This window comes from Lynx rufus, unplaced genomic scaffold (assembly GCF_022079265.1).
Source record: "Lynx rufus isolate CCGP_SWC_20201006 ecotype Redwood Valley unplaced genomic scaffold, mLynRuf1.p SCAF_3, whole genome shotgun sequence".
NCBI classification, from domain to species: Eukaryota; Metazoa; Chordata; class Mammalia; order Carnivora; family Felidae; genus Lynx; species Lynx rufus.
This window is the reverse complement of record NW_025814845.1, coordinates 185243619-185531976: the sequence shown is the minus strand read 5'-3', so window position 1 is coordinate 185531976 and position 288358 is coordinate 185243619. Positions and strand designations below refer to the sequence as shown.

The following is a 288358-nucleotide window of genomic DNA, read 5'->3' as shown; positions in this document are numbered from 1 at the left end:
TAGTCTTGCCAGGAATTTGGTTCCCGACCCCCCTTTCTACCTCTCCACCCTTCCTACCCTTTTAATGAGGCCTCCTCTCTATGATTAACTATGGGAAGTGTGTTTTGTTAGTCTTGAGGTCATTTTCAGAGTTGATTGCACTGATGCGGCTATAATCTCAGTGTATCCATGGGAGAAGGTGCGTTCGGGACCCTTATTCTCTGCCATCTTCCCAGTAGTCTGAGGACAGAAGGGGAAATCCGTCCTCAGGGAAACCAAAAAATTGGGGAAGAAATCTCCTCTGGCCTTCCTCAAGAGTTCTTTCAGGATTTTTGGATGTATAGTTTTTAATTTAAGAGAGCCCAAGTAACCTAATAATAATAGCATTAGAGTCACCTGTAAATATGTTATGTATTTCAGTGGTTCTCAAAATTTTACGGTATCTTGGCATCATCGTGATGTGACTGTAATGACCCTAGGTGTTTGGGTTTTCCTCCAGACTCCTGCTTCCTCCTCCGCCAGCAGGACACCCAGGCACTTAGAAACCCAACCCATAATACCCAAAGCTTTGTGTCCCCATCCCTGCACCCTAGGAATGCAGAATTAAGACAGATACAGTCTCTGTCCATAGGCCTCAAGAAGAGATAGACAAGTAGGCAAATAAATTACAATGAGATGCTGTGACAGGAGAGGTGTGGAAAATGTACAAGAAAAGCTGGTGGCTACAGTTTAATAGGTGCTTTGTTTGGATATCGATCATCTCCAATCTGGAGGAACCTGCAAGGAAATGTATCGATTAAGGGGCAGGCCTTAATCCTTCTTGCTGGCTTTCAGTTGCATTCAATCATTAGGGAACCCCAGCAGGAGATGATGGAAGGAGCCTGAGATATTTTTCCCCTGGCTCACCTCACAGGCCATAGCAGTGGCTCTAACCAGAGCCTGTGGCTCCTAACATGTGGGCTCTCCAGTGAGCAGCACTGCTCCTTGTTCTTGTCCCATCAGGACTAGGGGTGGTAAGGGTTCCACCTGGGATACTGAACTGACTATACACCCTGCCCATACCTATGTAAGTGGTTTCATTATTAAGCTGTCCTCAAATTACCTGACTTGTGTGTGCCCACTGTTTCATGATTTGCGCAAGATACAATGGCTTTGAAGAAAATTCTGGAATCAATCATGGAGAGCTCTTAGGAAATATTGCATCGCCAATGCTCTTGATAGCACAGAAACTGATATCCTTCTGTCTGTGAATATCACAGACATTAGTGAACCTCAGTTGGTGGTCGATTCAAATGAACTGTCTCTGTATGTCAGTCTCTGGCAATAATAAACCATAGGTTTCGTTGACCTATTTCTCTTTTGAATGCCTAATAGCGATAGATGATTTTTAAAAATTTTTGTGGCAATCTACCTATTTCAGGAGGTAGGAAATAAAAAGCTTAGGTGACCAGGAAGTATTGAATCACAGTGTAATTGGCAGCAGATATTCTTTTTTAATGAAATATAAAATAACAGCAAATCATAAAATCAGTGCCATTTTAGAGTCAATAAAATGCGATAGTGGTTCAGGTGTGAATCCTACCTGGCCTGATGTGAACCCTGTGTTCTCTGCTTGCTTTTTTGCACCGTGTTGCATACTTTCAGGAGTCTTTACGTTTCTACCAATTTAGAATTTATTCATTTTCAGGGCGCCTGGGTGGCTCAGTCAGTTAAGCGTCCAACGTCGGCTCAGGTCATGATCTCGCGGTTCGTGAGTTCAAGCCCTGCATCAGGCTCTGCGTTGACAGCTTGGAGCCTGCTTCGGATTCTGTGTCTCCCCTCCCTCTCACGTGCGCTCGCTCTCTCTCTCTCTCTCAAACAAACATTAAAAAATATTTATTTTCGATGCATCTCAAACATAGCGTACGGTTTTGTTTCACGACCACATTAAGTTTGCCAATACATAAGTTTAATGATGATTACAAACGCTTTTGTCTTACTTCCTTTTGTCATCTCTTGGTTGACCGAGATTCACTCTCCAGTCATTTCCTAAAATGAAAACGGTATAGGAAAATAGTATTCCTATAAAAGTATACGAAAGACTGTTCCTGTATTTCTGCATGTTGAGGGTTGCTTTACTAACCTTTTTGCACCAAAGGACAGTTTGCCTTATGCTTTTCTTCCTTTTGATATCTTGAGTGTTGCTTTGCTGTATTTAGTTGAATCCTGCCTAGGAAAGCAGAGGCCAGTCTTTGGCCCTCCTTACAAGGATCTCTTGTTTTGCTTTGTTTGGGCCTTGCTGTCCCCAAATTCTTGATCCTTAAAGTGCAATAATTTTCCTAGAATACATTTTGGTGCTGACCATTCCAGTTTGATATTCCCTTACACATAGTAAGTTTTTTAATATATTCTCATTTGTGGTTGCTTTTAATTTCAAAATGTTTTCTTGAATTAAAATTTGAGGGGTGCCTGGGTGGCTCAGTCAGTTAAGCTTCCAACTTCGGCTCGGGTCATGATCTCACGCCTTGTGGGTTTGAGCCCCACATCAGGCTCTGTGCTGACAGCTCAGAGCCTGGAGCCTGCTTCATACTCTGGGTCTCCCTTTCTGTGCCCCTCCCCAGCTCCACTGTGTCTCTCTCACACAAATACATATTAAAAAATAAATAAAAACTAAATAAAATGTGGATAAATATTTTATTCAATTTTGTTTTCTTCTTCAGGATTCCAATTCTTTATTAGAACTCTTTTATTGGGTTTGTGTAGCTGTTCTTCTTGATCTTTTAAATTCTTTCCTTTAAAAAAATTTAATGTTTATTTTGAGAGAGAAAGAGAGGAGGGCAGAGAGAGAGAGAGGAAGACAAAGAACGTGAAGCAGCCTCCAGGCTCTGAGCTGTCAGCACAGAGCCTGACACAGGGCTTGAACTCATGAACCGGGAGATTATGACCTAACTGACTGAGCCACCCAGGTGCCCCTACATTCTTTCTTAGTCCTCCTTTTATTTCATTCACTTATGTCATCTGGCATCTGTATCCATTAATGCACTATGTTCAATTTCTTTTCTTTTTTTTTTTTTTAGTTCATTTATTTTGAGAGAGAGATAGCACAAGTTTGGGGGAGGGCTGAAAGAGAAGGAGACAAAGGATAAGAAGTGGGCTCTGTACTGACAGCAGCCATCCAGATATGGGGCTCGAACTCAAGAATCGTAAGATCATGACCTGAGCTGAAGTCAGACGCTTAACCAACTGAGCCACCCAGGCTCCCTCACTGTCTTCAATTTCTATTCTTCCTAGTCCTCCTTCCAATTTCATTTTTTCTTTCTTTCTTTTTTTTTTTTTAAATCTGAGTTCTTCAAGCTCATACTTTATTTGCTATTATTTAATCATTAATTCCTCAGGTTGTCAAACTTCTGAATGGTGATCTTCCAACATAGAGCTTATTCACTAAGATTTTTTAAATCAGGGTAAAATGTTCTGTCACTCTTTCTTGTCCGCACCTTGGGAACATTTCTTTTGATAGGTATTGTTTCTCTGTTTGTAAGTTTTACAGTCTTTTCAAATTGTGTCTTAAAGTTTTACGTATCATTGATTTCCCAGTTCCTGGTTATTGTTTTCTCGCTTTACCTCCATCATTGAATGAGTTTGGGTTCATGGAAATTTTTCCCTGTAAGAGAAGAGTCCAAGGAACCTTCCATATTTTTTAATATGAAAGATTCTGTCCTTCTCTGCTGCCATGGAGACAAATAGATTTCCACAGTGTAGCCAGCCTGTTGTTACATTTCTTCTTTTGCAGCTCATTTCCTCCACCTCTTTGAAACAAACCAGGTTCAAGAAGCCTTCCGCCTCCAACCCCGGTTTCTCCACAGATTGTTACTAACAAGGAATCCAGTTGTATATTTTAGTTGAGGGAACCCTTTGCAGAAAGTGTACTTTGCCTGCCATTTCCTGAGCTCCGCCCACTTGGGTCACCTGTAATTCTTCATGCTTCTCCTCTTCACGTTTGCCTGGCTGCGTCTGTCATATCTCAGTGACCTTCGACATACGGTACATGCATTTTAGACTATAGGGATTACATTCATCTAGTTTTGCTTACAATGGAGAGTTTTCTTTTATGATTTCCAGAAGAGAAGAGGAAAGATGATGACTTATGCAGCCGTGCTCAGACCAAAAATCTCCTTAGAAATGTTTGAATTTGTATTTATTGAAAATGTCATTTTCTGTGGCAGTCAAGCTTTTGGTTAGTACACCCTCCTGCTAGAGGACAGTTTTTGAAGAGCTGGTTTTCACAACCACTTGCAACTGTTTCTGGGATGGTGCAAATATTAGGGTAATATTCAGTTTAATTCAATGTTAAATCATTCGGAGGGTGGAAAATGCCTGCACCCTTGCCTAAAAAATTAACAAAGGGAAAAATACGGTTTTCAGACACTACAAAATCCACAGAAATTTTCCATTTCATTTGATACCGGTGGATGGAATCTATTATCTATTACACAAGGTTTTCAGGCCCTCTCCTCCCCCACCTCCACAAATTTTTTCCAGTTTTTGCTTTTGCTGCAGGGCATGGAATCCTGGGGGCCAGCCTGCCATTGTGGATGCCTGCCTCTGCTTAAAACATCTCCACACTCCCAGGAAAGGGTCTTCACTAAGCACAATGTGGCCCCTCTCAGCATGTATACATACATTAAAGAGAATGCCCAGAAAGGACAAATTAAGCACATGGCAAATTAAGAAGGAAGGAAGGAAGGAAGGAAGGAAGGGAAAGAAAGAGAGAGAGAGAGAGAGAGAAAGAAAGAAAGAAAGAAAGAAAGAAAGAAAGAAAGAAAGAGAAAGAAATTATGGCCTAACTTTACCTTCAATTTCGCTGTTGTGTAGGAAAGAGAAGTATTTTGTTTCACTGTAAAGTTGAAATGGCATCTAATAAGAAAGAAAACGAAGGCTCCACAAAAGCTATGATGATTTCTCTTCCAGAAAGGGCTTCAAATGCATTGCTATTTACCTGAACATAATTAGTCCTTCAAAGTAAGAGATGATATCTAAGCCATTTTAGGTTTGTTGTGACCTCCCAACCTATGATTTAGGTGTTTACTTGGGATCTATTCTGTTGATCCCATTAAAATCTCTGCAAATGAGCGGCAGAACACTGTGCCTTTTAAACTTGTTGTATGCTTTCTTTTCAGATTGAAAATTTTCAAATTAGAAGCACATTAAATGGTTGAGATTAGAACACCAACATGAACTGGAGAAAAATAGAAAAAAAAAATTCTTTCTGAAATGAAAAAAAAATCAGGACTATGTCTTCCTTTTTCCTTATAACAAAAAAGGGACTTTTCAGCATTGAAGCAAAATGTTTGCCTAGACAATTTCTTGGGCACTGTTTTAAAACTCTCCAGATTTAGCCACTTGTTCTGTTCCTATACGGGACCCCAAAAAAGGAGCAGACTACTTTGAGCAGTGGTGGTTGGCCTTCCTATCAAGTTCTTTAATTTAACAACAACAACAGCAGCAAAAGGCAAGTCGTCGTCTTCTCGGTCAATAGAAGGTTAGGTTTGGGGCTTTGTTGTATTTATTTCTACTACCTCAGCCAACTTTGGTTCTGGCCAGAATAATCTGCTTGTGTTTATCCCAGATTTAATGAAATCCGCTAACATTTTACTTCAATAGTCCAGCTGCGTGTGGAGTAAAACTGTGTTTCTCAGGAGAAAAGAATCCATTGTTAAAGACTCAGATCTAATCAGTCTTAGTGACTTTAAAATCAGATGTATTCTGTAGAACGGCACATGGCAGAAGTAAAGTTTTGAATATTTGATTTTGAAATATTAATGAATTTTCACCTGTCGACTGAGATATTTTTTAGACATAGAGTTTGTGCCCTTAAAAAATCTAAATGGCAACACAATTTTAAGGAAAGAAAAGTGGAACTTTTGATTATGTAAGGAGTGCTGTTTTACAGTTGATGTCTTCAGGAATCAATTTCTAACATTTTTATAAGTATTGTACAGCTGAAACATGGTCCAACTGGATTCATCAAGTCATGGATGAATTTTCCGCGAATGAGAGGTTCAACTGTTCCGTGTTCCCGCCACCCACTCTTTGCCTTTTTAGAGCTCAGCCTAATCTGTAGGATGGAAGGATAAGACAGGTGGACCATCAGTGACTAATTTCTGTTCAAATAGCTGGTGATTGGTATTGGAGAGAAAAATGTTTCAAAGTCAGCTGACTTTTTTCAACTTCTATCCACATATTTTGCATTGCAGAGACTTGATACATTATTTTTCCGCATTTTATGGTTGTACCTTAGTCCTGAAGACTTTATTCAACTATTTCCCCTGAGAAATATTTGGAGAAGCAGATGTTAGTGCAAAAGATGCAGTAATGTATAGTACTTTGTTTTTAAAGCCAAAACTTAGCAGAAACATGGTTTACAGATGGCGAAGAGCTGAGTCACTACATTTTTGGTTTGAGGAAATAGTGTCTCACCTAAGTAACCTCAGGAAGAGCAATATCATAAAGATATATGAGGATTAGACAACTGTTCTTTCCATCTCCCTCTGTCTCAGGAGCCGTGTAATCCCTTGCAAGGTGTACCTATAACTGCTCTCCCCTTTCTCAGCTGGCTTTACACCAGCGTCTACTAGCACCCGTGACTCTACTTTATCATAGCTAATTGGCCCATCTTACCAATTTCTCAATTTCAGGCTACTGGAAGAGGAATGTGATTTAGCCAGTTTACCTGTTCAACCTGGCTTTGCATCCCTAACAAACCTATGGATTTGCTGCCTGTGGCAAAATACAGGGGGTTGCAAGTTCTTTTCTACTACCACTAACAGATGAGTCTAACTTAACTCCCCCTTAACACTGGCCTTGCAGTAGTGATCTGCTTGATAAATGGAATATAGAAGTGACCTGCAAGGAGAACTTCCGCAGTGAGGTCAAAAGAAGCCTTAGAGCTTCTACCTGGGTCTTTGGTAGAACAGCAGTCACTCTTGGAGCCTGGAGTTGCTGTGTTGACCACCTTGCTTGGCAGACATGCGTAAAAGCTCTGAGACCACATAGAAAGTATGTAATAGAACGGTTATTATTTTAAGCCCCTGAATTTTAAGGTAGTTTCTTAAGCAGCAATAAATAACTAAAACACCTCTGCTTCAATCGGCTGTGACTCAAATAAAACAAATACTCAGATGAAACAAAGTTAAGACTACCCCCAACAAGCCCAGTGGGTGGCAGGTTCCTTGTACAGAAAAAATGAATGTCGTCCAGAGTTTTAATTGAAATCCCTAGGTTAATTGCTCGCCTTAATTTCCCTTGAGGATATAACAAGGAGGAACAGGATTAAGTTACAGCTAGACTCTGGTGGGATTTAGATAAAAAATACAGAGGCACATCTAGAGGAAGCTACTGACGTCACTTGCTAGGCTGGAGCTTAATCACCGTAGAAAGGATAACCGTAGTTGAAAGAGATATGCACTCAGTTGACGTAAAGATAATTAGATCTAAAAGTTTAGACCTGTGTGTCGATCTCTTTCAAGAACATCGGAAAAAGAGAAATGTGATATATTTTAATAATGCCTCAGTTTTTTGAATCTTGGCCTAAATGCATTTTGCAGATATGCATTTGAAAGCAAAAGATACGCATGTGAAAATAAGTTATGTGTGGATATTTTTGGAGAAAAAACTTAAGCTTAGAAACCAATTACATAGTCATTACTTCTCATAATCCATGGTGGTCAAAGACCACTCTTTGCTTGCAAACACTGTAAATTTCAGCCTTTGTTCTACATATTTCTCCAGCAATCGCCATAAGCATCTTTGTAGTGTGATTATTGTCAGGTATATTCTGACTTGCTCTAAAATGGTTGACTCTCTCCGTTCATTTTATGGATACAGAATAAAAAACTTGATATCACCAAGAAATTTCTGTGACTTATTAAAAACTACTAAAACGTGAAAAGGAGACCCTTGGATCCTTGTTAAATGTCTTCTCTGTTTTTCCATTGGACAAACTGGGACACGTGTGTTAATTACAATTAATTCCAAATGTCCTGATCTTCAGTTAATATTTTTTTTAACTATTAACTATTGTGACTATGTGTCAGATCCCTTATTAGACCACAAGCCCAGAGACAAGTCTTTTATAAGTGGCCAGAGAGATAGAAACCGTACAGGCTCTATTCATTTTTCTAATTCACACTTCCGGTGCTAAGTACCTGTAACTGACACTTGGTATTTTTACTGTCTGACATCTTTTTATTTTATTTCTTTCAAAATAGCTTTTGTTGTTCTCTAATTGTGTGTGTGTGTGTGCGTGCGTGTGTGTGCATGTGTGTGTTTCTTTTTATATATATTATTTATTGTCAAGTTAGCTAACATACAGTGTATACAGTGTGCTCTTGGCTTCAGGAGTAGATTCCGGTGGTTCCTCACTTACATACAACAACACCCAGTGCTCATCCCAACAAGTGCCCTCCTCCATGCCCACCACCCATTTTCCCCACCCACAGTTTGTTCTCTGTATTTAAAAGTCTCTTACGGGTTGCCTCCCTCTGTGTGTGTGCGTGTGTGTGTGTGTGTGTGTGTAAACACGCATCTTCTTTATCCACTCATCAGTTGATGAACATTTGGGCTCTTTCCATAATTTGGCTATTGTTGATTGCACTGCCACAAACATTGGGGTACATGTGTCCCTATGAATCAGCATTCTTTATTTGATCCGTGAGATTTGAATGGACAGAAGACCCACGTCCAACTCCAAGGGTGAAATATTATGGGCTTCAGTGAATCACCAAATCATCTCTTTGGCCAAAGAGATTTTCTTAGAGCTGGGCAAATAACCTTATAAAAAGTAAGGTGGTATGACCCGGGGTTTCTGTTAAAGTCTTTTTCTCTGGTTTGCAGGAGCTCCTGAAAGGCACCTTCTTTCTTCTCTTGGACATGAGGTTGGAGATCTGAAATACAGTAACCATTTTGCCACCAGGAAGGGGCATCATTGGTCTGCAAGGGGTCCTGTGTAAAGCAGAAAGAACCGATTAGTGAGACAAACACAACTGGGTCCTTGGTGATTAACTTGAGCCACTGGATGAAGCCTCGCTTCAGGTATAGTTTCAGATTCTGCTTTTATATGAACCAGTAGGTTGTCTTACAACAGAGGTGCATTAATTTTATTTCGGTTTATGTGTTGCAACTAAGAGATTTCTAACTGATACAGTGTCTTCTGTTTTGCCATAGCATCTCTAAATGATGTAGAGATAAACCTCAAGTTCTGTTAGGGCAGGGATTTTTGTCTGTTTTGTTCACTGCTAAGCTGTATTGCCTTGAACACCGCCTGGTAATATCAGATGCTTAGCAGATTTTTGTTGACGGGGCATACAAATTTAGTTCAAGCTTTAAGAAGATCTATGTTGTCGATAACACATACCTAATGAAAGAACTTCAGTTCTATTCCTAAGGGACACACATAAAATTCGAAACACCTAAAAATGCTTAAGTATGTTTTTTTTAAGTAAAATTGTTGGGGTGCCTGGGTGGCTTAGTTGGTTAAGCGTCTGACTTGGGCTCAGGTCGTGATCTCGCTGTTCGTGAGTTCGAGCCCCGCCTTTGGATCCTCTGTCCCCTCCTCTCTGTGCCCTCCCTCGCTCATGTGTGCTCGCTCTCGCTGTCTAGCACGCTCTCTCTCTCTCTCTCTCTCTCTCAAAAAAAACAAACATTTTTTAAAAAATGTTGAAATAAAATTCTTGGTGGGTTTCAGCCAGTGGTGTTCTGGAATTGGCTTGAACTACAGGAGAATGGCTTATATACATGTCTTTCCAACTCTACGTCTGCTGGTTACACTTGGGGAGCTTGAAATTATCGTGGGAGTATCCATACTACAGTAATAAGCACACACTAGAAACGAGTCATTTTATTCACCCCCAGAATGCCAGTTTACCGTTCTTTCCCCTAGACCAACCTTGTAGTGCAATGAGCATTTTCTTTCATAAAAATAAGTTTTAAATTTTAGAGTTAAAAGGAAACTTTGACGTTTTTCTACTTGTATATCCTAAGTAGACAGAGGAGGAGTCTGAGTTTCAGGCTAAGTCACCGAGGAGATAGCATACCTGGGCACCTTATTTGTGTGGGTAAATCAGGCGATACCCCTTTTATGGAATTTTTACCCATATCTAATATGTTGTTGTTTTCTTTCCAGAGGTAAAGAGAAGCAAGTGTCAGACCAAAAGTATTTGGAGTTTATGTAGTCATTATTGTTTTATTTGGCATGTTTGATCAGTGATGACTTTGTACTAGTCAACAAAATCTACCTAATGACATTATTTCTAATATTATTAAATTTTCTTCCTAAGTTGGATACTACAAGACAACAATATTTAGACCTTGACTCTTGAGACTGGGTCTTTGGAAAAAAAAAAAATAAGCCAATGGGGACACCTGGGTAGCTCAGTCTGTTAAGTGTCCGACTTCGGCTCAGGTCATGATCTCACAGTTTGTGAGTCCGAGCCCCATGTCAGGCTCTGTGCTGACATCTCAGAGTGTGGAGCCTGCTTCGGATTCTGTGTCTCCCTCTCTCTCTCTCTGCCCCTCCCCAACTCCTGCTCTGTCTGTCTGTCTGTCTCTTTCTCTAAATTAAATATACATTAAAAAAAATTTTAATAAAAAAAAAATTAGCAAAGTTGAGAGGGACCTGGATGGCTCAGTCAGTTAAGCATCCGACTTCGGCTCAGGTCATGATCTCATGGTTCGTGGGTTCGAGCCCCGCATACGGCTCTGTGCTGACAGCTCAGAGCCTGGGGCCTGCTTCGGGTTCTGTGTCTCCCTCTCTCTCTGCCCTTCCTCTGCTCGCGCTCTGTCTCTGTCTCTTTCTCTCAAAAATAATAAAAACTAAAAAAAATTTTTTAATTAAAGAATTAACTTAGCCAAGTTGAATAACACTTTGAAAAACCCTTCATACTTTAACATCCGTTGGTTCCAAGTGATTCCCTTCCACAGAAAATCCAGTACATAGACTGTTATGGAGACTAAAGATAGGTCTGTTGAAGGAGAGCAGACATAGGCCAGATAACCCATTATAGAATTTCCAGGTGGAGTCTCTCAGGAACTGACTACTTAGGAAGCTGTAACTTAGAAAAGTGATATTGTCACTAGTGTTAATGTAATTGTTCAAATCCCGATGAGATGTATGCTTGCTGGCTTGTTAACAACCCCCATTGCTATATATTAACTCTAAACAGATGTAGGAGATGTTAATTTCAGATACATAGACCAACAACTTATTCATTTTGTCAACAATTATTTATTAGATGCCAAATGGTCACTGTCTTCAGATAACTGAATTTAGGAGGAGGAACTCGCTATTTAAGACATGCTAAGACAGTAGTGAATTAACAAAATAAACGATTCACTGAAAGAGTAGAGTTCATCAAGGCCAGTGTATTTAATGAAGTGTTCATGGAGACCGTGGGTTTGATACTTCGAGAGTATGTATGCCACGTTTAAGTGGGGGAGACTACGTAACATATTCCCTGGGAGCTGAGAGCCCAAAGAGCATACATATCTTCTCTGGGAAAGTGAGCCTATCAATCTGAATACCATAGAAGCTTCCTCTGGGGGAAAAAAAGACAGAGGGTATAAAAAAATATATGGGACCCAGTTCTGAAGCCTGGCTAGATATATCAGCTAAAGAGCTGGATGGACTCTGTATCCGTGTTATATTTTCTCCTGTAATGCACAAACTTGACAAATTTTCTTTGATAGAAAGCTTTCCAAGTGTTTGTACCTAGTTTCAGCATTTTTTTAAAAAAAATCTTTACTGTTTTTGCCTTAGTCACAAAAAGCAAGTTTAGACATCTCAACATTGTGCCCTTTTTGTAGAAAGGAAATAAGGCAGAAAAGTTAACACCACTGGCTGAGTCCAATCCATTAAACACAGAACTCTAACGCCGAGTATGTAACATTTTTGTAACACAGAAATCTGCCCAGCTCTTGTCAGTGGAACTGTTTTGGATTGATTCAGGCCAGCCATCCAAGCATTGGGGGAAGGGGGTGGAGGGGGCAAGTACTGAATTAACAAATGGCAGAACCAAGAAAACAGCAGAGATTTTTTTTTTAACTCAAATTGCAAGAAACAGTTTGTGGAATAAAGACAAACTGGAACTCTAGAAACATGTCATGATGGTTCTAGATAAGGATACTAAAGCTCAATGGCTGTGCACTTGGTCCGATTACCAAAAGAAGTTGAAGTTAACGAGACGAGCTGTAATAAGTAGATAGCAGGCCCTCTGTCTCTTCCCAGGTTCCCCGGGCTGGCAATGGATTTTCCATGGTCTGTTTGGTGGTTAGCTAAGTAAACGCTTTATTTTACTTAGGTGCTGTTGATTCCTCACGACGAGTATGTGGTAGGCATCATGGCTCCCAATTGGTAAATGAGAAAACTGAAACCAGTCAGAAGGCGGTGGTAGAGACAAGACTTAAAATAAGCTTTGTGGAAGGGATGAAATAGGGGGAATAGAACGCTGCTGTTTCCCTCTCATTTCATAAGCTTTTACAGGCTATTCCATGATGTGGAAGTTTACTGTAACACCGTAAGAGGAGCTAGTGAGGTTGAATTTGATTTTCTGGGGGCAGTGTGTTTCTGAACCATTTTAGGCTTTGTTCTTTGTTTGGTTTGTTTGAGGACACTTTCTAATGCCAAACTGTTGCAAAGACTTTCTAGGTAAAGATAGTGTAGAAACAGGATTTGTTTTTCTTTTTTAAAAACTCTTACTCCAAACAACGAAGAAAAAATGAATAAAAAATTCAATTATCAATGAAATAAGGAGACGGATGATAATCCTGAACCCTACGTTTTGATGGATACTGCCACTAACTGTTCAGAAATCTGAAGTGGAGGGGGCCGGCGGTAGCCTTCGTTCTTCAAAGCTCATTAAAGAACAGATCTTTTTCAAAAGCCCACTGTGTAGGTGATTGTCAAGGAGGGCAGGAGAGTCAAACAAGGAGGGAAACAGTGGTCACCTGAGGCTAAGAGCGGGCCATGTACCTCCTGAACGTTGAAAAGGAAGAGAAAATGTTTCCAGAGTTAGCAATGGCAGAAGAAAATTCAGAAAGCTTTATTTGATAGGAATATTTTCTTGAGTGATAAGCTGTTGATTAACAGACATCAAAACCCTAAAGTTGTTAGTAGTTACAGCTCAGTTTATAAAGCAAGAATGAGTAAGTATATTGTTTGGGTTTTTTTCCCAGCAATTTTATACTGGAGACTCCCTGTCCTCTCCATTGCATGAGCTTCCTGGTTTGTAGCCGATTGGCTAGGAAGCTGTAAGGTCGCCCAGATGTGAAGGAAGCTTATGCTTTGTTTAAGGTCAGAGTCGGCATTTCAGGGAAATCAGTACAATTTTACACTTCGATTATGTGACTGGGAGTGTTTGGTCTAGGGGCATATTCAAATGTGGTCTGCACGTTGGTTTTTGTTTAACACCAACAAAAAGAAAATGACAGATTTGGCCAAGTGTTACGGAGGTAATTTAATCCACCCCAACGTGTTTGACGTCACTTCCCCTCCTGACTGCCCTCCTCTCCGTTCCTGCCTTTGGTTTCTGACCGCTGGTTTAGTAAATGATTCAGTACCTGAATAGCGAACAATAAATAATTTAAAAAACGAACCATGGGATCTGTCGCAAAGGTTTAAAAAAGGAAAGGAATGAAGCCAAAAGCAAATGAAGAAAATACCACACAAAAGGAATTCATCAAGGAAACAGAAGAAGAATTCAAAGAGCTTGCTATTCTTCCAGAGACCTTTCTCTCCCTTTCGGCATCTACAAAGTTATAAAGGCTTAAATAGATAATAAAAGACGAGAGGATTCAATGAAATAGTGGCAGGACTCAGGTAATAAAGAGAAGCAAAATATAAAAGCATTATAAAGATCAAAGCAATATAAGAAGAAACAAAAACAGAATAAAAAATGCAGAGAAACAGTGAACAAGCCTAATGAAATAATATGCAAGAAAACGAAAAAGAAAAAAACTACGAAAATGATTAGTAAGAGATATACACAAGGAGTTTGAATATAGCTTAAGTCATGTTCCTGAAGAATTGTCCCATTCAAAATGCTAATAGCACCTGCTCTGAGAAACCCTGGAGGTGACCTATAGCTTCGAGCCTGAAATCAGGCTGCCTGTACGTGTACATGTGTCTTCTGACCCTCATCATTGCCACTTGCCTCCAAATTTAAAATGTAAAAGGAGAGAGTCAGAGGTGTATCTATTTGATGATCTCTATTTTCTTTGTGGATTTGCATATGATACCTACTAAGACGATGTGTGGAATAGGAGGTTTGAAAATAGTATAAAAGTCTTAGTCTCATCGTTTTGGAGAAGGAGAAATAAATTCAATATTTTATCATATTTATTGAGGGTTCAGGAACATGAGTTAATTTGCAGCGACTACAGTCTGCATTATTTTGTGATCATGATTTTTACTAGTAGTTCTTCATATCCTGGGGGGAGGAGTGAAGTAGTTGAAGGTTAAATTGATCTGAGGTCGTTTTATAGGACACATGAGAAAAAAGGACAAAAGAGAAGGCAGTTGGATAGAGAGGAAGTTAAAGACAAACACATTGAGAGAAAAGGAAATGGCAGAGAAGTCAGATATTGAATCACTAATCTACTGTCCAATGAATTAAGATTTTTAGTAGCATTGTTGGTACTGTGGATTTTCACTCTGATTCTGATTGGTCCCTCATTATCGAAGGAAACTCTTTTTATACTCACTCAGCAAGCCCTTGTTGAATATCGAAAAGCATGGGGTTAGGCCCTTTCTAATTCTCCCCATCTTTTGTTTTTTACATTTTTTGGAATGTTCATTTTTTGAGGGGGGGGGCAGGGAAGGCAGAGAGAGAGAGAGGGAGACACAGAATCTGAAGCAGGCTCCAGGCTCTGAGCTGTCAGCACAGAGCCCGACGCGGGGCTCGAACTCAGGAAGAGCGAGATCGTAACCCGAGCTGAAGTTGGCACTTAACTGACCGAGCCACCCAGGCGCCCTCCACCCCATTCTCCCCATCTTAAGTGAGGAGACACCCAAACCACTTCATTTCCAAACCTGACCGCTCTTTCTGTGATCTTTGTCACACGGTTATATTCTCCCGTGGGCTGAGTTCATGAATGCTTTCTCCTTTTTTATCATGAGGTCTTTTACACATAGGACCGTGCTCAGGTCTTCGCATCCCTAATCTTCTTTCACCCTTTAATGCCATCTGTTTTGTGAACTATAATCTCTTTTCTTTCCCCAAGTTCACTGACAACTTCTTGAGAAGGTCCAACATGGACTTCAAGGCCCAGCCGGGGTATCACTGCTTCTCCAAATGCTTCCCTGATCACCACTCAGAATTGTGCCCCACATGGGGGCACCTGAGGGGCTCAGTCTGTGAAGCATCTGACTCTAGATGTTGGCTCAAAATCAGCCTCTACTTCTCTCTCTGCCTCTCCCCCACTTGTCTGTCTGTCTCTCTCTCTGTGTCTTTCAAGGTAAATGAACAAACTTAAAAAAAAAAAAAAAAAAAGAATTTTGCCCCACCTAGAAAATTACCTTTCAGGTAAGTTACTGCGTGATGGTTTTTGAATTTACTGAAGAAGAATATACTCGCTACCTCACCTGATAGGAAAATAATTTACTATGCTACCAAGTCAGAATGAAGCAGTAAGAGAAGTGCAAATGTCGGGAAAGAACAATTTGTTCCGACAAAGGTAATCCAGGAAGGCTCCGTGTAAGAAGGTGAGTTTAAACTGTGCCTGGAGGATAAATAAAATGTTGTGGATGACAGAGAAGTTGGGGAGGAGAGGAAAGTAAGACAGTTTGAACCAGATATTAAAATATGACATCCATACCTAATTTTGTATATTTAAAGATAAAATATTTAGGGGCGCCTGGACAGCTCAGTTATTGAAGCAACCAACCCTTGATTTCTGCTTAGGTCATGATCTCTGGGTCGTGAGATCAAGTCCTGCATTGGGCTCTGTACTGAGCATGGATCCTGCTTAAGATTCTCTCTCTCCTCTCTCTGTCCTTTCCCCAATTGTACTCTCCCTCTCTCTAAAAATAAAAATAAGGGGCGCCTGGGTGGCGCAGTCGGTTGAGCGTCCGACTTCGGCTCAGGTCACGATCTCGCGGTCCGTGAGTTCGAGCCCCGCGTCGGGCTCTGGGCTGACGGCTGGGAGCCTGGATCCTGTTTCGGATTCTGTGTCTCCCTCTCTCTCTGCCCCTCCCCCGTTCATGCTCTGTCTCTCTCTGTCTCAAAAATAAATAAACGTTAAAAAAAAAAATTTAAAAAAATAAATAAATAAAAATAATAATAAAAGAAAAAGATAAAATATTTAAATACATTACATCTTCACAGTATTGCATGGTCTATAATATTTTTTAAACACTTCCATACATAGATTTATTTTAGTTTTAGCTTTCACACTGGTGGCCAGTTAATGTTTGAAGTACTGTGTTTTCTTCTTTTTCCTTTTTTTTTTAGCTGCTTAGTGAATAACGTTATTAGTGTCTTTATCTGAAAAAATCCTCATAGAAGCTCATGGTTGGGTTGTATTATGTCAAGCCAACCTTCGCACCCAACTTCGGGAGGTCATGAGCTTGAGCTGCACAATTATACTCCTCTACGGACGGGAGCAATCCGTTCGTTACACGGATTATCATCCTCTTTTAGATGTGTTGTGCGTTTTTATTTCCCTGCATTACCAAGTGTTTCTGAGCATAGTAATGAGTTTTACCCTCTTGTCTTCTTCTAAACTTCGCTTGGTATCTCTTGAAACAAGCCTTTATTCTTGACAACTTTAACAAACCCCATCCTGTGGAACAGAGACCAGCGTCCGAGGCTTGCCACCGGCTGAGAAGCACTCCCCTGCGGGGGTGAGGGGGTGAGTTAATGTTTGAAGGATGCTAATACATTCTGTATGGGGGTGATTGGTTAACGTGTGAGAAACGGCATTAGAGAGACAGTGACAAAAGTTGCTTCATCTTTTCTTGTGTCTCTGATCTCCAGATGGTTGTTAAATAAAGCAGTACAATTTATTAGATGAACACTCTTCGTTTCATCAACAAAAAATCAAATATGTGAATTGGGTAGAACCTCTGTCCAAACTTGTACACCTCTACATTGAATTGTGTAAGATCCAGTGAGCCCAGTGCCCCAGTTTGTTAGAACAGTTCTGTATGGTTAGAATTTTTAAGCCTGTCCTATGTCTAGGGGACCGCCAAGAGTTGTTTGGTGCCTGACTCAAAATAGAGGACTAGTTGTATGCTGCATCTATAATCTTGTCATATTTGCCTCACGTGGTGTTTTCGTGGAAGAGGAACTACACTGAAGCATATGAAACAGGTTGTATGACTGTTTCGTGCCTATTGGCTAATAAATGTATGAGTGGCAGAACTCCGTTACGTTTGTTCTCCTCGTAACATACGACACGAGGGCAAGTTTATAAAGAAGACTTACTCATCTGTCTTTAAATACAGGCAGATACCGGTGTTTACCAAACAGAATCCAACAATTCTGAACAACCAAACGGAGGTGAGACCGTTTGTGATGACAATTGTTAAGAAAATAAGTGGTCTGGGGCGCCTGGGTGGCGCAGTCGGTTAAGCGTCCGACTTCAGCCAGGTCACGATCTCGCGGTCCGTGAGTTCGAGCCCCGCGTCGGGCTCTGGGCTGATGGCTCAGAGCCTGGAGCCTGTTTCCGATTCTGTGTCTCCCTCTCTCTGCCCCTCCCCCGTTCATGCTCTGTCTCTCTCTGTCCCAAAAATAAATAAACGTTGAAAAAAAAATTTAAAAAAAAAAGAAAATAAGTGGTCTGTTAAACTGTTACTGTGTAGGAAAATGATAAATCTGTGACCCTCTAGCATACATGAGAAAAATAATTTTTTAGAAGAGTTTTCAAAATTGTCCCACTTGAGAGCTTCTGGCTGAGCCCGTTAACTTTTATTTTTTATTTCATTCAACTTTATTTATTGGATTCTATTTCTGTGCTACATCCTTTCTAGGGCTCAGGGGTAGAGAATAAGACAGACAAGATTCCTGCTTTCAGAGGACTTACATTCTATGGTAGCCCAAGATATTCAGTGTTCAAGAATTCTAATTAAGGTTTCTAATTGCTATCACGCTTTTCCATGTGGTCGTTGAGTGTTTTTCTTTAAAAATTTAATACATTACCAAAACCCATTCACCAAAGCAACTTGTTTTTTCTTGGCTGGGAAATTGGTTCTTCTTATCAAATAAATACTTACCTTCTTTTTTGTATAAACTGCACATTTTCAACAAATACAAATCAGTGTTGACGGAGAATTTTCTTCCAAATAAGTACAACCCATGTGGCCAGAAAAATTACAATCTCAGTAAGTATAAGTTAAACAATAATAATGATAATATATATGTAATACGCTTGTATATGTAACATACTATCCTAAGGAAAGAGAGGATTCAAAAGTAGTAAAAGAAAATTTCTTATACTAAAAACACTTGTACTTAAGGTGGGTTGGTGGTTCTCTTCAGGATCACGTCTACCATCTCAGAAAGCTTTTGATCCCTTCAACAATATCTTAAAATTTAGCCCTTACATGTTTACATCGCCTTTCTAAAGTCACGTCACGTGGATCACAGCATCTGCAAATCTCTTCTTCCATTCAGTAGATTGCCTTTTCCTTCTGTTGATAGTTTCCTTTGCTGTGCAAAAGCGTTTTATTTTGATGTAGTCCCAATGGTTTATTTTTGCCTGTTCCCCTTGCCTGAGAAGACCTATCTAGAAGAATGTTGCCGAGACTTGTATTGAAGATATCCAGGAGTTTTATGGTTTCAAATCTCACATTTAGGTTTTTTGAGTTCATTTTTGGGAATAGTGTAAGAAAGTGGTCCAGGTTTTTTCTTTTGCATGTAGCTGTCCGCTTTTCCCAGCACCATTTATTGAAGAGAATGTCTTTTCATGATTGCATTTTCTTGCCTCCTTTGTCGTAGATTAATTTACCATATAATCATGGGTTTATTTCTGGGTTTTCCCTTCTGTTCCATTGATCTACGTGTCTATCTTTTTGTCCCAGTACCACACTGTTTTCATTACTGAAGCATTGTGTATATCTTGAAATCTGGGATTGTGATAACCCTATCTTTTTCTTCTTTAAGATTGTTTTGGCTATTCAAGATATTTTGTGGTTCCATACACATTTTAGGATTATTTGTTCTGGGTGAAAGATAGTATTGGTAATTTTGTAGGGATTACATTGAATCTGCAGATTGCTTCGGATATTCTGAACATTTTAACGATATTAATTCTTAGAATGACTTTCATTTAATGACCACCTGGCTGAGGATGAAATTTTTGTCCCTGCCCTGGGAGCTGTTAATGGGGCAGGGCTCAGATACCTTCTCACTCTCTCAAGCTGTGTTTGCTGTTTTTGCTCAGTAGGTTGAATAAAGACAATAGTTGAGTCTTCTAATCCGTCGTTGCTGAGTTGCCATTGGCAGTCATGAATTCTTGTTAGGTTTTTCTGCTAATGCAGATATTTTCCCATACGTCTCTTTTAATAGGCATTTAAACAGAAACTAGAAATAAGAAGTCCAGCCATAGACTTGATCTTATGCTACCATTTTCTACTAGTTTGTTCAATGATTGATTGTTTTTGAGAGGATGATGTAAACTGTCTTCAAAAGACTGACTTCTTTAAAAACACAGAATATTATAAACCTTCCTAAGACCGTGTAAACTTGTCAAAACCCCAACTGAGCAGACCGCTTTGTATTTTTAGCTTAGTGCTTTTTTTTTTTTTGAGAAAACCCTTCATATGTTTGCTTAATTGTGATCTGATTCTAGTATTTATCGGCAGTTGTTATGTCCAAACGACCACGATTCAAACAAACTTGTAGTGACTTGGCTACCGAGCTACTACTTTTCAACATAAACGGCTCGGTTTCTTTTTTAGGTTGTGAATACTGCTCTCTCTGTCTGTTTTATACCTAACTCTGTATCTACCCTAGCTTTCCTCTCCTGCCTTCTTTCCCTCCCCTCAGACTTCTGTTCCTTTTCCCCTTCCTCCAAAGTTACTTTCCGCTGCTGCAAGCTTATCTTTGCTTGTAAGCTAACATGAGAAAAGGCTTGAGACAGCTTGCCAGTGTAATGTAGCCAAAGACTATTTTCCACCCAGTGAATAATCATTATCACTTAGGAAACCCGGCTCCAGTGACATCTCCTCCCTCCCTCCCTCCCACTCCCTGTTTCATCAGGGAGAGAATTAGCACCACACTGGAACCTCCATCTACTCATACTCAATCATAAATATTGCCACCGCAGAATGTATTTGAGTTAAATTGCCACGTGACTTATTTTCCAGTTTCAGAATTTCTCTTGAGAAACGTCTGGTCCGCAAATAAGTTCTTCACAGAGCTTTTCTTAGTTAATATCACCGTTGAAGAGAAATAGAAGCGGAAAGTAATTATTTGGCATGCTGATCACCTTGCCCTGTCATCTGCATTACATGAGCCCCCTGGTTGATTTTTATGTACATTGAACTTTGAGACTTGCTGAGTTATGTATTATTGTGGAGGAGGTAACATCAAGTAATAAAACTTAAGTTCCCTACCCCTTTATTCTACTTCTCTCCATTTCAGAAGATGTTTTTCTTGAAAAACTGCTTGACCAAAGAACAAAAATCAATCGAACAACCTGTTAGAATCTCCTACTTCAGTTTCAGACAATTTCACAGATGAAAATGGACTTGAATCTAATAGAATGACTGTTACATAACTTTCTCTGACTCTTTTTTTTATGTGTTTATCTAGTCCAAATTACACTTAGATATATCTAAGACCTTATAACAAAGCACATGTGATTCTCTGTCCTGCCATGAACTCTTTAAATTCATATTCTGGATAGTTATGTGAACGGTACAATTAATCCAACAATACTTGTGGGACGCTGAAACAATTAGGTCAATAAGGAGAAAAAAGTAAACTTGGTGAAGAAAATTGGATAAACTCATTTGACATTTACAAATAAAACCACAGGGGAACTTAATAGACCCTTCTATATATTTTAGAAAGGTAAATCCAAATTGGTCCCAAATTATCAGTCACATTCAAAAGAGTGAGATGCCGTTTACAATTTAATAACTTTGAATACCATTATTTTATAATTGATTATCATTTAGGCTCAAAGCAAACTGGTGTTCTCTCTGAATTCTTTTGATAAAGAAATGTCAAGTAAATTGATGGAACAACCCAGAACAGCTTATTTTCTAGCATATTTAAACATTCCAAGCAGCTACTTACATGAAAGCAAATAATACACAAATTATACACTATTGCTGGGGAGCAAGAATTCCTGTCCCCTCAAAGGTCCTTCTAGCTGGACTAAGAACCAAATTAACATGATACAGATAACAGGAGAAAATCAAATTTAATAGGTGTACGTATGGCGAATCCACATAGACCTGGAAATTCCAAAGACAGGCAAAGTGAGGTACGTACGTCATTCTGAACTAAGACGAAAGAGTTAAGGGTCTGGGATTTCAGAATAAAGTAATACATTTATAGGGCAATAATAAGAGCAGATGTTTGGCAATTAGATGTTTGCCCTGTCATACAGATAGGTCACTCAGATAAAATTTATCTCCACTAATAGCCCTTATTCTGGGGAAAACCCCGAGTTTAGATTCTTCTGTGTGGTTCAGGAAGGGGCAAAAGTTTCTCTTGAGCCCGCAGGGTCCCAAGTGCCTTCAGTTCAAAAGAATGCATGAGCCAAAGTGGCACATTCTGGGGATCGGTGGTTCAGGGGACTGTCCTGAACCCCTTCATACTCTCTATCTGTAACTGTGCAACAAAAGAGATTCTTCCGGAAAGTAAATCCAGTTCCTGTTGTTTGTTCTTTGAGAATTTGGTTTCAGGGTGTGGTTCGTATATAGTAAAAAAGAATGTCTATCTTCAGCTATCCCCCAATTTGCTAAATTACAAAAGACCAGCTTCTTATTAGATTATTGGGTGGTACTCTGATTATCAAGACACTCAAAGCCAATTTTGATCCTCATTTAGAAAGTGTTAAAACCCTTTTGGCCAGTATATGTCTTCCTCTCTTTTTTTAAGCTTCTTTTTACATGCATTTTATTAACCTATTGCACATTTTCTTTTGATATATACACGTTGAGTCAAGAAAGATTGGACCTGAGAGCTAGTATCTTGACCCAAGATTATGTGTCTAAAAGACAATTTATTTTTTTTTTTATTTTTAAGTTTTTATTTATTTTTGAGACAGAGACAGAGCATGATCAGGGAAGGGGCAGAGAGAGAGGGAGACACAGAATCTGAAGCAAGCTCCAGGCTCTGAGCTATCAGCACAGAGCCCGACGCGGGGCTTGAACTCACAGACCGCGAGATCATGACCTGAGCCGAAGTCGGACGCTCAACCGACTGAGCCACCCAGGCACCCCTAAAAGCCACAATTTCAAAGGAAGAAAAAGAGATACAAAATCTCCCCAATGCGAATTTTAAAAAGAATAAACTAGGAAAAAGAGAGAAATAGAATGGAAAGATCTCTCAAGAAAAATTCTCCTTGTGAGGGACATCAGTGCAAAAACAAATAAAAAGATGAAGCTAAAGGAAAAACAAGTCGCATAAGGAGTCAGAAGGATCTTCTCAGTGACATTGAAGAAATTCCTTCTATCTGTGGAGAAAAATTACTTGCAAACTAGAATTTTATAAATAACGTTATCAATCAAATGAGAAAAAAGGAATGAAAACATTTGGAAATAGGCAGAGGCTCAAAAATCTTCACTGGTAGTCAGTATCTATAATGGGCCCCAGTTGTCCTGGGTCCTTAGTATTCATGCCCTTATATAATCTCCTCCCACTAAGGGTGGGCTGCAATTTACTGACTCCTTTGTAATGAGCAGAGTACAGGAGAAGTAACAGGATAAAACAACATTCTAAGAAGACCGTGGCTTCCATTTTAGATACTCCCGCATCCTCTCTCGGTCTGTTTGCCTTGTCATGAGGCAAGTCTCTGGAGAAGGCAAGGCCTGCTCACAGCCACATGGGTGAGCTTGGAGAAGTCCTTTGATGTAATTTCAATATTACATATTTTCTCTTCAAATTACTATGACATTTGTATTTGGCATCATAATTATGTTGAAAGTTATCTACACTGTAACTAAAAAGACCAGGAATCTACAGAATATTTGCAAAGCATATAACTAGTAGAGGGAGAATGTTCAAAATTTGTAAGGATTTTTTTAAAAGAAAATACTAAAAAGGCAAAAAAATCCAATGGAGAAATTCTCAAAGCCATAAATAGGAAGATCGCAAGAAAGAAAGCAAAAACAGCCGATGAACATACGAAGAGATTATTAACTTCACTAATAACCAGGGTAATAAAAACATAAGCTAAAAGGTGACACCATTTTCACCCACCTAATTTATAAAAATTATGAAGTTTGGCATTACCAAGTATTGTGAAGATGTTGAGAAACAAGAATGCATACGTATTACCGGTGAGAATACAAATTCGGAAAAACACTCTGGAAAGTATTTTTATAATATTTATGAAAGATGCCCAAAAAAGTACAAGCTCTACACAAGAACAATTTCACTTCTATCTATATTTTATATCCATGTCTTACACACATGCAGAATGAGGCTATACAATTACATTGTAAAGACAAGGAAAAATAAGAAAAAGGCTTAATTTTCCATGTAGAAAATAAAGGAAAACCCTTCTCCGTTCTCTTAGAATATTTACTTTAGCTGATAAGTTCTTTCTCCATCCCTCTGAATTGTATGTCAATCTTATTAGAAACCATATAAGGCTCTTGCCAGATTTATGACCCGGGCATGTCTTTCTCAAAGGCCTGGGACCCATCTCTTTCAAGGCAGGCAGTGCCCCTATTTCTGATGGGAGGGTAGCCTAATTTTGGTGGACACCTTGCCCCAAGATGCAGACTATTTGCTATCACGAATATAGTTGTTTAGTTTCCCTTTGTGTCAAACAAATTAACGCAAATGGTAACCCTGGTTTCCAGGTGAATTTAGGATGAAGGTCTCTTACCTGAAGGCTACTTATTGTTGACCTTGAAAACACATGTAATAGGTTGTATCTGGTTGGCTGTAGCAAAGGGTGATGTTTCTTTTGGTCTTTGTAATCTCTTAGAGGGTTGTCTGTGATACCCATCACATTCTAGTTTAATGTTTATTCAGTGATAAAAACTGTTTCGTGTATCTACTACCATCGTGGAGAAGTCTCATGGGTTGGGAGAATGTTTTTCTCCAGATGTTTGGAATTACATTTGCCCAACAATGTTTATTGCATCATTCTGTGTAATGGTGAAAAATAAAAGTATTTTGAATACCCATTTGTGGGAAAATGAGTAGAGTATTATATAATAATGTAGTGGGATAACATACAGCAATTAAATAAATAATAACCACAATCTTAACCCAGTACCTTGTTGCTAATAAAAGATGAACAGGACTTATTTCGCTTAGCATAATAGCTTCTAGAAGTAAAAGGATATTTTCAGGTCCTCATGTGGAATTATTCTCCCGAATGTTTCTCATCTCTACTCAAAACTCTTATCTGGTGGTGTTTATGGTTCTTGTTCTTTCAAAAGAAATTGGTGGTGATTCATTTTTAGAAAAGTTAACGTATTCATAGAGCATGTTTTCATGTACGGTCCTAAATATACTACCGTGCTATCATGAGGACTTCTTGGAAACTGGAAAACAAGGGTATTTTTTGAACATGTACATACAAAAGTTAATTTTAAAAAACTTTGTTCTAATGAGTATAGGACTTTGAAAAATATTCTCTGTGCATTCAGCAACACGTACTGTGCACACGTTATGGATCTGCATATGTATGCATCTGTTCACAGAGATGCAAATAAGGGAAACAGTTCCTGAACCCAGAGTTCAGAGTCCAGTGAGATGATTCACATTTAAAAAGAAGATCGTCCCTTTGATAATCACACTTGAGTATCAACCAGAAATGGATACAGCTAGTAGTAAGGGGATAGGTTACATATAATTATAGAAAAATGAATCAGAAAACACTCAGGCAAGGAATTTCTTGTTCTCTGCAAAGGCGTCTATCACCAGGCTTTATCTGGAGTACAAGCATTTGGAGATTTATATGACTGACAGATAGTAGCTGTGTGTGGCTAAAACCACTCAATCAATTTTCACAAATGTATGAAACGCCAAACCAGTTTCTCCCTTGTGTGGTGAGATGTGAGAACGTCAGAGCCAGCTAACATAATGAGAAAAACTTCACTGAAAATATGACTGGCTAGAGCCTGAAACAAATAAAAGCTTAAAGGGGTCTCAGAGCTATAGAAAGTAGTGGAGAAGCAGTGATAGCTTTCTCCTGACAAGTGGCATGGCCCCATCATTTTTCTATGAAGATATCGGAAGAGGCTGGCTGGTCATTTGAATACAGATGGATTGTGGTCTGGCAATGATGTTCGACTGAGTATCTCTGGCGAGTTAATATTTTAATAAAGTTTTGCCTGACACTGAATAAAAGTATAGTCTTTCCAAAAGGCGAATCTCATCAGTGTGGACACAGCCAAAAATAGTTCCATAGGACCAAGAACTGATTATTTTTTCCTGAGTTATCAATATAATTCTTGATCTGTTTAGATATAAACTGTATCCTCCAATATTAAATTTAGGAAACACTGTATCTTCCAATGTTAAATTTAGGAAAATTTAGATTGGAAAGGAAAATTTATCTTGGAGATTTCCATCCCCCCTTTCCATATCCCTTGGGGAGCCATTCCTTGACCATCAGGATCTGATTTTGTTTCTGCCTCTGAGACCAGTCATTCGTTTCCTCGTGTGCATTTGTATTCATGTGCTATCCCCTTCTAGGATTTCTTTCATGGTAAAAATATTCTCTAAATATGTAATGAGAAACCATCAAGTTATGGAATTTCAAATGTTAACAGGCAGCATTGTTTTGGTACTGCTAAAATTCTACATAGCCAACTGCAGGTTCGTTTACGGCTAATTCAGAATCCTCGTTCATTTGATAAAACTCAATTACCTTGATTAATGCTCCTTGTCTATAGCCAATTACCACTAAATCTAACGCAGGTTTTATTTATAAGTTTGAGTGGGAATAATTCACCTTAACTTGCCTAGAATTTCCATTTTTCTGCTTGCCAGTAGAGAAAGTATATATGATAGAATTTATTCTTTACTGCCTTAAGTCTGGTAGAATATCACTTGCAAGTCATTCCTTCAGAAATATTTGATGAAGATTTTCAACATGCCAAGTTTTTATGCAGAGAAGTCAGGGGGAAGGGTGGCATAAGGAGCCAAAATAACTTTGAAAACTTAGTGTTTTGTCTCACGGGGAAATGAACCGTGGAAGTATGTTAACTGGTTCAGTTGTCTCTCTCTAACGGTAGAGTCAAGACTGATGAAGAAACAAGAGTGGAAGATGTAAATGGAGCACTTAAAATCTAATTTCATTTGAATGCTTTAGGTTTCTTTTTCATTACGATCTGTCTATAGAAGTCTTTAATATGTTTTCATCCAGTGAATCCTCAGGGGCCACATTTTCTATATTTGAATTGATATATTGAAGTGGTTTTATAGTTTAAATCAATTTATTTCCACGGATTTTATGTGCCCCAACTTTAAACAGGACACGCAGAAATAAGATGAGGGATACGGTGGCGAATAAACTTAATGTGATGCTCAAAATACACACGCTAGCAATTCTAAATATAATTTTAGAGACCCAAAACCAAAAAGTATTATTAAAAAACTGAATTTAAGTGAGAGAAGAGGTGTTTTTTTTTTAATTTGTCTTAACACGGTGACTTTCAATGTCCTACTAATACTTAAAAAGTTTCTATAGACTCATAGTTCAACAACTATGAGAAAGAACAAGAAAACAACTTATTGGTTGTGGTCTTCTGTTGGGGAAAACAAAAACAAAAACCAGGGGAAAGTAAGGTCGGCATTAACAGAGGGTCTGGTGATTCTGGGGACCAAATCTTTATAAGGCATTACAGCATTGCTGTTGCCTGAGACTCCAGCCATTTGAGTGGCCACATTCATAAGTCACCCAGTGTGTCCCCAGCACACTGCTCTCTCCAAAACTATGTGGATACCACCTGGGGACGATTACAAAACAAGATAACAAACCCAAAATGGATCCAGTTTTGCTAAGCCACCCCCCAACCCGCCTTCAAACTGAGTCTTAACTTCCAGTCATGCTGTCTCAGAAATGGAATCTTAAATCAGTCTATCAGGAATAGCGTGGTTAACACTAGTGAGGTCATCTGCCTGACAGATCCTTGTTATCCCCTAAAGGAAAGAGACCTTGCCACAGCCAATCTGCTTTGTGCTTCCTTCTTCCATTCCCTTCTGCCTGTGAAAGTCTTTCATTTTCTACAGCTCCTCTGATAGGAGATCATTCCTATCTGCTAGATTGGATACTGCTTAATGTATGAATGATTAAGAAAGAAAAAGCCAGTAAGATCTTCAAAATTTACTTAGTTGAATTTTGCTTTTGAATAGGACCAAGCTACATTTTGCTTCTTTTTTCTTTTATTGTTTTCTTATCTGAAGTATAGTTCAACAACTCTATGCGCTGTTCAAACCTATGACAATACAATTGACTATATTTTCTATGGTGTACCTCTTGTCCCCGTGACTTATTCATTCCATAGACAGAAGCCTGTACCTCTCATCCCTTTTCAACCATACTACCACCCACCTCCACCACCACTTTGCTCTCTGTATTTATGGGTCTGTTTGTGTTTGTTTTGGTTTTTAGATTCCACGTGTAAGTGAAATCATATAGTATTTGTCTTTCTCTGACTTATTTCACTTAGAATAATTCATGCATTTTGTCACAAATGACAAGATCTCAGTCTTCTTGGTGGGCAAGTATTGATATATGTATATCAGTATATATGGCATTTCTGTATCCATTCATCTATTGGTGAACAGTTAGGTTGCTTCCATACTTTGGCTGTTGTAAATAATTCAGCAATAAAGATAGGGGTGTTTTCACATCTTCCCAAATTACTGTTTTCAGTTCCTTTGGGTAAATACCCAGTAGTGGAGTTGCTGGATCATGTGGCATTTCTATTTTTAATTTTTTGAGCAAACTCCATACTGTTTTCCACAGTGGCTATGGCGAGGGTTGCCTTTTCTCCACATACTCAACAACGCTTGTTATGTCACGTCTTTCTGAGAGTGAAGTTGAGCATCTTCTCATGTGTCTGTTGGCCATCTGTATGTCGTCTTTGGAAAAATGTCTATTCAGGTACCCCGCCCATTTTTTTGTTTGTTTTTTGGTGTTATATGAACTCTATATATTTTGAACACTAACCCCTTATTGGATATATCATTTACAAATACACTTATTTTAGGATTCTTTCTTTTCATTCTGTAAAAACTACTGTTGGTATTTTGATAGAGATTACCCTGAATCTGTAGATTGCTTTGAGTAGTATGACATTTTAACAATACTAATTCTTCCAATCCATGAGCATGGAATATCTTTCCATTTGTTTGTGTCATCTTCAGATTCTTTCATCAGTGGTTTTTAGTTTTCAGTGTACAGGTCTTTCACCTCCTTGAATAAGTTTATTCCTGTGTATTTTATTCTTTTTGGTGCAATTGTATAAGGAGTTACTTTCTTAATTTCCCTTTCTGTTACTTCCTTATTAGTGTATAGAAACATAACAGATTCCTGTATATTAATTTTGTATCCTGAAACTTCACTGAATTTGCTTCTTACTTTCAATGGTTTATTGGTGGACTCCTTAGAGTTTTCTATAGATAGTATCGTGGCATCTGCAAATACTGAAAGTTTGCCTTCTTCCTTACCAGTTTGGTTGCCTTTTATTCTTTTTTATTGTCTGATAGCTCTGAGTAGGACTTCCAGTTCTTTGTCAGATAAAAATGGTAGAGTGGACATCCTTGTCCCTGATACTCAGGAAAAAGCTCTCAGTTTTGCACCTTTGAGTATGTTAGCTGTGGGTTTTTCATAGCTGGTCTTTAATATGCTGAGGTATGTTTCCTCTAAACCCACTTTGTTGAGAGTTTTTATCATGAACTGATGGTGAATTTTTTCATATGCTTTTTCTGCATCTATTTAGATGCTCATAGGAATTTTAAACTTCATTTTGTTAATGTGGTGTATCGTGATGATAGATTTACAAATACTGAACAACCTTGCATGCCAGGAATAAATCCCACTTGCTCATAGCGAATGATCCTTTGATTGTTCAGTGTGGTTTGCTAATATTTTAAGGATTTTTACACCTATGGTCATCAGAGATCTTGGCCTGTAGTGTGTTCTCTGTCTCTGTCTGTCTCTCTCTTTGTAGTGGCTTTATCTGATTTTGATATCAGGGTAATCCTGGCCTCATAGAATATATTTGAAAGCTTTCCTTTCTCCTGTATTTTTTGGAATAGTTCATGGAGATTACGTATTAACTCATTTTTAAATGTTTGGTAAAATTCACTGTGACAACATCTGGTCCCAGACTTCTGTTTGTTGGGAGTTTTTTCAATTATTAATTCAATGTTGTTACTAGTAATCAACCTGTTCATATTTTCTATTTTTTATTGGCTAGGTTTTGGAAGACTGTATGTTTCTGGGAATTTATTTCTTTCAGGTTGTCCAATTTGTTAGCATATTATTCTTCATAGTAGTCTCTTACAATCCTTTGTATTTCTTTGTTGGTGGTTATTATTTCTCCTCTTTAATTTCTGATTTTATTTATGAGTCCTCTGTCTCTTTCAGGATGAGTTCGGCTAAAGTTTTATCAATTTTGTTCATCTTTTCAAAGAACCAGCTCTTGGTTTCCTTGATCTGTTCTATTGGTTTTTCAGTCTATATTTTGTTTATTTTCACTCTTCCTTCTTCTAGCTTTGGGCTTTGCTTGTTCTTCCTCTGGTTCCTTTAGGTGTAAGGATATATTGTTTATTTGAGATTTTTCTTGTTCCTTGAGGTAAGCCTGTATTGCTACAAGTTTCCCTCTTAGAACAGGTTTTGCTGCATCCCAAACATGTTGGACCATTGTATTTTTATTTTGATTTGTCTCAGTATATTTTTTATTTCCTGTTGGATTTCTTCATTGACCATTGGTTGCCTACTGGCATGTTTTTAGCCTCCATATGTTTTTTTATTCCAGTTTTTTTCCTTATAACTGGTTTGTAGTTTCATACAGTTGCAGTTGGAAAAGATGCTTGCTTTTATAATTTCAATCTTAGCAAATTTATTGATATTTGTTTTATGGCCTAATATGTGATCTGTCCTGGAGAACGTTCCATATACACTTGAAAATAATGTGTGTCCTCTTGTCTTTGGATGGAATGTTCTGAATGTATCTGATACATCCATCTGGTCTAATGTGTCATTCAAAGACACTGTATTGTTTCTTCACAAATTTTCTGCCTGGATGATCTATCCATTGATTGAAGTAAGATGTTAAGTCCTCCCACCATTATTGTATTAATATCAATTTCTCCCTTCATATGTGTTAATATTTCCTACATGTATTTAAGTGCTCTTATGTTGGGCACAAAGATATTTATAATTGTCTTTTCTTCTTGTTGGATTTATCTCTTTATCATTATGTATGTCTTTTTGTCTCTTGTTACAGTCTTTGTTTTAAAGTCTATATTGCCAGGGGCGCCTGGGTGGCGCAGTCGGTTAAGCGTCCGACTTCAGCCAGGTCACGATCTCGCGGTCCGGGAGTTCGAGCCCCGCGTCAGGCTCTGGGCTGATGGCTCAGAGCCTGGAGCCTGTTTCCGATTCTGTGTCTCCCTCTCTCTCTGCCCCTCACCCGTTCATGCTCTGTCTCTCTCTGTCCCAAAAATAAATAAACGTTGAAAAAAAAATTAAAAAAATAAATAAATAAAATAAAGTCTATATTGCCAGATATAAGTAAGTATTGCTACTCCAACTTTCTTTTCACTTTTATTTGCATGGTAAAAGTTTTTCCATCTCTTCACTTTTGCTCTGTATTTATCTTTAGGTCTAATGTGAGTCTCCTATAGACAACATATAGATGGCTCTTGTTTTGTTTGTTTGAATCAAATCAACCACTCTATGTTTTTAATAGGAATATTTAGGTATGTATTTGTTGTCATTTTACTCATTGTTTGGGGCATTTTTTAGTTGTGTTCCTTCTTTTCTTGTTCTCTTTCCTTATGATTGATGACTTTCTCTAATGTCATGCTTGACTTTTTCTTCCTGTTTGTTTTTGTGTATCTATTATAGGTTTTTGGTTTATGGTTATCATGAGGTTCATATATAACATTTTAAGTATGTAGCATTCTATATTAAGTTGATGGTGACTTAAGTTTGAAAACATTCTAAAATAACTTCATTTTTACTCCCACCTCTAAGTTTGATTTTCATGTCATCATATTTTGCATTTTTTTTGTTTTGAAAGTGCCCTTAAATAATTTTTATAGATCTAATTGATTTAACTACTTTTGTGTTTGAATGTCCATACTGGTTTTATAAATGATTGTCCTGGCTTTACTGTATGTTTTCTTTTTGTTTGTTTGTTTTGTTTTACCTGTGACATATTTTCCTTTCATAATTTTCTTAATCATAATTATGGCCCCTTTTTTTCCAATTAATAAAGTCCTTTCAACAGGCTAGTTTAGTGCTGATGAATTGATTTCACTTTTGTTTACCTGGGAAACTCTTTAGCTGTCCTTCAATTCTAAATAATAACCTTGTTGGAAAAAGTATTGTTGGTGTAGGTATCTTCTTTTTAACATTTTAAATAAATCATTCCAATCCCTTCTGGCCTTCAAAGTTTCTGCTGAAAACTCAACTAATTCCCTTATGGGGTTTCCCTTCTATGTTACTGGTCGTTTCTCTCTTGTTGCTTTTAAAATTCTCTGTTTTTAATCTTTGAAATTTTAATCATTATGTGTTATATGTAGACTTCCTCGAGTTCATCTCGTTTGGAACTCTCTGAGCTTCCTGAAACTGGGTGTCTATTTCCTTCCCCAGATGATTGAGGTTTTCAGCTATTGTTTCTTCAAATAAGTTTTCTTCCCCCTTTTCTCTCTTCTCCTTAAGGAATCCTGGTAATGCAAATGTTTGTTTGCTTGATGTTGTCCAAGAGATCCCTTATCCTATCTTCATTTTCATGGTTGCTTTCCATTACTCTTTCAGATCACTGATCTGTTCTTCTTCATCCTCTAATCTGTTGATTCCTTCTAGGGTATTTTCATTTCAGTTATAGCATTCTTCAACTATGATTGGTTCTTTTTTATATATTTTCTATTTCTTTTTTGAAGTTTTCACTGAGTTCCTCCACTCTTTTCTCCAACCCAGTGATCATCTTAATGACCATTACTTTGAACCCTTTATCTGGCATATTTCTTATCTCCATTTCATTTAATTCTTTTCCTAAGGTTTTGTTCTGTCTTGTTCTTTCCTTTGGAGCATATTTCTTTGTCTCCTCATTTTGCTTGGCTTTCTATGTTTGTTTCTGTGAATTAGGCAGAATAACTACTTCTCCTCATCTTGAAGGAATGATCTTCAGTATGGTCATTCTCTATGTAGACTGTGTGTGCCTGGTGACTTTGGCTGACTGGCTGGAGCTGTATCTGGCATGGGCTGACAGGGAAGTTCATGCTGGGGCCATCCCAGTTGGATAGCCAGAGTTGAAATGGACACAGGCCAGGGTATTCCCAGGGTTCTCCACCAAATGAACACCCTGGCAGATCAACTGAAGCCGAAGTGGGTGCAAATGAGTAGGTTTGGGGACTCTCCATGCTGAGGGTGCCCTGGCAGGACAGCTGAAGCTGAAGTAGGTACAGGCCAGAGGATCCCAGGACACTGTGCTGGGCGTGCCCTGGCAAGTCATCTGGAATTGAATGCTGTAGGCCTGGAGTTTTCTGGGATACTTTTGACTATGTCCTCTTAGCAAGATGGCTGAAGTTGTAATGAGTGCTGACCAGGGGCATTTCAGTGTGCATGTGCTGGTGCCATGTTTGTGAGATGGCTGGGGTTGATGTAGGGTAGGGGTCTGGGGCTCAGCAAGATGGTAGGCTGTCTGGGACACCAGGACCCTACCCCCATCTTCACTACCACAGTGGAGGGGAAAGTAGACCATGGTGCTTGCCAGTCCCTCCGAAGTAAAACGAGTTACAGCATCTCCCCTGCTGTTTAGTAGAGTTCTAGGGCTTGATCTTGTATCTAGTTGTCCTTTCAAACCATGGATTTTTTTTCTTTGCCCCTGCAAAGGTGAATCTGCTCATAGTCCTTCATTATTATCCCTCCCCACTGTAGTTCACAACACTGGGGGTGGAGGTTCCCCTCATTACCATGTCTTACCTTTGCCATTCTCTCTCTATGTGGTCTCTCTCTTTTTGGTTGTGCAAAAGATTTCAGTCAGCCCTGAACTCTTTTTTAGAAGGAATTGCTCTGTAAGTGATTTAGATTTCGTGTGCATATTGAATAGGTGAGTTCACAGTCTTCCTGTGTTGCCATCTTGGACCCTTTCTCTCCCACTTTGCTTCTTTTTTGTGTCTGACTCTCTTTATCTGGTTCACACCAAAAGAGGGGATCCTGATTCACACGTTAGATATGGAGTGGATGTACTGGCTGTAATTTTTGATTAAGTAAAACATAGCCAGAAAACTATTGTAGTTTCTACTCCTGCGCTTAAATTATTTTTCTCTCACATATCAATACATTTTGGTCCTAAGATGATGTGGGGAAATATAATCTACTGCCTATAAAGATGTGCTCTAAAAAATAATTTTAGTTAGGAATATGTAAATAAGGGAAACCTACTAGGATTTACTTTTTATTTACAGAAGAGTTAGTTCTGCCACCAAATACGTTGGTTTTTTTCCACACCATAGCCAATTCTTCAACTCTATGGACACCAATTGGGTATCTAATGATTCAATTCAATTTTGATACTGTGTACCTGGACTTAGGACAGATCCCACAGTTTAAGGGCTCAGACCCACAAGACCTCCACTTCACATGCCCATGGCAAGGAAAGAAGGAAGGGAAGTGAGAAAGAAAACAAAGGAAAGGAAGGAAAGAAAAGCAAAGGAGGGAAGGGAAGTGAGGGAAATAATAGGATAGAATAGAATCTGATTCTGATCAAGGTCCTAGATCTAGTTACTGGTGATAGAGGAAAATGATCACAGAGGGATACAATGAACAAAATCTAGAATTGAGGAATGCTATAGAATAAATGGCTGGGTTTCCTTACCAAATGGCTAGAAAAAAGAGGGAAGGATAACTGTTACAGATTCAAGTGTTTTGGGGTTTTTTTTTTTGCAGTTCATTTTATTATAGCTGCTTTTTTTAACTGTTACAGATTAAAGGGACTTGATACATATTAAGCGCATGGATGGATCTTGGTTAGACCTTGATACAAATAAACCAAGTATAAAGCAAACATTTATGAGAGATGCAGAAATTTGAACCCTAGCCATATATTTGATAATATTGGCTTTGTTGACTTCAGGTATACTAATAATACTGCACTTCTATTAAATATATAAATATAAAATTATATTAAAGAATGCAATTAAAATCATCCTTATGTTTTAGGAATACACACTGGCATGTTAATAAAATAATAAAATATCTACAACTTGCTCTTTAACAATTCAGGGGTGGAAGAGGAATAAAGAAATAGATGAAATAAGAGTGATGGTAACTGTTGAAGCTGCATGATGGGTACGTGGGAGTTCATAATAATATTCTTTCTTCCATGATGCTTGAAAATTCCATGATAGTTTTTTAAAACTCTCAACTGTAATTAAAAATAAACTAAAAAGTTTGGAAGTTATAGTGAATTAAAGGATTGAAGTTGTTTATTTGAAAATGCAATCATTTTTAGAATCTATGCATCGGATGAACAGTTAAGGAAATTTAGCAACTGAATGAATGTAATTAAAGTTTAAATACATTATTTTCTAACCTAAGATGCTATTTATTAAAAACTTATTACCACAAAGAAAAATGGTTGAGAAATTTTCATCTTAATTATGTATTTTAAAGAGAGTGTAAGACGGTATAATGTAAACATGCCAGAACCCAGTATAAGTCAATTCAAACAAGCAATCCACGTATGTGAAGGTGTTCCATATAAACTGTAAGAATTAGTCAGAGTTGTGCAAGAAATTGTTGAATTTTGCTTTGTTGTTGAGGAAAATTTGTTGTGTAGCATTGCAGATACTGTGAAAAGGACATGTATTCTAGATGCTTAAACAGAGGCTGAGCACCCGAGAAACTCCAATAATAGTTAATAATCATGGAACACTTTGGGAATATAAGATCTTGTGCTAAGCATATGACATTACGTCTGCAGAGTAGTGGTTTTAATGTCTCTCTTCCCTCTCAGCTTGAGAAACCTGCAGACCAGAGGTGGGGACGATTTCCCTGGTCTCAGACCTGTGTTGGGTTTGAGCTCTGGCCTCTGACTTCAGAACTATAATTTGATCCTCAGTATAAGACTTGACTTGTGATAGAAGGGAGTCTGACTTACTTTAACTCACTTTATAAAATCCAAAAATCTGAAATCACATAGTTCTCCAAAGTAATGCATTGTATCATAGCACGAAATCATTTCCTTACATTTTTTTATTGTTATACTCCTATCCACCAGCAGAGGGAGCAAAAATTCACCTATGTCCGCTCAAATCCCCAAAAGCAAATCAGAGAATGATAGAATTAAACGGGAATTTAAATCCTGTAATTTTATAAATTAAGAATCTGAGATTGCGAAGGTGAGGTGAATTTATAGCAGTTACATGTCTGGCTAAGAGCGGGACCTGATGAAGAATTCACACCTCCAAGCTTCGAGAACAAGGCTAATTTTCACTCCAACTAAGTCTTATTCTTTGAACGCATACACTCTTTCCTTCCTAGCCCTGTAGGTGGTCATATGAAATGTTTCAGAAAGTCAAGCTTCGTTTCTTACGAGTAAAACTGATGTAGTGGTCTCAAAGGTGGGATTTCTCTTTTCTACTTTAGGGTATTCTATACAGAGAATGATCGAACAAGGCCACGCTGGGGAATTTGGTATGAGAGAATTGTTGCTCTTTGCCTGCTAATATGTGCTATACCTTTCCTACACTTGCAATATGCTGTTACACCAATTTTTGTGTTTCTGCTTAAATGTGCAAAGTGAAGGGAAATAACTGTGCAAGCCTTTTCAGCTCGCTCAGATATTTTTTAATCCTAGAATACGCAGGCACATATTTATTTTGTGCGTTCCCTTTTCATTTAGACATACTTTTTTTTCCAAACCGTGTAAGATTATCTGAAAATGTTTCTCCGTGGAAGACCTTTAAATATTCAGTGGATCCAACTCACCTCAGTAAATACCTTGGAGGTAACTGTCCAAGCACGTTTGGAAACCAAACAATAGTAAGAAGAGTAAAATTTCTGACTCTAAAACAAAATCTAGGTGTAATCAAAAGCTGGTAACCAGGCGTTCCATTCTCTAACCTGCCTGCTAGGGCAGCTCGTGCTCAGGCCGGTAGTAGTCGATGACTTCATAATCGGGGTGTCAGTGGAGCATTTTCCCCACGATGAAAACAGTAGAGATTAGCCGTGCGATTATGTGTGTGAAAACTGAGGTGTGTGTTAACACTGAAGGCACCGTAAGTTCACCATACTTTAAATAAGTTCACCATACTTCAAATACATGCACTAAATAGATAAAGCAGATTTTTAAAAACTGGAACGTGTCTATTATGTTTCTCTCAAAGCAAAAAAAACAAAACAAAACAAAACAAAACACTTCAAACATCCCCCCCTGGTTTAAGATGAATTTTTAGCTAGGATGAAACAATTGCTGACAAATTTCCTAAAACTAACGTTAATGTAACAAATGAATATACTGAGCAACTAGGGGCGAATGTTAACAAAAGCCGGGTTGATACCTAAAAAGAGACAGACTTTCTCTTTGGGTCTTTAAAAAACCCAATAAAATATTTATGTAACAAATTATTGGGACACCTGGGTGGCTCAGTGGGTTAAGCATCTGACTCTTAATTTCGGCTCTGGTCAGGATCCTAGGGTCCTGGGACTGAGCCCCATGTTGGGCTCTACACTGGGTGTGGAACCTGCTTGAGATGTTCTCTCTCCCTCGTCCTCTGCCCCTCCCCCACTCATGCTGTCTCGAAAAACTAAATAAAAAATAATCAAACTATTAAATGTGTTTGAGTACATAAAAGAACAAATACACCAAAATGAACTATAAATCAATGTCAAAATAAATGTTCATATTTCCATGTAGAATATGAAATCCATTTAAAACTTTTTTTTATTTTAAAACATGCATTTTAAAAATTGGATTTTTTTTTTTTGAGGTTTATTTTCAGCAAGCGAGCAGGGGGAGGGGCAGAGAGAGAGAGAGAGAGAGAGAGTCCTGGTTAGACACTACTAAACGCAGAGTTGTCTTTCTTCACCTCAAGAATGATGAATGTTATCATTTATCAGTAGTTGGTGCCAAACCTAAAGAACACCTTTAAACCAAACAGTACTAACTACTCTTTGATAATAGCAGAACCTTTATCTTCTACCTAATTGAACTATAATTCTCTTTCGGCTGATAGAATTCTGAAATTCTGCTTGAGTCCTAAAAATGGGCTGGCTTATAAAACAATGGTGGGCAGTTTGTGGCATTAGAATACTGTTTAAATATGGAGGCTCCCCCAAGATCTGGAGTAGAAAGAGGGCAAGCGAGTTAGAACAAACTGATATTTTACTACTGGGTGTGAAAAGAGTATATTCATAAGTCTACCTGAGAAAATTGGGCCAAAGGAAGGGTTTCAGTTTAAAAGTGGGGTGGGGGGACTGAAGGGAGGAGGGAGGCCAGGGATCGAGAGAAAGGAAGGAAGGAAAGCAACCCAGAAGGTCTCTTGATGTCTAGGCTTGTGAAACAAGAATTCCGGCTTCTGTGTGTTTTGCACTCATCCATGGCTCTCTCCTTTACTTCTTGCCTTACAGGAAGCCAATGTAAAGCCTAACTTGCTCCTTGGGAGCAGAATGTTTCATCTAGCCATATCCACAGCTGTGTCCGCAATTTCTATGCCTGAACTAGGAACACAGACCTGCTTTGTACTCATTCTCGTTTTTACTTTCCCTTTCTTCTTTTTCTGGTGATCACAGGAATGGGAGGTACTACTTCAGCCTCCGGGCCTGTGCTGAGTGTTATAATCCATTTGGGGTTTATTTTTGTGTATGGTGTTAGAAAGTGGTCCAGTTTCTTTGTTTTGCGTGTGGCTGTCCAGTTCTCCCGACGTCATGTACTGAAGAGAGTGCGCTTTCCCATCGTATGTTCTTGGCTCTTAGGTCATAAATTAACTAATCATATAAGCGTGTGTTTATTTCTAGGTTCCGCTGATTTCTGTATCTATTTTTATGCCAATACCGTATCATTTGGATTACGGTAGCTTTGTAATGTAGTTTGAAATCATGAAGTGTGATGCCTCTGGATTTGTTCTTCTTTCTCAAGATGGTTTTGGCCCCAGGATGAGTATTCTAATCGAGACTTGTATTAAAGAGGTCTGGCAGTTATTAGGTGCTGACCTAAATATAAGTGAATTATACTTAAATGCACCTTCTGCTAATTTTTTCATAGACGTGGTTCTAAGAGAGCGGGTGCAGGAAGGGAAGTTTGCACTGTAAGCCTGCATCACTTCAGAGTTCCTGGAACCTAACAGACCCCACTGCACCAACGATAGCCACATAATAACCACATCTGGTCTAAGAGTGAGTAGAGTTGGAGCAAACTGGGAATCTCCAAGTTACTTTGGCCCTTTAGCTTGAGGCCTACACGAGGCTCACTGGAGCACTTTCTTCAGGCTCCTAGCCCGGTCTGTCTTTTGCCTTTCAAGGCTAAAGACACCTACTTCCTGCATCCCTTGTTACACCAGCGACGCGATAGGAAAAGAAAAGAAAAAATACTTATCTAGGCCAGTTCTGTAATTTTTCGACTTCTCCAGGCAATACCTCTATCCTCAGCCCTCTTGTTCAACTGTTTTCTTTCTTGAAAATGGCACTGGGGCTCAAACAAGCCCTGAGTCTTGTCAGAGAAGAGGCTCTAAATGTACACCCCCCAGTGGTACCTACGGCAGACATCACGGACAGATCACAGCTCTCATTCCTGCTGAGGTTGGACGTAGTCTCAGAATCTTTCTAAACACAGTACTCAAGGCAACCACCACCAATGAAACTCGACACTCAAGGTAAAACACGTTTACTGTTCCTGCCTTTCATAAAGAACCAGAACTGGACTCTAGTTATAGTAATAAAGACAAATTTTATTAAGAAAGTATTGCAGTAGAGAAGAAGAGACTTCAGTATAGAACTGACCTCAATTCTGGACACGACAAGTAGGGACTTACAGCCAAAGAGGAGAGTGAAGGAATCAGGGGATGAAAAATTAGTAAGAGTAGATATTAAGGGTAACTAAATATCTAAACCAACATAACAGGATTCTTAGCAGGCCAGGGTGATCAGGCCAGCTACCAAAGGTGAGGGATGAGGAGCGTGATCATGTATCGAAGGTGATCAGACGTCAAGGGTCGTGGGTTCTCTTGAAACTGATTTAGCACGATTCTTGCTAAAACGAGTCTTCATAGGGATAGACGTGGAATTGAAGCTCAAAATCAAGGTGTAGTTGGGGCACCTGGGTGGCTCAATCAGTTAAGCATCTGACTCTAGATTTTGGTTCAGGTCATGACCTCACGGTTTGCGAGTTAAAGCCCCGTGTGGGGCTCTGTGCTGGCAGTGTGGAGCCTGCTTGGGATTCTGTCTCCCTCGCTCTCTGCCCTTTTCCGGTGCGCACTCTCAGAATAAGTAAATAAGCTTGAAAACATTTTTAAAAAAAGGATCAGGGCGTGGTTGAGAAGAGGGTTAAAAAGAGCCTAACCAGAGTTTGGTCAAGGGGCTCGAGGCTCAAATGGGTACACAGGTACCCCTGGCTCCTCACGTTTGCATTAGGTCACTCTGCTTTTGCAAAAGACCTGCTTTTCCTGCCTGTTTTTGCTAACTGGAAGAATTCTAGAGAGGATGTGTGCTTTTATGAAAAAGAGGCCAATAGCGGAAATAGTGTTCAGCGTTGGTTTATGGAGGCGACGCACACCTGAGCGGCTCCTTCCCTGGAAACCACGTTCAGCCCGGAGCCTCCACAGCTTTGGACCGAGTCTGTGAGCATCTGGGCCTCATCTCGATTTATTTTGTGCATTTGCTGGCAAGATGTGTCCTAAGGCATCAGAAGAGCCTAAGAGAAGTTATATTTTGGGTCTAGAAATGCCTCCCCCCCCAAATCTTCCCTATAAATTAATAGTAGCTGCATCTTGGCTTAATGCCGTTTCCGCTTAGGGCAGGTTTCGTAGGACCGCTCTGCTTTTGGATAGCGGGGGAAGCTGTGTGTATGTATACGTGTACACACACACACACACACACACACACACACACACAAATTGAGTCATGTAGTACAATTTCCATCTTTCTTGGGACTGTGCGGAGAAAACTGAACAAGCATTAAATAAGCTGCTTGGCAATTCTCTACGGCAACTCTCTCGCCTTCCTCTCTCAGAAATGTCTACTCCACGTTCTGGTTTAGGTCTGGGCTGCAGGCTGGAGGCTCGGCATTTACCAAGTACCCCGAGGGATTTTTATAATCAGCGATGGTTGGGAAACACCCCTGCGGGCAAATCCTCAGCTTTAGGGTATCAGATAAGAAAACGTTTTGAAGCAGGGGTGCCTGGGTGGTTCAGTCAGTTAAGTGTCTGACTCGTGGTTCTGGCTCAGGTCACGATCTTGTGGTTGGTGAGTTCGAGCCCTGCGTCAGGCGGATTCTGTCTCCCTCCTTCTCACTTTCTCTGCCCCTCTCCCACTCGCTCACTCTGTCTCTCTCAAATAAATGCACTTTTTAAAAAAAAAAAAAAAGGAAAACTAAAACAGTTCAGTAATGAGTTTGATGTCTTTTATTCCAAGGGACCATAATTCATGGAGGGGGGAAGTATGGTGCCTCACAGGCAGCCTGAGGGATTTTGGCCAAGAGCAGCTTTCATAGAGCTTTAGAAGCGGCGATGAAGATACAGGGCATGATTGGCTGGGGTTGCCTACCTGACCTTAGTGAGAAAGATCAAGGAACAAGGAAATGAGCATAGATCCCAGCATTGGCCTGGAGTTTAGGAATTGGCTGACTAGATCTACTGTTTCTGGTCGAGTGGAGTATTTACCGGAACACAAAAGTTCAGTTTATTAACATGGCACCCCAGCAAGAGCAGCTCCATTTTGAGCACAGACATTTGTTTCCGTGAGGGGCTAAAAGATTTTCAAAACAAAGCCAAGGATTGGAAAGACCACACACAATGGAGAGCCATCATGGCGGTCACCCTTCAGGTTAGATTAAAGCTCGGAGTGGCTGCTTCCTCTGCAGACCCACGCAAGCCTGTTCCTTCTTGAGGAGCGGCAAAGAAATGCAACGGGATGAGGGAGAAGAGCAGAGACATAGGAAGGACCCTACAGACACCCTGAGTGGCTCTTCCCTGACTGGCTGACCTTGAGCCAATATTATTCTGTCAAGTCACAAGAAGTCTCAGAGGATTTGACAAGAATACACGTCTGCAGATATTCCTTCCATATTTTGTGGAAAGCTAAGCACCACCCTCTGTAACAAGATATTTCGTATTCTCACTCTTTTATCTCCCGACAGTGACTTTAATAACATCAGGGATTCTAGAAACAATCTTTGCAGCTGACTGAGAAAAGCAGCCAGCCGGCTGGAAAGTTTCCAAAAAAGACTCAGGGGGGCAAAGCTGGCCGGATATGAATGTGTGAGAAGTAGGGATGAGGGAGACCACGCGAGAGAACAAAGGGTAGCCAAAGACTTGACTCACAACCTCTTCCTCCTTGCAAAATTGTGCCTCCCGGCTCTGCAGACTGAGCCAAGTCTGGGCAGAAGTCTAAAGTGAAGCACGGTTATTGTCACTGACCCTGCTTCCCAGAGTGGCTTCGTGGCTTCTTCCCTGCAGGCTTTCAGGCTATGCTGAACCCCCAGAAAGCGTCCATCTAAGGAAGTGACATACCTTGGAGTTAAAGCATCCGTGTTCTCCCGTCTGAGAAATAGCGTTGTCCTAGACGAGAGGAAAGAGTGACAGCATGGTGGCAACTTTCTTGAGCAGAAGGTCTTGAGGAAAAGGAAAGCAATTTATGGAGGATGTTATGAAGGGTTTCCTGGGTTCCTCTGTGAGAACCACATGCTACTCTGCATTATTCCTCCAGGCTTCTGGAGTCACACTGACAAGGCTTTGAGTGCACTGCCATTTGAGAGACAAGTCACCAGGAAGCAGCATTGTATAGACACAATCACACTGCAGAACCCTCAGCCTTGCAGATCAGTGGCCACCTCTGCAGGGGAGGTGAGCAGCTTGACCACTAGGGGGCTCATGTGTGGTGGTGCTTTGGACCACAGCACTCTGGGGACAGCGGGACTCCAGTCCCTGTCCCGCAACTGGGATTTCTGCCAACCTGGTAAAATCTAGCAAGGGCATGGTTCACTGAGGTACCCTGGGACCCAAATGCAAAGTGGAAATGGCCAGAGGAGTCCTCCACGGGGGCATGGAAAGTGAGGGAAGCAGAGGTTCACGTGCTTTTTAAGGAAAAGCAAGAAATCAGGATTTCTTTCAGTTCCCACCAATTTTCAACTCTAAAATAGAACAAAAGAATACAGTGATAGATGAATTTTGCACCTCTCCCCTTTTCAAATGAAATAAAGAATATAAGGAAAGTCAAGAAACTGCCCAAGACCTCTTAGTAATTGCAGGGGTCGGGAGGTACCAACTGCAAAGAAAGCAAATGAGCGTCAAAGTGTTAATTTTTGCCAAAACCATAAGCAACCCTCCTATATCTCCGACTAAAGACAGCTTCTGTTTTCACCACTGCCCCCTGCAGGAAGGTTAGCTTAAGCTGGACGGAATGAACAGAGCACGGGGCTGAAAATTGATTGAACGTGAGCATGGTGTCCAGAGCGAAACGAATGTCTACAGGGTTCACAGGCAATGTGTGCACAGTGTCCCCAGAGGGACAGTGGGCTCTCAGTGGGTGGTGATTTGGACAACTCACTTGTGAAAGTTGCTTTGTATTTTCAGCACAAATCGGATTTAAAGGAAAGATTTCCTTTAAAAAGACAAAACCCTGCTATGTACAGGCATACCTGTTGCAAATCAAAGATGACATTTAATTGCCAACTATGGTTTATTCTAGGAATGTAAGACTGGTTCAACCTTTAAATGATCGATGTAGTTTGGTATATCATACTAATAAAAGCTAAATCCTATGATCTAAATAGATGCACAGAAATTATTTGACCAAATTCATATCCATTTGTAAGGGACACTATCAGTAAACTAGAATAGAAGGGAACTCCAATGAGCTGATAAAAAGTCATTCATGAAGAGCGTACATTTTCTCTTTAATGATGAACATGAAGACTTTCCCTCCAAGAACAGAAACAGGACAGGAAGGTCAACTCTCTCAATTCTATTTTGTGCTGTATTTGAAGTCCTAAACAGTAAAAAGGGCAAGAGAGAGAAAGAAAAGGCATACAGATTTGAAAAAAACAAACATAGGTTTAATATGCTTGTTTACATTAATATTGCAAATAATTTTTTTAAAAGCTATTGAAATAAGTGAGTTTAGTAAGGTTGCATGATCCAGGTCAATATATAGAAATCAAAGGTCTTTCTGACAGTGAATCATTGAAAATTTGAATTAAAAAACCATCCGTACTAAAAATGAGTGTAATGATTGAACATAAATCTAACGAAATATGTGCAAAACTTTTTTTAAGCTATAATTTTTTTTATTACTGTAGTTGACCTACAATGTTATATTAGTTTCAGGTGTACAACATATCAATCCCACAATTCTATGCATTATTCAATGTCACCATGATAAGTGTAGTTACCATCTATCACCAGACAGCATTATTACAATGGATACTTAGGTTGCTTCCATAACTTGACTATTGTAAATAATGCTGCAATAAACGTAGGAGCTTGCATATCTCTTCAAATTAGTGTTTTTGTTTTCTTTGGATAAGTATCTGGTAGTGAAGTTACTAGTTCATATGGCATTTTTATATTTAATTTTTTGAGAAACCTCCACACTGTTTCGGCAGGGGTGCTACCAGTTTACATTCCTACCCACAGTGCATGAGGGTTCCCCTTTTTCCACATCCCTGCCAACACTTACTATTTCTTGTCTTTTTTTTTTTTCTTGTCTTCGTTAGATTAGCCATTCTCATAGGTGTGAGGTGATACCTCATCGTGGTCTTGATTTGCATCTCCCTGATGATGAGTGGTGTTGAGCATCTTTTCATGTGTCCATTGGCCATCTGTAGGTCTTCTTTGGAAACATATCTATTTAGGTCTTCTGCCCATTTTTCGTCAGATTGTTTATTTGGTGTTGAGTTTTATGAGTTCTTTTTATATTTTGGATACTTGACCCCTTATTGGATATATCACTTGCAAATAACTTCTCTCATTCAGTAAGTTGCCTTTTTGTTAATTTGGTGTAGTCCCAATAGTTTATTTTGTTGTTGTTTCCCTTGGTTGAGACCAATCCACAAATATGTTGCTTAGACCAATTTCCATAAGAATTACTGCCCGTATTTTCTTTTAGGAGTTTTTTGCTTTCAGGTCTTATGTTTAGGCATTTAACACATTTAGAGTTAATTTTTGTATATGGTATAAGGAAGTGGCACAGTTTCATTCTTTTACATGTAGCTGTCCAGTTTTCCCAATACCATTTGTTGAAGAGATTCTTTTCCCATTGCATATTCTTGCCCCTTTTGTTGTAGATTAATCAACCATATAAATGTGGACTTATTTCTGGACTCTTTGTTCTGATGTATATATCTGTTTTTGTATCAGTGCCATACTGTTTTGATTACTATAGCTTCATGGTATATATTGAAATATGGAACTGTGATACCTCGAGCTTTGTTCTTCTTTCTCCAGATTGCTTTGGCTATTCAAGGCTTTTTGTGGTTCCATATACATTTTAGGCTTGTTGGTTCTAGTCCTGTGAAAAATGCTACTGGTATTTTGATAGAAATTGCATTAAATCTGTAGATAGTTTTGGACAGTATGGGTATTTTAATGATATTAATTCTTCCAATCCATGAGCATGGTATGTCTTTCTATTTGTGTCTTCTATGTTTTTCATCAGTGTCCTATTTTTCAGAGTCTAGGCATTTCACCTTCTTGGTTAAATTCCTAGGTATTTTATTCTTTTTGGAGCAATTGTAAATGAGATTATTATCTTAACAATTCTTTCTGCTACTTCATTAATAATGTATAGAAATGTAACAGATTTCTGTATATTAATTTTGTATCCTACAACTTTACTGAATTCATTTATTAGTTTGAATAGTTTTTGGGTGGAGTCTTTAGGGTTTTCTATATATAGTATCATGTCATCTACAAATGACATTTTTACTTCTTACCAATTTAAATGTATTTTACTTCTGTTTATTGTCTGATTGCTGTGGCTAGGATTTGCTTTACCAAGTATAATGAAAGTGGTGAGAGAAGACATCCTTACCTTATTTCTTATCTGAAAGGAAAAGCTTTCAGCTTTTCACCATTGAGTATATTATTATCTGTGTTTTTCATATATGATCACTGTTAGGTTAAGATATATTCTTCTAAATCTACTTTGTTGAGAGTTTTTATCATGAACAAATGAATTTGTAAAATGCTTTTTCTACATCTATGGAGACGATCATATGGTCTTTTTCCTTCCTCTTGTTAATATGATTTACAAATATCGAACCTTCCTTGCATCCCTGGAATTAATACCGCTTGATTTTGGTGAATGATACTTTTTAATGTACTATTGAACTCAGTGTGCTAATATTCTGTGGACAGTTTTGAATTCGTATTCATCAGAGAGCATGGCCTGTAGTTTTCTTCTTTGTAGTCTTTATCTGGTTTTGGTGTCAGGGTAATGCTGACCTCATAGAACGTATCTGGAAGCCACAGCTGCAGGGCATGGGAAGGCAGGGCTTACTTCCTGTGCAGCTAGCTAACAAGTCCACCTGCAGGAACTGCTGGCAAGATGATGTAAGGGCTTATCTTCCCCCATCTCCCCCAAGCAGGAGACATTTTGAAGTGTTCCCAGCCAGGGCTGCCTACCAGATGTGGTGGGGCAGGAGCTGCTTTCGACAGACACCTGTCCAGGCAGACAGGTTGGGTGGAGTGCATCCACAGGGGAATGCCAGGACAGAGCATGTAATGCCAGCAGGGCAGATGGAGAGTGTTACCACCAGCTCCACCAAGCTTTCAGCTCTCCAGGTAGAGAGAGGGGGAAAAGAATTAGTGGCTGCCAGCTCTTTTGTCCCCAGAGAAATCTCCAGATCCCTGCCCCTGCAGCACATGTTGTAAGATTAGTCAACAAATCTCCATCCTGTATACCCCAGACTCTTTTCCAAGTGATGCTTTCGTGCTGTGTCTCAGGCTGAGTAATTTAGTGTCTGGCTTTTTAAGAATGGGGACTCAATTTCCTATCACGCGGTGGCTCTCCCAGAGCTAAGTCCCACTGGTTTTCAAAATCAGACGTGATGATGACTCTTCTGGTGCAGATCCCCAGTTCTAGGAGTATATAGCCGGGGTCTGATCAAATCCTCTTGATTTCCCCATGCTTGTGGTATCCCTCCCATTTGTAGTTAGTTGGTCTGGGGCTTTGGTTCCCAACTACATCTGCCACTCTTACCCCTTTCAAAGTGGCCTACCCTGAATGATTAGCTCTGGAAGGTCTATTCTGCCTGTCTACAAATCTTTTTCAGAGTCAGTTGTATAGACGTAACTCTTGGTTTGATGTATCTGTGGGACAGGGTGGGGTCAGGATACTCCCACCCTGCCATCTTCCCTGAGCCCCACCACTTGAAAACATTTTTGATAGAAAAGAAAGTGGACATAAATACATGAAGAGAAATACTATGTCATGTCTAAGAAGACTCAATATTGGTAAGTTGCTCGCTCTCAAATCAACCTATAAATTCAACTGCAAATCCAATCAAAATTGCAGTAGGCTTTTTTTCTTTTTGGTGGAAAATAGCAAGACAAATCTAAAATTCCATGGTTCTTATTTTGTGCCATATCCAAAATGCAGCTCAAAATGGATAACAGACCTAAATAGAACACTCAAAATTATAAACATCTGGAAGGAAATGTAAGAAAAATCTCTGTGACTTGTATTAAGCCAAGTGGGATGTTTGGAAAACAGTTTAGACAGTTTATTAATTAAAAGAAAAAAATACCCTTACTCTGTAAAGGCAGCTATTCTTTTCCTGGGCACTTTCGTTCAAAGGAGCAAATAATTATATGTTTAATTATATGTTAATGTTATATATGCTACGTACTTGTACTCTGGAATGCAATTTATTTATTTTTTTTCAACGTTTATTTATTTTTTGGGACAGAGAGAGACAGAGCATGAACGGGGGAGGGACAGAGAGAGAGGGAGACACAGAATCGGAAACAGGCTCCAGGCTCTGAGCCATCAGCCCAGAGCCCGACGCGGGGCTCGAACTCACGGACCGCGAGATCGTGACCTGGCTGAAGTCGGACGCTTAACCGACTGCGCCACCCAGGCGCCCCTGGAATTCAATTTAAACAGCGCAGAGAATATGCAACAAAGACCAAGCTTAGCACAAAAGGCCTGGCTTTCTGCCTGTCTCAGCTTTGACACACACCTTCCTCACTAGGCTTAGTCATTTCTAGCTTTTGATTTAAAGTAAGACACATTCATCTCTAGGGCACCACCTTATTCATTTTACATACTTAGAAATAATTTAGTTTATCTCATAATTCATCCAAGGAAGATGAAACAAAGAATAAGAAGCATCAAACACGGAAAGGAAGAGAGTTCTCGTTTAATAGAGAAATGTATTCTTACACTCTTAAGGACTGAGAGCAAAGATACCTTTTTGGCATTTCTCTGTTTCCACGAGCAATCACTCTCCCCATGAGAGCCATATACTTGATGTAGCAGACATTTTGAGGGACATGTCACTGAACTATGTTTAGAAAAGCAATGTGACGGGGTGCTTGGGTGGCTCAGTCGGTTAAGTGTCCAACTTCGGCTCAGGTCATGATCTCATGGTTTGTGAGTTCGAGCCCCGCGTCAGGCTCTGTGCTGACAGCTCAGAGCCTGGAGCCTGCTTCAGATTCTGTGTCTCCCTCTCTCTCTGCCCCTCCTCCACCTACACTCACTCACTCATTCACTCTCTGTCTCTCAAAAATAAACATTAAATTTATTTTTTAAAGTAATACCACTTATTCTAAGTAAATATCTAGAAACCTTTCAGTCCTTAGGAAGCAAAAGAAGTATTATATCTCCTGGCTACAACTCACAGATTGTCTAAAAGACAGAAGCAATGCACCCTGATAGATGGTCAGCCAGTCAACTAACAGCTTTTTTCCTATCCTGAGTAGTGCAAGAATTCTTTGAAAGATATTTCTTAAAAATTTTTTTTTCAACGTTTATTTATTTTTGGGACAGAGAGAGACAGAGCATGAACGGGGGAGGGGCAGAGAGAGAGAGGGAGACACAGAATCGGAAACAGGCTCCAGGCTCTGAGCCATCATCCCAGAGCCCGACGCGGGGCTCGAACTCACGGACCGCGAGATCGTGACCTGGCTGAAGTCGGACGCTTAACCGACTGCGCCACCCAGGCACCCCTGAAAGATATTTCTTTCAAAGAGGTTGAAATGCTACTCTACGTAATATCACATTTGAAAGAAAGAATAGATGTATGTTTTAATGTGTAAAATCACAACAGAAATAAGAATGTAAACCCCATGAAGGCAGGGGTTTGCCTTGTTCTCTGCTATAATCCCAGTGCCTGACACGTGTTAATTGGTCCATAAATAGTCAATGATGCGAGTAAATGTAATGGTGCAGACAGAATTGGAGTTTCCATGCCCAGTGTCTTTAAAATATAAAAAGACAAAGAGAATATATTTAATCCTCTGCCCCCATAATTTTAATTATTTGTCCTCTAAATTTGTAAATTTACAAACCACATCTTGATGGGTGATTTTATTTTTCAACCTCTCACGCACAGTGCCGGGAATTAAAGCTGTCAGTTAGTGTATTAGGGGTCTACAAAGAAACAAACAGTAGGATGTATGTGATGTTTAATTTTGTATCAACTTGAGTGGGCCAAGGTGCCCAGATATGTGGTCTGGATGTTTCTGTGAAAGCATGGTGTTGGCAAGACATTAATATTTAAACCAATAGACTTTGAATAAAGCCCATTACCCTCCATAGCATGGGTGGGCCTCATCCAATCAATTGAAGGCCTTAAGAACAAAGACTGAAGTTTCCTGAAGAACAAGGAGTTCTATAGCTTTACTGCAGATGGCTTTGGGACTTGAACTGCAAATCAGCTCTTGCCAGGTTTCCGACCTGCCAGCCCACCCTGCAGATTTGGGGCTTGCCACCTTCCATAATCACATGAGCCAATTCCTTAAAGTCAGTATAGCACTCTTTTCCCGGACTACTGTATTAAGTCAGGGTTCTTTGGAGACACAGTGAGAGAGAGCATATGATTCATTTTAAAGAGTTGGCTCATGCAATTCAGGAGGCTGGCAAGTCCAAAATTTGAAGGATAGACCAACAGTCTACAGACCCAAGGAAGAGTTTATACTGCATTTCAAGTCCAAAGGGAGTCTGCTGACCGAATTCTTTCTTCTTAGGGGAGGTTGATTTTTTCTTAAGGCTGTCAACAGATCAGATAAGGCTTACCCATATTATGAAAGGTAATCAGCTCTATTTGGTCTACTAATTTAAATGTTAATCTCATTTAAAAATGCTTTCAGGGGTGCCTGGGTGGCTCAGTTGGTTAAGCATCAGACTTCCGCTCAGGTCATGATCTCACAGTTCATGGGTTTGAGCCCCGCATCAGGCTCTGTGCTGACAGCTCAGAGCCTGGAGCCTGCTTCGGATTCTGTGTTTCCCTTTCTCTCTCTCCCCTCCCCTGCTCATGCTCTGTCTCTCTCTGTCTCTCAAAAATAAATTAAAAGTTTTAAAAAATTTAAAAAAAAATACTTTCACACAAACAACTACAATAATGGTCAACTATATATCCGGGTACCGTGATCTAATGAGGTTGACACATAAAATTAAACATCCCAGCACAAATTTTTTACCTTTTTGAAAAAGTGAAGTTAGGTCAAAGGCTTAAATCTGCTTTTCATAACATTTTATTCATTAGCATCTGAAAACACATCATGTAAACCTTGTCCACTTAGACTTCAATTTTTCCCAAAGAACTTTATTACCACTCTAATCAGGTATGGTCTTCTTCAAACTCGGTAAGTCAGTCCTTCAACATTTTCTTATCCGTCACCCTGGTCTTTTCTACCCTGGAAATTCTTACCAGGAAATTAGAATATCTATCTGTTTGCCTCTAAAGATACAGCTTGGAAATATGATAAAAATCACTATTTTCACAGTTTATCCACATGTCTTCCCATCGCTTTAAATAATTCCAATAAAACCATCACAGATTAAAATCTATCTTTGTAATCAGCTGCTTTCTTAATATAATTGAACATTCTGGTTCAGAATAGCACCCAGCTGGAATGCTCAAATCTTTTTTTTTCTTTAGCTTCTAACTAAAATGCCAAAAAAAAATTGGGGAGGAATGGTTAAAAATCATAACACAAAACAAACAGGCATCCTCATGTCTGTGCAGCATTTGAACAGTAAGCGTGAAAAAGATCAAACTGAACTGAGAAAAACCCAAGCTAGAATTTAGCACATGATATCCAGGTTCACGCCACAAGGCACAGACCACTTTGAAGAGCCGAAAGGTTCATGTTTTCTGAAACTGAAGTATATGTAGCAATTTGTCCAAGTTTCTGGAAAATGGAATAATAGAAGTTAAATTTCTATCACCTTGGAAAGTTTCTTTATGAGCTCTGTTGTTGACAGTAGTTGTGTCCCCCAGAAATGCGTATGTTGAAATCCAAATCCCCAAAGTGATGGGATGAAGGAGTGGGGCCTTTGGGACATATTATGAAGTGGAGCCCTTAGGAATGGGATTCATGCCCTTGTAAAAAGATACAGAAGAACTTGCCTTTTCTCTCTTTCTGTGCTGGCCAAAACCAACCAAACAAACAAACAAAAAAACCAGTCACTATGGCTATGTGACACATTACACCAAAACTCAAACAGTAAACTACAACAACAGGAATTTGGGTCAGGTATTTGGAGAGGGCAGAGCTAGGATAGCTTGCTTTGTTCCGCAATGTTTGTGTCTTCAGCTGGAAGACGCACAGGCTAGGCACTGGAAACTTCTGAAGGCTTGTTTACTCACATGTCTGGAGATGGATGCTGACTTTAGGCTGGGGGGCCTCAGTTCCCCTCCTCTTGAACCTCTCCAAATGGTCTCTCCACAGGGATTGGTTGGGACTTGCTCACATCATGGTCGTCGGGTTCTCAGGCTCAGGTTGAGTGCGTGTGAGAGAGAGACCCGGTATCACTACTTTAGCTGCGTTCAATTTGTCAAAACATTTGTAAAATCACTTGTAAAAAGAGACAGGAAAGTAAGTAGCCTCTTTTTTGTTTGTTTTAACTTCCCTTGACCTATTTCCCCTCACCTTACCCCCAGTAATCATCAGTTTGTTTTTCTCAGTGTTTGAGTCTATTTCTATTTGTTCATTTGTTTAATTTTTTTAGATTTCATATTTAAGTAAAATCATATGATATTTGTCTTTCTCTGACTTCGTTCACATTGCATAATGCCCTCTAGGTCCTTTCATTTTGTTGCAAATGGCAAGATCTCATTCTTTGTATGGGTCATAGTCCTATATGTATACCGCATCTACTTGATCATCTATCAGTAGACCCTTGGGTCACTTCCGTATCTTGGCTATTGTAAGTAATACTGCAATAAACACATCTTTTTGAATTAATGTTTTCATTTTCTTTGGGTAAATACCAAGTTGTGGGGTTATTGAGTTGCATGGTATTTCTATTTTTAATATGTTGAGGAACCTCCATATTGTTTTCCATAGTGACGACACCGATTTACATCCCCACCAGCCGTGCACGAGGATTCCTTTTCACCACATCCTCACCAACAATTGTTCTTTCTTGTCTTTTTACTTTTTATTTTTTTAATTGTTTTAAATGTTTGTTTATTTTGAGAGAGAGACAGAGCGCAAGCAGGGGAGGGGCAGAGAAAGAGGGAGACACAGAATCTGAAGCAGGCTCCAGGCTCCGAGCTGTCAGCACAGAGCCTGATGCGGGACTCAAACCCACAAACTGTGAGACTGTGACCTGAGCTGAAGTCAGACGCTTAACTGACTGAGCCACACAGGCACCCCTTGTCTTTTTAATACTCTCTCTTCTAAATGGTGTGAGCTGGTATCTCATCGTGGTTTTGATTTGCATTTCCCTGATGGTTAGTGATGTGGGGCATCTTTTCATCTCCGTTGACCATCTGTATGTCTTCTTGGGGAAAGTATCTGTTTGGGTCCTCTGCCCATTTTTAAGTCAGATTGTTTGTTTTTGGTATTGAGGTGTATGAGTTCTTCATATATTTTGGATACTAACCCCTTATCATATATATCATTTGCAAATAACTTCTCCCTTTGAGTGGATTGCCTTTTCATTGTTTGGATTGTTTCCTTTACTGTCCCACAGCTTTTTAGTTTAATGGAGTAGGCTCTGCCTGTTGATGGGAATGGAGAGATTCTTTAAGAACATGAAGAAATCTTACTGTGGTTATTTTGGGGAAAATACAATCTGCCACATAATCCATCAACTAAGAGGTTAGATAAAGATATTTGGGAACACGCAAGAATTGAGACAGTTGACCACAAATAGATGTTTTCTAAAACATCATTTCACAAAATCATTCATAGCAAGATAACAGAATTACGTTTGAGGCAATAAAAAATAGACATTTAAAAAGGGTGGGAAAGGTAAGTTTAAATTAAACAACGTGTAGTAATGTCTAAATAATTGCTGATATACAATGTTAAAATTCATAATCTGGATCTAAAATTCTGAATTATTTTAACGTAAACGTGTTAGAGTTTTCCGCAATTTGGGGCTTTTTTTTTAATGTTTATTTCTGAGAGAGAGCGAGAGTGCCGCGGAGGGGCAGAGGGAGACGGGGCAGAGGATCTGAAGTGGGGCTCAAACTCAGCAGAGATCTTGACCTGAGCCAAAGTCAGATGCTCCCCCGACTGAGCCACCCAGGTACCCTGGTTTTTCTTCCATTTTTTAACACTAATTTTAGAAACCAGTGGGAAAATAACATACAATATATATTAGAAAATAGGAGAGTAGCTACTGGACACATAGAGCAGCATGATAAAACAACAATAACAACAAGAGAAGCACTGAAAATTCAGTTAATCCCAATGAGATAGAAAGGGGTCTGGAAAGTGGAAAGCAGCACGCCCACCCCACTCGGAACACTCCTGCACAAGCCATTGCAGCTGACGAGTAAGGTGTGAGGGACCCAACGGAGCTCCTGAACTGGGTTTTGAAGGGATGGTGCTGACAGAAAAGAGTCAGGAGGCTGGGTTTCTACACCACACACCGTCTTCGAAATTCACAAGCATTCCATTTGAAAGGGGCCGTGGCTGGCAGTAAAGTGGCCTGTTGGCCTACAGAGTTACCCCTGTGCTGATTGTCGTTTGGATTTAGGGAGAAACGCCATCCCTACAGACCGGATTACGTGTACATGTAAGGTGGGAGATGGTACCAACTTCTGAAGCTTACTGTAAGAATTAGATGATATTTTTCAAAGACCTGGAGCGGGGAAGGAACATAGATGATGAGACGTGTGGGCCTCACGGGTGCCTGCCTGCGTGGCTCTGTTGGTTAAGCGTCTGACTCTTGATTTCGGCCCCGGTCACGAGCTCACGGTTGGTGAGTTCAAACCCCAGGTTGGGCTCTGCGCTGACCGCATGGAGCCTGCTTGGGATTCTCTCTCCTACCATCTTCCCATCCCCCTCCCCCTCCATCTCTCCCTCTCTGTCTCTCTCAAATACATAGACATTAAAAAAAAAAAAGTGTAGGCATCATAATTTTCATAGCCAGCCTCACAATCTCTGAATTAGAAGATGGCCGCAGTTTTTCTTTTTTGCCTTTCTTCTAATTCACGTAAGGATCACGTTGTGCTCAGAGAGGGAGTATAATAAAAAGGCACAAACCATAGAAAAGAAACAAAACAGGGTAACTCAAAAGCACGGCAAAACCAGCTCAGATACCGGGGTGCTAACAACGTCAACGTTATTTACCAAAAACACCTTACCTGTCTCCTGGGCTTCATGTTTAGGGTTTGACACGAAAAAATACCAGTTGAGGAGCTTTCTTTTCTTTTTTTTTTTTTAACATGTCTAATTTTCTTTTTTCAGTTAGATTATTTACAATCAATTTACTTTATTTCATAAAGGGCCCAGAAGACTGCCTCTTGAAATGTAAGCTGTAGAAATAACGGCAGCTGGATATTATGATAAAAATGCTGACTTTAAAAGCACCTGGGAAGTAAAGCATATTGATTTTTATGAGAACATGCCCTGTTTGATATCTGTCCCGGAGAAAGCCAGGCCGACATTGCTGTAGTATGTTGTTCTAGAGAATGGAGTCAGCTGACTTCGATAGAAAGAAAGAAAGAGCGTTTGGCTATGAGTTGATACACTTTTAACATTCCCTTTTGAGAAATAGATGTAAAGCTCTATCAACCATAGCTCCCCGCCCCCCTCCAGTCTTTTCTCCTGACTCCCCTGTGTGAACTATTTTCCAGGCTTTTTGCTGCCCCACTAACCCATCAACGCGCCCCATCAGGCTCTCTCTTCCTTCTGAATGCTCTCCCAGTCTAGCTTATTCTTCAAGGACTAGTTCAAGGCCAACCTCCTACATGAGCTTTTCCTGACCACTCAGGTTCAGTTATCTCTTTTCTAATGAGGAAGAACACTTCTTTTTTTTTTTTTTTAATTTTTTTAATGTTTTATTTTTTGAGGGAGAGGGAGACAGAGCGTGAGTGGGGGAGGAGAAGAGAGAGAGGGAGACACAGAATCTGAAGCAGGCTCTGGGGCTCGGAGCTGTCAGCACAGAGCCCGATGCGGGGCTCGAACCCCCAAACCGTGAGATCATGACCCGAGCCAAAGTTGGACACTTAACCAACGGAGCCACCCAGGAAGCCCCTATAAAGAACACTTCTTAACAAGAGCACTCATTTGGCACTTGGGTTGGTCGGCTAGGGCCACCCTAACAAATACGACAGCCTGGGGAAGTTTACATAATACAAGTTTATTTTCTCACAGGAGTGGAAGCTGGAAGGCCAGGAGCTAAGTGTCAACAGGGTGGATTTCATTCTGAAGCCTTCCTCCTTGGCTTGCAGAGGGCCACTTTCTCACTGTGTCTCCATATGGCTTTCCCACCGTGCATAAATGTGTGTTCTCATCTCTTCTTAAGGAGGAGGTTGGATTGGGGCCCCCCTAGCGGCCCCCTTTTACCTTAATTACCTCTTTAAAGGCCCTATTGCCAAATACAATCACATTCTGAGATACTGGGAGTTAGGGCTTTAACGTAATGAATCAGGGGGGAGGGGAGCCACAAGTCAGCCCTTAACAGCTCTCATCCACAACACTGTACCTTGAGGTTACGCCTTGTTGTTTCATGAGGTTCCCAAATGGTTATTTCCTGTATGATCGTTAAGAAGAGCAAAGTTTCAAGGACTAGGATCAAACACTTGTTTTTTTTCCCCCTTGGCAGCACTTAGCAGTAAGAAATGGACATTAATGTTTCGGGAAAGAATGTTTGGGGTCCCTGCCAGCTCCAAATTACTCCTTCAAACCCTTGTCGGCTCTGGTGACACTTTCTTCTTCTGTATTAATCTTGCCCCCGGTAGAGCGTTACTGACTCTGAGTTAGAAACCATAAGAATGGTGAGAGGGTGGTGGCCAGTGCTTTATCTGGCGAATGTAGAAATGAAAGAGGACAGTGCCCTCATCCAGTAATGATGTACATGCTTCCAGTTGATTTATGTTATGAGGTCGTGAAATAAGGCCAGTAATTACGGTCCAAATTAACTTTATCCTCTCATGTTCCCAAAAGTATCTAAAGAAACTACCAAAGACAGCCCAAGTTGATCTCTTCAAATGGAATTCCGACATCTGGAGGAGGTCTTTTTTAATGTAAAGCTGTTTTATCTCAGTAGTTGTTCTGTAGATGGTTGGTTTCTATCGGAAACTGAGGCCAGGAGGCTTTAAGCAAAATCTAAACAACGTTCTGTTGTTTCTGTAGTAGGGTTTGTGTGATGCGAGGACCACTGCGTTAGGACAAGGCGCTAAAGGCAGTTTGGTACTAGGTCTTCTCACCCTTGCTCTTGTCCCCATTTTTCCATCTGGCAAATTCCTGTTCATTCTTCGGTAATCCACAACCTTCAGGGCACCTCTGTGCAAACTGTAGTCTGCTGAAAAATAGGCAGCCCCCAGCAGATTGTGAAATGCCAAGGGTAAGAACAGAGTCTTACCAGTCTAGGTTATTTCGGGGTAAGAACAGTTTCATGGTCAGATGAACACTGGAATGATGGGACCCCGAAAGGGGACCATGGATCAGTAAGACAGTAAATAATTGATTAAACTGACTGTAGCCTTCATTCTGGGGCAGAGCAAGTCAATTTAACCAGTTGCTTAATTTTTTAAAATTTATAACCCTCTCCTTTTAGTTACTTGAATATATTTATAGATAATCTTCGATTGAGGCCCCCCCTCTAATTCCACTCAATATTTGGGTAATAGTCCAAAAAAGGCTAGTGCCTTTTAAGCCACCTTGCTACCTAAGGGTCATTCTCTCAAAGTGCATAATAGGATGCCTTCCTGTGTATGCTGTGGATTTTAGGAGTTCTAGACTCCGATTTTTCTGCAGAATGGTAGAATAAGGCAGGGACTCAAGAGTGCGACTCTTGGTTTCCATCCCTGCCCCCATCACTTACTGGTTGTGTGTCTCTGCGAAAAATCACTTAAACTTTCTGTCTCTAAACTTTTCCACATGTAAAATGAGAATAAAAATGGTCATACTTGGAGCACCTGGGTGGCTCCGTCGGTTGAGCGTCTGATGCTTGGTTTCAGCTCAAGTCATGATTTCATGGTTCATGAATTCAAGCCCCACGTCAGGCTCTGTGCTGACAGTGTGGAGCGTGCTTGGGATTCCCTCTGTCTCTCTCTTTGCCTCTCTCTCTCTCTCAAAATAAATAAACTTAAAAGAAATAAAGATAGTCATACCTACATCACAGATCTGCTGTGACAATTAAGCGACAGTAGGTGGGCCAGAGTCAACCCTTTATTTACAAGGTACTTGTGTAAGATGCCTGGCACTCAGCAGGTCATACCTTTCATTTTGATTGATTGATTGGCTCTTTTGTCAAGGGCCTTTCCTATGGTTGATAATCTATGTGGACTCACGTCCTACGGCTTTGGTTGCTTCTTGTTAATGCCCAAGGGAAGCCCTACCCACTTTCTTCCCCAGAATCACTTCCCAAGACCATGAATGAGGTTGGACACCCACTCTACGAAGTCTTACTTCCTCATTCACCACCTTTGGTTCTGATCCTGCTCCCTTTCCAACTCGTCTCCAAGGTTGTCTTGTTATGAGCCCAGGAAGCCTTCTAGGACATTAAGAAGGTCTGGAGGAACAGGAGAATGGAAGTTTGCTTCACTGTTCAGGGATTGCCAGTGGTCTCTGTTAAGGCATTACTCTTGGGTTGATACTCAGGCCTAGGCCTGGGGTCTTATATCTGTATTGTGATACTTACTCTACATATCCTGCCAAGATACTTCTTTCTGGATAGTTTTAAGGTACAGCAGAGTCACTACTTAATGTCAAAGTCCTCAAACGATTTCTCCTTTTTTTTAAGGGGGTTCATTGTGGTGTGTATGTATAGATAGGTACATATATATACATACACATACACGTGTGTGTGTGTGTGTGTGTGTGTGTGTGTGTGAATGGAATATGACAGAGCCATAAAAAGGATGAGATCTTGCCTTTTGTGACAATATGGATGGATCTAAAGGGCATTATGCTAAGTGATAGCAATCAGCCAAAGACAGACAAATATGATGTTGCTTCTTATATGTGGAATCTAAGAAAATGACAAATGAATAAACAAAACGCAGAATCAGTCCTATAAATACAGAAAACAAACTGATGGTTGCTGGGGTGGGGGGTGGGTGGGATGTGCAAAATGGCTCAAGGGGAGTGGGAATACAGGATTCCAGCTATAGAATCCATAAGTCACAGGAATAAAAAGTAAAGCACAGGGCATATAGTCAGTGGTAAGGTAATAGTGTCTTATGCTAAATAAACATAGCACAACGTATAGACTTGTTGAATTGCGGTATCGTACACCTGAAACTAATGTACCATTGTGCCTCAACTATACTCAAAAATGTACTGGGGCACCTGGGTGGCTCAGTCAGTTAAGCATCTGACTCTTGATTTCCACTCAGGTCATGATCTCACGGTTTGTGAGTTCGAGCCCTGCATCAGGCTCTGCTTACAACACAGAGCCTGCTTGGGATTCATTCTCTCTCTCTCTCTCTCTCTCTCTCTCTCTCTCTCTCTCTCTCAAAATATATAAGCAAAAAATGTACTGTGAAGAAAAGGAGTTTTAGCATCTGGATTCTATTTTTTTTTTTAATTTTTTTTTTCAACGTTCATTTATTTTTGGGACAGAGAGAGACAGAGCATGAATGGGGGAGGGGCAGAGAGAGAGAGGGAGACACAGAACCGGAAACAGGCTCCAGGCTCCGAGCCATCAGCCCAGAGCCCGACGCGGGGCTCGAACTCCCGGACCGCGAGATCGTGACCTGGCTGAAGTCGGACGCTCAACCGACTGCGCCACCCAGGCACCCCAGCATCTGGATTCTAAAAGGCCAAGCAAAGTGGACTAAATACATAATGGCCTATTTAATTAAAGTAATTGTCTATTTTCATACAATATAGGTTCAGTTAGATTTAAAATTTTTTAAGAAAATGCTTTATAAAGAGAAAAATTGGCCCACCATTTCCTAGGAGAAGAAAAAAGGCTTAACTCGTTTTAGTTCAGAAGAAAGAAAACATGATTTAAAAGTTAAAAAACAATGATGATGTTCCTTCACATTTGAACCTTTCATAGTTTCAAAATGTTTTCTTCATAATTATCTGAATTAATGTTGAACAGTCCTTACCAAGGGCAAGGCCATCATTGTTGTTGACATTTTGCAGATGACACAGCTCTAGTTTAAGTTCACACAGAATTCTATCCTAGGTCCTCTCACTCCTGATCCAGTGCTCTTCCCGATAAATCTTACTACAAGTGAGAGAAAAAAGTGGAGTAAGATAAATAATAATCTCATTAAAGACATCACTTCCTGGGTGCCCGGGTGGCTCAGTCCATTAAACGTCCGATTTAGCTCAGGTCATGATCTCACCGTTTGTGAGTTTGAGCCCCACATCAGGCTCTCTACGGTCAGTATAGAGTCCACTTCATATCCTCTGTCCCCCTCTCTTCCTGCCCCTCCCGCTCCCATTCTCTCTCTCTCAAATATTTTTTTAAAAAAGGCATCACTCCCTTCAAAGGTGAGAATCTAAGAACTCAGCATGTAAGTACCATAATGGCGTACCCACACAAAAAAGGAACCTTCGGAAGGTCTTGAAAGAAACACCTTCTGTTACACAGTTTCCTCCCACCTTGAACATAAATGGGCTTCTAGTAGTAATCATGTCATTAGAAACATCCACCCTCCTCTAAAATTGTCCATGGAAATTAAAAGGTCATTAAAGAACGTTGCAAATATTATCAGCTGTTGCTAAAGTTGCAAAGTAAGAAATCTGACGGGCTGCTCTGTGCTCCAAGGGGACTCTTTCTATGAAGACTCATTATCTCAACCCAGCCTTTCCAGATAATAAAAGAATTTAAAAAGCATGTGTGCTCATATTGGGGGGGGGGTGGAAACAAATGCATGGTAAGCTAGTAAGACTTCAAGACAAAATTTTTCCTTAATAAGAATTATGAATAATATGTTTAAGAGCACCTTCACTTTTAAATTAGGAATTACCAAAAAGTGTGATGTGGGTCAGGAAAAAAAATTATCCTTTGAAAACTTCATTTTTGCAAGTAATGGAGTCTTTCTGAATATTATCAGAGATGTATGTACTCAGACTTTTTATATCATTTGATGTCTTTAAGCTGACTTTAAAATAGACATAATAATCACACTGAGTTTAAACCAGAAATTTAGCAAAAACCAGAAGAAATATGAATGGTTTACAACCAACCAAATGCCGGAGACAGAGAAGCAAATAAGATACCCTCTCTCCCTTCCCGGAGTTTACAGCAGTTTAGAAAGAAAACAGAAATAGAATAAGAAATGGGTGTTATTCAAATTGCAATTTGGCTAGCCTTCCAAAGTGTAGAGGCTGGTAGGAAATGAAGGAAGGTTTCATGAGGAATAATGTCTAAGCTTAGGTTCCACGCAGGAGTGACCTGATGACCTTTTGAAGATTGATGACTTTTCAGGGTTGTTCGTCTCAGCCCTTTATTTTCTTCCAGCAGCAATCACGTACCTTGGAAAGAGCAGGCAAGCGGGGACCACTTAGATGGCGGAGGCAAGATGAATCATGTACTTACCTCCTTAAGATCAGGTACTTAGCATGGTTTAAACAAATGTAGAAATCCTGAGTTATTTTTAAATATTTTTAAAGCTATTTTTAAAAAAATTTAGAGAGGAAGTGTGCACAGGAGCAGGGGGAGGGGCAGAGAGAGAGAGAGAGACCCAAGCAGGCATCATACCCAGGGCAGAGCCCAGTGCAGGACTCAATTTCCCAACCGTGAGATCATGACCTGAGCTGAAATCAAGAGTCAGATGCTTAACCGACTGAGCCACCCAGGCGCCCCCTTTTTAAATAGTGACACAGCTGTTTCCGAGAGCATTTGTTTGTTTGTTTGCTTTTTATTACAGTTATTCCTCGATTTGTAAATTTGTAGGAATGAGTTCAGTCTGTTAACAATTTTGGTAGAAATGGGCAGGATGCCTCAATGTGGTCTTGCTTCCCCAGTGAGACATTTTTCAAATTTGTGATGCCAAAGTTACACCACTAAAGCAAGGGGATTTGGTCTTCTGTCTCTACCCTCCACGTGGAACGTCCTTACAAGGACCCAAAATATTCACATTTGAGTGACCAAAGAATCCACTGTTTGAAAACTGCCACTGATTTCGTGAGTATATTTGTAAAAATCAAGAATATAGGGATCGGTACCATTTCCCCCTGCTCTATGACTTGTCTGGTGTTATCAGCATACCTAGGAAGGAAGTGGATTTTTTTTCTCCCAAATGAGCTTTTTTTTTTTTTTAAAGCTTATTTATTTGTTTTGAGAGGCAGGATGTGAGTAGGGGAGGGACAGAAAAAAGAGGAGAGAGAGAATCCCAAGCAGGATCCCCACTGTCAGCACAGAGCCCAGTGTGGGGCTCAAATTCATGAACTCTGAGATCATGACCCGAGCTGAAATCAAGATTTGGACGCTTAACCGACTGAGCTGCCCGGGCGCCCCTTTCGTCGTAACCATTTTTAAGTGTGCAGTTCTGAGTGCTTGCACGCACGTGGTTGTGCCACCAATCTCCAGAGCTCTTTCTGTCTTGCCCAGCTGAAACTCTGCATGCATAAAACCCAACCCTCCTCTCTCACCCCCTGGCATGTCCCCCTCTGCTTTCTGTCTCTATGAATTTGACTTCCCTAGGGAGTCACAGAATTGGAATCATACACTACTTGTCTTTTTATGTCCGCTTCGTTTCACCTTGCATAATGGCCTCAAGGTTTGTCCGTATTGTAGCATGAGTCAGAATTCCCTTCCTTATTAAGGCTGAATAATATTCCATCGCACGTACAGACCACATTTTGTGTATCCATTCACCTGTCAGCGGATGCTTGGGCGGCTTCCCCCTTTTGGCCGTTGTGAATAATGCTGCTGCGAACACGGGTGTGCAGATATCTCTTTGAGACTCTGCTTTGAATTATTTAGGATCCCTACCCGGAGTGGGATTGCTGGATCACACGGTAATGCTATCTTTAATTTTTTGAGGACCCGCCATACTGTTTTCCATAATGGCTGTCCCATTTGCCATTACCACGCCAGGAAAAACTTACATTTCCAAGTAAAACCGTAAGTGGAAGTATAGTTAATAAAACGTATACGTGTGTCGGAGCACCTGGGTGGCTCAGTCCGTTAGGCACCCAACTTCAGCTCAGGTCAGGATCCCAGGGTGTGTGAGTTCACACCCTGCATGGGGTCTCCACTGTCCGTGCGGAGCCGGCTTTGGATCCTCATAGGAGCACCTAAGTGGCTCCGTCGGTCAAGCGTCCAACTCTTGATTTAGGCTCGGGTCATGATCCTAGGGTCATGGAATCCAGCCCTGCATCGGGCTCCACACTAAGCATGGAGCCTGCCTAGGATTCATTCTCATTCTCATTCTCCCCTCTCCCCTCTCTTCTCTCTCCCCTCATCCCTCTCCCCCTGCTCACTCCCATTCTCTCTCTCTCTCTCTCAAATAAACAAACAAACAGGATCAACATCTGGGGTGAATGAAAGAAGCAGGAATGAGCATTGAATTACACTGCAATGAAATCACAACAAAGGCCTTGGGCCACCCCACAGGGAGTTCTGTGGCCTTTAGAATGGTCTCAAGGTGGCCTAAGGGAACCAGGCCTCTAGACCCCAGTAGTCATAGGACCTGGGTGGTTCTTCAGGAAGAAAGCACAGTTCCAGGTGAGGCACCTCTCCTTGGTCTGTGGCGTGGCCCAGAGAGAGACCCCGCTGAGACGCGTCACCTGCTACAGGTCAGTGTCAGTCTCGTGATGGAATGCTGCCGGGTCCACCTGACTTGATGACTCTGTGAGCCTCAGCCCCTGCTGAGCAGCTCTGGGTGCACTGTTCCGTGGGCAGTGCTCCACCTTTACGAGGGACCAGGCTCTCTCTTGCGAAGTGCATCGTTCTGCACTGCGGATAGCACGGATGTACTCCAGACCCTAGGGGTCTAAACTGCAATTATCCCGTTGGGGCTGCCATAAACTCCACACACACGCAGCTGTTTTCACACCAGACGTACTTCTGCTGCGGCAACGTCTGCCAAGCGGTAGGACCCTCGCGGCAGAATCGCTTGTACTGGAGCCTGGACGTGCTGGAGAGCTGTTTTCTGCTCTGGAAACCACACAAAGCTGGTTGCTTTGCTTATCAACTAGTGTGGGGGGCAGAGTAGCGCTCGCATGTATACGATAAGCTGCCTCCAGAAACTGGAGTTGTGTTTCCATCTGGGTGGTGGGAGTTGCAAGGTGTAAATCGTGTCTTGTATGGTTGAGGGGATGTCCCAGCATGCCTCAGACCACCGGACCACCAAACTCTTCACTTTTGTGGCGTTCTGGAACGCGTGTATATTGTCCAGTCATCTGGTGGTTTTGCCACCTTTTGCTTATTTGGTCCAATTAACGTAATGCATCAATACTGTGGATCAATCCAGTAGATGGATGTGGTGCTTCGTGGGATGTCCAAGTGATCGCAATCCCTTTACCCTGTATTATGCAGGGGGGCGGGGAGTGAGCCCTGGCACAAGCCCGTGAACGTCCCAAGTTCATGCAGACTGTTTCCGATCCTTTCTCACGATAGAAATGGGGAAGGTTTCACTGATGAGGTCAGTGATCGCTGACTAGGTACCTGAGACCATGTCACCCTGTCCCCACAGCAGCACAGCTGTGCGTGCAGTGGGCCTCAGCTAGAGCTGTTAGTAGTCCATTGTCATCCTCTCGGGCCCAGCTGGCCTTTCGAAGGGTCTGGCTGGTGAATTTAACGCATCCTCGCCTGGGATAGGTAGGCACCCCTGCATCCTTTGGGCTTTTAAGGCTGGCACTAATTTCTGTTGCCTCCGGGATGTGATACAGACAGTTCCTGACTTAGGATGAATTAACTTGAGACTTGCTGACTTGGTGATGATGTGAAAGCATTCAGTAGAGATTGTACTTGAGTCTGTTGATTTTTCCGCCCAGGCTAGCAACAGGCAGTACGATCCTCGCTGGGGGTGCTGGGCAGTGGTAGTGAATTGTAGCTTCCAGCCTGCCACACAGTCGGGAGAGTCGACAACCGATGCGCCATTCTGTACCCATACGACCGTTCTGCTTTTCATTTTCAGTACAGTGTTCAATAAATTACATGAGCTGTTTGACACTTTATTATAAAAAGGCTTCACGTAAGATGATTTTGCCCAACTGCAGGCGAATGTAAGTGTTCAGAGCACATCGAAGTCGGCTAGGGTAAACTCTGAGGTTCAGTAGGTTAGGTGTCCCGAATGTATATTTGACTCGCTATATTTGCAACTTAGGGTACATTCATTGGGACACAACCCATCGTAAGCCAAGGAAGAGCTATATCGTTTTCATTTAATACTTTGACCAAGGGGAGGAGGGTCATGGACAGTTTGAATTCCTTCTGTTTGTCTTTTCCCGCTACAATAGCTCTTAGCACTGGCCAAGGGACCAATGTCAGGGCCCTGTCAATGACAGAGTATGCCCATGCCCGAAGTATATGCAGAACAAGAGAATGACCACCTGGTCCCCATTTACCTTCATTCTAAGAGGGAACAATTATGACACTCTGATGATACATATAAATGTCGGCTAGGACTCTATACCCAGTTCCCCAAATGTTTGGGTATCTTCTTTTCCCCGGTACACCACTGATTAAATGATGGAAGGTCTCTTTGGAAAAAGAGTGGCAGAATCACTACTGTAGGTACCTGCTGCGGTGTTCCAGGTTTGCTCCCCCTGGGAATCCAACCTCTCCTTTAGTCAATGGGTTCGCAATCTGAAAACTGCTATGGGTGTGGAAACTGAGTAAGGGATCATGGCTTTTTATTGAGGCAGATCCTGATCATCCGTCTTTGGTTTCTTTGGATTTCTTGGATCATCCATCTATGGGTTGGCCAATACCTTTGCTGACTGGTGTGTTCTCACTGATCCTGAGCACAGATAGCCCCCTCCGGCTCAGGCAGAAGGCTGTTCTTCCAACCTCACCAAGTATTACAACGATTGTGCCCACCTAGCTTCTGTAGGTTAAGTGCTGCCCCCTGGGCACTATTATTTTGACGTCCTGATTGTCCTGCTTTCAGAGAGTCCAGTTCTTCACTGGTATTTCCTACCTTTTGCTGAGCATAGAACTGGATGCCTACACTGAGCTTCTCAGTCAACGCCTCTTTCGCCAGTGAATTTCTTCTTACGGCTTTGGTTTATGCCAGTGACTTCAGGCGCTCACACGGAGCATGGTCATCTGGTTGGGTTTCTGCCCAGTGATATAGCTACTCTATACCCGCTTTCTGAATCTTTTCATCCCTTCTCACAGCAACTTGAACAGAAAATTTGGGCGTTCTGTCTCACACTTAGCACGAACTATCGCTTTCTTCAAGTTTCCAAGAGCCATACTACGGACGAGTTAGCACTGTTTCCTGGGCCTTTGCCAAGGTGTTAAATGATCACCCAGGAGGATGTTGCCATGTTGATAAGCTCTCACTTGTACAACCTTCTGTTTCAGTCCCCTTGAACCAGCCACTTCAGGATCCATATGGACGCCCTGGCCCTGGCCCATGCGTGTTGGGAAAACTGCCCCATGATTTTGGGGGGGGATATAGTCTCTTTTTTCTCTTACTAGTCCTAGCATTTTCCTAGCATACTTTTGGTGTGTTTTAACGCTGATGTCAAGGGGGCAGGAGGGGAGACAGCGGCAAATCCCGACTGGGGCATTTGTTGTCTTGCAAGGCAGAGGCTTCTACATCACCTTCAGGCGAGGGAGGAACAGTAGACTTTACTGTGAAGAGTGGGCCATTTCTTCGGGTCTTCTTAGGGTCTGGTTATGATAAGCAGCTTCTAAAATGGCTTCCAATACTCCCTACCCCGTGGTGCTTAGGCCCTTGTGTAATCACCAATCTTGAGTGTTGGCAGGACCTAGTGGCTTGCTTCTAATAAATGGAATACAGCCAAAGCGTTGGGATGTCACTTTGGAAATTCAATCATAAAAGACCATGCACCTTTCTGTGCACCTTTTCCCTCTTTGGTTCTGTTCCCTTGCTTGTTCTCTTACGAGCTTCCCTATGAAAAAGGCGCACATGACGAGGAACCGAAGGCAGCCTCCAGACAAGAGATAATGAGGAACCTAGGCCCTCAGTTCAGACAGATCACAGAAAGGGAATCATGCCAACAATCGCACGAAGAAGCTCAGAGTGAGTATTTTCTCCAGTCGGCCCTGAGAGGGCTGTGTCTCCTCAGCTGACCCCTAACCGTAGCCACGTGAGAGACCCAGCTTTGACCAGCCCAGCCAAAGACCAGAATCACCCACAGAAACAGAGGTAACAAGCGTTGTTGCTTTAAGCTTGTAAGTTTGGGAGTAACTTGTTACACAGCAATGGATGCTTGTTACACAGCAACGGATGATAGGCCAGAGATTCAGGATATTTAAATGGACTGACCTGGATGTCCCCATTCCTGTTCTCTGTGTTCCACCCCTTCTGAATCACAGTCCCGACCTCGGGATAGCAGAGCTGCGGGGACTGGGAACCCTACCTCCTCTAAAGCTCTGCTCTTCTTGTCATTAATTTCTGAACCTGATCTTGAGTGTTTTTCTGCCTTCTGGCTAAAAGAGGTGAGAATGTTGATATTCTCCTAAAGCCAGGTCCTCTGGCTTTTACAATTAGCTTTTAATTGGTGTTCAACTTTTCATTGTCTTTCTCCAAAGTATAGATGGCTTCAGCCACAGTGATCCAATTCTGTGCTCCTGATAGTTATGATGTCCTTACATTTCTTAAACACCTGATACATTGCGCCCACCAGGGCATTCTTTTCCACTAATAAATCCTTGAAATGCACAGTAGGAAGCAGCTACAAAAACTCTGAAGCCCTGAGAAAGCTATGCCTCGAAAGCCAACCTAAGATGCAGCCCTCGCACTTAGTACTCAAGAAAGAACTCACAAAAGAAGACTGCAATCTGTGTGTCTTACATCTGAAGAATAGTACAAGACCTACAAAAATTGCTTAGAATTAGCAACTGCCAATTCTTGGAGGTCTATTTTCGTTTGGTTTTTCCATGCAGGGGTTTCATTCACATGTATGTATCTGTATCTGCTTTTGACCCCTGGTTGAAGTGGCTACCAGTTCTATATTTGAGGGTGGGTTTTTGTACCCAAACTAAGAGCATCACGCAGGGCTCGGCCCCGGGAAAATCGGTTATGTTCTGCAGGGAAGAGTCACCTCCAACATCCCTGGCTTTGCCCATAAGTTTAATGAGACTAGAGTGTTGTGTGAATATGAAGCATTTTCTGATAAAACTGGTGTATCTTTACCTACTTCCGGAGAGGGTAAAAAAAAGTTTAAAGCCTATTAAATTAAGAATTCCTATTGGGGCGCCTGGGTGGCCCAGTCAGTTAAGCGTCTGACTTCGGCTCAGGTCATGATCTCGCAGTTGGTGAGTTCGAGCCCCGCATCGGGTTCTGTGCTGACAGCTCAGAGCCTGGAGCCTGCTTCGGATTCTGTGTCTCCCTCTCTCTCTGCACCTCCCCAATTTGTGCTCTGTCTCTCTCTGTCTCTCAAAAAATAAATAAATGGAAAAAAAATTTTTTTAAAGAATTCCTATTAAGATTAGCTTATAGGAACTGATAAGCACATATAAATCTAACAAAGATTAAAAAAAAAACTTTAAACTATTGAAAAGAAGCTGAACTTTTATTTTTTAATTATGAAGGTCCTTTAAAAAAAAATAAAACCTTTCACAGAAACTAACAAACCCAGTTATAATGATGTCATCCCTGAGATGACAGGAAGTGCAGCCACGAGTCACACAAAAAAATAATAAATAATACACTAAAAAATCTGAGACACTTCCAAGATTGGTAAATAAATGGATATTTGTATTTGAAGCTAGATTTATTTAATACTCTTAATTAATATGAATCCTTGAACAATCTTGGCCTCTTGGGGGTGGGTGGAATACATTAATTTTCCCATCAAAATTATTGGAAATAAAAATATATGTATATTTTTGGAAGTGTATGTTTTTTTATTTAATGACTTTTCAAGTAGCAGCAGGATTTTCAGACACAGTTAACAAAATCGCTCTTTAAGCGAGGAATAAAGGTAATACACTCCCGTGTTCTCCTTAGTCCTTTACGAAATACACAAGTCATGGAAAATTGTGTTTCCTCTGTGAGGCCTCCCACCCCCTCACCTGATTCTGGTTACTCTAAAGCCCATCAGACTTCAGAGACCTGTCACTGTGTGTAAATATTCCATTAGGGATCTCTAAAAGGCACTGCTTTTGTTTTAACTTAAAACACCTTTATCATGCCTTTTAAAAAATAATACTCTAATATTGTCAATATTTAGCGTTTGCCTTTTAATTTTGCATTAAATAATTTTTTTATTAATTTTTTTTAACGTTTATTTTTGAGACAGAGAGAGACAGAACACGAACAGGGGAGGGGCAGAGAGAGAGGGAGGCACAGAATCCGAAGCAGGCTCCAGGATCTGAGCTGTCAGCACAGAACCCGACGTGGGGCTCGAACTCACGGACCGTGAGATCGTGACCTGAGCCGAAGTCGGATGCTTAACCGACCGAGCCACCCAGGCGCCCCAATAATTTTTAAAATTATAGTTCATTTCAGGGCACCTGGGTGGCTGGGTCATGGAGTGTCCGTCTTTAGCTCAGGTCATGATCTTGCAGTTCGTGAGTTCGAGCCACACATCAGGCTCTACACTGACGGTGTGGACCCTGCTTGGGATTCTCTCTGTCCCTCTCTCTGGCCTTGACCTGCTCTTTCTGTCTTCCCCCCTCCTCCCTCCCTCCCTCAAGATAAACTTAAAAAAATTAAAACAAAAATCCGTAGTTTGTTTCAAACAAGTCCTTTTATTACAAGTGGTTGATAGGTCTCAATTCTCTTTTAATCTTTAGGTTCCCGGGGCACCTGGGTCGCTCAGTTGGGAGAACATCTGACTTTGGCTCGGGTCATGATCTCCCGGTTCATGAGTTCAAGCCCCGCATTGGGCTCTGCGCTGACAGCTCAGAGCCTGCTTGGGATCCTCTCTCTCTGCCCCTCCCCATCTCTCTCTCTCTCTCTGAAAAATAAACATTTTTTAAAAAAAAATCTTCAGGTTCCCCCTATATCTTTTCTTCATTCAATTTGTTGTTGGAAAAGGTAATGATTTGTTCTTCTGGAGATTTTAGTGTAGTTTGAATTTTGCCGAATGCTTCCTGTGATGTCATATGTGCACCTGTTCCCTGTATTTCCTGATAATTTCTAGGTATATGAGATGCAGTTTTGGAAGACAAGACTACTCCATAGGTGATGTTGTGTACTTCCTCCTAGTTGTCTCTTGATGATGTTAGCTGCTGAATATACGGTCATTATGTGTTACCATGCCTTTCCTGTGATGTGGTGAGCCCTTTGGAGAGCAAAACTGTATTCATCACTTTATCCCTACTATGTAGTACAGTTTAATAGGTGCCCAATATTTCCTAAAAGTTTATTGGGGCGCCTGGGTGGCGCAGTCGGTTAAGCGTCCGACTTCAGCCAGGTCACGATCTCGCGGTCCGTGAGTTCGAGCCCCGCGTTGGGCTCTGGGCTGATGGCTCAGAGCCTGGAGCCTGTTTCCCATTCTGTGTCTCCCTCTCTCTCTGGCCCTCCCCCGTTCATGCTCTGTCTCTCTCTCTGTCCCAAAAATAAATAAACGTTGAAAAAAAAAATTTTAAAAGTTTAGTGAATCCAGGTGCTCAGGGTCAGCTTTCACTAACTCTTTCTAGATCATTGGCAAGGTAATTAATTTGTAATGAATCTCGTTTTCATGGTCGGTAAATGAAGAGATTGGCTTAAACATGGCCTCTATGCTTCCTTCAATGATTATATGAAACGGTCATACAAAGATCAAGAATATGAGCTATCTTTCCCACACCAAAGATTTCAAGAAGTAAGGGAACCCAGCCCATGTGCACATGCTGAGTAAGAAACAATCTTTTCTGGGTTTTTCTTTAAAGCTTTCGACGGGACTACATTTGTAAATAGTGCACCAAATTTGGAATAGAACATAATTTGTTGGTTGCATCTATCAAACTGAAGCAAATAATGTTAAATTCCCTTCTATGATGGATAAGAATATATAAAATACATGATGTTTGAACACATATGAATAACTGAATAAATTCTGCTAAGAAAAATGCTCCAAGCAGAGAGATAGCCTGTTGTCCATAAACAGGTGCATAACTTAATTATCAAACCACCCACCATCCTTAAACACCGTTTACTTAATTCTCACCAAATAGAAAAATGAACTAATCGCCTTGAAGACAGTGATGAGAAATCAGTCATCTTTACATAGATACATACACACATATACAACTATTATTAGAATAAATATTAAAATTCATCTTTAGCAGTAACACAGTATAGACTTGAGTAAACGGAAGTAAAAAAATGCAAGTATATTATATCATGGGCTCTATTTTCAAATATATAAAAATAAACTGCCTTTTGAAAAAGCTTTGTAGGTTTTATTCAAATTTATACCCAAATTACAAGAAAATATTTAAAAGTATAAAACAATGTCAGCTCTCAGATTACTGTCTTAGGTTTAACCTTACATTTGTTCATCTTTTTTTAAAGTTATTATTTCATTGTTTCTTTTAAAAAATGTTTTTAGTGTTTATTTGCTTTTGAGAGAGAGAGAGAGAGCACAAGTGGAGGAGGGACAGAGAGAGAGGGAGACACAGAATCCGAAGCAGGCTCCAGGCTCCGAGCGGTCAGCCCAGAGCCCAACGCGGGGCTCCAACTCATGAACCATGAGATCATGTCCTGAGCTGAAGTTGGACACTTAACCAACTGAGCCACGCAGGCACCCATTAAACTTTTAATTTTAATTCCAGTTAGTTAACATACAGTCTTACATTAGTTTCAGGTGACTACGTAGGGATTCACCACTTCTGTACATTACCCTGTGTTCCTCACAACAGATATACTCCTTAATCTCCATCCTCTGTTTCACCCATCCCCCTGGGACCTCCCCCCTGGTAACCATCTGTCTGTTCCCTATAATTAAAAGTCTGTTTCCTGGTTGCCTCTTTGTTTTTATTTTCCTTTTGCTTGTTTGCTTTGTTTCTTAAATGTCACATATGAGTGAAATCATATGTTATTTGTCTTTCTCTGTTGGACTTACTTTACTTAGCATTACACTCTCTATAATGGCAAGATTTCATTCCATTTTATGGCTGAGTGATATTCAATTATATATAATGGAATATAACACACACACAGACACACACACACACACACACCATTCTTCTTCATTCATCAGGCAGTGGACACTCGGGCTTCTTCCAAATCTTGGCTATTGTAAATGCTGCTATAAATATAGGGGTGCATGTATCCTTTGAATTAGTGTTAATACATTCTTTGGGTAAATAACCAGGAGTGCAATTTCTGGGTAGTGCATAAGGTAGTTCTATTTTTAACTTCTGGAGGAACCACCTCCCTCTTTTCCTTAGTGGCTACACCACTTTGCATTCCCACCCACAGGGCACAAGTGTTTCTTTTTCTCCACATCCTCAAAATACCTGTCATTCCTTCTGTTGCTGATGTTAGCCATCCTGACGGGTGTGAGGTGATAGCTTATTGTACTTTAAATTTGCATTTCCCTGATGGTAAGAGATGATGAGCATATTTTCATGTGTCTCTTGACCATCTGGATGTCTTCTTTGGAGAAATGTCTATTCATGTATTCGGCCCATTTTTAAATTGGATTATTTGGATTTTGTAAGTTCTTTATGTGTTTTGGATACTAACTCTTTATCAGCTGTGCCATTTGCAAATATCGTCTCCCATTCTGTGGGCTGTCATTGACTTTTGTTGATCATTTCCTTTGCTATGCAGAAGCTTTTTGGTTTGATGCAGTCCCTATGGTTTATTTTTGCTTTTATTTCCCTTGCCTCAGGAGACACATCTAGAAAAAAGTTGTTACAGCTGATATCAAAGAGGTTACTGCCTTTGTTCTCTTTTAGGATTTTTTTTTTTATGGTTTCTGGTCTCAGTTTTAGGTCTTTAATCTATTTTGAGGGTATTTTTGTGTATGTTGTAAGTACGTGGTACAGTTTCTTTCCTTTGTATGTTGCTTTCCAGTTTGCTCGGCACCGTTTTTCGAAGAGACTCTCCTTTCCCATTGGATATTCTGTCCTGCTTTGTCAAAGGTTAATTGACCATATAACTGTAGGGTTTTTTTCCTGGATTTTCTGTTCTGTTCTCTTGATCTATATGTCTAGACCTGTGATGCCTCCAGCTTTCCTTTTCTTTTTCAGGGTTGCTTTGGCTATTGGGGGTCATTTGTGGTTCCGTGCACATTTTAGGATTGTTTCTTCAAGTTCGCTGAAAAATGCTGTTGTTATTTTGGGAGGGATTATATTAAACGTGCGGACTGCTTTGGATAGGGTAGACATGTTAACAGTATTCTTCCAATCCACGAGCATGGAATGTCTTTCCATTTCACTGTGTCATCTTCAGTTTCTTTCATCAGCATGTTATCGTTTTCCGAGCAGAGATCTTTCACCTCTTTGAATAGGTTTATTCCTAGGTATCTTACTATTTTGGATGCAACTGTAAATGGGGTTACTTTATTAATTTCTTTCCGCAGCTCCATTTTTGTGTCTAGAAATGCGACAGACTTCTGTACATGGATTTTGTACCCTGAAACTTATGTGAATTCGTTTGATCAATTCCGCCAGTGTTTTGGTAGTCTTTAGAGTTTTTCCATATAGGGTATCATGCTATCTTTAAATAGTGAACGTCTTACTTCTTCCTTACCAATTTTGATTTCTTTTATTTCTTTTCGTTGTCTGATTGCTGTGGCTAGGACTTCTGGTACTATGTTGAATAAAAGTGGTGAGAGGGGACATCTTTGTCTTATTCCTGGCCATAGAGGAAAAGCTCTCCATTTTTCCTCATTAAGAATGATATTAGCTGTGGGTTTTTCATAGACAGACTTTATTATGTTCTGCGAACCTACTTTGTTGAGGGTTTTAATCATGAATGGATGTCTTACTTTGTCACATGCTTTTTCTGCATTTATTGAAATGCTCATATGTTTCTTAACCTTTCTCCTGTTGATGTGATACATCACATGTTTGGTTTGTGAATATTGAACCACCCTTGAAACCCAGGAAGAAACCCCACTTGATTGCAGTGAATGACTTTTTAAATGTATTATTGGATTCAGTTTGCTAGTATTTTGTTGAGGGTTTTCGCATCTGTTTTCTTCAGGGATATTGGCCTGTAGTTGTCCTTTTAGTGGTGTCTTTATCTGATTTTGGTATCAAGATAATGCTGGCCTCATAGAATGAATTTGGAAGTATCCCTTCCTCTTATATTTTTGGAATAGTTTTAGAAGAATAGGTCCGGGGGCATGTAGGTCGCTCAGTCGGTCAACTGTCCGACTCTTGGTTTCAGCTCAGGTCATGGTCTCATGGTTCATGAGTTTGAACACTGATAGTGCAGAGCCTGCTTGGGATGCTCTCTCTTCCTCTCTGTCTGCCCCCTCCCTGCTCACACTCTCCTTCTGAAAATAAATAAGTAAATTTAAAATAAATAAATAAAAAGAAAGAGGGGGGGGAGGAGGAGGAGGAGGAGGAGGAGGAGGTGGTGGTGGTGGTGGTGGAGGTCTGAACTCTTCTTAAATGTTTGGTAGAATGTCCCTGTGAAGCCATCTGTCCTGGACTTCTGTGTTTTGGGGGTTTTTGGATTACTCACTAACCTTTGTTGTTGGTTGTCAGTCTCTTCAAAGTTTCTAGTTCCTCCTGTTTCAGTTTGGGGAGTTGATATGTTTCTAGGAATTTATCCCATTTCTTGCAGATCGCCCAAGTTGTTGGCATGTACTTTTTCATAATTTTCTCTTATCGTTTGATTTCTTTGGTGCTGGTTGTTACTTCTCCTTTCTCATTTGTGATTTTATTTATTTGAGTCCTTTCTCTTTTTTCTTGGTAATTCTGGCTAGAAGTTTATCGATTTTATTGATTTTTTCCCCCCAAACACCAGCTTGTTGTTTCATTTACCTTTTCTATCATTTTTCTAGGTTATGTATCATTTATTTCTACTCTAATCTTGATTATTTCATTCCCCTGCTGATTTTAGGTTTGCTTCTTTTTTCTTTTTCTGGCTTCTTTAGGCGCAAGCCTTAGGTTGTATATTTGAGATTTTTCTCCTTGAGGTCAGCTTGTATTATTGCTATAAACTTCCCTCTTAGAACCACTGTTGCTGCACCCCAAAGATTTTGAACTGTGGTGTCTTCATTTTCACTTTTTTCCACGTACCTCTTAATTCCTTCTTTGATTTCCTGGTTGAGCCATTTATTGCTGAGTAGCATGTTATTTAACCTCCACGTATTTGTGGTCTTTACAGATTTTCTTCTTGTAGTTTATGTCTCATCTCATAGCATTGTGGTCAGACAAGATGCATGTTTGTTTTGCAGGCTAATGTGTGATCTATTCTGGAGAATGTTACATGTGCCCTCAGGAAGAACGTGTATTCTGCTGTTTTAGGATGGAGTGTTCTGAACGTATCTGTTAAAGCCATCTGGACCGGTGTGTCATTCAAAGTCATTGTTTCCTTACTGAGGTTTTACTTAGATGATCTGTCCATTGATGTAATTGGGTGTTAAAGTCCCCTACTGTTATTGGGTTATTATCGATTAGTTCCTTTATGTTTTTTTTTATTAACTGTTGTATGTATTGGGGTGCTCCTATGTCAGGTGCATATTTGCAATTCTATCTTTTTTTTTTTTTTTTGGATTGTTCCCTTTATTGTTACAGAGTATCTGTCTTTATCTCTGCTCACCGTCTTTGTTTTAAGGTCTATTTTGTCCAATACATGTATTGCTACTCTGGTCTTCTCTTGATAGCCATTTGCATGATATTTCCCCATTCCCTCACTTGGAATATGCAGGTATCTTTAGGTCTAAAATAGGTCTCTTGTAGGCAGTATATAGATGGGTCTTGTTTTTTAATAAAATTGCCACCCTCTGTTTTGATTGGAGCATTTAGTCCCTTTATATTCAAAATAATCATTGATAGATGTGTATTGCCATTGTATTACTTGTTTTCTGGTTGTTTCTAAAGATTTTCTCTGATCCTTTCTTCTCTTTCTCTCATGTTTGCCAAACTTTCTTTAATTATATATATGGATTTCTTTTTCTTTATGCATGTTTATTAGTGGTTTTGATATACGGTTACCATTAGGTTGTGTATAACCCTTCTGCATACAGCAGTGTGTGTTAAGATGATGGTAGTTTAAGTTTAAACCCATTCTTTTCTCCTCTCCTCCCCACACTCTAGGTATATATTGTTATATTTTATATCCTTTTTTGTGAGTTCCTTGACTGATTTTTTTTTTTACAGAAATATTCACTTTTACTGCTTTTGTGTTTTCTGTATTTATACTGTCACTTTTGATCTCTCCTTTCCAATCAAAGAGTCTCCTTTAAGATTTCTTGCAGGGCTGGTTTAGTGGCCACAGGTTTAGTCTTCGTCTGGGAAACTCTTTATCCTTCCTTCTATTCTGAATGATAGCCTTCCTGGATAGAATATTCTTGGCTGCAGATTTTTCCCATTCAGCACTTTGAGTATATCATGCCACTCCCTTCAGACTTGCCAAGTTTCTGTTGAAAAACCTCCAGCTAGCCTTACGGGTTTTCCCTTGTAAGGTAAGGACTTCTTTTGTCTTGCAACTTTTGAAATTTTCTCTTTTATCACTATATTATGTAATTTTATTTATAATACGTCTTGATGTATAATATGTCACATGTATAATACGAAAATCTGCTTTTGTTGATTTTGCTGGGAGTTCTCTGTGCCTCCTGGTTCTGGATGTCTATTTCCTTCCCCAGATTAGGGAAGTTTAGAGCTACTTTTTCTTCAAATCACTCTTCTGCCCCTCGTTCTCTCTCTTCGTCTGAAGACTCCTATGACATGAAAGTTACTACATTTGATGGAGTCACTGAGTTCCCTAAGTCTGTTCTTTTTTTTTTTTCAATTTTTTTAAACATTTATTTATTTTTGAGAGACAGAAACAGAGCATGAGCGGGGGAGGGGCAGGGAGAGAGAGGGAGACACAGAATCGGAAGCAGGCTCCAGGCTCCGAGCTGTCGGCTCAGAGCCCGACGCGGGGCTCGAACTCACAAACTGTGAGATCATGACCTGAGCCGAAGTCGGACACTTAACCGACTGAGCCACCCAGGTGCCCCTCTAAGTCTATTCTTGTTTTGCATAATTTTTTTTCTCTCTTTTGGGGCTCTTGGATGGCTCAGTCTGTTAAGCATCTGACTCTTGATTTTGGCTCAGGCCATGATGTCATGATTTGTGAGATCAAGCCCCACTCTCAGCACAGAGCCTGCTGGGGATTCTCTCTCTCCCTCTTTCTCTCTGACCCTCCCCTGCTTGTGTGCTCGCTCGCTCGCTCTCTCAGAAGATATATAAACTTAAAAAAAAAAGTTTTTCTCTTCTGTTCAGCTTGATTACTTTCCATTGCTGTGTCGTCCAGGTCACTGATCACTCTTCTACTTCTTTCCCCCTGCCGTTCGTTCTGTCAAGTGCATTGCCCATTTCATTTCGTGTATCCTTTATCTCGACTGCGTTACTCTTTCTCTGTTTTAAACGTCTCACTCATGTCTCCCACTCTTTTCCCAAGTCCGGTAGGTATCCTTATGATCGTTGCTTTAAAGTCCGTATTTATCAGGTCTGTTACTTATCTCTGTTTTGCTTAGATCTCTGGCCGTGGCCTCATCCTGTTCATTGATTTCGGATAAATGTCTCCGTTTCGTCATTTGGTCTGCCTCTCCGTGTCTATTTGTCCATGTTAAGAAATGCACCTGTGTCTTCTGCTCTTGAAAGTAGTGGCATAATTAAGTCACTGCCCTGCACTGCACTGTCTCCTGTTCACCGGAACCTGGCCCTTCAGGAGAGTGTCCTGTGCGTGTCACTTACGCCCTGCTCTTGTGTCTGGGTCACTTATCTTTTCGGTGAAGTCATCTGCGTTGACTCTCTGCCTGTCGCGGGCTGTGCTTTCTCCCTGTGGCATTCGTGGCACCAGCCCTTGGGGGGCATACCACTGGGGAACTTGGGAGCAGAGCAAACTGAGTGCTGGGACACTTGTCCTATGCCTTATCCCCTGAAGTGCTGCAGCGGCCGGCGGCTGCACACCAGTGCAGCCAGGGGTATGCGGCTCGGCATGGTGTGGTGATTTGGCTCGTATTCAGCTATTTTGAATCTTCTCCACGTTTATTCGCCAGCTCAGCGGTCACAGAGCCCGTGGTCACATAGCCCCTTGGCAAAAACACACAGGCCTTACTAGAGACTTGTTGAACTCATTATGGAATCAAAGTACAATTCATTTTTCCATTCCCAACGAAACTATTTTTCCACTCTATGTTAACAAACCAGATACATTTGTATCACTCACTGGAAAGTAATGGTTGGATCAGAAATGAGAGTACCTGATTACCACCAGAAAAGACAGATTCGGTAGGCAACGTCTAAAAGCAACAATAATCAATTGGTTTTGAAACAGGCATCTTCATCATTGACCTCCCGTAATCGAAACAGAAATGTGTCCTTGTAATAAATGGTTTCCTAGGGTGAAAGCATTATTACAAATAACAAAGCACAACATCTAAATAACCCTTTATTTTTTTTTAAAGCTGCAGATGCTATTCTTATTCTTGAAAATCATCAACTTTAAAGATGAATCTGTTGGCTAAAACATACAATATGCACATGTACACACATATTCAAAAGCATTCTCTGATGTTAAACTCTTCAGTGGTAAAAAAAAAAAAGCAAAGTAATTGCTTTTATGAATTTAAAACGTTTCTGTTCTAGAAGTGGTAAATACAAAATATGAATAAAGCTTGTGATTCTAACATCATGATATATTCCTATATGTCGTATGATGTTCCATAGTTGAACTTAAATTCCTCTCTGTCACCTTAAACAGGGTGATTGCAAATGTGACTCCATTATCCTTCTGGTGGTAGATAAGCATGAGCTGACCCCAATTAGGATTTGCCCCAACATTTCAAGAATTTGACCCAGCTAAGATCATACTCCTCTAAACATTCTAATTACCAGATAATCTCTTGGTACCCACTCAATTTGTTACTGAATTCTTACCCTGTTTGTTACTGTTACATTATATGTCCACGGAGATTTTGAGTACATTTTTCTCCATTTTGGCTTTGTCCTGTATTTTACAAATCCAGTTTACATTCAATCTTTGGTTGTTCTGTAGACCTCTGCTAAAATACTTATCAACAACATAAATATTGAATAGGATTAAAACTAATACCACGTCTCCTCTAAATTTTCACCAACACACAGTTTTAGGAGTTTTACAAAAGTTGTGATCAATATAGGAAAGCTGATGTTACCATTGTGTAGAACATCGCACTTTTTGTACTGTAGGAGATAATTTTTTTCTTTCTAAATTTTCTTTTTTTTTTCAGTGTATGAAATTTATTGTCAAATTGGTTTCCATACAATACCCAGTGCTCATCCCAAAAGGTGCCCTCCTCAATACCCATCACCCACCCTCCCCTCCCTCCTACCCCCCCCCCCCCATCAACCCTCAGTTTGTGCTCAGTTTTTAAGAGTCTCTTAGGCTTTGGCTCTCTCCCACTCTAACCTTTTTTTTTTTCCTTCCCCTCCCCCCATGGGTTTCTGTTAAGTTTCTCAGGGTCCACATAAGAGTGAAAACATACGGTATCTGTCTTTCTCTGTATGGCTTATTTCACTTAGCATCACACTCTCCAGTTCCACCCACATTGCTACAAAAGGCCATATTTCATTCTTTCTCATTGCCACGTAGTACTCCATTGTGTATATAAACCACAATTTCTTTATCCATTCATCAGTTGATGGACATTTAGGCTCTTTCCATAATTTGGCTATTGTTGAGAGTGCTGCTATAAACATGCCCCTATGCATCAGTACTCCTGTATCCCTTGGGTAAATTCCTAGCAGTGCTACTGCTGGGTCATAGGGTAGGTCTATTTTTGATTTTTTGAGGAACCTCCACACTGTTTTCCAGAGTAGCTGCACCAATTTGCATTCCCACCAACAGTGCAAGAGGGTTCCCATTTCTCCACATCCTCGCCAGCATCTCTAGTCTCCTGATTTGTTCATTTTGGCTACTCTGACTGGCATGAGGTGATATCTGAGTGTGGTTTTGATTTGTATTTCCCTGATGAGGAGCGACGTTGAGCACCTTTTCATGTGCCTGTTGGCCATCCGGATGTCTTCTTTAGAGAAGTGTCTATTCATGTTTTCTGCCCATTTCTTCACTGGGTTATTTGTTTTTCGGGTGTGGAGTTTGGTGAGCTCTTTATAGATTTTGGATACTAGCCCTTTGTCCGATATGTCATTTGCAAATATCTTTTCCCATTCCGTTGGTTGCCTTTTAGTTTTGTTGGTTGTTTCCTTTGCTGTGCAGAAGCTTTTTATCTTCATAAGGTCCCAGTAATTCATTTTTGCTTTTAATTCCCTTGCCTTTGGGGATGTGTCGAGTAAGAGATTGCTACGGCTGAGGTCAGAGAGGTCTTTTCCTGCTTTCTCCTCTAGGGTTTTGATGGTTTCCTGTCTCACATTCAGGTCCTTTATCCATTTTGAGTTTATTTTTGTGAATGCTGTGAGAAAGTGGTCTAGTTTCAACCTTCAGCATGTTGCTGTCCAGTTCTCCCAGCACCATTTGTTGAAGAGACTGTCTTTTTTCCATTGGATGTTCTTTCCTGCTTTGTCAAAGATGAGTTGGCCATACGTTTGTGGGTCTAGTTCTGGGGTTTCTATTCTATCCCATTGGTCTATGTGTCTGTTTTTGTGCCAATACCAGGCTGTCTTGATGATTACAGCTTTGTATTAAAGGCTAAAGTCTGGGATTGTGATGCCTCCTGCTTTGGTCTTCTTCAAAATTCTCTGGCTATTTGGGGCCTTTTGTGGTTCCATAGGAATTTTAGAATTGCTTGTTCTAGCTTTGAGAAGAATGCTGGTGCAATTTTGATTGGGATTGCATTGAATGTGTAGATAGCTTTGGGTAGTATTGACATTTTGACAATATTTATTCTTCCAATCCATGAGCACGGAATGTTTTCCCATTTCTTTATATTTTCTTCCATTTCCTTCATAAGCTTTCTATAGTTTTCAGCATAAAGATCTTTTACATCTTTGGTTAGATTTATCCCTAGGTATTTTATGCTTCTTGGTGCAATTGTGAATGGGATCAGTTTCTTTGTCTTTCTGTTGCTTCATTGTTAGTGTATAAGAATGCAACTGATTTCTGTACATTGATTTTGTATCCTGCAACTTTGCTAAATTCATGTATCAGTTCTAGCAGACTTTTGGTGGAGTTTATCGGGTTTTCCATGTATAATATCATGTCATCTGCAAAAATAATATCATGTCATCTGCAAAAAGTGAAAGCTTGACTTCATCTTTGCCAATTTGGATGCCTTTGATTTCCTTTTGTTGTCTGATTGCTGATGCTAGAACTTCCAACACTATGTTAAACAACAGAGGTGAGAGTGGACATCCCTGTCTTGTTCCTGATATATGAGATAATTTTTTAAAGGAGAATCTTTAGATAAAAGTAAAAAGTGGGAAACAAATTATAAAAATTGTTTTTAAAAAGAAAAGCCTCCTGTATCCCTTGGGTAAATTCCTAGCAGTGCTGTTGCTGGGTCATAGGGTAGGTCTATTTTTGATTTTTTGAGGAACCTCCGCACTGTTTTCCAGAGCGGCTGCACCAGTTTGCCTTCCCACCAACAGTGCAAGAGGGTTCCCGTTTCTCTACATCCTCTCCAGCATGTATAGTCTCCTGATTTGTTCATTGTAGCCACTCTGATGGACGTGAGGTGGTTTCTCAGTGTGGTTTTGATTTGTATTTCCTTGATGAGGAGGGACGTTGAGCATCTTTTCATGTGCCTGTTGGCCATCTGATGTCTTCTTTAGAGAAGTGTCTATTCATATGTTTTCACTCTTATGTGGATCCTGAGAAACTTAACAGAAGCCCATGGGGGAGGGGAAGAAAAAAAAAGAAGTTAGAGAGGGAGAGAGCCAAAGCATAAGAGACTTTTAAAAACAGAACAAACTGGGGCGCCTGGGTGGCTCAGTCGGTTAAGCGGCCGACTTCAGCTCAGGTCACGATCTCGCGGTTCGTGAGTTTGAGCCCCGCATCGGGCTCTGGGCTGATGGCTCAGAGCCTGGAGCCTGCTTCTGATTCTGTGTCTCCCTCTCTCTCTACCCCTCCCCCGTTCATGCTCTGTCTCTCTCTGTCTCAAAAATAAATAAAACGTAAAAAAAAATTAAAAAAAAATAAAAACAGAACAAACTGAAGGTTGGTGGGGGTGGGAGGGAGGGGAGGGTGGGTGATGGGTATGGAGGAGGGCACCTGTTGGGATGAGCACGAGGTGTTGTATGGAAACCAATTTGACAATAAATTTCATATTAAAAAAAAAAAAGAAAAGGCTGCTTATGCTCAGGCTATTTGCAAAAATAATAATTTAGTGATTTAAACTGACTTGAAATGTATCTGATTCCAAATGTGTCTGCTTATTCACAGTGAAATATTTGATGATGTATCAGAGACAGTCCAAAAAAATGGTCAAAATTATTATTCATTACACAACATTCAGGCTGAATGTGTTCACTTAATGAGCAATTATCGATTTAATCTCTAAGATTGGTCATCCTCCAGTATTACTTGCCAGAATATTTAAAGTCAGGTAGTTCTGCTACTTTGTCAGAAAAAAAAAGTCCTGTTTATACATGGAGATGGTTCCTACATAAATATTTGGTAATGAAATCTACAACAGAGTAGACAAACTGAAATCATTCCTCCCTCCCCCCATCTGCAGTATCTATTAGTTGTAACCAAATACAATCACATTTTGTGTGATCATGTAGCTTACATAACAATGTGTAGTCAGTATGTCCCAAACTCATCTGTCGCAAACAGGTATAAGAAATAAAATAACATGTTTAAAAGTGACGTTCTCTAGGGGCCACCAAGAATCCTACGTAATTTACATTTTTCATACGAGAATACAATTGAGGTGGTCATTCCACTGGTAATAGTCAAATGATTTACTTAAATTAGAATGGTCAAATTCTTTGGTCTATCCACTTCAACTGAGTATTAGGAACTTAACATAATGTTAATAATTGCACATGATTCTGGCAGTTGATTTCAGAAGACAATGATAGATGTTTTGCTATCCTTATTCCAAATCAAATGGTCTTGTGTAGATTTTACCCATCTAGAGTCTCAGAATCCACTGACTGTTTTTGAGAAAAAGACATCCCCCCACACCCTGTTACGACATATGCACTGTTTTCAGCCTCACAAAGCCTCCAGCCTATACACAAGCTATACACAAATATTAATATATTTAGTTAAGGACTTCCTACTTATTAATTTTACAGTGAGGAAGCCACTGATAATATTTTGAATGTTTAAAAGACTTCTACAAGGAGATGCCATTAGAGGAAATCTGAGACTTTGCCCTTGATCTTGATGAGTTGCTTTCTTATTGTCATTGTTTGAACGAGCTAGTGTTCCTATGTAGTGAAGAAAAACATTTCAAGACTTTAAAGTTACACACCTCATCTTCAGGTAAGATACTCTACTTGGCAGACAATTTTTAAAGGGCACAGTTTCTAGTCAGCATTTTTGCTATTGTATAAGTTAAGAAACAGAATTCTATAAAGAGCAAAGGAACATACAGTTAGCAACGTAGTAATTCATCCCCAGCATCAAGATAAAAGTGTCATACGCTTAAAAAAGAGTTTAGCTGCCATGGTTAATATTTTTAAGGTTCAATTATATGAAATTTGGAACATGGACTTAAAACTCATCTCTACTATTTAGTGTTGGTTCTGACTAGACCATTTACACATAAATGACTCGATGGGTAAAGTTCTAGACATAACTTACACACACACACATATACACATACATTTGACTCCATAACCCCACCACAAACCATGACTTAATGTTTCTCAAATATCCTTGATAAAAACAGTTAACAGAAGAACCTTTTAAAACCATTGATAGAACTTTCCAAGGAGATTCTGATTATCTAGACAGAGATTAGCAAATATATCAGATCACTTTGTGTCTTATGTATAAGACTTATGTCACACTCCTCCTGTGTGACAGTTTTGCTGCAGAACTTTATAACGCTAGAAAACATGTCTCTAATTTCCTGCAAAGCACTCCAGTAACAAACCTCAAGGTGGTCCTAAATAGCTTTTTGGAGTGAATGAGAGCCATAGTTCATGAAACCATAGTTTACCTGTGCGTTTTTTCTTCTCCTAGACTTTCAGGATTATTAGAGCAATCAAATACTGAAATGAATTATTAAAGAATATTGTTTTGAAATATTTATACAAGGAAAGCAATCTGGTTCAGATATTTACTTGCCGAAAGAGATTATCAATCTAGAACACAGTCAGCACTATACCTAAGGATCTATAGCTCTTTGATTCTTGGTACATTTTAACTAAACTCATTAAATGACTTCATAAATTAACAGAGATCAATTCAAAACAATTTGTCAGTGACATGAATAATCTTCAGTGACAAAAAAAGCCAATGTCTAATAAAATCCAGTAGAATTTTGTATTTCGCTATTGCTTTCAAATACTGTGGTTATTGAGATCTGGAAAAGAGCTCCGTCATATAGTTCATTCTTTATCTAGTTGAACGTGCAACACTCGAGAGAAAGAGACCGCATTTAGAATCATGACTGTAGTCACCCATTGCTACCAATGCCAAGTGAAAACTTTGCTGTGGTTTGTTGCTGATGTGTTGTTATTCCCTGATTTATTTTCAGCCTGTCGCCGTGTAATGAATCAATCATCCCACTTCTCTCTTGTTCCATTTGCTTGTTTATGACTACGACACATCATTTGTTTTCCTACAAGAAATCTTCAAAAAGTGGAGGAAAAAAGCAAATGCTTTATGACGCTCATTTGCCATAAAAGTTTGCACACTGTTTCTCCACGTGAATACATTTAGCATTTTTATTTAAAATCATTGCCCGCCCACGCCTCTGTCCCTGAACCATATTCTCCAATGAACATATAACTCTTAGGTTCTGTATTTCTCTTCGTAAGCAGAATTAGAGACGGATTCAAAAGGCTGATCCCACAGAGCTCATAAACTAGAGACAACCTCCTAAGAGTGCAAGTTTTCTCGACTACCCTGTGCTTCTAGGCATCTGTCAAGAGGGAGGCAACCACGAAAATGAGTAAGACCTTGAGAAGTGTGTACACCTTGTCAACAATGCTTTGTGTTTTAAACACGGTCCACTTTTACTAGGTTCTTGTTGGTCACCAACGGAGAGGGTTTGCATTTAACCCTATCTGCAGCATCATGAGAACGACACACAGAGAACATTCTGGCTGTACACAGTGAGACTATAATTCTTCTGTATTCCTTCCTGAAATTTTGGTTCAGGAGCCCATATATAATGGCATTGAGGCAGCTGTTGAAATATGCCATATAGTAACTCGCCACAAATAGCCACTCTGGGATCCTGGGTACCATGCTGGCGGGGTCTGAAGCCACGGCAAGACCAATCAAGTTGAGAGGAGCCCAGCAAATGGCAAAAAGTACAAAAACCACAAACATGGTGACAAAGTTCCTGAAGTCCTGTGGTTTCATTTTGGGTTTACTGTCAGGTTTCACCCTCCGCCTGACCCGAAGAACCAGGATCCATATTCTCAGGTAGCAGAAGATGACTACGGTCATAGGAACGAGGAAATGAAAGACCACTACCGCGATTGTGTATGCTGAGCTGACAGACTGCGTAAACGTGCAGGAGTAGATCCTCGGGTCGTACTGCAGGGTGCCGGTACGCAGGTTGGGCACGATCGCCACGAGGGTCAATATCCATATCAGGAACACGCAGCAGAGGGAATTCCTGTTACTGTACAGCTTGTCGTACTTGAGGCTGTGGCAGATGTAGCAATAGCGGTTGATGGCAATTCCAGTGATATTGAATATTGAGCCAATGACACTCAAGCCCATCAGGAACCCGCTAATTTGGCAGTGCAGATGGCCCAGATTCCACCCGTTGTTAAATATAGATATCAGCACCAAGGGGTATGGATACACGGCTACCACCAGGTCCGCAACTGCCAGGCTCACCACGAATAGATTTCCTAAAAGAGAAAGGTTTAGAAAATACAGGTTGTTACCGATCTTGTGCGGATTGCAGGGGTTTTCTTTCACAGTTCTTTTTGCTCAAAGAGCTCTTCTTACAACTCAGCTAACCGGGCATCGCAGCTGCCGCCGCATGATAAATGAAATGGAGGCCATCTTCACCAGGAAGTAAGCCCTGGTCAAGTCAGTTCTGCTGTTCACAAATTCCCACGTCCCTAAACCGAGGCATATTCCATGTTAGAAACTGATGTTCTTCAAACCATTTGATTTCTCTTATAATTAAAAAAAAAAAAATTTCGAGTTCAGTATACTCGTGTTACATATTTTGTTCTGGAATATTCTACATGGCCTGAGAAACCTCATGTCCCACATTTTCCCAAGTGACGTGTGACTTCTCTAAGTTCTGAGCTTTCTGTCCCTCTAACTCTTCAGTCACCCTCAAAGGCTGCCTCTAACTCCTGTTCTTGGGGAGCAATAAATCCTTGGCCATAGTGTAACAGTGAAGAGGAAAAGGGTTCTTTCGTCAACTGTCTGGGTTAGAATATTGACTTCACCCCCTTGCTAGCTGTCTCCCTGAGGCAAGTATCATCATCTCACCAGATGTCGACTTCCTCTTCTCTTAGATGGGGATAACGATAGTACCTTCTTCATAAGGGGATGATGAGCGCGAATTGAGACAGTCTATGTCAAGTACCAAGCAGAATCTGTCACGTGATAAGCGCTCCACAAATGTTGGTATTCTACAACACTCACCTCAATCCAAAGGAGAAGGTAGAAATACTTGTAGATTTCATAAAGAACTTAAGGTCTAAAAATTAAACCCTAAATATTTTCTATGTTAATAACGCAACACATTTTAAAGTCCAAAAACAAGGAACTCTAGTCAAATTTTAGAAGATACTCTGCAAGGATGTTCTTTACTTTGGTGGCTCATTTTGTCTTTGTTTCTTACTCTTCTTTCTGCCTTGAATGGCTCCTCTCTCTCGTTTTTAAAATGGTACCCCTTTTCCCAAACCCGTTTTCGATAGAAATGCCCAAAGCCTTTACTTACTTGCCCAACTATGTGGAAAACCTTCCTCTTTTGAAGGCTTCTAAATCACATTTTTATACCACATTTAATTTGGATTAACTTATGATAAATTTCATTCAATAAAACCTTACCGAATGCATTTAATAGGTGGTGGAGAAACAGAAATGTACAGTGATCCTATGATCCTTAAGCTTAGAAAAATAAGATAGAAAGAAGTACAATACGTACAGAAAAGGAATGCAGTGAGCATAAAGAAGTGGGGAGGAACATTCCAGGCAGAGTGACCTTATGTTTTGCATTTTATTATATTTGTGCACTTAACTTTGCTATATTTCCATACTGTAGTACCCTAAAAGTGTGTCCACCTCATAAATGCATCTAGAATAGTACCCACTTGGGACTTCTGTTCAAATGCTTGATGGCAGATATTAAATTGTCATCTCCCAATACCTGAAATAAAATCACCTTTGTAGGGGAAGTTCCTGTCTGGTTAATTTTATTTCACAGTCCTCCAAAAATTGCAAAGAAGTGAAGTAAGATAGTTGTGGCTAAAAAAAAAAAAAAAAAAAAAAAGTCATGGATTTGCCATTTAAGTAAGAATTTCAGATAAATTGTTGTAAATACAACTTCTTCAAAAGCTGGCTATACGAGGCCAAATTAAAGCAATCAGAACAAATTTATGTCTCCCCACAGAACAATTCCAATCGCCAGTGAAATATTTAAATTCCAACGTGGGCATGTTTTAATGAATTTTTAACTCAAAGTGGGTAATACTTTAAAAATATGTACAATATGTGAAATTCAGCTACAACTTGTCATCGAAGCAGTACATTTTTACCTAAAACGTTATAATGACAAATGGACATAAATAGATTTATTTTTCAAGAGGCTAAAACTGAGATCATAAACCGTGTCACAGGTTTGTTTCATAGCATTCATCCTCTGCCCCATGTAGTTCGCAGCAATTAGGCTTCTTTTTTTAAGTCGTTACATTAATTAAATCATTTGTTTAGTTTTCTTTGAACTAATCCCATTTTACCAGAGTTGGGAGAAAAAAAACAATTAAGCCATAGGCTCTTTGTAGATGTGGCTAATAGTGTCTCAGCTGGAAGCTTTATCACATCTGCAATGTGTGCGTAGAGGGTGTGTGTGTTGGGGAGAAGAATGATAAGGTAAGAGTAATTAACTTAATCATGATCATCCACATTGTAAGATCACCTATTTCATCTCAGCCCTGTGTGTGTCCAGATAGACCGCCATCTCTCCATTTTTGCAGGCACCCAACCCTCTGTACAACCAGCACAACAACGCATTCTGAAATTTCGAGTAAGTCCTGTGAACGGCTAGCAATTCCTCTTCTGTTGGATTTACGTCCAGCCCTTGCCCCAGAGGAACTGTAGACTCAGAGGATGTTAAGATGGGGAGGAACACTAGTGATCATGCAGGATAATTCCTACTTTTTAGAGGTGAGGAAAGCTGAGAAACGGGGAACTCAATCGGAAGAAGTCATACCATGAATGCAAGATTGCCACGGCGCTGTTTATTTGTTAATGTCGCTCGGTGCATTTCCCTAAGAGAGTTCCTGTGGCTAGAAGTAGGTGAGGGTTGGGTAATGGGCCCTCTGGCCAGGCAGGCCCTGGCTTAGAGCCTCTTTAGGCATAATTCTAAAAAAGCATCTTAGAAGCAGAATGAGGGGAAGGCAGTTACGGGTCTCTGTACCGGTAACAAGAAGATACCGCAAACAGCCTCACGATGATTAAAGACACAGGCAAACTATAAAGTGCTGAGCGAACAAGCATTCTGGTGAATAACACCTTAAATTGTAAGTGAAATGTGGCACGGATGTGAGTAAGATCAGATAGCAGACAGCTGAAGAGTTGCCTTGGCTGAACCGCCTCCTTCAGCACGAGTCCGGGGACTTCCCTCTGGGAATGACCAGAGCAAGGGGTCATCGCCTTGCTATTTAGAAATACTTTTCTTCTTACCATCTTCCCACAGCTCAAGCTGTTAAGTCCATGAGGGCGGCGCCCATCTTACGCATCTTTCTCCCCCTACGACGGGGCCTGGCGCAGAGTCGTGTCTTGACACAAAATGCAGAGTGGGTCTATCTTATATGGACTAAGCTGAAAGGGCATTTGCATGCAGAGCTTCAGGGTTTTCTGTTCCCCGGCAGAGACCATTGCATGACTGTGCTTCGCAGCAGTCGAGTCCTCTGTGCGCTTCCAGGCGGGCGTACGGCCCCAGGCACTGTGGGGGCTCTGGCCCTCTCACTCCTGTCCCCGGCCTGCAGTGAGGGTCGCCGATGCAGGGGGCCCACAGCGTCTCCTGCTCCTTCTCGGAGCTCCAGCCTGGCTTGGAGAAAGGGAGACTCACAAGAGTTCAGTCCGTCCTCCTGGGTTCCAGCCCTTCCTCCAACGATCTCGTTTGCCCTTGCTTTCCCTCTTGACATCCATCTTTTCTTCTCAGGTGCCTTATCTATAGACTCTAGGCTCGTGATGGTTAATTTGAGGTGTCAGCACGACCAGGGTCATGGGATGCTCAGGGAGCTGGTTAAACATCACTTGTGGGTGTGTCTGGAAGGGTGGTTCCAGAGGAAATTAGCATTTGAATGAACAGACCAGGTAAAGCAGAGGTCCTCCGGTGTCAGCCAATCCAGTAAGGGCCTGACTAACACAGAAAAGTTGAAGGAAAGGGAAACTCAGTCTCTCTGCCTGCCTCCTTAGGCTGGAACATCAGTCTTCTCAGTCTGTAGAATGGGATGACAGTACAGGTGCTCTCGGGTCTTGGGATTCAGACCAGAACTACACCAGCTCTCCTGGGTCTCCAGCTTATAGATAGTAGACTGAGGGACTTCTCAGCCTCCACAGTCAAGCGAGCCAGTTCTTGGTAATAAATACAGTAAGCCAATATAATGTTATAGGATATATAATATATTAATAAAATAGATATACTAATAAACTAATAGAATATACTATTCTAAATAGAATATATACTAGCATACTAATAGACTACCTATTCTGTTATTTATTCTATATATCCTATGTCCTACTGCTATATAGAGAACATATTCTCTGAATAGAATACGTTGAATATACTACTAGAATATATATATTCTGTTGGCTCCGTTTCTCTGACGAACCCTGGCCAATACAAGGCCCCGGCACCAGACATAGAAGCAACAGCTTCAACTGAATAGTTTAATCAGCTCCCATAATTGCTCTACTCATTTTGTTTCTCAAATTGATTGAACCCTGACTGATATAAAAGTTGGTACTAGAAGTAGACCGAGAAACTTTAAGGAGGGTTTCTCTGTGTTGGTTCTTAGTGGCCTGGATTTAATTCTCTAATGGCATTAGATTTAAAGGCATTAAAAACCTTGTTTCCGGGAGCGAGGAGGACCCTGGTAGTTCATGGCATACAGTGGCAAAAGAGTTATTTAAATTATCACCTATTTTCATCTTCCAAGGTGAAGAACGAGTTGGTGCATCACCCTCCTACCACTAAATACACACACACACACACACACACACACACACACACACACACCCCTAATTTTGACATGCTACACCAATCCGTTTACTGAGTAACCCAAAAAGCAGGCAGTTTCGAGTAGAGCCGAGAATAAGAAAAGTCTCTGAAAGCTATTCTACCATTGGACTCATATGATCCAATGGTGTTTGAATTGTTTGTAGTAGATCTGGAGATGTAAGGCTCCCTTACCAGGCACATAGGAGTGACTTATAACCATAGACTCAACATTTTGTGACAAATCTATGCCTTCCTTTGCAGACTAGAATTCCCCTTTAGAGAAACAGTCATTGGCTTGACTGAAAACTTGACCACAGATGACCAAGTGACCGTGTGATCTGAAAAATCTCTTATGGACTACGTATTGTCTGACCCGCTAAAATCAATCAAGATGGCCTGCACCGTATAGAACAGAAGTGGTGTAGACAAAATCTGGCCCAAGCATGTATTGAGGGCACAAGGAAATTTCGTGAGCAAGTGTCACAGATGCCCGTGGCCCACCTTCCTACCACATTGCCCCCTTTTTCACAGCCTCCACCTATGGCCTCATGAGGAGTCCCCTGTGGTCAGTTAATAAGGAAGGAAAAAACTCCTGGCATGCTTTACTGATGGTTTCTCGTGACATGCTAGTCCTGTCCCAAATGTTGCAGCACTACAGGCCAACTATACCCAGTGAATAGAACTTTGAACAGAACTTGAAACTGCTTGTTGATTTTGCCTGGAAACAGAGATGGCCCCAGGCACACACTTACCCTGATTCATAGACAGTGGCTAATGGTATAGCGAGATGGTCAAGGACTGGAAGGAACAGGTTTAGAAAACTGGTAACACAGGAAGCCGGAGAAAGAGTAGGAACACAGGCCTCTCAGAATGGGCAATGAGTATGAAGATACGTGTGTCCCATACGAAACTCACCAGAAAGCAATCTCAGCAGAAGAGGATCTGGGGTATTTTGTTTGTTTTTTTTGTTTTGGGGGGTTTTTCTTTTGTTTTTAGCCAGAAGAGGATCTTTTTTTTTTAATTTATTTTTTAAATTTACGTCCAAGTTAGTTAGCATATAATGCAACAATGATTTCAGGAGTAGATTCCTTAATGCCCCTTACCCAAGCCCATCCCGCCTCCCACAATCCCTCCGGGAAGCCTCTCTTTGTTCTCTGTATTTAAGAGTCTCTCATGTTTTGTCCCCTTCCCTGTTTTTATATTATTTTCCTTCCCTTCCCTTATGTTCATCTGTTTTGTCTCTTCAAGTCCTCAAATGAGTGAAGTCATAAGATACTTGTCTTTCTCTGACTTACTAATTTCACTTAGCATAATACCCTCTAGTTCCATCCATGTAGTTGCAAATAGCAAGATTTCATTCTTTTTCATTGCTGAGTAATACTCCATTGTATACGTATACCACACCTTCTTTATCCATTCATTCGTCGATGAACATTTGGGCTCTTTCCATGCTTTGGCTGTTGTCGATAGGGCTGCTATAAACATTGGGGTGCATGTGCCCCTTCAAAACAGCACACCTGTATCCCTTGGATGAATACCTACTAGTGCAATTGCTGGGTCATAGGGTAAAGCTACTTTTAATGTTTTGAGGAACCTCCATACTGTTTTCCAGAGTGGCTGCACCAACTTGCATTCCCACCAGCAGTGCAAAAGAGATCCTCTTTCTCCGCATCCTTGCCAACATCTGTGGTTGCCTGAGTTGTTCATGTTAGCCATTCTGACGGATATGAGGTGGTATCTCATTGTGGCTTTAATTTGTATTTCCCTGATGATGAGTGATGTGGAGCATTTTTTCATGGCTTGGTTGGCCATGCAGATGTCTTCTTTGGAGAAGTGTCTATTCATGCCTTTTGCCCATTTCTTCCCTGGATTATTTGTTTTTTGGGTATTGAGATTGATAAATTCTCTATAGATTTGGCATACTAACCCTTTATCTAATATGTCATTTGCAAATATCTTCTCCCATTCTGTCGGTTGCCTTTTAGTTTTGCTGATTGTTTCCTTCGCTGTGTAGAAGCTTTTTATTTTGATGAGGTCCCAGTAGTTCATTTTTGCTTTTGTTTCCCTTGCCTCTGGAGACATGTTGAGTAAGAAGTTGCTGTGGCCAAGGTCAAAGAGGTTTTTGCCTGTTTTTTCCTCTAGGATTTTGATGGCTTCCTGTCTTACATTTAGATCTTTCATCCATTTTGAGTTTATTTTTGTGTATGGTGTAAGAAAGTGGTCCAGGTTCATTCTTCTGCATGTTGCTGTCCAATTTTCCCAGCACCACTTGCTGAAGAGACTGTTTTATTCCATTGAATATTCTTTCCTGCTTTGTCACAGATTAGTCGGCCATATGTTTGTGCGTCCATTTCTGGGTTCTCTATTCTGTTCCATTGATCTGAGTGTCTGTTTTTGTGCCAGTACCATACTCTCTTGATGATTACAGCTTTGTAATACAGCTTGAAGTCTGGAATTGTGATGACTCCAGCTTTGGTTTTCTTTATCAAGATTGCTTTGGCTATTAGCAGTCTTTTCTGGTTCCATACAAATTTTAGGATTGTTTGTTCTAGCTCTGTGAAGAATGCTGGTGTTATTTTGATAGGTATTGCATTGAATATGTAGACTGCTTTGGGTAGTATTGACATTGTAACAATACTTGTTCTTCCTATCCAGGAGCAGAGAATATTTTTCCTTTTTTTTTTGTGTCTTCTCCAATTTCTTTCATAAGATTTCTATAGTTTTCAATTTTAGATTTTTCACCTCTTTGGTTAGTTAGATTTATTCCTAGGTATTTTATGGGTTTTGGTGCAATTGAAAATGAGATCGATTCCTTGATTTCACTTTTTGTTGCTTCATTATTGGCATATAAGAATGCAACTGATTTCTGTGTATTTTTTGTATCCTGCAACTTTGCTGAATTCATGGATCAGTTCTAGCAGGTTTTTTTGGTGAAATCTTCTAGGTTTCCCATATAGAGATCATGTCATCTGTGAAGAGTAATTTGGGTGCCTTTTATTTCTTTGTGTTGTCCGATTGCAGAGGCCAAGATTTCCAATACTATGTTGAATAACAGTGGTGAGAGTGGACATCTGTATCTTGTTCCTGACCTTAGGGGGAAAGCTCTCAGTTTTTCTCCATTGAGGATGATATTAGCAGTGGGTCTTTGATATATGGCTTTTATGATCTTGAGGTATGATCCTTCTATCCCTTCTTTCTTGATGGTTTTTATCAAGAAACGATGCTATATTTTGTCAAATGCTTTCTGTGCATCTGTTGAGAGGATCATGTGGTTCTTGTCCTTTCTTTTATTGATGTGATGAATCACATTGATTGTTTTGTGGACACTGAACCAGCCCTGCATCCAGGTATAAATCCCACTTGCTTGTGGGATAATTTTTGAATAATTCTTTTAATGTATTGTTGGATCCAGTTGTCTAATATTTTGTTGAGGATTTTTGCATCCATATTCATCAGGAAAATTGGTCTATAGCTCTCCTTTTTAGTGAGGTCTTCATCTTGTTTTGGAATGAAGGTAATGTTGGCTTCGTAAAAAGAGTTTGGAAGTTTTCCTTCTGTTTCTATTTTTTGGAACAACTTCAAGAGAATAGGTGTTAACTCTTCCTTAAATGTTTGATAGAATTCCCCCGGAAAGCCATCTGGCCCTAGACTCTTGTTTTTTGGCAGATTTTTGATTACTAATTCCATTTCTTTACTAGTTATGGGTCTGTTCAAATTTTCTATTTCTTCCTGTTTCAGTTTTGGTAGTTTATATGTTTCTAGGAATTTGTCCATTTCTTCCAGATTGCCCATTTTATTAGCGTATAATTTCTCATAATATTCTTTTATTATTGTTTGTATTTCTGCTGTTGTGGTTGTGATCTCTCCTCTTTCATTCTTGATTTTATTTATTTGGGTCCTCTCCTTTTTCTTTTTGATCATACTGGCTAGTCGTTTATCAATTGTTAATTCTTTCAAAGAACCAGCTCCTGGTTTCATTGATCTGTTTTTTGGGTGATTTTTTTTTGTTTGTTTGGTTTCAATAGCATTGATCTCTGCTCTAATCTCTATTATTTCCTGACTTCAGTTGGTTTGGGTTTTATTTGCTGTTCTTTTTCCAGTTCTTTAAGGTGTAAGGTTAGGTTGGGTATCTGAGACCTTTCTTCCTTCTTTAGGTAGGCCTGGATTGCTACATACTTCACTCTTATGACTGCCTTTGCTGCGTCCCAAAGGTTTTGGGCTATGGTGTTATCATTTTCGTTGGCTTCCATGTACTTTTTAATTTCCTCTTTAACTTCTTGGTTATCCCATTCATTCTTTAGTAGAATGTTCTTTAGTCTCCAACTATTTGTTATCTTTCCAAATTTTTTCTTGTGGTTGATTTTGAGTGTCATAACATTATGGTCTGAAAATAGGCACGGTATGATCTCTATCTTTTTGTACTTGATGACAGCTGATTTGTGTCCGAGTATGTGATCTAATCTGGACAGCATTCCATGTGCACTGGAGAAGAATGTATGTTTTGCTGCTTTAGGATGAAATGTTCTGAATGTATCTGTTAAGTCCATCTGGTCCAGTGTGTCATTCAGAGCCGTTGTTTCCTTGTTGATTTTCTGTTTAGATGATCCGTCTATTTCTCTAAGTGGGGTGTTGAAGTCTCCTACTGTTATGGTATTATTATCAATGAGTTTCTTTTTGTTTGTGATTAATTGATTTATATATTTGAGTGCTTTCACATTTGGCGCATAAATGTTTACAATTGTTAGGTCTTATGGGTGGATAGACCCCTTAGTTATGATATAATGCCCTTCTTCGTCTCTTATTACAGTCTTTATGTTAAAGTCTAGATTGTCTGATATAAGTATGGCTATTCTGGCTTTCTTTTGTCTAGAAGAGGATCTTAATGACACCGCCTGTGTACATTGATCTTCGTTCAGCCACCACTGTCCCTGACCACTAGGCTCACAAAGTTATGCACCGGAAACAGAAGTTATTAATGGGCCCAGCAACACAGAGTACTACTCATTAAAATGACCTGGTTATAGCCACTGCTGACCTGGTGTGTCAGCAACCTGTCAACAGCAGAGACCAACACTGATATGGCGCCACTCCCCAAGAATATCAGCCAGACAACAGCCGTAGATTGATTACATTGGACCACTGCCATCATCAGAGGGGAAGTACTTTGTTCACAGTGGAATAGAAGCATATTCTGGATCTGGATTTGCCTTTCGTACCCTTAATTCTTCCACCAAGCTGACATTCATAGACTTACAAGATGCCTTTGTCTTTGTTTATGGTAAAAACACTGCTTCTGATGGAGGAACTCAATTTACAGCAAATGAAGCAAGGCATTGCGGTAGAATGCCTTGTGAAGGTTTAGTTCCAGCACCAGCTGGATGAGCCTAGGGTGTCCCCCAGGGTGTGGTGTGTGTTCTAAATCAGTGACTGGATTCATGGATCAGAAAATCAAGGGTGGAAATGGTCATTTTTCTTCACCTAATTATCCTAGTGATACCCTAGCAAAACATTTGCTTCCTGCCCTCACAACTGTAGGTTCTGTTCTCAAGTCTTAGCTCCCAAGAGAAGAATGCTCCACCAAGAGACATAACATTGGTTTCCCCAAACTGGAAGTTGAGACTGCCACCTGGCTGCTTTGGGCTCCTCCTCCCAGGGAATCAATAGACCGTCCCGAAGGCGGTGATTAATCCTGATTTTCAAGGGAAAACTGGGTTGTTACCACACAGTAGGAGCAGTGATGTGTGTATGTCTGCAATGCAGGAACCCCCGGCAGTGCCTTGGTTTTGCCACACCCTGTGATTAAAGCCAAAGGAAAACCAAGCATCCCAATTGAGGCAGAAATGCCAATGTGGGGAACTTTGAGGAGGAAAGTTTGAGTCACCTGACAGGCAAGAAATCTCTCTCCCTAACACTGTATAAAGTTTGGGCCTTGAGTTTGTCCTCATCAACATGTTGCTACTCTAGCTATCTTGGTCCTAATTTGGTAACAATTAAATCTGTGCAATGATGTAACCTGCGGAGAATTCATTTGCTTATGTGGACCCTCTTCAAAATGCTGGCGGGGGGAGCCCATTACCATGGCAGGCTGGTCTCTGGGTTGTTTGTTACCTCTTCTCTATGTCACAGGCCTTGGAGTAGATGTTGCCCATATCTTTTCCAAGTCCCTTTTTCAAGTCCCTCTGCCAGGCTGGTAGGTGCACTTACCCCTGGAATTTTGATGAAGGTTGGGTGCTTCCATTTAGTTGCAGCTACACCCTTCTCCAGAGAGTTGCCCTCAGTTGAGTAGACAATGGATGACCAATTGACAATGGAGTACAAAAGGCCAGCCCCTTCACCTTCAATGGCTACAACTCTGTGGTTGGATTTACACCCGGAGGCCTCAACTTCTCAGATCAGGCCAAGTCTCCGCTGGACCTGAGATCCTTTCCTTGCTTGCCTCTCCCTGCCCTAGTCAGCGTCCCTCACCCACCACAGGTCTCTCCCGAGAGCACTCCCTCAACAAAGCAGGAGAGCGAACATGCCAGCTCCCTCTCAGGTTCTGTTTCTAGGCAACCTGAGATAGACAGACGTTCAGCTCTGTGATGCAGTTAGGTGGTTTTCTACACAAGTCACCCACTTCTAAGATAAAAAAAAAAAAGAAAAACTACTTACTATGCTATCTTACAGAAACAAACCAACCAGCCATATTGGGTAGAAGGTCCAGAGTTTAAATGCTTTTTGGTATTGCTTATTTTTTTTAAGTTTATTTATTTGAGAGACAGAGAACATGCGTCCTCCTGAGCAGGGAAGAGGTGGAGAAAGAGGGAGAGACAGAGAATCCCAAGCAGGCTCCACACCGTCAGCACGGAGCCCGACGTAGGGCTCCAGTTCACTGACCTGAGCCGAAATCAAGAGTCAGATGCTTAACGGACTGAGCCGCCCAGGTGCCCTGGTACTGCTTTTCAATCCTTTCATCCTTGTTATGTGTACACGTTTCCAACATCAAACCAGCACATGCCCCAATCATGTCCATAGAAGTCTGTCTCCCTCTAAAGACCTCTTGAGGTCCAGGACTGTGACTGCACAGTGCCTGGCACGTAGCACATGATCGGGAACAGTTTTCTGGGTGAACAAAGGTACCCTTAAGTCGCTAAACCTCACTCATGCAAAGGTAGAAATTAGTTCCTTTTTTTTTTTTTGGCTCTTATTTGCCAGGATGTTGGTTTTCTCAACGGGCCAGTATTAGCCTGGAGTTGGACTTGGAAAGCAAGATTAGAGACCCCCTGAGTTATTGTTCATAATTAAAAATATAAAACCCTGGCTGTGCCTGAATTGTGCCTAACATCAAAGAGATAAAGACCAGTTTAAAGAGCGAAAAAATATACGTTGGCCACTCTTGAAAACATTTTTCATTTGTTTCACGCAGCAAATCCCATAGACTCACATCTAAGAAGTCTGGCTTAAAGAAGAAGCTATCTATTTCGCATATCAAAGCTCACAGGCAGTGCCTTACATTCTTAGATTTCAAAGGACTATATTTGAGGGACTTGTCTTTTCAGATTATTGGAGGCAGCGTGGACCGTAAGTTTAGAAACAAAAACATCTGCATTCAGATCCTGGCTATGACACCTGCTAACCACCCTCGGGTAAGTCACAGCTTCCCGGAGCCTCGGGCTCCTAATATGTAATGAATCAGGGTAACAATGACCACAGTGAGGAGTTGAGAGAGCGCATAGAGCACATTTGGCTTTGGATAAATATTTATTCCTTCTCTTCCACCGTGATGAAAACCACGTGTTGTGCTTCACAGAAAGTTCCTCCCCGGTCAGAAAGCGCTGGCTGAGGTGGCCTCTGTCCCGGCAAGGACTCCTCTCCCAATCCCTGCCGTCTTGCAGGGCTCTTCCTGGACACATAAGCCTCCTTTTATCCTTCTGGCTACCAGCCCTTTCTTCTCCCCTCAAAGGGGAGCCCCCTCCTCTCCCTCTCTTGTCTTCCCACCTGCTTTCAACTCACCTTCCTGTAACATCTGGATTCTACGCACACCGCGTCGCTGAAACTTCCCTCCAGTCATCAGGGGCATTCTTAATGAGCCTTCACTCAGCCCTCCTCCTCCTCATGGTCCTGACATCTAATACCCTGTCCACGTAAACCGTCCATATACTACCCTGTGCGAAGAGTGTAACATACAATGCATGTGATACCTGATCACACCTTAGATTTTCGCTGTCTTGCTTCCTTGACCCCACTTGCCTCCCTGGCTCTTCGACGCTCTGTCTGCATCTCACTGTTTTCCCGGTCCTACTCCTTACCTCGGTGGTGACTCTTTAACACTGTAAACTTGAGTTGATCGACGGAGTGTCTTGGCTGTTCTGTTACCATACGGTAATATATGTAGTAAAAGAGACTAGGAAAACTTCCACATACCATAAAGTGACATGACCCTCGAGCTGTAGTCCAGTTTTCAATTTTTAAAAGTGTGAAATCCTGCCAAGAACTCTCCTCATTTTCTAGATCTCATTACTCTTTTCCCAGAAGGGTGGTTTAGGGAGATGTTTGTAATATGTAAATATCCACATTACAGTCCCATTGATTCGGCCTTTCATGTACAAGCTAAACACAAACTACCCATGTCAGCGGGGAGCCTGGGAAGATGGCGGAGTAGAAGGGCCCTGAGCTCACCCTGTCCCACGTTGACAGCTAGACATCATCCGCATCCAAGTTAGTGACCTGGAGAGCGACCTGAAGACTGGAAGGGCAGACTCCGCAACTACATATAGAGAGGAAGCTGCATCCGAAAGGTTGGGAAGGGCAGAAAGGTGGAGAGGGGCTGGCTGCGGGAGGGAGGGAGCCACCTGCACGGAGAGGGCAGAGAAACGGGCCCTCGCACCAGGGAGCTCACACGGGGAAAACTAATGCCCATACGGTTTGACTATAAGAGCCAAAGGGCAGGCTGACTTGAGTTTGTAAAACCAGCGGGACTTGGAGCCTGGAGCTTTAAGAGTCAGCTGACTCAGCACTGGGCCACCCAGGCACCAGGGATGGCCAAGTGGCCGCCCTTAAAGAGACACGGCCTGTGTGGAGAGGCAACGTACACACAGCCGTTTACGCAAGGCTGGGAGGCAAAGAGGAGACAGGTCTGTTGGTAATGGTTTGGGAGTGTGTTCATGCCGCTTCCCGGCATAAACATGGGGCCACCTGAAGGGGGCAGGGTTGCACACACACGTGTACCTCAGCACAGGCCTCAGGGCAAATTTGGCGAAAGCTGTGCCCGTGCCCCACCCGGCCACTGCTGCTTGCCTGGCGGCACCCCCTGCCCAGACGCTGGGGGCACAGCTGTCTCCCTGCCCCGGGCCCAGCCGTGTGCTCGACAAACAGCCCCCAGCCACCACAGCGCTGCAGAAGATCTGGCCTAGGACTAGTGGCCCAACGTGAATTTTGCTACCACCAGTGCCCCGTTCTCAAGGTCCCTGCAGACCGGCACCCTCAGAGCTGGCCTGCCTGGGTCCCGCTCATACCACACAAAGCAGACAAAACCAGCAACTGGCAAAGAGTCCATGCGGACGACTGCACGGAAAGGAAAAGTGACTCAGACGCAGCAGCAGGGCATAAGCAACACACACGGGACACTCTCCTGAAGTGCCAGGTTCTGGTGAACAGGGGACTCGAGGACCTCTTCTTCATAAAGTCACTACTTTCGAAACAGAAGACACAGCTGCCTTTTTTTTTTTTTAACAGAGAAATAGGCACGGAGAGGCAGACAAAATGAGGAAACAGAGAAGTTTATCCCAAATGAATGAACAGGACAAGGGCACAACCTGAGATCTAAGTGAAACAAATATAAGGAAGATGCCTGATAGAGAATTTAAAGCACTGATCATAAGGGTCTTTACCGGAGGAGCACTACTTACATTAGACAAAATAGGTTTTAAAACAAAGACTGTAAGAAGAGAAAAAGAAGAACACTATATAATTATAACATAATCTTCAATAAAAAGAACAATTGTGAATATTTTTTTAATATAATATTGTCAAGTTAGCTAACATACAGTGTATACAGTGTGCTCTTGGCTTCAGGAGTAGATTCCCGTGATTCGTCACTTACGTACAACACCCAGTGCTCATCCCAACAAGTGCCCTCCTCCATGCCCATCACCCATTTACCCCTCTCTCCTCCATCAACCCTCAGTTTGTTCTCTGTATGTAAGAGTCTCTTATGGTTCGTTTCCCTGTTAGTAACTATTTTTTCCCCTTCCCTTCCCCCATGGACTTCTGTTAAGTTTCTCAATTCCACATATGAGTGAAAACATATGATATCTGTCTTTCTCTGACTGACTTATTGCACTTAGCATAATACCCTCCAGTCCATCCACGTTGTTGCAAATGGCAAGATTTCATCCTTTTTCATTGATGAGAAGTACTCCCATTGTGTGTGTGTGTGTGTGTATATATATATATAATATAATATATATATATAACACATATATATACACATTATATAACATATTATATATATATATATATAATATATAATAATATATATATATATACATAAAACCACTTCTTTATCCCTTCATCTGTTGATAGACATCTGGGCTCTTTCCACGACTTGGCTATTGTTGATAGCCCTGCTATAAACAGGGATACATGTGTCCCTATGAATCAGCACTCTTGTATCCTTTGGATAAATTCCTAGTAGTATTATTGCTGGGTCGTAGAGCAATTCTATTTTTAATTTTTTGAGGAAACTCCACCCTGGTTTTCAGAGTGGCTGCATCAGTTTGCATTCCCACCAACAGTGCAAGAGGGTTTCCCTTTCTCCACATCCTTGCCAACATCTGTTTCCTGAATTTTTAATTTTAGCCCTTCTGACAGGTGTGAGGTGGTAGCTCATTGTGGTTTTGGTTTGTATTCCCCTGACAATGAGTGATGTTGAGCATCTTTTCATGTGTCTGTTAGCCATCTGGATGTCTTCTTTAGAAAAATGTCTGTTCATGTCTTCTGCCCATTTCTTCACTGGATCATTTGTTTTTCAGGTGTTGAGTTTGGTAAGTTCTTAATAGATTTTAGATACTAACCCTTTATCTGATATGTCATTTGTAAATATCTTCCCCCATTCTGTCAGTTGCCTTTTAGTTTTGTTGAGTGTTTCCTTTGCTGTGCAGAAGCTTTCTAGCTTGACGAAGTCCCAATAGTTCTTTTTCTCTTTTTTTCCTTGCCTTTGGAGACATGTTGAGTAAGAAGTTGCTGCATCTGAGGTCAAAGAGGTTGTTGCCTGTTTTCTCCTCTAGGGTGTTGATGGTTTCCCGTCTCACATTTAGGTCTCATCCATTTTCAATTTATTTTTGTGTGTGGTGTAAAAAAGTGGTCCAGGTTCATTCTTCTGCATGTTGCTGTCCGGTTCTCCCAGCACCATTTGCTAAAGAACTATCTTTTTTCCATTGGATACTCTTTCCTGCTCTGTCAAAGATTAGTTGGCCATACATTTGTGGGTCCAATTCTGGAATCTCTATCCTAGTCCATTGGTCTATGTGTCTGTTTTTGTGCCAATACCATACTGCCTTGATGATTATAGCTTTGTAGTACAGGCTAAAGTCTAGGATTGTGATGCCTCCACCTTTGGTTTTCTTTCTATTTATTTTTGTGAGAGGAAGAGCATGTATGGGGGAGGACTTGAGAAAAGAGGGGAAGACGTGAGTGAGACCCTTAACACAGAGATAAGGAATATCATAGCAGGGATAAAGGACTTAATAAATGCAATGAGAAACATGCCTGATGGAATGAATAGCAGGATGGAAGAAGCAGAAAAACAAGTTAATGACCTAGAAGACACAGTAATGGAAAGTAATCAAGCTAAATGGAAGAGAGAAAAAGAATTACACAAACTAAGTACAGACTTGGAAAACTCAGTGACTCCATGAAACATAATAACATTCATGTTTTAGGAGTCCCAGAAGAAGAGAGAGAGAAAGATGAGGCAGAGAGTTTATTTGAAGAAACAGTACCTGTAAACTTCCCTAATCCGGGGAAGGAAACTTCCCTAATCTGGAGACATCCAGATTCAGCAGGCACAGAGAACTCCCATCAAAATCAACAGAAGCAGGCACCAAGGCTTATTATAATTAAATTTACAAAATAGAATGATAATAAGTTTTAAAAGCAGAAAGACAAAGGAAGCCCTTAACTAACAAGAGAAAATCCATAAGGCTAGCTGGAGATTTTTCAACAGAAACTTAGCAAGTCTGAAGGGAGTACCGTGATACATGCAAAATGCTGAATGGGAAAAATCTGCAGCCAAGAATATTCTACCCAGGAAGGCTAAGGTTTAGAATAGAAGGAGAGATAAAGAGTTTCCCAGGCAAAGACTAAAGGAGTTCATGACCACTAAACTAGCCGTACAGGAAACAGTAAAGAGGACTTTTTGAATGGAACAGAGAGGCCCAATGTGGCAATATAAAGGTAGGAAACATAAAAGCAGTAAAAATGAATATTTATGTAAAAAATCAGTCAAGGCACCAACAATAACATATACCTAAAATGTGGGGAGGAAAGGAGAAAATAAAAGGTTCAAACTTAAATGACCATTGGCTTAATATAGACTGTTATATGCAAAAGAGGTTGTATACAAACTTAATGGTAACTGTATATTAAAATCCACTAATAAATATGCAAAGAATAAAGAGAAAGGAATCCAAATATATAACTAACCAAAATCCACAAAACATGAAAGAAATAGAGGAAAGGATCAGAGAAAATCTTCAGAAACAACTAAAAACAAGTAATAAAATGGCAATAAATACATGTCTATCAATAATTACGTTGAATTTAAATGGACTAACTACTCCCATCAAAAGACAGAGTGACAGAATGGATTAAAAAAAAAACAATATTTATGTGCTTCCTATAAAAGAATCATTTTAGACCTAAAGTCTCCTGAGATTGAAAGTGAGAGGATGGAGAAATATCTATGACACAAATGGAGGTCAAAAGAAAGCCGGAGTAGCAATACTTACATTAGACAAAATGGGCTTTAAAACAAAGACTGTAATAGAAAATAAGAACACTATAATATAATATAATATAATATAATATAATATAATATATCTTCAGCAAGAATATTAAACAATTGTAAATATTTATTTTTTAATGTTTATTTTTGAGAGAGAGCGTAAGTGGGGGAGGGGCATAGAAAGAGGAAGAGAGAGGATCCCAAGCAGGCTCTGCTCTGTAGGCACAGAGCCCAACATGGGGCACAGTCTCACAAACTTGTGAGATCATAATGTGAACGAAACTCAAGAGTCAAATGCTTAACTGACTGAGCCACCCAGATGCCCCACAATTGTAAATATTTATACACCCAACATAGAAGCACCTGAATACAGAAAACAGTTAATGACAAACGTACAGGAACTAATCGATAGTAATACAATGGTAGTTAGGGACTTTAACACCCCACTTACATCAATGGACAGAGTATGTACACGGAGCATCAACAAGGAAACAATGGGTTTGAATGACACGCTGGAACAGATGGATTTAACAGATAATTTCAGAATATTCCATCCTAAAACAGCAGAATACACATTCCAAGTGCACAGGTGCACATGGAGCATTCTCCAGAATGGATCACATGTTAGGGCACAAAACCAGCCTCACCAAATTCAAGAAGATCAAAGTCATACTGTGCCTCTCTTCTGGCCACAAAGCTATGAAACTAGCAGTTAACTATAAGAAAACAGTCTGAGTAGACCACAAATACATGGAGGTTAAATAACATGCTACTAAACAATGAGTGGGTCAACCAGGAAATCAAAGCCAAATAATGAAGTACATAAAAACAAATGAAAATAAAAACACAACAGTCCAAAACCTCTGGGATAGAACATATGTGGTTCTAAGAAGTTTATAGCAATACAAACTCACCACAAGCAGCAAGAAAAATCTCAAATACACAACCTAACCTTAAACCTAAAGGAGCTAGAAAAAAGGAGTTAGACATGAGCAAAACCTAAAAACAGCAGACAGAAGGAAATAATAAAGGTTAGAGCAGAAATCAATGATATAGAAACTAAAAAAAAAAAAAAAAATCAATGAAACCAAAAGGTGGTTCTTTGAAAAAAATCAGTAAAATTCATAAACCTCTAGCCAGACTTCTCAAGAAAAAAAAAGAGAAAGTACTCAAATACTCAAATAAAACCACATATGAGAACAGGGAAATAACACCACAGAAATAAAATCATAAGAGAACATTATGAAAAACTGTATCCGAACAAATTGGACAACATGCAAGAAATGAACAAATTCCTAGGAATGTAAAAACTCACAAAACTGAAACAGGAGGAAATAGAAAATTTGAAAAGACTGATAACCAGTGAAGAAATTGAGTCAGTAATCAAAAAACTCCCCACAAACAAAAGTCCAGGAGCAGATGACTTCACAGGTGAATTCTGCCAAACATTTAAAGAGGAATTAATACCTATTTTTTAAACTACTTCAAAAAATAGAAAAGAAGGAAAACTTACAAATTCATTCTATGAGGCCAGCATTACCTTGAACCAAAACCAGATGAAGACACCAATAAAAAAGAGAATTACAGGCCAATATCTATGGTGAACATTGATTCAAACTTCTCAGTAAAATACTAGCAAACCAAATCCAAAATACATTTAAAAAATCATTCCCCATGATCAAGTGGAATTTACTTTAGGGCTGGAAGTGTGGTTCAACACTTGCAAATCAAACAAGACACATCACATCAATAGGAGAAAGGGTAAAAACCACATGAGCCTTTCAATCGATGTAGAAAAAAAAGCATTTGACAAAGTAAAACATCGATTCATGATTTAAAAAAAAAAAACAAATTCAACAAAATAGGTTTAGAGGGAACATACCTCAAGATAATTAAAGTCCGGCTATGAAAAACCCACAACTAACTCATTCCGAATGGGGAAAAACTGAGAGCTTTTCCTCTATGGTCAGGAACAAGACAGGGCTATATACTCTCACCACTTTTATTCAGCATAGTATTAGATATCTTGGCCACAGCAATCAGACAACAAAAATAAATAAAAGGAATCAAAACTGTTAAGAAGGAAGTAAAACTTTCCCTATTTCCAAATGACATGATGCTCTGTATAGAAAACCTAAAGACTCCAGTAAAAAACTGCTAGATACAAAAGCACTGTACGGAAACTGGTTGCATTTCTGTACACTCAGAATGAAGCACCAGAAAGAGAAATTAAGAAAACAATTCCATGTACAATTTCACCCAAAACAATGATACCTGGGGAATACGTCTAACCAAAGTTGTGAAAGACCTGTACTCTGAAAACTCTAAAACACTGATCAAAAAGACTGAAGATAACAGAGAGAAATAGGTAGACATTCCATGCTCACAGATGGGAAGAATGAATACTGTTAAAATGTCTATACCAACCAAAGCAATCTGCACATTTAACGCAATCCCTATCAAAACACTAGCAGCATTTTTCACATAGCTGGAACAAAGGAACCTAAAATTTGTATGGAGCCGCAAAAGACCCTGAATAGCCAAAGCAATCTTGAAAAAGAAAAAGCTAGAGGCATCAAATTTCTAGATTATAGGTTATATTATAAAGCTGGAGTAATAAAAACTTTAGGGTGCTGGCACAAAAATAGACACGTAGATCAACAGAGCAGTATAGAAAGCCCAGAAATTAATCCACAATTACGTGGTTGATTAATTTTCTTTTTTTTTTAATTTTTTTTAATGCTTATTTATTTTTGAGACAGAGAGAGACAGAGCATGAACGAGGGAGGGTCAGAGAGAGAGGGAGACACAGAATCTGAAGCAGGCTCCAGGCTCTGAGCTATCAGCACAGAGCCCAACGCGGGGCTCGAACTCACGGACTGTGAGATCGTGACCTGAGCTGAAGTCGATCGCTTAACCGACTGAGCCACCCAGGCGCCCCAATGGTTGATTAATTTTCAATAAAGCAGGAAAGAATATCCAATGGGAGAAGGACATTCTCCAAACAAATAGCGTGGGGAAAACTGGACAGCAACAAGCAAATGAACGAAACTGGACCACTTTATTATACACAAAAATAAATTCAAAATGGATTAAAGCCCTAAATGTGAGACTTGAAACCATAAAAATCCTAGAACACAGGCAATAACCTCTTTGACATCAGCCATAATAACATTTTTCTAGTCGTGTCTTCTGAGGCAGGGGATGTAGAAGCAAAAATAAACTATTGGAACTCCATCAAAATAAAAAGCTTTGCACAGCAAAGGAAACCATCAACAAAACTAAAAGGCAACCTACAGAATGGGAGAAGATACTTGGCAAACGACATATCTGATAAAGGGTTAGTATCCAAAGTATATAAAGAACTCAACACCCAAAGACTAATAATCCAATTAAAAGATGAGCAGAAGACATGAACAGACGTTTCTCCAAAGAAGACCTCTCAGATGGCCAACATGAACAGATGCCCATCATATCTTACCATCGGGGAAATGGAAATCAAAAGTACAATGAGCCACCACCTCATCCCTGTCAGAATGGCTAAGATCAACAACCAAGAAACAACACGTGTCATTGAGGCTGTGGAGAAAAAGGAACACGTGCACTCTTGGTGGGAGTGCAAACTGGTGCGGCCACTGTGCAAAACAGTGTGGAGATTCCTTAAAAAGTTAAAAATATAACAATTGCACCACTGGATATTTACCCCCCAAATACAAAAACACTGATTCAAAGGAATGCATGCACCCCTATGTTAATAGCAACATTATTTACGGTAACCGAAGTCTGGAAATAGTGCAAGTGCCCATCAACTGATAAATGGATAAAGAAGTGACATATGTATATATATATATATATATATTATATTATATATATATAATATATATAATATAATATATATTATAATATAACATATAATATATAATAATATAATATATAATAATAGTATAGAATAGAATAGAATAGAATATATATAATGGAATATTAGCCATGAAAAAAAGTAATGAAATCTTGCCATTTGCAACATGGAAGGGGCTAGAAGGTATAATGGTAAATGAAATAAAGTCAGGCAGAGAAAGACAAATACCATATGATTTCACACATGTGGAATTTAAGACCCAAAACAAATGAGCAAAGGGAAAAATATGAGAGAGAGAGAGGTAAACTGAGAAACAGACTCTTAATTATAGAGAACAAACTGATGGTTACCAGAGGGAGAGGGGGTTGGGGGATTGGTTAAATAGGTGATGGGGATTAGGTAGTTCACTTGCCGTGTGGAGTCCTGGGTCATGTATGGAAGTGTTGAATACACTATAGTGTACACCTGAAGTTAACATAACGCTGTATGTTAACTGGAATTAAAAACTTAACCAAATTACTGATGTCTACACCATTATTTATATTACAAAATCAAGAATAAAACTTTAAACACAAACAACTTTAAAAACATGTTTTAACCACATTAACCGGCCACTCTGAGATTGTAGTCTTTATTTTCTTTATCTTGAAGAATTCTGTGAAATCTCAGCTTATAAAAGCAAATCAATGGCGCTTAGTAATATTTCTAATTAGACAAGAGCTCTAAATTGCTAAATTCCAAACAAGAATTACTGTCATTATTTAAACAGGAACAATCATAGTATCATCCTATTTATATGCTAAAATGGGAGGAGAAATGAAATAAAAGCTAGTACTACAAAAGTATGAATTAAGATTCTCATAAAGTTCATTTTAGAAATTCGAAATGTGACTCTCCTTTTTATGTTCTTAGAATTTAAATACTTAGGGGCACCTGGCTGGATCATGTGACTCATGATCTCAGGGTTGTGAGTTCAAGCCCCACGTTGGGTGGAGAGATTACATAAAAATAAAATATTTTAAGAAACAAAAAAACTTAAGTACCTAAAGTAGTGTTAAGTGTTGTACTCCGCCTTAGAAATAAAAATACATTCACCTGTCTTAATTCTACCTAAGTACTAAATAACAAAGAATCTATTGTGTTTCCCAGAATGTTATATTTAAAGCACAATGAGCTTTAAGTTTAGCAATCCTGTAATCCTTACAGCATTAGTACTGTCCCTAATTAATAAGTGAGGAAATTAAACAAATAAATTTCCCAAGGTCACACCCATTGGATAGCAGGGCCAGGATTTTACTCAAGGTTATCTGGTTCCACAGCCCACGTTCTTCAGAGGGAACGTACTACCAAAAATAATTGAGTCTATAAAGAACTAACTTTCCATAAATAAGGAATGTTTCATATATAAAGTATTAAATATAAAACAACTTTATATACGTGTAACCTCCCTCTATCTCTATCTCTAACCTGTTTTGTAAACAAGCTTTTAAAAAACTTACATCGTAAAGATTTAATACCTGCACACACACACACACACACACACACACACACACACACACACACACAATGGAATATTACTCAGCCGTCAAAAAGAATGAAATCTTGCCATTTGCGGTGACATGGAGTAGAGAGTATTATGCTAAGCAAAATAAGTCAATGAGAGAAAGACATACTGTATGCTTTCACTCATAAGTGGAATTTAAGAAACAACACATATCAACATGTGGGAAGGAGGGGGAAAAAGAGAAGAAACAAACCACAAGAGAATCTTAATGATAGAGAACAAATTGAGGGTTGATGGAGGTGGGTGGGGGATGGGCTAGATGGGTGATGAGTATTAAGGAGGGCACTTGTTGGGGCGCCTGGGTAGCTCAGTCAGTTGAATGGCCATCCCTTGGCTCCGGTCATGATCACATGGTTCACGAGTTTGAGCCCCATATCGGGCTCGCTGCTGTCAGCTCAGAGCCCGCTTCATTCCTCTGTCCCCCTCTCTCTCTACCCCTCCCTCGCTCATGCTCTCTCTCTCAAAAATAAATTTAAAAAAAAAAGACATTTAAATGGAGGGCACTTGTTGTGATGAGCACTAGTTGTTGTAAGTGATGAATCATTAAATTCTACTCCTGAAACCAATATTGTACTGTGTGTTAACTAAATAAAAATAAATAAAATAAAAAGCTAGAAACAAAGCCCGTTACCCCTTTCAAGATTATAAGAGAGTTTTGTATTTCTAAATATGTTAAGAAAATTAGAAAAGAGGAAATAACTAGTTATTGGTTGTAATATTATCATCTTCCCTTTAATAACTATGTCAGGAAAGGTTTTAAAATTTAAGTCAGCAGGCAAGTTCTCAAACCTTCTCCGACAGGTGTTTTCTCAGGCTGTATTACTTTCTCCAGAAGATATGAGCCAGTGTATTATTCGCAAATTGCTAGGCTGTGTCTCCATTACTGACAATTACTCGGAGGTTCTCTCCTTAATTCTGCCCCTTGTGTGAACTCACTTTCATATTTCCCTATTTATTACCTATTTTTTCATCCTGAGGTAACAGCTTTTATTTATTTATTTTTAATTTGAATTTTAGCTACACCATGAATAATTTAAGTTATTTTAAATTTTTTAAGATTTTTCATTGGAATAGAGCTGACCTACAATATTATATTAGTTCCATGTTTACAAACAACACAGTGATTCGACTTTCATGTACATCACAAAATGCTCACCATGGTGAGTGTAGTTTGCATCTGTCAGTCAAGCAGGATCTTTTTTTTTGTTTTTTGAGAGAGAGAGAAAGAGAGAAAGAATGAATACAGGAAGGAGGGGGAGAGAGGGAGAGGAACAGAGAATCCAAAGCGGGCTCCACACTGACAGCCAACAGCCCGTGTGAGGCTCGAACTCATGACCGGAGCTGAAGTCAGCCTTAACCAACTGTCAACCAGCCGCCCCTAGGCAGGATCTTTTAAAACATCTCATGACTACTTCAGGCTTCCGCTGCCATCTAACCAGCCAACTTGCAAATTCCTCTTGAAAAATTTTTCTGCTATATAAACATGTTTCTACTCTTACACCTCTGTATGCCAGGTCTTAATTTTTATTTGAAAATAAAAGAATTTTAAGTGCCCGAATGAAAGCAACCTCTTTGGAAGTAGGATCCAAGCTTAGCCTGTCGTCTTGTATTTTGACAAACCAAGAAGTATTTGCTGACAATTTATATTCTGTCTTAAACTGTAGGTATGCAATAAATATTGACTTAAATGAATATTCAATCCAGTAAGTTCCAAAAGCGCTCACTGTCAGAGCAGGCAAGCATCCTTTTAAGCCGGAAGTGCCACAACTCAAATTCAACGTAAGTAGCCTGAATAATATTCAGCGCCAAGTAGATTTGTTTGTTGTTCTTTTTCTTGTCCCCTTTTTCTAAGACAAATGCCTTCAGTGTGATTGCCGAAAGTGGAGAGCTCTGTAGAAGAATAAATCTTAGGACATCTCAATCGAAAATCCAGAAGTTTATTCCGCACTTGCAGTATCATTGAATTTCACTGAAATTTCTTGCATGTCACATACAGCCCCCAGGTGTCATGTAAACTTGGTTAGCCAACCTATTTGAAAGGTGAAGAACTTAGGATGCTGACTAAGGAAGCATCTTTACAAAGGCGGGGGTGGGTGACACTGGTGTTACCATGCGGAGTTCTAAGCACGAACAACTGCTTCTTTAAAAACAATCCGTTAATTGCCTCTGGTAGCCTAGAAAAATCCTGAGAGCGTGCATATTTTTTATGTTAGAAAATAGGGCATTTCCCTCAGCTAGGTAACTTAAAACCGCTTAAGGGAGGAAATTCAAGCCATCTTAGATCGCGCTATTCACCTCAAATATTCCAATTATCATTTTTTAAAGATACTAATAAAGAATTAGAACAATGTCCAGAGACTCTATGGAGATTTAAAACGACGTCCAAAGCAGATATTTTTCCAAAGGGGTATTTTTTTTTTAATTGACGTATAATTGACCTACAATGTTGCATTAGTTTCTGGCACACAACATAGCGAGTCAACATCTGTATCTGTGATGCTCTGCTCCCCACAGATGTAGCTACAATCAGTCACCATACACTAGTGAAATACCATTGAATACATTCCCTTTGCTATACCTTTCATTCGTGTGATTTATTCATCCCATAACTGGAATCCTAAACTTCCCATTCCCCTTAAGCAATTTGCCCATCTCCTGTCTCCCTGCTCTCTGACAACCACCAATTCTCTGTGTTTATGGGTCTTTTCTGTGTGTGTGTGTGTGTGTGTGTGTGTGTGTGTGTGTGTGTGTGTTGGGTGATTCCACATATAAGTAAAACCGAATGGTATTTGTCTTTCTTTAACTCACTTCACTTAGCATAATACCGCCTAGACCGACTTATGTTGTGGCAAATGGCAAGATCTCATTCTTTTTTATGATTAATATTCCATTGTGTTTGTGTGTGTGTGTCAAATTCTTTATCCACACATCTATCAATGGACACTTCAGTTGTCTCCATATCTCAGCTGTTATAAATAATGCTACAATGAATATGGGACATAGATCTTTACAGGTTGGTGTTTTTGTTTTCTTTGGGTAAATAACCAGTAGTGGAATTATTGAATCATGGGGTATTTCTATTTTTAATGTTTAGAGGAACCTCCATACTGTTTTTCACAGTGGCTGCACCAATTTCCATTCCCACCAACAATGCATGAGGGATTTCTTTTCTTTATGTCCTTGCCAACACTTGTTATTTCTTCTTCTTGATTATAGCCATCCTAACAGATGTGAGATGATACTTCATTGTGGTTTTGATTTGCATACTCCTGATTATTGGCAATATTGAGCATCTTCTTATGTGTCTGTTGGCCATCTGTATGTCCTCTTGGAATAATTTCTGTTTATGTCTTCGGTCCACTTTTTATTCAGATTGTTTTTTTTATATTGAGTTGTATAAGTTCTTTATATGTTTTAGATATTAATTGCTTTTCAGAGGTATTGTCTGCAAGTAACTTCCATTCAGTAGGTTGACCTTTAGTTCTGTTGATGATTTCCTTCACTGTGCAAAAACTTTTTATTTTGATGTACTTCTAATAGTTTATTTTTGCCTTTGTTTCCTTCACCTGAGGAGACATATCTAGAAAAATGCTGCTATGACCAGTGTCAGAGAAATGACTGCCTGTGTTCTCTCTAGGATTTTTATGGTTTCACATTTAGGTCTTTAGTCCATTTAGAGTTTATTTTTGTGTACGGTGGAAGAAACTGGTTTAATTTTATTCTTTGGCATGTAGGTCTCCAGTTTCACAGCACCATTTATTTGAAGAGACTGTCTTTTCTCCACTGTATATTCTTGCCTCCTTTGTCATAAATTAATTGATCATATAACTGTGGGTTTATTCCTGGACTCTCTGTTCTGTTCCATTTATCTTTGTGTCTATTTTTATGCCAATACCATATTGTTTTGACTCCTACAGCTTTGTAGTATATCTTGAAATCTAGGATTGCGATGCCTCCAGCTTTGTTCTTCTTTCTCAAGATTGCTTTGGCTATTCCGGGTCTTTTGTGATTCTATACAAATTGTAGGATTGTTTATTCTATGTGGAATAATAATATGGCATTTTGATAACGATCGCATCGAATCTGTAAATTGCTTTGCGTAGGGCAGACATCCTCACAATATGAATTCTTCCAATCCATGAGCATGGTATATCTTCCCATTTGTTTGTGTCATCTTCATTTTGTTTCAGCAGTATTTTATCATTTTCAAAGTACAGATCTTTCATCTCCTTGGCTAAGTTTATTCCTAAGCATTTATTCTTCTTGGTGCAATTGTAAATGGAATTGTTTTCAATTCAGATACTTTTCAAATCAGGTATTTAAAAAAACAGAACCATCAAATGTTGGTAAGAACTAAATGCAGGAGGTTTAATTTAGGACATTTTATCTTTGGTTACCTTTCAGAATAGCCAAGGGAAAAATGATTGTGAAAGCTAGCAAAAATAACCTCCATCATATCCACGATTCATGCTGAAAGTTGCTACTTTCTTATGCAATGAATAGGTGGAGGAACCAAAGATCAGATCCAAATTTAATCCTGTAGACCAAAACTCAATGACATATTTAGGAGTCTTAATCCAGTTTCCAGGCAATTCTGAGGATTACTTTGGCAAATTTGGATAAAACTTGGGGTTCAATAATAAAATACTACACAGACCAGATAAAAAAAATCAGAAAAATTTAAAAAGTAGCCAAGCATGCAAGAGAAAAAAAAATCAATAAAATGTCTTTACAAATAGAATATTGCCTTGAATCAATAATTTTAAATATCACGAAGAGCTGTAGGAAGAGAATGTCAACAGTACAGAGAAGAATTCTATCAGATAGTGAATTGTGTTAAACATTGACTTTGTTAGCTTGAAATCATTTTCCACGTCTGTACATACATTTAGGTCATAAGTTTTTGAATGATAAATACTTGTCTGAGAAAGTTATTGTAGCTTGCAGAGGTGATTCATTTTAAATTAGAGAATGGCTTGGATATTGAAACAATCAGAATCTCAGTCTACATGCTGCAGGGGGATAATGTTTATTATGAAAGGGAAAATGGAGACCTAAGAGAATTTATGCAATTTCCATAATGTTGCCAAAGAGAATTCAATCCTAAATCTTTAGTTTCTGACTGATTTCACTTATCATTCATATTGTCCACTTAAAAAAAAGGAGCATTAAAAAAATAACATAAAAAGTACTAATTGTAGAATACATACTAATAATAACATAATAGCATTATTTCTGTAGTACTTTACAATTTCAAGGCGATAGGTAGGTGGATGGGTGCATGGGTGGGCAGAATCTAAATCTATTCTCCTAGCATCCCTGTGACACAAGATGGGGAACTAAGGCTTAGACAGATTGAATAACTAGACCCAACACATATTACAAATAAAGGTATCGCAGATATAAAGGACTCAGCCTGCGTCTTCAGATTTTCGTTCCTGTGCCCCTTCCACTGTTCCGCACTGGGTTGTATGCTGGAGTAAGAAATACCGATCATTTATCTGTGAATTTGGAGTTTCAGGGTTGTTTTTTTTTTTTTTTTTTAATCTACCTGAGGAGGTCTATATAAGAACAAATAAAAGAAAATGTGGGGAAGTGCTTTGAAAATTGAGAATTGCTCTATGTGCACAAGTACAAAGCACCAGGCCTCCTAAATAAGAGGTTATTTTTATACCTCATCTGCAGGAATCAGATCAAAATAGCTGTCTGTGAAAAGTGCACCGCACACAACAATCTCACAAGTTGCCTACTTTCCTTTTCTCAAGCTTGAAAAACGTTTCACGCCTGAATTAATAAATTTGCAAAATAAAATTGTAGGATTGAAAATCTAAATGCCTTTAATAATAGGGGTTAGCTTGGTAAGGGCGCTGGAAAATACTCCTGTTTTAAATGGAAATGTTCATCATAAGATGACCAGCAGTTTTTGCAAAATCAGTTATGGATGAGAACAATATAAAAGACGCTTTACTTTTATCACAAAAGGTTTAGATTTTCAATTAAGACACCGGAGCTGAGTTTTGAGGAATACTCTGGATCTGTTCTAATTGCCCATGTCCCAGAAGTCAGACCTTTGTTAGAATTCTATTTACTTTATATCTGAATTCTGTGGATATTAAATGAATCATAGGACAGCATCACTTTAAGGAAGAAGAGACTGTAACAGGCAAAATGAACCTTTATGAAAAGAAGATTTCTGAAAGGAGAAACTGACTCAATAATATTGTCCAAAATGTATTGGCTTTTGTTTGCTTTAATGTTTATTGAGAAAGAGAGCACGCGTGAGCAGAGGAGGAGCAGGGAGAGAGGGAGACAGAATCCGAAGCAGAATCTTGGCCGTCAGCACAGAGCCTGACGTCGGGCTCAAACCCACGAACTGCAAGACCGTGACCTGAGCCGAAGTCGGACGCTTAACTGAGCCACCCAGGTGCCCCCAAATGTATGGTTTTTATTTTTATTGTGGGATTGGGGCGTTTGGTTCATAAAAGGATATTTTGTTTGATGTTTTTGGCTTTAAAGATCCCACCGAACACTGGTTTTTAAATCACCAGTAAACTATGAAACTAGCCGCCTTCAGGACCCCAGTAGAGACATCCCAAACTGATTTTGCAGGAGAGATTGTCCGATTCTTTATTCTGTAACACGGTGAAGGGCTTCCTTCTATCTTTGAACACCTATCTATCTTCCTTCTATCTTCCTTCCATCTTTGAACACCTAAGAGTGATACGCTCACTCATGTGAACCCCCCCAGTTCTTTAGACGTGTGTTGTCACCAACAAGCGGCCAGGCTGGCTGCCGATCTAGCCTGTTCCTCCTAAGTGGTTACATTTTTGAAGGGGTCACTATAGGCCTAGAAGAGCCAGTCCAGGTGGTCCAACCAGAGGCCAGAAAGCTCCCCCAGGGGGACTGTTCACGCCCATACACCGTGGGTCAGTTCACCATAAGTGTCCCCAGAGCATCCCACCCAAGCTCACAAGAACCTGCGTAAATCCCAGGGATCCAACCTATTGTCTCTGTGGAGTCGGTTACTTGGTTCTCTGCCAAGAAGGGAGAACTACTTGGGAAATGTCTAAACCTTGGGAGCATTTCTTGGGAAATAAAACAGGGAAACTAGATGTTCTGCTGAGATATTTTTTAGCAGATAGGAGACGAATCACCCAGATAGTTTAGGACAAGTGAGACATACTTTCATCATAACCCCATTTCCTAGGTCTGTGATGCCTGTTATCACTGTATGTGTACATAACATTGCACTCACAATTCTTTTTGTAATTTTTTGTAATGTTTATTATTTTTGAGAGAGCGAGCATGGGAGGGGCAGAGAGAGGGGGGGACAGAGGATCCAAAGCGGGCTCCATGCTGAGAGCAGCCAGCCCCACTTGGGGCTCGAACTCATGAACCGTGAGATCATAACCTGAGTCGAAGTCAAACGCTCAACCAACTGAGCCACCCAGGAGCCCTGCACCCACAATTCTTATTGCTAGTCAATCTCATAACATTAGAATGTCCAACTTCACAGTGAGTTTAATCACCATGCAAAAAAGGATACTAGAAGCAGAAAGACTCAGATTTTGTCCCACCCCATCATTTTGCTGATGTGAAAACAGTCCGGGGAGATGGTGATTTATCTGTAATCGCAGATCCATTCGGTAAAGAAGACCTGGAGTCCAGGTTCTAGATCAGTTCTCTTTACAGGCTCCTCCCACACTTCCCTGTAGGATCCGGTGACAGGTTTGTCCCCAACACAGGAGTACTTGACTATAAGCACATGCATATACTTGTTTGCACCCCATATGTGATGACAAATCCACCTCTATCATCATGCCTTGCCCCTGAACTTTCTCCTGACATTTGAGTTAATAAGGGAAGCTTCCATATGCCCCTTCATACCACCTGTCCCCATTCTCACAGGATCCCAAGCGAGTCAGAACTTAGAACAAGGCAGATTGCCCTCAGGAGCTCATGAATGGCAGGTGACCCAGATATTCTGAGTTTTATTTCAGACATATTACTGCTTTGAATTATTTTGCAGGGTAGCACAGAAGCCAAAATATAGATGAACTTTTCTTTTAAGGCATTTGTGAGAACTTCTAGAATATAATACATTTGTAAGTTCAGGACTATCTTTTTTTCTGATGCATGACACAATTAGGAAACAGATGCACACGTGATCTCTTTGAAGAGCTCAAACCTAATGATGGTGATTAAAAGATATTGAAGAACAGAGTCAGAAACCGTGGTGGTGAAGAAAAGAGAAAGCGAAGGAAGAGAAGGAAAGAGAGCAAAGAGAAAATGACAGCCAGGGGTACAGTGAACAGAGTGGTCAAGGGCTCAATCAAGGTAGCTATGAACACATTCAATGGGACCTAGCCAGGAATACTGGTGGACTGATGGTGAGGGTGGCCAAGGGCACTGGGGGAAGCAGTGAGCCTCAGCTTTCCTTATCTGAGCAAAGGATACAAACAAAGAGTCAAGTTCAATACAGGCAACCAATTGTTTGTGGATGGTAAAAGAGAAAACATTCATGTTGGCGGTTTCCAGTACTTAGACTTGGCATAAGTTCTAGTTCAAGCTGTGAATAATAATAATACTGCCATCTCTCAACACCCTTATTTCATTTCCAAAAGTGACGGTCATGCGTGTATACATAAGGAAAAATATATTAAGCTGCGTATTTATGTTTTGTGTACTTTATTGTCTGCGTTATGCCTCAACTTCAAAATAGTGGGGGTTTTTAAAAATTTAATGTTTATTTTAGGTGGGGAGGGGCAGAGAGAGAAAGAGACAGAATCTGAAGCAGGCTCCAGGCTCTAAGCTGTCAGCACAGAGCCCGATGCGGGGCTTGAACTCACAAGCTGTGAGATCATGACCTGAGCCAAAGTAAGACACTTAACTGACTGAGCCACCCAGGCGCCCCTCAAAATAGTATTTTTTTTTAATTTTTTTTTAATGTTTTATTTATTTTTGAGACAGAGACAGAGCATGAACGGGGGAGGGGCAGAGAGAGAGGGAGACACAGAATCAGAAGCAGGCTCCAGGCTCTGAGCCACCAGCCCAGAGCCCGACGCGGGGCTCGAACTCACGGACCGCGAGATCGTGACCTGAGCTGAAGTCGGACGCTTAACCGACTGCGCCACCCAGGCGCCCCCAAAATAGTATTTTTTAAGTAGGCATGCTTGCCTAAAACTGTAAGAATCTTAAAAACAGCCCTGCGGCATCCAAAGTTTGCAGCTTCTCTGAGTAGAAACGCAAGAAGGATAGAGACAACACAGGCCTGAAAGAAACCAGTGCGTTCAGTCTTGTACCTAACAGGAGTTACACTCAAGCAGAGAACACAGTGCTGATGATGATCTAGTCTTACAGTCATTCTAGGGAAGTTTTTAATTTGTTTCTTTTTATAATACTGACAGTTTACCCCACTGCGTACCAGATTTAAAAATAATAATAAACTCCTATAGACAGGCATCTTTCTAAAATAGTATGGTGCTGTCTTCTTAAACAGAATACACCTGCTGTTTCAGGAGGAATTAATGGTGAGCAGAGTTCTTCTTCACAACATTCCCTCCAGAGACTGTGCCTTTCAGTTTTTCAGACCTGTTGTTAATGAGTCAGTTTCAACCCGTGCTGTTGGCCGCATGTGTTGTTCCTTTAAATGTGTCAGTCATCCTCCTAATCTATGGCTTATAATCTGGACACGAGCCTCAGCGCTCTACAGTGCTGTAAGAACAAATCAGGGGCGCCTGGGTGGCTCGGTCAGTCAAATGTCTGACTCTTAATTTCAGCTCAGGTCGTGATCTCATGGTTCGTGAGTTCAAGCCCTGCATCAGGCTCTGGGCTCATGGCGTGGGGCCTGTTTGGGATTCTCTCTCTCCCTCACTCTCTGCCCTCCACCTCCTCCCCCCCCCCCGTCTCAAAATAAATGGACTTAGGAAAAAATTCTAAGAACAAATCAGCAATCAGGGGGTGTCTGTTATTTGCTTCTTTCCATTTACTGGCTCTATTCTAGATAGCTTAGATTGCCAGATCACTGAATTTTCAATAGGCAAGATACTAGACTTTTGCTTTATTTTTTTTTAGTAAAAGTTTTTTTCAAGCATAATATACATGGAAGAAAGTATACAAATTGTAAGTTTAGAGTGCATGGTTTTTAGCAATTTTTAACAAAAAACACTTAACAGTTTTTAATACACCCTTGTTAGGTATACCTAGAAAAAAAGAACACATAACATTACCTACTTCGTCCCTTTCAAAGTATGCATCATTTTCCACATGCAATGTGTCCTTTCCCATACGCATGGTCTCGCTAGGTAACTGCAACAATTGTGTGAGGCTAGAGATGAGAGGTTTTCTGTACTTGACAAATGGGGACAGTGAGGCTTGGATAACTTACCTGATGTCTCAGATCACAAAGTAGAGAGCAACGACATTAATCCTACTGTCCCAGGGCAGGACTCTTCCCATTACGAGGCTGTGAAATTGACTCAGAAGATGGAACGTGGTGGTACCAATTCTAGTCTCACAGTTTGGACAGGAGAGAGCTGCACCCCAGCAGCTAAGAGCCTGGTGGGCTTTTGGAGCCTGTGTCTGCTCCGACTGACCAGTGCCCCTGAGATACGGCTGTGAAACATTTTAAATTTCTTCTCGGGGAAGTCACCTGTCAACATACCCTCTTAGGCGAGGGAGGGGCATAAATTAAGCCCGCCATTATACCAGATTTCCAAAGGAAACGTCAAAGCTGCAGATGCCTTAGTTTTCTTATTTCCTTACCTCATTTCTTCTGTGCTCTTCTTTGAGTCTTATCTCATTAATACCAACACAATAATTTAACTGAAATGGAAGGATCGAACAATCATGAGAACTCTTGATAAGCATCCTATAACTCGCTGGATTCAGCGCCCTCTCTCTCTCTCTCTCTCTCTCTCTCTCTCTTTCAAAATTACCAACCATTCTAGAAAGCCTCAGATGGTTCGAATTGCAGCAGTGGTACAAGTGAAGAGACAAAATCCCAATTATAAAAATATGACAGGTCTAAAGCTTTGCAAATGAAAGCTCACAACGGGTCTCCCGGCTAGCCACAGAAATGTAGTGTGCCCTAGGCGGCCTTACTGAAAACTTGCTATTGAATACAAAATACAAAGTAGTGTGGAAGGCACCCTTTGTACAACTATTTTTCACAAAACAGAAGAAGCTGAATTGTTTCAGGCATGTGAATGTTTTTTAAAATGAAAGTTCTTGCAAGACCCAAACTTCCCCGATGGCGTAATAGTTGCTATCAGCAAGGCAGAATGAGCTCTGGGGACAAGCTCTGTGGGTTCGATACCCTGCTCCACCGTGTGCCTAGAGTGCACACGACCAATCTGTGTCCTCAGTTCCTCCCCTGTGAGGAGGCTAAGGGTAGCACCCTACTACAGCGCTTCCCCAAGGATTCAGTTTACGTGGCTTTCAGAACTGTGTGTGGCCCACAGAAAACTGCTTTTATTGCTGGGAGGGAAGGAGCCTCTTTTGTGTCTGTTTTTGCAAGGAGACAGGAATGCATTGAACGGGTCAGAGCAAAAGTCCAGTTATCAAATCCTAATCCAAGAAGCAGATTAACCTATTATAAGCAGAGCCAGCACCCCCAGATCCCAGAAATAGAGGGAACAGTGGAGACTGGCAAGAAATCAGCCATGATGAGAAAGCAGGCTTCCCCCACTGCTTTGCTCCTGGGGATGACAGGTAATTTTTTTTTTTAAGATTTTTTCTAATAAGCCCTTTTAAAAAATTTTTTTAATGTTTATTTTTGAGAGAGAGAGAACATGACAGTGTGTGAGCAGAGGAGAGGCAAAGAGAGAAGGAGACACAGAATCTGAAGCAGGCTCTAAGCTCTGAGCTGTCAGCACAGAGCCCCACATGGGGCTCAAACCCATGAACTGTGAGATCGTGACCTGAGCCGAAGCTGGACACTTAACCAACTGAGCCACCCAGGTGCCCTTATTTGTGTTTTTAGATTTCACATTTAAGAGAGACTATATGGTACTGGTCTTTTCTCTGACTTATTTCAGGTAGCATAATGCACTGAAGGTCTATCCATGTTGTCACAAATGGCAAGATTTCATTCGTGTGTGTGTGTGTGTGTGTGTGTAACTTCTGTACATATGTATGCATGTGTATGTATATATATGTGTTCATATATGTATGCATATATATAGTACATCTTTCTCCATTCATTGTTGATGGACACGAAAGTTGTTTCCATATCTCGGCTATTGCAAATAATCCCCCAGCGAACATGGGGGTGCACATATCTTTTTGGGTTAGCATTTTTGTTTCTGCTTGGCACAGAACTGCTGGATCATCTGGTTGTTCTATTTTTAATTTTTTAAGGTTTATTTATTTATTTTGAGAGTGAGAGAAAGTGTGAGTGGGGGAGGGGCACAGAGAGAGGAGAGAGCGAGAATCCCAAGCAGGCTCTGCACTACCAGGCAGAGGTGGGGCTCAAACGCATGAACTGTGAGATCATGACCTGAGCTGAAGTGGAACGCTTAGGCAACTGAGCCACCCAGGTGCCCCTATTTTTAATTTTTTGAGGAACCTCCATACTGTTCCACAGTGGCTGCCCCGATTTGCATCCTAACAATTTACAACAGCGCACAGGGTTCCCTTTCCTCCACATCCTCACCAGCCCTTGTTATTTCTTCTTTTTGATAATAGCCATCTGATGGGGGTGGAGCGATACCTCATTATGGTTTTGATTTGCATTTCCCTGATGGGTTACGTTGAGCATCCTTTCGCGTGTTTGTTGACCATCTAGATGTCATCTTTGAAAAAACCGTCTATTCAGACCTTCTGCCTGTTTTTAAATCAGATTACTTTTTTGCTGCTGGGGTGTATGATTTCCGTGTATATTATATATATCGTATTATATATTCCGTATATATATTCCGTATATATTATATATATCGTATATAATATTTTAAGTATTAGCCCTTTACCTAACATGGATTGCCAATAGTCTCTCCCAGTCAGCAGGTTGCCTTTTCATTTTGTTGATAGTTTCCTTTCCTGTGCAGAAGCTTTTTAGTCTGATGTAATCCCAGCTCTTTATTTGTGCTTTTGTTCCTCCTCCTTTTGGTGTCAGATTCAAAAAATCATCACCAAGACCGATGCCAAGGAGCTGACTGCCTATGTTTTCTTCAAAGAGCCTCTTCTTGAAGGCAGAATTCCTCTAGTTTAAGGCCAGTCGTATGTGAAATGAGGTTATTCAATGGACTAACTCAAATTCACTTTGTGTTAGCAGGTGATAATCAAGTTAATTCTTTTTCTAAAAAAGATTTTTTTTTTTTTCGGAGAATGTGAGTAGGGCGGGGGGTGGGAGGTAGAAAGCAAGAGGGACAGAGGATCTGAAGCAGGTCCTGTGCTGCCAGCAAAGAGCCCCACGTGGGGCTCGAACTCACGAACCAGGAGATCATGACCTGAGCTGAGATCAAGGGTCGGATGCTTACCTGACTGAACTTAAACCATTCCCTGTCACAAGCATTATAGAAAAAAAGGGGGCCCTCCCGGAGCGCAGCTAAAGAAAATTAGAGTGTGACCTACTACCTTATTAGAACAAAAAATACTGCTTTTGACAAACATGTAAGTAAGTGCAAGGTTCCTTCCCCTCCCCACCCCCACCTCCAGAAAGTCAGCCTCCAGCTAAAGAGCTAAGTACCTCATCACTTAAAGATCTGAACACCCCCTGTCCTATGCAAGGCCGTCCCTGGTCTCCCACCCAAGATAAACCAATTTCAGTTCATTGCTTGGACGATAAAGCAAGTTAAGCTCAAACACAAAATTAGCTTTAGGTAGTAGATTATATGTAAATATACTCTTTTCTGTAACAATTTCTTTTAAAATGGCAATAAGTTTACATTCTAATTTGGAGGAGTAATAACCTCATTTAGGAGCCTTCATGAGTCTTTGTAAATTGCGTGCCCCAAACTGAAAACTACTGACAACAAAACCAAAATAATGGCACTATCATTTCACCAGCTTTTATATTTTTTCCTATTTTAACAAAGTTGGGAGGAACAATTGGTAAGCTCATTGATCTGATTGGCAAGGACTTCTTGAGGAACTTTCTGCAATCTCTCAATCCAGTAAAAGCTCCGAAACCGAAAACCATACGGTGGGGGTTTCCCCTAAAATAAAGAGGATCTGACTCTGGTCGAGTTTTCTACCCCCTTGGGGACTTCAGACTCCCTGTTTTCTTGGAGGGGAGGGGAGAGAGAGAGAGAAAAGAGAAAACTTACACGTGCGGGTTAAAGGAAAAGTAAAGTGACAGGCTTCCGTCCCTTTGGGAAAAAATTAAGCCCCTAGTTTGTAAGAAAAAACGCACTTTTTAAGAAAAAGCTAATGGACAGCTGGGGCCTGGGGGCTGCGTTCCGGAAAGCGGCCAGGAAGGAGGGGAGGCGGCCGTCGGGTGAAGGTTGGGGGGCGGCCGCCCCCCCCCCCCCCGGAGCCCCTACCTGCGTTTCTCAACTTCTTGTTCCGATACACGGACAGGATGACCAGGAGGTTGCCCAGGACGTCCACCACGATGGTGAAGATGAGGGTGAAGGCGAGCGTGCAGGCCAGCCAGGAGGGTCGCGGCCGCGCCCCCTCCCCGCCGCCGGGCGCCCGCTGCGAGGCGTTGAGCAGCGCGCTGCCGTTGCCCTTCAGGGTCCCGCCCGGGGCGCCCCACGACCCTGCCATCGCGCCTGCCCTCGGAGCGCGGCGCGGCGCCCCCCGGCCCGCGGCTCAGGGCTCCTCCGGGCCCTGCCCGCGTCTACGCCCCATCCCGAGCGCTCCCCCGCGGCCGCCCTGCCCGCTCCGCCGCTTCCCCGCCACCTGCAGCCCGGGGACACAGGGCAGCCGCCGGGAGGCTCCACGGTCCCCCGGGGCTCAGCCCGTGGCCACAGCGCCCCCGTGCGGGCTGCCTGCGCCGGGCCGCCCGAGCTCCAGCCTGGCAGCGCGCCCCGCGAAGCCACAGGTGGGAAAAGTCAAGGAACTTTCTCAAGTGTTGCACCGTTCGTGGAACAGAAATCGTTTTCCCCAGCTCCTCCGCCCCCAGTACTACAAAGGCAAGCCAGAATTTTCATAATCTCCCCCCCCCCAACAAAGCTACTTTTATTTTGATCTTTCTTGAACACTGTCTGTAAGGGTTCAGTAGGTCAACTCTGTCTCCTTCAATTAAAAATAAAAATAACTTTTCCAATTTAAAAATTCCAAGTTCTCAGCCTCAGCCTCTGTGCGTGCCTCTGGTTGCTGCCCCCGGTGGAGAATCCGGACACTGGAAACGGCCCCTTGAAATGGCGGGAAGATTCCACCGGGAGGGCTGGTTCAAAGCAACTGTGCACTTTTCGTTTCCATTTCAAACGTCAGCGGACTGAATGGTTTCAGAGTAGCCGCAGTCTTGCTTCCGCAGCCGCTTTTTCTCCAGCTGACTTCTTCCAGGAGTGGTACCGATCCTAGCCGTGTGCTCTCTCCCTGTAGACGTCCAAGATTAGGTCTGGCACATACTCACCCTCGAGCTTTTAAAAAAGAGCTTCACTCGGGGCGCCTGGGTGGCTCAGTTGGTTAAGCGTGGACTCGACATCGGCTCGGGTCACGATCTCCTGGTTTGTGAATTCAAGCCCCACATCTGGCTCTGTGCTGACAGTTCCAAGCCTGCTAGGGATTCTCTGTCGCCTCTCTGCCCTCCCCCGTTTGTGCGTGCTCGCTGGCTCTCTCTGTCTCTCGCAAAAATAAAGAAGACTTAAAAGCAAATAACTTCACTTGGCCATTGAAGGTGTCCAGGCAATCTGCAAAGTCCTAGGTTCCAATCAATTCCATGGCATTCATGAATGTACTTGTTCGGGAAGTAATTCACAGACTTGGCTCAAGACACAGCCCTTACCCTCCAGATGGCAGGGTGTGTGTGCTATGGGGCATTTGTGAGCTACAGAAGTGACATGCAGGAAGGGCGGCATTAAGGAAGGAACTTAGAAATTAATAGGTACGTTAAATAAGTTGAGTAATAGAGGTTTTTAATTAAATTTTTAAGTAGCCTCCTTGCCAAATGTAGGGCTTGAACGCACGACCCTGAGATCAAGAGTCAGATGCTCTACCAGCTGAGCCCCCCAGGCATCCCAATAAATGTTAGTTTTTAGAACAGTTTTCGACATACAGCAGAATTGAAAGTACAGAGATTTCCCAGATACCCCCATCGTCTCAGATGCACAGCGTCCCTACTGGCTACAGCCCACATCACCGTGGTACATTTATTGCAATCTGTGAGCCCACACTGACTCATCGTTGCCCGAAGTCACAGTTGACAGTAGGGTTCGTTCTCGGTGGTGTACATTTTGTGGGTTTGGACGATTGGATAATGACACGCATCTACCATTGTTACGCGTCCACTGCCTACGAATCCTCTGCGCTCGGCCTCTTTTTCGCTCCCTGTTCTCTTCCCTCAAAACCACTGATCTTTTTAGTGTCTTTAGTTTTTGCCGCTTTCAGAATGTCCCGTAGTTGGTATCGTACGTTGTGTCACCTGGCCAGGTTGGTTGGCTTCGTTCACTCAGTAATCTGCTTTTGGGTTTCTTCAATGCCTTTTCATTGCTTGATAGCTCATCCTTTTTAGTGCAGAATACTATTCCATTGTCTGGATGTCCCACAGTTTACGTATCCATTTGCCTAACAAAGGGCATCTCCATTAATTCCCAAGTTGTGGCTGTTGTGAATAAAGCTGCTATAAACATCCACGTGCAGATTTTTGGGTGGACATAGGTTTTTAGCTCCTTTGGGTAAATGCCAAGGAGCACCGTTGCTGGAGTGTATCTTAAGAGTGTGTTTAGTTTTATAACAGTCCACCAAATTGTCTTCCAAGTGGCTGGACCATTTTACATTCCCCCCCCCCACCCCGCCCCCGCCAGCAATGAGCGAGAGTTCCTGTTGCTCCAAATCCTCATCAGCATTTGGTATCGTCAGTGTTCCAGATTTGGACCATCCCAGCAGGTCTGTAGTGTTATCTCCTCGTTTTAATTGCATTTCCCTAGAGATATAGGATGTTGAAAATCTTTTCATATGCTTCCTCATCTGAATGTCTTCTTTGGTGAGGTGTCTGTTCAGGTCTTTTGCCCGTTTTTTAAATTGCATTATTGTTTTCCTGTTTTTTTTTTTTTTTAACAAAATCTTTTTTTTTTTTTTTTAAGTTGATTTATTTTGAGAGAGAGAAAGCAGGATAGGAGCAGAGATAGAGCGAGAGAGAATCCCAAGCAGGCTTTACACTGTCAGCATGGAGCCCAATGTGGGGCTTGATCCCACGAACCAAGAGATCATGACCTGAGCCAAAATCAAGAGTCAGACGCTCAACTGACTGAGCCCCCCAGATGCCCCTCACTGTTTTCAGTATTCTTCTTGTATTTTAGATAACAGCCCTTTATCTGATGTGTCTTTTGTAAATATTTTCTTCCATCCTGTGGCTTATCTGTTCATGCGGTTGTTCACAAAGCAGAAGTTTGTAATTTTAACGAAGTCTAGCTGACCGATTATTTCTTTTATGGATTATGTCTTTGGTGTTGTATCCAAAAAGTCTTCTCCACATCCAAGATCATTAGGTGCTCTCAGTATTGTGTTCCAGAAGTTTTAGAGTTTTGCATTTCACATTTGGTCTGTGACCCATCCGAGTTAATTTTGTGAAAGGCAGAAAGTCTGCGTGTGTATGTGCACATGGATGTCCAGTTGTTTCCGCACCGTTTGTTGAAAAGACGCTATGATGAGGGGCCATGAGGCAAGCTGAGGGCCAAGCCCAAGCTGGCATTACCCACCCCACAGGTGGGATATGTGTGACATTCCTCAGGCACTCCTGGCTGCCCAAGGACACAGGAAAGGACATAAAACAAATGGTTAAACTGATAGAGATATTTACAAATATCTCAGTAAATGACAAGAAAAAGGCCATCTGATCAACAGTCTAACCTCTAAAAACCTGCAGACTCCGTGTCCTGGGGCCCCTAGTATCACCCTCCCCTCCATAGTGATGTGGGGAACAAAGGCAAGAAGGAAATGGCAGGTAAAATTAAATTTCCTTGTAACCTGCAGCCTCATGACAAATACTTGAGGCAAATCCAGAGTAGAACGTTTCTCCATGAACCCCCTTCTGTCCTGATGTTAATGTCTTTCTAGAGGGAAAGCAACCTTAGCTTGAAAAAGCAAGGCCTCAGGTATCTTAAGAGTCCTCTTTAGCATATCCAAGTCCCTCTGGAGGCTTCGCTCTTGTCTTTACCTCCCCGATTCCACAGTATGTAACCAGTCAGTCTTCACAAGCCCAGTGCAGCTCTCCCTGCCCATGGAGAGCTGTCGCCGTGCTTTAATAAAATCACCTTTTTGCACCAAAGACGTCTTCAAGCATTCTTTCTTGGCCATCAGCTCCGAACCACCCCACCATCACCCCAAAACTTCCACCAACTGTACTGCCTTTGCTCTTTGTCAGGGTCAGTTGACTGTATTTGTGGGTCTGTTTGTGGGATCTCTATTCTGTTCCATTGATCTATGTCTACTCTTTCACAATCCCATACTCTCTTGATTACCGTAGCTCTATAGTGAGTCTTGAATGCAGGTAGTGTCATTCTTCTGACTTCGTTCTTGTCTATTAATACTCAGCTGGCTGTTCTCTGTGCCTCTCCACAGACACAAAAAAGCTTCCTGGGAATTTGATTCACATTGCATTTCATCTAGAGATAAAGGTGGGAAACTGACATCTTGACCACATTACGTTTTCTAATGTATGAACACAGGCTATGTCTCCCATTTTTTAAGTTCTCCTCGAGAGCTTGCATCAGAATTTTACAATTTTTCTCATGTAGATCTTGTACATATTTTGTTAGATTTATAGGGCGCCTGGGTGGCGCAGTCGGTTAAGCGTCCGACTTCAGCCAGGTCACGATCTCGCGGTCCGTGAGTTCGAGCCCCGCGTCGGGCTCTGGGCTGATGGCTCGGAGCCTGGAGCCTGTTTCCGGTTCTGTGTCTCCCTCTCTCTCTGCCCCTCCCCCGTTCATGCTCTGTCTCTCTCTGTCCCAAAAATAAATAAACGTTGAAAAAAAAATTAAAAAAAAAAAAGATTTATACCTAAGTATTTCATTTTAAGGGGGTGATCATGGAATGGTAATGTTTGTTTTGTTTTTGTTTGTTGGCTTTGTTTTTTGTTGTCGTTGTTTTGGTGCAAAAAAAGTGGTTTTATTAAAGCATGGGGACGGGACCTATGGGCAGGAAGAGCTGCCCTGGGACCATGAGGAGAGACTGATTATATACTTGGGAGTTGTGGGAGGTAAAGGCAAGGGGAAGTTTCCAAAGGGATTTTCAGGTGCTAAAGAAGACTGGGGGCCTTGCTCTTGTCAAGCTAAGGTTGTTTTTCCCTCTAGCAAAGCATTGATGTTAAGACAGTAGGGAGTTCCTGGAGAAACGTTTTACTCTGCCTGCCTCAAGTATTTGTCAATGAGCTGCAGGTTATAAGGAAATTTAATTTTCTCTGCCATTTCCTTCTGCCTTTGTTTCCCACGTCATTTCCCCCTGAACAATTTTGACCCTTAAATCTTTAAGGTTGCTGAGGGTGGAAGGTCTTCTCTTCTGTAACTTCTTCTTGCTAGATAGGGGCATAGAGATGTCCCTACCTATGGGTCAACATTGGTCAATTGGGGACTTTATATATATATATATAGGAGTTACCACAGGCAGAGGCAGCCAGTCAAAGGTAGACAACATATGTGAACCTCCTTGAGTAGAAAGGATCATCTGTCAGCTAGAAGTTATGGAGGTGAAGGAGTCTTGGCAACAGGCAGGGGGACACCAGAAAAGACAACCAAATAAAGTTAATATGATGAGAAAGAGAAGCCTAAATAGACAATCTTTCAGAGTTAATCAGAATTTTCCTCATGTCCTTTATAAATGTGGTTTTTTTTAACGTTTATTTTTGAGACAGAGTGCGAGTGGGGGAGGGGCAGAGAGAGAGAGGAAGACACAGAATCAGAAGCAGGCTCCAGGCTCCGAGTGGTCAGCACAGAGTCCGACGCGGGGCTCGAACTCACAAACCGCGAGATCATGACCTGAGCCAAAGCCTTAACCAACTTAACCAACTGAGCCACCCAGGCGCCCCTCCTCATGTTCTTTATTGTCATTTGAAGAGAAATTCAAGGTCTTGCACTGTGGTGGAGCCCCCCCTAAGGAATCTGGTGGAATTCTTCTCAGTACAAAGGAAGGCGACGTGCAACGTGGCCCAGTCAACTCCTAGACACGTATGCACAGCTCTGACCCGACACTGTAACTTGCTTGGACTGTGTCCAATCAGGCTATATGTGTCACCAAATATGGGAGACGGAGAAGTAGAAATGTCCTAAAAGGCTCCACCCCGCTCTGCTCGGGGCTCAGCCTTTTGGGGGGGTCTTAGCCCACTGAGCCCATGCCGGCACAAGTAAAGTTGCTTCCTGGACAAAAAGCCTCGGCGTCCTGTCTCCCTGTGCGAGAATCTGGCGACACCACAGGTTCACCCCAGGAATAAAAAGGCACATTAGTTTGCTCATTGGTTTCCTGTGAGGGAGGTACAGGTTGAATTCTTGATGGAGGAGTCCATGAGGAATGTCCTAATCTTATCGCAGGGGGAGTACATACTATGACCTGGCAGGGCCATTCCATTTGGGATTAAATCCCCTGCTGTATTAGACTTCCAATCAAATAAACCAGGTTTCCTGGGTTTGTATGGGGTGGGTTGCTATTTCAAACTTCGCTTGTTCACTACTGGTATACAGGGAAGCAATTGACTTTGTACATTAACCTCATATTCTGCCACCTTGCTATAACTGCTTATTAGCTCCAGGCATCCGTGTGTGTTCTTTTGGGTTTTCTACATAGACGATGGGGTCATCTGTACAGTTTTATGTCTTCCTTCCCAATGCGTATGCCTTTTATTTCCTTTTCTTGTCTGAATTGAATTAACTAGAATTTCCAGTAGGATGATGAAAAGAAGTAATAAGAGGTCGCATCCTTGCATTGTTTCTGATGATAGTGGAAAAACTTCTGCTTTCCTACCTTTAGGTATAACGTTCGCTGTAGCTTTTTGGTAAATGGTCTTTATCAAGTAGAGCAAGTTCCCTCTATTCACAGTTTACAGACAGTTGTTATCATTAATGGGTATTGGATTTTGTCAGATTCTTTTTCTGCATCTACGGATACGATCATGTGATTTTTCTTTTTTAGCTTATTGAAGTGTCAGATTATGTTGATTTTCTAGTTTTGGACCAGGCTTGTCTACGTGGGATTTATCCCACATACATGCTATAAATTTCCCTCTAAGCACTGCTTTCCGTGTATTCCACAAATTTTGATAAGTATTTTTGTTTTCATTTAAAATTATTTTTCAATTGCTCTTGAGATTTCTTTTTTGGCTTCTGTGTTATTTATCTGTTTAATCTCCAAGTATTTGGAGATTTTCCAGCTATCTTTCTGTCATTGATGTCTGGTCTGAAAACAGATATTGCATGATTCCTATTCTTTTCAATTTCTTGAGGTGTATTTAATGACCCAGAATGTGGTCTTATGACCCAGAATGTGGTCTGTCTAGGTAAACATTCCCTGTGACCTTGAGAAGAATATGTAACGCGCTCTTGTTGGATGTCTATAGATGTTAATTACATCTCGTTGACTCATCATGCTCTGAACTTCAAACATCTCCTGATTTTCTGCCTGCTGGATCTGTCCCTTTCTGATAGAAAACATGTTAAAGTATCTGCCTAAATAGTAGATGCATCTATTTCTCTAGTTTGATGAGTTTATGCCTCATGTATTTTGAGGTTGTGTTGTTAGGGGCATACGTGGACAAATGAGCCCTCTATCGTTATGCAGTACCCCTCCCTATCCCTCCAAACTCTGAAGTCAGCTCTAAAATTAATGTAACTACTTCCGTTCCCTTTTGATTAGTGTTAGCGTGATACATCTTTCTTCCTCCCTTTAATTTTGATCTATCTCTGTCCTTACATTTAATGTGAGCATTGTTTTAGACAACTTATAATTAATTGGGTATTATTTTTTGATCCCTTCTGGCAATCTCTCTTAAGTGGCATATTTAGACCGTATATGTTCAAGGTGATTATTGATATAGTCGGATTAATATCTACCATGTTCAATATAGTTTTCCATTTTTTGCATTTCTCCTATGTTCCTATCTTTGTGATCCACTCTTTTGTTTTAGTTGAACGTTTTATAGGACTCTATTTTCTCCTTTCTTAGCATATCAATTCTTTTGTTTTTAATTTTTTAAACATTTATTCATTTTTGAGAGAGAGAGAGTGAGAGAGAGACAGATAGATCATGAGCAGGGTTGGGGCAGGGAGAGAGGGAAACATAGAATCCGAAGCAGGCTCCGGTCTCCGAGCTGTCGGCACAGAGCCTGACGTGGGGCTCGAACTCACAGACTGTGAGATCATGACCTGAGCTGAGGTCAGATGCTTAACTGACTGAGCCCCCTGGGCACCCCAATTCTTATTTTTTAACTTTTTTTAGTGGTTGTCGTAGAGTTTTTAATGTACATTTGTAACGAATCCACTTTCAAATAACATAAAACCACTTCATGGGTGGCACAAATACTTCATAATAACAAAATATTTCTAATTTCTCCCTGTCATCTTTGGTATCATTATTGTCGTTCATTTCACTTAGACATAAGCATACAAAAGTATATATGTGTATACAGCATACATAATCAAATACATTGTTGCTCTTCCAATTTTGAGCACACTGTAATGTTAGATCAATTAAGAATAAGAAAAATAAGTTGTTTTACCTTTATTCATTCTTGAATACCCTTCCTTTCTTTATGTAGATCCAAGTTTCTGACCTATATTTTCCTTCTCTCTAAAAAATGTCTTTTAACATTCCTTGTAAGGCAGGTCTACTGGCAATAAATTCCCTCAGCCTTTGTTCGAGAAAGTCTTTATTTAGCCTTTGCTTTTGAAGGATAATATTTCAGGGTACTGAATTCTAGGTTGGTGGGTTTTTTTTTCTCAACACTTTCAATATTTCCCTCCACTCTGTTTTTGCTTATATGGTTTCTAAGAAGTCAGATGTAATTGTTACATTTGCTCGACTATATGCAAAGCATTTTTTCCCCTCTTTTTTCCCCCTCATCCTTAATTTTCTGCAGGTTGAATATAATATGCCTAGATGTCAGGGGGTGGTGGTGGTTGGTTGGTTGTTGCTTAGGGTGGGGAGGGCATTTGTGTGAGTTTTGATGCATTTATTCTGCTCGCTGATCTCCAAGTTTCCTGGATCCGTAGTTTGGTGTTTGACATTCATTTGGGGAAAACTCTCAGTCATTATTGTTTCAAATATTGTTTCTGTTTCTTTCTGTCTGTCTTCCCTTTCTGATATTCCTATTACATATATGTTATAATTTCTGTAGGTATCTTACAGTTCTTGGACATTTTGGGGCTTTTTTTTCAAGAATGTTTTTTCTCTTTGCTTTTCCATTTTAGAATTTCCTCTTGTCATGTCCTCATACTCCAAGATTCTTTCCTTAGCCGTGACCAATCTAATGATTGCATCAAAGACATTCTTCATTTCTTAGTGTTTTTGATCTCTAGCATTTCTTTTCTTTTCTTTCTTAGAATTTCCATCTCTCTGCCCACCTTATCCATGTGTCCCTACATGTTGCCTACTTTTTCCATTAAAATCTCTTAGCATATTAATAATAGTTTTAAAAAATTTCCGATATGATAATTCCAACATTCCTACTATCTCTAACTGTTTCTGAGGCTTCTCTTCAAACTGGATTTGCCTTTTAGTATGCCTTGTGATTTTCTGTTCAAAGGTGGACATGCTCTATTTTATCCACTAGAGAAAAGGAACTATGGTAAATGGGCCTTTAGTAAAAAGTGGTAAGGGGTGGGGGAAGGAGGAGTATTCTGTAGTCTTCTGATTAGGACTGTTAGTGACACTGTGCCCCTGGACTGTGAACTTCACCAGTGGTTCTCACTTCTCCCAACCTTTGGTGGGACAGAATGGCTGGAAGGGGTTGAGGGTTTGTATTTCCTTTCTGCCACATGGAAGTCTAGAGCTAGCTGGAATTGGGTATTTCTCTCCCCCCCCCCCCCCCCCCCCCCCGCCCAGGAAATGAGGCTTTGGTAAAACCCCAGCAGTTTAGGTTCTGGTTAAACCGATTCTCCCGAGGGTGGGCCTTGTTAAGAAGAACAGAAAGCTTTGGCATGTTTTGAAATATTGTTTCCCCCTCATCCTGCTAGAATCAGTAGGGAAGCACAGAGATACTCACCGTGAAGAGCTGAAAGGACTCCTGGAGGTAAGCTCACGTAAGTGAGGAGGCCTCTGTAATTGAGTCCTTCTGTAGTTCTGAACTCTCAGGCTTGTCCACACCGAGTCTCTAGTAATGACACTGCAGGTCACATCTTCCTGTTCCAGCCTGTGGGCTTCTGCTCCGCTAAGTTGCGATTCTCTAGAGCCACCCGGCTCTCCAATTTGGGGGGCAGCAGTTTGCCCTGTGCCCCCACTCCTTTTATGGAACCAGGTAGAGTTGCTGATTTTCCATCTTTTATAGGTTTTTACTTGATGTTAGAACGGAGCGGTGACTTCTAAGCTCATTATATGCTGGAAGTGAATAAGGATTTACAAAAATAATTTATTATGACCAAATGGGGTTAATTGCAGAAACTTAGGTGTGTAGAGTATTAAAATATGTTAATAAGGGGCGCCTGGGTGGCGCAGTCGGTTAAGCGTCCGACTTCAGCCAGGTCCTGATCTCGCGGTCCGTGAGTTCGAGCCCCGCGTCAGGCTCTGGGCTGATGGCTCAGAGCCTGGAGCCTGTTTCCAATTCTGTGTCTCCCTCTCTCTCTGCCCCTCCCCCGTTCATGCTCTGTCTCTCTCTGTCCCCCAAAAAATAAATAAACATTGAAAAAAAAATTAAAAAAAAAATAAAATATGTTAATATAAGTTACCATATTGATAAATCAAAGGAGATAAACTACATGATTATCTTAACACAGGCTAAAATGGTATTTAAAAATTCCCTGTTCATTCCCAATTTGGTAAAGTTTCCATAAACTTTAATGAGAATGGACACCATAAAATATTTCAAAATAATGTTTATCGTAGACTCAAAAGAGAAATAGTAGAGTTGTTTTCCTCTAAGTTGAGCAGAAGAGGGAGTGCCTGCTAATGACATGCCTATTTAGCATTGTACTGGATGGTTCTGATGATGAAATGAGATTAAAAAGAGAAAAAAGTAAAACTCAACATTTGCAGACGATAGGAGTGTATGTACTTTGTTAAATGACAGGAAAAATGAAATAGTACCCATAATAGAAGATCTGATATATAACAGCAATCCATGTAAAGTTACTGGGAACTGGCTTAATCAGCAGTATGCAGGCCAATGTGTAAAATTCTTTTAAAAACCTCAAAACTTTGCTAAGACGCATGAAAGAAAACACAAAGGGAAAGACACAGTGTTCCTGGACTGACATCTTGAAAATGAATGTCCCTTACGCTTTTTGCCAGCCAACAAAAAGACCAATAGAGATTTTTAAAAATGATGAAATTCCTTGAAACCAAGTGTAGCAAAAAAGGATTTGAATGAGGGGGAGAGGGTGTGAGTTGCCAGTATTAAAATGTACATTAAAAGTCACGATAACTGAAAGAGTGTGAGCGTTGTCGATAATTGAAGATCACGTAAGACATAGGTTTGATGAAGTTAACATTTCACATCAGTGGGGGAGGATTATATTACGAAAACAAAGATTCACTGTAAGAAAATTTAAGTAAAGACTAGGGGCGCCTGGGTGGCTCAGTCGGTTAAGCGTCCGACTTCGGCTCAGGTCACGATCTCGCGGTTTGTGAGTTCGAGCCCCGCGTCGGGCTCTGTGCTGACAGCTCAGAGCCTGGAGCCTCTTCAGATTCTGTGTCTCCCTCTCTCTCTGCCCTTCCCCCACTCATGCTGTCTCTCTCTCTCTCAAAAATAAATAAACAATAAAAAATTTTAAAAAATGTAAGTAAAAAATGTAGATACATATTTATGTAACCTTGGTGAGAAGAACTCTCTGACGTGGAAAACAAGAGAAGACAGAAAATACTCATAACCGTAGAAGGAACAGTAGTAGCTACCATTTGCTGCACAGTATCATGGTCCAGCTCTCGTAAAAGTATCCTCTGTGCGTTACCTTCCACGATCTGCTAGGGGTCCTAAAAGCTGGGGCATTTCTAGTATTATATGTATGAGAAACATACACGAATGGCTCCGAAAGGTCAAGTGGTGCACCAAAGGCACGCAGCTAATAAGGGGCAGAAGCAGGATTTGTACTTTCCCCTCTTTGATTCCAAAGCATCGACCCTCGTTACTGAGCTACGGTAGTGTTTCTCAGTCATGACAGATTTGTCTGCACGAAGGTTAAAAGTTCTTGTATTTTAAAAAATGCCATAAATAAGTAAAAGCTAGATAGACCGTGGAAATGGTTTGCAACATATCAAAGTATTAATGGCCTTGATTATATGCAGAATTTTTTCAGAAAAGAAAAATGATAGACATATATTTAAAGGACATAATTAAAGAATTAAAAACTAAAAACATATGCAACCTGTTTTTTTTTATTAAAATTTTTTTTAACGTTTATTATTTTTTTTATTTTCTTTAAATTTTTTTTTCAACGTTTATTTATTTTTGGGACAGAGAGAGACAGAGCATGAACGGGGGAGGGGCAGAGAGAGAGGGAGATACAGAATCGGAAACAGGCTCCAGGCTCTGAGCCATCAGCCCAGAGCCCGATGCGGGGCTCGAACTCACGGACCGCGAGATCGTGACCTGAGCCGAAGTCGGACGCTTAACTGACTGAGCCACCCAGGCGCCCTGCAACCTCTGTTTTAGAAAACAAAAATGAGAAGTATGGGCACTTACCATTCCAGCTGTCACTTTTGAAAACAGTACGAGAAATCACTAGTACTAAGTGTGATCAAAACAATACTAAAATGTGAGGAAAAGCATTCCTGTGCACTACCTATAAGTCTTAAAACTGCATACCCTTTGACCCAGTAATGGCACTGTTAGAAAATAATTGGACACATGTTCAGATGTGAATGGACATGGGGTTGTTTGTCCCAGCATTGTTTGTGGTATTTAAAACCTAACCCTCAGGGCACCTTAGTGGCTCAGTCAGCTAAGTATGTGACTTCGGTTGAGGTCATGATCTCGTGGTTCGTGGATTTGAGCCCCGCGTCGGGCTCTGTGCTGACAGCTCAGAGCCCGGAGCCCGCTTCGGATTCTGTGTCTCCCTCTCTCCCTCTGCCCCTTCCCCACTCGCTCTCTGTCTCCCTCTCGCTCTCTGCCTACCCCCCCCCCCCGACTTGTGTGCACACGCTCTCTCAAAAAGAAACATTTTAATAAAATAAAAAAGAAACCTAAACCTCCTATAATTGGGTCTTTCATAAACTCACGCAATGAACAGATAAATCTAATGGCACAGATGGCCGTCTCTCTCCCACATAGTGGGGGTGCATATGGAAAACCCCCCAGACTTTCTGGCTGGGGATGAGGCAAGGGAAGCTGGGGAACCACGAATAGGCCCAGAATGAGAAATCTCTGATAGGAATGATCCAGAGCAGGGATCATCAGACCCTGATTGCCCCATCAGAAGGCGAGCAGTGTCCGAAACCACACCCATGAGGAGAACACTCACAGCAGCCCCAAAGTCAGGGTCTAACTCAGACTGGAGTGGCCACCCTTCAATCGCGCCCACCGCTCCTTGGAATCCAGCCAATTTTTCCGAGGCTTCCCTCGCTTGGCCTTTCCGGCCTTGACCTTCCCAAGCATCCTTTCAGCCAGTACACCTGGTCTACTCTCCAGCCCATGAACTTTCTCTAGTTCCTCATCGTGTTACCCCCTTCGCCCTGTTTCCCACGTGTGCCTTCTGAATGGAACAACCCTTCTACACCCTCTTCGGGAGTCGCTCTGATCCTCCCGTGAGGCTAGTCCCCACGTGTTGGTTCTGCTTTCCTCCTTTGCACTCCCGCCGTTCACTGCGTCTCCTCTGTCCTATTACCACAAGCCCTACCGTACCTGGTTTCTTGCTGGAATCCCACCACAGGACCGAGGAGCTAGGCTGGTGGCTTGTTCTTGGTCGCACCCCAGGACCGCATGCGGTGTCTGGTGATCAGAAGCCACCGACAGTTATTTGTTGAATAAAATGAGTCAGTGAATCAGTGATTGCCTGTTGGCCTTAAGATAACATAATTTCCATGAAATTATGTCTTTCATCACATTTGGAAACTTCTAATTTATCAGAAAAAAATGGCTATTTGTCAGGCTAATGGGTTTTTAATGCATTTGTCACCCTCAAGTCATGAGACGTTTTCTCCGTATTTCTCCGGTCAATGGCGAGAAGGAGGAAGTGTATTTTTTCACTCAAAGAATTTTTGTGTTGCGTTTTAATAGATTAGTTCATATGGATTTTATCTGCTTGCCTGCTATAAGAAGACCATTACAGTTAGGTGTTCTGGGAGATGTAAAACAACAGAAGAGTTCACATTTTATTTAGGGTATATATACTTGCACTAAACGTACGTGTATCCTAATTTCATGAGCTAAGTATACCATTAAATAATTTTTTGCCATTTGTGTAATTTGCAAGCTCTCATTTTCATACTAATACAGGTGAAATTTTGCTGGCAAGAAGCACATAGTTTATCATATATTTATTATATTCATTATATATAAGAAATATTAGGAATAGTCGAAGGTTTCACGGTGGCGTGTATAAATATGCGTGACAAAAGTAGTAACGTGACTATTACATTTATCACGGTGGTGGTTATAAAATAACCACCGCGTTTTTGTTTTTGTTTTTTGACCCCATGATTTCTGCTGGAAATCTGACTTCTTTTTTTTATTTTTTTTTAAAAAAAATTTTTTTTTTTTTAACGTTTATTTATTTTTGAGACAGAGAGAGACAGAGCATGAACGGGGGGAGGGGCAGAGAGAGAGGGAGACACAGAATCGGAAACAGGCTCCAGGCTCCGAGCCATCAGCCCAGAGCCTGACGCGGGGCTCGAACTCACGGACCGCGAGATCGTGACCTGGCTGAAGTCGGCCGCTTAACCAACTGCGCCACCCAGGCGCCCCCTGACTTCTGACTCAGAGGCCTCACCTGCTGAACCCAGGGGATACAGGCTGGGGACCGTAGGCTGTTTCTGGGGTCTTTGGTGGGCAAGACATAGAAAAATCCCAGTGAATTCATGATCAAGTTCCAAGGTGTGTATTATAATATTTCTAGTAGATGAAGTATAAAGATAGATACAACTTAAAAAATAAAAATAAAAAAGCGAGGCTACTTTTCTCCAAATTGCAGGAATACGTAAGGACTTAGGCAGAAGAGATGGGTGAGGTGCCCCTGGAACAAGAGCGGGAGCCCATTATCAGATGTGCCGAGAAGGCAACGAGGTTGATGCGGAAGAGCAGCAACTCGGTCCGTCAGCGCACAGTGGTGGAGAGGGATTTGTTCTGCAAGTTAAGGTGAGAAACCGCCTCCGTTTGTTTCTCTCAAACTTACTTGCCACGCTTTGAAAAAGTTACTGAACCTAAGAGCTAAGGACCTTAAAACACCTGTTAGTTACTTGTTGTCCTCTAGGGAGAAGGTGTTCCGGTCAAGGGTAAATATTTGAATATGGCCCGCTATCCTCAAATAAAATGAAGATAAAATGGGTGTAAACAAGCAGACACAAGCAAAATTCCCCGTAGCCAGTGGTCGTTAGGAATTTTCCTGCCGGTGAACACAATGGAGTCTTTGTGGAGGCGGTGATGGGCTCAGCGCGCACTCAGGGTGGCACTGAATGGGAGCTTCTCTCGGCAGGGCCAGGACCCCAGCGTAAACACCTCCCTAGGGGCCTCCGCCCCATTGGTCTAAGTCGGAACCCTCCGAGCGAGTATTTGCGGAGCACGTGTGAGAAATGTCAGGAAGTCAGAACACGCGTAACCCAGAAAGCACGATCGTGTGTCCACGAGGGTTCGGCGCGCGAACCAAAACGGCATTGGCAATGGCCGCGAGCGGCGTGGGCCGCCTGCCGGGGAAGGGCACTCGGTCAGCGGAGCTCCCTGCACGTAGATGCTTTCATGGGTGACTCGTGACGGCACAGTGACACAGCCCGGTGTCCCAGGTCCGTTGCTCCCCTTTCCACCTCTGTGGCCGCGTTCACATCTGCAGCCGGGGTCGGGGCGCATCCACCCGGCTCCGGCCGCCGTGCCGCTCACGGTTCCTGTCGCCAGGCACTGGCGCCTCAGCGACCCGCCGGGGAGAAGCCGTGTTCGCTGCGACGTCCTTCACTGCTCATGACCGACAACCGATCCCCTGGGCCCCCAGTTACTGTCACTGCTGAGGTTCTACAGACGAACAGGACAGAGATCACGCCTCTGGAGTTTCGAGTTAACGTGTAGAGAACTCGTAAGTAACTAGGAAGCGTTTCTGATTTTGCTTTCCCGTGACCCCACGCGTGTTAACTCTTCTTTCAGCCACTGACCTGTTCTAGAGCGTTTTCGGAGTTGGGACAAAGAGCGCAGCACCTCATAGTTCAGTTTTTATTAAATAATATGTTGCTGCATCGGCACACAAGCCTCGACCACACTGGAAGTTTTTTCCCGAAGGTCACATGATTGCTCACAAGCGAGTTCTCACTTTTATGAGCCCAGGGGCCAGCAAAGGGTGGACTGAACGAATATTAATGCAACTGAGAAAATCAATTGAACCGAGTGAATGAACGAACGAACGAACGAAGGAATGAGTGAACGGTTGGATGGACAGACGGATGAATGGAGACGAGGGGCGGTGAGTGAAGAGACGCACCCGACCCCGGAAGCACTACTATTTGGACCCCAGGTAAATGCAGAGTATATTTTTGTTACATGCAGCAGGTGGGAAAACAAGACACAGGAAGCTGTAAACTTGACCCTGAACATTCTCCTCTCATTCCTAAGACGGGGGCGGGGGGGGGGGGGGGGGAGGGGGCGGGACTTGATCTTGTTCATCATCCAAACCTGATGCTTCTGGCATTGGCGGACTGGAGTGGATTCTCAGAAACAACTTTTGGGTTAAGGAACAGCAGAAGCGGCACCTTGTGACTCGGCTGCACCCACGTCACACATCCTCCCGTGTGGAACGCATTTAGCAAAAACAACCAAGATCCGAAGACCAAAGCTGCCCTGGATTGGAGGAGGTTGGTCCAGTGACAACAACCTGATCAGGAAGCTTCTTGGAATCGTAGCACCAAGAAAATGAAAACTTGCCTACGATACGTTTTAAAAGGCATCTATTAAATGCCAATTTGAAAACAGGGATGGCGGCGAGGGAGGAAACAGTAACGGCAACGAAAGCATTTGGTGAACGTCTTTGTTCCGAGCTTTGCCGTCTGCCATTTGGTTCGTCTCAGACACGCTGTTCAGAAAGGAGGTCTGTGGGAAGCAGCTTGGAGACCAGAGTCAGGGCTTTGAATTTCAGTCTCAACCCTGATCTTCGGCGTGACATTCGGAAAGTTAGGTTACGCCTGGGTTTCCTGATCGGGAAAGTGGGGCGATAATAAGGAGGGGGGGGGTCCCTGGACGGATTCGAGGAGTTACCAATTGCAGAATGTTTGGCATGGAATGAGCTCTCCTAAGAACACTCGTCCAGACGGTTAGTGTGCATTCCACGTAATTCCTGGGGGACACTTATTAGCCACACCTCCTTTTCAGTTAAGCAGTTGGTTAATGTCATACAGCTAGTAAGTGACAGGGAACACTTTCCGCCTGAGGTCTGTGGTCAAAAGCCAGCAGTCTCCACCTCCCACTGATGCCTGAAGGCACGGGAATTTACAAGTGTACCCTGAGGGCCCATGGCTTTAAAAAAGAGCCCTCCGGTCAGCAGGTTCAACTCCACCTGAAGGTCGCACAGCTCTCTAGGCAGGGGTGGGGACTGTCGGCCAGCGCAGTCACGGAGGCCCCACCTGAGGAAGCCAGGCATCTGCCGGGTGTGGCGGCCAGCGGTCTTGGTGACCAGGATAAACTCTGGTGTCAGACCCCCCCAAGGTCAAATGGGGCTTTACCGCTTGCCTGCTTTGTCGTCATGGACAAATGTCTGTTTCTCTAACATCAACGGCACCGGTAAGAGACGCTCCCAGACGTGATGGTTGCCAAGGATTACGGAGCCAAACGTCACACGACAAAGCGCGGCTCGCTGACCCCAGTGTTCGTTGCTGTCGTTAATCTAGTAGAGAACCAACCTAGGTCTGTCATTCATCGCGAGGCCATCTCCAGAACCACGGCGTGACTCGAAACTATGGCCCAGAAATTAAAGGTAAGACCATGGTTTTCACTGACCTGAGGGTAAATTTCAATTTTGTGAATTTGTGAATTTGTGAATTTCAAATTTGTGAAGTTCCCCATTAGAAGTGAAAACGCAACCTTTGAGATGATTCTTAAGAACACTTTCAATCTGGTAGGAGCTTTTTAGTTGGAGAAACTTTGTGCGTTTTTTAAAGAAATTCGAGAGAGACCCAGAGAGCGTGAGTGGGGAAGGGGCAGAGAGGGAGAGAATCCCAAGCAGGCTCAGTGCTGTCGGTGAAGAGCCTGACAGGGGGCTCGATCCCACGAACTGTGAAACCAGGACCCGAGCCAAAACCAAGAATCGGATGCTTTCACCAACTGAGCCACCCAGGTGCCCTCAACCTTTGTGCATTGTAAACATTTGGCTTAATTGAAATTATGCATGAAATTTTATTTTGTTCCACCCTAACTTAAAGCATCTATTTAAAGTAGAATTACCCTTGAAAGGAGAGGAAAATACTCATTTGAAGTAAATACTTAAAAATGGAAGCCGCAAGAGCATCTCTGAAAAACCTTTGCAGTCCTCATTTGCAGGTGGGCTAATATTCCCAAGTTGGCAAGAAAGTGGAGCTGTGCCCTAACAGGCACGAGGAGGTTGACCCTCCCTCTGGGTGGATGATTTGTGCCTCTTCCCGTACCGTCCCCTTATCCGAAAACTGTTAGGTTTTGAATAGTGAAATGAACTGAAGCAATCATCATTAGACATTTTGAGAATTTATTTTTGAGAGAGAGAAGGCAGAGAGCTGGGGGGTCGGGGGGAGAGGGAGAAAGAGAATCTTAAGCAGGCTCCATGCCTAGCTCGAAGCCCGACGGGGCTCGATCTCACAACCTGAGCTGAAATCAAGAGTCAGACGCTAAAGGACTGAATCACCCAGGTGCCCTGAGAATTTCTTTTTACCCCTGAGGCAACTGGCTAACAGCTCTGGTTTATTTTTCCATTTTAATTGTATAGGATGTATTTTTTATTTTAATATATGAAACTTATTGTCAGATTGATTTCCATACAACACCCGGTGCTCATCCCCAAAGATGCCCTCTTCAATACCCATCACCCACCCTCCCCTCCCTCCCATCAGCCCTCAGTTTGTTCTCAGTTTTTTTTTTTTTTAATTTTTTTTCAACATTTATTTTTATTTTTGGGACAGAGAGAGACAGAGCATGAACGGGGGAGGGGCAGAGAGAGAGGGAGACACAGAATCGGAAACAGGCTCCAGGCTCTGAGCCATCAGCCCAGAGCCCGACGCGGGGCTCGAACTCACGGACCGCGAGATCGTGACCTGGCTGAAGTCGGACGCTTAACCGACTGCGCCACCCAGGCGCCCCTGTTCTCAGTTTTTAAGACTCTCTTATAACAGCTCTGGTTCAGAATCACTGAGTTCCTATGTGTCCTCCCTCCTAGAGACCCTGCACTCGTAGCTCTAAGATCTATTTGGTCCAAATATTACACGTTTTCTGTCTAGCATCATTTGAGAACATAGCTTCTTCCAGGGTCACGCTTTCGTATAGCACGGGGACAAGTGCATTCGTTGCCTAAGTGTTCACACAAACAGGTTTTCTTGGGAAAGAAAATACTTGTCATTCTTTTCAAGTGGCTCATCCCATTTGCAGTAGAGGCAGTAAACTGTTAGTGAGGGAATTAAATTCCGACAAACAACTCTGTCTCAGCCGGCCCACTAACTGCAATTGAACCTAATGCCTCTGAGGAGGAGCAATCAGAAAGTACACCCAATGCTGGTCTGCAAGGGAGCGGCCCACATTGACCTTGAGAAAGTTACTGAGCAGATTCAGTGGGCTGGGCGAGGGTGGGAAAGACCGGAGGCAGCGAACAGGCGTGGGGGGGGGGGGGGGGAGTTTTCCGGGTCTGGCCGCCCACAAACCTCACAGTTACCTTTATAGGAGGTCACTGACAATCGAATCGAAATGAAAGCCGATTTTATGAAGATCCGGTTCTTGACTAGACTTTTATTTTCCACAGCAACAAATTCACAGGAAGAGGAGAGCGAGCAGGATTACCCGGAGTTCTCTCTCCCAAAGCTCCGGTGCACCCAGATGTTGACCTTGTGAGCCCTCCGGGCGGCTGGGAGGAGCCCACGCATCACCTGGGCATCACCTCAGGCGGCCGGCCCCTCTGGGTTCAAGCAGCCTCCTCCCTCATGCTGCCTATACCTTAAAAGTGGGACCAGCTTCTGCATGCGCCATGACAGGGAAAAGACAAGGTAGGGAATTTTTGTCTTTTCATGTAGAATAACCTATGGTAGGTGACCAAAAGAAATGTGTTTTGGGTAAATTCATGAAATAGTCACAAAGTAAAAAAAAATGAAGGCACCTGTTTCAGAAAAAGTAGCAAAGTAAATGGAAATGAACCTCCTAGACCGCTTGGCTCAGCAGTGAATATTGACATCGCCAAAACAATGAAAAGCGTGTTCGTGGATTAATCCAAAAATTATGGTGTAACTCAGTGGGGGTTTTTTAGGTTACATGGCCTTACGCAAACATCACACTCGATAAGCGATTCCTAAAAAATACTAGTGACTCTCGGAACAATATACAGACCCTAACACATGAACAGGAAAATGAGAAAAACAGCTGGGGATTGTAAGTGGTTACAGCAGAGGGTCTGAGTTTGCTGTTTGTTCAATTATACCTATTTTAGCTCTTTTGTTTATACATATACATATATATGTATCATTTGATAAAATGAGGCATTTACTTAAAGGGAAAAAGTATCTTTCTAAAGTTCTAAGAAAGCTTGATTCTTTGTCGTTCATATCACAGTGGTTGGCACACGGTATTTGCTGGATGGATGGATTTCGCTGTTATAAAATACACATGGAAGACTGTTTCTTTTTTTTTTTTTTTTTTAATTTTTTTTTTCAACGTTTATTTATTTTTGGGACAGAGAGAGACACAGCATGAACGGGGGAGGGGCAGAGAGAGAGGGAGACACAGAATCGGAAACAGGTTCCAGGCTCTGAGCCATCAGCCCAGAGCCTGACGCGGGGCTCGAACTCACGGACCGTGAGATCGTGACCTGGCTGAAGTCGGACGCTTCACCGACTGCGCCACCCAGGCGCCCCTGGAAGACTGTTTCTGATAGATGTCCTAGGTGAAGACCATAGAAGCATTTAAATTATAACCATTAACTAGTGAAAGAAATGCATAAAGGAAATCTTTCTTGTAGTTGGCAAATACGTAAAAAGGGTGTGGTTTTATAGTTATACCTGGATTTCGGAGCGGGCTCGAGTAGCCATGTACTGCCACCTAGCGGCTACATCTGTAGGTACAGCCTGGTTGGGCAGGGTCAGGGCCACCAAAAGCCAATGTGGTTTTGTCTTTTCATCCATCCGTCCCTGTCAGTTCGTTAACTGACTCCCAAACAAAAGCATAAATAGGAAAAACAGGCAGTAAAGCTCAAATATTTTATTAATAATTTATTGTCAGTAAGAAAGACTGGCTAATGGTAGTTTTCAGTAAAAACCTTTACAAGACCATCGCATCACAAATATACAGACACTATAAAAACTGTGTCATGATGGTTTTGGTTCTAAACAGGTATGCGGAAGGTCCCCATTACACTTTCCAATAATGAAAAATGTTTATAGTTCTAAAATACAGTCACCCATTTAAGACATGTTCATGTATACAATCTTTCCTCATCCTATGTACAGCTAGAAACGAAGGACTATATTGCAATGTCTTCATGAAATGTCATACCTCAATGGAAAAGGACATATAATGAAACCCTGGTTACACTGAAAAATCAGGGTGCTAGGTAATGACACTAACACCACCAAAATTCGGTCAAAAACAAATGCACAAAAGGTCTTGAAAATCTAGTTAAAACTATGAAAAATCAAATCTGTACAAAACATTTACAAAAAAAAGGGAAATTAAAATAATCAAATCTCTATAAATACATGAATCATGCTAACAAGATGAAAGGACTGATTTTCGTTTCATTATTTTTAACAGACGGATGTAAAATGCAAAAAAGATGTTCAGAAACGGACCTGTCACCCAATTACAGTAGGTTGGGACGCTGGGAATGGCCACCACGCCAGGCGGTGCGTGACTCCGTGCGGCCATGCCCACCCCAGCTCGCCAAAAAAAAAAAAGCGCTTAAGCACTTCTGCAGAAAACGAAGCAGAAGATCGTTTACGGAACGATCTCGGGCTCGTTCAAGTCCAGGCACTTTGGGGGGAGTCGGGGCGTCAGACCTGCGTGTGTTGCTGCGCACCCAGCGGAGGCACTGTCACCTCTTCGAAGTGGCCGTCGTCTCCGCTCTCATAGTCACTCATCATGACCTCAGACTCCACTTCACAGCACGCCGACACATCAGAGCAGGAAGCCGTGGAGGGGAACACAGACAGGGGCATGTTCTCTACGGTGGGGGCTTCAAAGTTTCTTGGATACCCTGGAGGGCAGGGGGCATAGGGTTCTCTACACGGACCGTTGTCACCAGTGCCTGTCTTTTGAGGTTCAGACAGATCGACGGGGTAGAAGTGGGGCAGATACTGATTCAAGTGGAACCTCTGCCGGCTTCTCGATGAAGAACCCAGACTACCAGCAGCGGGCATGTCTCTCGGAGGGTGAATGGATTCGAACTGATCGCTGAACTCCGGAGGTAAGGGGGGCAGTTCGTCTGGCACAGGGAAGTCTTCCGGGGGAGGGGGAAAGTCACTCTCAATGTCGTAACCTCCAGGGTAATAGTCCGTATCGATGGCATTCGGATCTGCCGAGTACAGGGGGGTCTGCTCATCGATAACCTCATAATTGGGGAATTCTTGTATATCCGGCAGAGGAACACTCGGCATCCAATCCGACGTATCCCAGTGATACCCTTGGTAGACAAGAAAACAGATTTCAGTGTCTTTTCTCCCCCAGCGTCTGTTACACTGAGCTCTTTTTCAACGTGCAAAGGCAGTATCTTCGCTTTGAGGGCCTCCCTGCTACCCAGTGACCCAAAGCTCTGCCTCAAAATGGGGCCTCAGAGCTTCCTGTAAGTACCTAACGTTCGAGGAAGCGACACGAGGCTGAAGAGAAGCGGTGTGCTAGCGTCTAGGTTACGTGCACTCTTGCACACGCGATTCCAGTCAGCCCTTCCGCTTTCCTGGTCACAGAGAACCGACTGCTCCCTTAGTTCAGGCTCGGGACACCAGTAAGTAAGTGTAGGCCTTCAAAAAACCCTAAGCAACTCTTTAGAAGAGCCAAGGTGATTTGAAACATGGTAAAATTTAAAAAACCAATTTCCTCTACAATCATATAATGAACTTTATATTAGAGACTGCACGGTGCTCAGCCCTAAGAAAAACGCCGAATTAGGTTAATCTAGGTACCAAAGCATGCCTTCAAATCAAGCAAAATGCAATCAAGCGCTGAAAACCAGAACCCCATCTTTGATAGATTACAACAGTCAGTTTTGTTACTTTCACAAGGCCTAAGGATCACTTTAAAAGGTTCACTCTTCTTTTCAGAAACCTCCCCAGTGGGGGATGCCCCCCTCCCCGAGGATTGCTGAACTCCTCTGCCAGGCAGGCAAGGCAGTACACGTTTCAATGAAGCGCACAAACAGCCCTGCACTTAGTAAGGGCGGCACCCGCGGAGCAGACAAGTGAAGCGAGGCGGGCCCTGGGGTCAGATCTTGACCAGTTTTGTTGAGTGAGTACCAATGAACAACTGGCATGCATCAGTCACCTCTTGATTTGCTGAGGTCAGGAGCAGCCAAAGACTCTTTTGGAGGCAGAGTAGAGAGAAAAGAAAACATTCATAATTAAAACAGAAAGCCGGCTGAAAGGCAATAAAGGTAAGTACACAATACAATACAAACTGTTCATCAAGGCCCAGTCAGCCATGTATCGTGCCTTTAAGCCATCCTCTAGGAGAATTCCAAATGCTCGAGAAATGCACGTAGCACAAATGAAATGGGGCAGGGCAGGGGAGGAAGACACTGATGAACTCTGCCAGGAAATCCAAACATGAGTTTACCTCCTTTTCCATTTTTTCTGGCAATCTGAACCTGAAGGCACACGATTCGGTTAGGAAGAAGTCAAGTCTATAGGCTCTCATCAAGTGTAACTCGATAAGGAGCTTCAACGACACCATGATACTGAGGGATCCCGTGACCCAATCCAAACACATCTAACACTATAGAAGAGACACTTTGCCAGCCCTCACGTGTACATTACCTACAGACGAATTCACAAACCCAGGTGCCCGTGAATCACTAGAAGAAACTCCCTTCAAATCGTGCCTGTTCCGAGTGGGACTTACACACTGACATAGTTCACCTCTCCCGGGAGGCCTCCGGCTGCACTTACTCTGGTCCCCACCCCCAAAACTCAAGCTCGAAGGCAGCGCACGTGGCCCTGGGCAGGGTGCTTACCCTGGCTAAGCTTCAGGTTTTTCTCTTTGAAAGGGGAGTGGAAATCCCTTCACTATGAGGATTAGATCGGAGAATGTAGGTCAAGCCCTAACTCTTAGCTATTGGCAGGATTCTTATTATTGAAAAGTAGTAATCACGGTAGAAACAGGGCCACTTCGGTGCTGTTCTAAACAAAACCAATGCTTCCTATGCATTCTACACTGTTCCTGAACACCCATTTCATCATTTGGAACAAAGAGGATGTGACTGATGGCTTTCTTCTAGGAATTTAAATCAAAAGCTGAAATGAACTAAAAAACGAATCAGCTCGTATTTTAGGCAATGCGTACCTAGAGAATTTTTTTTTAAGTCTCCTAAAAATGTAGCAATTTCTTTTCAAAGAGAAGACCGACAACGTGTTTACTCCACCGGCACTCAATTCTTGACATTGAAGCTAGCATTCAACTTCAAATACCATTTCTTAGATATGCCAAGATATATTTTGCAATGAAGGAGATCCAATGAAAGAACTGTTTTAGGTTCTGCTTTTTAAAACTCCGTCACTACTTTCTGCTTCACCAGGTAAAGACACAGCACCTGTTGTCAGGAAGGTGTGTGTAGGATTCATGGATACCACCAAAACCCCCCATCCGGCCTGCCCCATCACGTCTGGCACAAAACTATCCTCGTCAGCTCCGTCCTGAAAACATCTCCTAGCAAGGAAGATTCCCCTGTGCTTCATGCACTCTGGATCGTCTATTGCTGCAGTTCTCAGAGTAGGATCCTTAGACCAGTAGCATCAGAATGAATGGAGAATGTGTTAGAAAGGAGAATTCTCAGCGCCCAACAATGAGGCTTTTAAACAAGCCCTCTCGGTGATCATCACCTCTAGATGCTCTGATCTGCAGTTTAAAAACTACTAGCTTGTGCAAGTTACATGGGATGACTCAGACTTCAGTGCACTAATAAAGGGCAGACTTTAAGTAATTTTAGGTGGTGATCAATGCCCTTTCTTTTGAACAGAGAGATAAAGCTTCAGATGAACTTTCACTAAACCATATCATGCAAATAATTATTTTCTGCCATGGAAAATTCAGACGTGAAGAGTCAGTTTTAGGTAATTATATAAGCTGTGTCTTAGTGGTATTCCTGCGAAAAGGATCTAAAAAACTCAAGTTGTCAAGATTGAGGGGTCACTTCTGATATCTATATAGATTCACCACGAGGGGCCAAAAGTCACAAAGACATAACATACGTTAGAGTATTTATGGGCATATACACACACCTGCACACACATACCCAACCCCCCCAAAACCACGAATGGTTTTTAAGACACCACAATGGGCGAAAGCACACTAGTCTAGTAGCGGTCGCTATACACAAACACAACACACACACTGTGACTATACCTTCTTCATTCACCGTGTCAACTACAGCGTTGACAAGGTGTATGACAGTCACTATGGAAGCTTGTAAAAAGGTACAAAAGGAGTAAATTAGGAAAACCTTCAGTTAGAAAACAATGCATTAAATAGGATTCCTTGATATTACACAATTTCTACCTCCTAATGTAAAAACACAAAGTGAATACTTTAACAGAACACATAATTATGCATGACTCGTATGCTCTTGCTGTGATAGATCTTAGACATTTTTCTAACCAGGCTACGTATTATTCATCAAATAAGGTAACCACATTATACCACAATTGAAGCAATTTTGTTGCTCTAAGTTTTCTGACTTAGGGATCTAGTCATTGACAAAACAATCCTTATGTGAACATCTCAGGGCAAAAGCGTTCAGATTTAAATAGTAAAATACTTGCTAAGCCAATTTTCTGGGGTTTTTTTAATGAATTCATACATTCCCAGAAAAATTGAGCATTACGTAATACAACAAAATGTGTAATATAAGCACAAAACTGGCTTTAACTCTGTTCTGTGTACGCCCACTCCAAATTACTTATCTCTTTTTGCAGACAGGCTAACAGCTGAGGAGCTAACATACTAGCAGAGAAATGCAAACTGTCTGCTTGGCTGTTTCCTAGGTAAATTCCCTTTTCGTTTGTGTATCAGATTGTGTGAAAGCGTGGATGCCAAGATAAACGTGTGTGTGTGTGTGTGTGTGGCAGACACAATGACGGCCCTCCAAGATGTCCCCATCTAATCCCACGAGCCTGTGAATGAGTTACCGTCCCTGACTTTGCTGGTGTGATTAAAGACCTTGGGAAGATTTTCCCGAATGGCCTATATGAGCCCACTGTATTCTCCACAAAGGTCCTTAAAAGGGCAGAAACTCTCCCGGCTGCAGTTTGAGGGAGCTAGGACTACAGAAGCATGGCCAGGGAGAAGAACGTGGCCTCTAGGAGCTAGAAAAGGTGAGGAAACAGACTGTCCTCTCGAGCCCCCAGTAAAGGCACCCTGACGTTAGCCTACTGACCTGTGTTGGATTTCTAAACTATGGAACGATAAGAGAATACATTTATCTTGTTTTAAGCCACAACATTTGTGGGAACGTGTTAGAAGAGCCTTAGAATTTAAGCAGAGATTCTTAATACGGTCTTTGTGACTGATAATGATTACAATTATGTTAAGGATTAAAATGCAAACACTCCTGGCTCTCACACTGTTTTCTGGCAATTAACTCATAGCTAATGTGACCATACTTTATTAAAAGTATTTAGGAGGTATTAAAAGCAAGGAAGGGGATTAGCAAAATATGACAAAACTCTGAAATGTATTTATGAACAACATAATCTACATAAACTGGCAACACTAATGTTTTAAAGATTAAGCCTAATGATGGAAAGAATTCTATCCCGTTGTCGTTGGTTTGATAAGCAAAGCTAGGTTCATACACTCTGTCTCTGAGGAACAGACACTGTACCTGATATCACACAGAACACGCTAGAAGTCAGAAATGAATGGAGGATGCTTATGGCCATCTTTAGTCTGGAAAAGGACTCCACAACATGTTATGAACCCTATTACTCTGGGTTTAGAAACAATCAAAGAATAATTAGTGGGGTCATTTCTTTCCACCTGTATTTGAAATGTTTAAACACATTACGTTTTTATGCAGGAAAAAAATTAGTCAAACGTACGAATTCTGACATTCAAAAATTTCCACTAACAACGATTTTGTTACTGAATACTGGCAATTTTCTCTACTGGCAAGTGTTACCGTGGTGAAGCTGGTAACACAATTCACCTAGGGAAATCCGAAGATCCCACTGTCAAACTTTCTTCATCAGAAATAGAATCAAACTTACTAGCAATCTCTTAAACTGTGCTCTCAGTCAGTGCGCTCTGATCCAAGCGGGAGCTGGGCCGCAGGGGAGTCGGGGGGAAGAGATGAATAGAACCTTGTAATCCCAAAGGTGCTGCTGGAACAGAACGTTTCCAACCACCCCATCGGGCTCCTCCCGGGGGTGCGAGCGTGAAGGGTGCGGGGGCCGCGCTCAAGATTAAGTTGCTAACAGCGTGCTTTGTTTTTTTTTTTTTTTTTTTCCAGCCCACAAAACCTCTAAAAACATTTACTGTCGTGGAAAAAAGGCCTATATGAAGCGAGCCAATCAGGAAAGATCTTTCAGTGAGGCAGGTGTTCCTCCCCATTTCTGACAAGCGGCTCCTGTCCGCCCGTGAAGGAGGTTTTAACTACGGTCCCCTGCAGGCGTTCATGCAAGCCGTGCGAGGTCCAGGTCACCAGTAGTCCCGAGTGGAACCTGGCCACAGTCGGGGACTCAACAGGGGCACCTGGCGCACCTACCTACGAGGTTGCACATACCAGCCCGCGCTGCCAGCCACGGCGTTTCCGAACGACTTACTCACCATTGTCGTCACACGACTCCGACTGGAAGCTGCTGAGCGACTGCACCTCCGACAGGCTCTCCCGGGCACTGTACGGATGCGAAGGCTTCTCCTCCAGAGGTTTCTTGGAGAGACAGGGATCGAGATCCACTACTTTAGCTGAAAGCAAGAGAGGACAACAGTGAGCTCCGTGAGGGCAAGGCCTCCGGCGCGGTCACTGCTGAATGCTCGCTCCCAGCAGGTAACGCCAGAAGCCCGCCCGACATGGACTTCATATGGGAACGACTGGAAAAAGGAGAAGCATCTGAAAAACAGAACCCCTGCAAGTATCCTTGCAGATTCACAGAACGGAAATTCCCAATGAACCCGCTTGTGGAGACCATTAGTCGACACGGGCATTAGAACTTCCTTTTAGGGGCGCCTGGGTGGACAGCGGGGTCAGCATCTGACCTCCGTTCAGATCACGATCTCACCGTTCGTGAGTCCCAGCCCCACATCAGGTGAGCGCAAGCCCCGCTGTTCTCTCTGCCCCGTGCTGATTTGTGCCCTCTCAAAACTCACACGCACAAAAACCCTTTAAAGAGGTATATAGCATTTTTAAAGCATCAAAAGACAAGTCAGGCCACCACTTTTGACCATATTTAAAAAAATCCTACCATGCAAATGCCCTTCCTAATTTGTCATAAAAAGCCCTCAGAATCATACTTGAGAACCTATATCCATTACAATAATGGAATGCTCTCTTCTGAATATTAATACGAACAGGACTAGACTCAATTCCTTGATTAACGTAACATCACAGCCACAGCGCTCAGCCCCGGAAGGTTTTTCAAATCCTACTAAAGGTCTTCAGAGGCTGAGCCTATCTGTCACTGCCAGAGGCTCCCCACATTGCGAATGGAGCCACCAGAATCTCTGGCAGCATTTACAAGGTCACTGTTGAGCTTAGTGACATTTTACTCAGATGGAAAAAACCGCTCTTACTATCATAGTCGAAGTCCCAGCTGGGCTTTTGTATGGAGTCGCTGTCAGAAGGGGAGTTGGAAGGTGGTGGGGGAGGCAAGTTCGGGGCCACGCTGCAGACGGCCACTGCCTTCCGGTGTCCGTGCACAGACTCGGGGTTAAAGGTGCTGAATTCAGGATGCTCTGGGATAGCAGATCCCTCAAAGGAATTGCGGTCAAGGTTGTTCCTGGAGTCACTTGGAATGCTTGGAGTGTAGGATATAGGACGGACGGGCACCTGGGGTGGGATGTCGGAGTAAATGTTCTTATTTAGCTTTGAATCGAAATATGGTCTCTGCAAGAAAGCTGTGGTTGGTCCCAAGTGCTTGTCTTCAGGTTCGGCCTGGTGCTTCTTCTTCCGACTCATCATCTTGCGGCAGAGGACGAACACCACCGCCAGTAAGAATATGCCGGTTACAAAGACGAGAATTCCTATTCCTTCAGCCAGTCCGATGTTCCACGGCGTGGACACGTACTGATTGGGGGCAGCGTCCTCACAGTGCTTCCCCCTATAGTCGTGGCTGCAGTTACAGTGGTAGGAGCCGTGCGTGTTCTCGCAGAGGGCTCCGTTGCGGCAGGGGCTGGCAGCGCATTCGTCAATGTCACTCTGGCACCTGCAGGGAGGACAGACACGAGCAACGGAAGTCAGAATACGCCTGGCCTGCCACTCCCACGGAAGGACGGCACCCAAACAGAGAGCAAAATCTGTAACTCCCAAAAACACACAGCTGACAACAGTGATCCCAACAAAAACCCTTCGGGGTAACTGATCACGTGATCCTATATGCGGTACCTGTGGGAGATAAACATTATGTCAAGCCGTATTCAAACGCTACTCTTCTAGGATCCCACAGCTGACTAAAGCAAACTCACAGACTGAGCTGAGTGCACCAGTTTGTTGCAGATTCTTTAAGAAAGTGAATTTTGATAAATGGTATGCCGGAAACTGTTCTAATATGCGAGCCTCAATTTCGAAGGAGATGTTCCTGCTTGGAAAGATAACAGTTTCCTAAGACATGTGAAAGGTCAGCAAACAGTTGGGGCACCTGGGGGGCTCAGGTGATTAAGCATCAGGGGCTCTTGGTTTTGGTTCACGATCTCATGGTTCATGAGCTCGAGCCCTATATCAGGCTCTGCACTCACAGCACACAGCCTGCTTGGGATTCTCTCCCTCTCTCTGCTCCTGCCCCACTTGTGCTCTGTCTCTATCAAAATAAACACATTTAAGAAAAAAGCAAACTAAAAATGTTTCTCTTGTGGAAAACCTGCCAAAGCCCATCACCTGACCTAACACTTCACATGCCACTGTGTCCCCTCTGCCTTTCCAAATGGGGGCCCTGGGAGGATGCACCTGACACTTATCAATCCTTCCCTCCTTTAATAAAAGGTAGCTACTGCCCTGGCCCCACACTCACTTGCCATTGAAAGTTTGAGACATTTTTCTCAAATATGTCACGGATTGATTCACTGGAATTACTAAAGTCAACAACTTAGGAACTAAGACCATGTGACTGATGGCCAAATTCAGGGCTCTAACCACCACTTGAGTAAAAGCATATGCAAATACCTACAAGCAGCTCACACTTAAAAGCCTTCCAACAAGATTGACAGTGAACACTTCAGTGAAGCATCAGGCACTTAGAAAGAACATGAACCGTTTTGTTTTGAGAGAGCATGCACATGCGAGTCAGGGAGGGACAGATAGAAAATCCTAAGTGCGCCGAGCGCTGTCAGCATGGGGCTCCATCCCATGACCCTGGAGAGTCAGATGCTCAGCACTGACTGAGCCACCCAGTTGCCCCTCACCAAGTAACTTTTGAAATTTTTTTTTTTAATGTTTATTTTTGAGGGAGACACAGAGCTGGAGCAGGGAAAGGGCAGAGAGACAGGGAGACACAGAACCTGAAGCAGGCTCTGAGCTGGCAGCACAGAGCCCGACGCGGGGCTCGAACTCACAAACCATGAGATCATGACCTGAGCCGAAGTCGGATACTCAACCGACTGAGCCACCCAGGCGCCCCATCACCAACCTGCCTCTTTCGCGGTGTCTAACAGGCAGCTCTGTGCCTCATTTTCCTCCTCTCGGAAATAATCATCACCTCTTAGCATTATGGTAAGGATTACAAAAGATAATGAGAGTTGAAAGGGGGTCTAGATGCTATCTAAATGTTAGCTATAACAGATTATGAGAAGAGGTCGTTGTCATCCCACTCAAGACCGGTAACAACGTCACGTGTATCCACCTTAAAAAAATCGTCACTCTTCCCGCAAACATGTACTGCCTCCAAGAACCAGTATGTTCTGCTTATAAATATCTCTGACGTCCACAAGTATTGTCAAGCATTACGTTATCACCTGCTCACTGTTTTTAAAGAGTGAAGAGATAAATTCTACAAGGAGCTATATGAGGATTATGACAATGTGAAGCAACAGAGTCCAGATTAATCAACCTCTGTTGCATCTGCTATTTGATTTGACACTACAGAGAAGAGCAGATACAAATTCTGGAAGAAGCCACTTACCTTTCTCCCCTAAAACCCGAATCACACTGGCAGACGGCACCATCCAAGCTGTCAAAACATGTTCCACCATTTTTACAGGGCTCATCTTTGCAATATGGACTAAGCTGGCACCTGAAGAAGGAAGGGGAAATACGCATAAACTTAACACTTTCTACTGTAGATAAATACAGTGCAAGAGAAAACAACACGTAAATTTAGTCAGACGTATGTATCAAGTATCCATCTATATACCAAGCATCCATTTACAAAACTTTTTAATACTGTAATTATGACAGTTAAGAAAAACACACATACCTCTGGCCAGTGTACAATCCTCGGCATTGGCAAACGAAGTCTCCGTTGTCCACAATGCACGTGCCACCATAGAGGCATGGGTTGGAGGAACACGGGTTGACGCTCAGCTCACAATACGTCCCTATGTACAAGGCACTGCATTTACAGTAATAACCTAAATGAGCAAAAGGGAACAAAGAAGTCCAATCAGTAACTCAAAAACTGTATCTCAGTACATTGGTTTTTACTAAGAGGAGACTTGGAGACCCATCAAAGTTAGTAAAATTCCTATTCCCTCTGGGTAAAATGTGGTCTAGATCAACAAGCTTATCCCTTCCGCTTTTGGGAGAACCCTAACACAAAGAACGGAAGAGAGAACTCGTCGTTGGCTTTAGTGAATCATAGTTTAGGTAAGGTTGTTGGGCCAAGCGTACAGAGTAGGGACCAACGGTCCTTTATTTGAGGGACCACGTAGACAACACTTACTACTGGACATCGACCTCAATTCACAACTCACAAGCTTTTAAGGGCTAAACGAGAGAACAGTAAACGTGAAGGCACTGTGAGACTATACGCTATCATTAACGAAAGGGGATTATCAAATCTGTCCAAAGGAACATAAAGACTGTGACATGCGACAGAGCCAGTGTCTAGGTGCCACAGGGACTGCAGGAGCACGTTTCAAGAACATGCTTCTCTCAGCCTCATGCCTGAGTGACGCAACAAGGAGAGTCTCCTGGCTGACCTCCCGTGGCCATGTAACAGGAGCACAGTCTACACTTTCATTCAGAGTATTACTGTGGGGCTGACCTGGCCCGTTGTTTGCATATAGTGTGCACAGATGGTTTCCAAAGAAAGTAACAAAAAAACCGAAGCTTCTGAAATCTCACCCAAGTGTTATTTCGATATTTGCTCTATCCCTTACACAAAGCTCTATTTCCCAGGCACCAGGACTGTCATAATTTCTATTACTGGGAAAGGAAACAAACGGGGCCAGGTGAAAAAAGTCTCGGTGCACTCTTCCACGTCAGGGCTTCGGGAGAGGACTGGTGACGCTTCAGGAGGGTTCGAGGCCTTCTGGAAAACCACACCCCATCTATAACTAGCTCGACTAGCAGTCGCTGGGTGCTGAGCCATCAGATCAAAGAAGGGCACTCGAAAGAACAAAGTGCAATTCTGAGTCCCGCTGGGTCAATGTCAGTGTGGGTGGAGAAAAAGTGCAGAGTTAGCCGTAGTTCACCAGTGGCTCCTGGTGCGGAACGAGGGGTGTCTGGACACACTTCCTCTGGGTGCACCTGCCACGTGTCTGCAGGACCTCGGCAGGTAAGACACCACCCACTGCGGCCTCACCGCAGGGAAGAATCCTAGCCCACGCCCCGGTCTGGTGTAACATGCACCAACCGCTCGATTCCAATACTGACTGCAGTATCTGACCTATCATTTGAACGAAAGGGGGAAACACAAATACTTGAGGAACTGCGCGTATTCGTGTGTAACATTTTAAAAAGGACCACGTCACGAAGCCTACCTCCAGTAGGGGATGGCTGGCAAACGCCTCCATTCTGGCAAGGGTTGCTGGAACAGTCTTCGGTAGCCGTTAACAAGCACCCGGGAGAGACGTCCACCCATTCTTCAATGTGTGCATGGCTTCTTGGTTTGTTGTTTAAAGGGAGCTCCTGCCCATTCAAATAAATGGAGTCCATACAACCCCTGAAGCCATTACCCACTTGGGGGCTTCTTCCGTGCCTTGTGCCTTGCTGGCGGATGTGGCCACCGAAGAACACATGGTTATCCAGGTTCAGGGTTTTCAGAGTCCCAGGGGCTGTGCCTGATGCAGTGTGAACTTGGTCGAGAACCAGCCGAGCGTAGTTTCCATTCACTTCTAGAGACACTGCATGCCACAGCCCATCGTTGACTTGAATGCTTTGAACAGAGACAATTCCAGGGCCGCTTCCACAGTCAAATTTGTACTGTAGCCGTCCATTATGAATCTGTCATGAAAACAATGGCCATTCACATTACTCCCACAGAATCTGCAATTATGAACTCTAATCAAACATCTAAAGGAGAGGCACGGTGAGCACTTGAAGGTAGAAAGTCAGTGAGGCCTTGCACTTAAGTACTACAGAACACAGGCTCATGTGCTCACGGCAGAAAGAGTAAAAATGGACGTTACAGGGATATCAAGTTCAAACTGCACATCCAAAAAGCATCACAGAAATAACAATTAACTAACTGAACAACAAAAATAGTATCAGGTAAGATAAAAAAAAAAAAGGGGGGGGGTGGGTGGAGGATAATTACCACTTCAAGCATTTACATATGTTCTCTACAAATGTAATATCAGAGTTTGAACATTAATGGTCATGTGACCTGAGAAGGTTGCGAAAAAAAGAAGTCAATCTCTATGTTACTGCAGAGCAAATAAAGGAGCTTTTTGGCCCACAAAGTCTAAAACTATCAAGAGACCATTTAAGTGTGGAATAAAACCATTTCCTTTAATTGTTTTTTCAAAAATGGACCATAGAAACAAAATGGGAATTTTGTATTTTTAAGTCTTCCATAACGTAGGGTTCAAAAACGTACCTCCAAGATGCTGTAGTCGGTCCCGCGAGCGTACATCACAACTGCGTGAGCAGAGTACGTTCTGAGCCTCATGGTCAGTTTCATCTCCAATCTGTTTTCGTTTTCCATTAGACGGTATTTCACAAAGCTGTTTCCAGTAAATGTTACAGATGAACTCCCTGTGAATCACAAAGAGGAAAACATAAATCAGAACCAAGCTGAAGCATATCTTTAAAAGGGAGATTTCCCCCCAACACTGATCCAAGTTTTTATTTAAGGCTACAACATTATAAAGTTCAATCTGATGGAAAATGTCAATTTGCTTTAATAAAAAGCACAGCACCCCTGGGTCTCTTTTTGGAAGAGAATTAGACTACTGTATCAGTGAGGAATGAGTTCTAAAATAATGAGAGATCTAAATATAAAAATGTTCACGAGTGGCTTGGTTAAGTGTCCAACTCTTGATTTCAGCTCAGGTCATGATCTCACGGTTCATGAGTTCAAGCCTCACATTGGGCTCTACACAGACAGTGTGGAGCCTGCTTGGGATTCTCTCTCCCTCTCTCTCTGCCCCTCCCCGACGCATGCACGCACACGCGTGGACTCTGTCAAAATAAACTTCAAAAAATACGTATTTAAAAAAATAAATATAAAAACGTTCAATATAAAATTATTAGAAGACAACTTAGGAAAATATTTACACAGCCTCACACGGTTTGGGGAAACTTTGCAAGCAAGATCTAATTCCCAGTCTCCAAAAATAATGAAAATAACATCACTCTCCAGCGATGGAAATGGTTATGTAAAAATTATACAGAACAGACAAAAGTTGTATTTCAAAGTGACAAAAGATACTGTAAACAATAGACAGTAATAGACAGACAGTGGGTTGGAGATAATGTTCATGCTCACAGCACACAGAGTGATCTATACACTGAAACAAAAACCAGACAGATAAGCTGGACAAACTAGCAAACACTGTGAACAGTCCCGGAGAGGAAATGCTACCAGGAATAAAAAGAAAACAAAACATTCACAAAAAGGCTGGAGAAATCCACACTAAACTAACCAGATATCATTTCTCGCCCACTGGATGAAGGAATTTGTTTTTTAATTGAAAACCTTGCATTGCCAAGAAAATGGGGCGTGAAACGGTCACACTATGACTGCAAGAAAGGAACTGGTATAACTTTCTGGGAAACTAACATAATGGTATATTTAAAAATTAAAAATGTAGTTAGTCTTTGACATAGTAAATCCTTGTTTTAGAAAAGAAAGCACCAATAAATAAGGCTGTATGGATACAAGTGCTTTTGTAAAAACTGAAGTATAATTAACATACAATGTTACATTAGTTTCAGAACTGCCACAGAATGATTCAACACTTGTATACATTAATCAAAGCCTCACCACGATTAAGTGCAGAAAAGGATTCATTTTTAACACAAGGAAACATCTTAAGAACCTCAAGCTCTATGAATAAGGAACATGTTGAATAAATCATGGTAGAGCCATTCAGAAGCATTAGGTTTACGTGCAATGACCTGGAAAGATGCCCATAACGTACATTAAACAGGGGGAAAAGCAAGCAGTAGACTATATGAGATACGGTAACTATTTATTCTTAAAGGGAATGTGAAAAAAAAAAAAGCACAATGTATGTGCACATATGGGACTGTATGTTTACATGAGCACGATGATGAAGAAGAAAGAGCATCGCCGTTAATTCGGGTGAGTTGTGTGGAAGAAGTTACTACTGCTCCTCCTTACTCATCCATACCCTTGACTTGTTATTATAAATGCACTTGACAATATTTACCAAAGCTAACAACAACAACAAAAAAAAACAACAAAAAAACAATGGCAAGGAACACTCGAAGTGACTTTTTCAAACGGAAGCACCCCTCATCACTGAACTCTCACCTGGGCACTGACCAAACTTGCCACCCGGGCAGAGACAGGCGTATTTCTCCTCTCTGGGATCAGCGATACATTCAGATCCCTCAGGGCATGGACTGTCTTCACATCCATGATGGACAACTGGGCATCTTCCCTCTGTAAAAAACAACACCAAAAGAAGAGACAGGAGAGGGGTGAAAGCCCATTAACAGGAACTTCACGAAATTCAAGAAAACGATTCGTGCGTAGCCTTCAAAGGCTGCACGCGAAATGATCCGTACCGCCTGTTTCCCGACTTATGTGCGTTACCTTGGCAGAGACACACAGCTGTCCTGTGGTGGCGGGGAGTCACGAAACTCAGTCTGGCCGTGCTGTGCGTTGACATAACGTTCTCATCCACAGTCACCTTTTCATCACAGAACTTCCACGGGCAGTCCAGCCCTGCACAGAGCTTCTGGAACACGTCCAGTATCCTAACACCCATGATTTCCTCGAGATCAGTCACGGAAGAATTGATCTTGTGCAGAAGCAGTTTGGTTGAAACCTGGGCACTCCCTGATTTCTCTACGAAAAGCAAGACATCCAGATGTGGATGGGGTTCAGAGGGCTGCAAACTAACGATCTGGACGTCAGTCCTCCTCACACCCAGGATGTTCCGCAAAGCTCGCTGGAAGTTGCGCCAGTAGTCACCAACGAATTCTTCCGGAGTGAGGTTGGCGAAGCGGATGGCGATGGTGTGGTTCAGCATCTCCTGGGTTATCTGTCTGATGTGCACCGTGATGTCCGCCACCGTCGTGAATTTCCCATCGGTTACGCTGACATTGAGAAGGTACTGCCCTACATCTAGCTTTCTGTGTGCTATCAGCTTACCCCCGGTGCTGGAAACAGAGAAGAGGTTGCCCATCTGCGGATCAAGACTATAGCTTAAAGTGTCATACACGTCCTGGTCTGTGGCGTGAATCTTCCCGATGACACCGCCTGAGTATTCCTCTCCAAAAGCAGTAATGAAAATCTCTAGTGGCAAGATTGCAGGCGGATAGACACTCTCCTCAATGACCCGAATGTCAATATACGTCAAAGATGACAACTGAGGCTTTCCGTTGTCGGCCACCTAGGAGGAAATTAAAACCAAAAACACAACACCTTGGTCTATAGGTCATCGTTAACTTAATAAAAATTTGGCTTCCCTCACTCAAGTTTTAAAAAGTTACCATGAAATACTTCTAAACAAGAAGCCTATGAAGGACAAGAATAAATACTTCTTTGCAGCCCTTTCATGAATTCGTAAGGGAGGTGAGCTCCATTAATGTCTATGATAAAGTAACCAAGTGGATATATGGGCCCCGCAAAGTATAGTGGGATAAAAACGAAGGTAAGAGGGCACCTGGGTGGCTCAGGCAGTTGAGTGTCTCCCTTCGGCTCAGGTCACGATCTCACAGTTTGTGAGTTCAAGCCCTACCTCGGCCTCTGGGCTGACAGTTCAGAGCCTGGAGCCTGCTTCAGATCCTGTCTCCCTCCCTCTCCGCCCCTCCCCCCTTTGATGGCTCGTGCCCTCTCTCTCTCTCTCTCTCTCTCTCTCTCAAAAATACATATACATTTAAAAGAAAAAAGGAATGGCGAAAAGAGAGAAAAAAAAAAAAACACCACAGAACAAAAACCCACAATTGTACTCATTTTATTTCTAGAGCCAGCAAAGGAACCCTTCTCTAGAAACCCACAATATAAAATCCTGAAGACCTTCATACCTTCACATGCAGTAGGTAATGATCTTTCACCTTCCTCTTTATGGCAGCTGATGTGAGAAGGACCCCTTGCTGGTTCACTTCAAACACTCCATCGTCATTCCCACTCACAACGGTAAAGAAGAAGGGTGGGCCGTTATGCGAGGAGTCCCTGTCGGTCACTACCAGCTGCAGTACGCTGAAACCCACGGGCTTATTTTCCTGCATGGAAGAGAACCAAAACGCACACGACTTGCAATAAAACCCAATCTACATGGCAAGAGACACAGGCAAGTTTTCTATAAAATGAAGTATACGGAAAACAACGTCTCACTGCGGCTCCATTTGACAGGAAGGTGGGGGGGGTGGTTGCGGTGGGCATTGACGGGAAGGAAAGAGGGGAGGAGGGGGGAAGGTGGGGATTTGGACAGGACTGGAGGGGAGGGAATGTGTGAGAAGAAAGGATGTGTGGGTAGCAGGAGTGGAAGAAGGGTGGAGTGGGGGAGGAGGAAAGGAGAAGAGGTGGAGTCGATTCTCTGATGCCTCTCAGAAACCGGCGGGCAGATGGGGGCGCCTGGGTGGCTCAGTCCGTTAAGTGTCTGATATCAGCTCAGGTCGTGATCTCACAGTTACTGAGTTCAAGCCCCTTGTCAGGCTCTGCACAGCCAGCATGGAACCTCCTTGGAATTCTCTCTCTCCCTGTCTGCCCCTCCCCAACTTGTGTGCGCGAGCGCTCGCTCGCTCTCAAAATAAATCAAAAAAAAAAAAAAAAAAAAAAAAGCCAGCAGAAAACAAGATTAAGGACCAAGCTAGTGAGAATGTCTTAAAAACCAAAGTACAAAAAAAAGAGAGAAAAGCTTGGTTGCACCTTGAAAATGCTCATCTTAGTACTGATGGAGACCCCCCTCGTTTTACTCTTCTCATTTTCCTAAAAGTACTCTTTGGAAAAGAAAGAGATTTCAAACAACGAAGCCAACGCATGAGCTCCTTTCAAAAGGAATGTGCCCGACAAACTGTCAGCGCCCCGAGGTTACCTGGATAATGACACTGTAGTTTCCCTTGGAGAAGACCGGAGCGTTGTCGTTGACGTCTGACACGTCGATATTCACAGTAGTCGTGTTGACCCTGGGCGGACTGCCGTTATCAGAAGCCTGGACTGTGAGTGTGTAACCTGAAATCTTTCCCGGGACAAGACAGAACACATGTCCACTGCACGAGGCCCGAGAACGGGCTCCATGAGAAGCAGACTGCCGACCACCCACAAGGGCAGATCTGGGCGACCGTCATCCCCTGCCGCGTGCTGCCCTGGATGTGGGCGACTCCCCAAGCTACAGACAGGAGCGCCGTGAAGAGCTACACGACGGAGCGTGCGCGACAGGGGCAGCCGCCTCCTCTAAGGCCTAAATGGGACCGTCAGCCAGAAGCAGAGGGGAGCTGTCGTAGCCCCCCTTCAACACCTCAGGACGCTCCAGATCACCCTCCCCCATCGCTTTTACACGTGGCCCGCAGCCAGCTGTCTGAATCTCTCAGGACAAACTGACCTCGTCAAAAGAAGCTGTATCGAGTGAGGTAGATTCTGTTCTAGGGCAGTCCCCTGTTAAGCTCTCTGCTTCCAGAATGAGAGGTGGAAGAAGCCAGAAAGGGGGCTAAATCCCCAGCGGATGTTCTGCCGACTCTTAGTCCTAAAGGATGCCCAACAGAGAAGGGCAAATGGCCTGGGGCGCACGCGCCATCTCCTCTGCGGGCTCCTGTTGGACGTTAGCGCATTAAAGGAGCGGACAAGCGCACCGGTCACAAGTCCTAAATCTGTTCGGCCCAGCAGTACAGCAGCCTGAAGGCTAACCAGTCATGCTTCCTAAACTCTTGGAAAGTCTCTGCTCAAAAGAACAGGTCAGAGAAGGAATGAAAGAATTCGGCCTTTCAGGAGGTAGCTCATCACTATTTCCCCAAGTCCCTCTAATCTTCCCTTTACCTGTTACTGTTCTGAAACTAGACTCTCTGATCAGCAGTGTCCTATCTTTGCACTTCCTCACTTCACGACCTCCCTAGGCAGCTCCCTGCCTGTGAGTGTTAGCGGAGGGACGGAGAGACACATGAGGGACAGAACTTCCGCCTGGCTTTCCTCTCGTCAGTTGCTCGCATTTATCTAATCACCTCGGACTGCCTCCACAATCCTCTCCGGAGACCTGTGCCATCTCCGTGTTCCTGGCTTTCAAGTTTCTGAAGTTTGAGTAAACTCTCTGAATCCTGGCTGAGTATTTCTACTTAACGTACGTCACTCTCCTCTAAGATAACGTCAAAAACCACGTGCCACAACCTCTCCCGGCGCTAGGCTTCCGCGGCCTCACAATGCCCCGTTTCTCTCGGAGGGCACCACCCCATTACAGCAAGGTGGAGGGGAGCCGGCGTCTCGGCCACCACCGCTTCCTACGCGGGGCCGTGTCTCAGCTTCACAGATTCTAAGGCCTCCTTCACGAAGCTTCTGCATCTGTCTGCTCGCGCGTCACGGCACTTCCCAATCAGCCTCTCGGGCCCTGGGCTTCCTACCTGCCTGGTGGCTCGCGATGTTACACCCCACTCAGGCCTACCGTGGTGCTCACCCACACAGTCACCTCGGCCAGTCGCTCCCGGGCTCACCAATACTCAGCGGCTCCCTGTGCCCGCAGCAGCCAGCGTGAACCTCTGCTCTGTTCCTAGAACCCCGTCCTACCATGCGTCCCTCACTTCTCACCAGGACTCCTCTACTCCAACACAATCTAGTATGATCACCTAAGTACCTGCCGCGTCTTCCACGTCTCTGTTCACGCAGTTCCTCATGGCGACTCACCTCTCCACAACTACGGCTTTCTGAGTCTGCCATTATTGAAAACCCAGCTTCTAGCTCCATGAAGTGCCTCCAAACACCAGAGCCGATAGTAGTTTCTTCCTGAACATGAACTTTTGTTATGCAAACTTCTATCAGTATGAAACACATCTCTTCTGTTCTAGAGATTTTCGTACTGAAATTGCTTTTCCAGTATTTATGTCTTACTTCTCACTGCCTGAGAACAAGGTTGGTTGTACCCTTCTGGTGCCTCCCATTAAGTGGATGAGGAGCTTCTATTTACCGACTTGGTAATCTGTAAACAATTTAAGCCAAAGTTTTGCACGTACTGTTTCCCGGTCGAGAAGCCTGGTCACTTTTACTTCTCCCCGGGCAGGGTCAATTGTAAATGGACTTCCTTGATTGCCATCTGTAATTGAATAGCGGATGTGGCTGTTCGAAGGTCCGTCAGCATCGTCAGCCATAACCTAGAAGACATCACGCTTCTACTTAGGAGACAGCTGAGGAAGGGGTCTATGCAGCAAGCTTTTCTGCCATCAGTAACTAGCTGTTATAAGGCAATCATTTATAATAGAGTCAGTAATTAACTAAGTTAACAAAAAACATTTCCCCATCTTCCAATTATTTTCAAGTAAGGCCACAACAAAAACTGAATCGGTCTTCCCGAAATTTCTTGCAAAGATCCAGAAGAACACGGTAGGGGAGGAAATACACACCGTGATGACAGACTGCTCAAGGACGGCATCTTCGCTGATCACTGCTGTGTAGGTGTCTTGGCTGAACACAGGGGAGTTGTCATTGACATCGGTTACGTTAATGCTCACAGTGGCCACATCACTTAATGAAGGTGTCCCCCCGTCAGTGGCCTCTACAGTCAGGTAATATTCGTGAGAGCTTTCATAATCCAGGTTCTCAATGATAAAGATGGCCCCTGCACAGAAAATCAAAATGACTTTCGTTACTTTAAAATGCCACCACTTTCTCCTACTGGGACTGAAATCGAAACTTTTAAACAAACCATTTCTAATTTCTACTTCAAACATTTATCATTTATATATATATATATTTTTAATGTTTGTTTATTCTTGAGAGAGACACAGCACCAGCAGAGGAGGGGCAGAGAGAGACACAGAATCCGAAGCAGGTGCTAGGCTCTGAGCTGTCAGCACAGAGCCCAACGTGGTGTTTGAACTCAAAAACTGAGTTTGTGACCTGAGCCGAAATCAGACATTTGACTGAGCCACCCAGGCGCCCCTATCATTTATGTGTTTTCTAATTTCTTCATTCAGCAATTAAAAGTTATGAATTTGCCTATTCCTAGATCCTTATTTATTTCTCTGTGATACATAAATTGCTTTCCCAGTCAATACTACCCACATTCCACTATAAAATTATATTTCTTCTTTTTTCTAAACCATAGTTTACTATGGATGCCACTACAGTACAATAAAAAGGAAACGTAAGAATTCTACTTTTTGGCTTATATTTTCCTCATTGTTTTTGTTTTATATCTCCAGAATAACTATTTACATCCTATCATTTAAAAAAAAAAAAAATCTCTTTTTTGGGAATACAAGCTGGTGCAGCCACTCTGGAAAACACTATGGAGGTTCCTCAAAGAATTAAAAATAGAACTATCCTATGACCCAGCAATTGCACTGCTAGGCATTTATCCACGGGATACACGTGTGCTGTTTCAAAGGGACACATGCACCTCCATGTTAATAGCAGCACTATCAACAATAGCCAAAGTATGGAAAGAGCCCATACGTCCATCGATGGATGAATGGATAAAGAAAATGTGGTGTATATATATATATATATATATATATATATATATATATACATACACACACAATGGCGTATTATCGGCAATCAAAAGAATGAAATCTTGCCACATGCAGCTACGTGGATGGAACTGGAGGGTATTATGCTAAATGAAATTAGAGAAAGACAAAAATCATATGACTTCACTCATATGAAGACTTTAAGAGACAAAACAGACGAACATAAGGGAAGGGAACCAAAAACAATATAAAAACAGGGAGGGGGACAAAACAGAAGAGACTCATAAATATGGAGAACAAACTGAGGGTTAGTGGAGGGGGTGTGGGAAGGGGGATGGGCTAAATGGGTAAGGGGCACTAAGGAATCTACTCCTGAAATCACTGTTGCACTGTATGCTAACTAATTTGGGTGTAAATTTTTAAAAGTAAAAAATAAAAAAAATCTTTTTGATTTAACGATTCCTTTAACACCTCTCGTTTCCTTACAGTCCATCCTATTAAAAAGCCCTAAAAGTAGTAATTCTACAGTATGCATTAAAACCATGTTTTAAAATCCCATCAACACACACCTGCTCCTCATCTGAAACAGTCACACTCAATTAAATACAGTTTGAAAGGAGTGACTTTGTACAACATTCGAACAGCTTAGACCACAGGTTAACGACGACAAAAGCGTGTATGGAGCAGGAGTCAATACCTCCTGCAACTCTTGACCTTGTGGATAGTTCTTCATTGCGATTCAAAGTACTTCGGCTATTCTATATACCTAGCGTACGAAGACGTCAATTTTAATGAATTATCAGATGCCTCCTACAGAGACTAGGATCGAAGAGGCGGAAACTATGGTTTCCCTTAAGAAGCTACTTCCCGTGGACTCAATATGGAGAACGAGTAGCCATTACGCAAGACCCTCCAGCACCTCCCACTCTTGATCTTTACTCATGTAATGCATCGGACGTCTCGACTGAATTCCTGGAGTGTGCTTTCATTTCCCCGCTTAAACGCCGAAGGCACTTAGAACCTTCATCTTTTTAAAGGATCTACTGCCGATCTACGAGCTGGCACTCTGTACTGCCTTATGTGCTGGGCCATCTCGCCTTTTTTGGCAGAATAAAGGCCTTCTTCTCATTTTCAGGGCAGGTTACCTGTTTTGGAGTCTATGCTGAATTTTCCGTGTTCGTTTCCACTTATTATTGAGTAGGTGATTTCCGCATTCGCTTCGATATCCCGACTGGCCGCATACACCTGGAGAACTTCTGTGCCGAGAAGAATGTCCTCAGACACGGTGGCGCCGTACTCACGGTATTCAAACACAGGGGGGTTGTCATTTATATCCAAGACGGACACCACAACAGTGCCGGTAGCCGTCAGCCTCCTCGGCAAACCCTGGTCTACGGCTTTCAGAGTAAGGGTGTACACGGCCCGCACTTCTCGGTCCAAGGGCTTTTCTAACTGAAGGATTCCGGAGAATTCATTAATGGAGAACTGCCCGTCAGCAGAGTTCATCAGCGAGTAGGAGATCTTCCGATTCAGTCCTGTTGACACATGACATCACGTCAGAGTTTTATTTCAAGAAATTTAAATTATTTTTTGAAAAAACGTGTAGCATGTTTTAAAAGGAAAACGCGAACACTCGTTACTGAGACGCTCCTAGGACTCTGATCTTTAAAAAGCAAACATTTTCACTGACAACTTACTAACCTAAAACAAATACAATTCCATAGTTACCTGGCTTTTTAAGACTAAATTCTACAGCATACGGTCCTGCAGTACCCAGCAGGTCTTTTAAAATGAAATCTATGATTTAGCCTCAGTGTCAAAGATTTATTTGAAAAGTGGTATTTTTGTTATTGCTTCAATTCTTCAGTATTAGTATGACTTAAGAAATTGTTTTCTCTATCGAAAGATTATAAATATGTATCCTAGACTATTATATTCTCCATAAAAATTGTGAAAGGTTTATAAAACTACAGCAGTGTAACATTTGCTGTACTGTCTCCACATTAAAATCTCTACGTCACTAATGGTTTATTCATAGAATAACACTTCGCTGATTAATTCAATTGGACATGAAGATCAGTTAATACAGTCTCCGACCGTAATTTTAGGGACACCACAGATGTCTTACAATGGTACGTGCACGGGGCACAATTTTGAGACTTCAAACGTGAATAAAAAATGAATTCATTATCCTAAAGATTTCATTCCATTTTTAATGCTGAGGAATTAAAAAATACAACAGTGAGTTAATCAAGTCAAAGAGACCGAACTGGGGATGAGGTTCCTAAGATCTCAGAGCACAGTCTGAAGCCAACAGCATCAGCTGGACGGTACCTGCATCTGCGTCCGTGGCCTGGACCCTAGTCAACAGCGTCCCAGGCTCTGTGTTCTCGAACACGGTGATGGCGTACGGATCGGCGGAGAATTCAGGGGCGTTATCATTCACGTCTTCTAATGTGAGCACAATACTGGCTTGACAGAATCTACCCCCTCCATCTGTGGCCTTGACGAGCAGGTTATAAACTGCTTGCTCCTCACGATCAAGGGGGGCTAATGTTTTCAGTTCACCTGAAAACAAACAAAAAAGTGGATTCACTTGAAATTTAAGGTGTGAGCTGCAAATGCACATCTATTTCTTCCCCTTTCCCTCTTACAATGACAAAATTTTGGAGCAGCAATTTTATCAATGCTATAGAGTCAACGGCTGCAGGAGCACACTGAGATCCAGGTTTCCAAATCCTGCTGGGAGCTAGCTTTTTTTAAAAAAAAAAAAAAAAAAAAAGCTACCTATTTTCCAAATTTAAAATATTTTTAAATTGACTTACAGATTCATATGTTTACAATTAGTTCTGGGGGGTGGAACTCCCAGAAAACTGTTACTTGGACTCCTGATATTAACAAAATACAAACTGTAAGAGAGAAAACAATCTAACAGTCTTAAAGATATAAAGATGAACAGAATACCATTCATCATTTAATGAATATGCTAAATTATTAATTTATGGCCACATATTCAAGAAAACTATATACAAAACAGATAAAGCACAAAGTTTGAGATATACTTAAATTATGGAGTTGTGTGTTTTTTTTTAAATGTTTATTCATTTTTGAGACAGAGACAGAGCATGAGCAGGGGAGGGACAGAGAGAGAGGGAGACACAGAATCCGAAGCAGGCTCCAGGCTTTGGGCTGTCAGCACAGAGCCCAGCACGGGGCTTGAACTCACGAACTGTGAGATCATGACCTGAGCTAGAGTCGGACGCTCAACCGACTGAGCCACCCAAGCGCCCAATTATGGAGGTTTTTTTAAAGTTACTATTAAAAAACTAAATTTTAAATTCTGGGTTCAAGTAGGCGATATTGTTGTCAATTTTTTTTTTATCTTATCCCAAATTTTACACACTAAATTGCTGTGTAGATTTCTAATTCTAAAAGATGCCAATTTTGTAGCATCAGAGTAAATTTTCAAGGAACGGGATAGAATTTCAAATTTTACATGTGACCTAAGACCACCTATATCTGATATGACTTTGCTGGAACATGGTGAATTTTGCCCCAAACCCCATCTTACCTGTGTCTGGATTTAGTTTGAACTTTTCTGCCCCTGGACCAAATAATGTGTAAGTAATTTCAGCATTGGAGCGGATATCTGCATCTGTAGCAGACACCTGCATGATCAGCTTCCCGGGAAAGGCATCTTCTGGGATCGCTTCCGCATACAAGCTCTACAAAGATTTTGAATACCACGAACATAAAACATTAAGCGTTAACATGACTGCCAAGGGAATAACAGAAAAAATAATCATTTAACTTTGGTCACAGAAAATGTGGGAAATGACAGAATTTAAAAATCCGAGGAGCTTCTGAAACCGATTTTTCTTATAAAACATATTTAAAACAAAAAGGAGTCACGTCACAGGTAATTCCTCTGTATCAATGAAAGAGTCTGATCTGACATTTAACCTACAGAATTCTGAATACTTTGTCTTTAAGTTGGTTTCATGTTTAACTTAAATTCTTATGAGTGAACATAGTAGCATTCCATATATATCTGAAAATTGGTGAGTCAATGCCTGTTACATCCTGTCTATTTTCAATACAGGAAGTTATTATTTGCAATCTTTCCTAACATACAGCCAGGTGACTGCAGTGGAGACAGACGTGATCCTCATGTCATGGTGAAAACAAAGATTCCCCCAGGTCGCCAGGGTGAGTGCAAGCGACACCATGGCCAGGACTCTTCTGTTACCCTGCCCCCGCCCTTCCCATCTGACTGAACTCAAACATAATCAACACTTCTTTCTAGTTCCAACTCATTAGAAATCCATGCTATCAACCAACACACAAGGCTAACAGGTAAGATTCTGCTGATTTTTTGTTTTTCTTAAGATGAGCTCAATTCTAGATGTACACTTTATGACTCATGAAACAGGATCCTTTGCAACATTGATGATTTCAAATGAGCTAATATCTTAATTTTATTATTCTCAAAGATGACAGCGCATCATATCCAAGTAATGTGCGAGTGTTTAAAAGAAAAACACAATAAGACGCACACATTTATTTTCTGTACGACACACACAGACTTAACCAACCCCCCAGCCGTACACGATACTGTTGCCAAAAAGTAGAGACATGGATGGGAATGAAGTCCTCCCTCCTCTGAAGCTCCCTTCCCTGCTGACTGTGCTCTATTTCCCTGAGAACGGCTCTGTCCCTTGCCACAGCTGTGACACTGCTCATCTCCTCTGTCCCTCTTCCAGACCGTCTTCCCCGCTCTCTTCCCCAGCCTTCCCTTCATCTACCACTCTTCTTCCTTCCTCAGACTCTCCTCTTTCTTCGGTGGACGAATCTATGTGCCTACTGACACGCGCCCTCCCTGCAACCAGGCACCTGTCCGCATCATGATGCCGAGCCCTCCGTCTCCAAGCCACTCTCAGAGTCCCACAGTTCGCTTCCACAGCTCCATCATCTGTTCAGCAGCCAAACCCCCATTTGCTGTCCTGCCTCCTAAAAATCCTCGGCTCCTGCCCTCTCAGTAACACTGCCCTGGTATGGGTCTCCTCCTCCCGCCTCTGCTTCCTCCTCCCTTCTCCCTAGGAGAGGAAATACCCACAGGTACTCTTTGTCCCTTTTCGTTATCATCCTCTCGGATGGATTCCATTGTCCGTCATCCAAAGAAACGGCTAAGTTTGCATCCCTGCCCATCTTCAATCTCACCATCTCTAAACGTCTACAAAACCGATTCAACTGGATGTCCCGTGACCCTACACTTAATGAGTCCAATACAGACCACAACATGCTTCCTCTTAAGCCAACCCCACCCCAGGCTTCTATCTGGGTCTTTCTCCCACTCGCTTCTGTAGGAAATGGCAGTCAATCCCGACATCACACGCCTGCCATGTTGTCACCCGCAGGCGGCACCACGGGCACCAGCTTGCACTCTGCACCGTCTTTTGTCCCTTCGTGCCTTTGGCCGCCTCCACCCCGTGCTCTCACTCGCGCTCATCCAAGTGTACACGACACTACAGAACGAACATGTCTTCTGTAAGGAACTCTTGGCTCACGGCAGCTCCACCTTCCAAACACAACGGGTTCCGAGGTCCTCTCTTCTCTAGGACGGAGTCCCAACTCCTCTGCCGATCTAATCACCACCTCCCAAAGGCTGACGCCCCCGCCCCTCCCCGGGAGCACTCCTGCCCCGGTCCTCCCACTGCAGCCTTGGATGGGAACGGCTCCTTCTTGGCGTATGTGTTCTCAGATTCAACGGGCCCCAGAGCTGCGGGGCACCCTCACAGACCTCGTGTAGAACAGCCAGTGCCCCCGAAATAGGCTCAGCCCCCAATAAGGGGAATGAAATCTTCACAAAGCATTTTTAGAGTTAAACATAAGTGCAACCTTGTCTGTAATTTACAGCATCTGTGAATGAGCTGTTCCAACTACTGAGCATTTCCCAAAACAGTTCTGGAGCTGATCCAACTCTTGCCCCACTCAACACTCACCTCTGCTTAAATGCTCACCGGCTATCATACGAAACGCATCTGAATTACAGCCAGCGCCACAGGAGAGTCCGAATGAAAGGTTCAGAAAGAAATCCAAATTCGTAATACATAAAGAAAGAACCGCCTACCTTTTCACAGATGGGACTGTTGTCATTTGCATCAAGAACTTTCACTTCAACTATGGCTTTTGAGGAGAAGGTCCCATCGGTTGCTGTGATAGTCAGAAGATAATTGTCCCTTTTTTCCCTGTCCAGAGGTTTCTTCACAAACACCTTCCATTCATTCTGTATATTTTCAATAGCAAACTGTCCCAAAGGATCTCCTCCTATTAAATCAATGGAGGAAGAGGACAAATTGGCTGAAATAAGTAAAGATCTAAGTGACAGGAGACATAAATACATTTAGTGTTATGGTTTAAAAGAATTAAGGGTTTTTTAAAAAATTACTACATTTAAATTTGGCTTATTAACTTTCCCAGTTACTCCCACCACCACCAAAACAGCAAGGCATTAAAATGTGTACTGAAACACAGCATTAAGCTAAAGAAAACATAAAAGCCTACTAAACAATACGTTACCCTATATGAAAAATATAGTTGTTATACATATTTATCATTTGCTAAGTTCAACAGAATGAGTCATAAAAATCAAAAACAGTCCAGGGGTGTGCCTGGGTAGCTCAGTTGGCTAAGACTCCAACTTCGGCTCGGGTCATGATCTCACGGTTCGGGAGTTCAAGCCTCGTGTTGGGCTCTGTGCTGACAGCTCAGAGCCTGGAGCCTGCTTCAGATCCTCTCTCTTTCTGCCCCTCCCCCGCTTTCACGCTCTCACTCTCAAAAATAAACATTCAAAACAAAAATAGTCTAATGACAACTGTTAGCCTCTTCAATGTAGCTTAACAGATGTTATTTCTACTTATTTTAGGCTTACTTAATTAAAATCATCCCTTTAACTCCCGATCTCCCTAAAATACTATTATTTCAAAATTTATACCTCTAATCCGATTTATTTTTAACTTAAACCATTTTGCTTCAATGTTTTACCTGTTATGTAATATGTAACTTGTCTATTAATTTCTTCAGAATCAGCATCTGTGGTACTCAAGATGGCGATGACACCGCCCGGTGGGTCATCTTCGCTCACGGTCCCTTTGTATATCTCTGCCGTGAATCGTGGGGGGCTGTCGTTGACGTCGGTGACAGTAACATCCACGATGGCCGTGGAGGAGAGCTGGACCTTTTCACCATGATCCGATGCAACCACTTTAATCTGGTAATGGTCTCTCTCTTCATGGTCAAGTTCCTTGAGGGTCGTAATCCAGCCTGTCTCCATGTTAATGGCAAAAGATTCGATGACTTCCACACTTTGTGACTGATCTAGACTGTACATGACTTGGCCATTGGTTCCCGAATCCAGATCAGATGCCCTGGCCTGGATGACTCTACTCCCCCCTGGCAGGTTTTCAACAATAAAAGCCTCATACGGGTTAGACTCTAACACAGGGCTGTTATCATTTGCATCTTTCACTTGGATGCTAACATCTACAGATGCCACCACCTCGTAGTCCTCATGAGCGCACCTGGCAAGTATGGAAAACTGGTACCACTTAGTCGTTTCATGATCAAGACTCTTTTCAAGTTTCAGTCTGCCGCTCTGTCTGTCAATCACAAAGAACTCATCCCTGTTACTTTCAGGAGTGTTCCCTTTGATTAGGCTGTAAAGAACGGTCCCACTATGTTCTGCTCGGATGAGGTCTATCTCTGTTCCAATAGGCATGTCTTCTGAAACCGTATAGGTATAAAAGGGTTCCGAAAATTTTGGAAGTTGTATTTCTGGTGGAAGTATTTTAACATAGACAGGAACCACAGATTCCCTTGACGGAGACCCACTATCCACAGCTCTCACAAAGAAAGTGAAGAACTCATTTTCTAAGCCAATTAAGCTTTCTTTTGTAGTAATTATGCCAGATAGTTTGTTAATTTCCAAATTCTCCTTGACACTTTCAGAATCTGCTTCAATGGCATAGGTGACATCAGCATTGGATCCCTCATCGGCATCACTTGCAAGAACTTTAATGACGGATGTCCCTTTGGGAGCACTGGACCCAATGTCCACTTCATACTTGGTTGCTCGAAACTGGGGTGCATTGTCATTGTCATCTGTAAGGATGACATTAATGGTGCAGAAAGCAACTTTTCCACCGGCATCCTTAGCCATTAAACGAACTGAGATTACTTTCTCTGCTGGAGTTTCTCGATCAAGTTTCTCCAAAGTAAATATCTGTCCTCTGTCATTTGTGTAAAATCTGTCTTTGGCAAAGTCATTTACAATATGGTAAGTAATGTGACCGTAAATACCAGAATCCCCATCAGTTGCTTTGACCTCGATCACCAGCGTGTGTAAGGGAGCATTTTCAGCTAACTCCACTTCATATTCGCTCTGAAGAAAAACAGGACTGTGCAGATTGCCTCCAATTACAGTTACGTGAACCTGAGCTGAACTCCTAAAAACTCCATCAGAAACAGAAACGTTAAGACTATAAAATGGCTTCAAGGTGTGCCGGCGCACGTTTGAGAGTGTGACTATCCCCGTTTCACCGTCAATGACAAAATTCTTATGATCATTGCCAGAGAGAATGGAATAGTCCAACCTGTCTATGTCTGAGCTGTCTGCATCATACGCTTTCACACAGGTCACGAAATGCCCATGCATGGCGTGTTCGCTGATTTTGGCTTCATAAATCTGTTGGTCAAACAGTGGCGGATTGTCATTGAGGTCCGTGACATCCACTGTCACAACCACATCACTGCTCAGGGGGGGCATGCCACCGTCCAGAGCCCTTACAAAAATCTTGTGCTTCTGGAACTGCTCGTAATCCAAAGTTCGGACTAGCGAAATGAGGCCGGTGCTGCTGTCTATGTGAAAATGATCATGACTCTTGCTATGGTTCCCAAACATATGGTATGAAATTCCCCTATTTGGTTCTGAATCAGAATCTGTCGCTCTAACTTGAACGACAGACGTGCCGATGACAGCTGCCTCGGACAGGGTTGCGGCATAAGACTGCTGACCAAACACAGGAGGGTTATCATTGATGTCTTCCACTATGATGTCAACAAATACTTCAGCATGAGCACCGGTCAAGGAGTCGGTTGCTCGTATGCTCAGTTTATAAGCCGGGTGGGACTCGAAGTCCAGAGGGGCTATGACATTTATAACTCCAGTGTTGAAGTTAACAGTAAACTGGCTGAAAGGATCTCCATCCGTAATGCTGTAGAACACTTTCAACCCTTCTGGACTGTTGGCTTGTACGTGGACAACCGGACTGTGCATCTGGATATTCTCCGGAACCTCTGCGCTGTAGAAAGGTTTTTCAAACACAGGCATGGCTTTATTCATAACAGTGATCGGAACTATCACTTCAGCCGAAAACGCTGGGTCTCCTCCGTCTTTTGCGACCACTGTGACAAGATATTCTTTATTTAAGGTGTCAGGTTCAAACTGCTTTTTCAGTGAAATTTCACCTGAGGATCCGATCTGAAAATGCTCGTGATGCTCTTTAAGGTAGTAATGCACTTCTCCATTTCTGCCACTGTCTCTATCAACGGCGGTAACGTAGCGAATAACGTGGCCCACCACGGTATCCACTTTAACAACAGCATAGTAAGGAAGGTTGACAAACACTGGTGCATTGTCATTTTGGTCTTCTATGTTGACCCTGACAATGACATGGGCCACTGCTGAAGGCTTGTGTTCTTGGGTCACTTCTACCACCACATCAAATGCCTCCTGCTGTTCACGATCAAACGGTATGCCAGTGGTTGACAGAACTCCTGAAGTCTGGCTTATTTTAAATCTGCGATCTGGGTTGAGGATATGGTAAAACAAAGGCTCGTTGATTGGGTTCCCAATGGCAGTAATGACAGCTAATGTTCTGGCTTCAGTGGAATTCTCTTTCACTACTGCAGAGTAGAAATCTTGGGTAAACTTCAGTTGACTTTCTTTGCTTTCTTTCACATTAATTTTTACAGAGGTAAAGCTTACAAATCTGCCATCAGAAGCTCTAACGGTTAACTCATAGCGGCTTCTTAGCTGAGTTGTGTTTTGTACAGTTATAGTACCAGTCTTGTGGTCCATAAAAAACTTCTCCCCAATGTTGCCCTCGGTGATAGAGTACATCAACTGTGAGAATGCACTTGAATCAGCATCCGTAGCATTTACTGTGATGACTTTTACTCCTCTGTATGTTGGCAATAAAAGAGATGCTTCATATAATGATTTGGAGAACACAGGAGGGCAATCGTTAATGTCTATTACACGTATAGTCACATTAGCTGCATACTCAGCAAATAAACGTGGTGTCCCCATGTCATGCACTTGTACGGTAAAGTGAAAAGTACTTGTTTCTTCATAGTCCAAACTCAGTACCGTATGAATAGCACCAGTGCTAGAGTCAATAGCAAAATATTTGTGTATAGATGGTTCAACAATGTGATACACAAGCAGAGCATTTGATTCTTTATCAGCATCAGTTGCTCGAATCACTAATGGGACATTTTTGTCTGTTAGGACCACGCTGTTAGTTGAAGCTGATTCGCTAATGAGTCCCGTATATTCTGCCTGCATGAAGACTGGCAAGTTGTCATTTTCATCCTGTAGATGCACTAAAACACTTGTGTTAGTAGACAAACCAGCCATGTTAGTTCCTTGTATTATCAATGTGTAAATGGGCAACGTTTCAAAATCCAGGGCTTTCTGAGTGACGATACTTCCAGAATGTGGATTAATATCAAAAGCATCAGCTACATTTCCATCTTTTATTTCATATACCACTGACGACTGACTCTGCGCTGTAACCATTCCGACAAAACTCCCAATGCCGACAGTTTCGCTGATTTCAACAGAATATTCTTTTGATGTAAACTTAGGAGAGGCATTGTCAGCAATTGTCACAAAGACATGCACAGAAGTTATTTCACTCATTGGTGGATTCCCTTTATCGGTAGCTTTCACCATTAAGTCATATTCCACTTGGCTATTTCGATCTAATTCTTTAGCAGTTTTTATTAAGCCCAAGATGGGATCAATGGTAAAAGAATTTCCAATGTTTCCTAGGAGGAGAGGGGGTAAAAACATGTTACAGAAAAATGCAAGGATCAATACAAGTAATAGCTGGAGATACACAAACTTTTTTTTTTTTAATCTTTAAAAGTGATTATTCTGTAATTATACAGAAATTCAGGGGTTATCAACATTTGAATAGAACTCACTTCATTTTTATCCACCTAAAATGAGGCAGACTTTTCAGAGTTTTGTAAGTTACGAAAAGCAAGAAACACACGAAATATTACTCTAGGTAAAGCCAGAACTCACTTGCTATCACCTGAACCAGGAATATGTTGTAGAAGGTTATCCTTTTGTAAGGCAGTTAATAATTTTCCAACGGTCCCTCAAAAATCCTTTGAACATACTTCTACTTTCAGCATTTATCACTTGCAAGTTTTCAAGACTCTTACTCATTATGAAAAGGAAGACTTCAATTCACCAAGAAAATTTAACAAGGTTCAAGAGAGCTGTCCCTTATTTTAAATATTCAGGGAATGATTGAATGAGCTTGTGCATTACCTGCCCTACTGTGTCGCTTTTGAAGATTTCTATAATATTCCCTTCTTAATCTTTTTCAGGTCAATCTACCCTCTACGTCAGTGGTTCTCAATTGGGGGCGATCTTGTCTAGATGGACATCTAACAATGTCTAGACACATTTTTAGTTACCACCACCTAGAGGGGGAGGGCGTTACTAACTTTCATTGGATAGAGATCCAGTATGCTGTTAAACATCCTACAATGCACAGGGCAGCCCCACAACAAAGGATTTTTTGCTCCCAAGTGTCAACAGTGCCGACAGATAAACTCTAAAACAGACGGTTTTACTTGTTCGCTTTGGGCCTTTTCCAGCTATACTGTAGGTGCCTTTTGCTGCAAATGCAACTCCACAATAGTCCAGGTTTTGTATCACCAACTGAAATCTTTCTGAAGACACCGGCAGCTTACTGAAGTCTAGCAGTTTACGATCTCTTTGGATAGATTACAGCAGTGTGAGGGTCCTCAGACTGGATTCACCTACACGCACTCCGTCTCTGTTCTGTTTCACATCCATGAGTCCCGAATCCATTATCCCCCTCACGGAACTGAGTTTATTTTCCCCAAATGAACTATCCCACTTCCCCAAAACAAACCTGACTTGCCACTTAACTGTTTTTTAAGTTCTGTTTTCGTCTAGGTTTGCAACCGCATGTGGCCCTTCACAGGCCAGAATCACTTAGTGTGATTTAGAAACGGGGGATTGGGGGCGCCTGGGTGGCGCAGTCGGTTAAGCGTCCGACTTCAGCCAGGTCACGATCTCGCGGTCCGGGAGTTCGAGCCCTGCGTCGGGCTCTGGGCTGATGGCTCAGAGCCTGGAGCCTGTTTCCGATTCTGTGTCTCCCTCTCTCTCTGCCCCTCCCCCGTTCATGCTCTGTCTCTCTCTATCCCAAAAATAAATAAATGTTGAAAAAAAAAAATTTAAAAAGAAACGGGGGATTGACCAAGCACTCCTTTCTCCACATCATTACTAGTAAACACTTCCCCGACAGCCTTCATTTCCTTCCTTTAATACTTTTTCCCAAAATCCATAATATAATTTTTTCTGAGGCCAGACCGGGTCTGGTTTTCATTAAGCCTGCCCAGTTCCACGTCTCGGCCCCACGGCCATGAGGAATAGTCTACAACAGGGCAGAGGCCAGGCTCTCTTCTCTACAAGCCCCAAGTTCCAAGCTGAACCCTTGTCCATGAATGGGTGAGCCGTGAAGCCTTTGCCACGCCTCACAGACCCTAACTTCTGCCTGTCTGAATGTATGAGTCAACAATCCCAGATTCTCTCATTGTGCTTTAGTCAGTCACCCCAACTGCAGGGACCTTTCTTACCCTACCTGGGCGCCACCCAGGCCTTCCAATACTGACTGTTTGCCTGGACTAATATGGAGACCGAGAAAACCTTTGTACAGTGGTCTGCATCCCCACCCCTTGGGCTTTCCCTAAGTCTGTACTAACGAAGGAGCCGACCTACCATATTTTATATTCAATCCTCTCTTTGGCATTTCTCTTATTTTGTGTAGTGAAATCTTAAAGCTTCAAACATGCAAGGCCCAACATGGAGGAATGAATAGATTTTCTCTGCAGCGAAACAAGCTGGTGGTATTAGAACACTCTACTTTCCACACAATGCGCTCCCTACCCTCCCAGCCTTGCTGTCTCTTCACGCCTCATCCCTGTGAGAACATTCTCATCTCAGGATGACTGTATTTGGTGGGTTCTTTGTACATTCTCATCTCAGGATGACTGTATTTGGTGGGTTCTTTCTAGAACAGTCTTCCCCAGCTATTATCATTGCTTCTCCATCCATCCATCCATCCATCCATCCATCCATCCATCCATCCAGGTTTTACCCAAATGCCCTTCTGCTTAGAGAATGTGGTGAAGCCTTCCTTTACCTCCCTAATCAGAATGGCTGTTTTATTCTCTTATCCTGTTTTTTCTTTATAACACATATTGCAACCTTCTTATCCGTTCTTCCACTAGAATGTAAGCCCAATTTAAGCATGGCTTGTTTTATATATTCTTTTACCACCTGTGCCTAAAAAGAATACCTGACACACAGAGACATATCCTATGTCCTATGTAAATATTTGATGAATGACACAACTTCTATGCATGGATGGAAAGATAAATTAAATACCAAATGGGTGGACCAGAAGCCTGAAAAATATTAATACATTCGTCAAAGCACTGTATTTATATTTTTCTGCAGTTTACTTCTATCACTACCAATAACTACGTGTTGGATTAAGCACTACATTCTGAAGTACATTTTGACAAAAGCAACACATACTAAATGGAAATTTCTGATAAAAATTTTTATCAGTATATAGGGGCACCTGGGTGGCTCAGTTGGTAGAGCGTCCAGCTTTGGCTCAGGTCATGATCTCACGGTTAGGGAGTTCGAGCCCCACGTCAGGCTCTGTGCTGACAGCTCAGAGCCTGGAGCCTGCTTCGGATTCTGTGTCTCCCTCTCTCTCTGTTCCTCCCCCATTCACGCTTTCTCGAAAATAAATAAACATTAAAAAAATTTTTTTTAATCAGTATATAAAATTCAGAAACATTACTACCAGATGTATCTTAATAGGAAGGTTAAACAGGAACCCAGCTAGCCAGTTAACAGTGGGTTTCCGACATACATATACAGTATGGAAGGAATCATCAGATCTGCAGATGGGAAAGCAACATACTTATGTGGAAAAACACTGCAGGGCAGCTGAGTGGCTTAAACATGCCCGTCTGATCCACTAAGGGGTACAATTCATCAAATGCAGAAATACACGCATGTTATTTGTCAAGAAATTAATAGGGCAGTGGTGGAACTCTTTACTAGGTTGGGGGCTTAAGTCATTCGCTTTAGCTGGAGATATTGGTGATTTCCGTGTAGCCCTAGATTGTTGTGTTTGAAGTAGGCAATTATCTGGACAAACATGTGAATTTGGGCACATTAGCTATGACTGTATTACACACATACACCCCAAAAGAAATGTCAGAGAGCTATGCACAGAAATCTTTCTTCCTATGGTGGACACGCTGTGGACCCTCAGTAAAGTGCTGACTGCCCAACAGGATGGCAGCCTCAAGTGTGAAACATACAGTTGCAATTGCACTTCTATTTAACCTAAGTTTGAGGAAGAAAATCAATTCTAGTCAATAAGGATATTTACAGAGTATCTTCTATTTCCAGGCATTATGACAGTTTGGAAGTTATAATAATCTACTTTAAAAAAAGAAACAAACACACACACACACACACACACCACACGGTCCAGAATAGGGCGCTGATGTCTCTGAACACGTTAAGTCAGTTGTTACTGAAAATATCCTTTAATTAATTCCTTTTTCCCTGAAGACTCCTAATGAGACCAAACTTTTTGCTCAATGAATTGCTGCTAATTAAACATGCAGTGTTACAGCCTGAATTTGTAACTAGTTTTCTGAACTTTATTAAATGTAACCTAACAAATGAGAAGGTGAATATGAGTAACTTAAATGAAAGGTGTTATGACCACTTTACATTTCCACCTATTCCAACAGATTCACACACACTCTTCTGCATTTTAACAGTGGCTGCTGCCTACAATTTTTGAGCACACTTTTTATATTACCAAATCTATAAAAATTATCTTCTAAGAAGTTCAAATGCTACACTGAAATAGGCCCTTGGTATTATCTACTGTTTGAGTGGAGATACAGTTCATTCTTGGAATACCAAATTACTAATCCCATCAGTCATCGCAAGCATTTAAAGAATGCACAAGCCTTTAGTGAGGCACCAAGAATCGTACTTTAACCACCCAGTTGTTGAAAATTATGTGAAAGCTAAGGGGAAAGTTGAACATTTTCTCCTACACAAACCCAGGCGGTTTGTCTGTGAGAAAATTATTTTACTGAAGTGCGCAGGCATGCACAAAGGGAATGCACTGTTTTTTTAACAACGAAATTTCTGACCCCGTGGAAAAACCTTCATCTTTGTTCAAGGCACTCACTACATTTTTAACCTTGAACTACGAGCAACACATAAGATCTTATTTGTAAGTAATGGACTATATTTGGTTATTTTCAGGGAAACAAATGAAGCTTTGAAAATACTAAGAAGTAAAAATAGTTTAACCACATAAAACACATTTTTTTAAAAATTATTCTCCATGTACCCAGCTTTTGATTATATGACCTATAGTTAATTCATACCTCTACACCAATACCAATGTCTAGGAAATGCACAATTTCTAAATATGCAGAGGAACAGACTTATAAAAGAGTGAGAAGAATGAAAGAGACTATATTCTTTGTACTAACAATGACCTTGAGAAACATGGAAAAAATGGAAGCTGCCTTCTTGATACTTAATCCCTTACTCATTGTATTTGGCAGGAGGGAAAGTTCCAAAGCAAGATGAATTCTGACAGTACAAAACATATGCCCTAAAGCAGATCCCTGTGTCAATCAGGGGCTTTCCTTTGCCATGAACATACATTTGTGGAGCAGTGATAGCCTCTACCTATCAAGTTCCTAGCGCGGCACCCATGGAATGAATAAATGAAAGACCAAATAGCATCATAAAAGAGAACAGAGAACAAAATATTTCACTTTGGTACAACTATTTCTGGGTGATCCTCCTTGTGTCCACCAGCAAGACCCTGGATCTCTTGCCCTGCCACACCTAGAAGAAAGGTCCACACCAACAGTTCAGTTGGCCTTCCTTGCCCAATTCCAGCAGGCTCCTTGGGCTTTTCAACGTTTCCAGTCCAAATCGCCACCCTGGGCCCTATTGCAACAACCTAATTCCATGAAGGAAACTCAACTGTAAAAGGTGGATGACAGGGGCAGAAAAACTAACCCTGGAAGGGGTAAGCAGAGGCAGGACACCAGCACTCTTGTCGTGGAATTTCCTGCTCTGCCCAAGAGAAAATACTCCCTGGCTAAAAGTTAAATTACTAAGGCCAGTGGTTTCCTAACAATGTTTCAGAGTTAACAAGTCTTATGGAGGAAAATGTTGTATGGTTACAACATTGTGGAAATAAGGAACTGGACCGGTTTTCTTCACTGCAAGACTTCTCAGAGCCTTGAATCATGCTAAGAATGTGAATCTCTTTACTGGAATGTAGGAGTCTCACGAGTCTCACCTTGCTTTCTAAAGAGGCTTCTTTCTCCTAATATGTAAAATGGTAGCTGAAGATCAATTTAAGCCATTTTTACAGTGACACACAGAAACGTTTCTACATGTGAAATTTTGGAAAAGAAATGTACTTTTTAAAGTTAACATACTGAGGGCTCCAAAATTACCTGATTCGATCGAGTACAGCACTTCAGCGTTCTTCCCTTTGTCCTTGTCCAGAGCTGTAACCTGCAACACTACTGAGCCAATAGCTGCAGATTCATAAACCCTCCCTTCATAGGAGGAACTTGTGAACCAGGGGGCATGGTCATTGGTGTCACTGACATTGACAATAATCCGTGCAAAGTTGCGCTTCACAGGAACATCTTGATCCCGTACCTGAAAGATTCAATACATTATCATTCCTGTGTATGTGTGTGTGTGTGTGTGTGGGGGGGGGGGGGTTCCCTATATGGGATTAAAAATCACTCTTAAACACAGGAGACCTTTCAGAAACCAATTACTGGCCAAAGGATGAGAAGAAAGCCGTACCATGACGGTAAGAACATGTTGGTGGATGGCTTCATGATCAAGTGTTTCAGAAGTATAGAGAGAGCCTGTCGCAGGATCAAGACGAAATTTCTTGAGACTCAATGGATCAATGCTGCTCTGCAGTGTATAGATGAGCTTGTTTTTTTCATCCTTATCCACAGCACTGATTTGTAGAATTTCTGTTTCTGGCACTGTGTCTTCAGGAATAACAACTTCATATTTTGATGTAGAAAATTGAGGACGATGGTCATTTGTATCTATTACTTTGATGAATACCTATAATGACCAAAAAGACCCATTATAATATGCCTAATTATAATATTTTAATATTTATAGAATCAAGGGGAAAAATCAGGTGCACAATGGGGAAAAAAACGGATTTAGCAAAATGAAATACAAAATTGGGAAATAAAAACAAAAACCTAGAATAAAAAAAAAATCCTTAAAATTTTTCATTGCTTCTTACCTGTATGAGCAAGATAATGAACACCTCTCTAAATTCTTGAGAGTAACTTTGGAGGGCATATGTAACACCTTTCACACACTTCTTTCTGACTGAATACTTAATTTCTCTTAGGTCACCACTAGAGAGATATTTCTAGAGTACTCATGGAAGAGTAACCAAGAATTTACTTGAGCAGGATTTACAGAAGGCTAATTTCTTGTATCAGATTTGAATCTGCAACCACCACACTAATGAGGAGAGTACGATACTGGATGATTATGTGTTGATCTATTTATTTTTTAGATGATTCCTAGTATTTAAATTTCTCATTCTAATCTTTAGGACTCCAAATTGCTATTGATAAATTAGAAATGTACTTTAAAATCTTCATTACATTTTTGTGACCGTAAAACTTACATATAAATAGGAAACACACTCATTTCCTAAAAAAAATTTAAGGACACTGAAAAGATACACTCTCTTAAATATGTCAGCACAGGGGCACCTAGGTGGTCCAGTCTGTTATATATCTGACTCTTGACTTCAGCTTGGGTCATGATCTCACGGTCATGGGATCGAGCCCTGTGGGCTCTGCAGTGGGCATGGGACCTGCTTGGGATTCTCTCTCCCTCTTTCTCTGCCCCTGCCCCACTTATACTCTCGCACTCTTTCTCTTAAAAAAAAAAAAAGTCATCCTAGAATAAAAACCTTAGAGGGAAAAAAAGCCAATATTAAAAAAACTTAGTCCTAAGCTGAATTAAAAATATTTTTTTTTACTTTAACAGTAAGAGGATTACTTTTCAGATTGAAAAGATGTGTGTGGATAAGGCATAGTGCAAATCAGTACCAATTATAATAAGATGGTTTAGTTATGACCAAGATCTGAGCTTCATTAGCCTGTATAAAGAGGTTCACTAGTCCAAATGGCACAGTAGGACAAAGTCCCGGGAATGCAGAGGTTTCTATTAAGCACACTGGTGCAGGCATGTGAACTAGAGGTCTTTCCATGGAAACTACACCAGTGCTCTCATAAAACCCTACAACATCACTGATGGACTTGTAACATTAAACTTTATATACTTAAGATATGCATTCACTAAACCACAGATTTTATGTGAAAGTTATGTAAACATTGAAAATTACAGACCATTTTTCAAAGGTCAGTGATGATCCAGAAGAGATGGTTATAATTTCTCTAAGTTAAACCATTATATATTCATTTCCACTATAAATTTATGTATTATTTTTCTAACGAAGTTAGTGTTGGGCAGAGGTGCTTTACTTCTGCTCTAAAGTCAATTAATCACAACTAAATAGAACAGCTAAAGTAACAACCTTTTTTTTAAAAATTTTTTTTAATGTTTATTTACTTTTGAGAGAAAAACAGAGACAGAGTACAAGGGGGGCGGGGCAGAGAGAGAGAGAGAGATAGAGACAGAATCTGAAGCAGGTTCCAGGCTCCAAGCTGTCGGCACAGAGCCTGACGCAGGGCTTGAACCCAGGAACTGTGAGATCATGACCTGAGCCGGAGTCGGACGCTTAACCAACTGAGCCACCCAGGTGCCCCAGTAACAACCATTTTTGATACAGCAACTCCACTGAAACATGGCCGCAGGGCCCTTATACACTCGGCACTCACCTACACAACACTGGGGGGCAAATATATGTGCAACAGCCTCTGCCCTGGGTAGCTTTCAACCTCTGCGTGAAATGTCTTATGCATACGAAGCCACATATTATCAGGTAAGTTATCAAGTAACTTTTTAGGAGTCCAGAGATGGTGTGGGACATTTTAAGGAGGAGGTAAGCCTTGGCTTGCGTAGATGATCAATGTATACTGGGATTGGGGGGGAACGCCTTGGTCAGACGTGAAGGCAAGTAATAGCATCACACATCTTGGCTTCTGGAGACTGGAGAGAAGGACATCGAACTAAGAGATGGTAAAGGAGAAGGGAGAAGGGAGGATCCAGTATGCAGAGCCTTGAGAACAAAAACTCCCGTGTGCTTTGAACTATTTGTTGGGAGGAAATTCACCTTTACCTCCTCTTCTCAACTGGCAGACTATTCTAGCAGAGCAAGATGAATCGCAGGGATGGAGAATGGGGACAGGGAGGTGACTCAGGTGTCAAGTGGGGAAAAGAGTCCAAACCAGTGCTGATACGCAATAGCGAGTGCTCTGTGGGCGCACAAGGGCAACTGGTTCCAGGGGCTTCAAGCACAAGCACCCCGTGTGCTACCTCACTCACCCCTCAGAAGTGCCTATGAGGACAAAATCATGATGCCCAGTTTCCAGGTAAGAAAAGGGAAACAACAAAGGGTTTTAGCCACTTGCTAATGGATAGGGTTAAGAGATTCAACCAAATGACCTGCGCATAATGTTGACCGATGCTTGAAAGAAACCGTAAGAAAACATGAAAGCAAAGCTGTTTTGAAGAAAAGAAAAAGCCTTAACTGGATTTCGTAAATTACCTCGAGACACCAGATAAAGCAAAGTGACTTGAATCAATACCCATCAGCATCCGAAGCAGAAAATGGCAGGACAGGAAAGCATGGAGCGGTGCTGTTTCCAGAAGGTACTGGGGGTTACACTGTGACCCGCCCCCCCCCACCACCCACCTCTGCTAATGATGCACTCACTATGACTTAACCCCACATCTCCAAATCTCCCCCAAATCCCCAAATCTCCGATTTGCCCTTGGCTATTGACCTCAATGCAGCAAAACTCACCCTGTTGGTTCCGGACTTTTACCTACAAACCTGAATCTACTGGGCTGTGTTTCTGGTACCTTATCAACCTGGTTCTGATCTCGGTGATGCTCTTCAGATGGTATCTGCTGCTGTGTTCTCACTCACACTCCTATCTCCCTGTCATCTGCCCCACATGGAAATGTAAACCTAATTACTGACCGTCCCCTCTGTCTCACACTTTAACAGGTCAGCGTGGGCTCTGTAACCACTAATATTCTGACTACCTTTCCCCGCCAGCAATTCCATTAGAATATTACCAAGACCCCCTGAAAATGACTCAAAATAACTTACAGAAGTATAAATGAAAGACTGAAACTGAAGACATTCTGCATACCTCAAAACACTAGAATCTATTTGCCAGGATCTATGCGATATTTCAATCAACCTGCACCACATTTCACACTAAGCTTTTGACTGTCCTAGCTAACACTACAATTATTGGGGGAGGAGCCCTCTGCTAATTACTCACCTATGTAGTAAGTGGTAAATCCTACAGGTAAACAGAGCATCTTCATTAATGAGAACGCCTGGCACAGAGAGCCATTTAGTTCCTTTTGCTAGATTTCTGGCTAGTTGATTATTTGAGCTGGTCCACATAAAGTTATACTCTTTGAGCCTTTCAAAATTTATCCTGTTAAATTTATTACAATTCTTGATATTTTTATTCTCATGTTCATGCTCTGAAGCCTAACTTCTATAATGGGAACAGTTACTGACAAAAATGAAATTTTAATACTGTGCTAAAACGTTTACATGACAATCTCAAAATGACCCCAAAGCATGGTACATACGTCAGTTGCAAATACACTAAAAACCACAAGCATTTAGAGAAATGAATAAGGCCTTTTCATAACTGGCTCTAAATTATCTACTCACTTATTAGTTGAAAAGACATCTCAGACTTTTAGTCTTCAATCCTACGAGATGATTTGACAGATGATCTGTCTCATATCAGATTTAAATTAGTATAATTTAAGATAAAAAAAAAAAAAAATTGGCTGGGGAGCCTGGGTGGCTCAGTTGGTTAAGCTCCAACTTTAGCTCAGGTCACGGATCTCAGAGTTTGTGACTTTGAGCCCTGCATTGGGCTCTATCCTGACAGCTCGGAGCCTGGAGCCTCCTTCAGATTCCGTGTCTCCCTCTCTCTCTGCCCCTCCCCTGCTCACACGTGTGCATGCCCTTTTTCCCCTCTCAAAAATAAACATTAAAAAAATAATAAAGATAAAAAACTGGAATTCAGGAGCATTTTATTCAGTATTTAATTTCTTCCTCTTTCAGAGTACAGCAGATTATATGTAAATCTTAGCTTCTACAATCCTAAGGTAAGCTCCAAAGGTGCAGGATTTTGTTTCCTAGTATTTAGCTTCGAGAAGAAACCTGCCATATAACGAGTGTTTAACAAATTCTCTAACAGTCCACAAAGAGAATCAAAGAGAATATAGACTTAATTTATAGGATTTTTGCCATTTCAATTTGAATTCCCAGTAATCTGACCATCTCTTAATCATCAGATAGGAACAAATAAAGATGTTAAGTGAATTATGACAACAATTTTACCATTTTATACAGCCCTAAAGTAGCCAAGGTGGGGGAATTGAGAAAAGGGATTTAAGACATAATCAATCACTTTAATGAGCCTTAATGAAAATGACTCGGAGAATTCATCCTCAATAGTTATAGATTTTATATTAATATTGTTCAAAATCAGCAAAAAAAATGAAAGATTTTGATAATTAAAAGGGGGCTTTTTAAGTCTTCTTGCAAAATTTCCAAAACTGGGTAATTACATGCCAAACCTAAACTGAGATGTGCAGTTAATTTTCTTTCCCTAAATACAAAGCCTTGGTGTGCATATGTGGAAACTGTAACAACACAGTAACTCTGTGAGCCTCCGAGGGCAGAATCAACTGCCCATACCGCGCCTGGGCCCCGGACATCACAAGGTCATACTAATCTTCCTCTGACAAACGCATCCTTACTAAGTCACCTACCTGTGTAAGTATGGCGGTGGTTCCGTCTGTGGCTTCGACTGTGAGGTTATAGTTTGATTTCTGTTCTGCATCAAGAGGTTTGGCAACAACGATCGTTCCGGTGCCCTTGTCAACATCAAAGTGACTGTCATAGTTGCCACCTAGGTTAAATTAGGACATACAGAAAAGTAACAACAGGTAGGTCATAGGATGAAATTCTGTCATTTATTTTGTGGCTTTCTACTTGTGAATGACAGGGGGGGAAAAAAACCAAAACACTTCTGATATGGATCAAGGTGATTCCAAGGAGCTTTCATTTTGAAAGACAAGAAAAGATGGGCCAACTAGAAAGACAATGCTTACTAATGCAAAGTTGAGCTCTAATTTCAAGGGAAGCTAGTAACTGAGAGGAAAGCAACTCTGAAAACAGAAAAACGTTGCTGATATTGCCAATGAATTACTTTCGATTTGCTCCTTCAGGGGTTCTGAATAGGTCTTTAATTTATATACCTCAGTAGCTATATAAAGCATCACTTACTAACCAAAATCGGCTATTTAAACGTTTAATTACACACACAAAAATTATGACACTTGAACGAACTGCCCTAATAGATTAACTACTCAAAACAAATGTTAACTCTGGAAAAAATAATGGCAGTTAATGTCAATTAGTCCTGGCTCTTACATACTTGAAAAGAAACTTTCCCCATTGTTGCCAAACACAAAGCGTAAGGAAGCAAAAGTTTCTGTGCTACGAGCATTATCCAAATGCATTCCCAATTATATCCTAGATAAAACTCTCTTTTCAAATCCACTGCACTTGAGATACTTTTATCAGTGAAGCGAAATGGAATGAAAATAAAGACTTGACGTCATGATGATGTTCTATTACAAAACGCACCAGAAAGCAAAACGAAACACACAGAAAAGCCACAATCTTCAGCTAAACCTAAAACTAAGGATGATCTGGAGATGTATCAGAAGTCAGCATGTCTGCAGCTGGGATGGGTGACCATGCGCACACCATGGAAACAGAGGGCAATGAGAGAGTCACTGGACACGAAACAAAGCTTTAAAAGCTGACGCTTTGATCTTAGATCTCATAATCTGAGGCAAATTATGTGATCTCAGCAGATACCTTCTGCTGTACAGTTCAGGTCACAAGTCACCTGCAAGATGTGAAACGCTTCTCTAGCAAGTGTGTCGCCTGGCACGGCCAAACAGAAGCAAGCGAGCGTGGGAGGCAAGCACAGAACAAGGAGGAGCAGTCAATCAAACCAGTTCCAAGCGCAGTCAGTGTTACACGGGGAAGTTACACACGGCACAGCCGCAGCCTACTCGTCTGCAAGTGTGACAGGAGTTAACAGACAGCACACACACTATTTTGACCGCAGTCAGTTACAAAAATAATCCTTTTCTTTAAAACTAAAGTAACGGCTGGGGGGCCCGGGTGGCTGGGGCGGCGAAGTGTCCGGCTCTTGGGTTTTCAGCTCAGTCATGACCTCACGGCTCGGGAGCTCGAGCCCCACGTTGGGCTTTGCGCGTAACGGTGTGGAGCCTGCGTGGGATTCTCTCTCTCCCTGTCTGCCCTCCCCCTGCTGCTGGTTCTCTCTCTCAGAATCAATAAATAAACTTAAAAAAAAAAATAAAGGGGCGTCTGGGTGGCTCAGTCGGTTAAGCAGCCGACTTCGGCTCAGGTCATGATCTCGCGGTCCGTGAGTTCGAGCCCCGCATCGGGCTCTGTGCTCACAGCTCAGAGCCTGGAGCCTGTTTCAGATTCTGTGTCTCCCTCTCTCTGACCCTCCCCTGTTCATGCTTTGTCTCTCTCTGTCTCAAAACTAAATAAACGTTAAAAAAAAAAAAAATTTTTTTTAAATAAATAAATAAATAAATAAATAAATAAATAAATAAATAAATAACGGTTTCATAGGTGTTGATGACATCAACAATTTCATACAATGACCCAAACTGGGAAAACAGCTTAACAGTCTAGTGTGGAAAATTAAAGAGGTAAAAATCCTGTACCCCCCTCGCCCTGTGGCCCTGGCAGCCTAGTCCCATCGGCTTCAACCCACTGAAGTAGCATTTGGGGTACGGAGGGTGGCTAAGGACAGAAGAGGGGAAAAAGGAATATAAAGATCCAACTGGAGAGGAGTTGCAATACGTACTTTTGCTTTTAAGTATCTTTGTGATTAAGGTAATGTGAAGAAACAGCACTTAAAAACCTAAGATGTCAAAGTTTAGTGCGAATTTCTTTTTTTAAGTATGTCAGAATAAGGTAACACGTTCTAGGTCTAAACTAAATGGCCGAGAAAAAGGAAAACTGACCTAGGCATGTCATTTTTATTACAGGGTTATTTCATCTAGTGAACCCTGCTTCCCACATTCCCAAAGTGTGGTAAAGTCAAACTTAAAAAGGCCATAGTTGGCACTGTCATTTTTAAGTCATACAAATAAAATTTGTAAGCTTATTCCCTATAAAATACTGACTGACCTGAGACAGTCATGCAGGCAGTTATTTTAAGCATTCAAACCATATTCACTAAAAATAGCCATGTGCCATGTTATGTATCAAGAAGGAAAATCAAGAAGCTGTGCTTTTGAACCAAAAACATTCAGATTTCTAACTCTTTGATGCACTTCTGAAAACCTTATTTTTAGGTTCATGATACACAGCACCTATTTTAAACAAGGTGAGTACGTGCTGGATATTGTAACACATTTGCAATCAAAATACTGCAATTTAAGACAAATTCCCCACTTCTGGCTCTTGCTCCCAATTTTAAGTCCTGAGATGGACACAAAAATCAGAAAAAGAGACAGGTTCTCAAAGACAGAAATAAATCAAAGACACGCTCTCCTCAGTGTAACCCACACACGGACAATGAAAACTCTGAGCCATGCTTACCAATGATATCAAACCAAAGAGGCGTGCCAGGAGGCTCCACAGATATCACTCCAATCATGTGAGCAACCGGGTCACTTTCCATGACAGTAAAGGTAAAAAACGGTTCTTCAAATGAAATCGGCTCCAGGGATGGTTTGGGTTTGGAAATCCATTCAATGTGGAGTCGCGTGGTTGACGACTTTTGGGGGCGACCATTATCAACTGCCTTAATCTATAAAATGTAAGCAGAGGGGATAAAAGGAGCAAATTAGAAGTGACATCCATAAGTGAAGCACAGATCAGTTTGGTCTTAAACTAAGTTAATTTCAAACAGTATCTGTATTTGTGTATTCCCCATGTTTAAGGTTTGATTAAAAAGAGCAACCTCTCAGGGCGCCTGGGTGGCTCAGTCGGTGTTCGGCACCCGACTTCAGCTCAGGTCAGGATCTTGTGGTCTGGGAGTTCGCGCCCCACGTCGGGCTCTGCGCTGACAGCTCAGAGCCTGGAGCTTGCTTCGGGTTCTGGGTCTCCCCCTCTCTCTGCCCCTCCCCTGCTCACACAGTCTCTCTCTCTCAAAATTAAACAAACATTAAAAAAAAAAAAAAAAAGAGCAACCTCTTCATGCCATAGTCAATGTAAGTAATAACTGGAGTGACAGCTGAAGAGGACAACCTAAGCCACATTTCCCAAAGTCAGGTCACAAACACTGAGGCTACTTATTGAAGAAAGAAAAAGTTACAAGAGAAGTGATGTGAGACCAGATTAACAGTCAAAGTATGTGAGAAATTCAAAGACCAGATCTTAACTCACTGAAAGGATATCATATTCTCCAGCTCCAGAGAACTTCTTGGACGAAACCACTCCAGTTTTTGGCTCAATGAAAAATTTGCCATGCTCGTTTCCATCCTCAATGCTGTAAGAGATCTCTGCATTGGGACCTTCGTCTTTGTCTGTAGCGATAACACGATAGATGGGCTCTCGCTTGGAGTTTCTTTCTCGTTCTGGTCTTTCCCGCTCTGGGAGTCTGATTTTGTAGAACTTTTGTAGGAACTGGGGTTTGTTGTCATTTTCGTCAAGGATTTTCACAATTACTCTTGCAATGGTTGACTTGGGGGGGCTACCATTGTCTGTCACAGTAACCTGTGTGTGAAAGGGAACAGGTCGACAGGGGTTTTTAAAAATAGAACTACATAAAAAGCGATTACCTTCCTCCAAATTGAGGGTAACCTGTATGTTGCATAAACCTGTATTTTGCATCTCACCCAGCACTAGGACGCACACCATCTCCTCTCCTGACAACAGGAGGCAAGGCGACGTGTCCCATTCAGACAGGGGCCTGGGCAGCAGGCGGGGGCTGAGGAGGCGGCACAGCAGGAGTGCCGCCTCTCCCCTCACCACGCTGCCTGTCCCAGGGCTGCCACAGCTGTAATGCGCATGTCGCCAAAATGGCAAACCATCAGCAACATCTTTTTGAATCGTGGAAGAGCTACAAGGAGATTCTGCTTTTCAATAAGGAGTCCTCTTAGGAATAACATCCACTCTCTACCCTTAAAAATCACATCTCCACATACCGCATTAAAAATCATCAGTTTAAAATATGTGCAAAGTCACGCGCCTCTTCATACTAGCCGTCGCCCTTTTGTTCTGTCGGACCCTGTTCCTGCACAGGAGTCCTCCACATTCAGCAGGGCGGACATAAAAACTGTCATTCCAAACCCACTTATTCCATAATAGTTTCAGTAAAAAGAACATAAATAACAACCTGAGGTCTTGAGGACTGGTGAATGCTTCCATATGCGCAATTTCATCCCGAAATCAGATGTCCACTATTATTTTGGTGTGTACGTTCAAAGCAATAACCCTAGGAATAGCTCCCTCACCACATCCTCCAAAATTAATCACTGAAATGCATTTTTAAAAATATTAAAGTATACTGCAGGTTTTTGTGGGACTCATTTTTGTTTTTAAAGCCTGGTGAGTATAAATCTGTTGTTTATAAAAATGTGACTATATCCTAATAGTACTCGTCAAGAGTATTTAAGTCAAGTAGCTGTTTCTCCTTAAGTACATGATTGGGGCACCTGGGTGGCTCAGGCGGTTAAGCATCTGCCCCTGGGTTTCGGCTCAGGTCACGATCTCATGGGTTTTTGAGTTCGAGCCTCGAGTCTGCACTGTCAGTGCAGAGCCTACTTGGGATTCTCTCTCTCCCTCTCTCTGCCCCTGCCCACCCCCCATCAAAATACACAAGCTTAAAAAGAAAACAAAAATGAAAAAAATCAAGTGCATGATTTACCTGCTCACACTCTCAAAATAAAAACAAAATTTACAATTACTATTTAATTTTAACCTCCCAAAACATTTCCTTTGGATCAGTTTTCAGATGATCTTTAGGAAAAAGAAAGAAAATTAAAGAGAACTAGAAGCAAGCACTATGTTTTGCAGTATCATCACCAACATGGTTTTAAGTTTCAGTTCAATAACCAGCAGCCAGTAACACAGCTTTTAACACGGAACTGAAAAACTCTTCAAGACAGGCCAATCAACACCGGCGTTGGCCCTCGAACACCCCACCAAGGACTACAGAAAACATACGAGGTATGTAAACAAACCATTACAGTCTTATTTCCTACCAACGTCTTACTATCATCTTCAGAGTCCTAAGTCCTAAATCCTAACCTTACACTTGCTCCCATCCAGCCTTTGACAGGTGCCACCAACAGGTGGCTCTGGAGTAGGGCACACAGCCAGCAGGTGTCCCGCGCAGCTCTGACCAGGGCATGGGCCCAGCACGATCCGGACAGATTGCCACCGGTTCCTTTTCTTCAGGAACCATATTCTCCCTTCTGTCAATCACTGTAGTGACTGGATGAAAATTCTAAGCTCTGCTCTATCAGAAGGAAAGAGAACTCAAGGGACCTGTACCACCGACGGCTGGATGGAACACACGAAGAAATTACTAACTGTAATGGTGGCTGTGAAGCACCTTTTCTACACAGGATATTCATGTGCACACGTTACACAGCTATAAAAACCACGTATTTTACTGACAATTAGAAAATCAGACCAAGGGGGCACCTGGGTGGCTCAGTCGGATGAGTGTCCGACTGTGGCTCAGGTCATCTCTCAGTCTGTGAGTTCGAATCCACATCGGGCTCTGTGGTGACAGTGCAGAGCCTGCTGTGGATCCTCTGCGCCTCCCTGCTCATGCTCGCTCGCTCTCTCTCTCTCTCTGTCTCTCTCAGGAAGGAACAAAAGGAAGGAAGGAAGGAAACTGGACCAGGGATGAAATGAAATTAAGCAGGCAGCATTATGAACAGCAATAATATAAAAAGAGAGATAGCTAAATATTAATCAAAATAATAATAACAAATCACAGCTTAGAACTTTCCCCAGGACCCACACTGGCAGAAGGGAAGATTCACGCAGAGAACTCGACCAGCACTTGGGTCTTTTCCAGCTCTAGCTCCAATGATCAACACTGGCTGTTAACGTGTGACACAGAAACGCCAGCAGAGGTTACATGTCTGCTCTGCGTCCCTCCCCAAGTGCCGTCTCTTCTCAGCCCCCTCCTGGCCTAGAGGCCGTGGCTCCCGGCCGTCGCATCCGGCCCGCCGTCCACAGGACACTACGTGCCCCCTCCACAGACTCCTATCCCTGCGCCTACAGGGTGCTGACCCTCTACCAGCAAACTGGTGAAGGACAAGCTGTGTTTCTTCTTTCAGGGACTAGAAGGCATTTTAAGTGAGCTGGGAGCATGAGAAGCCTAGCAGAAAAGACCCTGTCAGTCTTCAATCTTTTAGTTTAGAAATGTTTACAAAGCACAAACTTTTAGTAAAAAGCACAAACTTTCAGGGCACCTGGGTGGCTCGGTCAGTTTAGCGTCCAGCTCTCGGTTTCAGCTCAGGTCATGGTCCCAGGGTTGTGGGATTGAGCCCCACGTCGGGGTCCACGCTGACAATGCAGAGCCTGCTTGGGATTCTCTCTCTCTTCCCCCCTCTCTCTGCCCCTCTCCTGCGCTCTCTCACGCACTCTCAAAATAAATAAACTAAATTTTTTTTAAAAAACAAAACACAAACTTTCTACAATTCAGTTTGAAATGCAAAAACAAGGCAATTACTTAGGGATAACGGTAACAAAAACTGGAAACTAGCTACACTTGAATTAGACCTAGTATCATAAAAAATCCTGAAAACAATACTGAGGAAAAAGATGTAGAAGGCCTATAGAAATACATCTCATGTAAATGAAAAGGAAATTTCAATAATATCGCTTCATTTGATTGCTCTGTGTGTGCTGTGCATGTGTAAAGCACAATAATTTGAGCGGTCCTATATTCTGGGGATAGAAAGGGATTTAAGGGGACATGAACCACACTCACAAAGGTTTGGTTTCCCCTTTGTTTTCCTTTCTAGTAATGGCCAGGAGGCAATATAATGAAATAGTAACAATTATGAAGACTAGTTAATGCGACCACGAATGTTCTTTCCCATGATATTTATAATTATAGTATTTTTAAAATAACTAAAATAAAGAAATGCTTACTTCTAATATATGTTCATCCTGCTGCTCTCGGTCCAGTTTCCTTGACGTTGTTGTGATAAGACCTATGAAGTGGTAACAGTTCATTAATCGTTACAAATAAAGTCAAAATATTTACAAAATATCGTCACTGAAACCTCACTGAGCACAGAAATCTGAGCAAATCTCTGATCCTGAAGGGAAAAAAAATGATTAATCCAGGTTCAATCATTTTATTTACAACCAACACACTTCACACGGTCTCATTTTAATGGCTCTTAAACACAGTAGATAAATGACAGATGAAAAAGTGGCAAAACTCCAGTTACCTTCTTGATGTGGCCAATGGTTTGAATATACACTGTTGTCAGAAGACATTTTTTAAAAAGTTGAGATGAAGTTACTCAGGATTTCAAACTCCTCTAACTTCTGCAGAGACAAGTATGAAGTGACAGAAAAAATCTTCTGTAACTGTATTAGAAGGACCAGTGGAATGGCTACCGCCATGACTTATTACCTCCCAATCACTGACCCTCGGAAGTGGAGACTCGTTATAAAAGTAATGTGACTTTCCAGGAAATACTGCTCAGATGTCAACTAATTTCCAATGGAAGAAAAACATTAATGATCCTCAAAGAAACCCCATATTCTTTATCTCCTTGATTTTTCTATCAAACTAGAAAATCTATAGTTTCAATCTGTCTCTAGAACTTTAATAACAGTCGATGTGAGTGTCCACATAGGTGGGATCCTGGAAGACCGTGAAAACTGATTAAATCCTTTCTGTACTTCACAAAATACACACAAAATTCCCCCAACCACTAACACAGCCTCCGCAGCCTGCGCTGACCATGGTCAGGGGTGTATACAGTGGATCTGACGTCAGATCAGCAGCTCAGGTAAAACCTTCTGAGGCAAGACGACTGGCAGGAACCACCTTTCTCCGGCCCAGCTTTTTGTGTTTTTTTTCCACAGGAAAATACTTCAAATAATGTATATTTAAGAACAGACTTTATCACTATAATTGATTTTCCCCTATTATCCTAAGTAATTTCACACAACTACCAATTAAAGGCTATTCAAAACGATTCTCTAAATTTGTAAATGAAAGGTTCGTGTTTTTATTTAATTTGATGAGGATTTTTTTCTTCCCTAAAATAGTTTACTGAGGATCTCAATCAACACGATCTTCCCCACAATTCAGTGAAGCAATGTACTCTTGCTGATAAGAACAACAAAAGACTATATTGTAAACTAGAATCTGGGGGGTTTCCCAAACCACACTTATAGACTGAAACAGGTTCAAGGAAAATGCACGGCAATGCTTAACGGCGTAAAAATGTTGCTTAATGTGGCAGAGGTTTGATTTTCATTAGTCAAAAACCTTTTAAAGTTAATCCCTCTTGTTTCCTATCAAATGTTTACCACTTTCTGATGGTGGTTTTAAGTAGTTCAAGAATGACAGGAAATCACTGTGATTCGTCCCATCGAACTGTCCTAAGGTGCCCATCGAAAAGCTGTCATCAATGGTAACATCACAACAGCTTGGCACGTTCTCAGCGAAACAGGATCCTGCTTGTGTAGAGCATGATCACTTGTTGCAAGAATGCCTGTTGGCAAATAAGTTTCTACAGCCCACAACCAAATGCCCATTAACAATACAATCCCCCACCTCACGGCTTGCTTTCGGCACACTTAACAAAGGGTGTGTGCCCACATCCACGCGACAAATTCAACAGAGACAAAAAGCAAACCCTGGTTTATTATTTGCACTCTCCATATGCTTCAAATTAATTCTCCTCTGTTAACTCAAACGGAACATTAACTCCGTCTGAATGCAATGAATTCTAATGTTCTGTTCCCTTCTTACACACTCTTTCAGCCTAGTTACTGCTATCCGCTCCCTCACCTCTCGGCTCAGACGTCACTTCTGAGGCCTGACCCGACAGGTGTGCCTGGGGTCCCTCGGCCGGGCTCCACACTCACATCTGCCGTAGCGCAGCACGGCCCCACAGGACTACGGTCACTCACTCCAATCTCCTCTTGCTGCCTGCAAAGCCTAGGAGGACAGACTGCCTTTCTCGCCCATCTTGGTTCTACTGCTACACCTCTATTACCCTAAAAGAAAATACTTAAACGTGTGAAGCAAAAAGGGGCAGCATTAAAACTACGTATTTGAGCGAGACAGACACATAACCTACGCTAAACTTGGAAATAACGATACGCATTTACGGCTCACATATGCGCCAACAGAAAGTGACGCAGCATCTATTTACAGGCAGGACGTGCCAGGCGGTCCAGGGGACGGTGGCGTCCAGCAGGCACGTAGAGGCCCAGATCCCTCGTGCGGGGGGCGGGTTCCAGCCCAAGTACTCCTGGGTTACAGGTGTACCCAAGTACGTCTGGGTTCCACCCCAAGTACCAAAGGCTGTGAGGAATAAAGGGAACGGTGGGCCAGTTTTACGAAAGTAGGGTCCAGCCACGTTCAGAAAGCCACGAAGAAGCCAAGGGAGCAGCAGGCTGAAGAGAAGCACCACGTGTCACAGGAACCGGGGACAGAGAGTTTTAGGGAGGAAGTCCCTCCCCGAGTACGTCAGAGCGGCTCAGCCGAGGAGCTAAAAGGAGAGCCGGAGAGGCAGGAAGGAGACCAGGACGGGTGTTTCTTTTATGAAGAGGAGACTTCAGCAGGCCAGCACGGAGCCATGCAGAGAGTGAGCTCTGAACGCGAGGGAAGATGAAGCCCGAGACCAGAGCTGACCAGTACAGGAGCCACAAGCATCGTGAGGCAACAAATTCAAATCGCACCTAAAATAGCTCGTGAACACGGAACACACTTCAGACTGACAAGACGGCCTTTTTTTCTGGATTCACAACACTCCTACCGGAAGAAATCCCATCAGAGGCACTTTCTTTTGCCCAACGCCAAAGGGCGAGGCTGTGCCTGTGCATCTGGGGGCGTTGCGGGGGCATGAGGCGCCCTGGCCCTTACAGAAGAGAGAAATTAACGCTTCTTGTGGAATTTGCACACCAAATGAACCCCAGTGAGAGAACACATTTCCCAACCAGGAAGGAAAATCCCAGGAAAACCGGGACATCCTTGGAGCCACCCCAGGGAGCCACATTCCAGCCACGATCACTTCGCACTCACTTCCGCTGCAATTCTGCACATCTCGATGTTGCTAATCCTTCCGCCTGGCCTACCTGACAAGCACCTATTTCGAAAGACGAATCCGAAGTGTACCTTTTCTATATGCCCAGTACGTGTTATTAACCCTGTAGGCGGGAATATCCTAATAAGGATATCCATTTCTTTCACTTTAAACATCTGTGTTCATCTGTTATGTTTATTACTAAATCCCAGGAGGATCTATACTAGTAGAAACAGCACGATTCTTCAGAACTAGAGAGAAACCTTCAACGTGATCAAACTCGCCTGCCTGAGTCAAAGAGAAGTTAAACGGTCCCAAGACCACCAGTAAGTCATCACAGCCAGGACTACAAGTGTAGTTTTCCTGAGGCCCCGATGAGAGCGTTTGGGGATTCTTCTCTTCCCCATCGCATCACACTGCATCATTTACTATACTTTAGGATTTCAAGTCTCCATCAACTCTGAACCACGACTTACATAAAACTTAAGGGAACACACACGCAATCAGCAATAGTTAATCATTATTCATTTAGTAGGTCAAAAAAAGGGAGAAAAGGAAAGAGTGGGCAGAAGCAGAACAATGTATATGCAAGTGCTGCCTTTTCTCACTCTTCCGTTCCATCTTTTTTGTGGAGCACTATTAAACTAAAAATAGAAATGCAAAGACAAAGTTTCTTTATTTGGCCTACAAAAACATCTCACTGTGCAGACCAATACTGTTATAAATGTAAGTGAACTGAGACAGCAAACACCCTATATTCTCACCAAGTCGCAGTGGCCACTTTACTCCATAAACATATGTGAAACTAAGAAGCCAAACTTTCCTGTTTGACGATCAGTATTAAAAAAAACCATTCAGGTTTCCAAGGCCACTTTAGCATTTACGGAAGAGAATCCATTTAAGGATACAAGAAAATTAGATTAACTAAAATGTTTCGATACAGAATTTTACTCTGACATTTCTTTCGATACCAAAAACCATCTCTAAACTTCTCAAAGTTGAAGAGGTCAAATGGACATCACGAAGTAGGGTAGCACATAAAGATGAACGTCAAAGAATCAGCAGGTGAGGATAAGGTGAAATGGTCCACGAAGGCGGAGCTATACGTAGGTATTCATTCAACTGTCCTGGGGGTGCGCTAAGAACGTAGAGATGACAAAGAGGCTTGTTTTCAAGAAACAAGGGTGAAAGCAAAGTCCGCCTTCAACAAACTATACAAAAGTTAGACTAGAGTGGACGGTACACAGAGGACACAGGGAGAAAGCAAGGGCTCTTGCTGAGGGTTCTGTATTCCAAGAAAGCTTTAACTTGGCTGGACGATGAGACACACGTAGTCTAGCCATCTCTACTGTTCCAGGAGACAACCAGCCCACCACTCAATGTGCAAGCGAGGAAGCCAGGACAAACCAGCCTCGGAGAGAACCGGCCGAGGGACCACCGCTGCATGAAACGTCAGCCAGGCCTGGACAAGACCAGAAGCGCCCAGCAGAATCCTATAAGAAATTATGGTGGTGGCTGTCTCAAGCCACTAAATTCTGGGACGGTTTGCTCCACAGCAAGGGCAAAATAATGCATCAGATGACCTCACCTCTAACTGTTATCTGACTTACTACACGCCAAGGTGGTGAGCTTTCAATAATTTTCTCATTTAGTCCAGATGTATGCAAGTGGCGGTATCTATATCATGACACGTTACCCTTGTTACAGGCTCGGAGAGATTAAATTGCTTTCGCAAGGTCATTCAGCAAGATGGTGATCTGGAAGTTCGATACACCCAGATCACCAGAGTCTGAAGTCCACAATAAGAACGAGAGAACCCAGGGAGGCACTGAAAGATTAGGTTCTATAAAAAGTGGGTTGAAACGTCAGTGCTGTGGATGTAACTAGATGGCAGCCAGAGATGAAGGAGGGGGAAAAAACAATTTCTTAGTAGGATTAAGATCCAACCACAATGAGAGAACAAATACTTGTGATCGATAGTAAGAGTTTTTAAAGAACCCAAACTGTAAAAAAAAATAAAAATTAAAAAAAAAGTCTGGCCATGTGTTCACCTTGTTTGGCAAGAATTTACTTTGAACCGTTTACTTTGAACCATTTTCCAATTATTCTGCTTGACAACAAACAGAAAAAGGGGAAATATCAAGGAAGGGGAGAAAAGGTCTACCCACCTCGTTAACATTTCCCATTACTCTGATTATCTTCCTCTAACTTCTGCAACTACTTTGGCTTTTGTATACTTTTGCTCATTTTACAATAATGCATAAACTACAGCAACATATGTTCTAGAAAAGCAGGTGTCCACCAGAATTTCCTGTGATGGGCAAGTTCTTCAATGTGCACTGTCCAATATAGTAGCCCACCGCATATGTGGCCACTAAGCATTGGCAAAGTGGCGAGTGTGACCGCAGAACTGAATTTTTTAAAGCTAATTTCAATGATTTAAATTTAAGTCATCTCTGCTCTTTTAGGGCGCCTCCAATTTTCAAATCATCCACATCAAAACCAAAAACTGTGATACCTTCAATATTCAAAATCTTTTTCCGTGGTTAGAATTTGAAACAGTAATTCAGTGGCAAACAAATAATCGCTATCAAATTTCAAATTCTGTAAACATCTGTCTTAATTCAAAAGAGTGAAAAAAGGAAAACTTTCCAAGATCCTGATTCTGACCTGCTGATGCTGTTCCGTGTTCCCTTCCTGACACCCCCTTTCACTGGTCTCCTTTCTCACTGGGCTCTACAGGCGATGAAGAAACCTGGTTGGTTGCTTTGAGTTCACAGTTTCACCCAAACACCTAAACATCAAGAGTCTCTGTGTTTAGGGTTAGGGGAGCCTGGGTGGCTGTCAGTTGCGGGTCCAACTTCGGCTCACGTCATGATCTCACAGTTCATGGGTTCGAGCCCCGTGTCAGGCTCTGTGCGGACCGCTTGGAGCCTGGAGCCTGATTCGGATTCTGTGTCTCCCTCTCTCTGCCCCTTCCCCACTCATACTCTGTGTCCCTCTCTCTCTCAAAAATAAATAAACGTTAAAAAAAATTTTTTTAAAGAGTCTCTGTATTTAAAGGCTTTTGGGGGAAAAAAGCTCATTATACCAACTTGTATTTTTTGCTTCTCATGATCTCTAAGAACACTAATCCATGAAATGTATGTTCATAAGCAGTGATGATGTTGTCGTAAGGTTTACTAACTCAAAGTCACTTGTTCAGTCTGCATCACGTTATTCAACTTGCTTTTTCATTATGTCTTCCCCAAATGTGTCGCTTCGAAACATACATATAAAAAACCTAGGAAAAGGCCTATGTCCTCAAAAGCATACAATTCACTTAAGGAAACAGCCCGTACACCTAAAAGGTACAACTAAGTATTATACTACGGTCTCATAGCTCACTTTTTAGGCAGCACTAATTGTGTGCTTCCCAGGACCCAGCTCTGGGCTAAGCATTTTATATAGGTCATTCTCAAATGAATAATCACAGCAACCCCATAAGGGAGCAACTAACAGAGAGTATCTGAAGATATTTGAGGCTTTTGAGAGGTAAAGTCACATGGCTAGTAAATGGCAAAGTGGAGATTTGACCCTAAGTTCATCTGATCCCAGAGCCCAAACTCTTGGCTCACACAAATAATTTTAAGTGTGTAGATCGTAATTCCTTATTTAATATGTATAATGATCACACCACAAAATTATTCAGTGAGCACAAACGAGTTTCTCACATTACTCCAGGATTACCTCTAGCCATCCAGTCTGGCTCTCTTTGTGGATGTCCTCACGGTTCTGTATCCCTTTCACGGTGCTTTAGTAACCACAGCACTATTTTGAGCGGCCCTTGACTGCAGCCATGCAATTTAGGAATATTATTTTCAACGGTTTTCCCCACTGATTTTGCTGAAATACTTTAATACGTTCTGTTCTTCAAAAAGTTTAAGAACTTTAATTGTGGCATATTTGGTGGTATAGCAAGTATTTAGTTTAAGTCTTAGGGTCCATCAGTGAGGACGGTGATTTCTTTAGGAGCTGTTACCACTGGGATCCGGAATTTGATTTCTACCTTTCTACTTTCAACCCTTACCAGGGATTGCCCCGACGACATTCACTGGGTTTTAAACATCAGCAACATTAAAGACAATTACTAAAGAACTGTAACACCCCAGTGAGTAGACGGTAAAACTAAACATGCTCAAGCAATTTTAGACAAGTATTACAAAAACTAAAAAAGTAATATATTTATATATGGTATGTTTTATGTGTATACACCTTCATAAAAGGTTAGACCCCAAACTACCTGTGGTTGCCCCTTAGGAAATGGTATAGGAGGGGCCAAAGGGAGAGGAGAAGAGAAGAAAAGGCACTTTCACATTTTACTTTATAAAGTTCTTTATTACGGGAATCTTTTATTTGTAACAAGTACATTATTTAAAGTATTTTCTGTGTATTAAGTATATTATTTAAACTATCAAAACAGTTTAAAGGTCAATATGAAAAGACAGAAATGTTTATTGGTTGAAAACTAATTTTAGGCTGGGAAGTCTCAAATAAAGGATTTTTTTTTTAATCTGGAATATCCGGCCATGCATATAATAAAATATTAAAACTTCCTGGGGGCTCCTGGGTGGCTCAGTTAAGCATACGACACCTGTTCTTGGCTCAGATCATAATCTCACAGTTCTGAGTTCGAGCCCCAGGTTGGGCTCTGAGCTGACAGCACACAGCCTGTTTGAAATTCTGTCTCTCGCTCTCTCTGCACACCCCCCAGCCACCAACTGGCTGTCCCTCTCTTCCAAAATAAATAAACTCAAAAAAAGAAAAACTTCTTAGAAATACGACAGTAGTATATCTTTTACAAGTTTTTCTAATAAAACTTAATGAAGTGTATCATACATTCTAGAATGTACTCTTACCGTAAAAACTAAGTTTGCTAGAGCCAAAGGGTGTTTTACAATCTAGCCCAAATCCCGCACTTTAAAAACAAGAAAGTGAAGCTCAGGAATGTTGAATTAATTCCTGAAAGTCAGAAGCGGCAGCAGAATTGGAACTAAAATTGAGTTCTTCCCAAAGAAAGTGTTTCCAAGTCTCTCTGCTGCTCTTGGGGCTCTTCAGCGAGAGGTCTGCAGGGAACTCTGAGGAAGGATTGGGTCAAACCCACTTCCTCCCTGCCCCATAGGAGAACCACCAAATCTGAATCTCCACTTATTCAGAGCACAATCTCATAGTTTGTGAGATTGAGCCCCGAGTCGGGTTCTATGCTGGTGGCATGGAGCCTGCTTGAGATTCTCTCTCTCTCTTCCTCTCTCTCTGCCCCACCCCTGCTCGTGCTCTCTCTCTCAAAATAAATAAACAAATATTAAAAAGGAAAAAATTCTCCACCCATGAGGAACCAGCTCAAACAATGTCACAGAGGTTTCCAGACAATCCATCCCATGCTAACCGTCTTGGGACAAGAGCTTACAGAAGTTGACAAGAACCCGTGCCCTCTTATTCTAATAGTTTCCTAAACACAGGATCGTTTTTAGTAATTATAATGATCACTAATGGCCATACTCTGGAAGAAAGTGTATTATCTATTTATCAGAAATACATTTCATTATAGACATAGAGAAATATAACAGAGGACTATGGATTTATCAAAGAAAAAACATCTTTAAGAACCATAATGGGTAGGAATGCAAGCTGGTGCAGCCACTCTGGAAAACAGTATGGAGGTTCCTCAAAAAACTGAAAAGAGAACTACCCTACGACCCAGCAATTGCACTACTAGGCATTTATCCACAGGATATGGATGTGCTGTTTCGAAGGGACACACGCACCCCCATGTTTATAGCAGCACTATCAACAATAGCCGAAGTATGGAAAGAGCCCAAATGTCCATCAATGGATGAATGGATAAAGAAGATGTGTGTGTGTGTGTGTGTGTGTGTATATAAATACATATATACATACATAGACACAATGGAGTATTACTTGGCAATCAAAAAGAATGAAATCTTGCCATGTGCAACTACGTGGATAGAACTGGAGGGTATTAAGCTAAGTGAAATTAGTCAGAAAAAGACAAATATCATATGACTTCACTCATATAAGGACTTTAAGAGACAAAACAGATGAACATAAGGGAAGGGAACCAAAAATAATATAAAAACAGGTAGGAGGACAACACAAAAGAGACTCATAAGTATGGAGAACAAACTGAGGGTTACAGGAGGGGTTGTGGGAGAGGGGATGGGCTAAATGGGTAAGGAGCACTAAGGAATCTACTTCTGAAATCACTGTTGCACTATATGCTAACTAATTTGGATGTAAATTTAAAAAAATAAAAAATAAAACAAGTTAAAAAGAAAAAAAATGCAACAACAACAAAAAAAGAATTTTTTCACGGTTTGACATTTGAAAAATGAAAATAATCAGAGATGGCCTACTACCCAATTTAAAAATAAAAGGTTTAAAAAAAAAACAAAAAAGAACCATAACAGGGGGCACCTAGGTAGTTCAGTCGGTTAAGTGTCCGACTTTGGCTCAGGTCATGATCTTGCGGCTGGTGGGTTCGAGCCCGTGTTGGGCACTGTGCTGATGGCTCAGAGCCTGGAGCCTGCTTCGGATTCTGTTTCTCTCTCTCTGCCCCTCCCCAGCTGTCTCTCAAAAATAAATATTAAAAAAAAATTAAAAACAAACAAAAACAAGAACCATAATGAACACTACAGAACTTACTTTGCAGAAATGGTCTGGTGAGCCTACATGAAGATTCCAACTGCTCTTAAGTTACTTATTAAAGCCAAACACATCTCAGAACCTTCCTCACAAATCTTCAGCTACAGGCCCCAATCATTAAATCCTGTTAGAACCTAAGTTAAATGAAATGTAGTTTTTCCAACATAAAAAGAAACAACAATCTAAACGGCTAAATCAATTTCCATTTAGCAGCATATTTTCCTTTTTTCTAGAAATTACCTTTTGTAGCACAAACGAATGCTGGTCCCTCCCCCAAAGATACATCCACCCTGAAACCTGTGTGGCTGTGACCTTATTTGAAAACTAGTCTCTCAAGATATAATTAAGTATCTCAAGGTAAGATCCAAATTTATGAAGGATCCAAAACTCGACGCGTCCTTTGAAGAGAGAGAGATGTGGAACGTACAGACGTGGGCCACAGGGCCACGTGGAGGAGGAGACACAGGTCAGAGTGCTGCTGCTACAAGCCGAGAAAGTGCCAGGAGCCCGGGAGCCTGAAGAGGCAAGGAAGGATTTTCCCTGAGAAATTTCAGAGCGGGTGTGGCCCTGCCAACACTTTCACTTCTGACTTCAGGCCTCCAGAACTGCAGAGTATACATTTCTGTTGTTTTAAGCCACCCTGTTTGTGATAACTACAATAGCCTGAGAAAATTAATAACCTTTTCATTCGGATATCAAACAAAAACACTGAAAAAATACGAAGGGGTGAGAGGCGAAGGGGGGAGAGAGTGGAGGAGGAGGAGGAGGGAAAATTAGGTAACAATGGCAAACAATTTCATAATCCAAAAAGAACCACTCATACTGGCTCTCTATATTTTATTATTGTCTTCATTTGAAATATGACTTTATAGGTATCATTCTATCAAGAGATAATTAAAAGGCAGCTCTTACACCCAAAGATGCTTTGGAGTGGGAAAGTGCCAAATGCTCCAAATAATTCAAATTAATTGTATGCTTTCCCTCAAAAGGCAGGGGAAGCAGGCTCTCAGCTCTGGGGGGACCTCCTACACTAGCCTGGCTGAGAATCACACACAAGCTAAGTCAGCTCCTTTTTTTTAATTTATAAAACATGCAACAAATTGTACATCAGTTATATCTTTATAATTTTTCACACTTGTCCCTCCTACATAGTAAAATAGTGAAATAAAAAGTGCCTAAGCATTTTTCAGTAACCCTATTAACAATAATGACAAAAACTAGCTTAATGCCTATAAAATACAAAAATCACAATTAGAAAGTTGTTTCAACTAAAAACCAGGATAGAAAACACTCTCTTATTCTGAATAAACCAAAACAACTTCTTACTGTTCTTTCTTTTCCCTCTTTTTCACCCCCCTGCTGATCTTTTAAGAGTTCACTGAACAAGCACCATGGGCCTCAGGGTACCATGAGAATAATAAGAGAAAACATCTTCAAAAACCATTTACCCGGTAAAATATCTTTTGTCAGAAAAAATTTACCTGTGTTTGCTCTACATTCGCCACAAGGATCCTCTCCACTTTAGCCATAATGACCTCTCATTCATCTTGCATACACTGTATGCTAAGAAAAAAACAGTAAAATGCCTACTGCCAGGAAAAATTAACATAAACTAAAGAAAAGAAATAGGAGAGGTCATAAGTTAAACAAAAGCATTTTAGCAACTTTATGGGGTATGGATTTTAAATTTCGGGCTCCTGAATAATTTTGTTGTTTTTTAATTTCCATGGTGCACTACTGAAACATAACCTGCTTTAAGTTGGTTACTACCAAAGAACTACAAGGACTAATCAAACGTATGGACCACAGAAGCAGCAATACAATTAGTACCTTTTTATTTTAAGTATTTATTTATTTCGAGAGAGAGCACGTGCACAAGCAGGAGAGGAGCAAAAAGAGGGAGAGAGAAAACCCGAAGCAGGTTCCACGCTGCCAGCACAGAGCCCAACATGGGGCTCAAACCCCTGAACCATGAGATCACAACCTGAGCCGAAATCAAGAGTGGGACACTTAACCAACTGAGCCACACAGCAAACCCCCCCCATAAATTAGTATTTCTTTTTTTACTTTAATTTTTTTTTTAATGTTTTGTTCATTTTTGAGAAAGAGGGAGACAGAGTGCGAGTGGGGGAAGGGCAGAGAGAGAGGGAGACACAGAATCCAAAGCAGGCTCCACACTGTCAGCACAGAGCCCAACGCAGGACTCAAACCCAGGAATGGTGACATCATGACCTGAGCTGAATCGGGTACTTAACCAACTGAGCCACCCAGGTGCCCCTAAAATTAGTACTTGTTAAATGAAGTATTAAAGCAAGGAAGGCACAGTGAGACAAGGAAGCAGGAGACAGTAATTCTAGAATTCCATGCAGCACACGGTTGTCACTCCAGTAGAGTTTTCCATGGGATACTCTACCCTACCGATCTGTTCCTGACCAGCTTTAATCAAATGAAAATGTTCTCATTATAGGCTGATTACTGCAATTTACAAAGATCCCAGCCGAGGGGCGCCTGGGTGGCTCGGTAAGTCAAGCGTTCGACTTCAGCTCAGGTCAGGATCTCGCAGTTCTTAAGTTCGAGCCCTAGTCGGGCTCTGTGCTGACAGCTTGGAGCCTGGAGCCCGCTTCAGATTCTGGGCCTCCCTCTCTCTGCCCCTCCCCCATTCGCACTCTGTCTCTCAAAAATAAACAAACATTTAAAAAATTTAAAACACAAAGATCCCATCTCAAGTCCTGAGGACCACACAGCAGGCTGACAGAGGGCACCTCAGGTAGAAGGGAGAGATAACTTGACAGGAAACAGCATTTCTCTGTTCAAACTTTTAAGAACCTCTTCTAACAGGTGAAATGAAAATCCTATGAATTCCACTGTTTTAAAAATCTATCGCTCAACTGTAAAATGAGTATTGGGCAGCGACCACATGCTCGGCACCACGTTTGGTTCTAGGAGGGATACAGTAAACGAGTATGGGTACGCCCTGACCCTCAGAGCCCTACACCAAGGCTGGACGCACCCACAAGGAAAAGGCAGAGCAGACTCGGAAAGAGTCTGGGCAGGGAGGCTGGGCAGTGCTGCCCAGCCCATTCTAAAAATACAGACTGCCTTACAGGCCAAGAGCGAACCTTCGATTTTTCCTACAGTTATCATTCAACATCCATCCCCTTGGAGCTGCAGACCATGAGCTCAGAGACACCGCGCACTATTGCGCGGTCTTTATTTAGGTGGTGTTGTAAGATTGCGTTTAACGACAGCCTGTCTCGAGCTCTCCTGGCAGCTGCGGCCATCTGAGCGGCTACTGCTCGTCACTGCAGTCCTGGTGCCGGCAGGATTAGGCTTAGAGCCAAAAATGGAATTCTATTCATAGACTGTCAAGGCTGGAAAGGCCCTCGGAACTCACTTAGTTCCCATAGTTTTCAGAGTCCCCTCCCTAGAAAACCCTTTCAAAATGAAATACTTTTCAGAGTCCCCTAGAAAACCCTTTTAAAATGAATCAAATGACCAATCTAAAGTCACACAGGTAGTGGCTGGGTAGGAATTTATACCCTCAAGTCTCCCAGACTTCCCTTCTGGCTTTAATTCTATTTTACTAGCTGTTTCTTGTTGAAACTTCATGGTATTAAAGCCTAAGATAAACAGGAGATCAAAAGCCAAATGCAATTTATTGGGAATTGCCTTCAACATTCCTTTCAACGTCAGACAGAGCATAGGTAGAGAGGGAAAGAAAACTTAACCTATTTTATAAGGTTCACATCACGTTGACAAAAAAAAGCACGTAAATGGAAAATCTTAAAATATCGGTCCTTAAAATAATTTTAACAAATGATACTCAGCAACATATACACATAAAACAGAATGCCCCTGAATAAAACTGATCCTAAGGGTTCAATATTAACAGATTTTAGGAGGCAAAGCATATCCACTTCAATATGCTCAAAAAAAGTCAAGGAATAAAGCTTTTCCTTCTTTCAGACTTTAAGGATAACACATTTCACTAGAAAATAAAAAATAAGCAGAGGAACAGGTAAGAAAAATCTACAGATTCTTCTTCAAAATATGTGCACATCTTTGAAAGAAGTCCACAAATAGGTAAACTTTTTCCCCCTTCAATGAATTCCTGCCATTGTGAAGTGACTGGCCCTTTACTTCCTTCCTTTGTGGCTATCGAATGTTACCGGAAACGCTTGGAAGTTGTTTGCAGCTGTAGCCACTTCCTATTGCACTTTGTTCGGCCTCTGTTCCAGCCACAATAAAACACCATTTACTTTGAGGAAAAAAAAAAAAAAAGGAGTCGCAATGTGATGGTGGACTACATGGGCGAGTTCCCAGCAACCCAGCATACCTGCAAACTCAAAAATCACAGAATTTTAAATCTTCGCCATGCTTTAGGGATCACTCCATATAAATTACACACACGTGTGCACACACACACAACACACACGTGCGTATATATGTGTATAACTTACCTATGTATAAATACCACCAAATCCATCTGCAGTCAAATAACATGCCTTATACCGAACTTAAACTAATTCTACATTAAATAGTCTATCCTCTATGTAAACAAATGGATGAAAAACAGGCCCCTGTATAAAGTGGTCCTCTACAGGGGCGCCTGGGTGGCGCAGTCGGTTAAGCGACCGACTTCAGCCAGGTCACGATCTCGCGGTCCGGGAGTTCGAGCCCCGCGTCGGGCTCTGGGCTGACGGCTCGGAGCCTGGAGCCTGTTTCCGATTCTGTGTCTCCCTCTCTCTCTGCCCCTCCCCCGTTCATGCTCTGTCTCTCTCTGTCTCAAAAATAAATAAAACGTTGAAAAAAAAATTAATTTAAAGTGGTCCTCTACAAAGTGTAAGCTGTAATTTGTTACTTTCGGGGTGAATATCTTAATTCAGAATGAAAGAATGGAAAAAAAAAAAACAAAAACGCAAGAACTGGTCAAAGATGTGATAAGTATACATACAGCTGACTCTGAGAGCTGGAGCTCCAAGCTCTGAAATATTTTTAACAGGATACAGCAGGACAAAGGAAAAGTGTGAAATCTCAAAACTTGGAAATATTCTATTTTCTAATGACAATGTTTTTTTCCTCAAAGCAGAAGAGATCTAATAGTTTATCAACTTGCTAAATTTTATCTGAGATTTTGACCTTGATAACTAATATTGAACTATGATTCTTTTAAAAAATAATTTTAATATCCTGGAGAAACAAAACACAGATTCTCTTTTGTAAGCATTCACTGCTTGCAGCAATGGGAAAAAATTTCTATTTTTACTTGAAGAATATCAAATAATCTACCCCCTGAGAAATAAACCAAGAATTTAACTAGTCCAACTAGTTAACTAGTAACTACATCAACCTATCAAGGGCCAGAAAACTACCTGTTTTTGTATGGCAGGCAAGTTAAGAATGGCTTTTACATTCTTAAAGGACTAGACACAACAATCAAAGAATAATGTATTGTGACAAAGGAAAAGCACATGAAACTCAAATTTCAATGTCCACAAATAAAGTTTTATGGGAACACAGCCATGCTCATTCACGTCCATATTGTCTATGGCTGCTTTCAGTCTACACTGACAGAGCTGAATGGCTGTGACAGAGACTGTATGACCCGCAAAGCCTAAAATATTTACTACCTCGCCCTTTACAGAAAAAGCTTAATGGTGTTTGCAGTCCATGGTTAATAAAAGTAAGTTTAAACATCTAGTGTTATTTAGAAGGTTCCTGCTCTTCGGCCAGAAGATATAAAATCTTTTTTAATGTTTATTTACTTTAGAGAGAGAGAGACAGACAGAGAGAGAGAGAGAGCGCATGCTCAAGCAGGGGAGAGGCAGAGAGAGAGGGAGACACAGAACCCGAAGCAGGCTCCAGGCTCTGCACTGTCAGTGCAGAGCCCAATGTGGGGCTTGAACCCATGAACTGAGAAATCACGACCTGAGCTGGAGTCAGTCACTTAACCGACTGAGCCACCCACCCAGGTGCCCTGGCCTTAAGTTATTAGAGAAGATCAGCCTAAAGAGCAACTATTATGTCACACAGGAATTCCTCAATACAAAAAAAAAAAAAAAAAAAAAGAGAAGGCACAGAAAAACTGGCTCCCAAACCATGTTTACATCCCAGACCCAAGGGCACACCAAGTGAACATGGGCTGTGCTTCCAGAAGCAGCAGTCACGGAATTTATGTCTTTCTGGCACCGACCCCCAGGTGACCTTCACCTCTCTGAAGTCATGTAATTATTACAAAATGGGGAAAAGACAGATGGGGAAGACAGCAGACTCTCGGTTTGCAGTCTGTAGCCGTCTCACAGGGTTTCCTCTAAAGATTATGTGAGGTCGCCTGTAACATATGAAGCACAATGCACATAATACATGATAAGCTGTGCTTGTCACCGGCCCTGTGACTCCTAACAAAAGTTTTGTTCCGGCCTGATCTAAAAGTGAGGTCAAGGGATGGCGGCAGGGTGGAAAAGTGGTACAGGAAAGATCAGAGAACAACACAGAAGGGTAGCCAAAGAAGGAAACCGACAGTGTGCTGGTTTCTCTTTGGCGGTCTTTTTCAAGCTCAACTCTCAAAGGTAACAGGCATGAGAGAGCCTGATGGAAATCAGCCCAAAGAGACAGAACCGGCAGGATTTACAAGATTCAAACTGTGCAGTGTGCTCCAGATCCAATAATGAGAAGAAATCAGCCACCGAAAGAGGTGAAATTTTAACTCTATAGAATTGATAAAGGAAAAGCTAAGAAAACAGCTGAAAGCCGCCAAATCATTTTTAAACCATTTAAAATTCCAAGTGGATGGAAACAGATCCAACAGCTGTCAAAGAGCCTAAACCCTTTTAAGATGCACATAGAGACAGAGAGAAATCACATACACACATACACATTTTTTCAAAAAGGATGCCTCTATTTTCACTTAACATTTCTGATGCATTTATTTTTAGCCATAAAAAATTCCTTTTCAGTATGTTTGTTCCCAAACAGGAAGACGCACATCCACAAATGCGAAGGTATAAAAAATAATACATTTACTAGACAGCATAAAACCAGGGGTTCAGCAAGAAGGGTGGTGAAATTGACATGGACATGCGCATATACTCCTGCAATAACTCCTGCAATAACGCATATACTCCTGCAATAACGTGGCAGCCCACTGATACAGTTATTCTCCTAAAGCACGGTATCTAATACTGTTACAAGAAAAACTCCAGATGAATATCACTAAGTATACCGCGCTGGTACTCGTTGAAAAAGAGGAAAAAAAAAAGAGTAACATGTCTTCTTGCTTGTTTAGGAAAAGAAACTATAAACACTAGTTGCCTCAAAGTGTTTCAAAATGTAGATTTTCTTATTATTCAAGTACGGTGAGACCAACATGTCAGAGGAGAGCACTTTCACTATTAACAATTCCTACGAGGAAGGGAGGCACCATACCACAGACGCGGTGCCCAGGGCCACACTGGGTTGGCCAGGAGGAAAGAACAAGGAGAAAGCTGGGGTGGGGGTGGAGGGGTAGGGGACAAGAGATTTTGTTGTGGTTTCTACAGGATACACAAGGCAGAGCAGGAAGAGCAGGTTTAGACTGGAGAGTCTGAATTACTTCGGCGGGCTCTGGAGAGGGCTGAGCTGGTTGTCTGGTACCTGAACCTGGGATGATTGGGGAAGATGCATGATTGTGGCTCCATAAAGGAAGGGATCCCAAGTACGGGTTCTGGATCGGCTAGTGTGCGTATGGAAAGTGGATCCTTGGGAATCTCTAAGAGCTGGCTAGTCCTGACAGGTGCAGTATCTACCCAGGTCAGAGACTGGGCATCAAGAATACAGAAAATAAAACAGTTAATTTATTAAGGAAGAAAGCAGATCATCTACGGAACCGAAAAAGAAGAAAAAATTTTCACTGGGTATCCTTTTGTACCTTTGGCATTTTGGACTCTGAATGCACTACCTGTTTGTAACAAGCAACATAATTTATGAAGTATGTTATCCACACACAGGCACGCACGCATGTACACACACACCTGCTTTCCAGTCTCGTAAACGGTATATAGTGATAACAAGTGGGACCGGCCAGAACCTGAGGATCACCATTCTGAGCATTAGGTACAACACTGTGACACATTTTGTGGACAGAAGTGTATAATGACCTGTATTTCTACCAACTCCAGAAACACACCCAGGATGGTGCCAAGTTTCTGTTTAAGGTAAACCTAGAAACTTTTTTACTCCTTAAAACCACAGACAAATTTGGTTAAGAACACTCGTACTACTTAGTCAATGAAGCTTTAACAGTATATACAGGCTTACTGGCAGTTCTAAATTGAATAAGCATTTATATGTATATTTATTTATTTTCTAAGGTTTTTTTTTAATGTGTACTTATTGAGAGACGGTGAGAGAGGGGGAGGGGTGAGGGAAAACACAGAATCGGAAGCAGGCTCCAGGCTCTGGGCTGTCAGCACAGAGCCTGATGTGGGGCCAGAACCCACTGACCGCAAGATCCTAACCTGAGCTGAAGTCGGACGCTCAACTGACTGAGCCACCCAGGTGCCCCTGAATAAATATTTTTTTAATTAAAAAGCAAAAGCTGAACTTCTGCTTCCCGCCATGGGATCAGATTTACCCTCCCACATGAAACAAGCAGACAAAATAAATGAAATAACAGTTTATGGGACACCAGCTATCAGAAGAAGACAGTCACCCCCTGAGATGGGAAACCAACAGGGCGAGACTGACAGATGGCCCAGCTTATAGTGTCAAGACATTTCTAGACAGTTTTCACTCCTAGGTGAAAATCGAAGAGAAATGGAAGTACATGCCCACACAGCGGTTTATTCTCCAATGCTCATAATAGCTTTTATTTGTAATAGCCGAAAAGTGCAAGAACACAAAATGCCCATCGACAGGTGACCGGATACGCTGCAGTGTACCTATGCAAAGGATTTTAGCAATAAAAAGGAATCAACTTTGGGGGCCTCTGCGTGGCTCAGCTGGTTAAATATCTAACTCTTGGTTTCAGCTCGGTTCTTGAGCTTGAGCTCCACACTGGGCTCCGCGCTGCCAGCGTGGCGCCTGCTTAGGATTCTCTTTCCTGGTTCTCTCTACCCGCACACGCTCTCTCTCAAAATAAATAAACCAAAAAAAAAAAAAAAAAAAAAAAAGGCAACATGCTTTTGGTACTCACTACAACATGCACAAATCTCAAAGTAAATATCTAACTACAAGAGGCGTTACCAAGAAAAGAGTAGCTATTCCAGTAGTCTATTTACATAAAATTTTAGGAAATGCAAACTAATACATAGTGACCAAAGCGGCTGCATGGAGCGGACAGAGAGGAGCTGGGTGGGGTGGGGATACAAAGAGCTGTAGGGAATGTTCTGGAAGAGATGGACACGTTCACGGCAATGGTTTCACTGTTCTATCGCTAAGGCAAAACTTTTCAAATTGTTGACTTTAAATACGTGCAATTCACTGAAGGTCAGTTATACTTCAACGCAGCTTTTTAAAAATAAAGAGTAATATTTGTTTGCATCCAAAATTGAAAATGTCAAATATATAGATAGGAGAATAAAACCATGGTCTTTTCTAAAGCACGTGCACATGAATGAAAGTAACACTTCAAAAGTTATTGCCAATTATAAAAATAGCATATCACTCCTCAGAAGTTAAATTGTTAATATTAAATAAAAAGACGCTTCGCTCGGGTGTTTTCAGCTTGTGAATAATGAAACCTGTGAAGTGCACACTGGTCTCTATTGTTCAGGATTCCCGTTCTACTCTGTCCTTGATGTGCCACTGGACGAAGCCGTGACGCGTCTGTCTAGGCTCAGATAATCTAGCCTTCTATGCTCTTTTTCTCTCTCGCACTTCAGCAACCACAGAAGTTATGTTAAAAGAAGCAAATATAACAAACAAAAACAGGCTTTTAAAGACAGAGGACTGATAGTTGCCAGAGGGAGGTGGGAATGGGTGGGAGGGGGAAAAAAGCAAATTTACCCTGATATTGGACACAAGCAAAAGAAAGTTACAAAAATTCACGGTGTCAACGAGCGTAAAACAGAAAAAGAAAACAGATCAAATCTCATCTGCTTGTACGCCCTGACAAAGAACCCCCCTGCTCCCCTACTTAACAGTGTAAGAACCATCTGAGATGCAGAAACACAGTTCCTGCCATAATCACGCACAAAACCTTTGGAAGAAAAAAAAGTTCAAAAGTGTTCATTCAAACCTGCCATTTAGAACCCCAAATTCAGATGATCAAACCCAGTCCTAGGAAGGATCTGTGTTTTTCAAAACAAATATTTTGTCATACCATGAAAGGAGAAACAGATACGGCAGCCAGGTTTCCCTCCTCTCCAAAATGACTTAGAGAGATCATCAGACTCCTATTTCTACAAAACGTTCAAAGAATTCCATACATGTTCTTGAAAATAGGTCATTATTTATAAAAATAACATAAATATGATCTTTTAAACCTTATTCTGGTACTGAAGGCTTTCCATCAAGTGTAGCCAACCCCCCACATACTCATCTAACTTGATCTCTTGGCCGCTAATACTCATCGCGTCACCGAACTGTCCCCCAACATGACGAACATCCCTTACCTCTTGTGCAACCATCCATTTTCACTACCTTCAAAATCAGCTCAGTAACTTGCCCAAGGGGCCCCACCCTCCCAACTACACCTACCACATCAGGCAGCTCTCACCTCCCAGGGGGTCTTTATCCGAACCCACGGCAACACCACCCTGGTTGCCTGTTCCCACAGGTTTCTCTTTGTCACTGCACTTATGCAGACTATCAATTTTCAAAACATCGCTTAATGCGCTGTATACAGAGGAGAGGCTCAGTAAATACTTGATGTGAAAACAAATGACTGAATGGCAGTGAACTGGGGCTTTCTCTGGTCTACTGGACATTTTGATAAGCACCAGGGTCCTAAATTTACCTTCACCACTAAGGAGCAAGTAGATTCATTTTATTCCATCAAATGTGTTTATCCTTCATCAATTTACTAAAATCTTGATTATCTTACACACAGTGAATAGAGCAAATGTAGTACACGAGCACAAGAGGTGGTGACCTCTCTCCCGCAAGTGATTCTGAGTTCTCTGCACGCACAGACATCCTGTAACAGGCGTGCAAAAATCACTAATCACAAGACAGAAGGACCAGGAAGCCAGTTTTCCCCATGATTCCAGAGGTGGGGGAAAAAAAACAAACCTCACTACCGCCCAGATCTCTTGATTTCCAGCCCAGTGATTTTCTCACTCAGCCATTAATTATTAAGGAACATGATTTAGGGTCTCCAGGTGGTGTTATGGTTGGTAAATCAGGAGAACTTTCTTCTAGTAGACCCTTTCATCAGCTTTCACAATCTGGCCTCCAATAATACTGATCTACCCATTAAAAATAGGTCTGCTTTCAAAGTTTTGAGCCAGATGTATACTTTGAAGCATTGCAGTTTGGGCCCTGAGGATCATACTCAAATTTTCTGCTGAGTTGGGGGAACAGAATCATCTGGAGACAGGCTTTGTAAGGCTGTGTTTAATCTTTAATAATGCCCAAGTTAAAATATGGTTATTTCTTGATCAGAGACTTTACATGATCTGTGAAATAGTCAGACTTCTTTACTAACCATAGTTTGTAATATACCTCACAACAAAATCTTTCTTGTGTACTAACTACAGTTACTCCCTACTATTATCGGTCTTCAACTCATAAAAAAGTAAAACCTCTTTGGAATCCTTATGAACTTCCTCCCGCTGTCCCGGCAGCAGGATGCAAGTGCTTCCCACCCAGGGGTTCAGGAGCTAGCTGTGGACTCCTGGAGGGGATTTATTCTCCCTCAAGATCAAGAAGTCGTCTCTGCAGACATCCCCTCCTAGGAGCTGTCAGAATACAGAGATGTTAAGAGGAAGCAGCAATGCCACATGAATCACATTTCAGCAAGACATAACACCACAGCAGAGGGATCTTCCTTTGAGCGGCCCCCAGAGATAACGAAGGCTTCAAGGCTGCCCACAACAGCTCTAACCGACATCACTTCTTTACGTTTGCCTTCTTCTTTCTCCAAAACTATACCTAATGCCCAGACCTACAGTACTGGCTCAGGTATTCTAAAGGACATTCACTGCTTGCTGGTTAGCATGTCTCCTCATAGAAGATTTGCCCTAATCTAGAAGGGGGAGAGGAGACAGGAAAAATGAAAGCCTTTTAAAGTTTAGTTCACAAGCAATTTTAAGTTGGGGGAGTTATATTCCTGAATTATCACAAGGCTTTAACTTGTAGATTTCTCTGTCTCCCAAGGTCTGTGAACTCCCCTGCTTCCATGCAAAGTTTAACTCTGAAATCCTCCGCAGAAATGTTTATGAACTGCTGATCTTTCTTCTTTTGTATCTGATAGTGCCTGCTAAATTTTTAGCTCTTAGTTCTCTTTCATTTTATTTCACAAAAATGAAGCTAAACTTGGTTACCACTTGTGCAGTAAAAAACGTATGCAAGTATGCTGTTTAAACAAGCCCGTGAGGAATCATTTACAGGTGCTCATTCCAGTCTTTATGTTCTTGTATAATCTCTTAACCAGTCCTTTTTCATAGGCTCAGGGTCCTGCACCCTATGCCCTAATGCTTCCGAAACATAATTCTGAGATCCCACTTCTCTTTCTATGGTTAAATTTGTATATGGCCCAATTATTCTTTTTTAATTTACTTATTTTTTGGTCTTTATTTTATTCATGTTTTCATCATGATGAATGGACTCTTTAATCCTCATCACCTACTTCACCCACCCTGCACACACCTCCACTCTGGTAACCATCAGTTTGTTCTCTATAGTTAAGAGTCTATTTTTTGGTTTTTTTTTTCCTTTGCTCATTTTGTTACTTAAATTCCATGTGAGTGAGATATGGTATTTGCCCTTCTCTGACTTACTTAGCTTATCATGACACTCTCTACCTCCATCCACGTTATTGCAAATACAATATTTCATTTTTCATAGCTGAATTAATATTCCTGTGTGTGTATGTATGTGTGTATCACTTCTTTATCCATTCATCTCTCAATGAACAATGGGTACCTTCCATAATTTGGCTACTGTAAATAAAGTTGCAATAAAAATAGGGGTGCAAGTATCCCTAGTGTTTTTATATTTTTAGTGAACGTTTTTGTTGTCGTTGTTGTTGTTGTGGTTTTGTATTTTGGGGGTAAGTACCCAGTAGTGCAATTGCTGGATCATCGCGTGGTTGTATTTTTAAATTTCTGAGGAACCTCCGTACTATTTTCCACAGCGGCTGCACCAGTTTACATTCCAACCAACAATGCCAGAAGGTTCATTTTTCTCCGCATACTTGCCAACACTTTTTGTTTCTTGTGTTATTGATTTTAGCCATTCTGACAGGTGTAAGGTACCATCTCATTGTACTTCTGATCTGCATTTCCCTAATGATGAGTAATGTTGAGCATCTCTGCATAGATCTATTGGCCATCCAGAGGTCTTCTTTGGAGAAATGTCTGTCCATGTCTTTTCATTTTGTTAACTGGACTATTTCGTTTGGGGGGTACTGAGTTGTATCAGTTCTGTATATATTTTGGATACTAGCCCTTTATCAGACAGGTCATTTGCAAGTATCTTTTCCCATTCTGTAGGTTGCCTTTCAGTTTTGCTGTTTCCTCTGCTATACAGAACCTTTTTATTTTGATGTAGTCCCAACAGTTTACTTTTGTTTCTGTTTCCCTTCCCTCAGGAGACACATCCAGAAAGGAACTGCTACGGCCCATGTCAAAGAGGTTACTGTCTGTGTTCTCTTCTCGGATTTTTATGGTTTCTGGTCTCACATTTAAATCTTTAATCCATTTTGAATTGATTTTTGTGTACTGTATAAGAAAGCGGTCCAGTTGGGACAGCACCATTTGTTGAAGGGACTGTCCTTTTTCCTTTGAATATTCTTTCCTGCCTTGTTGAAGACTGACCGTATAGTTGTGGGTTTCTTTCTGGTTTTCTATTCTGTTCCATTGATCTGTGTGGCTATTGTTGTACTGTCAAAACAATACTGTTTTGCTTACAACAGTTTTGCAATGTAACTTCAAGTCTGGAACTGTGATGCCTCCAGTTCTGTTATTTTTTTTCAAGATTGCTTTGGCTATTTGGGGTCTTTTGTGGTTCCACACAAATTTTAAAAGGACTGTTCTAGCTCTGTGAAAAATGCTGTTGGTATTGTGATAGGGATTGCATTGAATGTGTAGACTGCTTTGGGTAGTATAGTCATTTTAATAATACTTGTTCTTCTAACCCATGATCATGTAATGTCTTTCCATTTCATTGTGTCATCTTCAGGTTCTTGCATGTTTGACAGTTTTCAGAGTACAGGTCTTTCACCTCTTCGCTCAGTTTTATCCCTAAGTAGCTCATTATTTTGGGTGCAACTGTAAATGCAGGGTTGTTTCCTTAATTTCTCTTTCTGCGGCTTCATTATTGGTGTATAAAAATGCAACAGATTTCAGTACATGGATTTTGTATTCTGTGACTTTACTGCATTAGTCTATCAGTTCTAACAGTTTTTTGGTGGAGTCTTTAGGGTTTTCTATACATAGCATCATGTCATATCTGCAAATAGGGAGAGGAGAGTTTTACGTCTTCCTTACTAATTTGGATTTATTTCTGTTTGTTGTCTGATTGCTGAGGGCAGGACTTCCAGTTCTATGTTGAAAAAAAGGGATGAAAGTGACATCCTTGTCTTGTTCCTGACCTTGGGGGAAACAAGGACTCATCAAGGATATTAGCTGTGGATTTTTCAACCAAGGACTTTATTATGTTGAGAGATGTTCCCTCTAGATCTACTTTGCAGAAGGCTGTTACCATGAATGGATGTTATACTCTGTCAGCTCAATCATTTTTAATAATTAATTACTAGGTTTATAAGTATCCAAACCTCACTCTTATTCTCTAGCAGAGACACATGAAAATTTAGCCAAAGAGCTAGACCATAATTAACCCAAGTAAAACTAACTCTCATACATTCAAAATAAATCTTGTACTTACATTTAATTTTCAACAATCAAGACAGACTCTATGAACGACAAAAGGTTTAAAAAAACCAACATTTTAACATGCTTTTTAAGAGACAATACATACATACTGATCTACCTGGTACCTTTGTACAGTCATTTTGGTACACAGATGCTGACCCCAAGCTTCCTTCTACCTTCAGAACTGCTTTCTTTTGGGGCAGCTGGGTGGCTCAGTTGGTTAAACGTCCAACTTCAGCTCAGGTCGTGATCTAATGGTTCGGGAGTTTGAGCCCTGCATAGGGCTTTGTGCTGACAGCTCAGAGCCTGGAGCCTGCTTCGGATTCTATGTCTGTCCTTCTGTCTGCCTGTGTCTGTCTGTCTGTCTGTCTGTCTCTCTCTCTCTCTCTCTCTCTGCCCCTCCCCTGCTTGCTTGTGCTCGCTCTCAGAAATAAATAATAAAAACATTTTAAAAAAATTTTTAAAAAGAATTGCTTTTAAGTTTAACAAAGTACATTATGAAATAAGAATGGTAAGGATAGGAGATAATGGTAAGGGACAGCAAGGACTGGTAAGGAAGCAGAGAATGCCTCCTTAATTTTGATTTGTGTTTATTATACTTCCTTAATGTATCAAATAGACAACCCAGTGACTGAACAGGCCAACTCACCTAGAATAAGGGAAGACAAAATTAGCAAACACAGGATGGAGGTATGTACATATATTTCAGCCAATCTCCCCCTTCAGAATGTTCTGTTAACCACATTCTACCATAAAGTGCCACATCACTGAAACATCCCTAAGCTCAAAGGCCAATGATCTATTTGATAAGAAGTTTCATTTCCTGCAAATAAACCGTCTTCTCAATTCATATGGTGGTTCTGTTTTAATGGTGATCAAGAAATCAACGAGTACAACAAAAATGATAGCTACATGGAAGCTCTTTTTCGTGTGAAATAACGCAAAAAAGAAGCAAGAACTAAGAAAAAAACAGAGGCGCTGTCAAATCTGTAAAAGAACAGAGTAAAAGTTGACAAGGATTTTGGAAGACGATTCTGGAGTCGAGGAGCTACCCACTTAGAAGTAGGGGGTCAGACACTGAGAAAACAGAAAGGAAACTTGATGTATCAGTTCAGGAAAGCAACAGCTGCCAGTCTGAAAACTGCTTAATCTTGATCCCCTACTGCCTACAGAGACAGAGCACTGCTCGATGGAAAAACTCCAAAACCACACAGAAAAATACTGAATGGTCAAATAAATTCCTTTGATAATTCTTCGTAAAAAGCAGAGTTCAGAAAATGGGAATACTTAGCGGCAGCACAACTTGCAGGAAGTTTAGGATGTATCAATAATTTAGGAGCTGTTACTGAAACACTGTATTTGTTTTTTAACCTGGAAGTGAAATTGTACTATGAGCAATTGTAAATTGTAAAATGTAAAATGAGCAAAGTCATAAAATAGCTTCATAAAAACAATTTCAAACAATTTCAAAAAGAAACACAGCATTTGGACTAAATTTTCATCAGGAAATAAAGCCTTATTTTGAATAACCTGAAAAGGAAACAATTTACAAAAATAAAGTGGTAAATTAAGAAAATTCTTCATTTCCCCATATCAAGAAGCGTAAGCATGAACCTTTCACATAATACCATTAACACATACCTGTTTTAGGATGTATTGAAAAAAATCCTTGTGGATTTCCACTTGTAATTTTGTAGGTCAGCTTGTCATTAGAGCTAGAATCTGCATCAAATGCCTCTATTTGGACCACAGATACATCCTTGGGAGAATTTTCTATTATTTCTGGGTAATAAACAGGCTCTGATGTCTGTGGGGCGTTGTCATTGACGTCCTCGACCTCTATGTAGATCTCTATAAACGATGAGAGAGGCACGACACCCCGATCAGCTGCATAGACTGTTAGCCAGTAATGGGAGGTGGACTCCCGGTCAAGTCCGTCTGAGGTCTCTATGACACCTACAGAGAAGGAAGAAGACACGTCAACAACAACCACAAACTGCCACTTTGACCAAGTGTCAACCTCACTAACAACTCTCACTTAGCAAAGTCTTATGTGTCGTCAGAGCCGCATGACCCTGGGCAAGTTGTCTGACCTCTCTGTGCCTCTGTTCCCTTCCTATAAAATGGAAATAATTAAATGAACTAATACACACATTAACAATTAGAACAGCGTGTGGCCTGTAGTATCGGCTATAAAGTCTCTGTCATTGTTGGTTTTAGGTGTCGGGCACTATGTGGACACGATACAAATATTCTATCCGTTAAGTGTCCAAACAACCCAGCAAGATGGGCACTGAGAGACCATCTAACGGCCCAGTGCTCTGTTTCCACAGATGAAATTTATGACCACTTGAGATTTGCTGATTTTCCCAGAGGTTCCCAGAGAAAAAAATCAAAAAGCTGTGGCCCGGATCAGGGTCCCCACTCTCTAGCACCCCGGTACCCACGCTGCATTCGCGTGCCCACTGCTATGGTTTAGACAATGAGGCTGCGGCAACACTTCTCGACACATCTCAGTTTGGAACACACCCCCCTTACGGCGGCTAACAAAACAGAGTACAGTATTTCAAAATCCAGTACACGGGTTTGCCCAAGTCTCCTGCGCACTGAAAGAAACCCTTCAGTTTCTTTTACTTCCCTTAGGCAAATGGCAAGACAACCAGGGTGCTAAACACAGAAATTCTCCCGCTGCTAGGAGCTCCACAAGGGCAGAGGCCACATCCCTCTTAAATGCCAGTTTACCCTGCTCCTTACCCAGAGGCCAGTAATTATTTATCAAACGAACAAACAACAATGAACAGATGACTTAACTGAAGTTGGCACGTCCCTCAACTGGGATCCAAACTAGAACAAGTTTCTTACTAAGTCAACTAGTGATACAGGAGTTCCATAATTACAAAGAAGAGGGTGAAAGTGTCTGTAACGTTTTGGCCCAGCCATTGAAACCAGTTGAAACCTTACTTAATCTCAGGATTAACCACTTCCCGGGACGAAGATCAAGGAGAAATAGCCATTTCTCTTAGCAAATCCCACTTTTTTACTCAATGGTGTAATCCTGTCCTTTTGCTCTCCCCAAATACATCCTTGCAGTTTTTTCTTCTGCATTAATATCATTCCGAACTAATGTTATTTTTAAGGTTTCTACACTACGGTTCCAGGCTGGACTCTGGACATCCTACGACTCTAGAATGACTAAAGTTTCCCATTTAATGCAAAATACTATGGGAAAAATAAGAGATGTCAATTTGATCTGCACTCAGAAATGAAAGAGTATTTATCTCAACCAAGCATAAATCTGTATTTTTTTACTTTTTGATCATTGCATAAATTTAAATCTTTACTTATTTGAAATAATATCAGAAAAACTCATTTATTTTAAATGTCAGATAATCACATCTCACACTTCCCAAAAGACTTACAAGTTATAAATACCAAACTTAACTAAATATTAAAACGTGAAAGAGATGACCATGAAATGAGTATCACTATCGAGAAAGCACTGTAGTTATTTACAACTGTTTCTTTAATTCTTAGCAAACCCTCAAAATGGATCTGTAATACTCCTAGAAATAACGAATAAAGCCTCACAACTCTCAAATAAAAAGGAGCTAGGGGCGCCTGGGTGGCGCAGTCGGTTAAAACGTCCGACTTCAGCCAGGTCGCGATCTCGCGGTCCGGGAGTTCGAGCCCCGCGTCGGGCTCTGGGCTGACGGCTCGGAGCCTGGAGCCTGTTTCCGATTCTGTGTCTCCCTCTCTCTCTGCCCCTCCCCCGTTCATGCTCTGTCTCTCTCTGTCCCGAAAATAAATAAACGTTGAAAAAAAAAAAATTAAAAAAAAAAAAAAAAAAAAAGGAGCTAGGGGCGCCTGGGTGGCTCAGTCGGTTGAGCATCCGACTTCAGCTCAGGTCATGACCCTGCGGTCCCCGAGTTTGAGCCCCGCATCGGGCTCTGTGCTGACAGCTGCTTGGATTCTGTGTCTCCCTCTCTCCCTCTCTCAAAAACAAACATTCGAAAAAAAAAAAAAAAGGAGATATCTGGTCTCCCTATGCAACAGAGACAACTGTCAGATAAATTCAACATGTTTTCCTTCTTGTCTGGTCCCAACATAGTCTATGCTTACTCAATCTGTCCAGTAAATTAGTAAAATTCTACCTGTTTTTAGTCTGAAAGAGGGTCCTTAATGACCAAGGGAAAATAATCTTTTCCAGTTTCTCTTTTTCATCAAGGGATGCAGAGGAAGTCAGGGAATAACAACGTTTTCTCTACTAGGACTAAACATTGACAAATGAGCGTACATATGTTCCTCCTGTATTCTGCCATTAAAATGTAACATAATTCATTTGACAGGTGAAGTATTAGCAAATTTCAAGAAGACAGCTACCTGGTGCTTGTAATCCTCCTCTTTCTGGTTCTAATACTCAATAATTCATGCTGCTATCCACTTAGTAAAATCGGGCCCCTCTAAATGTGATCTGCAGGCATTTAAAAACTGATAATTACAGAAACAAATTAGTTCAGTGTTTACTATATGCCACGCACTATGCTGTCTTACATGCGCTACTTTATTTAGTCTTTATATCCAACCTGACTACACATGTGGTGTTATTATCCCCATACCGCAGATGAAAAACTAAGATTAAAAGATGAACTTTCCCAGGGTCATAGCAAATGGCTGAGCTGGAGTTCAAACACTCTGAATCTCTGATGTCGGTGCCAACGAAATGCCGTCAGTCTTAGGGCTAGTGTGACCAAAGCATAGTCAACAAAAATGTTTTTAATCGAGAGTGAAGAGTGCACACACGTGCATGCACATGAGCACAAGAGGAGGAGGAGCAGACGAAGAATCCCAAGCAGGCTCCATGCCCTCAGCGCAGATCCCGGCGCGGGCTTCAAACCCACGAACTGTGAGATCGTGTCCTGAGCCAAGAGCAAGAGTAGGATGCTTATCTGACTGGGCCACCCAGGTGCCCCAGCAATTAAAATACTAAATATGCGTAAGTGGGATGCTCAGATGTTCTTATTTCATGAATTCAGGACTGTATATATTTCCATCACGTCGTGATTGCTAAGATGTTTATGCCTTGATGTATTTTGATTACATCCCTGTAAAAAAAAAAAATGATTTAATACAGCTCAGAGATAACAATAAAGTGAATTTCTGACTGCCAAAGAGGAAGGAGGGCACGCTGAGTCACCCCTTCTAACCAAAATGCTCAAATTCATAACCATTCAACTCAGTTTACTGTATCTGCAATACTACGGTATTTACAAGAGAAGTACACAAAAGGCTTCACTAGGTGCTCTACATGCATGAAATCACACGACACAGACAAACTGTAAGATGTTCATCTCAGCTTCACAAATGAGAAAGAGGACAAACTTTTCCAAGCCTTAGAGTGGCTAAGAAACATAGGAGGTGGAAGCACGATCTCAACCCCCAGACGGGCTCCAGAACTCTGAGTCTCCACCACAGGCTGCACTGTCATGATCACACGCTCCACGGCACCAAGGAAGCTGGGGGCCATGAGGGACTGATGCCACGAGGAGAGGCTACAGGTTTTCTACTGCTTAAATAAGGGTCCTTCCCCACACTTAAAGGACAATAAAAGAAGATTCAAGGATTCCGCTTGGTCACAGAAGTTCAGGCTGCGGTGCCTAAGTACTATTCTAACTGCCGATTGTAATTCTAAGCACTATTTTAAAAGCATAAAAAGTAGGTGAGAAAAGACCATACGCATGCAAAATTATTTTATGTTCTGCTTGTTCGTCTGTCTGCTCAGTCACAAGACACAGCCCCTTAAGAACCCCGGGCAGAAACTTCTGAAGCAGGCATAAAGCATAAAGCAGGCATAAAGCGCTGCACTGAGTGCCATCTTCAATCTAGGGACAGGAGACCAGTGGCCCAGGAACGGCGGGGAGCAGGGCAGAGGATACAGGAAGAGTAGCAGATCTAGCCTTGGCAGCCGCAAAATCACAGCTATGGACTGGAAACCCCTTAGCAATCCAGCAGCTCAACTCCCTTGTTTTTAAAGAAAGTTGAAAGGATTTGCCCAAGTTTACGAAAGCTAAACTGGTACGGAGTTTAGAATCCAGAATGAGGTACCTCCTCGGTCAGGGGGGCTCATTAGAACTGATCATGATTTAGAGAGGTCTTGGCCTCTGAGACAACCAACAGACCCACTGACCACAAGCAGCGTCCACTCTTCCGGTCACGGTGTTCGTACCCCTAGGCTTTGTCACCCTTCTCTACCAAGCGCTTCCTGTAGCCGCAAACAGCACGGATAGATGGACTTCTTCTATAACTTCAGCAGCACCTTCATTCATAAAAGAGAATCTTCAAAATTTCACCCTGTGGACTTCGAGCCTGTACCTTCGACACCAGAAAACAACAACTAAGCCTCCCAGCCAGCACAGAGAAATAAGCCTACTGTGTCCATCCTCAAAACCCCACCCCACTCCTACTTCTATCCATGACCCTCCACCAACCAACTTCCAAAAACTACTTTTTTGCGCCCCAGGTTATAAATTCTCCTTTCCTGAAACAAGTTTCAAGGAACCAACAAAATCTTAAATATTAAACCCTAGTTTTTCAGACACTTCTCACTAACACCTACCACAACAGTACCACACTTACTCGGCATACGCGTACGTCCACACGCACACACTCTCCATCTGTGGCCTCCCGCCTGTTTACGAACTTCTCCCCTACTTTCTCTGCCATCTCTGCTCCTATTTTTTATTTCCGCTTTCACTTTCCGAGAGAGGTACGACGGCATGCCACCAGATGATCCCCAAGCCCAGGCTGTGAAAGACAGAAGCGGTAGCCCGGGCTTTCCACAGAGCTTCCTCCCGCCAGACAAGGAGAGATCGATGCTCTGCGAGAAAATGCCAGTGAGCACGGTAATAGGCGAGCACCACCTTTCTCATCATGAGGTTATGGCACAGAAGCAGTAGACAAGGTAGGGGTGCTGCTTCCTGATCCTGGGATGTATATTTTGAGTACGGAGACAAGTTTAGACAAGCCTGTTATACGCGCCACCCAGCAATGTTACAAGGAATCATTCCTTTGCTTTAATGAAACATGACAGAAGCAATAACGGACTAGCTTTCCAACCTCAAGAATACAATGAAGACATTTTCAAGAAAAGTTGTTAATAAGCTGAAAAATTTGAAAGAAGCCGGAAATCTGGAGCTATTAAAGTAAAAATATTTATCATTCCAAACATACTCGCTAGGATTGCAAAGCCACCACCAGATGTCACTATGGAAACTAACTTTAAATGTGCATGCAGTGGAACTAGACTGAAAGGGGAAAAAAAAATACAATGTAATTGTTAAAAAAGAGTTTGGCCGCTGTGGCTGAAAATACAGCTAGCTCACAGCAAAATGTCTTTCTAGAAGATTCGTCATTTTCCACAGATAGTCATTAGGTACTCATGTTGTCGTTCCATAGTCCAATTACTCAATGGGTACAAGGTACAATGCCTGGATGGCTCAGTCGGTTAAGCATGCGACGTCCGCTCAGGTCATGATCTCACAGTTCGTGGGTTTGAGCTGTCAGCACAGAGCCTGGAGTCTGCTTTGGATTCCCTCCCTCCCTCTCTCTCTCTCTCTCTGCCCCTTCCCCACTCATGCTCTGTGTCTGTCTCAAAAATAAATAAAAAACATTAAAAAATAATTAAAAAAAAAAACAACCAAAGGGTACAGGGTACAGTTGAGTACAGTTGCTCAAGCCAATGATCCTAAAGTAGTAAAGGGTTTCCAAGAATAATTAATTCCTACTATCCACCACTGATGGCTAATGATGACGTTAACTTGAATATGCCCTCAAAGAGGAAAGGCCAGCATTTGCTCCAGCTGGCAAGGTGGAACGGGATGCTCTCAACACATTTTTAAGGCAAAAGTAAAATTATATGTAGTCACTTTACTGCCAAAAAATAATTTAACTAACTCAAATTTCCATGGCCACAGAACATCTTTCTCCCTGGAATTTTCCTATTTTCTTTGTTTAACAGGTCTTGGCCCCTAATCCAGCCCCAGTGCCAAAGTTTCAACAAAACCTTGCTATTTCAGATTCTTCAGCAACTCCAACTCAAAAATACTTATAATCTTTCTTTTTTTTTTTTTTTTTTTTTACTTTTCTGGAACCAAACTTAAGGCAGCAATTGTATGAAAAGCCTCTTTAGTCAATTACAAGAAAAACTTAAAACACAAAATAGAGTTTTGGATAGTATTTTCCCTACAGACAGTAAGTGACTAACTACCCCTTCCTCCAATTCTGTAGTCTCATCATGTACAGAGTAACTCTTCTGGAGATAAATGTTTTCCCAAATATAAAAACAATACACACTAGAGATGCAATATGTATGTATCTGACATTAGTCCACAAAGGTTACTCAAGTGGTTAATTTTTTCCTAATTATGGAAAAATCAGAAGTCTCATAGTTGTCATATTAAATATGCTGCTACGAGACATTCTGCTTTGAAATTACATTTAAAAAGTAGACTATGATTTCCCTATTAAAATGCAAACCCTTTCAGGGCAGGGATGTTTTGCCAGGTAAATAGTGGGTACTTGTTAAGCATGCGTTGCAAAGAATGCCCATCATCAACAAGTTAAGCCTGAGAAACACTCACAGCCAAGAGGAGCCAGGGGAGACAGGACGACTAAATGCAAGGTAGGAGACTGGAGAGGATCCTAGACCAGAAAAAGCACATCAGGAGAAAGAAAAAAAAAAAAAAAAAAAAAGCTAAGGAAATATGAGTGAACCCCAGGCTGTCGTTAATAAGAATGTATCAATATGGGTTCACTAGTTATAACAGATATACTAATGTAAGATGTCAATGGGGAACTGCAGGTGTAGGAGCTATATGGAAACTGTACTATCTGCTCAATTTTTCTGCAGATCTACTTAAATTTGTTTCCTTCAAGTAATGAAACTTTTTTGAATTTATCTCATTTTCATTAAACAGTAAATTACATATATATACATACACACATACATATGTGTATGTATATATATATATGTAAGTCAAATTAAACAAAAAATTTATAAAGAGAGCAGAGAAGGGAGGCAGAGGGGTAGAGAGAGGGACTCTTAAGCAGGCTCCACTCAGCACAGAGCCCAATGAGGGACTCGATCCCACAATCCTGGGGTCATGACCTGAGCCAAAATCAAGAGTCGGATGCTCAACCGACTGAACCTCCCAGGAGCCCCTCATTTTTTTTTTCAGTAAGCTCTATACCCAACGTGAGGCTTGAACTCATGACCCCAAGATCAGGAGTGGCAAGCTCTACTGACTGAGCCAGCCAGGCGTCCCTGTAAGTCAAAATTTTAAATGCCTGAGACCACACAAAGGAAATATCCCATGCTTTTGCTAATAAAAAGAAAGGTCAAAGTAAATAAAATAAACAGCATCCCTCATGGGCCAAGCAAACTGCTCGGCAGTTTCCTAGCACATGGAACAGTTGGATAGATGCCTCTCTGCCCTCTTACAGCTAAAGACCAAGTCAGTCATGTCGTACAATTATCTTTTCAGTTTAAAGACATGGCACTATTACCATGACCTGATCTTTCAAAATCAATGACAAGCTGTATCATCTGATGAGAAGCCGTTTGTGGTTGGAATCACAGCAAGCTCAGCGAAATGTTAATAATGATGCCGATGATAACATTATAACCGCAAATACATATACACAGCTCATGACGTGCTGGACACTACTTTAAACACTTCCCGTAGATTAACTTATTTGATCTTTACAGTAACTCTAAGTGTTAGGTAATATGATCAACCTTATTTCACAGGGGAGGGAACAGTGTGAACAACTTGCCCAAAGTCACAGCTTGCTCACGGTGGAACTAGGATTCAATCCCAAGGAGACTGGCTTCAGATAATCATGCTGTAGCACCTCCCAGTCTCTGGCATTCGCTAATTAGAGGGAAGCATGAAAGCAACTGAACACAGCCTGCAGTATCCAGACAAAAAGCCCTGGCTTTTTGGAATATAATGACCAGATGGAAAAAAAAATGGTTTTGCTGTCTTCACAACATTGGGGGTTCTAGGTGAAGTATCTGATGCTACAAAAATTTTGTTGTTCTGTGCCATTAAGACGTTAAGCACATTCCATAGTTTCAGGAGAAAAAGGAAACTAGTGTAATATAAAACAGTACCTGTGATACAGCTTTAAAAAAAGGCATGTATATTAATTACACAGAAATGTCAGTGATCTACAAGTTAAGGAAACAAATGAGAAAGAAATCTTTATGAAGTACATAAAGTATGACCTTGGTTCTGTTTAGTTCTGATTTAAAAATAAGAAACACACAACACACAATTATACGTGCAGGGAAAGATAAAGGTCTACAAATAAACAAGGTAATGGAGAGACAATAAAGAAAATCAACTCAATGAACCAAATTTTTAAATTTCTGTAACAATGACTGTTAAGCTGTATTTAAAACGTGCATGAAAAATGACAAACCGTTAAGTACCAGCAGTCCTGTAGAGGCTGTGCTAGAATGACCTTCATATTTTATTTTCCCTTTATATTTTTAGATATACTTTCATTTCCAAGTACTTGAACGGTTTCATTTCATCTAAATAGATGGGGTAACAACAGTCTACTTAGTCTGACAGTTTCAACAATTAAAATTCAAAAGTATTTATATGTGAAACTTACAAAGTTTTAGGTAGGCCTAGGAAATTCTAAAATTATATTGCTCAGAGGTAGGTCATAAATTAATGATTAAAAGGAAAGCTTTTTATGCAGTAACTGCCAATCTGGTTTTTCATTATTTAAACTGCCTATTTACATCATCTTAATTAAAATGGAGATCTAACAACTCTTTCCATTAAAACTGTTGCAATAACTTTAAAATTAGCTGAGGAGGCTTTCTGACTTGCAAACTTACTAAAACATATTAAGTTCATAATCAGATTTTAAGCATCATGTTTCAAGTCCAAGGATTTCTTCAGCTTTGCAAAGAGTCAGTCCCATGGCAAGTTCTGCTAAACCATGTTTTCATGCTTTGTTGAGAAATGATTCCAACTTCTGACTTCTATGTCAGAGTCATTAGTGTTGTTAATGAGGGCTTTCGTGGATAAGCTCTCTTAAAGAGGATCATCCTTGGATATCAAAAGTATCACCTGAAGACACACTCATTGGATAAAACTACATACACAAGACAGCCTTTGGAGGAATTAGAATTCAAAAGATACAGTTCACACACCAATGGTAATGTTTCTAGCAGTTTGTTCTGTATGTTAGAAGTTGCACAAGTTCAATATTGATTATTTTTCCCACATTCTATTTCTTGGATGCACACTCAGCAAGTGCTTTATATATGCCACATATTTAATCCTCACAGTTAATTCTGTAAGCTCGGCAGTCTTTCCTCATGCTCCGTGTGCAGAGGTTTTTGAGCTGAAAAGTCACTGTTCCAGGCATTTACTCACCATAAGGGGAATATATTAATCAATGAATTCATTAGTGAATTGTCTTACCAGTTAGCCATCATTGCACTTACATATAATAACTTGATTAAGTCTCAAAAGTTAATTGCCTTGAGCTACCCAACTAGTTGCAGAGAAGAAAAAATCTAAAACCTGGCCTACTAGCTCTAGAGCCCAAAGTCCTACGCAACAGAGTACCTCCCTCTGCCTTTCTTACTCCTATGGGGTAGCAGGGCTGTGATTCAACAAGGGATGCCTGCCTCTCAAGGCCTGGCTCTTTTCTTGTAAGCCTGTGTAGGTGACCTTCATTAATCTATCTCTATTAATGAAAAGAAAAACTAACACATAACAGAAGTTTACCGGCGTTTGGCCACGGAAGGAGGAATGACAGGATTTAAGAAGTATAAACCCAACCAAATGTGGGCCGAACAGACTCCTACTCAAAGTTCAAAAATCCCATCTAAGTTTAGGATAAAAAAGGAAAAAGGACATAAAATAGGATCCAACGCTGCTCTGTATTCAGAAAGTTGGTACACAGTCGACCTTTGAAGTACATGGAAATGCAAGGATCCCCACTCATACGTGGATCTTCTCCAACAAACGCAGTATAGTGCTGTAAATGTATATTCTCTTCCTGATGATTTTAACCTTTTTATTTCTCTAGGGTAATTTACTGTAAGCAAACCATATATAATACATGTAGCACAAAAATGTGTTAAATCGACTATTTATGTCATCAGTAAGGCTTCTGGTCAACAGCAGACTATTAGAAGTTTTAGGGGAGTCAAATTATATGTGCATTTTCAACTGTGAGGGGGCGCGGTCAGCACTCCCAGTCTGCACATTGTTCAGGGGTCAACTGTATTTTCCTTCTTGCTACATAAAAGTTCAGACTAAATTTACGCTACATGCAACACAATAGGTGGTATGTAAGGCATCCTGTAATACTGAAGATCACTACGAGGGTATCGTAAGTGAGCTGTGAGCACAGTTAAAATACGGAGCAGTGGGTGGGAGATCCAGAACTCCAAATGCTAAGCCAGCTGTAAAGTTGTGCGTCAGATAAAAACAGGTATTTTAAGGATCACCCCTCTTTGGAAAAGAAATCTGTGACTTTTTTTTATCTAGTCCCAATATTTATTTTTTTTTAATTTTTTTTAAATTTTTTTTAACGTTTTATTTATTTTTGAGACACGGAGAGACAGAGCATGAACAGGGGAGGGTCAGAGAGAGGGAGACACAGAATCCGAAACGGGCTCCAGGCTCTGAGCTGTCAGCACAGAGCCCAACGCGGGGCTCGAACTCACGGACCACGAGATCATGACCCGAGCGGAAGTCGGCCGCTTAGCCGACTGAGCCACCCAGGCGCCCCTAGTCCCAATATTTAAATAACAGGTTTTTTAAGAACTTTATCCTATGATTTCCTCTTCATTAAAAATGATTTTACGTTGCTTATAGTGGCCTGGATCTTGCTAGAAATTAATCTTGAAACTGGCGTTATTGATTTACATGTTCTTTCATTCACTCAACAAACATAGGGTTCCTACTGTTTGCCAAACATGGTACGAGGTGCTAAGGAAACCAAGAAGAGTAAAACAGGGTCCTGTGAGAAAGACAGTTAAATAAAAGAGGAATTTATTCTATGGAACAGTGGAGAGAGAGGGGGAAGAAAGCACAAGTATTTGAGAAGGGCAGCACAGTAATTTAACAACTATTTAATATTTTCTATTTGTTTTATAAATATTTTTCATACAAAGGTCAAATAAACCTTTTCTTAGGTTTATGAGTCCCTGCCTGAATTTTATGATGCAACATGTAATTAAGTTAATTAAAAAATAAATTGTAACAGGAGCTCCTGGGTGGCTCAGTTAAGAGTCCAACTCTTGATTTTGGCTCAGGTCACAATCTCAGGGTTCACTGAGATCCACTGTCAGTGCAGAGCCTGCTTGGGATTCTCTCTCCACCCTTCCCCTCCTTTCCCCCCGCCCCGCCTCTCAATAAATAAACTTTAAAAAAACAGAATGCACAATCCATTTTGTGAGCAGAGACAGGGACAGGAGGCGGATATACACTAAAACGGTGGGCTATAGGGGTGAGTGAATTTTTTCTTTGTGTTAATATTTTCCAATTTTTCTACAATAAATACGTATGCATTGCAAAACATTATTTTTGTAAACCTACACACATAGAGGATTAATCCAAAGTGTATCCAAGAGAACTTAAGAAATCTCAGAAATGTAAAAGCAACCTTTCAAAGTGAAGACTGCCTTACAGGTTTCCATAAGCCGAGTAACAGCTGCCTGAAACATTTGTATTGCAGAGTATGCTTTAGCATGAAGAAGACAAGGCACTATTCAGTGATTAAAATGTCAGTTGACGTGACTCCGCCTCACGCCCAACTCCTTCCAGCGCTCCCTGGCTAAAGAAGGAAAGGAATGAGATTCCTCCGCTACAGTCAAGTATTACGCTGGCCACTGTATAAACACAGCTCTTTCCAAAAGAGACAGTTGTCTCCAGAGTCCTAGAATGCACAAGGCTCGTAGAAGAGCAAGTTTTCCTTTTTCTAAGGTTTGTTTAGGCTTCCATAAAACAGATCCTAAATACAGAAAACTGCACCTATTTATTTTTCTTAAAACAAAACCTGAGACCCACATGCAGTTCAGCTAAGCCAAAAGGAAGGCATGTTTTACATAAACTCAACGCCGGTTGAAGCAAATACCCTGTATAAACCACCCCCCCCTCCTATCACCCCAAAGTCGCGTTTTTCTCCATTTTTGATTTTAAAAAAAAGTTCTCTGTTAAACTGCATTTTAACTACAAAGCAGTTTTTCAGTTTTAAAAATTCAAATTATTTTACAAATGTAAAAGGTATAATTCAGAAGCAGTATTCAGCTACTTGAAATATTCAGTCTGCTGCCAAACCCAATCCTACAAGAACTCAGAAACTTAAGCTACGCCTCAATTTCCTCACATGGAAAATGAGGAAACCAGACATAAGGACTAAGAGATTAGTATAAAAATAAAGGCAATTCCTGCTAATCATCTACTGTGATGCTTGAGAAACTAAAGCAAAGTCAAGATTTAGGAAGATTCTAACCAGAAGTGTAACACCTTCATCCCTAACCTCGGTGCTTCCAAGGATGTACTATTACTCCAGAGAATAAACTAGCTAACACAAACCACATTATGATGAGGCAGTGTCTGAAATAGAACTATCAGAGTCACTTAAAGAACAAGTGACTAAAATACCCCTAAGCATTCTGAACTGAATATTGTAGAGCAAAAGAAATTTAGACCTCTATGGCAACATTTTCAAATAGACAGAAGTTATTTCCAGTGATAGTAAAATCTTACATGTGCACAGCACGCACCAATCCTGCTCAAGTGGCCACTGAGATCTGTCATAAGCTCTCCCCTGAACCCCAATAAAGTACAGAGGGACTTTTATGAGACATTATAAAGTGTCATTTTTAAATACGGCATGATAGTGGGAAGAATCAAATTAGAAATTTTGGGAGCAAAGACAGCATTATCAGATACTATCTCCTTCCCCAGTTATTTTCATCAAATTTTGATCAAATTTCAGCAAGGTTTCAGTAGTTGCTACAGATTTAGGAGTTAAAACTAACCAAGTTCAACAGAAGTTGCTCGAATGTACCATGATTATTTAAAAGAATTTATTTAAAGCACAAACCTTATACCTATGTACCAATTAACCCTTAGTCACCACAAGTACAAAACTATGAATATCACATGGAGGTGATGAACATTAGAGGGCCTTCTTATCCAAGATCTGGGAAGAAAACCTAAGATTCCCACCCAGGTACAAGAATATGAATCACACACCTCCCAAGATTTTTTTGTTTTCCAACCTATCAATAACTTACCTTCTGAACTGCTAAAAACTGTACATGTTTCTAACGCAAGACATTTTAGGGACCTGTACACGTAAAGACTGTTTTGAAACAAAAAACATTCTTCTGAGAGAAAAGAACTGGCTTTTAATGATTTCCTTTAAAAGTACTTATAAACAGCAATCTTACCCAAGGGTTTATATGCAAAACCAAAGAGGAAAATTGGTTTGGCAAACCATCAAAACTGACAGGAGTGGTAAGAAAAATAGAGGAGTGGGGGCACCTGTGTGGCTAAGTCGGTTCAGCCTCTGCCTTCGGTACAGGTCATGATCTCACGGTTCATGGGTTCGAGCCCCGCATCGGGCTCTGTGCTGACAGCTCAGAGCGTGGGGCCTGCTAAGGATTCTGTGCCTCCCTCTCTCTCTCTGCCCCTTACCCACTTGCACTCGGTCTCTGTCTCTCAAAAATAAACATTTAAAAAAAATTAAAAAGAAAAGAAATTAGAAGAGCATTTTCCTTTACCCACTATCACAGGGGTCCTCAAGGAGCCGAGAGTCAAGTCTGGGCTGGGAAACACACTGGTAATTGGGCTTGTGGGGCAGGAAGACAGCAGCAGGAAAACAGAAGGGGGGGGGGGCAGGCATCTACTGTAAATGTAAATGGCCCCTCCCCCGCTGAAGCGGACTGCCTGCTCCCTCCCCTGGCACTGACTGCCCTGTGCCCCCGCCATTCACCTTCAGTCATGGACCACAGGGCTGCAGGACCCGGTCCCTGTCTGTCTCCCCTACCTCCTCCCGACTTCCGGCTGCCTTACAAGCTGCTTTGTATTTAGGGGGCTGCCCTTCCCAAGGATCAAAAATTGCCCTCAAAAGGCTGGCTCTCCACTCTGGTCATTCAAGTCCCAGCTTACATTTCCTCCTTGGAAGTCCTTCCCTGAGAACTCCATTTTACTTATTTATTTTCTTTTTAAGATTTATTTTTTAGAGAGAGAGCAAGCAGAGAAGGGCAGAGAGAGAAGGGGACAGAAGATCTGCACGGACAGCGGGGAACCTGCTTGGGAATCTCTCTCCTCTCTCTGCCCCTCTTTCTCTCTCAAAATGGTTAAGAAAATTTTTTCATCACAAAATACTGCATATAAAATTTAATAAAACTGTGTTTTCCCGTTGTTTTCAAGAGTTATAACACAGTAAGATTACTACTTAATTCCATTGTGCTAACACATAGGCATTCTGTAATTCTCTTAAGCAAATGATTCAACAAGCAAATTAATAGTTTAGTAAACTATAGATATACGCTTACCTATTTAAGAAAATAAGCTAGAATTAATCATGTTTATTTGCATTTAAGAATGTATTAAACCCATTAAGAGATTCTTCATCCCACATGAACCCTGTCTACCCACTCAATTAGGTCATTATGAACTATGGGTATCTGACAATAATAAAATACATCATCTTCTTTAAAAAACAATGAATTATTTAAAGATATTTTTAATTACACTTTTTTTTTTTTTTAAGGGTGTGATTTGGACTAAACCTCCTCTCCAACTGTATTATACCCCACCCCAGACAGAGGTCCCACAGCACAGGACATATTAGTGCTTTGTGCTCCCACTGAAATGAGACTGTATAAAGGCCAGGCCCGGCTGTGAGAGGGAGAAAGTGCTTTTGCAAATTTCCTGTTGGCTGTCACACAAGACTCACCAGCTACTGTTAACTGTGCTTGCTCCTGAGAAGAATGTGCCTGCCTTCCATACCTGAACATTCCAATACACAGAAAATAGAACTGACCCTTGGCCTATTTTCAACAGGATGGAAGGAAACTTCTTTAGGAAACTTTAAATAATTACCATGCATTTTCCAAAGCAATCAATATTCTTTTCACAAGTCAATGACCACATGTTAATCATTAACATTAGGGTTAACAGGGGAGGAGAAAAAAAAAAAAAATCACACGTCCCATTACCCCACCCGTGTCAATGGCAGCATAGTGAAACACTTTCAGGTAAATAATTCAAATAGGGTAACAAAACAAAAATATAACACATCTAAACTAAAAGGGTAGTATAACATATTAAACATGAGGCGTGGTTTTCATTTAGCATTCTGTGTTCAGTTTGAACTGAAAACGTCCATCTCTTATTATTTTTGGCAACTTCTTTTATGTCCAAAATCAAGTCATGAATTTCAGGAATTCAGCAAGCAAGCCCCATCTGTGCATGAAACACTGTATCTAAAAGGAAGAAAGTCAACCAGTGTCCTAATCCCTTGGGCAAAAAGTATAAAGTAGATCGCCACAGTCTCAAAACCAAAATGCCACAGACTAGCCAAGAAGCACATTCCCATCTTATCTGGCCTGACTGTGGTTCACCTCACCTTTCTTTCATTACAGGAAGGGCACTCCAAGGGCATTACCCTTAGATCAAACAAAGCATTCCAAGAAGGCAAAGGCATTCACACGAAGCTCTTTTCGCAGGGACAGCAAGAACAAGCCTTACATTTCATGAATGAGTAAGCTGTAATGAAGCATTTCTGTGTCCCTTAAATAAAATTTCAAATAGCTGATAGTGTGTGGACTGCAATCAGAGAGCATTAAAAGACCACTACAAGGAGAAAGTTAATAGGAAAGCCAAACTTCTCTATTTTTCAGTAAGAACACAAAATACATGAAGGCCTAAAATTTTACTTCAAATGAAAAATCTTCATTGAGATTTTCTTAAAATGACAGATTTACAACCTGCAAACACACAGGCCTAGATTGCTATAGTGTTTCTAGTTACTCCTTAGCTAAGGATTATGCATTCAACATTTTGTTTCACTCTAGTTAACTTTTCCTTTGAGTACATCTCAGATGGTATTTCAAGCATTTAGCCAGTAATTTTCAACGTCAATAATGCTTTCTATATATGGGATTCTGTAATTAAAGCAGATCTCTGATTTCCATAAAGCCAACCTACATTTGGTTACTTTAAAAAAAACAGTGAAGACTTTTTGTTCACTTCTACAAGAGCTTACTTTATTCCCTTCAACTTAGGCAAGAAGCAGGAAACTCTCTACTAAAAGAGAACACAAGGGCAGACCCTGAAGTCTCAGTTCTGTTTGGTAGGTAGGTACACAGGTAGGCTGAACCACGAACACCTCCAAGTTCATCTTATGTTATCTATAGACAGCAGTCCATTTCTAAACACCCAGGTTGGGGAATCTGCTCTAAGGAAATCCACTTCCCGTAGTTAAACAGTCTAATTGTAATGTTACCAAAAAAAACCTAAAATTAATCAAATCCTACTCTAAATTCTTTGACTCTCTGACTCACTTTTAACAATCCCTAAAGCTTGAATTCAAATATGTACAGGAAGTAAGCATTGGGAAATAAAGCCCTGAAGAGCTGTAATCAACCAACTGTTCCATTAAAACAGACAACCACTGTCTGGTTTAGAAAAATAATGGATTTCTTACTTCCAGATGATTAAAGATGCATCCATTCAGTACGGCCGCCTTTAGAATGAGTCCCCCAAGGCAAGTAAGGCAGAAAGTTTGTGTACCATAATTATTTGTGAATTTTCTTCTCCACCCAAATTCTGAAGAAACCAAGTAGAGATTTTTTTCCTGTATACTTCCTCCCATCTTCATCATTTACTAGTAAATTAGACTTTAAAAGAGTTTTTGTGAGTTACTGCAACCACAAGTATGTACCATGAAGCAACAACAAAAAAAAAAGGAGTGGACTTCTGAATATTCTTTTTTCCAAGGGCTCAATAAAATCACTTCAGTATATCTAAAATCAATGTATTAACCTCATAGTATCTGGGCCTGTATTACAATTCTAATATTTAATTCTTAGATCCACTGTCTAAATCAACTAAAACTTTATCCCTGTGTTGTTATTGCTGTTTTAAATTGTTCTTTGCCCAATTATGTTTTGAATAGAAACCTGTGTGCTTTAATCTGCTTCATACCCTTTTGTCGGTACTGGAGTCACTAGCTGTCAAGAATTACATGTTGTCTGATAAAAGATCTTGGATGATTTTTCTGAGATCATCCCATGAATAAGGTAACTTGTCTTAATTCGATCACTATGCTGCTCAGTATGGACTCGGGTCAGTCAATCTACAAGGACCACTTAGGGAATACAGAGGAGCCTGTATTCTTGGTTGTAACAGTAAGATCACTTTTTTTTTTTTTTTTTAATGACTGAAGTGTAGTTGACATGCAATATTATACATCAGTGCTCAACCACAGTTACTGCTGTCACTGTCACCATCCAGCATTATTACGGTATTAGTCACTCTAGTCCCTACGCTGTGCTTTTCATCTCCATGACTTACTTTATAAATAAACACATGTGTATCTCTTATTCCCATTTTTAATCACATTTATTATTTGGAAATCCAGACAATTAAAAATTCATACTAATCAGAGGCTTTTATAAAGAGTAGCTAACCAAGTGAAATAAAAAGGTCCCCAGGACCTTTATCTGGCACTCAGGAAACACACATTTAAAAAACAAAACAAAACAAAACAAAATTAAAGAAATAAGCCTCAAGAGGTCACTTGGGACAAAGATCCAAAAAAGCTACGTGAATCAGAATAGCATCTCAAAAAGTTGATGTATAAAAAAAATAAGAGTTTTCAAACATATAACCAGACACAAAACGAACAATCACCATTTCAATTATGATAGTTCCCTGAATGAAGTAAGTTTTTCCACCAATAATATACTGGCACCTTTTCATTTTCTGTTCTTAAATCCAAACAGTTAGTGGCAGCAAGAATGCAGAGAGGAACACTCTCAAAACTGCTAATGAGACTTTTCTTTCTGGATGAATATGTGGCAATTTGTTTTGTATCAGAGAAACATTTTTAAATTTTTATTTTCTTTAACCCAGTAATTCTACTTCTTGAAACTTATGCGAGGGCAAAACAAATACATCAACAAGGAAATGATTTAAATGTTCTAAAACTGGGTGTTGTTATATGCATTAGAGTTTATTTCTCTGATGGTATTCTATGTAATCAAGAGTCACATTCTGTTAGAATACTTAAGAATCATAAAAAGCTGGGGCGCCTAGGTGGCTGTCAGTTAAGCATCCGACCTCGGCTCAGGTCATGATCTCACGGTCCGTGAGTTCAAGCCCCACATCGGGCTCTGTGCTGACAGCTCAGAGCCTCGAGCCTGCTTCGGATTCTGTGTCTCCCTCTCTCTCTGCCCCTCCCCTGTTCATGCTCTGTCTCTGTCTCAAAAATAAACAAACATTTAAAAAATTTAAAATAAAATCATAAAAAGCTGTGAATATGTTAAAAGGCCATCAATAATACATGTGCACTATATAATTTTTTAAATCCAGTACCTGTAGAGGGTGAATGGGTGTGCATGTGTACATAAACAAGTTGGCAAAACTTCAATGGCACTCTAGGCAGTAGAATTTTAATAAGTTTTTTCTTCTTTACAATAGTCTACATTTTCCCAGTCTTCTACAAGGTGGTATATTATTTCATTGGAAAATAAAGCTCATTTTCAAATGTGGGTTAGGTCTCTGCCCATTTTTCCCAAATGCTCTAAGAGATCTCTTCAAAGAAAAAAAAATCAACATTATATAATCATTTTCAAACTCCCCTTCCATGACCTTTAAGGGGACTTCTAAAGCTAACAGACTCCCCAGCAGGAAATAAATCTGTTGCTAAAAGGATGCACCCACAGAGTTATGGCAGGATGCACTGTCAGTGGCTTTGGCAACAATTTCCTTTTATTATGCCTTCGCTCCCAAGCGCTTTTCAACTGGGGGAGAATCCTGAAGAAGTTAATAGGTCCTTAATACATGCTCGGCTGCCTGAATGGATTCCTGTTCACAAGGTAATAGTTGAGACCCCCACGTGGCCCTTTCACAGGGACTTTAGCAAATCCCCTGCAGTGAGATGGCCCCAGGGCAGCTCTGTTTTCTGCAGCCCAGGCTGTGACCTAATCAGTGAGGTCCCCAGCAAGACAATCCCTACATTCAACAGTCCTGAAGAAATGAAGCAGGAGTGGGGGAAGAGTTCAAGCTTTACTGAGGAAAGCTATTTACCTGTCACAGTGATGGTTCACCCAACGGGGCTTTAAAAAAAAAAAAAAAAAGAAAAAAAAAGGCAAAACAAAACAAAACAAAACAAAAAACCCTCCAGCTGCTTCAGCAGATTCCTGGCCAGCAGCCAGCACAAAATAAACATATTTACTTAAGCTTCATTCACAACTTTTGATGTGAAACTGCTGAAGCCCAAATGCAAACAGGTAGATCGCTGATACACAAGAGTAACAGTGGCAGTATAGCAGAATAGGTTTTAACGGTCTGTGTCCATTTCAATGGCACGAAAAGTGTCATGACGAGAATAAATAGGGCCCAAAAAGTCATCTCAGTGTGCACACCCCAAAATCGACACAGAAAATTCCAAAATCTCAAAATGTGACTTTTTAACTGCGGAAAGAATAAACAGAACAGCGAAACAACACAATAGTGAGTCTACACAAGGGAGACTTTTCATTAACTGTCCATAATCCCAAAGAGAAGGATGGAAAACAAGGGTTTTGAATTACACAGGTTAACAGTTTTGTTAACCCACAGGAACTTGCTTGTTAATTGCTAAAGGATGCTTTCACTTGGAAATGATAGACCTCATCTAATCAAATCTTTTGGAAAATAACTGTAAATTTGTCTTAAGACAGCATACTTTCACAGAAAGATTTACATCTCATAGGTCAAATGAAATTAGAATTTCTACCAACCTGCAAAAAAGCAATTTGAATGGGGCAAATTAAATAACAGATGTTTATTCTGAAGAAAAAAAAAAGACACATGATTCGGAATTTGATAAAAGCTGTCACTGGACAACTTTTAATTGAAAACAAGGTTCTAATTTGAAATTAACTCGTAGGTTGTTTTCCTACATCCATTAACAGAAAGAATCCGAGTCAAATGACTGCAAAATGAGTTTCCATCTAGCTTTGACACTAGTTTAACATCACAAGAACTGCTTCACTGTAATATTTTAAAAGCCATGCCAGGATCTAGGCCATCAGCATCTCTGACAAAGAAATTTTCTGCAACACCAGCATAATGGGTTTTTAACGTCCTCACTGAATGCCATTAGAAGACTGGGTATCCTATCCGACTCCCACACAGCACTGAATTCAACATGCAGAGCGACTTAACCCTTCCTGCTTCCCCTTCCAGCCAGGGCACACCAGCCAGTCATGGAGGGACAGGCCACAGGGCCACCACCTCACCTGAATGGCTGGGCTTTGCTGTGAATCAACAAATATTAAACCTCTGCTTTAATAACCGGCACTGGAATGGGGCCAGTCCAAACTGAAATGTACTCCTAAGTACAAAATACACACTGATTTAAAGACCTCCTGTGAATGCAAGAATGTAAAAGATCTCATTAATATTCTTCTATGTTGATTTCATGCTGATGTGACACTTTTCAATCTGTTGGATTAAATAAAATTTATTACAATTAGTTTCACCTGTTCTTTTTTAGTGGCGACTAGAATATTTAAAATTACGTACGTGGACAATATTACCGAGCAATGCTGCCTTAACTTGTTAGTACTAACTCCTTTGCTGATTTGAAAAATTAAACGGCAAAGTAAACCCTGGCAGAATTTACACAGTTGTGCCAATCTGTGAAAATCAGCTCACATCTTTCACATGAGTACTGGTGTATGTAAACAACACAATCTAAACAATGGAACATTTCCACTAAATGGTTTTATGGTATATTCTGGGACATGAATTGTTTTGCTGTGTTTGTTTTCATTTACACAGGTTGTACTGATTAGGGATCTATAATGCAGGATCATCTCTAATCCCAAAACAGAGAATTTAAGACTGTTACGCTCTTAGATACAATGGTCTTTTGCAGACCATATTCAAGATGCACTATTAAAATACCAAATTTTAGATCAGCACCTCTAGATTAGGTTTCTCATGAAACCTACACTTCTGTTATAGAATCTTAATTTCATCCCATAAAAGAATTTTGACCGTTTTGGGGGCACCTGGGTGGCTCAGTCGGTTAAGCATATGACTCTTGATTTCAACTCAGGTTAAGATCTCACAGTTTGTGGGATCAAGCCCCATGTCAGGCTCTGCACTCTCAGCACTGAGCCTACTTGGGATTCTGTCTCCCCCTCCCCACCCGTCCCCTGCTCAATCTCTTCAAAATAAACAATCATTAAAAAGAAAAGGAAGAAACCTGACTGTTTAGTATTTAATGATCACTGAACTCTCTTAAGGAGTGAACAATGAGCAAACACATTTTACTGAGATCACTTATTTTTTTCATCTCTGTCCATTATTTTACTTGCTTGTTTTTCTAATGTCTTTGAGATAAAGAATACTAACGAAGGTTTCATTCTATCTTCTCTAAAAGAACCCTGTTGAAGATAGGTCAAGGATTCCACATACAGGTCAAGGTGTTTAAAGACACTTAACTCCCCAAAATTTCCAGACAGAAACATCAGAATATTTAGTAAGTCAGTACATCAGGAGTTTCTGTTTCAAACCGTGCGATTTCTCATCATGGAGCATTTTCCTATTTATTCTTTTGCAAATAGGTCCCATAACAGATCTAACACAAGCCAAACTTAGCAGAATAGTAAGCAGCACTAAGTACATCTTCAATTTATTTGTAACACACTGCCATTTAAGCTGAAACTAAGCACAGGGATGTGTGTGAAGCCAAAAGACACCAAAGCAACCCTCTGATGTTCTCACTCTGTTCTGGCTTCGATTTTCATGTCCCCCACACCTTCCACCTACTTCTCCAATTCCTCCAAGTCTTTCATCCCTCAAGGGAAAGCACTAAACGAATGAAATAACTTGTGACAAAATAACTCGTAAGAAAGGTGGTGTTAATAAGCAAAAATAGTATCTGCAAGTGAAAGGCTCTCATGGAGGGAAAACTCCTTGCCGCCTTTTACCACTGGACAGTCTCTTCCTTTGGCATTTTAAAATGCCATGCAAAAACTGCGATTCCCAAATCCCCTTGGGGGCAAGCAACTTAAGAAACCTTTGTGACAAAAACAGGAAGAGTGAAGGAACGGAAGACTAGTGCTTTAGTGTCTTAACACTTCTGGCAATACGCCGGGCATCTCTTAAAGTTCTAGCTTAAATGGAAAGATTGTAAAAATACTTTGAAGTATTTTACTACCACTAAATATTTTCACAGTATTAAAACCCTGAAGTATACAGCTGACTGTGGCAGAAATTTAAGACAGCATAGATATTTGCACAATTTTCAAAAGCCTTTAAATTCTTGTGCACATTTAACATCCAAAAGGAATGTCCTCATCAAAGGGGAAGAATATCAGATAAAGTGCCTCTGCGGTAGACTGAAAAACGAACCCAGTATTTTGCAGCTGCACCCAACAAGAGGTGCAGACTATTTTCCTAACTGTTGCATCACCTTGCTCAGCCAATAGAATGGGAGAAGTGAGAAGGTAGGAGTCTGAGCCTAGGCCAGGAGATCCAGCTACTTCGCTCCTTGAGCTCTAGGGACCCTGACGTCCAGGCTAGGCTGCTGACAGAGGACAGACACAGGGCTTAGAGGCCCACGTCCCCCGCCAACATCCAGCCAACTCCCACGAGTCCCGCCACCCAGCTGACCAGCAACTGACCCGACAGGAGCAAGCCCAGCTGAAACTGGCGAAGGGCACACACCCAGGGGAGGTACGGCCCAAATTGCCAACCGACTGAACAGTGACCTAAATAAACAGTGGCCGTTGAAAGCCACCAAATTTTAGGGTGATCTGTTTCCCAACGAAAGGCAAAGTAACACGATTCTCTATAATTCTTTTCACAATAGTAGTATCAGGCCACCTATAATAAAAGCTCCAATTCAGCTTTGCACGTGTCTGTACCTACTCCATCACGTCTTCTGTCTCCCTCACCAAATCTAACTGAACTTGGCCATTGTCTCCTCATTTCTGCGACTCTCACCTGTTCCCAGGTGCCAAATGTGCCCCCTCTGAACACATCTCCACCCGAATACGCAGAGAAAACTTCCACAAAGGTTTTCGGACCTTCCTTTCATCATCCTAAGGAGTTATTTATAAATGAGAAAAACAAAATTAACTGACCATGGACGAAAAGTTTATAGGATTAGACGCCCAGGGGACAAAAGGAGACAAAGAACAAGCAAGAGTTTTTAGAAATTTGTTATTTAGATGCAGCCACTTGAGTGTGAAAAATATTTTTAGTTTCTGCATAATGTGTTCTCCTTAAAATAGCCTCATCATTGGATTTCCCTTAATTCAACTAGGCTTTAAAAATTTTTTTTTTTTTCAACGTTTATTTATTTTGGGGACAGAGAGAGACAGAGCATGAACGGGGGAGGGGAGGGGCAGAGAGAGAGGGAGACACAGAATCGGAAACAGGCTCCAGGCTCCGAGCCATCAGCCCAGAGCCTGACGCGGGGCTCGAACTCCCGGACCGCGAGATCGTGACCTGGCTGAAGTCGGACGCTTAACCGACTGCGCCACCCAGGCGCCCCTCAACTAGGCTTTAAAAGAAGGGTTTGCTTATAAGAGCACCCCATCAACAGAAACAACCGAAGATTTACAATACAAATAGCTTTTTTAAAGGCTGCAACTACAGGGGCGCAATTTAATCCAGGAAACGGACAGTTTCAAAGACTCTGGATCTCTAGAACTACTTACACGAAGCTTTAGGAAATTCACTGATAGTGATACTAACAAAAATAGAGTCTACTAATCTGACAGCCTTTTCAAAAGTTCAGAATTTTGCCACATAATGTACGATGTAAATGGATATTCGTCTTTTACACTTAGAACAGAAGCATTTTTCAGTTCAGAGGATAACAGGCAATAGCACCACTATGCAGCCCAAGAAAATGGCAATGCCCCGCCCGGTATTCTGTGCCTGGAAAGCCACTGAGCCGAAGATTTCCAGTTCTAGGCTGTGGTGCTCCATCTGACATACGAAGTTGCTTCTGCAGAGAACACAACATCAACAAAAGGAAAGTGCGCTGCTAATGAAGCTTTTGTTACGGCTGTTGTTCTAATTCCCTCATTTTTTAGCTGCTTCAGAGGTGTGGAAAACGAGGGCAGTTTTAAGTGCATTAAAAGGACAGGCAGGCCTGAGGCACACACAGCACTTCAGCTGAATACAGAGACGAAATTCTAATTGGGAACAGAGAACAAATTTAAAAGGTCTTTCCCAGTCATAGTTACTTAGATATGGGTTTCCTTTGATACTCTGTCAAAGTCTAATTCAATTTCAAACTACTCATCCATCAAGTATTTGCTGGGTGTCTACCATGGGCCAGGTGCAGTTCTAGACGCCAGCCATCCAGGGCCAGAGTCCCCACCTAGGCTCACAAGGCTGGCGCTGTGAAAGAAAAATGACTAAAGCAGATTTTTTTTTTTTTAATATGTTAAAATCAGGGGCGCCTGGGTGGCGCAGTCGGTTAAGCGTCCGACTTCAGCCAGGTCACGATCTCGCGGTCCGTGAGTTCGAGCCCCGCGTCGGGCTCTGGGCTGATGGCTCAGAGCCTGGAGCCTGTTTCCGATTCTGTGTCTCCCTCTCTCTCTGCCCCTCCCCCGTTCATGCTCTGTCTCTCTCTGTCCCAAAAATAAATAAACATTGGAAAAAAAAATTAATATGTTAAAATCATATTAGCTTTGAAACGGACAGTTTCAAAGACTCTGAATCTCTAGAATTACTTATATGAAGCTCTAGGAAATTCATTGAGAGCGATACAGATCCTACGAATCTGACAGCCTCTTCAGAAGTTCAATATTTTGCCACATAATGTATGATGTGTATGGATGTACGTTAAAAAAAATCATGAACCTCAAATTATAAAACTTGATGTTCTTTAGACATGATGATCCTCAGTTTGACTTCTTTCTAAAAATCAACAGTGCTGAGCTAATTAAAACCAAACACAGGTATTATTCACGTTCATGCTTTCCTAATCAGCTTTCATCTTCTACATGAGGTTAACACGCTTGTAAGCAAAAATATTTCCTTAAAAAAAAGTTTGTTTAGATCTAGCCTTTAAAAGCAACTCATTTCCATTCGGAGGCTTCAACCAACAAACTAACTTGGTATTTACATAGCAAATTCATCTTTTTTTCATTAAAAATGTAAACACCTTCAGCTGAGCAACAGATCAAAAGAACACCATTATGTGACAAACATTTACTGCGTTTATCAAAAGATGAACATCACTGAATAAGTATTTACTAAATACCAGCCGTGTGCCAAGCACTGTCATGAGAGAAATAAGAATGTCTGAGACTGCCTGATGTCAAGCAGCTTTAGGAGTGAAGGGGCCAACAGAAATAGTAAGAACTAAAAGCAAATAGATTTTAGAGAATCTTTTAACTAAGAATTTACGGTGGGACTGCTTTAACGTATTTTAAAGTTAATCTAACTTTAAAGTTATTTTCCAAAGAGCAGTTCTTGCTTTCAACAGAAAGTCTTCAACTCATGATAAAGAAAACACTGCTTCATGAAAGACTCCAAAATCACGGTTTACAACATCTCATCTCCAGAGGTTTTAAAAAAAAAAAAAATACTGACTAGAAGTGATATGACTATCAACGCCCGTAAATCAGAGATCAGAACATTTTGCCACATATACATGGATTCCGCCTGTCGCTGTAAAGTTGTTTAATGCTCCCTTTACAAGGGCAGGAGAAGAGCAACACTTTTATTATGAGAGGAGCAACCTTTAACAGTTAAGAATTATTTTTCAATTTTTTTCTCTTGTACGGAATAAGGGACTGTTAACAAAACTAAAAATGGTTTATTAAGTCTCAAATGCTCTGATCTTTAAGTCCATTTATATAAAAATCCAGCCTGTTAGGGAAGTTACCTTTATGATTAGAAGCCTGAGTTTCCTGACAGATTATTTACCTTAATAAATAAAGGCATACTAGCTGAGCAAAGAGGGTTTCCATGGTAAACGGGCGCCAGGGAAGATCAGATCCTGGCCTAGAGGGCTGCTAACTTAAAAATAGATACCGTGTGTATTATGTGTCGTAATTATTTTATCACAATCGTCCTGCACGCTTACACGGGGAGACAGGGCTCTGCCGATACAGGTGTGTGGAGAACTGCACACGACTGGATCACCGGGAAATCATCTTGAATGACAGACTGTCTTGAACCATTTTAAGCACACGTGCAAGTACTGTATGCAGCACAGCAGTTACTGTTTGTGCACCGTAAAGGCTGATCTACCTCATTTAGAAAACAGAAAGGAAACCTACTGGGTCAATAACAGACACGCATTAGACTTAAGTGCCATGAAGTGTATACAAAAATAGGTTCAGGCTGCTGAGCGTTTTTGAAATGCTGGTCACTTCCACCGTCCCCGCGATCCTCGTCATCGTCACAGGTCCTCCTTCAGAACTGGTGAGGGCCTGGCAGCCCCAGAAAACTCTAGAACAGAGGGACGTAAAACCAGCGGTCCAAGGCCATGGAGGTTCAGCTCCTCGTAAGCCTCCTGGTATTAGAAGCAAATCGCTGTCTCTGAAGACAGAATATACAGTTTTCAACAGATTCTCAAAAGTTCCTGTGACGCCAAAAATATCACGAACCATTGTTTTGGAAGTCTAGAAACAGGCAGTAGAAGAAAAGCTTTCACTCAACCTTATGACTATCATTATTAAGATGCTACAATCAGCTTGTTTGTTGAGCAAACAAGGGCTACGTAGGGCCACGTCAGCCACTGTGCTCAGGAGAGGCCTTGAGGCCCGAGATAAACAATACCGTGAGTCGTAACACAGGAACATACAGAGAGTGCTACTGGAACAAAGAAATGGAGACTACCAGTTTCGAGAGAGGCAACAACGGCTTATTAGGGCCAACCTAACCAAAACTTAATGAGTGCCTCTTCTATGAATCTTGTGGTTAAAGATTTAGCATCTACCCACACAAGAAGCTGCCAATTCAGAGGAAAAGGACAGATAATAACATTCCCACTAGAGTGATACTTACAATAACGTAAAATAGAAAAAAAAGTAGAAAAGAAGAAAAATGGGTTCCACAGGAGGGAGAAGGCTTGTCATGAAAGATTTATTACGCAGACGGTTAATAGTCAAGGCATCACCCAAAGGCAGGGAGCTAGGAAACCATGGGGCAGAGAAGGCGGGGAGGGCCGGGCTCCAGGTGCCTCAAGCACCGGGGCTGGGAGCGGAGAAGCAGAGCAAAGCAGGAGAGGGAGGAAGTCTCTGAGGGCGCAAGAGCCTACGAGGCCAAAAAAGCTTGGGCTTTATGTAAAGGAGACCCTAACTGGTCTTAAGAAAGATCCGATGAGAGATCGAACACCTCTGCTTCGAGAATCAGCCGTGTGACCATTAATCCCTCAAAGTGCCACACTTCAAACACTTCTATTACAGCACTTAATCAAAAAAAAAAAAAAAAGAAATGCAGAGAAGATTTCAAAATTCAACAGCATGAGGTCAGTGTGTACCATAATCCCCACCCCCGTCATATCTTTAGAATTTAATACAGACACTACGTGAACACGGCATATTACCGTCTAATTTTACTCACAAATTATTATGACGATCTAGGGAGACAACTTATGAAAAGAGCTCACGATAGGGCTGGTTCACACTGAACTTTCAATAAATGTGACCTATAATTATACACGGACGATGATAAAGAAGAAAAGGCTCCCCGGTGATAAAAAGATAATATTGGTTGGGGGTGGCTGGGTGGCTCCGTTGGTTAAGCATCTGACCCTTGATTTTGGCTCAGGCCATGATCTCATGGTTCGTGCTGCCCGCGCGGAGCCTGCTTGGGACTCTCTCTCTCCCTCTCTCTCTACTCCTGCCCTGTTCACGCTCTCTCTCAAAATAAAGGAGAAAACTGGTTAAATTACCACAAACTAGAAAGAAATCTTAAGAAACCAGGTAAGCTGCTGGGTAACTTCCATCACAAAAGAAAGAAATTAAGCTGAAATTAAAAAGACTACCTCTCGTACCTTCCTCAGCATAGTAATTCTCGAGAGAGAAAAACCACCAACAATTCTGAAGAATCCCTTCTAACAACAGGTCGGCTCACTCGGCCGTGGAGGCCCAGGGACGCAACGGGTGTGACAGGCCATCAGACACCCTGAGGAGACCCGGTGCGGTTCACCGAAAGGCAGTTGCGCTGGGAAGAGCGGCCCGTGAAGTACGAGCGTGAGTAGCGTCCTGGCCCTCCTCTCACGGCTGTTACCCTGGGTCACAGCCGACTCAAGCGGTACAGGCAGGTGCCCCGACGAGCCATCTTCCCAGGTCCGTCTATTCCTAGTAACAAAGACCCGAAAAGGCCGTGCTTCCTGGCATTACGCCTTGGGCAGCACGCACTGTTCTAACAATGTGGCTTGATTTCTTAAAGCCTAAGTGCCATAAAGGTGACTGCAAAGTAACGGTGCACAACGCAGATAATAAAATCTTAACAAAGCCAGCCTTCTGAATTAAAATAATCCACAAAGTCAAAACAGGAACTAAATGGTTAAAAAAAATACAACAATGGAAACACACCTAAAGTTTTAAAATCTATTCAATTTTCCTAATTGGGCAAGGCAGGCCATATGGAAAAAAACCCAGGCCAGATATTAACTGAGCCTTAAATCTCTATACACAGAGGCCACTCCATCAGGTTATCAACACTCAACTCTTAAACAACTCTTAGAACATAAAAATGGTGCCTTGTCAAGAGGGCTGAGGAAGAGAACAAGTTCGCTGGCTTTCCTGCCACAAACCAGATGGCCGGTGAGGACAGACGCTGAAGCCAAGATCTCAAGGAGGCCAAGGCCAGAGGACAGGGATTCAGTGGGGGGCCGTGTGGACTGCAACTTAAGCGATTCAGGGGGTTAAAGTGGTTTTAAAGGCTAGACAGGACCCTAACAGCCATCTAAGACACTGTTTTGATGAGAAAATGTTCCAGTTAACATGCTGTACAGTTTGGTCCAGCAGCACCTTTATTTACGAGAATGCTGTACCTTCACAACTGCACGCACAGATGAGACACCCGTCCATCTCCACTAGATGACAAAACTCACTACTGGTCTCGGCATAATTCCCCCACTGCTCAGCACTTCATCGAAATAATCTTAAATTGCTTAAATGCCACCCCATGTAATGCTAAAATCCTGTTCTCTTCAATGTGCTAAAGACTAATATGCCCTCTGGAGAAGAAATGACGTAAGAAGACTGCTCGATTCAATACATCTTCAAGACCAAGCCTCCAATCTGGGATTCAAGCCTCCAGCCTGGCTCAGCCCAACCCAGTTCAGTCCAGAATCCCATTCAAGCAGTAGTTTTCAAATGGGTTCTATTAGAGCATCTCCAGATCGCTCTACAAAGAGCAAGAGGCAGTAAGATGTGGTGTTGGGAGACGCAGGCCCCCACCCTCGTTGTCGCCCTTAGTACCCAAGTGGTCTTAGACAAGTTACTTAGCTCCTCTGTGAACATTCCCTCATCAATAACACGGGATAAAAGTATCTATTTGGTAGTTGTAGCAAGAAAATTAATATATAAATTAATATAAGAAAAAATATAAATTAATATGAGAAAATTAATATAAAAATTAAATTAGAACAGCACCTGGTGGTAACAGTAAGTGTCTGTGGTTTATTATACTGATGCCCTTTATTATCATCATCATAATCACGGGAAGCACAGAGCTAGAGAGACCCTATTTTAGGTTGTTTCTACTCTATCCCGTCCAGGTTCTGGCCCTTACGCACCTATGGAGGCACGGCAGAACTTCACCACATTCTGCCTCACAACATACCATCCTGGATCCCAGCCCAGCTCCTCCCCCAACCACTATTCAGTCAACTTGTTCAATACCATACTAGTAACTAAAGAAAAGCCGATCCTGTTTTCTCTTAAAACAAAAAGAGTTTCCTTAGGATTTCTAATTAGATTCTGTTTTCACCTTAACATCCTCCAGTTTCAGAGGAGGATCCCGTCCCCAGGAGAAATTACCATGCCCTCCCTGCCTTGACTCAGATTCACACACACACAAAAGGGCAGATTATCATAACCTCGTTTCTGCCAAGGCCTGATTTTCAATCTCACTGTGGCTCAGAAATCAGTTTTTCTCTTCAACTTTCCTGGGAAGAGAACAAAATGTAAGAACAGGACAGCGGCTGCGGCCACATAAGGCAGGAGATGCCAACACAAAAGCCCACTTCACCAGCTAATCTGTGAACTCCTTGATGGGGCCTCCCCCAGTGTCTGTGCAAGTTCCTACTGCCAGGAGTTCCAGGTCCAGCTCCAGCAGAGGTAGAAGGGTCCTACCACAGCAGACCACACTCCTAATGGCCACACAGCTGTCAGCCGCTCTTACAGATTCTTTGGTCATAACCCTGGAGGCCACTGACATTCTACATTCTATTTTCTGCCATGACAACAGGCCCTAGGAAAAAACACAGGTCCCTGCCATGTATAGAAGACATCCTACTTGAAGCTGGGAAAAGGTTTTCTTTTAAACTTGAGTAATTAAGGGGCACCTGGGTGGCTCAGTCGGTTAAGCGTCCGACTTCGGCTCAGGTCGTGATCTCGCAGTCCGTGAGTTCGAGCCCCGTGTCAGGCTCTGTGCTGACCACTCGGAGCCTGGAGCCTGTTTCAGATTCTGTGTCTCCCTCTCTCTGACCCTCCCCCGTTCATGCTCTGTCTCTCTTTGTCTCAAAAATAAAAACGTTAAAAAAAAATTTTTTTTAACTTGAGTAATTAAGATAATAATTAAAATATTACGAGTTCTGCCAAACCAGATAGAAACCCCAAAAACATTTTCCCTCTCACTGAGGTCAACAATAAGGTTAGCCTGGATTGGAAGTCCCTTCTGGTCCCACTGCACAAACGCATTCATCCCGTGTCCCCTAACTGAGGAAGTCCAGGAGCCAGTCCCCGGATGGGCACTACAGGAACCATGCAATACCACTCCCCCATGATGAGAATGTAGCCATGTTCTCTTAAGAAAAATGTTGTCCCTATTCCCCCTCCCATTTTTCATGAATGGCGATTTATCTCATTGCACCAGCTGTACTTCCATATTAATTCTTCCCAAGTCTTTCCATCGACATGTAAATTTCAATTCTGAAACCACAACTGGGATTCTAAGAGCAACACAGCATTAGTAAGTTTAGAAATTCAGTCTTATCTTAATGAAAAACATGGTCTCCCCAAGTAGAAGTGGAAGGGGGAAACACTCTTACTAGGTTGCATAATTCTAACAGCGAAACACTGAACCAAAGTACTCCAGACTGAAGGGAAAACATACTTAAAGGCATCCCAATTACGATACATACGTGAGGGGAACAGACTTAACTACCTACCTACAATTAAAAAAAAAAAAAAAAAAATCTTTCGGCCAAGCATTTTTCTAGACATTACTTTAGTTTCCAAACTAACAAAAAGCTGCACCTCTTTACAGATGCTCAAGTAATAATTAACTTGGATGCATCCGCCTGGGCCAAGAACACTAAGCTGAATTTATAATTTATTCCATAAATCTGCAAGAGGGCTTCTCCAGATTTATTCTGCTCAACTCTGAAAGCTTACCAGGCACATATCTGCAGTGAGAATGGGGGACAAATCAAAACCTAAATGTGAAATTGCACATGCTTCAGAGATCCTCCACTAACATTTCTGTTCAATCTGCTTTATCACTTTCTCTGTAGATTTTTAAGGAGATTGGGCGGGGGGGGGGGGGGGGGGGGGGGGGAGCATAAATCTTAATTAGAACCCTGGAGACTGGCTCTCTAACCAGACCCATTTCCCAAATAATTTTTCACGTAACCTTCCAAACCTGGAACGGACGAGCTATCACGTGGGCATGAATGTGTCAGAACAGTTCACCAACACCCAGAGGCCTCTCCAGGAAAAGCATGTGATTTGGTGAGAGATTATCAGATGAGTCAAGTGACAATTACCCCCACACTGCAATTACATGTTACCTCCCTGAAAAGCCAATTAGCAAAGTATGTATAAAATGCAGAGCTCACAGGACCGTACATTTGGCTACATATTTTAGGTAGTTCATAGAATTTCTAGTTAAAAAAAAAAACAAAACTAAAAACTACTTTTCAGGGCATGTTTCACATTTAAGCAGACTTTTTAAAGAAAAGGATCATAAAAATAGTAAGAACGAAATTCAGATTGCGGATTTATGTTCTCTGTTGTATGAAAAGACTACAAATGATACACATATGTGGCGATGCTGAAATAGGTAAAATGCCACAAAAATTTATTATTCCAACAACATTACAGTTTCAAGTTAAGTCAAAGGCAGGAGGCGAACAATGAAGCGGGCAGATTGTTGGTCCTGCGCAGGCCCTTATCAGCTAGTCCAGTGTGACAAGAAGAGAAAGTAACAGCACAGCAGAAACAGGCGATGAACAGTGTCTGAAGTTCTAGAAAGGTGCTATTAAACCTGACCTGAGCCAGGCCTTCTCCAGCTCACACTGAGTGTTATTAGGGTCGTGTCCTATGGAGTCCCCACCTGTGTTCCTGAACTGCCCCTACTTTTCTTTTTCGGACAGGCACCGCTCCACACTTTTCAACCCGCACTAGGAATTAGACAAACCCCAAATAAAGAACATACCTGATTTAAGAATTTCAACTGCACAAAACATACTGACTTTTCCTGAAGGAATTCTACACTACGATACCAAATGTCTTGCCAGGAATCTCTAAAATAAGTTGGGCCGATAATTCTACTGCCAAATCACATCTCGTAATGTACACCAGGCCAACGTGTGGTAATGTGTAAATACTATTATATCACTTTGATTCATTTCCAAAAAACACAGAAACATTAATCTACTATACATGAAATATTTTCTTCTGTAAAGCCAAGGACTACAGAACAGATGACTGATAGATTTCCAACTTTTCTCTCACTTTCAAATCTCAGTAGTTACGCAGATGCACAAAGTTTCTTATATACTTCCCAACCCCAATGCCCACAGTCCCAATTCATCCCCTGGCCCCCCACTAAGTTACCACCAGAAAAGTCTAGCACTGCCATTCAGCTTTGAAAACTACTCGATTTCAGAACCCTGCCTTGTTTGGTTGGTGGTTTCCTTTTTTCTCCCTTGGTAGTAAGAATATCCCAATGTCTTAACTTTATAAGCAAAAAAAAAAAAAAAATTACTAGTTTCTAAATGAGTCTTTAAAAAGCAACAAAAATACTCTTTTCACTTGAAAGAAAAACCCAAAAGGCAGTGCTCATATAATTTAAGCCTTCAGGGAATGTAAATTAAGACTTGGGTTCTATTTTCTGTCTCAACTTTAACTTGTAACAATTTTTTATAGCTTTTCAGAAGCTATTTTAGAAAAGGAAAAAAAGAAAGGGTCAGGAATAATTGTCCTTAGGAAAACGCGCAAACATATTCGTTGTTTTGGGTGAAGTTCTTAAAATGTGGGTACTCTTCCAAGTTGACACAATGCACCTGAACATTCGAATTAATATTGGAGTACGGCAGGATATACACGTATATATCTATAGATACAAGAGGAGGGACCAGAATAGCATAACCAACAGGAGTCAGTCAACTGTTATTTAACAATCGGGCTCTAGTGGCCATCTTGCATCCCCAGGGGAGTGTGCACGTCATCTCGGCTGGTCCGCCCCAGACCCCCTGAGCGCCAACGCTCGTCCCGACCCCAACGCCGTGTGCTCCACTTCTGCTCCGACAAGATGAAAGAAACTCTCCGGAAGCAGGAGAAAACGCCACACCCAAGCACGCGTGCGCAGTGGTGGGGAAGGACCCGCTGCCCGAAAAGGCAGACGGTGGGTTCACAGCTGGGCTACCGCAGCTGATAGAAACCTCAGTTCTCCTTAGAGGAGCCAGGGGTACACAAGATCCCTGGCGGGGAAGACAGGAGTATGTTCACAACCAAGGCGCCACGATCCGCTTCCACAGCGCTCAAGTGCAGGCATCCGGGCAGCGAACACTCACCGGGTCCCAGACCAAGCAGCCGACAGAAACGCTACCCAGGATCTTAAACGAACGCGGTGCGGATGGTCTGACTAGTTCAAGACCACAGGCCGAAGCCAACTGCATTGAGGCAACTTGTGAGGTAGACAGACCTTGACGATGTTGCGCGGTAGGGGGGGGGGGGGGGTTCTATTTTATATTATGACTGCTTTTTAAAATGTTGTTCGTGGGTCTGACAAAACCTAGATCTCTAATATTTTTAAGCCCCCAGCCCCTTGGACACCGCAGCTCTTTTCCATTTTTGCTTAGACACAATTCATTCTGTGCAGCTAATTAAGCTGAAGAAGACTGAGAATAAAGTTTGAAACAAGGTTAATAGAGTTCTTTGCTCAGTATATGGTTTCAGTTTTTATTTCATTGACACTGATTTGCACACAGAAAGCTAAGTTGTTTCTAAAGAACTAATCACGGCATGTGGCTGGTAATCTCTGATGAAATTGGATTAAAGATTCTAAATGGCGGCATGATGTAAAAATAAAAACAGAAATCTGGTATTTTATCCTTTAATTATACCGGAATTAAAAAATAAATTAAAATTTTTCTAAAATCTAGAAACAAAAAATTTCAAAATTAAAAAATTAAAATCTGGCATTTTCGAGGAATGGATACACCCAACACATGCTAATGGTCTACAACTCATTACAAAAAGAATCCCTTGAATAAACAAAAGTACATTAAAAATATGATGGCTTCTAAAATAACTTTTTCTAGGATAATAATTATGTTTCTTATATTAGATGTAGGCATGCTTAGTGGGGTGGGTATTAAATAATTTACTTGTAGCATTTTAAAGATAAACTTAAAATTTCAGTGTAATAAGAAAAACATCTTTTTTTAGAATGGATATATTCATAAAGGACATATCAATGAGATCAACAAACGAACTGAACTCCCATCTATGGCAGTTCATCTAACCTTGTGATTACCCAGTTTCCTTCTATTTCCACTACCGTTCTCAGGAAGCAGGACATTCATTCATTTTAATGTGACACTCATCAAAATAATCATTCGTTTGCTCGTTCGTTGTCTTCACATTTAATGAGCAGCTTCTATATGCCTAGTACTTCTTGCTAGGGCTGAGGACAGAAAATGCATGAGCTAAATAAAAGCCTGTCCTGAAAGGTGGTTTTTGGCTGAATTATGTCCCCTAAAATTCATGCACTGAAGCCCTAACACCCAGTACTTCAGAATGTGACCGACTTGGAAATAAACAGAGGCCATTAGGGTGATCCCTAATCCAGTATGACTAATGTCCTTATAAAAAGACAATAGGCCACAGACATACACAGAGAAGATGGTGAAGACACAGGGAGAAAACAGCCATCTACAAGCCAAGGAAAAAGGACTCAGAAAAAACCTACCATTGCCAACACCTCCAACCTCGACTTCTAGACTCCAGAATTGTGAAAACATCAATGTCTGTGGCTGAAACCACCCAGTCTGTGTCCTTTGCTACGCTGGCCCTTGGCAAACTAATACAAAGGCTCACACTCCATCAGGGGAGACTGACATCAAACTGTAATATCCGAGAAGAGCAGCTAAATTAGAGATATGCACAAAGTGCAAAGCAACAGACTGTAGCATCAGTCGGCCGTGGCGGATGTTCTGGTTTTAAGCTCTTATTCCAAGTGAAAGGGTATGCTAACAAAGCCTCCTTACCATTTCGAAGACATTAACAGACTAACACACGCTCGGCAGCCTTCCCATGTTATTTCACTTTATCCTCACATAAATCTTGCAGCCTTTTTGAGCGTCCCCATCATATAGATGAAGTCAGTTTCGATAAGATAATTAACTTGTCCAAGATCACCCAATTAACAACTCAAAGAGCCAAGTCCCTACAATTCAACACTGTACTTCCCTACGTCTGTCTGCCTCTCAAACAAAACTTGGAAGAGGTACTAAGGAAAGCAGACCACATCGCAGAAGCTTTAGCAGTGTGTTCTCTCTGTGCACTGCACAATTCTGCAGGCGTGCAATCATCTCTGAAAAGCATGCTAGACAGTGGGCGGTGGCGGTTCTAAGTGTGCAAAAAGACTAGCTTGAACAGCTCTGGAACAGTTTCTCAAAGCTACAGCAAAACCACAGTAATGCTTCTGATAATGCAGAGCACAAACTTAAAGATCAGGATCAACGGTAATGATTCCAACTTTCTCCCGTTTCCTTACTCATTGTACACCACGTCATTCAAGTTCCTTCGGTTCCATACTCACGACTTACTACACACAGGGATGCTTCTAAGAGGGCAAAAAGCATGCACGTGCACTTCTGTGTGGAGCCCTGACAGAGGCCAACAGGGAACTGTACAGGAGCCAGCGCAGGGCAGATCATTACTTTGGGACAAATGGGAGGGGAGATCAAACCAGAAGAGTAATAATGTATTTACCTGTCTCTTCGTCTATTTTGAAAACACCAACACCAGAACCATCTCTTATGGAATAGCGGATCTCCCCGTCTCTTCCTGTGTCCTCATCGTGAGCAGATACTGTCATTACTGAGGAACCAATAGGGACATCTTCTTTCACTACCCCCTTCTCCACAAAGCTGGAAAACACTGGTGGGTGTAAGTTCTCGTTCACATCAATGACCTCAACTTCAACATAGCAAGTGGAAGACAGAGAAACCGGCTTCCCTTTGTCTTTGGCCCTCACGGTGAGATTATACACTTGCTTCTTCTCAAAGTCCAAATGCTGGACAATTCTGACCGCTCCGCTGAGTTTATCCACATCAAAGTGTCCTTCTCCGTGGTCCAGCAGACTGTATCTCACTTGGCTAGACTGACCTAAATCGGGATCGTAGGCCTCCAACCACATGATTATGGTTCCTTCTGGAAGGTCTTCGCGAACTTTCACACGGTAATTAGGTGGAATGAACCTAGGTGGGTTGTCATTAACATCCTCTAATGATACTTTCAAAAGAACAGTGGAAAGCAACTGAGGTTCTTCTCTGGCTTGATCCCTGGCTTCAATCTTTAAGTAATGCACATGCTGTACTTCGCGATCCAAAGGGGACACAATTTTAACAACTCCAGTCACGCTGTCAATGGAGAATTTATCTGTGTCTGTGAGAATAGAGTAGGTCACATGTCCATTCGGCCCTAAATCTTTATCTGTGGCTTCAACCTGGATGATTTCACTATCTACCTCTTTGTCTTCGCTCACTTCAACAAAGTAGCTCTCCTGTAAAAACTCCGGGGGATTATCATTGGCATCCAGAACTCTGATGTCTACAAGACGCCAAGCGGCCTTCTGTGGTATACCAAGGTCAGATGCTGTAATGTTCAGGGTGTACTTGTCTGTTGTTTCACGGTCAAGCGGAGATAAAATCTTTAGCATTCCAGTTTCCATGTCAATTACAAAGCAACTATCCTCATTTCCTCCAGAAATGGCATAGACCAGTTTTCCATTGAAGCCAGTGTCCAGGTCAGTAGCATTCATGAAAATTATGCTGGCACCCACTGGATGGCTTTCCTTTACCTCAACACCAGCGGGGAGAGTACTTCTGAACTGTGGCGCGTGCGCATTGACAGAGTGGGAATCAAAGAAAATGTCCTCGACCTCTCCCTGACTGTGTAACTTATTTGCCTGCAGGAGTTTCTCCGCCAGCATTTTGGCGACGCCCGTCTCTTCGCACTGCAAGTGTACTGGCTTGCGACTAGCAGCCACAGTTATGTTGATGTATAACGGTGTGGCAAAATTCTCTCCATCTGTGGCCGTGATTCTCAGGCTGTGAAATGACACCTTGGTCCCTAAGCCATCCAGTAGCGACTGCTTTAGGGACAACACCCCAGAGCTGGGGTTTAGGCTGAACAAATCTAGTTCGTTTCCAGCTTCAATCTGGTATCGGACCAACTGAAGTTCATCAGCATCAATCGCAGAAACGGTAGTTATTTGCTCCCCCACACCTAGATCCCTGGGGATAGTTCCTTCACAATTGATTTTCTCAAACAAGGGTGTGTTGTCATTCAAGTTATTGAGGGTCACCGTGGCGAGGACTTCAACTTCCCGGCGGTATGGCAAGCCCCAGTCTGACGCTCGAATCCTCAGAGTATAAACCCGAGGCATCAGCTCATAGTCCAGGTTTTCTGAAGTACTCACGGCACCAGTGAAATGGTTAATGACGAAGGGCACGTGGTTTAAATTGGCAATACTGTAAGTCACATAGCCGTTCTCCCCCTCATCGGGGTCCACGGCACTCACGCTCAGGACCGTCGTACCAATGGGCACGTTCTCATCGAATGATGCTTTGTAAGCAGTCTGGGTAAACTCAGGGGGATTGCTGTTCGCACCTAAGACTTTAACCAACACTCTGGTCGAGGCTCTTCTGTCACTTGTTGTTACTTCAAGTTCAAAATGGGATGCCTGCTGTCTTTTAACTGGCTCCAAAATGGAAATGAGACCAGTGTTGGGATTTAAACTGAATTTAGCTTTCCCAGGGGTACTTTTGAAAACATACCTCAAATGAGAATAACTAGGCGTGGCTTTCACCATGACCACAGGGGTATTGGAAGGAGCAAACTCACCGATTTCTGCTCTATAAACATCCTTTTCAAACTTGACTGGACCAGCTTTGAACTGCGGAGAAGTCACATGAATTACTTTCACAGAAGAGAACTGGGGAGGGGTTCCTTTATCTTTAGCCTGTAGCGTCAGATTGTAGCCAAAAGGATGACTGTCCCAATCAATGCCACCAACTGCCTTGACTTTATATTCTTTACTCCCTGGAGAGGACCTCACTGTTCTAAACTGTTGAAGGAGGTCACCTGCCACAATGCTTAAAGAAGCTATTTCCCCATTGGGCCCCTGATCACAGTCGTCCACCGTTACGATTGCATATGTTGGGTCCTTGTCCAGTTCTGATGGAGACAGCGTCACCGCCGTGATCACAGGAGCACATCCGTTGGCCTGTTCCACGTGAACCGTCAGCTTAGCCATGCTGCTGATACCACTGCTACCATACAGTTTCATCCCACGGTCCACAGCAAGAATCTCCATCTCATAGAGCTTGGTCTCTGCGTAATCGAGCCTACCAGTTAAAACTATGGCACCGCTGGTCGGGTGAATAGCGAACACATCTGTTCGATCTTTGAAACTGTAGTAAAACTCTCCGTTGGTTCCTATGTCTGCATCTGTGGCGCTGACTCTGGCAATACTGGTCCTTATGGCTGTGTTTTCAGGTAACGAAACACTGTACGAGGTGGGGGAGAACAGCGGTCTCAAGTCGTTTGTATCCAGCACTTGCACCCTGACCTTGGCTCGGGCTTCAGCATTAGTATTTTTTTCAACTGCTTTGACTATCAATGTGTAATGGTCTTTTACTTCCCTATTAAGAATAGCTGTATTTCCTCCTTTGGTCCTTATTCTTAAAAAGCAAAAGTCTCCAAGGACATACTCTTCAGCTTTGAAAAGGTTTTCGTTGTCCCCGGAGATAATTCTGTACCTTAACTCCCACAGTGGATTTGTAAGGTAAATACCCATCTTTACAGGATGGCCCACGTAGGTTTTAGCTGCAGAGTTTTCGTGCACCGTGACATTGTACTGGAAGTGTGTAAACTGGAGAGGACTCTGCTCAGGGGTCTGGCTTCCGTCGCCGTCTCCAAAATGCTGGAGGAGCAGGAGCAGGAGCAAGGCCACAGGTCTCCCCATCGCTTAACCCTCAGCAATCTAAAACACAGGAAAGAAAGAAGAGTCATGACCTCGAAGAAATAAACAAGGCGGCGTAAACTTGTTTCAGGAGTTTTAGACTTTGCATTTTAGTGAAGTATTGCACATATGTATGAAATACAAATATGTACAATAGTTTTTAGGTTTTTTTCCGTTGTCCAAGTATCAATACCTCTAACATGTCTAGAATTACTAAGGAACAATCTTTTTCTTGTACTTTGAGGACTCAAGAATCATAAGGAGCTTCAGATCAAAGACTCCCGCCAGCTACATGTAACACCAAAGTTGAATTGTTCTACTTGATTCTTCAAGGCAAATGGAACCAACTGTGACAAAGGGAGATAATGAACATTGTCTAGGTTTACTTATACACAACAGATGAAATGCCCAAAAGCTCACAAATTTCATGCTGCCACAGTATCCCAAGCACAGGAAGCTTTGAAGAACTGATTCAGAACAAGATCCAACCTGAAAGGTGGTTTCATAGGACCTCCCATAATGACATTCTATAACCTCATCTCAAAAGTGATCCAGAAATTATTTCTTTCTAGGAATAATTTAGTTGACTCCCTCCAAAACGTAAGGGTTTACTGTCTCATTCAGCATTATGTAACTATTTAAAGGTATTAAAATACTTATAAAATCATTATATCATTTTTAGGGGCGCCTGGGTGGCGCAGTCGGTTAAGCGTCCGACTTCAGCCAGGTCACGATCTCGCGGTCCGTGAGTTCGAGCCCCGCGTCAGGCTCTGGGCTGATGGCTCGGAGCCTGGAGCCTGTTTCCGATTCTGTGTCTCCCTCTCTCTGCCCCTCCCCCGTTCATGCTCTGTCTCTCTCTGTCCCAAAAATAAATAAAAAACGTTGAAAAAAAAATTTTTTTTAATAAAATCATTATATCATTTTGATACTGAGGTCACTTCTAAACCAACGTGAGTCAAAAAGAGTCCATTTACAAATGGGAAACCAGCAGCCTGATGTCAAACAGCAAAGCGAATCTTACCCACCACATCAATATTTTATCACCACTGCAGTCAACAACCAGTGTTCACAACCAAACACAAGACACACACACACACACACACACACACACACACACAGCTAAAGCATCCAGGCTGACACACAGAGAGGGCCCCATGAACACAGCAAGGTGGTCAGCCCCGCGGAGAAGGTCAGAGGGGAAACGGGAAGGCAAGGGGGCATTTGAGAAAGGGTTCCTTTTAGCAAGCGGAAGGTAGGCAGTCCTCCGGGCTGGCCTTCCGGATGAGCAAGACAATTATTTTCAGACCCACCGTTCCTCTAAATGCCAACAAATTCACCTTGCAAATCAATGGAGCCTCACACAACACCCCAGCACTCTCCCGAGAGGACAGCACTGCACCCTCAAACAAGTGCTCCCAGAACGGGAGCCCCACCCAAAGGCGAAAGCAGCAGCAGACCGGAGGGCTGGTTGAAGGGCCGGCGGGAATTCGCGAGGCAGCATTAATTCACAGTATCTTCACCGCACCCCGTCAGTCATTTCATCAGGGAAAAGAGAAAAGCCCTCCTTCACACAAGGCTTAACGGATGCTCAATCACATTCCAGGCGGGCCCCCTGACATGTGCCTTCGCTATCATGCCATCTCCTCAGCGATAAAGTCAGGAGACCATAGAGACTTCCAGCCTCCCGGAGAACGATGATCACTTCAAAATAAGAAAACGGTTTCCTCACAAAACAATCTCTTCATGTGGTCAACAGTCCTAATATTCAGGGAAATCTGAAAGATATAACGATGCAGGGACGTTCCCTAAACCAAGGAAAACTTCAGTTCAACCTACAGGTATGGGGAGCCTAGTTCAGGACAGACTGTGGAGGGTACGTGAACCAAAGACTATTTCCAGATCCTGAGGCATTTACGAACTAAGAACAATAGAGAGAAAGAGAAGATGCTTTCAGTAACACTTAAAAAGCTCATGTGAAAGAAGCAAGCACGGTGTTTCATCCCAGAAGACTTGTTACTGCTATCCACTTTACAACAAAGTATTATGCCGGGACTCTATTGTAAACAATTAAAATATTATTGCTTAATTCTCCATATAAAGTATTATGCAGCCACTAAAAAGAATAAGCCGCCACTCTGAATGTTGGTACATAGAGACGTCCAGATATGTTAAATGGAAAAATTAAACTGATCCCATGTATGTGTGTAAAAAAAAGCGGGGGTGGGGGGGGATGAATTGTGTGCACAGGATATGAATATGCTGAAAAATGGACAGAAACATTCTGGATCAAAAAAAAAAAAATCAACTGTCAACAGTAGTAATTTGTGGAGAACAGGCAGCTAGGTGAAGGTTCATGCTTTATTTCCACGACGCTAGCTGAATATTTTAGCACAGGTGCAGGCCATCTGTTCCACTCACTCACTCCCTTCATCAATTATTTGACTTCATTCAACGAATATTTAATGCTATGTGCTAGGAATCGTTCTAGATGCTGGGGATACAAAAGTGAGCCAAAGCAGCAACAAATCCTCATGGAAGACATACTTCCTGGTGAGAAACAAGCAAAGAGTGTATCCCATGCTGATGATGAGGCACTAAAAAGAAAAATAAAGAAGGGCAGGAGACTGTGGTCCGAACCTGAAGGGAAAGACAGAACTAAATTCAAAAGGCCCAAGGGGCACCCGGGCGGCTCAGTGGGTTAAGCGTCCGACTCTTGATTTCCGTTCAGGTCATGATCTGAAGCTTCGTGGGTTCCAGCCCCATATTGGGGTCTCTGCTGTGAGCATAGAGCCTGCTTTGGATCCTCGTTCTTGTTCTCTCTCTGCCTCTCCCCCCTACTTTCTCTAAAATAAATACGTACATACATAATACATAAATAAAATTCAAAAGGCCCAGGGTGCATTTTAGGATGTTCATTGTTATCCTGGTCTCCACCCATTCAAAGCCTGTTGTATTTCCTCCAACTCACTCCACACTCTCCCACCAAAACAAACAAACAAACAAAAAGTTTCCAGACTCTGCCAGTGTTCCCTGGGGCTCAAAATCACGTCCAGTAGAGAGGCATTAGTTACAAAAACAGAGACCACTGTGGCTGGGCACAGATGAGGGGAGAGCAGTAAGGGAGTTTTTTTATATGTAAATTTTAACCTTTAGAATCATTTTAGATTTACAGAAAAGTTATGAAGACGGTCTCTCCTGTTGGTAACCTCTCCCATTATTATGGTGCACTTGTCACAACTAACGAACTAGAGAGGAACAGGACCTAGGGAATTAGATGAGGAGTTTTGGAAAGTTAAGGTGAAAATGCCCACTGTTACCCAAGTAATGATTCTGAGGGGGCAGGCTGACGTGTGGGAGAGGTCCAGCCTGGAGACACAAATGTGAGAGTTGCCTGAATATACAGAGCGTGCTGTTTCAACCACAACACTGAGATCATCCAGGGAGAGAGCACAGGTAGAGAGGAAAAGAAAACCAAGCACAGAGCCCTGATGACCCACGCCCCCAAAATGTGGAGGACAGAAGAGGAGAACCAGCACATGAGACGGGACAGCAGTCAGTCGCTGACGCAGAAGCAAGAAACAGTGGTGGTGTAAAGACAGGATGGGTCCGTCAATCTTTCTGAACATCTGAAGCCTCACGTTAGAACTTGGCAATGACGCATACACACTGGCTGCTACCATGCAGCTGCACACACTGCTGGCCGGCCCCGGACACGCCCTCACCCCCCAACCCGGCACAAGGAAAAGGCCAACACATCACATCACTGCAACGGTTCCCTCGCCACCGCATCTCGGCCACCACCCTGCTCTCACAGCTGCATTCCCCACGCCTGATCACCTTCCTGAACCCACCCCGCCAGCGGTTCTTCTCAGGGACAGCTCAAAGCCGGACTACCCCTGCCGGACCACCCTCAACAGAAACCGTTCAAAACCCGGAATTTACTCTTGCAAACCTGGCTAACAGAATGCCACTGTGATCAGGATCAATGAGTAAGGGCAACTTTTTACATCAGAAAACAAAAAAAATTCCATGGGGCGCCTGGGTGGCTCAGTCGGTTAAGAATCCAACTCGATTTTGGCTTTGGTCATGATCTCACAGGTCGTGAGATCGAGTCCCACGCCAGGCTCTGCACTGACGGCATGGAACTTGCTTGAGATTCTCCCTCCCTGTCTCTCTCTGCCCCTCCCCTGCCTCACTCTTGATCTCACTCACTCCTGCTCTCTCAAATATTTAAAAAAAAAAGAAGAAAACAATTCACTTTTTAGGAGGTATTAACCTTTAGTAAAGGAACCTAGAACCGTGGATTCAGGTTCTGCTATAAAATGCGTGATCAAAAAAGTGGTGGCTGTTCCCCTGTGCAAAACAAACAGCAAAGCTGAACAAGGAAAAAAAAAAAGATACTAATACCATTTCTACTGAAAAGTACATTACCTAGAGTTCATGCTTATGAAAATTAAACTCCAGAAACGATTTTAGCCAAAGGCTACACTTTGATATTTAGAAGGCGATCATACTACTTCAACTCATTGTAGTTTAGGTTTTCTTCTGTGCATTTTGCAAAGTGAAAACCAAGAATGTTTACTTAGTGCAGCCTGTAGAGGAAAGGGCCTCAGGTCCGAAGCTAAAATATCTTTAGTATAGATTTCTGGAAATCCATAAATAAGAGAGAAAAAATAATTTTTCTAGTAGAAATCACATATTAACGTGCTCATATTTCTTCATTAGGGAGACCTTCACATAGAGTGTTCTAAGTCAATTACCGTGACTGCCCCTTCGTCACAAAACAGAACACAGCCCCAGTGCTAAGAACAAAACTGCATAAATTCAAATATTTAGATCTAAAGCTGAAGATTCAGAAATGTTGCATATGCTTCCATGATAGGACTAGGTGGGACACAGCATTACACATGCATAAAATCCCCTAAATGTTGTACATCTACTACTTAGAGGTCCCAAATCTTAACATGCCTTCAGCCCGCCATGCAACAGGCAAAAAGTAAACAGCATCAATGCCACCTGTGATGATAAAAACACACAAAAATATTCACCTGAAGAACTCTGTGTTCTCCCTCGGCGTGCCCTCCCACATTCTCCCATTTTGTATCAGCAGCAGTGAGAGCACTCACTAGAGTTGAACTTATTACTGAAATCCAGAGCTTAATGTTCAGTTTGAATAGTGTCACATTTTTAAAGTATTTTGGAAGATGTTTCAACTGCAGGGAAGATAACCACATTTTCAAAGAAAAATGTCACCAAAAAGCCAGTATGAAATGTAAATGACTCCTGTTTTTTAAAAATAGTGTATATTAAGTGTTTAATGGTCTCTAAAATCAATAGGGAGGGAGGGGGAGGGGAGGGGGAGAGAGGGAGGGGGGAGAGAGGGAGGGGGGAGAGAGGGAGGGGGGAGAGAGGGAGGGGGGAGAGAGGGAGGGGGGGAGAGAGGGAGGGGGGAGAGAGGGAGGGGGGAGAGAGGGAGGGGGGAGAGAGGGAGGGGGAGAGAGGGAGGGAAGGAGGGAGGGAGGGAAGGAGGGAGGGAGGGAGGGAGGGGGAGAGAGGGAGGGAAGGAGGGAGGGAGGGAGGGAGAGAGGGAGGGAGGGAAGGAGGGAGGGAGAGAGAGAATTAGATCTTACTAAGAAAGCCTGTTATTCAGGTATTACTAATTCACAGCTTCCAGATACCATTTACAAGACGGGAAAAAGCCACTTTCCTAATAAATTATAATAGCCAACAACAGTACTTTTAAAAGTTTTTACTGTTACACTGAAAATGTAATGGGTGGCTCCCGTTTACTTTCCGAGTGCGTATCAAATCTTTCTAAGCCACGTTCGGACATTTGTCCGTAGCAACAGGGGTGGGGGCCCACTATGAACCCAGACTGAACAGCCTTAGGCTGGATGTGTCTCCTGTAACTGCTCCTGGTGTTAATTCTGAGAGGGGCCACGCTAAGTCTGGTTGCTCCGGCGATGACTTGATTTAAATACTGCCTTCAAACGATCAACAACTCATTCCATTTAACGCAGTCTTCAAACCACTAATACATGACGGTGACAACCCCAGATCTCTCCCCTCAGCACAACGTAACTCTTTTCCAGCACTTAAAAACCTGAAGAAAATTAGAGAGTTCCTAGTTTGCAAGCAGCCTCCATATAAAATCTGCTATGTGATTTACCTGCTCTATGAACCTATAAAACACATCTGCGGGCATCTGAAGATCACTGGCTGTTCCGTGCCGTTGTGACATACAAGACAAGACAGGAGGAACACGGGCTGCGCAGACACTTCTGGCTGGGCTAGGCATCCATGGGCTACTCACTTTCCTCTCCTCTTTTTACAGACCAGACATGACCACTACTTGTTACTCACCCTGCAACCACTTTCTCCTCACCCACGCTCCAGGGCAAACACTGCTCACGGAGAAGTTCCAGAAACACAGTTTACCGCTCGTGATTTTAGATCATCTCACATAACGTACTTTTTCTCTGCAAACAAATAGCATTTAAATGTCATTTTGGCAGGGTAGCCATTAATTAGCACCAGCCACTTCCTCCACTCCCAAATCAGTAAAGCTTTAACTACTGGTGAAATTATGATGATAATTATTTACGTACACATACAGATATCTCACTAAATAATGGATCGGGAAGGTGAAGGTTCCGTGTAAAAGAAAAAAAAAAAAAGGAAAGTCAACATATACAAAGTCCCTCCTCTTCCTCTCCTTAAAATGTTCTTTCCCCCTATTTTTCTTCTTCCCACCTTTCAGAAGACATGGGACCCTGCCTAGCTACAAACAAAGCCACCCAGGGTGCCATACATAAAATTCTGCCTCTTCTGCAGCTCCTCCCTAAATTATCACTCCCTCTCAAACATCACACTCAAATGACCCAGCCATGACCGGCCCTTTTTCCAGGGTCTGCAAACACACACAAGTTTATCCCTACTTAAAAATAAGCTTCATTCAAACCTTCACTTCCTTCCAACTCACACCCTATATTGCCCCTTCCCGTACAGGCAGAGAGTTCTAAACAAGAACTTGCTTACGGCTACCCTGACTTCTGTCTCCAAAGAGGCTACTTCTACCCTCAACTGCTCTACAGGACCTCACATCCATCCTGGCACCAGACACAGCTTCTCCTGGCATCACAAGTCAGTGGCAAATCAGAGGACTTTTTCTCAGTACTCCCTGAATTAATGTTACATGTGACACCACCCACTACACCCTTGCGTCCTTTACAGGTCACAGACTGCCTAAAGCATGGTCAATCCACAAAGGATAAACGACACTGTTTTCCTGATTTTCCTCAACACTCTTTTACACTCTACACTCTCTCGCCTTGAAGTTCGCCATCACAAACTTCTGTCTTCTGACTCTTCTTACATATGCACGTAGTATCGTGCTTCGAGGTCTCATCCACTCAGTCGTACTCAATCGTACTCAATCGGCCAGGAGCACTTTGGAATCCCACATTCCAGCCTTAACTTCCCCCAAGTGCGGGAACACGCCTCCTGAGATGCCATCACACCTGCCACACAGCCTTTCACCAGCTCCCAACCACAACATGCCAGCCATTCCACTCTACTATCCTACTGCACCTCTCCAGCAACGGAACAGTTTCTCCACTTTCCAAATCACTCAGGCTTGCAACCTAAGAAATCGATTAAGAAAGAAGGGGCTGGCAGGCATAAAACCTGTGATCTAGCCTTGGCTTTGTCCCTAAATCAATTGTGTGAATTCATGGAAGTTACCTAATGCTTGGATTCCATCTCTTTATTTGAAAAACTGTACTAAAATCTTCATAGCCTCCTGCCCTCCAGAGAGACACTTCTCTCCTCCCCACCCTTCCCCCACCACTTTCCTCTCTCTCACACTTGTACAGACACCGATCTTTTATTTCTAACTACCAAACCTCCATATCTAAAGTTATTGAGACTGTGGACAATTTTTTACTCTCAATTTCTGAAAACTGTCCCCTTTCCATTTGTCACCTAGTTCCTATCTGTATTTACTCAGGCACAGGATCTCATAGCTTTCAAAGCAGTACTCCTGTGTTCTTACCATCCTCCCCCCAATTTAGCCCATCTACCACAGCCAAATTAATCTCATTAAAACTTCTTTGCAATATTAGTCCCTAGTTTGAAAATACTCCGTGTTTCCCCTTAGCCTGCTGATTAAGTATATTCTTCTTAGCCTTGTACTAAAGACTAAAGACCTCCACCTGCTACCTAATTGGATCTCCCAGTAGTACTATTTCAAGCCAAAAAGGTGGACTTTCCACAGGCTGGAAACCACCAAGCTGTCCAGAGCAGGTGACACCACCTAGTGGTGAGGCCTCTAACCCTGTAAGATCTCTATCCCTTGCCTTCTTAAAAGGTAACCTCAACATTGGTCTTCCTGCCCTTCATTCCTCACATACTAGTTATTTTCTCACTTTTCTACATTTCTTTCTTTCCACCACTTCTTAACACCTGCCCCATAAAAACCTGTCCTCCCGGTCTATAACCCAACGTACGTCCAGATCATAGACATTCTATGTTCTACTTGCACAAAGGAAAAAAACAAGCTGCAAGTCATGGGAAAACAGGATTAAACAGGCATTGATGATAAATCAACCAACCCTTTTCCTAAAGATAACATGGTATGCTCTCAGCATACCGCAAATCATGTCATAACTAAGGTTTCTACAATTTGCTTTATATGTGTCATTTCCTCTCCTTAAATTATTCCCTCCTGATTCACTCTTCCCTCAGAACTCACCCTATCCTACCTAATATCCACCTACCTGCCATGCCCAGCTCAATGAAGTGCTAGGATGAACTCCCCTGCTCTTATCACACTGGATATAACTATTTTTTGTCCTCCTGCCACTCTGCGCTGTAAGCTCCCTGAGGGAAGAACATGCGATTTGCTCACCCTGTATCCTGTGTCCAGCCCAATGTCTGGCAAAGAGGAGACCCACAGTCGCTGAGTTCATGAATGGACAGATGGCTGAGGGTGGAGAATGGAAGGCAGGACTCTAGGAGAGGAGGGGTAACACGGGAAAATACACACCCATTCTTCTGAAATTAACAGAAAATCCAGGTGCAACCACCAGGCCAGTAACAACAGTGCAGATGGCTCTGATTTCTAGCAGCTGAGCAACAGGGTCACCACCCACCTCAAAATGCTTCCAAATTGGCTGGAACAGATGCCAGATCAGTTTCTGTGATGCAGAGCTTATTTTGAAGCTCTATGCTTGGATATTCTACGAAGGATTAAATACCACTTGGTTTTCCTAAATAGTTTGTAAAAAGACTACAGGTTCATCTCCACACATATAATAAACCTTTGGAATTAAGAATTTTGGCAATATATTTAAATCTGGGACCTAAAGGTTAAGTTTAAGTTTCTAAAAACTTTAAAACATGAAATATACAGATTCGTCATCTGACTGAATACGTTTTAAAGTCAGCAAAGAAAATGACAACTCTCTGATCTTAAATGAATTACCTGAATCACTGATTTCAAAAACTTCTTTCCAGTGCCTAAGGATACACTAACACTTGCAAATTGACCAATTAAGTGAGACAAAAAAAATAGTTTGGCGTGATCGTCTATATAATTTGGTCAAAAGAAAGCTTACCTACTGCAATTTCCCACTCATAAAAGATTAAACAGACACCTAGCCTTATGGCTTCCTGCTATTAAATCAGGTCCTTTAGGCCACAAATTAGGCCACTGAGACAACATTTAATGCAACAATAATGCACTAATTTGATTCAGTTTACTCAGTCTATGTAAAATCAGCCAAACTTGGGTGGAAAGCAGGTGGTGGTAGACTTGATAAGGGAGGTTAAATAATCTGTAAGATCCCTTTCACCTCTAACATTCAAAGAAATAACTGCTTCCAAGGTGGCTCATGAACTAAGTCTAAAGATACACACGAGAGGGGCAGGGTTGCTGGTAAACCAAAACAGTTGTTAGTCTGCAGTAATTTTCAGATTCCCATCTTGGCACTTGTCCACAACGTGGATTAAATGATCTATTAACATGATGAGAACTCACTGGGAGTAACTTCTAGTGACTAATTAAAAGATACAAGTAAAATACAGGTGGCCTAAATGCTTTTATTAAGTCCTCTAACAATCTACCTTCCTTTCAGAGTGACAAAGAATTTGGCTCATTTAAGACATTCTTTTTCAAGAAATGGGTACACAAATGCACACTTTATTCAAATCAAACCTTACAATGAACCTGTTAAATGCCATGTTTGGCTTAACTTAGAGTTAGATCAATTGTTTTTTAAAAATTATGTAGTGTTTTAAGTATTTTTAAATCCATCTTGAAGTTTAATGATGACAGTGAGACAATTAATTCCAACTGTGGAACCAAAGCTGTCCTTTTAAAACTCAAAAGATAAAGCCAAAACTGACCCATATAACTGCAGAAAAAATACATTTTCATGAATAACTATCAACTGGATATGTTGGGTTAACCACTACATCTCCAAGAATGGCACGGGAAAACATCACTAAAACCTAGTTTTAACACGTGCAGAGATCAACTACTGAACCCGATATGTCGCAACCCACAAAGCCTCAAGAGGCTGCCTTTCTAAAAGACAAATAAATGAAGATCATCTACCTTTTAAATGTTTCCCAATTTTAAGAGTCAGTGTAAATATCCAGGGAAAAAAGAAAAGAAAAGAAAAGAAAAGAAAAGAAAAGAAAAGAAAAGAAAAGAAAAGAAAAGAAAAGAAAATTTACCAAGCACAGAGTTAACAAAAGCCACTTAATGAAACTGTAGTTCAAACACATGCCCCCCCCACAAAAAACTTAATGCATAAAAAATATTTGAGTTTACTCTTCTAAAGCATACAATTGTGTCCTTGTTTTCAAAGCTCTGCAATTCATATCAATGGGAACAAAAAAATCTCAAAGAGACAACACAAAGTTAGCTTCCTGGAAGAAAGCACTCTAAGTCAGAAAAAGCACTGAAGAATGAGGATCCCTCTTTAAAAAAAAAAAAAAAAAAAGACCTTACAAGTTTCTCCTCCAGGGGGGAAAAAAAAAACTAATAAACAGCACGTTTTGCAAATGTTTAGCCCCGCAATTTATCAATCGCACCTCGTCTACCTACATTCAACCAGTTAGTACTTAACCCTCAGAGCAGCGCTCCCTCGGGGCACAAAACATCTAAGAGAAACTGCGACTCCATTTCAAAGATCCCATCTCCTTGGCTACTGGCCTCGCCTTTCATCTCCCCAACGCTGGGACTCTCATAAATTGGAAGAATTAACCTAGGGCGAGATCGGTTAAGTCATTAGCGGGCTCGAGAATTACCGGCGAAGGGGAGCGGAGCGCGGCGGCGAAGTTTCCGAGCTCCGGGGCGCAGCGGAAGTCCTCGCCTCGCCCTCCGGCCGCCCGGTAGCCCCGCGCCGCGGCCGCCGCTCTGATTTCCAGCAATGGCTCCAGGACCAGACCCGTGCAGCCCCGGCCGCCGCCGCAGCCTGCAGCCCGCGCGCGGCGGCACTCGGCTCGGCAATTACCATTCGGTTCACGTTGCAAACTGTCCCCCTCCCACCTCTCCGCCCCCGCATCCTCCGCCGGCCGCCTAATCCTGAGCGGGTCCTGAACTTTCCAAGTGGGCAGGCGCCACGGCACTACCAACCTTCCAGCCGGGCTTGCTTTCATCCCTTGTCCCAGAGCACCGGCAGGAGCGCGCTCCTGGGCCGGACGGTGCGGGGAAAGCACCCAAAGAGCCGAAAAGTCCGCCACCCAGAAGCAGCAAGTTGCATGCCTACCGAGCGCAGACGGCTCCGGCCCGGCCGCGCACGGGCAAACGCGGCGCGGCGCTGCGCCCCTTGCCCACCCGCCCCGCAGCCCCAGCTTCGTTTCTAGCAAACTTACAGCAAAGTTGGCCCCAAGTGGCAGCGGCGCTCTCGGGGACGCGCGCCTCGCCGCCTCAGCGCGCGCCCGAGCGGGGGCCGGGTCCTCCGGGGGCCTCACTGGGCCCACGGGTCCGCATGATGTCGGCGGCCCTGCCTCCCTCTCCGTGCGCCCCGCTCGGAGGCCACTGCTCGCCGCCCGCGCGCCCCACTCCGCGGCCGCCGGGGTAAGCACCGGCGCCTCACGCGCTGGGCGCGGAATATATCCCTCCGCCCGCAGCCACGCCTGCGAGCGCCGGCGCTCGTTTCTCCCGCGCGGAAACTCGATCTGACTTTCCCTGGCGGCCAGACTCTGAGCTTGCGGGTCCCGGGCAACAACGCCCCGCCACGGGTCAGTGATCCCTTTCCGCCAGAGCCGCCAGCTCCTTCCGAGGAGACGAGCGAGTGCCCAGGGTGATCTTGCGACACTCCGAGGAACAGTGTGCGGCTTGCTCTAGTGCGGATGTTGGTTACGGCTAGCACACAGATCTGTGCAGGGAATTAATATGGAATGTTTCCTGCTAGGAAAGGGGAAACAGTTTAGCTTAGCTTAAAAAAAGAAAAAAAAAAAAGTGAGCTTCCCCCGTCTCCCTTTAGATTGCCTAGCACCTTCAGGGAATTCTTAAATCTGCATTTGAAAGCCTCGGTTCTGGGTCTGCAATTGCTCGGTGGAATAAAATCTTCCAAAAGGTCTCAAAAGGAATGCAGTTAGATCGGATCTACTTCCTTCTACAGTGTGCACGAAGATCCAGGGAAAATGAAAGCGCTTCCTCTGCCACCTCTTTATGCAGAGCTGGTTAAATCCCATAACCTCCCCGACCCTGGTTACGAACCCCAACGCCGGCCTCTTCCGGCGGACACCCCCGACTCCCACGTCTGCGGGACAAAAGGCTGCTCTGCCGCCTCGTGCGCTTTCCCAGCCGGCAAGTCGGCGGCACAAAGTGTGAACCCAGTCTAATGTTAAACTACAAGTTCCCTAGGGACAAGGGGAAGCCCCCGAGCGTCTAGCTGCCCCACTCGGGGAAGCCCGCCCCCCGCCCGAGCGCGCAGTCCCGGTGCTGGGGCTGTGAGACCATCCTCGGCCCGGGCAATCTCCAGACGCGGGCTCCGCACAGCTGAGACTCAGCCGAAGCCCGGAGTGGTCCCGGGCATTGGAAAACAGCCCACAAAAGAGGGCGGACATGATCTCGGAAAGTTTGTGGGACTCGAACGTTTAACACTGTGAGGACAAAGAGATCCGATTTCCCCGGAACCGGTGGAGGGGACTTCAGGGAGAACTGCGAAGCACATGCGAGCGAGGGTGTCTAGGCTTCAAGAGAGGCATTCCTTGGTTCAAAGTTAATGCAGTCTCTTCCTAAACCATATTAAAGAAGGCGTTTGAAAAAATGAAGGTGCCTAGCAGGTTATGGCTGGGAAGGAAAAATAACGCCTGCAGAATGAATGTACTGATTAGCAGCACTAAGAGTATCTGGTGTACTCCCTGCGCAGTATTTAGAATACACACATGTTCATTCACACACCCAGCAAACACCATCATCCAAACCCTTGGCCATCGTCATAAATGCGCAAAGTGCTCCTGGAGTCACAGGTCAATTTTATACTTGGAACACCTCGAAAATAGACGACCTGATCTCCAAGCTCTACCGGTATGCGCCCCTTGCCGAATTCTAACTCTCAAGAAATCACAGTCACGCAAGAACGCCAACAGTGTGCTGGGGGAGTGAGGTAGAGTTGGAGGACAAGGAAGAACACTGAAAAGTAAAAAGACACCATCCCGTAACATAAAGTCACAAGATGCTATAAACGCCACGAAAGAATTCCTGAACAAAATTACCATTCATTAATAAATAAAAACGCCTATTAGAGCTAAAACATCTGTTTGGGAATCCCGATTTTCCAGGCTCACTGCGAAACCTAATTGCCTGAAGAAGTTGCACTTTTTCGCCACAGGAACAGCCGAGAGCCAGAGATGGAGATTCCAGACTCGCGACGACACGTTTTCCTGATCCTTTAGCCTAAACGAAACGAAATAGAGATGGCTCTTTGCTACCATCGAATTACCCTCACAAGAAAGAGTAATGTAGTTGAAGCTCTACGTTCGTCCTTTCAATAGTCGGCCCTCCCTAACCTTGTCCCCAAAGGCTTTTGGAAATAAGGGGAATAGGGGACGGTTCCTGAAAACAAAAACGCTTTCCTCCAGCCCTGCCTTTCTATCCAGTCCACCCAAGCCAGTATTTGGAAATTAGAGAATGGGCCGTAATGGGTGGTAAGTGAAGGCTGGGAGCTCACGCCCACGTCCCAGGAGCGCCCAGCAGGTCCAAGTTCTCGGTCCGCGCGGAACCCGGCAGGGATCGCGCGCCTTGCCGGGTGTCCGGACTAGAGGGCGCTGCGCCACTGCAGATCACGCGGCCCCCGTTGCGCCTGGGCACCATTTCTATAATAAGTTACATTCAAAATAATGCACAAACAGCATAGCTTTTCAAGTTCTTTTGAACACTGCTATGCACGTATTTTATGAATTCCAAAACCTGTGCAGACTGATCTTTCATTCCCGAGGCATGTACAACCAGAGGGGTGTGCAGCTCGCCAAGAAGAGAGCCTGTAGGATGCACACGCTTCCCTGCACTAGCTCAGAGCCAAACAGCCCCACGTAATTTCATTTACGTTTAAACTTAAATACAAAAGGCTTGCACTAAACAAAGAACTTACCAGTTCAGCCGAGTCCTTGGATGCAGGCTTTAAAGTCCTCGGTAGCTCCGTAATCCCCACGCAATTTGGATATTTGTTAAAAAGCCGTATCTGGAGTACCAACTTTGACTCCCTCGGATCTTCAGCATGTCCCCAACGAGAGCGCGATCCGCCGGCGCTACCCGGACCCAGGTGGCCACATCTCCGGAGGCTCCCGTCCTGGGTGGAAAGTTGAACACCAAAAGGAGGCGAAATGAGAGTGCGCGAGGGCTACGGAGAGGGCCGAGGAGAAGCCAAGTTTGTCAGGACATGTCCAGGCAGCAAGCCGCTGAGTTTGGGAGTTGCGGCCGGGAACTGCGGCGGATCGCTGCCTCTTTCCCCACTCCCTCCCTCTTGGAGGAGGTGGGGGAGGGGAGGTGACGTCAGCGCCCCGCCTCGCCCCCCGCCCCGCCGCGAGGATGGGATTCTCCTGCGGGGTCCGCCTCCCCGACAGTAGCACCGAGCGAGCCGGGGGCCGGAGCGGTCTCCGCCGCCGCAGCGCTCTTTTCCCGGAGGCTTGTGTCCCTCTCCACCGTGCGACGTCTCCCCGGCTCTACCGAGCGCCGGCGTTCCTCGCACTCAGCACCGGAACGGCCCCGGAGCCCCGCGGCGCGCACCCCTCTGCTTTTCCTTTTGGGCAAGCCCCCTCCCGCAGCGTTTCCCACGCGTCGAACTGCAGGTGATGCTCTCCCTCTTCTGCAGCTGAAATTCGTCGCGACGTGTCGCTTGCCGGGTTTTTGCAGGGCGGAAGCGAGGACAGTCTCTGCAGACTGGCCTGGACGACTTGTACTTTGTAGCCCTCCAACTTCTGGATGTGATGTATTTTAAATAGCTCTTGTCCTCTAGCGCTGTTTGTGGTCTTTGTATTGAACATCACAGAGCCATATTTTAATTTTCAGATCCTTTGCAACATCGCCTACGTTTTGACACGGTACTCCGAAGCGTATAAGGTTCCGAGGGGTGTGGGGGAAGTGATGGAGGAGGAGCCAATTTTTAACGTTTCTTACAAACCGTCCTTAGGGATAGGGGCCAATACACAAATCAGTCGTCTAGTCGTAATGTAGAGCAAGATAAACGCAAACACTATTGAAATTTAATTTATAAATGAATGTGTCGTTTTTATGTAAGCGTCCAGACTCCTGGAAAATATCTCCTGTGGAACGTGTGTTGGTTGTGGTTGGGTGTTTTTTTTTTTTTCCCTAATGCCGCTGATGTACCAAAATAAAATCTATCCTGAACAGCGTGAAATTCCCAGGGTGCCATTTCTGGGAGTTGACACTGTCCACAGAAGGTTGTCATTAAAATAAAGAGGACCCTGAAAAGGGCGAGGACGCTGGAAGCAGGATCTATCAGTACATTTTCAGCCATTGATGTAAATCTGCCTGTCTGTTTAGCTGGTCTTTCTCTTTGAAAGGTAAAGAGCAAAAACCCTGAGGACCCTGGAAACAAGGCAAGGAGTTGAACAGAAGGAAGATTAAATGTTGGAGCATTGTATATGCTTAGCCTTGAGGAAATCCTGTAACTTCTCTAAATTTCAGTTTTCTCATCTGTGGTAAGGGGATAATATCTGTTTCACTCTGAAAAATGTATTCGTGTATTTATTCATTCAAAAAATATTTATTGAATGCCATTTCTTTGCCAGAGAGATAACATTCATTCACGTGGGCCACACTTCCACTGAGCATCATATAAAGTGTCGAGCAAGCACACAGTAGTAAATCAATAGCAGTTTTCTTACCCTCTCTATTTTCGCAGTGTGTCAGCTTTCACATCCCTAAAATTAGGAAGAGATAAAGGGAGGTTATCACAAATGATTCGAGATACATTTTGATTTAGAAGGGAGGAGAGGGCAGGGAGAAGCTAGGAGACAGAGAATTTGGGGAAAGGACCTTAGAGGCCTCAGCAGACCAGAGGGCAGTGGAAGGTGCCAGATTCCTGAGGAGGGAGGAGACAATCAAAAGAAAGACTGGCTTGGGAGGCCAGCCTGTCCCTGCAGAGGACAGACTTCTCATGCTTCACTATTTCAAGTACACAGGCCCACTCCTTTTATGTCAATAGCTGAAATTAGAAATTGACCACATATTACAAGTTCTCATAAATGAGGCACAATTTTTCCCAGATGCTGCTGTGCAAGTCAATTCAGTGTGCTCTACAAGTCTTTAGAGTTATCCTGTAAATCAAAGTTTTCCCATGTAAAAAAAAAATCATAAACAAAAGAAACTTATCTATAATCGATGGTATTAATCAAAATAGCTGTTTTTAAAAACGCAGTGCGAGACCAGGACACCTGGCTGGCTCAGTCCATAGAGCACGTGACTCTTGATCTCAGGGTTGTGAGTTTGAGCCCTATGTTGGGTATAGAGATTACTAAAAAAAAAAAGAGAGAGAGAGAGAGAGAAAGAAAAGAAAAAGAAAGAAAGAAAGAAAGAAAAACTGAAAAAAAATTAACAAAGTAAGAGGAGAGAAAACTTTTAACAGCCTCCAGACCTGCATGGTCCAATACCGTAAGTAGACACTAGCCACAAGTGGCTGTTTAAATTTATGTACAATTCAGTTATTTTGGTCTCACTGGCTACGATTCAAGTACACAATATCAGCTTGTGACTAGTGGCTACCTGTTGTTCGGGGTCAATTAAAGAATATTTTCGTCATGACGGAGAATTCTACTGGACAGCATTGTTATGGACTTTGCTATTGTTTTCGGAGAGCTACACCAGGTATTATAGTTTTTCATGCACCCAATATTGAGTCACTTGCAAAGTAAAACAAAAACACAACCTGAATCACAGCAGATTCACTCATTCCACAAATATTTATCAAGTACCAACGATATGCTATGTGACATTGTAAAGGACTCGAATTTTAAGGAGTTATATCTGGTGATTAAGAAATATTAACATGGCCTAACATAGGCTTTTAATTGTTTTCTTTCATTGCTGAATACTAAACCCAGGGGGAAATCACTACATTTAAAGCAGAAAAGAATTCTAAGACATGTTTAGGCCTTGTCCTAAGATTAAATAATCCTAAGTAGTCTGGCCCCTGGTATCCCACCCTCTGTGATCCTTCTCATGGCTTTCTCCTCTGCCTGCACTCCCTTTCTGCCTTACACTTCCTGGAGGTAACACCCTCTTCCGCCCTCTCCACTTCCCCAGCTTTGGAATTATTTGACTCTTTGCATTCAAATACGGCTCTCCTCTGGGAATCTGCTTGTACTCTCCAAGGGGGCCATTAGAGCAGACAACTACTCAATCTAAGAATCAGTAGCAGTTAACTATGGGTATGAATATGTTAATATTTCTAGTCCCTTCCAAGGGCATTAACAAGGGCTTTCTTAAACCTAAATCTTAATGATGAAATTTTATTCTAATGGTGAAATCCCAGATGCCATGGCCAATTAGGCAAATATTTGGAGGTATTACAATTCACCTACTGGATGACTATTAAAAAAAAAAAAAGGTAACCTTCATTTTAGAGATAAACACATAGTGGAATAGGCTGGTTGTGGATATTCTGTCATGACAAATATAAGATCTTCACCCCCAGCTGGTTTGGGAACAGATCTTGCTGGATAAATGTAATTCTTATAATGTTTTTCTCAGCTCAGTGATTGAATGATCTCAAGCCTACCTTTTTGACCAGTAAGCAATGAATCATTCAGAATCTGTTAAAGCCCTTTTCCAACAGAGGTAGTAGAAAGAACATCACACTCAAGGTCAGGAGATCTGGTTTGAGTCTTGTCTTTGCCACATAAAATCTAATGTATTTGCTTATTACTGAATTTGGGGAGTCTCACTTTCCTTAATAAAGGAATCTCTAACAAACAAAAATGTGCCCTGACAGTTGGGAGATACCAACTATATCAAATTGTTTGATACAATTTGATAATTACTACAGTATCATTATTCTCGATTTACAATTTCTCACCTTACCACTACATCCCAGCTATGAGGCTTTGTAGAACCAAGAGTAAAAAGTAACTTTGATTTGATGCCAATTATGCCCCAGACTCTGCTCCCACCTCTTTGTGTGCATCATTTCATGTAATTCTTACAAAATCCTATAAGGTATTAGCAATTAATACCCTACCACCTTGTTCCAGATGAGAAACTAAAGTTAGGTAGATTAGGTAACACTCTTATCGGTATAATGCACTAACTCCAATACCCTGTACCTCATTTGAACCCTTTATGAACCAAGATGGCTGTTGTCAGCAATGTTGTGGTTCAAGAAGCAACCTAAGAGAGGGGCACCTGGGTGGTGCAGTCGGTTAAGCGTCTGACTTCAGCTCAGGTCATGATCTCGCGGTCCGTGAGTTTGAGCCCCGCGTCGGGCTCTGGGCTGATGGCTCAGAGCCTGGAGCCTGTTTCCGATTCTGTGTCTCCCTCTCTCTCTGCCCCTCCCCCGTTCATGCTCTGTCTCTCTCTGTCTCAAAAATAAATAAACGTTAAAAAAATTTTTTTGAAAAAAAAAAAAAGAAGCAACCTAAGAGAATAAAAATCTATCAAATGATGGCTGGAGGAAGATGTTCCTTTGTAGCAGCTACACCGAGTATGGAGAATGAACTGTCTTAAAGTGGGTCATTTAATCACAGAATGAGAGCATCACTGATTGTGTTTAGGAATATATGTGTAATACACATTATTTGTTTGGCTTCCCTATATTTCTAGGCAGATATACATACTCTTAAACTCATTTTGATTCAGAATCATTGTCTGACTTCTAACTTCTTTAATCTGAACAGCAGGAAAAATGCACACCAATTGTTCTCAATGAATTCTGACAAGGACCATCTCACTGGATTTCATGATCAGTGTTTCATTTTACACTCCACTTTTCCTTTTCCTGGTCTGCAACCACTAGTGTTTCTATTTCTCTCCAATTCTTCTTTCTTTCTTTCTTTCTTTCTTTCTTTCTTTCTTTCATACTTTCCCATATGACTATGCGGGAAATTCCCTCTACCAATACTTTTTGACTACTAAGATGCCATCCCTTTTCTTGTAGAATTGTTTTGGTCATCAAAGTTAATATGATACAGAGATGGAAAGATTCCCATTTCGGAAATGAGACTTGTAATAGTCCCCCAAAGACCTTTCTCTAAAAGATGATCTATCCAAGCCCAAAGGATAATTCTGTATCATTTGTCATGAGCATATGGGCCAACTATAGCCAATGACATGTTAGAGAAAGTTTCCTGAAGGCTCCTGGAAAAAGAAAATGTTCTTCCTCCTAAGAGAGATCCACAAGAGACAGTATGTCTCTTTGTGGACATTGTCAGATTAGGATGTCATGCCTGGGACTATTACAGTTTTCTTACTTGCTGAGGATGAGGCCTAAACCAGGGAAAGCAGATAAGGGTTCTCAGTGACATTGAATCAACTGTCTCTGAAGGCCATCTTAACTCAAGACTACTTTTTATAGGAGATCGTAAGTTTCCATCTTATTTAAGCTGGATTGTGTCAGATCTGGGGTGCTTGTAACTGACATCATCTCCTACAGCTAGATAATCCTTTTTCAAATATAGTAGGAATTATTTGAAAGAAAAAATAAATAGATGTACCTCTCAACTCATGGGTCAATAGGAATTGAGCCTGACTCTAACAACAAGATAGAATGATACGTGGAACTTTTCCTTAATGGTTAGAAGGAAGTTTTTAGATACATAATGCTTCAGTCTCGCACACTGCCTGTTCTCCTACCATAATGAAGATGAAAATAAGGATAGGAAATTTTATTTGTTCAACTAAAAGATTTTCCTTCATTCCTACTGTTCCTTCCTCTCAAGGGCCGAAGCATTTTTAGCATATTTCCCAATATCTTTGTACGGAATTCCCAGAAGTAATTTCTTAGAATCTGCAGTGATTGTTAACCAAACTGTGCTTTCAAATAATCACCAGAGGATAAAGCAGTCAGCTGCCGTGCCCACTGGCAATACATGCATGACGTTTGGGATATGTATCTATTTGTTCTTCCTATTCTCAGTATCTCATGCCAAGCTGAAAAGTGAAATCGGTTTATATTCACCATGGCCCACTTTGCCCACACTCCGCCCTCCATTGAAATAGAATCATTCAAGCAAAAACAAAAACAAAAAACTTTTTTCCAATTAAGATGGGCTATGGTTGAAGATAAGGTTATCTTTGAGTCAGCTTTATTGTTTTGCAGCTTTAAGAAGGAAGATAGTCTACCTCTGCCCCTTTTTGAAGCAACGATGAGTAAAAAGCCTCTTCTCCTATGTGGGCAGATGTATGAGAGACAAAGAACAAAGCAATCTTTGTAGGGGAAGGTGGGTGAGAGGGGATTCTGGCCAAACTGACCTGACGGGATTCTTGCTGAAGGCAGCCAAGGTGACCCAATATTACCTGGGAGATGGCGGGACAAGGACATTTGATCAGATAGCCAGGGTGGGGGATTGTAACTTAGCCAACTCAACAGGATTCTTGCTACAGCTGGGTGATTCAGGCCTAACAAGGACAGACACCAAGGTCGAGGCCGAGAGTTTGGTCCAGGGGAGAGTGTTGTCAGTAGCTGGCTTCTTCGCTTGCTTCTACTCCCCTGTAATTGTTTTTCCTGAAAAAAAAAAAAAAAAACCAAAAAGAGAGGGACAACTGTTATTAATCAAGCTTCTAAGACCTTTTGAACCTTGGCTGTAATGTTTGCAGGTTAACATTATTAGTCTGTGTCGTTGGTTTATAAAAAAGCCAAACTGTTTAATTGAGGCAGGATCCAAATGGGTGAAGGCAGAGTGTGTAGAAGAGAGAAAAAGGAGTTAGAAGTCTGAGAATTTAAGTGAGTTTTGCCTCTAACATTCACTGGCAAGTTACTCAGCTTTTTAAATAGTGGTGTGATTTGCTGGCCTCTAAGATGGGCCCCAGTGATCCTCACTTCTGACATTCATACCTTTGGGTAATCTCCTCCCACATTTTACCAACCAGGGTCTGTGACAGTAGAATAAGCCCAAAGTGATGATATGTCATTTCTGAGATTAGGTTATAAAAAACACCAAGCACGTATGCTCTCTCTCTCTTTCTGTCTCTTTTATTATTTGCTCTGGGACAAGCCAAAGACCTTCATAGTGAAGAACTGAAGGCTTCTTCCAACAACCATGGTTCCAACCAACTTGGAACCAACCAATTTGAAACTCCAAGCCTGAAGTAGATCTACCAGCCCCAGTCAAGCCTTCAGATGCATGCAGCCCCCAGAGACAGCTTGACTGCAAACTCATGAGGGACCCTGAGTCAGATCACCCAGCTAAGCTGCTCCCAGATTCCTGCCCCTCAGAAACTATGTGAGATAATAAATGTTTGCTATTTTAAACTGCTAAATTTTGGGGGGAATTTGTTGCTCAGCAATAGATAAAAAAGTTGGAATAATGGCTTCCTTCCAATAACACACTGAGGACTCAGAATAAGTGTGGATTAAAAAATATTTGGTAAACCTTAAAGGATTAAGTGAATGTTGGAGCCATACAAATAGATTGGAAGATAATATCTAGAACACCACTACCCCAAAGAACTTTGTGTGCGGATGGAAATGCTCCGTCCACGTTGTCCTATATAGCATTACTGACCACTTGACATGCGGTGAGCACAAAATGAGGAACTGAAATTTTTATTTAATTTTGAATCACTTAAATTGAGACGGTCATAGGTGGCTAATGGCTACCATTTTGGACAGAGTGGGTCTAAGGGTTTCTACCCACAAATGACTTTTCCAAAACAGAGTCAAAAAGAACGCAACATTTAAAAATCACGATCGTGCCATCTTTACCAGTTACGAACTTCTGAAAGAGGATCTGTGTTTTTTATGAAGTCCAGAAATGACAGATTGAGTGGAAGTAATTATGTCTTTCCTTGTGTGAAAAAGAACCACGCGTTTTATAAAACTGGGGTTTTTTTGAGACCTCAGAGAGATTTCCTCTTGTGTGTATGTGTGCAATTTATTGAACATGAAATTATGGACTCAACTGACAGTCTCACACGATGGCTAATTTGCACGATTGACTGAACAGGCATGCAATGAACCAAGTGCGCCCACAGTTACCTTAGCCACACGGGGCACGGCTGACTCATCCACCTGATGGGTGCGAGAGACTTAATAACTGAGTGGTTCTTGGCACCACCTTATTTAGTGATGTCATTTGGTAAATATGCCACCCCAGATGCTAACACAACGGCCCTAAGTTACTTGTAATGATAGTTAAGCCTAACTAGACATAGACTTAAGAGATCGTACTAGTTAAGGCTTGTAGGATGCCAGGCATGTCATGCTGTTAGTAGAGCATACACGTTCATCTCGACGTTCTTATTCTTCCTAAATAATATATGTTGAATTGTGCTCTGTAATAAAGCTGATATCACTTAAATGTTGACTCTATCCTTAACCTAAAATCCCTTTGTCGTGTCACCGCGTGCCTTATATCCTCAAGCTTGCAGTCACATAAGTGTAAGACATCCACTGCTGCTCCTGACACTGGGACAGGATGAAAGGGACTGGTTATTCCCATCCACGGAGAAAAGTACAATCCAATTCTTACTTCATACTACGCACAAAAATATCCCACTGCCGAATTAAAGACCTAAGGCTCTAAGTCCAATTGTAAAAATAGTTAGAAGAAAATATAAGAAAATAATTTATTTGGGGTTACGGAAGGATTTGCTAGATAAGCCATACAACGTTCTAATCGCGAAAGAAAAGATTGGGCAATTCGATTACATAAAAATCAAGAACCTCTGTTTATCAAAAAACAGCATTTTAAAAAGTGAAAATGTGGGGTGCCTAGGTGGTTCAGTAGGGTAAGCAACCGACTCTTGACTTCGGCTCAGGTCATGATTCCACGGTTCATAGGTTGGAGCCCCACGTTGAGCTCTGTAGTGACAGCGTGGAGCCTGCTTGAGATTCTCTCCCCACCCCCCCTCTAGCCCTCCTCAGCTCTCTTGCTTGCTCTCTCACTCTCTCTCTCTCTCAAGATAAGTAAACCTAAACATAAATAAATAAACTGAAAATGCAGGCCAAGGACTGGGGGAATGTCCATTTAACAAATATAATTGACAAAAAATATAATATCTTTAATATAAAGAAGTCCTGCGTATCAAAAAGAAAAAGACTCAACAGGAAAACAGGAAAGATTCAATAGAATAATGGGAAAAGTCACAAACCTGTAACTTGGAAGAGGAAATGAATAGTGATCGTACACATCACGGGGTAAACTGTGGCCCCCAAAATGTGCCTCCCTAATCCCTAAAACCTGTGAATGTGACCTTTCTGGGAAAGGGGACTTTGCAGATGCGATTACATTAGGAATCTGGATCATTTTAATCATCCTTGATTATTCGAGTGGGCCTAAATCCAATGGCAAGAGGATTCAGAGGACATTCAGGAGAGAGACACCCAGACCAGTAAGGCCACAGGAAGGCAAAGGCTCTGTAGTCACGAGCCAAGGAATGCCCGGCACCACCAGAAACTGGGAGATGCAAAGAAGGATTCTTCCCGAGAGCCATCAGAAGGAGCACAACCATACCGACACCTTGATTTGACACTTCTGGCCTGCAGAACTGTGGGAAAATACATTTTTGTTGTTTCAAGCCACCCAGTGCGGGGTGACAGGTGAAGGCAGCCCTAACAAAAGAATGAGGTGCATAAGAAGAGAAACCTTTATTAGTAGAGAAATAAAAGTGAAGTCGTCAGTGTAATACCCGTATATACAAATCATACTGGCAAGGGGCGCCTGGGCGGCTCAGTCAGTTAAGCACCTGCCTGCGGCTCAGGTCATGATCTCACAGCTCCTGAGTTCGAGCCCCGCGTCGGGCTCTGTGCTGACGGCTCGGAGACCGGAGCCTAGTTTGAACTCTGTGTCTCCCTCTCTCTCTCTGCCCCTCCCCCGCTCCTACTCTGTCTCTCTCTCTCTCTCTCTCAAAAAAACTGAACATTAAAAAAATTAAAAAAAAAACAAATCATACTGGCAAAAATTAAGATGCCTGATCATATCAGAGGTGGCTCAACTTGAACTCTTATACTGCACTGGTTGGATGCAACTGTTATTCTGATGCAAGTACGTGGGAGAACAATTGTGAAGATGAATCTGCATGTCCCCTCAAAATCCAGCAATTCTCCACCAGGCTTAGTACACCCAAGAGGCACATACCCGAGTGATATGTATAAGAAAATTTATAGCAGTTTTTTTTTTAAGATTTTATTTTTAAGTAATCTCTACATCCCACATGGGGCTTGAACTCATGACCCTAAAATCAAGAGTCGCATGCTTCACTGACTGAGCTAGTCAGGCGCCCTGAAATTTTATAGCAGTTTTGTTCATAATAACAAAAAACTGGAAACACACACACACAAGAGAATGAAAAAATAAATTACACCATCTTCACATTGTGAAATTTTCACAGGGGAAATGAAATGTACTGTTGTTACACGTAACAATATGAATGATTTTTAGGAATAGAATATGGGGTAAGAAATAGAAATTCTAGAAAATTTGTTCAAAATCCAGCAAAACGAAACAATATGTTGTGCGGGAAAATATGCATAAGGTATAAGCCTATTTGCTTTTATTTTTTTTCAACGTTTTTTTAATTTATTTTTGGGACAGGGAGAGACAGAGCATGAACGGGGGAGGGGCAGAGAGAGAGGGAGACACAGAATCCGAAACAGGCTCCAGGCTCTGAGCCATCAGCCCAGAGCCGGACGCGGGGCTCGAACTCACGGACCGCGAAATCGTGACCTGAGCTGAAGTCGGACGCTTAACCGACGGAGCCACCCAGGCGCCCCAAGCCTATTTGCTTTTAAAAAGGATCATGGCTACTTGAGGAGAGAAGGCTGGTGGATGGGAGAGCGAGATACATTCCGGCATAGGAATATTCTAGTTCTGAGATAGGGAATGGGTGCCTCGTCTATTGTATTCATTCTGTGCTTATTAACTTAAAAATATCTTATGTAAGTTCTTCTTTTAATATGTTATTATTAAAAATATGTAATACCAAAATGATACAACAGGAAAAGGAGAATGTTGTAGTAATTAGGGCGACCTAAAGCGATCGATGTGTCTGTTGAATACCTTTTGACAGGTATTTGGAGACATGGAAGGCAGCAAGAATGGATATAACCTCAAATTCAGGAACGGAAAGAAATAAAATGACCCCGGGCACATGTGTTGAAGTGAGGCTGGTGGTTCAGTAGTTGGTAGATAAATGGGCCAGCTCAGAGGAAGGGAGATAGATGGGACTGCCTAGATAAAAGTGTGCCACATCACAAAAGGCTTTCCTAGACACCTAAGAGTCATGCTTTGAGGAAAGATAAATTAGTGAGATCAAGAGGTCAACGGGAACAGGTGCTCTCTGGAAAAAAAAAACATGTCAGAGTAGCCAGCTAGGACACCTACTTGGGCCTCTTGGCCAGGGGACAGACGGATATAACCTCGTAACTTGGCCTTATGTCAGCTGTTTGAAATGAGTGTGTGTGGCGATGGGCAGAGCTCAGGTGGTTTGTTTGTGTGTGTGTGTTTTGTTTTGTTTTGTTTTTACCTGTATGCTTAGGTCTTTGGTACAAAACCCCAGGGCTTTGCACATTCACTTACTGGCTGTAGGGAATTACCCTATTTGAAATGTGCCATCTGTTTCCAGTTG

The 288358-nt window shown here is 41.9% G+C and overlaps 2 protein-coding genes across 3 annotated transcripts; both read right to left on the bottom strand.

Annotated features, from left to right (window-relative positions):
- Nucleotides 1-84448: 84448 nt before the first annotated feature.
- Nucleotides 84449-122990, bottom strand: MTNR1A (melatonin receptor 1A). The gene is made up of 2 exons (XM_047090534.1): nt 122765-122990; nt 84449-85317 (listed from the first exon to the last, which is right to left on the bottom strand). The coding sequence occupies exons 1-2, from the start codon at nt 122988-122990 to the stop codon at nt 84449-84451; spliced, it is 1095 nt and encodes a 364-aa protein (XP_046946490.1).
- Nucleotides 122991-144631: 21641 nt separating this feature from the next.
- On the bottom strand, nt 144632-262101 carry FAT1 (FAT atypical cadherin 1). 2 transcript variants are annotated; one of them, XM_047091661.1, is made up of 28 exons: nt 258843-262101; nt 221777-222091; nt 195295-195356; nt 191563-191892; nt 190774-190984; nt 187887-188026; nt 182703-182978; nt 182339-182549; nt 172460-176527; nt 171546-171742; nt 168987-169140; nt 167750-167983; nt 166561-166950; nt 164345-164559; nt 163958-164095; nt 161839-161982; nt 160829-161026; nt 159384-160194; nt 159108-159239; nt 157206-157363; nt 156148-156610; nt 154641-154794; nt 154347-154457; nt 151807-152438; nt 150844-150981; nt 148423-148482; nt 146347-146382; nt 144632-145492 (listed from the first exon to the last, which is right to left on the bottom strand). In XM_047091661.1, exons 1-28 carry the CDS (start codon nt 262099-262101, stop codon nt 144864-144866), a joined length of 13866 nt encoding a protein of 4621 aa, XP_046947617.1. In that variant the 3' UTR covers nt 144632-144863. The 2 variants fall into 2 exon arrangements, with proteins under 2 accessions (XP_046947617.1, XP_046947618.1); XM_047091662.1 differs by lacking the exons at nt 146347-146382; nt 148423-148482 and having other exon boundaries at nt 159393-160194.
- Nucleotides 262102-288358: the final 26257 nt, after the last annotated feature.

Coding starts and splice junctions, on each gene's coding strand:
- MTNR1A (XM_047090534.1), bottom strand. CDS start 122,990: ATGGCAGGGTCGTGGGGCGCCCCGGGCGGGACCCTGAAGGGCAACGGC. Junction 85,318..122,764: donor CAAGAAGTTGAGAAACGCAG/GTAGGGGCTCCG, acceptor TTTCTCTTTTAG/GAAATCTATTCGTGGTGAGC.
- FAT1 (XM_047091661.1), bottom strand. CDS start 262,101: ATGGGGAGACCTGTGGCCTTGCTCCTGCTCCTGCTCCTCCAGCATTTT. Junction 190,985..191,562: donor GAGAATATGATATCCTTTCA/GTGAGTTAAGAT, acceptor TACATTTTATAG/ATTAAGGCAGTTGATAATGG. Junction 164,560..166,560: donor CAGCATAGACTCCAAAACAG/GTAACCTGCCCT, acceptor TTTTCTGTGCAG/GGGCCATCTTTATCATTGAG.